At 47.1% G+C, this 288,358-nt stretch overlaps 1 protein-coding gene and 1 pseudogene across 1 annotated transcript; both read left to right on the forward strand.

Moving 5' to 3' along the window:
• The first annotated feature begins 457 nt into the window (after positions 1 to 457).
• Positions 458 to 184,180, forward strand: LOC134944353 (aldehyde oxidase 2-like). Its single transcript, XM_063932933.1, has 27 exons — positions 458 to 812; positions 58,359 to 58,503; positions 66,191 to 66,283; positions 69,367 to 69,509; positions 72,367 to 72,460; positions 73,389 to 73,498; positions 77,897 to 78,081; positions 87,404 to 87,593; positions 91,626 to 91,718; positions 93,940 to 94,109; positions 97,473 to 97,578; positions 98,029 to 98,151; positions 101,743 to 101,839; positions 109,844 to 109,968; positions 115,126 to 115,250; positions 134,432 to 134,519; positions 138,523 to 138,609; positions 139,025 to 139,216; positions 143,826 to 144,053; positions 147,720 to 147,815; positions 157,887 to 158,015; positions 159,559 to 159,633; positions 159,738 to 159,790; positions 177,098 to 177,212; positions 179,774 to 179,839; positions 180,202 to 180,390; positions 181,849 to 184,180. Exons 2-27 carry the CDS (start codon positions 58,362 to 58,364, stop codon positions 182,071 to 182,073), a joined length of 3,339 nt encoding a protein of 1,112 aa, XP_063789003.1. The 5' UTR covers positions 458 to 812; positions 58,359 to 58,361; the 3' UTR covers positions 182,074 to 184,180.
• On the forward strand, positions 119,461 to 119,579 carry LOC134947003 (5S ribosomal RNA; annotated as a pseudogene).
• Positions 184,181 to 288,358: the final 104,178 nt, after the last annotated feature.

Below are 288,358 nucleotides of genomic sequence, written 5' to 3' on the forward strand. Positions count from 1 at the left end.
TGTCACAGGCTGGATGTAAAAAATGACAGGTAGGAGCTGATTGGCTGGCACTTTATCTCCGTCCACTTTATCTACATTCAAGGCTTAGTAAATAGACCCCATTATCAGCTAAACCTGTGGTTCCCATAATCAGTTCTCAGGACACCCTAACAGTCCAGGTTTTCAGGATATCCATGATTAAGCACAGCTGACTGAATTAGTACCTCTGCCAATTTGATTTTACCATCTAGGCCCAAGCATAGATATCCTTAAAACCTGAACTGTTAGGGTACCTTGAGGACTGACAATGGGAAAGCCTGATCTAAACCTATGATAACTCCCCTTCAGGAATCTTCTCTTTCAGCAACACATGACATCACGCTTCCTCAGCCTCACATCCCACAATATTCCCATACAGATTAAGTGGCGGCTTCGCTCGTTGCAAAACTGGTTTGAGGGCTGGGTGACAGGGTCAAGAGAGAGGCCTAGGCCCAGCCCTGGGGACATTGCAGCTCAGCCTGGGATGTGTGCAGGGCTGCAGCACGGAGCGATGACAAGGGAGGGGCATTTACAACATCACACGTTAGTAACAGCATAGGTGTGTGTGTGTGTGTGTGTGTGTGTGTGTGTGTGTGTGTGTGTGTGTGTGTGTGTGTGTGGAGCTGCCGATCTCTCGCACAGAGTCAGCCAGGACTCCTCCTGACACAAGCCTGATACCGACGGAAAGAGAGGGAAGCGGGACAGACATTTCACAGCGTGATGGAAGCTGCAGAACTAGTGGCACTTGGTGCACTGTAAAGGATTCCCTCGTCCAGGTGACTACAGAGCAGGAAGTAAGTACGAGACAGCGCGCAGTAATAGATATTGTACGTGGGAGTGTGACTTGGCGTTCTGTCAGCGGTGTCGGCGCTCAGCCAGTGTGTTATATTGATGTGTGTTGCCTGGCAGGGTGATAGGAGATGTACGGGAGACGTTTTTAGGGCAGCACACCCGCAAATATCTGTGTTTTGTATTTTCTACATTATGACAGGGTGTAACACATAATAACGCGCTTTGGCCCCCATTTATCAAGCCTCGGAGAGTGATAAACTGCACGTTGATAAAGTACCAACCAATCAGCTCCCAACTGTCATGTTACAGGCTATGGGCCAGATGCATCATCGCTTGGAGAGTAATAAAATGAAGAGAGATAGTACCAGCCAACAAGCTCCTGTCATTTTTCAAACACAGCTTGGGACATGACAGTTGGGAGCTGATTGGCTGGCACTTTTAGCACCGTGCTATTTATCACTCGCCAAGGCTTGATAAATCTGGGCCTTTATTAGACCATAAGACCATGTATTCTGGTGCACGATAACAAAATGCTACAGCAAGGTGCTGGGGAGCTTGTGGCTGTATCTCGCTGTATCTTGCTAGGGTCCCCGGCCACTGTTTGGTAATAATAATCATCCACTTACACAACAATCACACAACTGTTTTCATTTTACCCAATGGTATGAAATAAGGCAGATGGTGGGGGGACACCTATTGATTTATCTGTGCCTTGACTACTGGGAAACAGAATCCACCAAGTATACTTGACGTCAGAATGATTTATGGTTTTGGTGCTATATATTTGTATCCTATTACAGTCAATCACATCAGTGTCAGCACGTGTGATATCTGCTATATGCTCGCTTCATTCTCAATAAAAATATATTTTTAAAAAATCAATAAGCAGACACGGACAGCCAGCGCTCTCTATTTGTCACCGAGCATGTCACCGTAGCACGTGCTGGGACTTGTAGTTCCACGACAGCGGGAGAGTTGCAGGTTGCGACCCTTTGCTCATGTTGAATATGTTTCTAAGTATAGTAGAGAGCAGACTTTGTCCAAGGGTGGAAGTCCCTGTAGTGCTGGGTCAGTGGCTGCGTAGTATATATATATATATATATATATATATATATAGGTGCTACACACACCCTGCACCCTTTCTCCAATACCTACCTCTCCGGGGTCCCCCCTTTGCTCATGCGCAGTAGAAAAATCACCGGGAAAATGTCAACTGCGCCATTACCCCGGAGACCTGCGCTGCCAGCTAGATGGTGACTGCCACGCCCCCCAGCTCTCAATACACCCCTCAGTGGCTGGTTCCATTTGTCTGTCTCATCCTGTGTAATGTTGTGTTCTATGCCAGTCACTGGCGTATCTACAGTATAATGGGTACAGTGGCGCACATGTGGCCCTGGGTCCAGAGCGGGCCCACACCGCACACACTGCACCCTTTTCTTCTATACTCACCTTTCCGGCATCCATCGGCGACTGTGTGTGGCCCCCCTCCTCTCCCATAGCCGTCACCGCCGCTGCTAGCGCACTGACCACTAGAGACTCTGGTACAGTGCCGGAGTCTACAGCGCATGCGCAGGACTCCTGAAAAATGGCGCTGCGGCCAGAGTCTACAGCGCTCAGAGCGCTAACAGCGGCGGTGACGGCTACAGCAGAGGAGGGGGCCCACACACGGAGTCTGCACACTGGTCCCGTCCTCTCTAGAGACGCCCCTGCTGCCAGTGTTCCTGTGGTATAGGTTCCTAATGTCGACACCAGAATGTCATCAATGGCAGAATGTTGATAAAATGTTAACATTGTCATCAGGGGGAGATGTACTAAGTATTGGACAGAGATATAGAAGAGAGAGATAAAGTACCATCCAATCAGCTCCTGACTGCCATGTTACAGGCTGTGTTTGAAAAAATAACAGCTAGGAGCTGGTTGGTTGGTACTTTATCTCTCTCCACTTTATCTCTAGTACATAGACCCCTGTAAGTGTCGACAATAGAATATTGATATTTTTCCACAATTGTAGAGTTACAGTAAGGGCCCTACACACTTAGCGATTACACTGAAAGATATGAATGATATCGTTCATTAATGAACAAGATATTGTTAATATCTTCCAGTGTGTAGGCACCAACGATGAATGATGTGCGCCCCCGCGCTCGTTCATCGTCGGTGCCGACTTGTTTATACCTGCAAGCCAATATTGACAATCTAGTCCATATTAGCATGCAGGGCTTTGGGGCCGGGTGATAACTCCCCCTGTAACCCCCCCTCCCCCCCCCTCCCCCGTCCCCACGCCACCGGATCGGCTGTCGGGCACCTCAGCGGCCGATCGGCCAGTGTGTAGGACCCATTAGGCTTAAGGATAGATTAGGGTTAGGCTGCCATTAGGGTCAGAGTTGTGCTCTGGTTGGGGTTAGGTTTAAGGTTGGGCACACTCCCCTCGCTAAATGGGAAGCCGTATGGTCAACATGCCGACTGATGGCATTAACAATGCCAACATTATGTCAATGTTGATATCAGGAACGTCAACATTTAACACTTCGACCTCCTGTCCATATTTTCATTCTAAATTTCAACAGCCCATACATCGATATTTTGTACTACACCGTTTCATGTAGAACACAATAAGGAAAAACACTGTTTGGAAGATATTATAATATAAGTGCTGTATTATTATTATTATTATTATTATTATTATTATTATTATTATTATTATTATTATTAATAAGCTTGTTTTTTGAAGACCGTTTTGCAGTTACCCATGCACTGGCAGAAGTAACCAGCTCTGCTTTGTAATACTGGTTTTCATGGCATGTCTTTTAATGACGGGGCTTCAGACCCTGGTGCTGTAATGTTGCAGAGTGTATTCCTCTGGGATGGTCCGGGCAGCAGTCATTGGGTATGACTGAGGTTTGTACACAAACACGATGACTTACATATAGATCCAATGTTTGGGGGTCTGCGCATGTGCAGAACGGGTCCTGCATGATCACTCGCAGCCCCCTGTTAGTTGCAGCATGATTAACTGACGGCAGGCTGCAGCATTTGGGGTCGACAACTGTCACCGATCTTTGAAACATGGGCGTGTCGTCCATTTTGTAGGCATGCCTAGGCACAGGGTCTGGTCGTTGGATGCAGACATCCTGGACCTGGCAGCCCGTATCCTACAGCCATCCTGAATAAACATCAGCTTATGCAGGCTGACCGCGGTCTGCTAATGTCATGACCAATGGTTGTGATTGGTGATTCGAGGCTGCGTCCTAAGACGCATGCAGAAGGCGTCTATTTCCTACAGATGCCTCCTGCTGTTATCCATAGGTCATGACCTTCTCAACTGATCCCATTGCTGAGATGCCATTTTCCATCTCCATCAGCCAGGACTCAGCTGAGTGACTTTTTGGTGGAAAAATGGTGCAGTTCCAGGCATCAGTGTCAGTGGCACCGTCCTGTGCAGTTCCAGGCATCAATGTCAGTGGCACCGTCCTGTGCAGTTCCAGGCATCAGTGTCAGCGGCACCGCCCTGTGCAGTTCCAGGCATCAGTGTCAGCGACACCGTCCTGTGTAGTTCCAGGCATCAGTGTCAGCGGCACCGTCCTGAGCAGTTCCAGGCATCAGTGTCAGCAGCACCGTCCTGAGCAGTTCCAAGCATCAGTGTCAGTGGCAGCCTCCTGTGCAGTTCCAGGCATCAGTGTCAGCGGCACCGTCCTGAGCAGTTCCAGGCATCAGTGTCAGTGGCACCCTCCTGTGCAGTTTCAGGCATCAGTGTCAGCGTCACTGTCCTGAGCAGTTCCAGGCATCAGTGTCAGTGGCACTGTTCTGTGCAGTCCCGGGCATCAGTGTCAGCGGCACCATCCTGAGCAGTTCCAGGCATCAGTGTCAGTGGCACCGTCCTGTGCAGTTCCAGGCATCAGTGTCAGCGGCAACGTCCTGTGCAGTTCCAGGCATCAGTGTCAGCGGTACTGTCCTGTGTAGTTCCAGGCATCAGTGTCAGCGGCACCGTCCTGTGCAGTTTCAGGCACCAGTGTCAGTGGCACCGTCCTGTGCAGTTCCAGGCATCAGTGTCAGCGGCGCCGTCCTGTGCAGTTCCAGGCATCAGTGTCAGTGGCACCGTCCTGTGCAGTTCCAAGCATCAGTGTCAGCGGCAACGTCCTGTGCAGTTCCAGGCATCAGTGTCAGCGGTACCGTCCTGTGTAGTTCCAGGCACCAGTGTCAGCGGTACCGTCCTGTGCAGTTCCAGGCATCAGTGTCAGCGGCGCCGTCCTGTGCAGTTCCAGGCATCAGTGTCAGTGGCACCGTCCTGTGCAGTTCCAAGCATCAGTGTCAGCGGCAACGTCCTGTGCAGTTCCAGGCATCAGTGTCAGCGGTACCGTCCTGTGTAGTTCCAGGCACCAGTGTCAGCGGTACCGTCCTGTGTAGTTCCAGGCATCAGTGTCAGCGGCACCGTCCTGTGCAGTTCCAGGCATCAGTGTCAGCGGCACCGTCCTGTGCAGTTCCAGGCACTGGCAGAGTCACTTCCACAGCGCTCACAGATCTTTGCAACTAATGAAATATGTGCTTAAAATGAATTTCATTATATAATGATCTTCTATGAAGCTGGATATACAGTAAATAAATGCAGATATATGAATCCAGGTGTGATGCTGAATGCTCGGTGTTTGAGACATTAGACTTAGGACCCTATTTATTATTATTATGCGGCAATGACACAGATTCCTATCGGCTCTTATCACAGTGATTTACTAAGTAAACATCTCCGGAGAAGCTGCTGGATGATACCGGCCGGCACACATAGGGGTACTGGGAGCCTCGGCATGGAAAAGAAAAGAAAAAAAGATATAAAAAAAAAAAATCTGAATAGAAAAAAATGTATAAATAAATAAATAAAGCAATATTCCTGTGACTGGTTCCTCCCGCTACCGCCATCCTGGGATGGGTTTACTGTACTGATAAAACTCGCTGGAGAATGCCAGAACGGAGACTTTAACAGGCAGGAGAAAGCTCGTCTCGGATAAAACACCTGCTTTCCCCTGAAATAGGGCTGAATTCTACTGAGTAAAGAGACCGTTGGACCTAAACAAAGTAAAAGTATACACACAACGTGTCCACATACACATGACCTCAAATCGCACCATATAACTCCGTTTGGCGCGCCATGCAACTTTTTTGTTCATTTACTTCAATTAACGCCATGTTTGCACAGCTGATGTATTAAATATACAAGGTGCATGTGCCCTATACACTACCAGGTATTTGTCTGCTATAACAGTGCAAAACAGATGATAATGGGGAAAAAGGCAAAAGATGGGGACTGATATGAGTTGTGCTATGTATCCTGCAGCACAGTGCAAATCTACACGATTGCAAGAAAAATGCAAATCCTAGTACACTATAAGTCAATAAAACTTCACCAAAGGAAACCTTATCTTAAAGCTACAGTCTAATTCATGCAGAGCTCCTCTTAATTTTAAGACCCCGTCCTGTGCAATTTCAGGTACTGGTAGACTCAGGGGCACAGCACTTTCAGACTGTTCTGTCCATTTACACTAACTTTTGTTGTCCCCTTCCTGTATATACTGTAACTATATTGCTCATGTGCAGTCCTGCATTTACATTATTGTCACTTTGTGCCACCTCCAATCATTTTTCTCACTGTGCGCGACTGCAGCAGAACGGAAACCATTTACAAACGCCATGAGATACAATATAAAAGTAGTTGGTAGTGGCAAACGCAAGATTTCTAGATGGGGGTTTCCACCTGCTTGATGTCAGAGTGCATGTGGCCAGTCCATGAAGAGGGCAGAATTAGCATGCAGCAGCTATAACCGGCATCATACAAAGTGCAATGTACTGTATGTCATAATTCCCAACATACACAGGGACAGGGTTCACAGTGAGCCATTAGATGTGGCAGTCCCTACATGCTGCCAGAGCTGAATGCTTTATATCAGCTGTGGGCACCAATCCTGAGTATTGGACCAAGGCTGGGGTTGCAGCAGAAGACCCTAGAAACTGTCCTGGACATATATGAACACATTATAGTATTATTTACCCTATATATGGTCTATAGCAGAGCACACCTAACAGTGCATGTTTTACAGATCTCCTGGTTGGTGCATACACAGATGTATTAATTACTGGCTGACGCATTTTAAAAGACCCACCAGTGTTGCTAATTATTTTATTTGTAATACTGAGGAGATCTTTAAAACATGCAGCTCTAGTAAAATTGTATTATATACAATTGCTATAGTGGTCATGGTGTGGGCTAGAGAGGAGGGTTTGCAGGCAACTGGAAATCCCCCTGTGTTTGCCTATGGTGGGGGTCCACCAGGGGTCAGCTCGAGGAGAACACCTAAAGCCTAGTATATAATATCCCTCTCACATCGCACAAATAACCCGATATTGACCCGGTATATTGCCGAGTCAACACGGGTCACTGTGCGATGTGAAAGGGGCCATGGAGAATTCACAGGTCGCCTGACCCGGTAATTCAACCCAGGTTATAAGAAGGGTTATTCTGGGTCAGTGGCAGTGTGAACGGGTTCCCGGGTCGATGCGACCCGGGACCCGTTGACTACATAGGGAGAGGCGGCGAGGATATGAGCTCATCTCCCAGTGCCCCCTCCGCCCCCACCCCCGCTGCCGGCTACGCCCCCGCCGCTATGACAGCTGACCCGGCAAATTGCCAGGACGGGAAGCCTGCTGATAGGGTCCAATGTCGGATCCCACCCGGGAAGGACCCATTTCCAATTCCCGGGTGGGATCTGGCATTGGAGATGTGAAGGAGGTATAAGTATGGTGGACTGTGTTCTTTTTCCTTCCTGTTACACCAATATACAAGTACACCAACTTAATGGACCTATCCTAAGGGGATGAGGGAATGTTTTATTAGCAGGCAACAGTTTTACCAAAATATAAGTAAAATGCTGCATTACTAAAAACCTTGAATTGTGTAAATAAAACATTAAGCTATTCTGCAGTTTCCTGATGTTAAACTAATAAGAATATACTGTATGTTGTTTGTACTGTATATGCTAAATACCTCAATAATAATTATAGCAATACACACTACATACCCTGTGATATATCTCCTATGTAAGTGTCCTCAACATATAATATTTCCTCTGTTCTACACCAATCTCCATGAAATGTAATAAAATCCTGAACACCCTTTTACTTCCATCCCTAAAAACTAATACCTATCCCAAGTAACATCCTGTAACTCACAACCCCCACTGCTCAGTACACACATTTAATGCACTAATACAAATATTTTGAGTACAAGTAATACTTATGGGATGACATGGCCATGCGTTCGTTGGTGCACATGTAAACAAAACTCGGTTGTACCTGGTCATAAATCTTTGCTATCAGTGAACAGGAAACCAAAAGAATCCCCAGGTGAATCTCTATACCGGGCACCCAATTAGGTTAAAGTCACATTCCTCAGTACATAGGTAAAATGAAGTTATACTGTGACCTAGGTAATGCAGTGGAGTAATAACAGGGTTATTAATCTGGGGCGTCCAGTGTAGTTTATCACTTTGGCTACCCTAGCTTCATTGTTGATGTCTGTGCTTGACTTCTGTTTATCCTACATGGCTCGTGTCATACACCTTTCCCGCTCCGAGCACAAGTCACTCTAGCATTGAGGTCCAGAGCCACAGATCATGGTCTGCTGTAATTAGGAATTAAGCAACCTACTGTAGCTGCGAAGGCAGATAGCTACCCTCTGTGCTTAGGCTTGCAGTGGCTGCATGTGATGCCATGCAGCTGCTGCGGCCCGCCCCAGAAACGGTCCGGACACGCTTGCATTGTCTGGACCGCTCCCTTAAAATGCCGCTGCAACGCCTCCTCCCGCTCTGTGAATGCCTCTGCCTGTCAATCAGGCAGAGGCATTCGCACCTGTGAGATGCCATCACATCTCACAGTGTGCGCATGGCGGTGCAGCTTCTGCGCGTGCGCACACAGCAGAGTGTTTCAGCATGCGAATGTTGTCGGAGCAGACTACCATGCTGAATTAGGCCCTAAGTCCATTAGCCTACACAATTATTTTGTACCTTTAGAACCATGGTAAGGATACTTTGAATATATTTTATCCCACCGATATGTTGGCTTGGGAGAACTGCTGTCATCAATACCGTATGGTATGGTTGAGTACATTATGTAGTGTTCACGGTGTGTTGCTCTAGACAAATATGTTTTGGTCATGTAATGGGACATACTTTGAGAGGTGTCTGCATTAGAATATCAATAGTAACATGTATTTGCAAGTTTGGGGAAATTATCTTAACAATGCCCCTACCACATGTGTCCATCCAATGGTTTGCTGAACATGACACTGATGGTGTCCATATGTCACATCTCAGAAGCCAAACAAGAATGTATGGGATATTTTGGAATGCTGTAGGAGACAGTTATTTCTGCCACCTTAAACTCATCAATAGTTACTTTCTTGAGGAATGCACAATATAATCCTTACAAGTGTAACACCCCAGGGTTGGCGTGTATATCTAGGTGGTTGAGAGAGGTATCACAGATGTTGGGTGGCTATGTGAAAGACCTTTCCCCTTGAAATGTTCTTCCCCATACCTTTTCTGAAGTACTTTGCTCAGAGAGGTAGGATACATTGATACAAAACAGAAGTGAGCCAGCAATTCCAACAGGATGTCTTTATATTGAGCTGCAATGAACTCTGGATTGAGGAGGATGATTGGTTAATTGGCAAAAATATTAGATAATCACAAGAAATATAGGGCATACAAAGAAGATAAAGAGATGACAAATGACCACAGTTCACATCACATTGGATCATTAAAAAATGCATAAGACAAGCAATGAAATTACAGATATTTGTATAACACAATAATAAACTATAATGTGGTGATGAGAGGAGTAATTAAAAATACAATTTCACAATAACTGTTGCTAAATTCCTAGCTTACCCTAACCAAGGTACAATGATCCTCACAAGCAATAAACGTTGGAGCTCTGGTAAAATTCTGTAGTGTCACAATGTGTCAGTGGGGGGAAATTGGCACACAGATGTATAACCAATCCTGGGGTGTGATAGCGACAAATGTTCTCAGTTCTATCCAAAGAGGGTGTAGCTAGCGAAGGGATGGTATTGTCTCGACAAATTTAACTCACTTAACAATGAGGGTCTTTTGGTTGAACAAACTCACTCTCTCTCTCAGTTACATGGCTTTACTTATACTTGCAGAAATAACTCAGTCTTTCCAGAATAAATGTCTACCTTGCACTTGTAATAAAACTCAGTCTGTGAACTATCTCACAGTATCAATGCGGGGGAAAAGGGTTGTCTTCAATAACCTCTTGGCAGGGTTTTGCTTGAGGAATATGGCACTATGCCATCCACGCCCTTCTACTACTGCACAGCTGATGACAGTGGTTACTTAAGCTGGATATCAAACTTGCCGGGGGTTTGGTCACTCGATTTCCAATGTACTCACTCAGTGGGTCTATTCATGAAGCAGTGAAAAGAGTGAGGAGTGTGCCTGTGGAGAAGGCCAATCAGCTGCTCCGTACAGTTGTATAGTATGAAAATTATAAATGTCACTTTAATGCTGACTGGTCACCATGGGCAACTTCTCCACTGACTTACTTCACACTTTTCACTACTTCATGAATAGACCCCTCAGACCCTTAGAGCGGAGGTTGTTACTTGCTGGACCAGTTTTCTACGGTTCCTCACTGTTACAAGATGGCTGCGGCGTCAGTGCTTTGCACTAGGCCTGGCAGTGTCCGGTCTTCGGCTACCTGTTCTCAGCTCCCACTCTGCTCCTCACTCAGCATGCATCCAGCACCTCCAATCTTCACTCTACTCCTCCTTCTTCCCACAAGACTCTTCTCTACCCAGGCTGCCCTGCCCAATCAGATTTCCACATTCAGATCATGTCATTGGACCAGGGTCTTTGCTTAACTCTTGCTGTACCCGTACCTTCCTCTACTGGTGCTGTGGACCTGTCAGTGATCTTAAAGGGGCACACACATACCATTTTCCGGGGTACTACACATGGTGTAGTGGTTAGCCCTGACAGATATACGTGCATGACACTGACCTACTTCTTGCTATATCCCTTGGCTCCCATTGTGCATTCCTGTGTATGACCTTAGCTAATAAAATCCTCTACTCTTTGCTTAAGCTTCTTGAATAGCCATATCTAGGAGTCCAGGTGCCATTGGAAAAGTAAAGATCTTGACTAACTGCAAGTTCTACTTAGCTGCATTGTGACATCATGATGACATCATGATTTCATGCTCGTCCAGTGCCACTAAATCATGGAGTCTCCATGATTGGGCCAAGACCCTGACTTTGGAGCAAACAGCAAGGCAGGGGTAATTTGCGAAGAGCCTTCGCAGGCAAATGCCATCCTGGTCAAATTGTAGTTATGACCCTGACCTCTTGGCTCTATTGCATCAGCTCCATGTACTAAATCCTTCTATATGACCACTCTCCTGCCTGCCAAGCGAGGGGGCCATAACCTGCGTGCAGGTTGCAGCTAACTCCAAACCACCCTGCAGGGGTCTATGGTAAAAACACACCGCTAAGTTAATCCCGGTGCCCCTGTTATTGATTTTATCAATCTCTGCTTGTGGAACAAAACCTAATTTTTGCATTTAAATTGTCATGGAGAAGAAGCAGTCCATGGGAGGTTTGGGCAGTGAGTGGTCAAGGCGGATGGTACCTTGTGGCTGAACTTGGAGCAGATACAAACCGCTGATCACTTCATGTACTGTTCCTATTAATTTCCTCTAATGTGCGCTGCATGGACCCAGCAAAGGAAGTAGACCAGCATTTTGAAGCCAAGAGAGGAGGGCTAATAGGGGAAGATTGGAGGCTTACAACTGTGACTATGAACAAAATGTCTGCGACCCCAGTTCGGTGCATAAGGCTTGTGGGCGGGAGACAGTAGGAGAGAGGTTGGATGGGACCCAATTGCATAAATAGTAGTAATCAGTGGCAAACACAGGATTTCTAGAGGGGGGTTTCCAAATGCAATCCACAATCTCCCACTTGGCGGAACATGGAATACAGTATTAATATTTAACACAATATATGGTCTATAGTGTATGCTGCATCAAACATATTTAAATAATATAAATAAGATAAGTAATCAGGAAGAGGTTAAACATACTATAATAAATAAATACACAAATATAATAGAACCAGTACTGCACTTTCTATGCAAACATTCTCCCACCTCATAGTAAGGCTCCTGTCTCTTCTTCCTGGTAGCTACTCTCCGGTCCAGTGCACTGATTGAGGGCTCAGATCCACACACAGCAAATTTGGTAGAAGATGTTGCTACCACTGGGCATGTGCAACAGCTCTGCTCTGTTCCTTAAACAGCATGATGTGGCAGCAGCTCTAGTAATCATATTATATACCATTGCGCACAATACGGCGTAAAGGCTTTTTTACGGTAAGGACGATACGTGTTTGGAATTCCCTGCCTGAGGGAGTTGTAATGGCCGACTCAGTCAACACCTTTAAGAATGGGTTAGATAAATTCCTAATGGATAAGGATATCCAGTGTTACGGGGCATAGTCACGCACTATGGTTATTATAAAAAAGAGGGGTAAAACGTAATGGCAGTCATCAACTTCAGTCAAAATTTTATACAAAATAATCGTGCATAGGAGACCACAAATAGGTTGAACTCGATGGACAATTGTCTTTTTTCAACCTTAGATACTATGGGGTATATTTACTAAGGTCCCGATTTTGACCGAGATGCCGTTTTTTCATCAAAATGTCATCTCGGTAATTTACTAAGCAATAATCACGGCAGTGATGAGGGCATTCGTAATTTTTTGGAAGTCCAAGAAAAAAATTACGAATGAATACACCATCGGTCAAAACGCGGCTGTTTAAGTATGAATCTCGGTCATTTACTAAGAAGTGCAAAGCAAAAAAAAATAAAACACTGCCGTGAAAAATTACAACTCGTAAAAAAGTGCTAAAAAAAAACAGACCTGCTTTTTTAATCCGTGATTGTATAGGCATGCAGGGATCCATGAGATCCGTGCATGTATATCAGTGGGAAGGGGTGGAAAAGTGGTTATTTTCTTAAAAAAAATTGCGTGGGGTCCCCCCTCCTAAGCATAACCAGCCTCGGGCTCTTTGAGCCGATCCTGGTTGCAGAAATATGGGGGGAAAAATGACAGGGGTTCCCCCATATTTAAGCAACCAGCATCGGGCTCTGCGCCTGGTCCTGGTTCCAAAAATACGGGGGACAAAAAGAGTAGGGGTCCCCCGTATTTTTAAAACCAGCACCGGGCTCCACTAGCTGGACAGATAATGCCACAGCCGGGGGTCACTTTTATATAGTGCCCTGCGGCCGTGGCATCAAAAATCCAACTAGTCACCCCTGGCCGGGGTACCCTGGGGGAGTGGGGACCCCTTCAATCAAGGGGTCCCCCCCCCAGCCACCCAAAGGCCAGGGGTGAAGCCCGAGGCTGTCCCCCCCATCCAATTGGCTGCGGATGGGGGGCTGATAGCCTTTTGTGAAAATGAAAAGATATTGGTTTTAGTATCAGTACTACAAGTCCCAGCAAGCCTCCCCAGCATGCTGGTACTTGGAGAACCACAAGTACCAGCATGCGGCGGAAAAACGGGCCCGCTGGTACCTGTAGTACTACTACTAAAAAAAATACCCAAAAAAAAGACAATACACACACACCTTGAAAGTAAAGTTTTATTACATGCATCCACACAAACATACATACATACTTACCTTATGTTCACACGAGGGTCGGTCCTCTTCTCCAGTAGAATCCATGGGGTACCTGTTGAATAAATTCTACTCACCAGATCCAGGGTACCAGGCTCCTCGGATAATCCTTTTGTAATCCACGTACTTGATTAAAAAAAAAAACGGAGAGCCGAGCCACGCACTGAAAGGGGACCCATGTTTTCACATGGGTCCCCTTTCCCCGAATGCCAGAAACCCACTCTGACTGATGTCTAAGTGGGTTTCTTCAGCCAATCAGGGAGCGCCACGTTGTAGCACCCTCCTGATCGGCTGTGTGCTCCTGTACTGACTGACAGGCGGCACACGGCAGTGTTACAATGTAGCGCCTATGCGCTCCATTGTAACCAATGGTGGGAACTTTGTGGTCAGCGGTGAGGTCACTTTCGGTCAACCGCTGACTACAAAGTTCCCACCATTGGTTACAATGGAGCGCATAGGCGCTACATTGTAACACTGCCGTGTGACGCCTGTCAGTCAGTACAGGAGCACACAGCCGATCAGGAGGGTGCTACAACGTGGCGCTCCCTGATTGGCTGAAGAAACCCACTTAGACATCAGTCAGAGTGGGTTTCTGGCATTCGGGGAAAGGGGACCCATGTGAAAACATGGGTCCCCTTTCAGTGCGTGGCTCGGCTCTCCGTTTTTTTTTTTTAATCAAGTACGTGGATTACAAAAGGATTATCCGAGGAGCCTGGTACCCTGGATCTGGTGAGTAGAATTTATTCAACAGGTACCCCATGGATTCTACTGGAGAAGAGGACCGACCCTCGTGTGAACATAAGGTAAGTATGTATGTATGTTTGTGTGGATGCATGTAATAAAACTTTACTTTCAAGGTGTGTGTGTATTGTCTTTTTTTGGGTATTTTTTTAGTAGTAGTACTACAGGTACCAGCGGGCCCGTTTTTCCGCCGCATGCTGGTACTTGTGGTTCTCCAAGTACCAGCATGCGGGGGAGGCTTGCTGGGCCTTGTAGTACTGCTACTAAAAACAATATCTTTTCATTTTCACAAAAGGCTATCAGCCCCCCATCCACAGCCAATTGGATGGGGGGGACAGCCTCGGGCTTCACCCCTGGCCCTTGGGTGGCTGGGGGGGGGACCCCTTGATTGAAGGGGTCCCCACTCCCCCAGGGTACCCCGGCCAGGGGTGACTAGTTGGATTTTTGATGCCACGGCCGCAGGGCACTATATAAAAGTGACCCCCGGCTGTGGCATTATCTGTCCAGCTAGTGGAGCCCGGTGCTGGTTTTAGAAATACGGGGGACCCCTACTCTTTTTGTCCCCCGTATTTTTGGAACCAGGACCAGGCGCAGAGCCCGATGCTGGTTGCTTAAATATGGGGGAACCCTGTCATTTTTTTCCCCATATTTCTGCAACCAGGGTCGGCTCAAAGAGCCCGAGGCTGGTTATGCTTAGGAGGGGGGACCCCACGCATTTTTTATCTCCGTTTTACAGTGTTTATTTAAAAAAAAAAAAAATGAACCCCAGCACGGATCACACAGATCCGGCCGAGATTCATTGTGATAAAGTCGGCAGTGTTTTGCTAATCACTGCCGTAAAAAACGGAAAAAAACCACGAATGACATCGACATCGGAACAAATGAAAAATCCGAATACGACAGCTTAGTAAATTAGGCGTAATAAATTCAAAAAGTTGCAGTTTTACACTTTCGATGTCATTCGTGATTGAACTTTGACCTTTTTCCGAAAATTACGAATGTTAGTAAATATACCCCTATGTTACTATGTTACCATTGCTATTGTTATAATTTGAGCCACTTGCCAAGAGGAGTGGGTTTCTGGGCAACCAGAAACCCCCCCCTGCGTTTGCCTATGGTAATAAGGTTATAGTTTAAAGGGTTTAATTGTAAAAACAGCTAAGTCAGGAATCACTGTACAGTATAAAGCTTATGAGTGAAAGAAGATTTTAAATAGTTATAAGCCCAATCTGAATATGTTCCTTTTCATAACTACAATTACAGTCTCTTTGTGTTTGTGATGTTTGTCTGTGTCTATTCTCCTACACATAATAGACTTCCTGTCAGTGATTAACCCAATATACATTATCACAATGTCAACGACTACAGGTTCTGTCAAGTTATGGTAGCTTTTCCTATATATCGTTATGCATGTTAATAGTTTTTCTAAGCCAGCTTGTAGTTCCGGTTCAGTGAATCTTTACAAATATACTTATTACAAATAACTTTTCATGTGTGAAGGTAAAGCCCCTATCTATTCAGGCATCACACCCTCGTGTCGGTCAGAGAAATGTAAATATCTCCGGAACAGCCGCGTTAAACACACCCAGACTGCAATAAAACATGAAGAAACAGAAAGACGAAAATGTCTCAGCTTATTCTCCGTGTACCTGGGTGGAGAGGGTTGTGTAGCGTCCCCTCCCAGCTGTTCCAATCTACGCTGGACCGTCCTGATCTGTGAGCTCTGTCCTGCCATCCCAATTAAGTGCTCCAGTCAATCAGCTCCTAACTGTCATGTGTTCAGTTCCTGTCATGTGTTTGAAAAATGACAGTTTGGAGCTGATTGACTGAAGCACCATTTATCATAAGCCATGAGTTTTATCATTCACATTGGGGCTAATTCAGATCTAGAGCTAGGTTTTTTTTGCAGTCCTGCGTTCACATAGTCGCCGTCCATATGGGGAGTGTATTTTCGCTGTGCAAGTGTGCGATCGCATGTGTAGCAGAGCTGTAAAACAGATTTTGTGCAGTCTCTGCGCAGCCCAGGACTTACTCAGCCGCTGCGATCACTTCAGCCTGTCCGGGACCGGAATTGACGTCAGACACCCGCCCTGCAAGGGAACGCAAGGGAACGCCTGCGTTTTTCCAAACACTCCCAGAAAACGGTCAGTTGCCACCCACAAACGCCTTCTTCCGGTCGATCTCCTTGCGAACGGATCCTTTGCACAAACCCATCGCTGAGCGGCGATCCGCTTTGTACCCATGAAACGCTCCTGCGCATTGTGGTGCATACGCATGCGCAGTTTAGACCTGGTCGCCCGCTTTACGAAAACGCAGCCTAGCGATCCGGTCTGAATTAGCTCCAATGACTATCACTCGTTGATAAATGGGCCCCTTATTTTGAAGGCTGCAATTTTAAGTAATAGGAAGGAAATGATAAGGATTACCGATGTCAGGAAAAATAATACATTTTTAAAAGCTTAGTTCCTGCAATGTTTATCCTTCCTCCTCTCAATATAATGCTTACAGGAGACATTCAGGCAGCAAAACAGGTTTTCAGGTATTTTTGTGTGCAATGTGATCTGGAATTATAACATAAATCTTTCAGACTTGAAGGGACATTTTGGAAACTAGCAAAATAATTATTGGTGGGGAACCTGCATATATTGTAATACAGAGGGCATGATTCAGCGGTGGACGCAGAAGCACCTGCAGCAGCGTCTATTGGCAGTTATTGCGCCTTTATGTAAACTCCTTCCCTTGTGCGACCAAATGTGCAAGGCTGAGACACCCACTTTTAACGTTCATGCTTGCAGTAATAAAAGTCAAGACACCACCATTACGTACAAAATGAATACATGGGTGGTAAGAATGTTAGTGGCTCCCCGGTTACCCCTTTTTGAAGTTGGTTAGCTGCTCAGGTTGGTTGATAATTTGTAGCCTAGAGATGGAGAAATACATCAAGGTGTTGTACTGTTATGTGACAGACTGGCTGCGGCAGGTAGCACTCACCAGAGGCCTTCTGCCAGGTCAACCAGTGACGTGCGGTGGGGTGAGGCAGGTGAGGCAGAGCCTTTCCTGTCATACTTACGTTTAAACCAGAGTTTTGACTGAATAAAGTATATGAAAAATACCAATAATTTGTTTGAAATATCTTCTTTGCATTATTCTAATCATTTTTATAGCCCAAACTCTGGAGTAAAAAGTCTATGTCAGGTTTTATACTGCTGCACTTGTGTATAAAGACCAGATGTACCCTTTGACTCATATATTGCATGGAATTCTGGCTCTGGGGTTAGCCAGTGTCTCCTGAGCCATTTAGCTCACCGCATGTCCCCGAGGTCAACGATGTGGGCAGAGCCAGATTAACAGCAGAGCAAGCAGGGCTTTCATCCGGGTCCTACATTGGCATTGGGGGAGAGGTACCAACCTTATACAGGGGCCTACATTGGCATAGGGGGAGAGGTACCAACCTTATACAGGGGCCTATATTGGCATAGGGGAAGATCTATAATTCTCATCCAGGGGCTCGCACTGGCATAGGGGGGAATGTATCAAACCCTATTGAGGACAAGTCAAGATGTGGACAGGGCAGCAAGAGGTGTAGCTATCGGATGTAAGTACATGTGCAGATAGGGGTTTGGAGAGAGTGTGATGATAAGCTGAGGAGGGAATTATGTGTATATGCATTGAATAAACAGCATACAAATGTGTTTATTAATTAATTACAGCCTGAGAACAACTGTACAACGCTCTTCCATTCAGGCGAAAGCCCTAAGAGATCACCCCTCATTGGTATATCAGTAGGGGACCAGTAAACTCCCACTATATGGAGGACCCCTGAGGCATACCTCCCAACTTTCTTCCGCGCGCGCTCCTGAAAAGGGGGCGTGGCCTACGAAAAGGGGGCGTGGTTTCGCGGGAGGACCCGCGATCGCGAGTCACGCCCCCGTTTTCGTCACTGAGGGGGCATGCCCAGCGCTCTGTGAGCCGCTGGCATGCCTCCTCTCCCTCTGTCTGCACTGAATAGACGCTGTGCGCATGCGCACAGCGTCTATTCACCGCTGCTCTGCTAAGCAGGGCAGCGGGTGACAGAGACTCCCAACTGCCCCCCCCCACCGCGGGACACTGCGGCCCGCGGGTGGGACAGCGGGACAGTCCCCAAAAAACGGGACTGTCCCGCGAAAATCGGGACAGTTGGGAGGTATGACTGAGGTGTGTGGGGTGTAGGGTTATTCTTTAGGAACACCCTTAATATAACCATACCCTCCAACATTTTACACACAAAAAGCGGGACAAATTCAAAAAGGGGGTAAAGCCAAACCCCTTTCCCTATACTTTCACTGGAAGTTTGGAGAGCCAAAAATCGGTACAGACCATAAAAAAAATGGTACTGTACCTGGTAAAAAGGTCCAGCTGGAGGGTATGTATAACTAAGCTATATCCCTGCTTGAGTAATAGATGCCATCTGGGAGGTGGACCACCCAGATACTGGGGGAGATGTACTAAGCTTTGGAAAATGATACAATGGGGAGAGATAAGGTACCAGCCAATCAGCTCCTCACTGTCATGTTACAGGTAGGGTTTGAAAAATTACAGTTAAGAGTTGATTGGCTGGTACTTTATCTCTCTCTGCAAGGCTTAGTACAAAGACCCCTGTGTCAGATAATGTGCCCTTGTAGGACTGCAGTATGTCAGCTCAGCACTGGTAGAGACAATTCATACAGCAGCGGGCCGTCTTTTAGTGCTCCCAATTTTACCGGTAAGTGTGTCAGGGGTGACGGTCTCTCGCCACTGGGTGAACCAGTGAAAGACCATCCAATACTTGACAAATGATAGCTGGGAGCTGATTGGTTGCTATGGGCAACTATTCTACTTGTTTGATACACCTCTTCCATAAGGGGAGATGTATCAAACATGGGAGAGCGATAAAGTGGAGAAAGATAAAGTGCCAGCCAATCAGCTCCCAACTGTCATTTTTCAAACACAGACTGTAACATGGCAGTTAGGAGCTGATTGGCTGTTACTTTATCTTCATCCACTTTATCTCTCTCCAAGACAGTGAGACCATCCCATCACAGCTTCCATTTGCTGTAAAATTACGTGTGACCTAAAATGGTCGCCCCAAACTCAATCAGGCTATAAATGAAATCTCCATTATCAGTCCAGCCAGCTCCGGAAGACTTGTCATTAGAGATGTGCGGCGGGCACTTTTTGTGGTTTATGTTTGGGTTTTGGATCTGGCTCCTCGCTCGTGTTTTGGATCTGGATTGGTTTTGCCAAAACCACCGTTTCGGGTTTTGGTTTTGGATCTGAATGATTTTTGAAAACCCCCCCATAAAAACAGCTAAAATCACAGAATTTGGGGGTAATTTTGATCCTGCGGTATTATTAACCTCAATAACATTAATTTCCACTCATTTCCAGTCTATAATCTGAACACCTCACACCTCGCAAAATTGTTTTTAGTCCAAAAGGTTGCACTAAGATCGCTGGATGACTAAGGCAAGGGACCCAAGTGGGTGGCACAAACACCTGGCCCATCTAGGAGTGGCACCGCAGTGGCAGACAGAATGGCAGATTTAAAAAATAGGCCCCAAACAGCACATGATGCAAAGAAGAAAAAGAGGTGCAATGAGGTAGTTGCATACTTGCCCACGCTCCCTCATTCTCCAGGAGACTCCCTAATATAGGAGCAATCTCCCTGACTCCCTGAATAGTCCAGCAATCTCCCTGATTGCACCTTAACCCCATTATGCAGCTGTTACATTCTTGGGGGGCGGGGGGGGGGGGGGGGGAATAAATCACAGATACATACATTCAAATGGGAACAACAATGCCGTTTCCCTGCATTGGTTATAAGACACAATCATCCCTACGGCTACATGCATTTTAAATAAAGTTTCTCACGGCCACTTACAGTATATGGAACCTCTTGTAAAGCACAATACACAAACAAATTCTGCAAAATATAAGAGTCTTTTCTTCAACAAGTAGACCTTACTAACTTTGGGGCTCATTTACATTTGGATATAAGTAATTTTGGTGACACGCCTCTCAGATGTAGCAGTACACGTCCGCGCTGATAGGTGTTACTTTCACATCTCCCTGAAATGCTTTTTCAAAAGTAGGCAAGTATGGGTAGTTGGATGGCTAAGCTAAGTGACACAAGTGTGCGGCACAAACACCTGGCCCATCTAGGAGTGGCATGCAGTGGCTGAATGACGAGAGTGGCCCGCAATTTTCCGGGCCACCGACAGCATCTTCTGCACGCCCCTGTAATTTTTCAAAAAATTCTGCACCACCAAATTAATTGTATGTGCAAAACATGGGACGTGCTGGAATTTGCCCACATGTAATGCACGCACAATATTGGTGGCGTTGTCCAATATCACAAATCCCCAGGAGAGTCTAAGTGGGGTAAACCATTGTGCGATGATGTCCCTCAGTTTCCGTAAGAGGTTGTCAGCTGTGTGCCTCTTACGGAAAGCGGTGATGCACAGCGTAGCCTGCCTAGGAACAAGCTGGCGTTTGTGAGATGCTGCTACTGGTGCCGCTGTTGTTGGGCTGTCATAGTCATGTAGTCCTTAGTCTGCCCTGCTCCACTTGTCCACATGTCCGTGGTTAAGTAGACACTGGGTACAACCGCATTTTTCAGGACACTGAGGACACTTTTCTTAATGTCCCTGTACAGTCAAGGAATCGCTTTCCTAGTGAAGTGGAATCTAGATGGGTTTTGGTACCGGGGACGCACTACCTCCATCAATTGTCTAAATCCCACCGCACTAATGGCGGATACCGGACACACGTCTAACACCAATATAGTTGTCAAGGCCTCAGTTATCCGCTTTGCAACAGTAGGACTGCTGTCATATTTCATCTTCCTTGCAAAGGACTGTTGGACAGTCAATTGCTTACTGGAAGTAGTACAAGTGGTCTTCCGACTTCCCCTCTGGGATGACGATTGACTCCCAACAGCAACAACAGCAGCGCCAGCAGCAGTAGGAGGAAGTGCTTCTTGATTTTCCCTATTTTATCCTCCAAATTTTTGTTCTCCATTATTTTTCTGGAGTTATATAACAATGGGGGTCATTCCGAGTTGATCGCTCGCTAGCAGTTTTTAGCAGCCGTGCAAACGTTATGCCGCCGCCCACAGGGGAGTGTATTTTAGCTTAGCAGAAGTGCGAACGCATGTGCAGCCGAGCTCTGCAAAAACAGTTTGTGCAGTTTCTGGGTAGCTCTGAACCTACTCAGCGCTTGCGATCACTTCAGCCTATTCATGTTCGGCTTTGACGTCTTACACCCGCCCAGCGAACGCCCAGCAATGCCTGCGTTTTTTCAGACACGCCTGCGTTTTTGCAAACACTCCCTGAAAATAGTCAGTTGACACCCAGAAACGCCCCCTTCCTGTCAATCTTCTTGCGGCCGTCAGTGCGAAGGAAAACTTTGCTAGAACCTGAGCACAACCACAAAGAGCTTTGTACCCATACGTCGCGCGTGCGCATTGCGGGGCATATGCATAAATGCCATTTTATCACCTGATCGATGCGCTGCGAAAATCGGCAGCGAGCGATCAACTCGGAGTGACCACCAATATGCGGCACATGAGAGCGTACCCCTACACCACACAGGGCAAACCCTGTAAAAAGTATTTGAATTAAATATTAATAACCCCTTTATTTGGAGTAAATAATATACAGCACAGGACAGCACCACTGGACTTATACGGCAGCACCACTGGACTGGGCTTATATAGCAGTACCACTAGACTTATACGGCAGTACCCCTGGACTTATACGGCAGTACCCCTGTACTTATACGGCAGTACCACTGGACTTATACGGCAGTACCACTGGACTGGACTTATATGGCAGTACGCCTGGACTTATGCGGCAGTACCCCTGGACTTATACGGCAGTACCCCTGGACTGGACTTATACGGCAGTACCACTGGACTTAAACGGCAGTACCACTGAACTGGACTTACATGGCAGTAACACTGGACTTATACAGCAGTATCACTGGACTTATACGGCAGTACCACTGGACTGGACTTATATGTCAGTATCACTGGACTTATACGGCAGTATCACTGGACTTATATAGCAGTACCATTGGACTTATATGGCACACCCACTGGTCTGGACTTATACGGCAGTACCACAGGACTTATATAGCAGTACCACTGGACTTATATGGCAGTACCACTGGACTTATGCGGCAGTACCACTGGACTTATATGGCAGTATCACTAGACTTATACGGCAGTACCACTGGACTTATACAGCAGTATCACTGGACTTATACGGCAGTACCACTGGACTTATACGGCAGTATCACTGGACTTATACAGCAGTATCACTGGACTTATACAGCAGTATCACTGGACTTATACGGCAGTATCACTGGACTTATACGGCAGTACCACTGGACTTATACGGCAGTATCACTGGACTTATACGGCAGTACCACTGGACTTATACAGCAGTATCACTGGACTTATACGGCAGTACCACTGGACTTATACGGCAGTACCACTGGACTTATACGGCAGTACCACTGGACTTATACGGCAGTATCACTGGACTTATACGGCAGTACCACTGGACTTATACGGCAGTATCACTGGACTTATACGGCAGTACCACTGGACTTATACGGCAGTATCACTGGACTTATACGGCAGTACCACTGAACTTATACAGCAGTACCAATGGACTGGACTTATACGGCAGTACCACTGGACTTATACGGCAGTATCACTGGACTTATACGGCAGTACCACTGGACTTATACAGCAGTACCAATGGACTGGACTTATACGGCAGTACCCCTGGACTTATATGGCAGCAGCACTGGACTTATGGCAGAATAGGACACCACCACTGGACTTACAGTATGGCAGCACAGGACACCACCACTGGACTGATGCGGAACAACACAGCACCACTGCACTGGACTTATACAGCAGCACTGGACATATGGCAGCACAGGACACACCACTGTGACTGGACTGATGCAGCACAAGATACCACCATTGGACTGATGCAGCACAAGATACCACCATTGGACTGATGCAGCACAAGACAGCACTGGAATGACACATAAGAGCAGGTCGCCACACCTCTTTCCCGCACAGACAGACATTGAGGAGATACGTCCTCTCGCTGCACTCTCCAGGACTGGAGTGAAAATGGCGGCAATGCGCGACTCCTTATATGGAATCCAAAATCCATGAAAATCCGACAGTGGGATGATGACATTTTGCCTCGTTCTCGAGTCTGGCAGGAAGTCCCGAGCAGGACTCGGATCCGGGCTCGGGACGTGAAGTTCGGGGGAATTTGGTTCTCAGAGAACCGAACCTGTTCATCTCTACTTGTCAGTAACAGTTTATTGAAGCCAGACAAGCAATCACTAGTGTAGCTTGTAATGTAACCTGCAGCCCTGATTAGCTTCAGCTGAATGTAATTATTATCACTGGTATATACAGTAACACCAACACATTGCACAGTCCTGCACAATAAGGGCTATTGAAACTGATACAAAAGGTGCAGTTCATCTTATGAATGTGTAATCTAGATCACAAGGGACCACAAAGACAGGGAAATGACATCACAGGTATCAGTGACAGCGTCTCAAAATTTTGCAACTTTATTTTTATTTTTTTTGTGGTGTTTTCTTTTTCTTACCACAATTATAAGACATGAATGAGCATTTAACTTAAAAATCAGCAACTGCCAATCTTTGTCAGTCTGTTATGATTCCAGTACTCCTGACCGGAGGAGATCTAATGACAATGGCCAGAGTACTGGAAGGGGAATGCTGGTTACGGGAGCTAGAAAGACTAGTTGCCCCTGGCGCCCTAACTCTATTGTCTCACCCGTGCTATCGAAAATCCCTTGCGAGACTATGGTTTCTTGAGCCCCTGGCAGCCACGTTTGAAAGGCGGATTATGTCTGCCCAACTCCGGTGCCCCCCGGTCTTAGTGAGAGACAAAGGGAAATCCGAGGCAGGATGATGACAAGAGGACCTCTGACTGACAACAGGCCAGGGGCAACAAGCTAACTAACCAAACCAGAAGTATGCGCGGAAAAACCGCCAGATAAAAGGACAACCAAAATCCACTAGTCCGTTACTCCTACCCAGCACCGCTGGATACCAGAGTGGATCTGTGGGAGCGGAATCCTCCGCAAAAGCTCCGAAACACAAATAATAAATAATATTAAAGCGGCCAAGCCGCAACACGCGGCTACGCCGTGACTCACGAACACCACTGGATGTTTAAAGGTGCTCAGTCAGGACTCCAGGAACAGATCACGACTTCCGAGTACAGGACAACTGAGGACAGGAACGACCGGGTACAGCAGGACTGGAAACACTCTCAGCAAACAGATACAGCATGCAGGAAGCTATTACCGGCGTCTGTGAGAAGCCCTGGAAGTGTACTTAACAGGGAGTCCTCCAATCAGCTGTTCAGAGGCTGATTGGATTAAATGCCGTGCAGCTGCCTTGCTGCACGGCCAGGAAACAGGTGCCCTATTAATTTAAATGGACCCAGCAACGGGGAACGCGGTCCGCCAGTGGCGTCCCCGTTGCTAGGGTCCGTGCGGCTCCGTGCGCCCGGCGTCTAGCGTTGCCAGGGAGCCGGCGGCTGTACGCGCACGGCGTCCCTGGTTGCTAGGCGCCGGGCCGCACCGACGAGCGGACCCCGGCGCCTAACAGTACCCCCCCTTTGAGGAGGGGTCAAGGAACCCCTAAAGCCAGGTTTCCGAGGAAATTCCCGAAAAAATGCCCTCTTGAGCCTCGGGGCATGGAGATCCTTATCCAGGACCCAAGACCTTTCCTCTGGACCATAGCCCTTCCAGTGCACCAGAAAATAAAGCCGACCCCGGGACAATTTGGAATCGAGAACCTTCTCCACCAAGAACTCCTGATGTCCCTGTACATCTACTGGTGATTTCCCCTGAGAGATCTTCCGAGGAAATCTACTGGAAGAAACGTATGGTTTCAACAGGGAGCAATGGAACGTATTTCCGATTCGGAGAGCTCTTGGTAAACGTAACCGGAAAGCAACTGGATTGATTTTTTTAATAATATGAAATAGTCCAATAAATTTGGGGCCCAATCTAGCTGAGGTTTGTCGAAGTCTAATGTTACGAGTCGACAACCATACCCTGTCTCCCACCTTAAAAGTGCAAGGACGCCAGAGCCTGTCAGAAAACTTTTTCTCTCGAAATGCCGCTTTTCTGAGAGCAAGGTGCACTTTTTTCCAAATGACTCTGAGATGAGAGGTTAAGGTTAGCGAGGAAACAGAGGAATGTTGAAAAAAAGAATTAGCTCTGGGGTGAAAACCAAAAACTGAAAAGAATGGAGACACATTAGTGGAGGAATGACAAGAATTGTTGTAAGCAAACTCCGCCAAAGGAAGAAACTCGGACCAATCATTCTGGAGTTTGGCTGAGTACAAACGCAAATACTGTTTTAATGATTGATTAACTCGCTCGGTCTGCCCGTTGGATTGGGGATGATAGCCGGATGTTAAAGACAATTTCATCTTTAATGAGGCACAAAAAGACTTCCAGAATTGTGCAATGAATTGTGGACCCCGATCAGAAACAATATCAGTGGGCAACCCATGAAGTCTGAAAACATGGCGGAGAAACAAAACAACCAATCCCTGGGCAGATGGCAGTCGGGGAAGAGCAATGAAATGGGCCATCTTGCTAAAACGGTCCACTACCACCCATATGACTCGGAATCCGGCTGACAGAGGGAGGTCTACCACAAAATCCATGGAAATATGAGACCATGGCCTGAGAGGAACATTTAAGGGCATAAGTTGCCCGATAGGCAAGGAACGGGGAACCTTATGCTGTGCACAGACCTGACAAGAAAAAACAAACTCCTTAATGTCTTTAGAAAGACCAGGCCACCATACTGAGCGGGAGACTAATTCCAAAGTCTTAGAGATCCCCGGATGCCCGGCAACTTTGCTATCATGAAACTCAGTCAAAACAGTAGCTCTCAAAAACTCAGGGACGTAAAGACGACCAGCAGGAGTATTTCCAGGAGCTTGATGTTGAAGCTGCTTTAACTGGGTAAACAAATCTTGTGTGAGGCCTGCCCAAATGACTGAAGACGGAAGTATGGGAGTAACAGGACTGTTATTATGAACTTGAAGAAAACTGCGTGACAGGGCATCCGCCTTGGTATTCTTGGAACCTGGCCTAAAAGTGATAATAAACTTGAAACGAGTAAAAAATAAAGCCCAACGAGCCTGCCGGGCATTCAGCCGCTTAGCTGATTCGATGTACTGAAGATTTTTGTGGTCAGTCAATACTGAAATGGTATGTGTTGCTCCCTCAAGCCAATGCCTCCACTCCTCGAAAGCCCATTTAATAGCCAGTAACTCCCGGTTACCAACATCGTAGTTGGATTCAGCAGATGAGAATTTCCTGGACATAAAGGCACAAGGATGTAGTTCCAGAGAGTCCGGATCCTTCTGAGATAGGATAGCCCCCACTCCAACCTCCGAGGCATCAACCTCAACAATGAAGGGCAATTCTGGGTTGGGATGTCTGAGGACTGGAGCTGAGACAAAAGCTTGTTTCAAGGCCTGAAAGGATAACTCAGCTTCACGTGACCAGTTGGTAGGATCCGCTCCCTTCTTAGTCAGTGCCACAATGGGAGCAACCAGGTCGGAAAAAGAATGAATAAATCTTCTATAATAATTCGCAAACCCTAAAAAGCGCTGAATTGCTTTTAAGTTGGTGGGTTGCGCCCAACTAAGGATGGCTTGGAGCTTCTTAGGTTCCATACAGAATCCCCGAGGGGAAATAATGTACCCTAAAAAGGATACCTCCGTGACATGAAACTCACACTTCTCCAGCTTGGCATATAGGTGATTTTCACGTAATTTTTGAAGAACCTGACGCACCTGGGTAACATGTTGTTCAATTGAGTCAGAATAGATCAGGATGTCGTCTAAGTAAACGACCACGAATCTTCCTAGAAAATCACGGAGCACATCGTTAATGAGATCCTGTAAAACTGCCGGAGCGTTAGACAAGCCAAACGGCATCACCAGATACTCGTAGTGACCCGACTGAGTACTGAAAGCTGTCTTCCACTCATCTCCCGACTTGATTCGGATGAGGTTATACGCTCACCTCAGGTCAATTTTAGAAAAAATCACAGCCGAACGCAGCTGATCAAAGAGGACAGAAATCAGCGGCAGAGGGTAAGTATTTTTAACTGAGATCTTATTCAGGGCTCTAAAGTCAATGCAAGGTCTGAGTGATCCATCTTTTTTCTCCACAAAGAAGAAGCCTGCACTTAAAGGGGATTTAGATGGCCTGATAAATCCTTTCCCTAGGCTCTCTTTAACATACTCATTCATGGCCGCAGTTTCTGGCCCGGATAATGCATATAACCTTCCCTTTGGCAATGTGGCACCAGGAATTAGCTCAATAGCACAATCATAAGGCCGATGGGGAGGCAGAAGGTCCGCATTGCCCTTGGAAAACACATCAACAAAGTCCTGGTATTCCACGGGAATGAGTTCGGGAATGGCAGCAGCTATTCTGACGGGAAACGTAATACATTCCTTATTACAGATGGTACCCCATTGTGAAATCTCCCCCGACTGCCAATCAATGATGGGATTATGAAAGGCCAGCCAAGGGTGACCCAGAACCACTGGAACTGCTGGGCAATGGGTAAGGAAAAACTCGATCTTTTCGGAATGAAGAGCTCCTACCGTAAGTAGTATAGGGGGTGTACGGAGGGAAATAACCCCATTGGACAAGGGACTCCCATCTAAACCATGCATGGTGATACACCTACCCAAGGCTAACTGAGGAATACCTAAGGCTTTGGCCCACGTTAAGTCCATAAAGTTCCCTGCAGCTCCACTGTCAACAAAAGCCGACACCGAAGAACTGAGGCTGCCAAAGGAAACTTTAGCTGGGACTAAAAGGGAGTTATTCGAGGAGATAAGCTGCAGACCAAAGTGAACCCCCTCACAATTCACTTGGTCGAGACGTTTCCCGACTTGTTCGGACAATTACGGGCAAAATGTCCCTTACCCCCACAGTACAAACAAAGACCAGAGTTTTGCCTTCTGGCTCTTTCTTCTGGAGACAGCCGGGAGAGACCCATCTGCATGGGCTCCTCTATGTCCTCAGGAATGGAAAATACACATGGAGTAGACCTGACAGGTGCTCCTTTTTCAGCCCTCCGCTCTCTGAGACGACGATCAATCTTAATAGAAAGCTCCATGAGTTTATCGAGAGTCTCAGGAGCGGGATACTGAAGGAGACTGTCTTTTATAGACTCAGATAAGCCGAGGCGAAACTGACTGCGCAGGGCTGGGTCATTCCAGCCACAGTCGTTCGACCAACGGCGAAATTCTGTACAATAAACCTCTGCAGGATTTCTACCCTGTCTGAGAGCGCGTTACTGACTCTCAGCGGATGCCTCTCTATCAGGGTCATCATACAAAAGCCCTAAAGACCCCAAAAAGGCGTCTACTGACAACAATGCCGGATCCTCTGCTTTTAAACCAAAAGCCCAGGTCTGAGGATCCCCCTGGAGCAAAGAAATAATAATTCCGACCCGCTGAGATTCAGTACCTGAGGACATCGGTCTTAAACGAAAATAAAGTTTACAGGATTCTTTAAAATTAAAAAACTCCTTCCTATCACCAGAAAAACGGTCAGGCAAGTGCATTTTTGGTTCAGGGACTACCCTCGGGGAAGTTCGTAAAAGATCTTCCTGCGACTTCACCCGAAGGGAAAGATCCTGAACCATCTGAGTAAGTTCTTGAATCTGGCTGACTAGGAGCTGGCCAGGATTTGGCCCTAAACCTGTGGGATTCATGAGGCCGATAACTCTTACAAAACTGAATAAGGAAAAAATCAAACCCTGTTTAATTTTAAGTTTTGGTATGGCCGGTAATAATGTTATGATTCCAGTACTCCTGACCGGAGGAGATCTAATGACAATGGCCAGAGTACTGGAAGGGGAATACTGGTTACGGGAGCTAGAAAGACTAGTTGCCCCTGGCGCCCTAACTCTATTGTCTCACCCGTGCTATCGAAAATCCCTTGCGAGACTATGGTTTCTTGAGCCCCTGGCAGCCACGTTTGAAAGGCGGATTATGTCTGCCCAACTCCGGTGCCCCCCGGGTCTTAGTGAGAGACAAAGGGAAATCCGAGGCAGGATGATGACAAGAGGACCTCTGACTGACAACAGGCCAGGGGCAACAAGCTAACTAACCAAACCAGAAGTATGCGCGGAAAAACCGCCAGATAAAAGGACAACCAAAATCCACTAGTCCGTTACTCCTACCCAGCACCGCTGGATACCAGAGTGGATCTGTGGGAGCGGAATCCTCCGCAAAAGCTCCGAAACACAAATAATAAATAATAATAAAGCGGCCAAGCCGCAACACACGGCTACGCCGTGACTCACGAACACCACTGGATGTTTAAAGGTGCTCAGTCAGGACTCCAGGAACAGATGACGACTTCCGAGTACAGGACAACTGAGGACAGGAACGACCGGGTACAGCAGGACTGGAAACACTCTCAGCAAACAGATACAGCATGCAGGAAGCTATTACCGGCGTCTGTGAGAAGCCCTGGAAGTGTACTTAACAGGGAGTCCTCCAATCAGCTGTTCAGAGGCTGATTGGATTAAATGATGCACGGCCAGGAAACAGGTGCCCTATTAATTTAAATGGACCCAGCAACGGGGAACGCGGTCCGCCAGTGGCGTCCCCGTTGCTAGGGTCCGTGCGGCTCCGTGCGCCCGGCGTCTAGCGTTGCCAGGGAGCCGGCGGCTGTACGCGCACGGCGTCCCTGGTTGCTAGGCGCCGGGCCGCACCGACGAGCGGACCCCGGCGCCTAACACAGTCTGCACCTTCGGACGGGCCTTCCCCAGATTGATGCTGTCACAAGGCTGCTGCTGAGAATAATCCGCCTCCTTCTCTGCCCTGTCCCGCCTCTGATATTGCCCTGCTCAGTGCTGTAACTGCTGGTGCTGAGGAGAATAATCCGCCTCCTTCTCTGCCCCGTCCTGTCTCTCATGCTGCCCTGCTCAGTGCTGTAACTGCTGGTGCTGAGGAGAATAATCCGCCTCCTTCTCTGCCCCGTCCTGCCTCTGATGCTGCCCTGCTCAGTGCTGTAACTGCTGGTGCTGAGGAGAATAATCTACCTCCTTCTCTGCCCCGTCCCTCCTCTGATGCTGCCCTGCTCAGTGCTGTAACTGCTGGTGCTGAGGAGAATAATCCGCCTCATTCTCTGCCCCGTCCCGCCTCTGATGCTACCCTGCTCAGTGCTGTAACTGCTGGTGCTGAGGAGAATAATCCGCCTCCTTCTCTGCCCTGTCCCGCCTCTGATGCTGCCCTGCTCAGTGCTGTAACTGCTGGTGCTGAGGAGAATAATCCGCCTCCTTCTCTGCCCCGTCCTGTCTCTGATGCTGCCCTGCTCAGTGCTGTAACTGCTGGTGCTGAGGAGAATAATCCGCCTCCTTCTCTGCCCCGTCCCGCCTCTGATGCTGCCCTGCTCAGTGCTGTAACTGCTGGTGCTGAGGAGAATAATCTACCTCCTTCTCTCCTCCGTCCCTCCTCTGATGCTGCCCTGCTCAGTGCTGTAACTGCTGGTGCTGAGGAGAATAATCCGCCTCATTCTCTGCCCCGTCCTGCCTCTGATGCTGCCCTGCTCAGTGCTGTAACTGCTGGTGCTGAGGAGAATAATCCGCCTCCTTCTCTGCCCCGTCCTGCCTCTGATGCTGCCCTGCTCAGTGCTGTAACTGCTGGTGCTGAGGAGAATAATCTGCTTCCTTCTCTGCCCTGTCCCTCCTCTGATGCTGCCCTGCTCAGTGCTGTAAATGCTGGGATGACAGGCCAAGCTCCGCACACTGTATGTTAAATGTGTTAGGTTTGCAGGGATAGGTTGACTCTATTCCAAAGGGCTCTATGTCTCCTTGCTTAGCTTCTCGCTCTCCTTAGGGCTCCTCCTTTGAGGTAAAAAGGTAAAGATTTTCGCACAACACTTAAGGTCACTGTGGGAGCCGTCGGTACCCTTTACACAGTAGATAACCATTTGCTGACTATCAAGCTTTCCTTTAATGCATTTAAGAGTCAAAATATATATATCTCCTTTCCTCCTATTGCTCTCTTAGAGGTTTGGCAATGTTCAAGTGACAGGATAACCTCTGATAAATGAGACACTATCCTCTCCTGACTGGAAATAGGTTGGTTAAGTACTTATATCTGAAATCTATATATATAAAAAACAAATACCACTGACCCATCACAAAATCTCCTGAACTATAAGGCTGCACTTCCTTGCCAGTGGCAGTTGCAGAACAGTCCATTATTCCAGTAGGGGAGCCATACCCAGCGATGTTTGACAGTGTTTAGGGGTGGCAGTTGATGTGGCTTGAATAATGGAGTGCTCTGCAACTGCCACTGGCAACGAAGTCCAGGAACAGAGCATTGTGTCTTCCCCCCTCTGCAACTTGCTATTGCCGACACCATGCGCCGGATGGGTGGGCTGTCTTAACTCTCCTCTGTGACAAGGGAATTCCAAATTATCGCCTCACCCCTTTTTACCCTTTTGTGGGTGGAATTTTTAAAAATCCCTTCTTAGTGGGTGCCTACGTCACAAACACAAGCTACTGTCCCAATGTCAAGTTCCTAGTCCTTATGGTTGAGGAGATTTTGTGATGAGTCAGTGGTATTTGCCTTTATATATATATATATATATATATATATATATATAGACATCCTTTTCAGCTGTTACATTCCTGCTGGAAAGGCAGCTGCAGGTACACGACTTCATTGTATTTGCATGTACTGTACATTCTCCCTTCAGCTGAATCTTTCCAGGCACTTTATCAATAGGAATGACCCATGTGACTGTGTGGAATTGTTGACACGATTTTACATGACAGAATATAGAACTTAGCCGTTTTCTTTTCGTTTGCTTTTTACTGGTGACCTCAGTGCTGTTCTCTGGCACTGAAATAGGTGAGAAAACACATGCTTTATCCAAATGTAAGGTTGGGCACCATGAAGTATGTATCATGGGTACAAACCTGAGGAAGAGTCATAGAGCTAGAAACACATTGGTGGTGTTTGGTGGCACTTACCTGCATCTACTGATGAAAAGGAAGCATCCATTGAGGCGCTGGTGATTTGCTTGAAGAGAGGAGGGATGGTGTCCGGGACCTCCCAACTATATTTGCATCATTGCTCCTTAATAGGAGCCGTATACTGGGCCTAATTCCGAGATGATCGCAGCAGCAAATGTGTAAGCAGTTGGGCAAAACCATGTGCAGTGCAGGAGGAGCATATGTAACATGTGCAGAGAGAGTTAGATTTGGATGTGGTGTGTTCAAACTGAAATCTAAATTGCAGTGTACAAATAAAGCAGCCAGTATTTACCGTGCACAGAAACAATATAACCCACCCAAATCTAACTCTCTCTGCACATGTTATATCTGCCACACCTGCAGTGCAATATGGTTTTGCCCAACTGTTAACAAATTTGCTGCTGCGATCAACTCTGAATTACCCCCACAGTACAGTTCCATTTTGAATGCTATTTTGTCAGGTTTGAGTCTTCTGGACTGTATCTTTTAAGAAAGGATATCAAATTATTATGAAGATTCCTGCACTTTAATTAAATTGTCTTTGTTTTCAAAATCCATCTGCACTATATATTTACTGTATGTATACACGGTGGAGTCACATTATTATGACCACCAGCTAATAGCCAGAGTAACCGCTGTGTGCAGCACGGACAGCAGCTAGACAGGCTGAACTGCCGTTTTAGACACACATCCGGTAACACCAGGCTCATTTTGATGGTGAACTGCTTCCCTGTAGCGTGTCGATCGTTCCTCACGCACCTTTGTAGCCGCATACCCTCCAACATTTCACACATAAAGATCGGTATAAATCAAAAAAGGGGCGTGGTCATGGGTAAAGGGCGTGGCCATGTCCCTTTTCCTATACTTTCAATGGAAGTTTGGAGAGCCAAAAATCGGTACAGACCATAAAAAAAAGGTACTGTACCTGCCAAAAAGGTACAGGTGGAGGGTATGCAACCGACGTTCACCTCTCACATCAATGTCACATGGTGATCCGCAGTTTCCACGTCAGTTACTCGCAGTGGTGTCATTTGTCCAGTCACGATACACCTTCACCGCAGCAGCACGTGGACAGGTCACACACTGCGCTGTGTCAGAAATACTGCCACCCTTGCCCCGAAAGCCGACAATCATCCCTTTTTGCAACTCGGATAAATTGCCCCTTTTACCCGTGACAGCAACGAGTGATATGTGGGCAGACGGCCTATCGCACACCTTATACAACCACCAAGCCAGCACACACCATGTGACGTACTTAATGGGCTACGCGCTGCTGACGTCACATGGAGGAGGTGGTCATATAATGTGACTCGACAGTGCGGATATATTAGATTCAAATTGGTAGCACCCAAGGTGTTTTCATTCTATCTTATCAAATACATGAATGCAGTTGTGATGATGTATGCTCGGCGTTGGGGACATCAGACCTGGGACTTGATTTATTATTATGCGGAAATAACACAGATTTCCTATCAGCACTTATCCGATGATTTTTCATGAACATTTTCCCAGAGCAAATGATTCCAACTCAGCTGCCCGGTGATACTGGTGTTAGAGATATTCTGTCTGTCTAGCAATATCCTTCAGTTGTCTGATGATTCTTGTACCAGCTGCTGGGAGTCAGTAATCAAGACGCAAACGCAGTATCTATGTCAAAACTGATTCTGAGCTACGCTCCTTTACTTTCTAGGGGTTTTTATGGCAAAGTTTTCACATAATGAACATATAATGAATACGTCACAAAGGGGATTGGTAATATCTACAAATGTCTACAGAACAATACAGAACATTTTAGCAACATTACACATTTCTGCATTTCCACCAAGTTCTCATGAGTCTCATAGTCCAGAGAGTTGTATCTTGTAGTTGTTATCGGTGTTCTCTCAAGGTTGGACAGCTGAAACATTCCACTTCTAATTACTGGGACTTGTTAGCTAGAGACACGTCTGCCTCATATCTGCTATACACTGCTTAAGGTTCAAAATACACATATATTTCCTATATTTGATTTGCAAGTATCTAATTTAACCCTTACATTTCCCTCCTTTTCAGAATATAAAAATATACCATAGTTGCCAGATATAGAAAGGGGGTTTCCTCACCACCCTTTGGTACCTACTTTTGAACTACCCAGACAATGCCTGAGTAGCAAGGGCATTAACCATTCAATACCAATGATGGCTTAGATTCCACCCTTCCTACCCTAGCAGAGTCTTTTCTTCCTATGCATTACGCAAGCGTGGGAGTTACTTTCTGAGGGAACAGGACATATAGCAATTTATAAAAACAAGTATCACTATAACAGCTACAATTGCCAAAAGTGGGTGTTGAATATATGAAACAAACGCTTTCATTGAAGGAGAATATCCAGCATATATATCCCACCAATGGTGTTCCAAGTTCTCCCTCAATTTGTGTGCTATCTTTACCATCTGAGTACCCTCCACTGCAGTCTGCATTAGAGACTGATTGTTGGAGTAATGAACTTCCTTTAAATGTTCTTCCAATTTTTCAAATCATTTATAACAACTATACAGCTACTAATATTTGCCACACTGCCTGAGAATGTGAGTGTGGCATTGGGAGATTCTATTATAATCATATTTGCAGTCCTTCTGGGGATATTAAAATCTCCATAATAACGCCACTGGAAATGGTAAAATTAACTATTACACATGGTTTATGGGTGGGGCAAGTGAGATGACCTTTCTGGCGAGGTTTAGTGTCATTCTTCCACCCCCACCTGCCCTCTGTCCCCCTTTCTGCCAGCAACTGTAAATGCACTGCTGGAGACCATGCCAATATACGTGTTACCACACTTGCAACAATGAAAAGGATATACAGTTTCATGATGGGGGTGTTTCAAGAGTCACACTTGTCTTTTTGCAGTGAGATGAGTGTTATGATTCCAGCACTCTGGTTTGAGGAGATCTTATTGCGAGGACCGGAGCACTGGAACGTAATGCTGGGGAAGGGAGCGGGAATGGAAAATAGCCCCTGGCGCCCTAACTCCGTTGTCTCGCCCGTGCTGTCAGAAATCCCCTGCGAGACTATGGTTGCTTGAGCCCATGGCAGCCGCGTTTGAAGGGCGGATTATGTCTGCCCAACTCCGATGCCCCCTCAGGTCTTAATGGGAGACAAAGGGAAATCCGAGACAGGGTGATAACAAGGGGCCCTCTGACTAAACAACCAGGCCAGGGGCTACAAGAAACTAAAAACTAGAATATGTGCGGAAAAACCGCCAGGGAAAAGGACAACCAAAATATCCATTTGTCCACTCTCCTACCCGGCACCGCCGAGTTCCGGAGAGGACTTGTGGAAGCGGAACCCTCCGCAAATGCTCCGAAACAGAATATAAAGATAAAGCAGCTGAGCCGCAACACACGGCAGAGCCGCGACTCACGAACACCACTCGATATTCTCTGGTGATCGTTGAGGACAACAGGGGACCAAACGACTTCTTGGGATGAGATGACAACTCCAAGATACAGAACTTCTGAGGACAGGAATGACCGGATACAGCAGGACAGGAACAGACGTTCAGCAAACCAAAGCAGCAGGCAGGAAGCTATTACCGGCGTCTGTGTGCAGCACTGAGCAGGTATTTAGCAGGGAGTCCTCCAATCAGATGCTTGGAGCCTGATTAACAAGATGCCGTGCAGCTGGCTTGCTGCACGAGCAGAAGACAAATGTGTGAATGTTTTAACTGATTAGATTGACCCTGCAACGGGGAGCGCGGTCCGCCCGTGGCGTCCCCGTTGCTAGGGTCCAGTTGGCTCAGTGTTACTAGGGAGCCGGCGGCTAAGCGCGCACGGCGTCCCAGCGTTGCTAGGGACCCGGCGGCTCGCACGCCTGGCGTCACTAGTTGCTAGGCGCCGGGCCGCAAGGACGTCGCGGACCACGGCGCCTAACAATGAGTGTACCTAGGAGTCTCTTCCTTGGAGCTTCACTGAAGTGGGTGTGGTTAGTAACACCTGATAAGGTCCTTCAAATCTAGGTTTAAACACTCTTCAGAATCTGATTCTGGAAGGGGAGAGAAAACTAAAACATGTAGATTACTTAACGAATCAGTTAAAGCTTTCATATATCCTGCCAAAACTTCATTTTTATGCTGAAGATGTTGTGGATAATAACATCCTGTCTTAGGTATACTTCCAAGCAGTATTTCATATGGAGATAGGCCTGTATGTCTGTCTGGCATGGTCCTGACACTGAACAAAGCTATTGGTAGACATTCTGGCCACGGTTTCTTGGTTTCAGCCATAACCTTCTGTATCTTAAATTTTAGGGTATAATTTAGGCGTTCCACCCTGCCTAAGGCCTGCGATCTTCTATAGGGCACATGGAAAGCCTGCTGAATCCCCAAGTCCGCCATGATGCTTCCCATTATTTCCCCTGTGAAGCGTGTACCCCTATCTGACTCTATAACTTCAAGTACCCCAAACCTACAAACCACCTCACTTATTAGCTTCTTTGCTGTGATTTTAGCAGTTGCTTTGGCCACTGGCCACACCTCAGACCACTTGCTAATACAATTGGTACATACAAGGGCATATTCATAGGGGCCGGACCTGGTCAACTGTATATAGTCGATTTGTAGTCTCTGGAATGGGAATTGGGGTCTTGGGGTAGTTCCCAAGGCTGTACGTGTCTTCTGGCCTGGATTATGTATTCCACAAATCCAACAGTGTTACTGAAATGTTCTGCTGCTCTTTGTCCAAATCCAGGTGCTATCCAAACCTTGGAGACTAGTGCAGTCATTTGTTCTTTTCCTGTATGAGTTTTTCCATGTCTTGGTAAGCAAAGTCTGTCTTGACTTCTTCATACTCCATCTTCCTGTTGTTCTGTTCCTTTCTTTTTCCAGGCTTCTTTCTTATTCTCTCCCGCTTGGTTCTGAAGCTTCTGCCAGATTGTTGCCTCTTATTTCAGGAGTATCATTTCTTGTGTGTGTCTGGATCTTAATTACTGCCACTTTGTGTGGCCCTTGTAGAGCTCTGAACAGGTGCCTGATTAGTGAAGCATGTTGTATATCTTTGCCACTTGCTGTCTTGAAGTCTCTGCTTTTCCATAAATCTTGCGTCACTTCCCATGCATAGCGGGAATCTGTGTAGATGTTGGCTGTGGTGTCTTCTGCATGTTCCAGAGCTTTAGTGAGAGCTATTATCTCTGCTGCTTGTGCTGACAGGCTTGAAGGTAAGGAGCCAGAGTCAATTACTTCAGTAGATGAAGTAACTGCGTACCCTGTATAGGGGGTTCCATTGTCATAATATCTGTAACCGTCCAAAAAGAGTGTGTACGATGGAGCGGGCAGAGGGACATCAGTGACAATTGGAAGACCTTGAGTTTCCTGTTCTATAAGGGAGAGGCAATCATGAAAAATTTGAGAATAGGTTTCATTCTCTTTATCTTCTTCTATTTCTCCTTCATATAACTCCTCTTCTTCATCTTCTTCATTATTTGTTACTATCCCTCCTTTTGAATCTTGTGATTCAACAAATGCTGGTATCAGTGTAGCGGGGTTGAGGGTAGTACATCTTTTAATGATGAGAGTGGATGCACTGAGAAGTGCTACGTCATATTTGGTAAGTCTTACTTCAGACAGATGTTTGGTTCCTGCCTGTTGCAATATTTCTGTAACTGCATGTGGTACTTGTATAGTAAGCTGATGGTCCAAAACAATGTCTGTGCGTTTGTCTTTTAAAATGGCGGCTGCTGCTACTGCTCTGACACATGATGGAGCTCCTTTAATGATAGGATCCAAATTTGCAGAACACATGATGGAGCTCCTTTAATGATAGGATCCAAATTTGCAGAGTAATTTGCTACTGGTCTTTGCTTTGTTCCATGGCTTGAGCACCAGCTGTACTGGTTGTACCTTGAGCAATCCCACATCCGTCTTCCCTTTGGACCATAACTTCTGCGGCACCTCATGTAACCATATGGGCAAAGGGTGCTATGCTTTTTCTGCTTCTTCTTTCTTCTGAGCATAATACACTTGGATGGCTGCTTCCATCTGTTCCTTTGTCTGGTCTGTGAGGTTATTCCTATATAGAACACCCTGAGGGGTGTATATTTGATTGAAGCTTGCATGAGTCTTAGGATGTCAGCACCCAATAAATTTGCAGGACAAGTTGCTGGTACCAGGAATTGCACCGGTACCGGGGTGCATTCATCTTGAATCTGCAATGTAGTTTTCTTGCTTTTCTGGAGTGTGACTGAGCATCCTGTAAGTCCTGTAGCATCAATTTTTTCTTGGGTAGTATGTCAGTCAATGTACTACCAGGTAGCTGACTGTCCCCAGAAGCAGCCATTATCTGGGGTGACAGCAGGGAGTTTTTCATGCTTGATGGGGTTTATCTTCCTGTACTTTAAATGTTGCCTGTCCACCTTGCTGATCCTTCTGCCATTTCTTATACTTGCGACAATCTCTCTTCATATGGCCAGGTGACTTGTACCAAAAGCATTTCCCTGTCATATCTTCTCCTTGTGTTGGGTCTTACCTTCTCTCACCTGGGCTTTTCACTTGCCATATCTTTCCTGACTCTTGCACCACATGTATGGTTACTTGCTGATTCTTTGCTTGTTTCTTATTTCTTTTCTCTTTCTCTTGATCTTTCCCCTCGGGGACCTGAAGCAATGCTGTAGCATCCATTCTCACAGCTTCTGGGCGGCACTGAAACAATCCCATTCTAAGTTCAGGATCTAAACCATTGAGAAACTTTGTCTTAAATAATCTTGATCCATCAGGCTCAGTAACAGGAAAACCCTCATCATTCTGTCTGGTTGTCAGTTTATCAAAGTAACTTCTGACAGTCATAGCTCTTTGTACAATGTCTGGTGCTGCTGGAGCTCTCTTTCATGACACCACCAATAGATTCTTGCCAAATAATTTTGTCCACTTTCAATTGTGTATCTGTCAGCTACGGCTGGTGCTGCAGATATCGCCAGTCTAGTACCCTCTGCCGCTCTGCCATAGTTGTAAGCTGCGTTGCTACTCCATCCCCCAGCAGTGCCTTTGCTGCTTGTTCCAAGTCCACACCGCATCCCCTTCACACTATCTGTGTTTTTGTCATGTATGCAGAGAACACTGCAGGGTTCTACCTAGAGATGAGCGGGTTCGGTTCTCCGAGATCCGAACCCCTCCGAACTTCACCTATTTTACACGGTTCCGAGGCAGCCTCGGATCTTCCCGCCTTGCTCGGTTAACCCGAAAGCGGCCGAACGTCATCATCCCGCTGTAGGATTCTCGCGAGATTCGTATTCTATATAAAGAGCCGCGCGTCGCCACCATTTTCACTTATGCATTGGAGATTGAACGGAGAGGACGTGGCTGCGTTCTGTCCCTGAAAAGCTCCGTATCTGTGCTCAGTGTGCTGCAAATATCTGTGCTCAGTGTGCTGCAAATATCTGTGCTCAGTGTGCTGAAAATATCTACGTTCTCTGTCTGAAAACGCTCCATATCTGTGCTCAGTGAGCTGCAAATATCTGTGCTCAGTGTGCTGCATTGTGGGGACTGGGGACCACCAGTATATAATTATAGTAGTACAGTACAGTAGGCCATTGCTGTATCTTGCAGCTCTGTGTCAAGTATACTATCTCTGTGCTGCATTATTGTGAGCAGTATATAGTAGGACAGTGCAGCATTTTGGTGACCGGCATTATACATATAGTACAGTACAGTAGGCCATTGCTGTATCTTGCAGCTCTGTGTCAAGTATACTATCTCTGTGCTGCATTATTGTGAGCAGTATATAGTAGGACAGTGCAGCATTTTGGTGACCAGCAGTATACATATAGTACAGTACAGTAGGCCATTGCTGTATCTTGCAGCTCTGTGTCAATTATACTATCTCTGTGCTGCATTATTGTGAGCAGTATATAGTAGGACAGTGCAGCATTTTGGTGACCAGCAGTATACATATAGTACAGTACAGTAGGCCATTGCTGTATCTTGCAGCTCTGTGTCAAGTATACTATCTCTGTGCTGAAATATTGTGAACAGTATATAGTAGGACAGTGCAGCATTTTGGTGACCAGCAGTATACATATAGTACAGTACAGTAGGCCATTGCTATTGATATATTACTGGCATATAATTCCACACATTAAAAAATGGAGAACAAAAATGTGGAGGGTAAAATAGGGAAAGATCAAGATCCACTTCCACCTCGTGCTGAAGCTGCTGCTACTAGTCATGGCCGAGACGATGAAATGCCATCAACGTCGTCTGCCAAGGCCGATGCCCAATGTCATAGTAGAGAGCATGTAAAATCCAAAAATCTAAAGTTCAGTAAAATGACCCAAAAATCTAAATTAAAAGCGTCTGAGGAGAAGCGTAAACTTGCCAATATGCCATTTACGACACGGAGTGGCAAGGAACGGCTGAGGCCCTGGCCTATGTTCATGGCTAGTGGTTCAGCTTCACATGAGGATGGAAGCACTCATCCTCCCGCTAGAAAACTGAAAAGAGTTAACATGGCAAAAGCACAGCAAAGAACTGTGCGTTCTTCTAAATCACAAATCCCCAAGGAGAGTCCAATTGTGACGGTTGCGATGCCTGACCTTCCACCATTTGCACGCCCCCTGCAAGTGCTGGAAGGAGCACCCACAGTCCAGTTCCTGATAGTCAAATTGAAGACGTCACTGTTGAAGTACACCAGGATGAGGATATGGGTGTTGCTGACACTGAGGAGGAAATTGACAAGGAGGATTCTGATGGTGAGGTGGTTTGTTTAAGTCAGGCACCCGGGGAGACACCTGTTGTCCGTGGGATGAATATGGCCATTGACATGCCTGGTCAAATTACAAAAAAAATCCCCTCTTCGGTGTCGAATTATTTTAACAGAAATGCGGACAACAGGTGTCAAGCCGTGTGTTGCCTTTGTCAAGCTGTAATAAGTAGGGGTAAGGACGTTAACCACCTCGGAACATCCTCCCTTATACGTCACCTGGAGCGCATTCATCAGAAGTCATTAACAAGTTCAAAAACTTTGGGTGACAGCGGAAGCAGTCCACTGACAACTAAATCCCTTCCTCTTGTACCCAAGCTCCTGCAAACCACACCACCAACTCCCTCAGTGTCAATTTCCTCCTTACACAGGAAAGCCAATAGTCCTGCAGGCCATGTCACTGGCAAGTCTGACGAGTCCTCTCCTAACTGGGATTCCTCCGATGGATCCTTGATTGTAACGCCTACTGCTGCTGGCGCTGCTGATGTTGCTGCTGGGAGTCGATTGTCATCCCAGAGGGGAAGTCAGAAGACCACTTGTACTACTTCCAGTAAGCAATTGACTGTCCAGTGTCCAACAGTCCTTTGCGAGGAAGATGAAATTTCACAGCAGTCATCCTGCTGCAAAGCGGATAACTCAGGCCTTGGCAGCTGTATTGGTGTTAAACGTGTGTCCGGTATCCACCGTTAATTCACAGGGAATTAGAGAATTGCTTGAGGTAGTGTGTCCCCGGTACCAAATACCATCTAGGTTGGTTCCACTTCTCTAGGCAGGCGATACCGAGAATGTACACAGACGTCAGAAAAAGAGTCACCAGTGTCCTAAAAAATGCAGTTGTACCCAATGTCCACTTAACCACGGACATGTGGACAAGTGGAGCAGGGAAGACTCAGGACTATATGACTGTGACAGCCCACTGGGTAGATGTATTGCCTCCCGCAGCAAGAACAGCAGCGGCGGCACCAGTAGCAGCATCTCGCAAACGCCAACTCGTTTCTAGGCAGGCTACGCTTTGCATCACCGCTTTCCATAAGAGGCACACAGCTGACAACATCTTACGGAAACTGAGGAACATCATCGCAGAATGGCTTACCCCAATTGGACTCTCCTGGGGATTTGTGACATCGGACAACGCCACCAATATTGTGCGTGCATTACATGTGGGCAAATTCCAGCACGTCCCATGTTTGCACATACATTGAATTTGGTGGTGCAGAATTTTTTTTAAAAGCGACAGGGGCATGCAAGAGATGCTGTCGGTGGCCCGAAGAATTGCGGGCCACTTTCGGCATTCAGCCACTGCGTGCCGAAGACTGGAGCACCAGCAAACACTCCTGAACCTGCCCTGCCATCATCTGAAGCAAGAGGTGGTAACGAGGTGGAATTCAACCCTCTATATGCTTTAGAGGATGGAGAAGCAGCAAAAGGCCATTCAAGCCTATACATCTGCCTACAATATAGGCAAAGGAGGGGGAATGCACCTGACTCAAGCGCAGTGGAGAATGATTTCAACGTTGTGCAAGGTTCTGCAACCCTTTGGACTTGCCACACGTGAAGTCAGTTCAGACACTGCCAGCCTAAGTCAGGTCATTCCCCTCATCAGGCTTTTGCAGAAGCAGCTGGAGAGATTGAAGGAGGAGCTAAAACGGAGCGATTCCGCTAGGCATGTGGGACTTGTGGATGGAGCCCTTCATTCGCTTAACCAGGATTCACGGGTGGTCAATCTGTTGAAATCAAAGCACTACATTTTGGCCACCGTGCTCGATCCTAGGTTTAAAGCCTACGTTGTATCTCTCTTTCCGGCAGTCACAAGTCTGCAGAGGTTCAAAGACCTGCTGGTGAGACACTTGTCAAGTCAAGCGGAACGTGACCCGTCAACAGCTCCTCTTTCACATTCTCCCGCAACTGTGGCTGCGAGGAAAAGGCTAAGAATTCCGAGCCCACCCGTTGGCGGTGATGCAGGTCAGTCTGGAGTGATTGCTGACATCTGGTCCGAACTGAAGGACCTGCCAACAATTACTAACATGTCGTCTACTGTCACTGCATATGATTCTGTCACCATTGAAAGAATGGTGGAGGATTATATGAGTGACAACATCCAAGTAGGCACGTCAGACAGTCCATACGTATACTGGCAGGAAAAAGAGGCAATTTGGAGGCCCTTGCACAAACTGGCTTTATTTTATCTAAGTTGCCCCCCCTCCAGTGTGTGCTCCCCCCTCCATGTATATGCAATATCGCACAGGTGCATCAGTACTTCCCCTGCAGCAGCCTAGTAACAATACAGGAATACCGATATACCGAAATAAAATACAGGTCCAATTAATATGTTTAAAAAACACATACAGTATATACTCAGAAACCGGCAGTGGAACAGTACAGTTTTGTTTTTTAAGACAAATATATTTCCATATAAATCCAGATATCATAGAATGAAATCAAGCCGTACAGTACTGATTTAATTATTATAATTCTTATACACACAAGTGCAGGCTTACCCAAATGCGTACAATATGAGGCTTGTGTATTTGTGTTATACAAGTGTACACTGCAATGTCATGTGACTAGTATTACACAGCTGCACCATAGGGATGGCCAATGACCATCGATGATTTCAAATCATTGATGATCTATGACTAATGATAACTACTTTGACCATCAATGGGGAATAACCAGATGGTTTCCTGCCATCGATGATAAAGAGCTATCAATTTTTTTTTCTCTCCAAGGTGTCGGGGACACTGAGCATAGCTCCGCCCCTGACATCCACATAGCCACGCCCCCATGCATTGATTGGACCGCGCCTCACTCAATACCAAAGTAGGGGTGACCATCAATGGGTGAAACCATCGATGGGTCCCTTACAGATGGTTTAACACCATCAATGTTAACCATCAATAGCACCATTGATGGATAACCACCCAACGGCCATTCCTACTGCAGCAGTACCAGTGCATTTGCATAAATGGGCGTATTTTTAACGCTTGCTACCAATCACATGCAGTCGTCATGATCAGAGTGGGACTAACACCAGAGCCGTAACTACGTGTGTGCCAAGTGTGCCTGACACACAGCGCAGTCTCTCTGAGGGCGCAACTGCCCACATTCTAAGTCAGAGGCTTGTAATGAGTCAAATTGACTCATTACAAGCCGCCTGTGTGTGCCGGAGGAGTAGAGGAGCAGCTCCGGAGGCAGCGGAGAAGGAGGGAGGGGACTCAGGAGCCGCAGCAGTGCACTATAATTGGAAGCGGTGCCACATGCAGCTGTCCCTCCCCTTCCACATAGGCTGGCCACCGCCGCTCTGAATGCTGGGATGCGCTTCCTTTATCCCAGCATTCACAGCGGCGGCGTTCCAGCCAATGCGGAAGGAGAGGGACAGCTGCATGTGGCGCCGCTACCAATTACAGTGCGCTGCTACTGCTCCCGAGTTCCCCTCCCTCCTCCTCCTTCTCACCTGCCCGGGATCGATCTATCTATCTATCTATCTATCTATCTATCTATCTATCTATCTATCTATCTATCTATCTATCCTGTCTACCTAATGTGTAAAAGGGGGACTGGCTGCCGTAATGTGTAAAAAGGGGGACTGGCTGCCGTAATGTTTAAAAAGGGGACACTGTCTGCCGTAATGTGTAAAAAGGGGACGCTGGCTGCCGTAATGTGTAATAAGGGGACGCTGTCTGCCATAATGTGTAAAAAGGGGGACTGTCTGCCGTATTGTGTAAAAAGGGGGACTGTCTGCCGTATTGTGTAAAAAGGGACGCTGTCTACCTAATGTGTAAAAAGGGGACGCTGTCTGCCGTAATGTGTAAAAAGGAGACGCTGACTGCTGTAATGTGTAAAAAGGGGACGTTGTCTACCGTAATGTGTAAAAAGGGGACGCTGACTGCTGTAATGTGTAAAAAGGGGACGCTGTCTGCCGTAATGTGTAAAAAGGGGGCGCTGTCTGCAATAATGTGTAAAAAGAGGACGCTGTCTGCCGTAACTTGTAAAAAGGGGACGCAGTCTGCCGTAATGTGTAAAAAGGGGACACTGTCTGCCGTAATGTGTAAAAAGGGGACGCTGACTGCCGTAATGTGTAAAAAGGGACGCTGTCTACCTAATGTGTAAAAAGGGGACGCTGTCTGTCGTAATGTGTAAAAAGGGGATGCTGACTGCTGTAATGTGTAAAAAGGGGATGTTGTCTACCGTAATGTGTAAAAAGGGGACGCTGACTGCTGTAATGTGTAAAAAGGGGACGCTGTCTGCCGTAATGTGTAAAAAGGGGGCGCAGTCTGCCGTAATGTGTAAAAAGGGGACGCTGTCTGCCGTAACTTGTAAAAAGGGGACGCAGTCTGCCGTAATGTGTAAAAAGGGGACACTGTCTGCCGTAATGTGTAAAAAGGGGACGCTGACTGCCGTAATGTGTAAAAAGGGGACTCTGTCTGCCGTAATGTGTAAAAAGGGGACGCTGACTGCCGTAATGTGTAAAAAGGGGATGCTGTCTGCCGTAATGTGTAAAAAGGGGACGCTGTCTGCCGTAATGTGTAAAAAGGGGGCGCTGTCTTCCGTGATGTGTAAAAAGGGGACGCTGTCTGCCGTAACATGTAAAAAGGGGACGCAGTCTGCCGTAATGTGTAAAAAGGGGACGCTGTCTGCCATAATGTGTAAAAAGGGGGACTGTCTGCCGTATTGTGTAAAAAGGGGGACTGTCTGCCGTATTGTGTAAAAAGGGGGACTGAGTGCCGTAATGTGTAAAAAGGGACGCTGTCTACCTAATGTGTAAAAAGGGGACGCTGTCTGCCGTAATGTGTAAAAAGGGGACGCTGACTGCTGTAATGTGTAAAAAGGGAACGCTGTCTACCGTAATGTGTAAAAAGGGGACGCTGACTGCTGTAATGTGTAAAAAGGGGACGCTGTCTGCCGTAATGTGTAAAAAGGGGGACTGTCTACTGTATTGTGTAAAAAGGGGGACTGTGTGTAAAAAGGGAACGTTGACTGCTGTAATGTGTAAAAAGGGGATGCTGTCTGCCGTAATGTGTAAAAAGGGGACGCTGTCTGCCGTAATGTGTAAAAAGGGGGACTGTCTGCCGTATTGTGTAAAAAGGGGACTGACTGTTGTAATGTGTAAAAAGGGGACGCTGTCTACCTAATATGTAAATAGGGGGACGCTGTCTGCCGTAATGTGTAAAAAGGGGACGCTGACTGCCTTAATGTGTAAAAAGGGGACGCTGTCTGCCGTAATGTGTAAAAAGGGGGACTGGCTGCTGCAATGTGTAAAAGGGGCTCTACCTGGTGGGTGTAGTGGCGCTACTGTGCGGCGTAATTTGAATAATGGAGACTACTGTGCACCATAATATGAATTGGTATTATTTTGTGGCCACACCCCATCCCTGTGAAGCCACGCCCCTATATTTTTTCTGTGCGCCTAGGGCGCGCACTGCCTCTATTTTATATAAAGGGGGGGCACCAATGCCATTTCTTGCACACAGCGCTAAAATGTCTACTGACTAACACCAACCCCTTTAGGTGGCTATGTTTGCGAGTTTTTCACTTTAGTTGCAATTTGTGATTTCCCCACACCGTCTTGCCCTCCCTGTATTTCAGCAATGTCTGCATGCACACTGCCTGCATCTGCAAGCCCATTCCAGCTGCAGGCCTGGCCACCTAGTCTTACACTGCCTAACATCACTAGTAGTAGTATGCAGGGTCGGACTGGCCCACAGGGGTACAGGGGAAACCACTGGTAGGCCCCACTGCCTGGGGCCCCACTCCTTCCTCTAGGGATCAGGTTCCAGACTGTGCACTTGTATTATACATGGTAGAAATGTTGCATTACACTGCACAAGACAACTGTGTATTTCAATCCTCTGTGGAGGCCACACCCCTAAGTATGGGCCCTTCCCACTGCATTCCCCGGGTGGGCCCTTCATGCCCCAGTCCGACACTGGTAGTATGCATAAAAAACAAAAAAGTGCTTTGCAAAAATGCATCCAAAAAAGTTGAAAAAACATGTTTATTTCTCACTCTGAAGAAGATCCGTAATGCTCACTGGTTACATATGGCCATGGTCAGAGTTTCGGCGATCATTGTACTTTATCATGTTTATGGGGGTAATTCAGACCTGATCGTAGCAGCAAATTTTGTTAGCAGATGGGCAAAACCATGTGTGCTGCAGGTGGGGCAGATGTAACATGTGCAGAGAGAGTTAGATTTGGGTGGGTTATATTGTTTCTGTGCATGGTAAATACTGTCTGCTTTATTTTTACACTGCAATTTAGATTTCAGTTTGAACACACCCCTCCCAAATCTAACTCTCTCTGCACATGATATATCTGCCTCCCCTGCTGTGCACATGGTTTTGCCCAACTACTAACAAAATTGCTGCTACGATCAGGTCTGAATTACCCTCTATATGTACTGTAGTTCTTGTGTTTGGAGAGGAGAAGGTACAGTGCCCCCTTAACCAGCGCCTAAGGTGGGAATGCCAGCCTCAGTGCACATCTTCCACCGCTTGACTCTGAATAAATTGCCCTGCAGCACAAGATCTTGTTGTTGCATGTAGGAGCAGACGGATGTGTTTTCTTCTACAGAGGCCACGTTCAGCGAGGAATGTATGCAGGGGCGGATTGGGAACAAAAAGCGGCCCTGGAAAAATTTGTACTAGTGGCCCCACATGGGCAGCACCAGAGGTGTAAGGTCTAGCCATGGGCCATGGCAGCAGCTCCCTCCCCCCAAGGCTTTCCAGATAGTGGGGATGTCCAGCATCAAGGGGGTAGATAAAAAGGAAATAAAACTAAATATTATGAGCACATTGTATGAAACACGTTTAGAATTTAGGAAACTATATCATTCTTTAAAAATATGTATTTTCTTGCTTATTACACCAACCGTATCCCAATCACTATTCACTCAATCTTATATGTCAGCCAAGCAGGCAGACAGAGCATACACTAGATCATCTGCAATTACAGGCTAAGTGGCAAAGTCATTTTCATATATGCAAATTATTTTGCATCTCATTCATTATGTCTATAAAAAGGACCACATGTCCTCAAACAAAACAGGCCCCACGGATGCGTCGGCCCACCGGGAATCTTCCCTGTAAACCCTATGGCCAATCCGCCTCTGTCTGTATGTATCATTCAGCCTGTGTCTACTGTCCCATTTCTGTACTTCCATTGGCCTCAACACTACCAGAGCACCTTGACTCTTGATCATTTTTCTTACCTCTATCTTTCCTGCTAGACCTTTAACTCCTGGACTCATGGGCCTCTGTGCACCGCACACACTGCACCCATTATAGAAACACCAATGATTGTGCGCACCCCAAAAAGGTAGCATGGTCTCCAATAGAAAGGGGCGTGGTCACACAATAGTATCCCCATTTAAAATTATGCCACACAGTAGCACAATCTTATTCACATTACACTACATATTAGTGTCACTTATTCATGTTATGACACACATTAGTGCCCCATATACACAAAGCCCACAGCAGTAGCACCCCATAATACAATTAATGCCCACAGCAGTAGCACCCCTTATACAATGACCACTGTACTGTTAGTGCCCATGGTATGGGTCGCTGGGTCGACACACATTAGGACGACATGCATTGGGTCGACCACTAGGTCGACAGGGTGTCTAGGTTGACAGGGTCGTTCGGTCTACATGTGCAAGGTCGACAGGTCACAAGGTCGACATGTTTTTTTGAAAAACTTTTTTTGGTGTCGTCTTCTTCGTAGAGTGACTGGGAACCCCAATTAGTGCACCGCGTCCCCCTGCATGGCTCGCTTCGCTCGCCATGCTTCGGGCAAGGTGCCTCGCTCGGCACAGATTCCCATTCCCATTAGTAGTCCACGTCGATTGTAAAATATGAAAAAGGTCAAAAAATGAAATAATTTGTGAATAACTCATGTCGACCTTTTGGCCTGTCGACCTTGCACATGTCGACCTAAAGAACCTGTCAACCTAGACACCCTGTCAACCTAGTGCATGTCGACCTTTAGTGGTCAACCCAGTGCTTGTCGACCTAATGCATGTCGATCTAACGACTGCAACCCATGCCCACAGTGTTGTTGCCCTTTATATAGAGCCCATAGTAGTGGTGCTGCTTATGCAATGTCCACAGTAGTAGTGCCCCTTATGAAATAGTGCCCCCAATAGTAGTGCCCCTTATTAGTACTGCCCCCAGTAGTAATGCCATTAATGGTAATGCCCCTGTGTAGTATAGCCCCCAGTAGTAATGTCGCCTGTAGTAATGCCCCCAGTCATTTAGCCCCCTGTAGTTTAGCCTCAGTAGTTATGCCCCCAGTAGTTTAGCCCACAGTGGTAATGCCCCTGCAGTTATAACCCCAGTAGCTTACCCCTCCTTTAGTTTAGCCTCCCAGTGGTAATGCCCCCAGTAGTTTAGCCCCAGTAGTTATACCCCCAGTAGTTTAGCCCCCCTGTAGTTATGCTCCTGTAGTTTAGCCCCCCCTATAGTAATGCCCCTGTAGTTAGCCCCCCTGTAGTAATGCCCCTGTAGTTTAGCCCCCCTGTAGTAATGCCCCTGTAGTTTAGCCCCCCTGTAGTAATGCCCCTGTAGTTTAGCTTTCCTTGTAGTTTGTCCCCAGTAGTTAACCCCCATGTAGTTTGCCCTGAGTAGTTATCCCCCAGTAGTTTAGCCCCCCAGTAGCAATGCCCCCAGTAGTTTAGCCCCCTTGTAGTTTGCTCCCAGTAGACGCGCCGCCAATACACTCACACATCTGAAAAAAACCCACAATACTTACCAAGCCTCGCTCCAGCGTCCGACCGCTGTGGTCCTTCCGGCGTCCGCTCCTCGGCACTATGGGAGAGACGTCATGACGTCTCTCCCATAGCGCACACTGACAGAGCTGGGAGCCGAAGCTCACTAGTGAGCTCCTGCCGCCGGCTTCCGCTGTGGAGAGGGAGCAGGCGCCCGGCATCTCCCTGCAGCACTGGGCACACATCAGGTTAGGTAAGCCCCGTTCCGGCTCACTTTAACCCTTGCACACCACCCACCACCGATGCCCCTCCAACAACCTCTCAAGCTGCATATTACAAGAAACTCTATAGGCGCACCCCAATTGGGTGAGTATCCAATCAGTAGCGGATCTTGCCACGGGCAAGCAGAACTTTTGCCCGGGGCGCCGCCATCCGGAGGGCGCATGGTGCCATCCGGAGGGTGCCGCACCAGGGCAAGATCCGCTGCTGTGCCCCCCGCTGCCCGTTGCCCCCCGCTGCCGCTGTGAAGAGAAACTAGACGCGTACGCATCTAGTTTCCCTTCATGGAGAGGTCCTTTACTGTGCGGTGCGCGATGACGTCATCGCGCATCATTTCAGTCTGTACAGGGGGCGTAAATGACCACGCCCCCTGTACGTAGCCATGCCCTACATTGTCGCACGGGGCGCACAGCGCCCAAGAACCGGGCCTGCATCCAATACACAGCAGCCGCAGAGCCTGTTATATCACTTCTGTGAATATGACCCCAAGATTTACCTCCTTTTCCATTTCCTCACTGCCTTTATTGCTGACTGTCTTTCAACCCATGATATGAAGTCTATCATCTCATAAAACCTTGTCTAATATCTTATATATGTATTGTCTTGTCTAGCTCACAGGTTCTCAAACTCGGTCCTCAGGATCCCACACAGTTCATGTTTTCCAGGTCACATGTGGATTTGAAAATGTGACAGTTGGTGAGACACAGTGTACCTGCCGGGTGACCTGGAAAACTTGACCTGTGTGAGGTCCTGAGGACCAAGTTTGAGAACCACTGGCTCATCACATGTACTTCCCAAGTTTTCTGCCTCAGTGTCACCCTTGACCCCCCCTTTATCCTCACATTCCTCTACCACCCATGCAACATCTGCAAAATATGTTTTTCCCTTACACACGATGCCACAGGCTCCAGATCCACACCCTTCTAATTCTCACCTTGGCTACCGTAGTAAACTCCTTCTGCCTGGCCTGCCAGTGAGTACACCCTCTCCCCAGCACTACGAATTATTCTGCCATACTCAATTAAAGTTTCCATCCTTTCTCATTTGCTTCCAGCCCTATCTGACAATCCCTTTACTGTCTTCTCATAAACTTCCGAACAGAATTAAAAGTGTTGAGCCTTGCTTGATTCTCTCTGAATCACCCTGTGGACTCTTACTGTGGCGTCTAACTTCTTCCCCTATCATAGCCTATATCCCATGCACAGCAGGTTCTTCCACGCAGCTACCCCTTCCGGGAAATCTCTGCCCCGTGCTCCTCAGCCTTCAATGGGGTTTAAGCATGAAGTAGTAAAAAAAGTGAAGAAGTGAGCCAGTGGAGAAGTTGCCCATGGCAACCAATCAGCACTGAAGTATCATTTATAATTTGCATACTATACAATTGTACGGAGCAGCTGATTGGTTGCCATGGGCAACTTCTCCACAGGCTCACTTCTCTACTCTTTTCACTGCTTCATGAATAGACCCATGAAAAATCATCTTCAAATAAGAGTGTCCCTGTGGCTTATCTGTTACACCCAGGACTGACCACTGTGGCTCTCTATACCATGTTGTCAGTGATATATTTGGAAAGAAATCTCTGCACAAAAGCTAGCAAAGACTTTAGAACTGGGACCAGATATGTTGGGCAGAGCTGTAACTACCTGTGTGCCAGGCAGAGCTGTTTCTACTAGCCAATTTGGCTCCCAGTGCGAGATTTCAAAATGCGCCCTCCCCCCATTGACATTACAAAAAATGCGCCCCCCCCCTAGATATTAAAAAAAACATGGGCGTGGTCTGATTAAAATGGGCGTGGCCTCATCTGATATCATTACGGCCACCACAGGGGGGGGGGGGGGGAAAGTCCCCATTTTACACATTACGCAGGCAAGAGTCCCCATATTACACATTGCGGCAGGCACGTGTCCCCATTTTACACATTACGCAGGCAAGAGTCCCCATTTTACACATTACGGCAGGCAAGAGTCCCCATTTTACACAGTACGGCAGACAAGTGTCCCCAATTTACACAGTGCGGCAGGCAAGTGTCCCCAATTTACGCAGTGCGGCAGGCAAGAGTCCCCATTTTACACATTGCGGCAGGCACATGTCCCCATTTTACACATTACGCAGGCAAGAGTCCCCATTTTGCACAGTACGGCAGGCAAGAGTCCCCATTTTACACAGTACGGCAGGCAAGTGTCTCCAATTTACACAGTACGGCAGGCAAGTGTCCCCAATTTACACAGTACGGCAGGCAAGTGTCCCCAATTTACACAGTACGGCAGGCAAGTGTCCCCAATTTACACAGTACGGCAGGCAAGTGTCAAGTGGGGGGGAAGGAAGAGAGAGAGACACAACTTACATATGAAGGATCTTCCCGCTCTTCAGGTCGGCCGCCTCTCCTTCCGCGTGCCTCCTCCTTCCAGCTTCATCGCGCCACCTCCTTCCAGCCCTCCTCCGTCTTCCCGAGTAATCCTGCTTGGGGGGCGGAGTTTTGAGGAATGACGCGATTGCGTCGTGATGTCACGACGCAGCCGCGTCGTTCCGTGAAACTCCGCCCACCCGAGCAGGAGTACTCGGGAAGACGGAGGACAGGGAAACAGGGACCAGCAAAGTGCCGCGGCGGGCGCCCCGTGCGGTTGCACGGCTCACCCGCCGCAAGAAACGGCACTGGTGCCAGGTGTGCCTGGCATATAGTGCAGTCGCCCTAAGGGCGCACGGCCAGCAACTATGTCAGTGGCTTGTAATGAGTCAAATTGCCTGTGCTGTGTGCGCCGCCGGAGGAGAAGAGGAGAGGAGCAGCGTCCCTCATCCCAGCATTCACAGCGGCGGCGAGCAGCCAATGCGGAAGCAGAGGGACATAGCGTTGCTTCGGCTCCAGTCCCCCTCCCTCCTCCTTCTCCCCTGCCCGGGATCTGACAGCACTGAGCCAGCGGGAAAAGATGGTATCTATCTATCTATCTATCTATCTATCTATCTATCTATCTATCTATCTATCTATCTATCTATCTCTGTCTATCTATCTCTCTATCTATTCTGTCTGCCGTAATGTGTAAAAAGGGGGACGCTGTCTGCCGTAATGTGTAAAAAGGGGACGCTGTCTGCCGTAATGCATGAAAAATGGAACACTGTCTACTGTAATGTGTAAAAAGGGGGATGCTGTCTGCCGTAATGTGTAAAAATGGGGACACTGTCTGCCGTAATGTATAAAAAGGGGACGCTGTCTGCCGTAATTTTAAAAAAAGGGGACGCTGTCTGCCGTAATGCATAAAAAGTGGAACACTGTCTGCTGTAATGTGAAAAAAAGGGGGATGTTGTCTGCCGTCATGTGTAAAAAGGGGGACGCTGTCTGCCGTAATGTGTAAAAAGTGGGGACGCTGTCTGCCGTAATGTGTAAAAAGAGGACGCTGTCTGCCGTAATGTGTAAAAAGGGGACGCTGTCTGCCGTAATGTGGAAAAAGGGAACGCTATCTGCCATAATGTGTAAAAAGGGGACGCTGTCTGCCGTAATGTGTAAAAAGGGGGGCGCTGTCTGCCGTATTTTGTAAAAAGGGGATGCTGTCTGCCGTCATTTGTAAAAAGGGGATGCTGTCTGCCGTAATGTGTAAAAAGGGGGGCGCTGTCTGCCGTAATTTGTAAAAAGGGGATGCTGTCTGCCGTAATGTGTAAAAAAGGGGAATCTGTCCGCAGTAATGTGTAAAAGGGGCTCTACCTGGTGTAGTGGCGCTACTGTGCGGCGTAATTTGAATAATGTAGACTACTGTGCACTGTAGTATGAATTGGTATGATTTTGTGGCCACACCCCTTCCCCATGAAGCCACGCCCCTATTTTTTGCGCACTTCCCCTATTTTACTTTAGGGCGAGGGGGGGGGCAATGCCGTTTCTTGCACACAGCGCTAAAATGCCTAGTTACGGCACTGATGTTGGGGGTCTGCTGCAGCAGAGTTGGGGGAACCCGCTGCACACAGGTTCCCCCAGCTCTTAAAACATTTGCCCCTCTTCCTAATAACCGGTCATAAAGCAACTCAGCATTCCACTAGCCAAGCACATTCTCCTCACCAGAAGATCACACGTATCATCTCTTCCCAACCCATTTTAGACTGTTTGGGTCTTACCATCTGTACCTCCTGACTATTGTGTTTTTTGGAGGGTTTTTTTGGTCATGATCACCTCAATGTACAGTACAGCGCTGCATATTATACTGTCTCGTTATCAATAAAACTTAATAATATTAGTAATACAAAAATAAAAGCTAAATACATCACAATTGCAGTGGTACTGCTGGTCTCTCCTACGCAATCATTTGTGTGGTGGCTTAAACCTAACTAAAACATATTGAAAACAACTTCATGTCACTGTGGGGGAGGTGTATCAAGTCTTGGTGAGACAGAAGCAACAAAGCAACTTCTAGTTATAATTTATCTGACACAGCATTTGAAATGAGAGTCAGAAGCTAATGGGTTGGTTTAGTTGTCTCTCCAAGGCTTGATACACCTCCCCTTATGTCTCTTATGTCACAGGACCGCTGCCACAGGGCAGATCTACAGTTTCTGGAGTGTTACAGTGTCAGGTTGTGCATGTCATTCCCACATAATGATAGTGTAGTGTCACAAAGCCCTGACCTACTTTTAAACAACTTCAGCTTCTCTTAAAGATTTAGGGCAGATGTATAAAGCCTTGGAGAGAGATAAAGTGGACATAGATAAACCATACTTGCCGACATTCTGGCTGCTCTCTGCGGGAGAGAGCAGCCAGGTCGGCTCAGCAGGGGGGCAGGGGCAGGCTGTGACGTAGGGAGGAGGTGGACCGGAGGTGGGACGGGGGCGGATCAGGGGCGGACGGGGGCGGAGCTACCACGGCACATCCTTTAAGCCACGCCCCCGCTCTGTAATGCCGCGATCCCCGGCATTACACTGCAGGGGGCGTGGCTATGATGACGCGATTCAGCAAGAATCGCGTCATCAACTGCCCGGACCGCCCACTTTACACAGTAAGTGGGCGGACGGGCAGGGTGACACCTGGTTCCGGGAGACTTGCCTGCTCTTCCATGGGGCCGGGAGGGTCACCCGATTTTCGGGAGCCTCCCGGCCATTCCGGGAGAGTAGGCAAGTATGAGATAAACTACCACCAACCAATTTTTCAAACACAGCCTGTAACGTGGCAGTTAAGAGCTCATTGGCTGGCACTTTATCTCTCTCCACTTTATGGAGTCTATTCATGAAGCAGTGAAAAGAGTGGAGAAGTGAGCCTGTGGAGAAGTTGCCCATGGCAACCAATCAGCTGCTCCGTACAACTGTATAGTATGCAAATTATAAATGCTACTTCAATGCTGATTGGTTGCCACGGGTAACTCCTCCTCTGGCACACTTCTCCACTCTTTTCACTGCTTCATGAATAGACCCCATGGGCCAAATGTAATAGAGTGAGAAATTTCAGAAAGTGAGACGTTTGGTAAGGTTTTTCAGTTTTGTTTTTTTTTAAAGTGGCAATCATTTACACTGCAAAACCAGGTTGATCTTGCTGTGTAAATGATTGCCACTTTAAAAAAAACTGCAAAACCTTACCAAATCTCTCACTTTTTGAAACTCTCACTCTAATAAATTTGGCCCATATTCTCTCCAAGATTTGATACAGTACATAGGTGTTTGTGGAAATAATAATCTCTTCTAGCTTAAATAATACTGCGATCATTGTTATATACTCACACATCTCCTATATAATAGCCCTATTCTGTGACCTTGTGATACATTTGCTAACGCTGGGCGGAGTCACAACAGTGGGCGGAGTTATTCAAATGAGTCACAGAGATCTGGCCAAATCTACAGGAGACTAGGAGCAGAAGCAGATAGCATGGGCATTGGGCATGTCACAGGCAGGGGTGCATACCTCCCAGCTTTCTGCAGGAGCTTTCTCCAGGCAGAAGGAGGGAAACACACTCGGCGAAAAGGGGGCGTGGCTTCACGGGAGGGCCCCGTTTTCGTCAGTGAGGGGGCTTGCCCAGCGCTCTGTGAGCTGCTGGCATGCCCCCAGGGCTGATTATGAGTCCGGGGGGCACAGGGCACTTGAGACAGGGGAGCCCTATCTCATTGCTGTGCCTGCTGTGGGTTGTGGGCGTGGCCTAATCGCAGGGAGACTGCTGCCTCCCTGCAACACCACAGACCTGCCAATATGCAGCAGCGTGTGCTGACTGTAGCACAATGCTGCCGCTGTTGCTGGCAGGACGGGGGGAGCTTCTGAGCTGGGACAGAGCTACTCCAGCCGGGGGGCCCCCTAAAACTGTGGGGCCAACGGTACGTATCCCCTGGCCACCCCCCCACCCCCTTAATCCGGCTCTGCTGCTGGAACCCCCCCCGTAATCCGTACCCCCTGATGCCCCCTCTCCCTCTGTCTCCACTATTCACCGCTGCTCTGCTAAGCAGAGCAGCGAGTACAGGAGCTTTCCAACTGCCCCCCCCCACCGCCGGACACTGCGACCCGCGGGTGGGACAGCGGGACAGACCCCAAAAAATGGGACTGTCCCGCGAAAATCGGGACATTTGGGAGGTAAGCAGCACCTCCGGACCTCCTTTCCCATCCGCCGCAACACCCGTACCTGCCCCTACCCTACCCATGGTGCCTGCGGTCCCCTACCCAACCCCCGGCACACCCATCCCACAGCACCTCCTGAACCCTTCACCCATCCACAACATCCCCACACCTGCCCCTCTCCCACCCGTGGCACCCCTGCTCCTCCCCCACCTGCAGTGCCTCCGGACCCCTCCCCCATCTGCATCCCCCATTCCTCTGCCCCTCCCCCACGCGCAGCACCTCCCGAACCTTCCCCATCCGGGCCCCACCCCCACTTCTGCCTCCCCTCCACCCGCAGCATCTACAGACACCATCCGCAGTACCCCCCGCACCCGCTACATTCTGTACATCGTGCCCTGCAGGTGCTGTTCACGCCGTCGCAAGGGGCTGCGCCTCCTTCACCATCGCACGCCCTTTCATTGTGCAATATTTAACCACTAACAAAGGAATGCAGGTAATACTCCATATAATACAAATATTAAACCCCAGAAAGGCATGCAAGGGTTAAGGGGGCGTAGCCCCTTGCGACGGTGTGAAGAGCGCCCGTAGGGCGCGATGAAGCACCTAGTGTAATATAATGCAGTGAGATTGCTGAAATATAATCGTATTCCCAGTGTTTCTAGCTTGGCTTGTGCAGGAGCTTTCAGCCAGTGGAAGTCATTAATAACTGGCTCTAGAGAATGGTAACTGTAGCCCCTCCACAGTGATGTGGGATGTAGTATTCTTAGACACAAATAGAAAACAGTTGTACTTTTTGAGTTTTGTATATGAATTTGAAAATATAACTTTTGATCAGGGTCATTTGGGTAGTTTCTGTTGTCATTATGATTTAAAAAGAGTAAACACAGTTGTTTGACAATAAATGGCTTCACCCAACCACTAACCATGAGTGAAAGAAATGTTTGTGAATTATCATTCATATTCTCTGACAAATGGCCAGAAAATCACAAATTCTGCTAGGGTATGTAAACTTATGAGCACAACTGTATATATTTTTTTTTTAATTCACTGCACATTGTATTTGTCCCAACAGCGGCATCCCATCAGCTGAAATCCCGCTGCGCTCGCCACACTTCAGGCCCGATGGTGAGCTTCGCTCACTACATGTTATATTCCCACTCGGTTGGCGGTGTGGACCCACTGCCAGAGTGGAAATATGGGGCTGCCCTCGGGATTCCAAACGGCTGTTTGGATTCCGGCGGCGGAATCCTGAACGCCGGGATCCCGGCAGCCGGTATATTATCCCATGTATATATGTGTGTGTGTGTGTGTGTGTGTGTGTGTGTGTGTGTGTGTGTGTGTGTGTGTGTGTGTGTGTGTGTGTGTGTGTGTGTGTGTGTGTATTAATCCTGTTGAGCTCCACCACTCCCATAATTTACTGTACAGGAAATTGTTTTGTTTTAATCACCAAATTGATTAGTCAGTGTTACATATACAGCACAGGCAAATCTGTTACATGATTTCCTCTCTATACTGTATCTGTGTTACTCATGGTGATATCAGCCTCCAGGCCTACAAGAGCTAAGAACACGTTGTCTCTGATTCATTGTGTGATTTATCATCAGAAATGTGTCAGTCCCATCCTACCAGTAATTAGGGCATTGCGTGGTTGTACGACTGTAATGTTCTGAGTTACCCTTTTTGTCTCTGCCCAGATAATGGCTGATGATCAGAGGCGGCGGATGTCAGTCGTGCAGGGCGACAAGAGCACCTGGGTCACCCCATCGTGTCTTACTGAGCTCCTCCAGCTGAGATTCTGCTACCCACTGGCTCCTCTGGTGGTGGGGAATACGTTTATCGGTAAGCAATGGAGTGTTGGCGTAATTAGAATAAACAAATACACTGAAAAGTATCAGCAGTGAGATTTGAATACTACATAGTAACAGAAATACAGAGATCTCAGCTGGTATATATGATATGATTAAGCCACCAGGCCGTGTCAAGGCATCTCTGTTACTGGCTGCCCCTAATGCTACGTGATAATAGCACCCACTCTGGGTCATATACAGGTTGAGTATCCCATATCCAAATATCCGAAATACGGAATATTCCGAAATACAGACTTTTTTGAGTGAGAGTGAGATAGTGAAACTTTTGTTTTTTGATGGTTCAATGTACACACACTTTGTTTAATACACAAAGTTATTAAAAATATTGTATTAAATGACCTTCAGGCTGTGTATATAAGGTGTATATGAAACATAAATGAATTGTGTGAATGTAGACACACTTTGTTTAATGCACAAAGTTATAAAAAATATTGGCTAAAATTACCTTCAGGCTGTGTGTATAAGGTGTATATGTAACATAAATGCATTCTGTGCTTAGATTTAGGTTCCATCACCATGATATCTCATAATGGTATGCAATTATTCCAAAATACGGAAAAATCCCATATCCAAAATACCTCTGGTCCCAAGCATTTTGGATAAGGGATACTCAACCTGTAATTGTATATTGTTAATGCTACATGATAATGGCACATACAGTATATGTATATATCTAAATTAAGAGCCAACTCACCTGGAGTCAAATATTCAGACAATGGGGCCTATTATGAAATATTTGTAGGATTATCCCTGAAAACACGTGTTTCGTGGGGGGCACCCACAAATATTGTGTATCCTATGAATGCATCTTCTGGGACCATTTTCATTCACAAAAGCAACCTCCTTAGTTATTTCTATGGGGGCTGCTTCAAAGCTGAATTTACAAAGGCTGCGCTACCCGCTCAGCAAGGGGATGCAGTGCAGGTAAGCGCCATGCTGAAGAGGCGCTCTCCCTGCTCTGCATCCCTGCTGCTGCCGGCTGCCGCTGCGTCTGTCAAACTGGATGACAGGTAGCGGCTCAGGCAGCGCGTAGTGTGGCTCCCTCCCCCTCCTCCTCCCCAGGGAGACTGAGCGTAGTGTGCGGCCTCAGCCCACACAAATTGCCGCTGCCAAGAAGTCTGCACTACGGTCCGGATGTAAAATATTGGGGGGGTGGCCTAATTGCGGAAGGCGTGGCCACACACCCTTATGGAAAATGTTGAAAAAATAACTATGTCGTGCTCAGCAGGGTGAGGGTCCCTGAGCTTTAAGCCCTGAGTCCCCCAGCCAGGTCAATTAAGGGTGGAGCACAATCAGTGTGATCTCCCCCCCCCCCCACCCTCCTACACGTATAGGAACAGGAAGAGGCTCAGCAGTAGCAGCAGCCTCTCTGCAGCACAGCACAATGCGTGTGCGTAATTAACGGATGCTACTGTGTGGTGTAATGTGACTAATGGACGCTACTGCGTGGTGTAATGTGACTAACGGACGCTACTGTGCGGTATAATGTGACTAACGGACACTACTGTGTGGTGTAATGTGACTAATGGACACTACTGTGTGGTGTAATGTGACTAACAGACACCACTGTGCAGTATAATGTGACTAATGGACACTACTGTGCGGTGTAATGTGACTAACGGACGCTGTTGTGCAGTGTAATGTGACTAATGGACACTACTGTGCGGTGTAATAAGACTAATGGACATAACTGTGCAGTGTAATGTGACTAATGGACGCTACTGTGCGGTGTAATGTAAGTAACGGACGCTACTGTGTGGTGTAATGTGACTAACGGACACTACTGTACGGTGTAATGTGACTAACGGACGCTACTGTGAGGTGTAATGTAAGTAACGGATGCTACTGTGTGGTGTAATGTGACTAACGGACACTGCTGTGCGGTGTAATGTGACTAACGGACACTACTGTGTAGTGTAATGTGACTAATGGACACCACTGTGCAGTGTAATGTGACTAATGGACACTACTGTGCAGTGTAATGTGACTAACGTACACCACTGTGCAGTGTAATGTGACTAATGGGCACTACTGTGTGGTGTAATGTGACTAACGGACGCTACTGTGCGGTGTGATGTGACTAACGGACGCTACTGTGCGGTGTAATGTAAGTAACAGACGCTACTGTGTGGTGTAATGTGACTAATGGACACTACTGTGCGGTGTAGTAAGACTAATGGACATAACTGTGCAGTGTAATGTGACTAACGGACGCTACTGTGAGGTGTAATGTAAGTAATGGACGCTACTGTGTGGTGTAATGTGACTAACGGACGCTACTGTACGGTGTAATGTGACTAATGGACGCTACTGTGAGGTGTAATGTAAGTAACGGATGCTACTGTGTGGTGTAATGTGACTAACGGACACTGCTGTGCGGTGTAATGTGACTAACGGACGCTACTGTGCGGTGTAATGTGACTAACATACACCACTGTGCAGAGTAATGTGACTAATGGGCACTACTGTGTGGTGTAATGTGACTAACGGACGCTACTGTGCGGTGTGATGTAAGTAACAGACACTACTGTGTGGTGTAATGTGACTAATGGACACTACTGTGCAGTGTAATGTGACAAATGGACACTACTGTGTGGTGTAGTGTGACTAACGGACACTACTGTGCGGTGTAATGTGAATTACACACTTGTGCGGTGTAATGTGACTAACAGACACTACTGTGTGGTGTAATGTGACTAATGTACACCACTGTGTGGTGTAATGTGAATTACACACTACTGTGCGGTATAATGTGACTAACGTACATCACTGTGCAGTGTAATGTGACTAATGGACACTACTGTGTGGTGTAATGTGACTAACGGACGTTACTGTGCAGTGTAATGTGACTAACGTACCCCACTGTGCAGTGTAATGTGACTAATGGGCACTACTGTGTGGTGTAATGTGACTAACGGACGCTACTATACGGTGTGATGTGACTAACGGACGCTACTGTGAGGTGTAATGTAAGTAACAGACACTACTGTGTGGTGTAATGTGACTAACGGACACTGCTGTGCGGTGTAATGTGACTAACGGACACTACTGTGTGGTGTAATGTGACTAATGGACACTACTGTGCGGTGTAATGTGACTAATGGACACTACTGTGCGGTGTAATGTGACTAACGGACACTACTGTGCGGTGTAATGAGAATTACACACTATTGTGCGGTGTAATGTGACTAACGTACACCACTGTGCGGTGTAATGTGAATAACACACCTCTGTGCGGTATAATGTGACTAACGGACACTACTGTGTGGTGTAATGTGACTAACGTACACCACTGTGCAGTGTAATGTGACTAATGGACACTACTGTATGGTGTAATGTGACTAACGGACACTACTGTGTGGTGTAATGTGACTAACGGACACTACTGTGCAGTGTAATGTGACTAATGGACACTACTGTGTGGTGTAATGTGACTAATGGACACTACTGTGCGGTGTAATGTGACTAACGGACACTACTGTGTGGTGTAATGTGACTAACGGACACTACTGTGCTGTGTAATGTGACTAATGGACACTACTGTGTGGTGTAATGTGACTAATGGACACTACTGTGTGGTGTAATGTGACTAATAGACACTACTGTGCTGTGTAATGTGACTAATGGACACTACTGTGTGGTGTAATGTGACTAATGGACACTACTGTGTGGTGTAATGTGACTAATGGACACTACTGTGCGGTGTTATGTGACTAACGGACACTACTGTGTGGTGTAATGTGACTAACGGACACTACTGTGCTGTGTAATGTGACTAATGGACACTACTGTGTGGTGTAATGTGACTAACGGACACTACTGTGTGGTGTAATGTGACTAACGGACACTACTGTGTGGTGTAATGTGACTAACGGACACTACTGTGCAGTGTAATGTGACTAATGGACACTACTGTGTGGTGTAATGTGACTAATGGACACTACGGTGCGGTGTAATGTGACTAACGGACACTACGGTGCAGTGTAATGTGACTAACGGACACTACTGTGCAGTGTAATGTGACTAACGAACACTACTGTGCGGTGTAATGTGACTAACGAACACTACTGTGCGGTGTAATGTGACTAACGGACACTACTGTGTGGTGTAATGTGAATTGGTACTATTCTGTGGCCACCCCCTATATTTTTAGTGCACGCCTTCGGCGCGCACTGTCCCTGTCTTGAGCATGGTGGGTGCCAAAGGATACTTTTGCCCTGAGCTCCTCAAGGTCTAGAACTGGCCCTGTCACCGATTTTAAAATATCTTTTTATTTTCAAATGTAACATACCCCCAATTGAATAGAGAGGAGGGAGCGCTGAAACATACCCTAGCTACACCTCTGATAAGGGGTAATACTGTGGGCATTGTGTATAAGGGGTAGCACTGTGTAGCGTAACGTGTACAAGGGGCACTACTGTGTGGTATAATATGAATAAGGAACACTATGTTTGGGGTAATGGGAATAAGATTGTAATACTGTGTGACATAATGTAAATTGTGGATACCATTGTGGCCTTGCCCCTTCCTTGTGTGACCACACCCCTTTTTACGGTGCGCGCTGTCTCTTTTTTACAGATGGGAGGGTGCAAATTTATTATTAGCAGGGGGGCGCCAAACACTCTAGAACCGGACCTCCGGAATGTAAAGCATGACATCTTTAGATGGTGTTAGCCATTGCAGCCCATACTCAACGCATACTGTATCTTGCTGCAGCGGGGGAAGGGGGCTGAGCTGGATGGAGAAAGTATATGCGATCGCTTTACTTCTTGCTGATTGTCAGGATGAGTTCCTGTCCTGGTGGCTCAGTAAAGATACATTGCACTGATCAATGGCTCCTTCTTGCTGTGAATGACAGCGATATGGAACTGTTATTCCCGGGATACTAAAGGATAACAAATACCCCGATGGCTGATATTTGGAAAGTGTAATATATCTCAGAATTGTCTGTCAAGGAATATTGTTCTTTCAGCATGACAATGACATCCCCATACTGTATGTAGAGCAGTCACATTATACATGTGTGGCTGTAAATTACTTTTCATCTGAGATACAAAATTCTCTTCCATTATCATTATCTTCCACCTTTTCTACAGCAACCTCCTCCTATATGACTTCCCTCTCACCCATTTCTCCCGCCTTGGCTACTGCAACCTCCTCCTGTCTGACCTCCCTTTCACCCATTTCTCCCGCCTTGGCTTCTGCAACCTCCTCCTATATGACTTCCCTCTCACCCATTTCTCCCACCTTGGCTACTGCAACCTCCTTCTGTCTGACCTCCCTCTCACACATTTCCAACCGCCTTAGCTACTGCAACCTCCTATTATATGACTTCCCTCTCACCCATTTCTCCCACCTTGGCTACTGCAACCTCTTCCTGTCTGACCTCCCTCTCACCCATTTCTCCCGCCTTGGCTACTGCAACCTCCTCCTATATGACTTCCCTCTCACTCATTTCTCCCACCTTGGCTACTGCAACCTCTTTCTGTCTGACCTCCCTCTCACCCATTTCTCCCGCCTTGGCTACTGCAACCTACTGCTGTCTGACCTCCCTCTCACCCATCTCTCCCGCCTTGGCTACTGCAACCTCCTCCTGTCTGACCTCCCTCTCACCCATTTCTCCCGCCTTGGCTACTGTAACCTCCTCCTGTCTGACCTCCCTCTCACCCATCTCTCCCGCCTTGGCTACTGCAACCTCCTCCTGTCTGACCTCCCTCTCACCCATCTCTCCCGCCTTGGCTACTGCAACCTCCTCCTGTCTGACCTCCCTCTCACCCATTTCTCCCGCCTTGGCTACTGCAACCTCCTCCTGTCTGACCTCCCTCTCACCCATCTCTACCGCCTTGGCTACTGCAACCTCCTCCTATATGACCTCCTCTCACCCAACTCTCCCGCCTTGGCTACTGCAACCTCCTCCTGTCTGACCTCCCTCTCACCCATCTCTCCCGCCTTGGCTACTGCAGCCTCCTCCTGTCTGACCTCCATCTCACCCATTTCTCCTGCCTTGGCTACTGCAACCTCCTTCTGTCTGACCTCCCTCTCACCCATCTCTCCTGCCTTGGCTACTGCAACCTCCTCCTATATGACCTCCTCTCACCCATCTCTCCTGCCTTGGCTACTGCAACCTCCTCCTGTCTGACCTCCCTCTCACCCAACTCTACCGCCTTGGCTACTGCAACCTCCTCCTATATGACCTCCTCTCACCCATCTCTCCTGCCTTGGCTACTGCAACCCCCTCCTGTCTGACCACCCTCTCACCCACATTAATTTAACCTCAATGACACGCATGTTCCTCACCCGTCTCTTATATACACTACCCACCGTTCCTTGCAGAATCCAATTAAAATCCTATAGCTACTGACATCTATATCCTCTTCTCACTCCGCACACCAATCCGCTCCACCTCTCCTGTCATTGGCCCATCTGCCTCTAGCCACATTCACATGACCTGGGTGGAGTTCAGGTTAATTACTTATTTATCAATTTGTTAGTGTGTGCTGCTGCTTCCCCCTATTGAGGTAATTGCCAACCTCAGGGCAGTAAACTAAAGAATTTTTTTTTTTTGTGTTGGGGATGCGCTACACCACTAGCAAAAAAATATAAAAAAATGATTAAGAATGTACATATGATTCTATATATTAATGTATATAGAAAGGGTTTAATACTCTTTACACAATTTCATAAATAAAAAAGTTATAATTTATTTTTCTAGAATTTCATATATAGACAGCTTTTTTTTAAAAATTCATTAATATAAAGCCTGTATTACGATACGGCTCTTCACCTTTAAGAAAACATGTTTAAAACAAACATTCATAACCATCACTGTGACAGCCACGGACCCCAACGAAATCGGAACCAACAGCGCTACTTGAATCCCGGCAGAACGCAATCACGGTAACCTAACTGATGTAATAAGAGTCCGGAGGGATCAAGCTGTATGATTTGGAACCAGGGGAAAACAATGTGGATGCAAAGCCAAGTGGTTTAACAATCTATAATGCATGCATATTACTAACATCAAAAGCTGTGCACAGCAGGGACCCAGTGAACTCTGTCTACATAAAATAAACAAAGATTAATTTGTAGCAAAGATCGCTACAACGTATCAGATCTAATAGGACTCTATATATAGATTAACATTGTTTCGAATCCTAGGACTGTTCAAAAGGCTATATCAGCTATACAGCCTATCTATATATGTGTTTTTTTTTAAATGTTTGTTTTAAACATGTTTTCTTAAAGGTGAAGAGCCGTATAGTAATACAGGCTTTATATTAATGAATTTTTTAAAAAAAAAGCTGTCTATATATGAAATTCTAGAAAAATAAATTATAACTTTTTTGTTTATGAAATTGTGTAAAGAGTATTAAACCCTTTCTATATACATTAATATATAGAATCATATGTACATTCTTTATCATTTTTTAATATTTTTTTGCTAGTGGTGTAGCGCATCCCCAACACGAAAAAATGTTTTCTTTATTTGTAGGACCATGCACAATACTGTGGAGCCCTGGTATAACATGGTCCTAATAAGGAAATTGCTGTAAAAGTACTGTAATTCTGTGATATTCTGGATAGTGCCTGTTATCTCAGCTGTATATTTTTGGGAAATAGTGTCATTTTCTTTCATATGTTGTGTTCTCTTCCTCCAGGACCCCAGGTTAACCTGACAGGGTCGTATTACCCAGTTATCATCTCCCCTGCCCGGGTTCCGGAGCTGAGCATTGTGCATTTTGCTGAGAAAGGTAAAGGGTCCGGTGTTTGTAGGAGAAGCCTCTCTTCTATCTACTCAGGGATTCTAGGTTTATGTGCCCTGGCATATTTGTAGTGATTCCAGGTTGGGCAGCGGTTTTCTCCATGCTTGGCTGAATCCTCCATCCGTGAAAATATTAGTTTCTGGGTGGACACAGCTTTCTTTCAAACACACACTGAAAAGATCTGTATTATATGGGTGTGGCCAGACTTCCATAATAATTATAGGTATGAGTACGGAGAAGGGACGCCTGTTTCTGATGGATCTTTTGCATTCAGTGTTGCGTTTGTGCAAGTGCCGGTAATACTGTAGTTATAATGCGAATGCGGATGGTAAAAGCAGAGGGTGGTGCCACCGCCGGATGCATAAAACCTTTATGGGCACCTGCTTTAGCACATGGTAGTTGATCCGGCTGGCACGCCTGTCCTCACTTGTGGACACCATTGGGTTTAAGCTATGACTGCATAACTGGCATGCATCCTATGGATCTTGATGTGGGAAGCGGTCAAGATGCCCTGATGTATATTTTGTTCTTGGCCAGACAGACGTTATACTACAAGTGCTGACACACAGAGAAGGCCCCCCGGCGCAGCTGGAAGCAGGACGACATTTTTGCAAGTACCTACATACCAGCCTTTTCTGACAGTACCCGTAGAGGCATTTTTTGTGACATCTTTACAGTCACTGGGTCCTAGTGTAGTTCACCTATCACCTGCTTTATGACGCCCTGAGGCTACTAACGAAAAAGTCGTTGGTGTATTTTTTTTTTTAGAAAGTATTTAAATATGGTTTCGCAAAAGGTAGAAAGACCCAAAATAATTACAGTTTTATCTGTGTGCGGACTGAATGTGTAATGCAAATAGACTGTAACTTCTTCAAGCGATTTCATGTCATTCTGCAGAAACAAGTCTTTAATGTAAGGTTACTCATTATGCATGGTCTTCTGGGGCGCACCAATTGTATTATATAATAGCTTTGTGGTCAGTAGCCACATACCTAACAGTTAAAGCCATGCCTACTTCTGCTGAAGCTGCCATGAAGATTTAAACCACGTACCTACTGGCCAAAGGGGCAGATCGGCCTGAACTGTTGTTTCCATCCTCAGGGTGGCTTATAATGTGCACATTGTTACATTCCGTGATGGGCAACCAATTACACTTCTAGGGTCGCATGTGTATGGCCCTTTAATCTTCCAAAGATTTGCATATGATACCACCCTATGTCTCCATAATAATTTTAAATGATACATTTGATCATAGAAAAAGACAATGCGGAACAATTACCCCCCCCCCCCCCCCCTCTCCCTACTCAACTATTCACCCCAAAACACCCACCAAACCACTATCAATGCTTAATTAATGAGAGCCGGGGCCGTAGGTGAAGCTAGTTGGGGCGTAAGAGCTAGTGCCAATGGGGCCCAAAGTAGAGAACAAGACTGATGAGCTATAAAGCAGGGAGTAGGTAGAGGGACGGCAGGAGAAGGCTTGGCTGGCCAACACTTCACTGTGTGCGTCTTGAGATGGGGTTCTAAGGTAATCAAGAGAATTACAGTACACCAGATAATTGCAAGTTCTAAGCAAAGTTTTAATTAGTTTTAATTATCAGCTCTGATAAAGCAACATAAAACTGTTTTCACACTCCTATGTGGTGGATTCCAGCCCTCAGGTAATAGACTGGCTGTCACCAACTAGTTGTAGGTGTCAGCTACACACCGAGTTCACGGCTAACCCGTCCACCGAGCTCCAGATTGGTGTGACTGTGACTCTTCAATGCTGCTGGAGAGGGCACCAAACTCCAGCACAAGCTCCAGACTAGTACCACCTAGCCTGCAAATGTCTCCGTAAGGCCTGCCCACAACAGCAAGGGGATCCGTGGCCCCCAGCAATTTGAAATGAATATTTATTGCCCAGTTATTGTATGGTGTTCAATTGGCATTATTGGGTTGCTGGGACAATGCCCACCACGCCTTGGATGTCTCCAAACCTTGCCAGTTCTTCCCTAAATCTGACCTTGGCCAATGGACCTATTTTACAGGTTGTGGAGCTTTCATCTGCTGTTGATCTCTCAGCTATTAGAACATAGACAGCGACACTTACAGAAAAAGTATTGTTTAAATATGTCTACAGCCAATGCATGAAATACTTTCCTACTATTGCAAAGTCAAGTTAGATGTGAGGGTCGTTACAGTCATTGTGACAGTACAGTACATTCCTTTTTCTCTTAATTAAATCTTAAATTACCTAGAATAACTTTTATTTTGTAACCTGCCTATACACAGGCTTGGACTGGCCCACAGGGGTACAGGGGAAACCACCGGTGGGCCCTACTGCCTGGGGGCCCTCCTCCTGCTCTAAGGATCAGGTTGCAGACTGCACTGGACTATGGTGTATTTTCTACAGTGCATTGCTGTTATTAATCTGGTATATTATCATGCATGCAGCAGCTGAATTTACTGTATATATTTATGAAGGGGCCCAGACATTGCACTCTCTAATGCTTAGTCAAACCAATAAGGTGGCAAGCCACACCCCCTCTGCAGCCTGGCCACACCCCTAACATAGTCCCCTACCACTGCTTTCCCCCGGTGGGCCATACATGCCCCAGTCCAACACTGCCTATACAGTAGATCAACTATAAATAGCTTAGAACAACGCATCTGTCCAAGAAATCAATCATCCTAAATATAGTTTTGAAATAAAAAAAACTTTTATACCCCCGAGAGCTGAAGTTTCTTTAGGCTATAATGTGCACTACATGTTTATTTTGAGGTCCTATGTAGGGTAGATGTCTATTCGTGCTTAGGAGGAGAAGCACCTTCAAGAGAAAGATGAAGTGGAGACGTTTCCCATAGCAACTCAGCTTCTAGCTGTCATTTCATAGACTGTGCTAGATACCATACATGATAGCTAGAAGCTGGTTGGGCAACTTTATCTCTCTCTCTCTCAAAGGTGTGATACATCTCCCCTCTGTTATTGAAATGTGGGTCCATCAGTGAAGATGACCATTGAGTACTGGGATATCTGGGTGCCATCGCCTTGACGCACATGACATATTTATGAAGTCTATGTGATTCAGGTATCACTATTGGAGCAGCATGCAGCCTCGCAATGGTACGATCCATTCTCTCCGAGGCCGTGTCTCAGCTACCGGAGGAGAAAAACAAGATCTTCCGCGTCATTCTCCAGCACCTGACAGTGAAGCACATAAGAAGCGAATCAGTAAGTTATGTATGGAGTATTGGGGAGTAGTTTGCTAAAGTTAAAAAGGAGTGTGTGTAATATGAGGTGCACTTATTGCCTGCAAAGTGAGATTCAGAGGACTTATGGGGAGATTTATCAAACCTTAAAGAGAGAAAAATTGGAGAGAGATAAAGTACTGACCAATCCGCTCCGGCAATTTTTCAAACACAGCCTGATTGGCTGGTACTACATCTCTCTAGACTTTATCTCTTTCCAACCGTTAATAATTCTTCCCTTTAGCAGTTACAGTATGGGCAACATTATCCGCACCGTGTCTCCACCCACTAACTGCACCATTCTCAGCAATGTACCTTGTATCTATGTTGGGAAGCACAGTTAGCTTAGTGGTTAGCATTACAGCCTCAACGCCTAATGGCATGAGTTCACTTCCTGACCAAAGCCCTATCTTTGTGGAGTTTGTATGTTCTCCATGTGTTTGCATAGGTTTCTTCCCCGTGCTCCGGTTTTCGGTATCCATTCAGATGGTTGACAATGTTAAGGTCGACACTCATTAGGTCGACCACTATTGGTCAACATTGACATGGACAAGTGGTCGGCGCGTGAAAATGGTCGACACGTGAAAAGGTCGACATGGCCTTTTTTAAATTAGATTTTTAACTTTTTCATACTTTACCATCCACGTGGTCTACAATTGGGAACGGTAACCTGTATCGAGCGCAGCGGAGAGAGGCACCTTGCCTGCAGCGCTCGCCATGCAAGGGGACGCGGTACACTAATTGGGGTTCCTGGTCATGTTATGGAAAAAATGACACCAAAAACAGTTAAAAAATCCATGTCAACCTTTTTATGTGTCGACCATTTTCATGTGTCGACCATGTCAATGTTGGCCAAAAGTGGTCGACCTAATGCCTGTTGACCTTAACATTGACAATTCATACCGGAACCCCGGTTTTCTCCCATCACCAATATACTGGCAGGTTAATTGGTCTGTGGCAAAAAAAGTATCCCTAGTGCGTATGTGTGTCCATGTGTTAGGGGATATAGGGGGTCATTCTGACCCGTTCGCTCTCTGCGTTTTCACACAGTAGAGCGAACGGGTCCCTGCTGCGCATGCGCCAGCACCGTAGAGCGCCGGCGCATGCCAGATGACTGAAGGCCGTAGCAGGAAAGCGATCGCCCCTGCCTGATTGACAGGCAGAGGCGATCGCTGGGTGGGAGGGGGCGGAATGGCGGCGTCTGGCCGCCGTTTTGTGGGTTTGGTCCGGCCAACGCAGGCGTGACCGGACAGGACGGGGGGAGGGCCGCAGCGGCTGCGTGATGTCACACGCAGCCGCTGTGGGCCGGGGAGCGACAGGTAGCTCCTGGTCACTGTCAGCACGCTAAAGCTGCGCTGGCTGGGAGCTACTCGTGAAGTGCAAAGGCATTGCCGCTGTGCGATGCCTTTGCACTTCTGCGAGGGGGGCCGGACTGACATTCGGGGCGGACTAGCTCTGTGATGGGCGTCCCCCCACATGTCTGGGAAGAAGAGCGTAGCTGTGCTAAATTTAGCACAGCTACGATCAACTCGGAATGACCCCCATAGATTGTAAACTCCACTGGGGCAGGGACTGATGTGAATGACTGAGATATTCTCTGCTATGTAATATGTGTGCGCTATATAATTAATTAACTGCTAATAATAAGTGTTGTAATTTACTAATCCAGTACAGTGCTATGGAAATGTCTTTGGAATCTTTATGAAGCATCCTGTGGGGACACGTACTGTATGGCAACACATAGGGACAGCTTTAGCGCTCATATATATCCATTTGCGCCATGTGAAAAGTGTGACTTTTGTCTAATCTGTCGCACGGTGCATGTGCGCAGCTGAATTGAATTAAGAGTACCGTGCAGTCCTTTGCGCTTGGAGAGATCGAACCGGGGAGCTCGTCTGGAATTGTAATTGCACTACAGGAAAGGAGTAAAGATGTTTATTGGATATGCGTCCAATTTTGACTTTACGGACCTGTATGTGTTTCGTAGGCCAGGGTTCCGAGTTGATGATAATGCATACTTGCCTATTTTTGAAAAAGCATTTCAGGGAGATGTGACTGCTACATCAGAGAGGCGTGTCATAAAAATAACTTACATATAAATGTAAATGAGCCCCAAAGTTAGTAAGATCTATTTGTTGAAGAAAAGACACTGATATTTTGTAGGATTTGCAAGACTGTAACACATACTTACCTACTTTCTGGCAGCTCTCTCCGGGAGAGAGCTGCCAGGACGGCTCAGTGGAGGGGCTGGGCTGGGCAATGTCGAGAGGAGGGGGTGGGGAGGAGGCGGAACGGGGCGGGGAGGAGGCGGAACGGGGTGGGGAGGAGGAGGGGAGGAGGCGGAATGAGGGTGGGGTTACAGCGTCACACGTTTAAACCACGCCCCTTGCTCTGTAATGCCGCGATAACCGGCATTTTACAGCAGGGGGCGTGACTATGATGACGCGATTCAACAAGAATCGCGTCATCTACTGTCCGGACCGCCCACTTTACTCTCAAAGTGGGTGGCCGGGCAGGGAGGAATTTGAAAAACCGGGAGACTTGCCTGCTCTTCCGTGGGGCCGGGAGGGTCACCCGATTTTCGGGAGCCTCCCGGCCATTCCGGGAGAGTAGGCAAGTATGCTGTAACAGCTGCATAATGGAGATAAGGTGCAACCAGGGAGATTGTTGGTCTATTCAGGGAGTGAGGGAGATTGCTACTATTTCAGGGAGTCTCCTGCAGAATGAGGATACTGACAGGTGCATTTTTGGATGTTTCTAGATGCTAGGGATAAAGTTTCCTGGATCATGTGTGTGCAATCCCCAGTGATTCTCAGCAGTATATTTTCCTCTTTCCCTAGTCTCTTGGAGGGAACATTTTAAGTGGAAGTTGTACCTGGGATCTAAACCCTATTCTGGCTGTTGGAAACTGTACCTTTAATCTCGCATCAACAGGTAAGAACTGATGAAAACACCTGGCACTATGTGTCACTTACCTCTATGATTGAGTCTATGTACAGTGGGCCTGATTCTGATTTGGAAGTGAAGCAGAAAAAGCAAGTAACTTTGTATCTGGAACAAACCATGGACCTAATTCATACCTGATCGCAGGAACAAATTTGTTAGCTAATGAGCAAAACCATGTGCACTGCAGGGGGGGCAGATGTAACATGTGCAGAGAGTTAGATTTGGGAGGGGTGTGTTCAAACTGAAATCTAAATTGCAGTGTAAAAATAAAGCAGCCAGTATTTACCCTGCACAGAAACAATATAACTCACCCAAATCTAACTCTCTCTGCACATGTTATATCTGCCCCACCTGCAGTGCACATGGTTTTGCCCATTAGCTAACAAATTTGTTCCTGCGATCAGGTCTGAATTAGGCCCCATGTTGCCATGCAAGGGGAGGAAATACATTTATATTGTTTCTGTGCAGGGTAAATACTGGCTGCTTTTGCATGTAGCCCACAAATGTTACACAGCTTTATTCTTACACTGACAATTTAGATTTCAGTTTGGACACATCCCACCCATATCTAACTCACTCTGCACATGTTACATCTGCCCCACCCTCAGTGCAGCATGGTTTTGCCCAGGTACACAGTTAGTCAGTTACAGTACCTTTTTTTGTGTACTTACAAATCTGAATCCGCCCGGTACAGTGTAGAGTGTTCCTCCCACATAAATTATTATCCAACTTCCATAGATATTCCCAAATTAGTCATTTTGCCTTAATTTGTCACAACCCTTTCCATGAGTCCTATCTAAAATGAAAGTTGACTTACTGTCCTTAAACAGGTGCTTGTTGCATTGGGTTGGATACAGGATCCTGATAGTCATATATAAATAAACTGTCCTCTTAACTCCATTTTTTTTATCTGCAGAACGGAGACGTCAGGTCACGTTGAGGCAGCTGCTGTTTGATGAATCTGGAACCTCAGCTTTGAGGCCTGATGAGATTCTAATCTCAGTCAATATTCCGTTCTCTAAGAAGGTACATTTATATACACAGCAAGTATCCAAAAACATAGAGGCCATTTATTAAGTATCTGCCACAAGGATGTATTAAGAATCACATCCAGGTACAGGGGCTCTGTTCTGCGTTCTGTATCCTATAGGCTGCACTGGATAACGCCACCTAAAGTGATGATAGATGCTAGGGCCAGGGTCTGGAATAGGTAAATGTCACAATATACTGTAGCAGCCCGCTTAGAAACCCATGAGAGCTGCTGTTGCAATCGTAAATGGGGGGACCGCCGCAGATCTCTCCTGTATCTCCTACAGAATAACACATCCAGGTAATGCTTATTCTTTGCAGACATTGTCCAGCTTTAGCAGAATTTTCACAAAATGTGTTTAATACATCTGCCCTGTAGTCTTTCTGCCTGTTGTAGGGATGGGTTTCACAGGCGAAACTGTGAGTGGCCATCGATGGTCACCAAATATGCTATGGGAGGCCATTGATGGTTTCACCCATTGGTGGTCATCCCTGTTATTTATGTGAATGACCCGCAGGCCAATCACAGCCTGGGGGCGTGGCTTCATGGGTGTCAGAGGCGGAGCTATGCTCCAAGTCCCAATACTTTAGAAAGAAAAATATTAGTTTATATTCGTTTATGCTGTGCCATCGATGGTAGGAAACTATCTGGTTCTTTCCCATCGATGGCAAAGGCATTGTCCACAAACTATTGATGATTAGGAATCATCGATGGCTGACGGCCATCCCTAGCCTGTTGTCCCAGCAATTCCCCTTGGTGATGAATAAACTGCAGCTGTCACTGACTGTTCCCGGTAGAACGCTGCAGGTCCTGGTTACATTCCTGCTTAGGGAATGCATGCTGACAAGCAAGATTATTTCTGCAGAAATTCACCAAAGTATGTACTAAGCAGAGGTGAGACAGGATTCCTCATAACGCTTGTGTCCTCGGGGGAGAGGCTGATTTATTAGGAGTGACGCTGCTTGGGGGGGTGAGGTGCATTAATAAAACAAGCTCCTATTAGCTTATACTCCGCAATACATAAAGTTCAGCGTTGGGCTAGTGCGACACAGGTGTTATCCACTGCGCCTGTATATGAAGGGTATTCACTACACGATCGGCTGTGAGCCCTATTACCGCCACATCACTGAGGTAACAATGCTGTCCTATTAGTAACATATAGGGGGTCATTCCGACCCGATCGCTCGCTGCAGTTTGTTGCAGCGATCGAGTCGGAACTGGCAGTCATCGGTGCCCAGCGATCGCCTCTGAGACAGAGGTGGTCGCTGGGCGGGAGGGGGCAGAACGGAGGCATTAAGCCGCTGTTTAGTAGGCGCGGTCCGGCCAATGCAGGCGTGGCTGGACCGTTGGGGGGGCGTGGAGCGGCGGCTGCGTGATGCCTCACGCAGCCGCTGCGGCCAGCGGCAGCGACACACAATTCCCGGCCAGCCGCAGGAGCTGAGCTGGCCGGGAGTTACTCCACAGATACAAAGATATCGCCTCTGTGCGATGCTTTTGTATTTGTGCGGAGGGGGGGGGGGGGGGGGGCGGCACTGACATGCGGGGCGGACTAGCCCTGTGCTGGGTGTCCCCCCGCATGTCTGAGTGCCTGATCGTAGCTGTGCTAGATTTAGCACAGCTACGATCAACTCGGAATGACCTCCATAAGCACGGGTGGGGTACAAGTGCTGTATTACCTTAGTCTAAGGTTTACATGGATGATTGTCCCGATACGCAGCTTCCGCCAATTTATAGTCATTGGTAGTCAATGGCTATGTCTAACCAGAAGCCAAGAGAACGCCCCAAATTCGGGAGTCTTCTGGTAAAATTCTGGGTGAGTGAGCAACTGTGGAAGATATAGGCCCTCATTCCGAGTTGATCGCTCGCTAGCTGCTTTTTGCAGCCGTGCACACGTATAGTCGCCGCCCACAGGGAGTGTATTTTCGCTTTGCACGTGTGCGATCGCATGTGCAGCCGAGTGGGATGAAAAAGTTTTAGTTTCTGAGTAGGTCAGAACTTACTCAGCCGCTGTGATCACATCAGCCTGTCCGGTCCCGGAATTGACGTCAGACACCCGCCCTGCCAACGCCTGAACACGCCTGCGTTTTCCCTACCACTCCTAGAAAACGGTCAGTTGACACCCATAAACGCCCTCTTTCTGTCAATCTCCTTGTGAACGGCTGTGCGAATGGAATCGTCGCTAGAAGCATTGCACAGCAACAATGCTGTTTGTACCCGTACGACGCGCGTGCGCATTGCGGTGCATGCGCAGTAGTAACCTGATCGCTGCTCTGCGAAAATCAGCAGCATGCGATCAACTCGGAATGAGGCCCATAGTTCCACATACACCTGGTCCGGGGCCGGTTCTTGCCCTTTTGATGCCCCGGGCGGGACATAGGGGTGTGGCTTCATACAGGGGGCGTGGTCAGTTACGCCCCCTGTACAGTAGACCCCTAGCGTCTGTGTCAGTCCCACAATGCTGTGCAGTGTGTGATGACGTCATCGCACACTGCACAGCAAAGGTCCTCTCCACGAAGGGAAACTAGACGCGTAGCGTCTAGTTCCCTTCACAGCGGGGGGGCAGCGGGCAGCGGGGGGCACAGCAGTAGCGGATCTTGCCATGGTGCGGCGCCCTCCGGATGGCGCCGGCGCCCTCCGGAAGGCGGCACCCCGGGCAAAAGTCCTACTTGCCTGTGGCAACATCCGCTACTGACCTGGTCCTATTCAGCCAGGTGACACAGAACATACTGTACATTGCAAGGTATTATGGGCCTAATTCAGACCTGATCGCAAAAGCAAAATCTTTCTCTAATGGGCAAAACCATGTGCACTGCAGGTGGGGCAGATGTAACATGTGCAGAGAGAGTTTGATTATTATGTTTCTGTGCAGGGTAAATACTGGCTGCTTTATTTTTACACTGCAATTTAGATTTCAGTTTGAACACACCCCATCCAAAGCTAACTTTCTCTGCACATGTTACATCTGCCCCACCTGCACTGCACATGGTTTTGCCCATTAGAGAAAACTTTTGCTGTTGCGATCAGGTCTGAGGGGGGTCATTCAGATCTGATCGCTGCTGTGTGTTTTCGCACAGCAGGCGATCAGATCCGAACTGCGTATGCACTGCACAGCGGCGGCGCGTTACACGGCTGCAACGGGCATCGGCTCCGTGCGACGGGATGGTGCGAAGGATCCATTTGCACGGGCGATCGCAAGGAGATTGACAGGAAGAGGCCGTTTGTGGGTGGCAACTGACCGTTTTCAGGGAGTGTCCAGGAAAACGCAGGTGGAATCAAGCATTTTCAGGGAGGGTGTCTGACGTCAATTCCGGTCCTGGACAGGCTGGCGCGATCGCAGCGGCTGAGTAAGTCCTGGGCTGCGCAGAGCCTGCATAAAATCAGTTTTTGCAGCTCTGCTACACATGCGTTCTCACACTTGCACAGGCCCTATATTGGTTATCTTTGTTGGTGACCCTGATAGTATACTCTCTTCAAATGGACATACACGACCTTGTCAAGAGTGCAAACCATCAGAAGTATGTAGAGAACGTAGAGGGGGAGGACAGAATAGCAGGATCAGCGTGGCCAGTGTCTTGAGACTTCTCCCCTTCCTCGTCATTACAGGGGAAGATGTAACACGTCTTCTCAAAGGTATTTTTCGAGTATTTTAACTCCTGGGGGTAAATTAACTAAAGGTTCTAAAAATGAAAAGTGGTGTTCTCCATAGCAACCAATCAGATTCTGTCTATCATTTCTCTATTGCATCCTAGAAAATGTTAGCCAGAATCTGATTGGTTGCTATGGAGAACATCACCACTTTTCATTTTTAGAAATGTATCCCTTGGTGTTTATTATGGAAGGAGTTTTGCTTATCGTGATGCCTTTGTGATATACTGTACCTTTTACTACTCTTACTGTATAACTTTTTGATTTTGTATATGTAAGCTGTCTCAGTCAATACAAATTGTTACTTATAAAATAAATGACACCATGTCCTGCGGTGTCTGGATGTGAGCCTGTAATATAAGGTGCCAGGTATGTTAGTTGCTAGACTCGGTTTTGGAATGAAGCCACAGACTTCCCTGTGTCTCATGTTCTTGTAATAGTGAATAGTGCTGCATACGGGTTGGGTTCCGTTGGTCACCATACCGACGCCAGGATCCCGGTTTCAAGATGGCCGGCACGGGGGGGGGGGGGGGGGGGGGAGACGACATAACGAAGCCCCTTCCGGGCTCACTGCGTTTGCCACCGGTTCTTTTCCCACTCTATGGGTGTCGTGGGAATAGTCCCTGTTGCCCGGCATGCCGACCGGTCAGCTATTCAGCGTTTGGGATCCCGGCGTCGGTATTGTGCTGATAAACAAACACACGAATATAAAATACAAGGACCTCACACTTTTATTCATGTGCTTGCAGTGGGAATTCGTGTCGGCGTTCCGGCAGGTGCAGAGCTGGGGAAGTACAGGCCCTGCCCACATCGCTGCGCTGAGGGTCATGCTGAGAGAGGGCACAGACTTAATTCTTTCCATGAACATCTATTATGGGGGCTCAGAATCTGCCTGTGTGTTTGCAAACAGCGTCAGCGAGCGACTTGTCGGTAGGTATGTATCAGAGGGTATATTTCTTGTATGGAAACAAGAAGGCCCAGGCGAAAAAATAACTCCTACTGTATTGTGGATATAAAGCTTATTTCATATCAGACTAGGCATATTAACAATGGTATTGGTAACAGTATGGGTTATGATCTCATGTATATATGTTTTTAATTGTATCAGCTATAGAAAACTCCAAACAGGCCTGAATGTTTACATTTATGCAAGAACTCATTAAGTTTCGGAGGATGTGGCTGGTAGACTTATTTCCAGAAGAGCGGGACCTGATGTCCTGTGTGCAATTTGCATGCCAAAGGAATGTGCCAATGTATTGTGTAAGTTGTGTCACCAGCAGGGGGCTGAATGGGAAATAGAAATTCACACGTGTAGGTTGTCTGAAGTCTAAGCTAAAGCAGGAAGCAGAAGATGAGATCCTGTGCTTATGTCCAGGGCAGTTTCTTGGGGCAGGCGATGAGTGCAACCGCACTGGGAGCCCGCCGTGGCACTAACTGTGGCTCCCTGCTTCCCCCTCCTATTTCTCCCAGAGTAACCCGTTCGGGGGGGGCGGAGTTTCACGGAACGATGCGTTTGCGTCGTTACGTCACGACGCAACCCCGTCACTCCGCGAAACTCCCCCCCCCCCCCCCCGAGCGGGGTACAGAGGGGGATCCAAGTTAGGAAGAGGGAAAGGCCGGCCGACTGGTGAGGCGGGCCGAAGAGCGGTAATCGCCTCTGTAAGTATTCTCTCTCTCTCTCTTTCTCTCAATGTGTTAAATGGGGACACCTGCCGTAATGTGTGAAATGCGGACTCTTGCCTGCCGTAGTGTGGGGATTTAATGTATCAAGGGCATTGCGGTGTGTGGCATAATATGGTGCAGGGGGCATTACTGTGTGGGGCTTAATATGGTAAAAAAAAAATTTCCTGTAGTGGTCGTGATCTGTTGGAGCAGGGTCAAAAACTGGATTGTGAGGTAGTCTTTACAGAGGAGGCCATGCCCATTTAAATGAGGCCACACCCATTTAGATGAGGCCACGCCCCCTTGCCGGTTGCGCGCGCAAGTTTGTTTTTTTCTCTAGGTGTGTGTGTGGGGGGGGGGCACATTTTTTTATGTCATTGGGGAGCGCATTTTTATATCTTGCACTGGGAGCCAAATTGGCTAGAAACAGCCCTGCTTATGTCATATTTCACACTACCCATGATGTCATCTCAATTTGCTGGACAGGAATGTTGTTCTGACAAAAGGGTCAGGCAATTATACCTGGTACCACGGAAGTAATTAAGGGGGAGATGTGCTAAGCAGTGGAAAGGGTGGAGAGGTTGCCCATGGCAACCAATCAGCATTAAAGTAACATTTCGAATTTGCATGCCATAAAATTATACAGAGCAGCTGATTGGTTGCCATGGGCAGCTTCTCCACTGGCTCACCTCTCCACTGCTTAGTACATCTCCTCCTAAATCTCAGACATTCTTTTTCTCCCTTCCCTGCACTATGAAAAGGAAGTATCCATCTCTGTGAGATAGGAAACTATGCAGCCTGTGTTATTCGATTAAGCTAGCTAAAACAGCTAGGATACCAAAATTGTATCAGGAGCGACCTTACTCCAAGGAACATTGCTCAATTCCGAGGTGATATATGAACAATGTTTTATCCTTTTTATTTTTTATGGGAAATTGTCTGTAACCTGTGTATGTCACACACTAGAGGCGGCGTTCGCCGCGCTTACCCCTGCGTGTCTGCTGGTCGGTGTTGCGGCCTCTGCCTTCGGTGGGCCACGGGCTCCGGTGTCTGGTTGGCACGGCTACCAGCGGTTCTCCGGGGCATGGGCGCCGCCATGACCCCCGGCATCACGTGGACGGGGGGCAGGTGACGTCATCAGACTGCTCCGCCAATCCAGCGCTGACGGGAGATTCAAAGTCAGACGCCGGACAGAGCTTCAGTGCCTGAGTATCGTCTTTCGCTGACGTAGATGCCAGTGCTCTTGTTCCCGGCAAGGATCCCTGCAGTCGTACCCCAGTTTCTCCGGGATTTCCAGCTGCCAGTTCACTGCTCCAGCTTCAGTGTATTCAGCAGCCGGTAATCTCTCTGCGTTCCAGTCATCCGTGCTCCTAGGAATCAGCGTCTCAAGTCTCCGTTCTCAAGTTCCATAATCCAACAGCGTCTAAAACCCCTGCACTTCAATTCCTCTCATCATCAGCGTCTCAAGTCTCCGTTCACAAGTTCTACAGATCCACAGCGTCAGAAACCCCTGCACTTCAATTCCTCACTTCATCAGCGTCTCAGTCTCCGTTCTCAAGTTCTACAAATCCACAGCGTCAGAAACCCCTGCACTTCAAATCCTCACATCATCAGCGTCTCAGTTTCCGTTCACAAGTTCTACAGATCCACAGCGTCTAAAACCTCTGCACTTCAAATCCTCACTTCATCAGCGTCTCAGTCTCCATTCACAAGTTCTACAGATCCACAGCGTCTAAAACCCCTGCACTTCATATCCTCACATCATCAGCGTCTCAGTCTCCGTTCCCAAGTTCTACAGATCCACAGCGTCTAAAACCTCTGCACTTCAAATCCTCACTTCATCAACGTCTCAGTCTCCGTTCACAAGTTCTACAGATCCACAGCGTCTAAAACCCCTGCTCTTCAGTTTCTCACATCATCAGCGTCTCTGTCACCATTCACAAGTTCTTCAACCATCCGTGCTAATAATCATCATTCATAAGTTCCACAGGTTATCAGTGACTTTTAAACATCACCCACAGTTTTCTTCAATTACCAGCATCCCCATTACTGCTCACTTAACCCTCCATTGGGTCTGGACTTTCCCTTCATTTATTTCGTTGACATTTGACTTTAAGTTGTTTTCTTTCGCAATAAAGCTCTTTCTTATTTCATCAAACTCCACTGTCAGGGTCCTGTATGAGGAGATCCTATATCAGACCCTCCCTTTTCCAACTCAGTAGTGGTTCCTCTTCCCAACCATCGGAAGAATGCCCGAGTTCACAACACCCTCAGTCTAGGCCAGTGACAATGTACACTTTTAAATAATCATATACTCTTTGTATGTCTTTTATGTAACTGCTTTGAAGGTATTCTTGAATTGAAAACTTCATTTCTAGTTCTGATATTCTGTGTTCTAAGACCTACAGCCTTTTGAAGCACATGCTACTGATTTTTAAAGGGTATATACTATAAGCGGAACCAAAGAGCCGCTGTGGGAGGAGTTCCTTCCTAGATTAATCCTCTTGGTGGTGGCAGACTGATATATTTTCTTGTTAGGATCATTTGTAAAACCTTAATGTCACGACCACCCGACTTGGATAGAATTCTGTGTGCGGACGTGTTTGTGACATGGATGCACACATCACATTTATCGTGTCCATTGTAGTGATGAGCGGGTTCGGTTTCTCGGAAACCGAACCCCCCCGAACTTCACGCTTTTTACACGGGTCCGAGGCAGACTCGGATCTTCCCGCCTTGCTCGGCTAACCCGAGCGCGCCCGAACGTCATCATCCCGCTGTCGGATTCTCGCGAGGCTCGTATTCTATCGCGAGACTCGGATTCTATATAAGGAGCCGCGCGTCGCCGCCATTTTCACACGTGCATTGAGATTGATAGGGAGAGGACGTGGCTGGCGTCCTCTTCGTTTAGATAGAGAGTGAGACACTTGATTTACTGGAGCATTAGGAGTACTCAGAGAGTGCAGAGTTTTGCTGATAGTTATACTAGTGACCACCAGTTTTATTTATTATTTAATATAATCCGTTCTCTGCCTGAAAAAAAACGATACACAGTCACATACCATATCTGTGCTCAGCCTCAGTGTGCTGCATGATAATATCATCTATGTATATCTGACTGTGCTGAGTAGTGCTCACTGCTCACACAGCTTAATTGTGGGGGAGACTGGGGAGCAGTTATAGCAGGAGTACATGTTTAACAGTGCACACTTTTGCTGCCAGAGTGCCAGTGTGACTGACCAGCAGTGACCACCAGTATATTGTCTGCCTGAAAAAGTTAAACACTCGTGTGGTGTTTTTTTTTTTTATTCTATAAACGCATTCTGCTGACAGTGTCCAGCAGGTCCGTCATTCATTATATTTCTATCTTCTTCATACTAGTAGTTTAGGAGTCTGCAGTGCTGACAGTGTCCAGCAGGTCCGTCATTATATAATATATACCTGTCCTGCAGTAGTGATATATATATATATTTTTTATATCATTATCATCCAGTCTATACTAGCAGACGCAGTACGGTAGTCCACGGCTGTAGCTACCTCTGTGTCGGCACTGGCAGTCGCTCGTCCATAATTGTATACCTACCTGTGGTGGTTTTTTTTTTTTTATATCTTCTTCATACTAGTAGTTTAGGAGTCTGCAGTGCTGACAGTGTCCAGCAGGTCCATCATTATATAATATATACCTGTCCTGCAGTAGTGATATATATATATTTTTTATATCATTATCATCCAGTCTATACTAGCAGACGCAGTACGGTAGTCCACGGCTGTAGCTACCTCTGTGTCGGCAGTCGCTCGTCCATAATTGTATACCTACCTGTGGTGGGTTTTTTTTTCTATCTTCTTCATACTAGTAGTTTAGGAGTCTGCAGTGCTGACAGTGTCCAGCAGGTCCGTCATTATATAATATATACCTGTCCTGCAGTAGTGATATATATATATTTTTCATATCATTATCATCCAGTCTATACTAGCAGACGCAGTACAGTAGTCCACGGCTGTAGCTACCTCTGTGTCGGCACTGGCAGTCGCTCGTCCATAATTGTATACCTACCTGTGGTGGGTTTTTTTTTTCTATCTTCTTCATACTAGTAGTTTAGGAGTCTGCAGTGCTGACAGTGTCCAGCAGGTCCGTCATTATACAATACATACCTGTCCTGCAGTAGTGATATATATATATTTTTTATATCATTATCATCCAGTCTATACTAGCAGACGCAGTACGGTAGTCCACGGCTGTAGCTACCTCTGTGTCGGCAGTCGCTCGTCATCCATAAGTATACTAGTATCCATCCATCTCCATTGTTTACCTGAGGTGCCTTTTAGTTGTGCCTATTAAAATATGGAGAACAAAAATGTTGAGGTTCCAAAAATAGGGAAAGATCAAGATCCACTTCCACCTCGTGCTGAAGCTGCTGCCACTAGTCATGGCCGAGACGATGAAATGCCATCAACGCCGTCTGCCAAGGCCGATGCCCAATGTCATAGTACAGAGCATGTAAAATCCAAAACACCAAATATCAGTAAAAAAAGGACTCAAAAATCTAAAATAAAATCGTCGGAGGAGAAGCGTAAACTTGCCAATATGCCATTTACCACACGGAGTGGCAAGGAACGGCTAAGGCCCTGGCCTATGTTCATGGCTAGTGGTTCAGCTTCACATGAGGATGGAAGCACTCAGCCTCTCGCTAGAAAAATGAAAAGACTTAAGCTGGCAAAAGCACAGCAAAGAACTGTGCATTCTTCGAAATCACAAATCCACAAGGAGAGTCCAATTGTGTCGGTTGCGATGCCTGACCTTCCCAACACTGGACGTGAAGAGCATGCGCCTTCCACCATTTGCACGCCCCCTGCAAGTGCTGGAAGGAGCACCCGCAGTCTAGTTCCTGATAGTCAGATTGAAGATGTCAGTGTTGAAGTACACCAGGATGAGGAGGATATGGGTGTTGCTGGGGAGGAAATTGACCAGGAGGATTCTGATGGTGAGGTGGTTTGTTTAAGTCAGGCACCCGGGGAGACACCTGTTGTCCGTGGGAGGAATATAACCATTGACATGCCTGGTGAAAATACCAAAAAAATCAGCTCTTCAGTGTGGAAGTATTTCAACAGAAATGCGGACAACATTTGTCAAGCCGTGTGTTGCCTTTGTCAAGCTGTAATAAGTAGGGGTAAGGACGTTAACCACCTCGGAACATCCTCCCTTATACGTCACCTGCAGCGCATTCATCATAAGTCAGTGACAAGTTCAAAAACTTTGGGCGACAGCGGAAGCAGTCCACTGACCGGTAAATCCCTTCCTCTTGTAACCAAGCTCACGCAAACCACCCCACCAACTCCCTCAGTGTCAATTTCCTCCTTCCCCAGGAATGCCAATAGTCCTGCAGGCCATGTCACTGGCAATTATGACGAGTCCTCTCCTGCCTGGGATTCCTCCGATGCATCCTTGCGTGTAACGCCTACTGCTGCTGGCGCTGCTGTTGTTGCTGCTGGGAGTCGATCGTCATCCCAGAGGGGAAGTCGTAAGACCACTTTTACTACTTCCACCAAGCAATTGACTGTCCAACAGTCCTTTGCGAGGAAGATGAAATATCACAGCAGTCATCCTGCTGCAAAGCGGATAACTGAGGCCTTGGCATCCTGGGCGGTGAGAAACGTGGTTCCGGTATCCATCATTACTGCAGAGCCAACTAGAGACTTGTTGGAGGTACTGTGTCCCCGGTACCAAATACCATCTAGGTTCCATTTCTCTAGGCAGGCGATACCGAAAATGTACACAGACCTCAGAAAAAGACTCACCAGTGTCCTAAAAAATGCAGTTGTACCCAATGTCCACTTAACCACGGACATGTGGACAAGTGGAGCAGGGCAGACTCAGGACTATATGACTGTGACAGCCCACTGGGTAGATGTATTGACTCCCGCCGCAAGAACAGCAGCGGCGGCACCAGTAGCAGCATCTCGCAAACGCCAACTCTTTCCTAGGCAGGCTACGCTTTGTATCACCGCTTTCCAGAATACGCACACAGCTGAAAACCTCTTACGGCAACTGAGGAAGATCATCGCAGAATGGCTTACCCCAATTGGACTCTCCTGTGGATTTGTGGCATCGGACAACGCCAGCAATATTGTGTGTGCATTAAATCTGGGCAAATTCCAGCACGTCCCATGTTTTGCACATACCTTGAATTTGGTGGTGCAGAATTATTTAAAAACCGACAGGGGCGTGCAAGAGATGCTGTCGGTGGCCAGAAGAATTGCGGCACACTTTCGGCGTACAGGCACCACGTACAGAAGACTGGAGCACCACCAAAAACGCCTGAACCTGCCCTGCCATCATCTGAAGCAAGAAGTGGTAACGAGGTGGAATTCAACCCTCTATATGCTTCAGAGGTTGGAGGAGCAGCAAAAGGCCATTCAAGCCTATACAACTGAGCACGATATAGGAGGTGGAATGCACCTGTCTCAAGCGCAGTGGAGAATGATTTCAACGTTGTGCAAGGTTCTGCAACCTTTTGAACTTGCCACACGTGAAGTCAGTTCAGACACTGCCAGCCTGAGTCAGGTCATTCCCCTCATCAGGCTTTTGCAGAAGAAGCTGGAGACATTGAAGGAGGAGCTAACACAGAGCGATTCCGCTAGGCATGTGGGACTTGTGGATGGAGCCCTTAATTCGCTTAACAAGGATTCACGGGTGGTCAGTCTGTTGAAATCAGAGCACTACATTTTGTCCACCGTGCTCGATCCTAGATTTAACACCTACCTTGGATCTCTCTTTCCGGCAGACACAAGTCTGCTGGGGTTCAAAGAACTGCTGGTGAGAAAATTGTCAAGTCAAGCGGAACGCGACCTGTCAACATCTCCTCCTTCACATTCTCCCGCAACTGGGGGTGCGAGGAAAAGGCTCAGAATTCCGAGCCCACCCGCTGGCGGTGATGCAGGGCAGTCTGGAGCGACTGCTGATGCTGACATCTGGTCCGGACTGAAGGACCTGACAACGATTACGGACATGTCGTCTACTGTCACTGCATATGATTCTCTCCCCATTGAAAGAATGGTGGAGGATTATATGAGTGACCGCATCCAAGTAGGCACGTCAGACAGTCCGTACTTATACTGGCAGGAAAAAGAGGCAATTTGGAGGCCCTTGCACAAACTGGCTTTATTCTACCTAAGTTGCCCTCCCACAAGTGTGTACTCCGAAAGAGTGTTTAGTGCCGCCGCTCACCTTGTCAGCAATCGGCATACGAGGTTACATCCAGAAAATGTGGAGAAGATGATGTTCATTAAAATGAATTATAATCAATTCCTCCGTGGAGACATTCACCAGCAGCAATTGCCTCCACAAAGTACACAGGGAGCTGAGATGGTGGATTCCAGTGGGGACGAATTGATAATCTGTGAGGAGGGGGATGTACACGGTGATATATCGGAGGATGATGATGAGGTGGACATCTTGCCTCTGTAGAGCCAGTTTGTGCAAGGAGAGATAAATTGCTTCTTTTTTGGTGGGGGTCCAAACCAACCCGTCATTTCAGTCACAGTCGTGTGGCAGACCCTGTCACTGAAATGATGGGTTGGTTAAAGTGTGCATGTCCTGTTTATACAACATAAGGGTGGGTGGGAGGGCCCAAGGACAATTCCATCTTGCACCTCTTTTTTCTTTAATTTTTCTTTGCGTCATGTGCTGTTTGGGGAGTAGTTTTTGGAAGGGCCATCCTGCGTGACACTGCAGTGCCACTCCTAGATGGGCCAGGTGTTTGTGTCGGCCACTTGGGTCGCTTATCTTAGTCACACAGCTACCTCATTGCGCCTCTTTTTTTCTTTGCGTCATGTGCTGTTTGGGGGGTGTTTTTTGGAAGGGCCATCCTGCGTGACACTGCAGTGCCACTCCTAGATGGGCCAGGTGTTTGTGTCGGCCACTTGGGTCGCTGAGCTTAGTCATCCAGCGACCTCGGTGCAAATTTTAGGACTAAAAATAATATTGTGAGGTGTGAGGTGTTCAGAATAGACTGAAAATGAGTGGAAATTATGGTTATTGAGGTTAATAATACTTTGGGATCAAAATGACCCCCAAATTCTATGATTTAAGCTGTTTTTTAGGGTTTTTTGAAAAAAACACCCGAATCCAAAACACACCCGAATCCGACAAAAAAAATTCGGTGAGGTTTTGCCAAAACGCGTTCGAACCCAAAACACGGCCGCGGAACCGAACCCAAAACCAAAACACAAAACACAAAAAATTTCCGGTGCTCATCACTAGTCCATTGCAGGAGCTCTTTTGTCTTGGCTCTTGTCTGCCCTCTTACGCTTTTGTCTCCGTGTGCTGGAGATCTGATACAGACTCAACTACTTGCTACTTCAGACGCTACACAAATGTTTTCAGATGAAGTCCTATGCTTCCGTCCAAGGCCATGGCCACAATGAACTTGAATAGGTCCTTAACGTGCAACAAGTCTAAATATGTTTGCTCTTTAGTCATTTCACATGAACTTTTTGATTTGGTTTTGTCAATTTTGTCTATTTGTTGAAAACTTACAGTACATAGCAATACGTGAGGTAGAAAATATGTATGACGTAAGACTTGTTTCTCACAGGCGCTGGAATGAAGCGATGCTTGATGAAGCTTGTAGATTATTCTTGGAAGAGATACCTCTACAGGAATCGCCCCTGGTTCCGATGTTGGATTACGAGAGAACTCTGACTATCAGCTTCTTGTTCAAGTTCTACCTCCAAGTGTCAAAGGAGCTAAAGAAAGAAATCCACTTTCCACACAATGACGCCTCTGTAAGTCGTAACTTGTTTGTTTGTGATTCAAAGACTAAACCATCCGTCACCCCAACCACAGACTGCAGATTGCAGATATGCTTTGTCTGCTCAGTCTCCAGGCTAGGGTTGTGCAGTGTTCAGCATTGTACCCTGTTGTGCCGGAACAATTGATAATGGAAGACTAAGGCCGGATATACATCTTAGCAACAAGCAATCGGGCCGATGGTCAGGATAATTTTACTTCGTCCTGCACCATGCCAGATTGCCCGTACACACTGCACGATGTAATGAACGACATTTAATTTCATATTTCATCAACATGCCCAACGCCGCATATGATGTTTTTTGATTGACCGTGCAGCACGGCCAACCAAAAGATCTCGTATGTGATCCGCGGTTAGTGCGCAATCTGGCATACACACTAAACGATATGACAATTTCTCGTTCCAGCCGATTAGGTGTGTACCCGACTTTAGGCATGCAATATCCGCTGCTACGCGGCACACCATGTTCTGCTGTGAATAGCATTGCCTTTGCAAATTTCCTGCTTAAACACGCAGAGAAAGAGCAGCTTGTGCATGCTGCCCATATTCAATTAGCCCCTTCGTTTATTTGTGATGAGGATTCCTTTTCCAGACCATGGTGCTGAGAGGAGAGAGGGGAGAGCAGTGGCAGAAGTCCCGGAGACAATGGAGTCGGTTGCCACCGGGCTCCAGCCGTGAAGGGGGCACCTTCTCCATTGCCTCTAGGGCACATCAGTCACTGTGTGCGCCACCCACTTACAGTGAGTGTATGAGCACTGGCACTCAGCACTGCACAGTGGCATCTGCATCTTTCATTAATTGAAGGGGCTGGCGGTGTCTGCCGGCAGTTTGCCTAACCCGTGACATCCCAGCTGCTCCTCCAAACCTTATAAAAAGGCATTGCACCATTGATTTCCCATATACCCGAGTCTGTGGAATAACAACCGTCCCACAACCCTCACTCCCTTAATCCCAGGCACTTTGAAATGTGAGATCTGTTTGTAACAACCTCATATCTGTTAAAGATCTTTTCATTTCAAAACACCTCCACCTTCTTGCTAGTACACAAACATGGCTTGCCTCCCGTGACACCATATATCCTGTATATCCCCTGGGGGACTTTTTCTCAGCCACGCTCCCCATCCAGGAAATAGACAAGGTGATAGAACCTACTTTCTCCACACTGCACCTTCAGAGTCATATACCTAGAACCCCCCTTGTGTATTTTCTTATCTACACTTTGTATTACTGTCATTGAGTGTGCCCCAGGTCCGGTTTCCCAGTTCCTTGACAAATCCATTCTCCATTAATTTCATCCAGTAATCAAAGACGAAGTCTTTGCACTCATCTCATCATCTCACCTACAACCTGTCCCCTTAACCCCAACTTCTCCATTCCCTCAGCCTCTACCCTCCTTTTTATCCCCTCGACATTGCCTCTATACTACCTGTGCACTTTGTGTACAACCTTCTCTGTCACTTTCGCTCTTCTGTTCCCCTCTCTCTGTAATCACACTTCTGCCCCAACATTCTACTGAGACTGCACTCACAAAAGTGATCAATGTTCTACTTACAGGAAAGGCTAAGGTCGTCGCATGTCATAGATTCGGGTTTTCTGGAACCGATGTGATTTCAGTGCAATTTGTTTGAAGTAAAGCCAGATTGGAGAGCTAATTCACTCATTGGACCTCCAATGCCACACCTACACTGACAACACCAAATCTGGCTCTTCTCTTCTGTACTGTCTTGTATAACCCCAAGCAGTCTCCACATGGATGTCCTAATGTTGCCTAAAGCTGACCATGTCCAAAACGGAGATCTACATTTTCCCCACCTCTCTGCAAATATTTCACCATTAATAACGCCACACTTTCTTAAGTCTCCTGAGTAATGCCAGAATACATCCTTTTCTTACCCAGAATGCTCACAATACTCTTATTCATGTTCATTTCCCACCTTGACTTCTGTAACCTCCCCCTTTATGGCATTCCACTCACCCATCTATACATGCTTTGATCCATCTTAATTGGCGCAGCAAGACTGATCATCCTCTCCGACTGTTCCTCACCTGCTGGCTGCCTGTTTCCTCCAGAATCCAGTTCGAATGAGTGTCCCTTGCCCAGTATTGGACTGTGGCATGGAGGGCCCACCGGGATAATGCAGTGGTAGGGGCCCATGTGGCAAGCCATTACAGAGGCATGGTTAACCATTTGAGAGTGCTTAGGTCCTTGATAATTATATACAGTAAATACTGATAGTCCATGCATGATAATGCACCAGATTAATAACAGCAATCCCCTGTAGAAAAATATGCAGTAGCATATGTATAGTGCATAATTCAAGTGCACCTGATTCCTAGAGGAGGGGATGGGCCTTCAGGTAGTAGGGCCCACAGGTGTTTCCTATGTACCCCTGTGGGCCAGCCCGACCCTGCCCATACCTACAAAGCCTCCGCACACCACCACCTTGTCATACATCTCATATCTCATATGGGTGTAGTAGGGTATGCCAGCGGGCGGGCTCCCGGCGACCAGCATACCGGCGCCGGAATACCGACAGCTGGGCGAGCACAAATGATTCCCTTGCGGACTCGCTGCGCTCACCACGCTGCGGGCCCGGTGGCGAGCTATGTGCGCCACGCTATCTATTCTCCCTCCAGGGGGGTCGTGGACCCCCAAGAGCGAGAAAAGGTGTAGTATGCCGGCTGTCGGGATTCCGGCGTTGGTATACTGTGCGCCGGGATCCCGGCAGCTGGCAAACTGAAGACCACCCTCTCATATCATTCTGCTACATGTTAACCATATCAAAGGTGTACGGGCAATCCAGTTAACCTAGCATGTTAACCTGGCACTAACATTCCGGAATAAACATAGATGCTGTCGATTCTGTGATTACTTCCCCTCGCTCGCACCTGCTGCTGCCCACTTATGGTAGTCCCAGTAGCACTCGATCAGACTCTCCCATAGTCCTCAAATGTTTAAATGCTCTCTAAGCACCCTCTCTTTTAGACTGCCCTACTTCCACCTAGACAAACCAGACCGATGCACCCTTAGGACTACCCCATTCGCTCCTCTTGCTTCAGCTTCCAATTAGAATGCATGCTGTCTTTCGGGCAGCACCTCCCTTATTCTGTCTGCATTCATACTGTCTACCTTGCATGTTTTCCAGTATGTATGTACAGTATGTATGCATGTTTGAATGTATGCATGATGTACCTGTTTTCCCCCACTGGGTGACGCTATGGAGCACTGTGGGCCTTGCAAATCTATGATAATAATATTAATGAACCCTGAATTCAATAAAGACTATTCCTTTCTCCCCCCCTGTTTTTTGGAACTACCTACCCGAATCATTTAATTCTAGAACCTTAGATTCTAGTAGATCTTTGAAAACTTCTGTCTTTTACCTGTACAGAAGACCACCCTGTCGGGGTGTAGTACGGTATGCCGGCGCTCGGGCTCCCGGCGACCAGCATACCGGCGCCGGGAGCCCGACTGCCGGCATACCGACAGCGTGGCGAGCGCAAAGGAGCGCAAAGGAGCCCCTTGCGGGCTCGCTGCGCTCGCCATGCTGCGCTCGCCATGCTGCGCTCGCCACGCAGCGGGCACGGTGGCGCGCTATGCGCGCCACACTATTTTATTCTCCCTCCAGGGGGGTCGTGGACCCCCACGAGGGAGAATAGTTGTCGGTATGCTGGGTGTCGGGATTCCGGCGCCGGTATACTGTGCGCCGGGATCCCGACATTCGGCATACAGAAGACCACCCTGTCGCACTGCTTGATGTAATTTGTCTATATTAGGTAGAACTGTATAGAAATTATCCACACCATACTGGTGACTCTCAGTGTGTCTCACCTTGGTAAAACACTTTATAGACACATAGTGGTAATGTTAAAGTAATGACTTGTATTTGGCGTTCCTGAGACCTATTGTCATCACTCATCACCCATCATTCCGCAGGGACCTGCTGTATACTGTACACCTGTAGACTTGTCCTTTATCATTTTGAATGTTTATTCCCTTGTCCAGGACATTCGCAGCGCAAGATCCGCATCAAGCAACAAAACGAACACAACAAAAGACTTGCAGGAGAGGATGTCCAACGGCTTCCATATTGACCAAGTATGTATTATTGCGCATGTCATTAACAGTAATACACGAGTGATGTGAATACGTTTTTGAACAGCTATAAAATATACTATCTGTATCAGGGTTGGCCATCCACCATCGATACTTAGCAACCAGCAATGGCCGATGGCAAGGTAACGCACTTCATACGCTATGCTATGTGAACATCACCTGTCACCTTAACTCGGTGCTTAAACCGGTGAATACATATTTTTTACAGATAAAAAAAAATATGCTGGTCTTCATTACGTGTCTCAGGGCCGTCTTAACAACCTTGTGGGCTCTGGGCAATGCAATTCACTGGGGAATACATTTTACAAATATTACTGCCCACGGCTGCAAGCTCAAGGAGGGGGGGGGGGGGGGGGATTATTATTGCCTGTGGCTGCAAGATTCGGGGAGGGTGTGCTGGGTGTTACTGCATTTATGTATATAAACACTTCCCTGTCTAGAAATATACACACACATACATGTCATAGAAAACTATTGTGAGATTTCTAAAAATATGTGTTTACCAGCAAGCCCCCCGCCCCTCCCCCTCCGCCTTCTCCTCTGGTCCCATGGGGACAGCAGCACAAAGTAAATGCTCCTTCTTTATAGCAGCACAGCAGGTTTTACTCACTGAGCCAGCGCTGGCTTCCCTGCAGCCCGGCCTCCGGACCACAAATAATTGTGGGCCAAGCAGCGGATCCCTTCGGACAACCCAACCCCACTAAACTGAGATAGGAGTGAGCACTGAGCAGGACACATACTGTATGAATCTCATGTTCCCGGTGGCCCAGTCCACGGCTACAAGCTCTTGGCGACGGGCCCCGTAGGATCGTGAGGCTCTTGGGCAACTGCCCATTAAGCCCATACAAAGAGATGGCCCTTGCCTGGAACATTTAATGACATACAGTACAGTGTGCAGATGATTTATTTACCCATGACCCAGGGAATTTACTGGGATAACAAGCAGTAGAAAGACTAAAGGGCCCTACACATTGGCCGATCCGCCGCCGAGCTGCCCGATGGCGGATACGGCCGACGGCGGACCCGGCGACGGAGAGGCAGTGACGGGGGAGTGAAGTTTCTTCACTCCCCCCGTCACCCGGCTGCATTGAATTGCAGGCAAATATGGACGAGATCGTCCATATTGGCCTGCATGTACAGCCGACGGGGGACCAGCGATGAATGAGCGCGGGGCTGCGCATCGTTCATCGCTGGTGCCTCCACACTCTTAAAGATATGAACATTATCTCGTTCATTTATGAACGAGATCGTTCATATCTTTGACTGATGTCGGCCAGTGTGTAGGGCCTATTAGGGGCCCATTTATCAAGAATCGCATATTGCATGCGATCTGGGCAGCATCTTACCGCCCAGGATGGCATTACAATATGTGATCCTATCAGCAGCATGTATCATCCTGCATATGCAGGGACAAGGGCTCTGAAAGGAGCCCGTCCCTGCGATGTGCCGAGCGGGGTGGCCGGGCCTCTGAGCATGCGCAGTCATAGTGACAGCCATGCACAGGAGCCATTTCCGGCGGAGGGTTCCTGTGGAACCCTGCCGGAACTACATCCCGCAATATGTAGCCCATAAGCTACAATAGGCTACCAGAATCAGGATATTGATACGTCGGGCAGGCTGCAGACAACAATGGAGGGAAGGCTGCGGGCAGAAATGGAAGGATCGCAGCTGGTATCTCCGATACCTGCTGTGATCCCTCCTTCATACATTCTGGGGATACCTAGTATTTGCCGTCAGCCGCCGAAAACACCCGCAAATACTTTTTGATAAATGAGCCTCTAAGGATCTTTGGAAGCAGCACCAATGTGACAATACTGTAATGCTGCAGGAGGCATCTGAGGGGAAAAAAGTGCCTCCTGCCGTCATCACAGACCTGAGTGCTGCGTCCTAATACACAGCATCTGATCATCTGAAAGACAGACCGCCATCAGAGCAACCCTAAGATTACTCGGGAGAAACACAGACCCTGGCCCCGCCACTCCCCTATAACGCTGCGCAGCACTGCCCCCCTAACAGTCACAGCCTATATCCACCAGACTGCGTCTCAGGTGGCACTGCATGCAGAGCAGGCCATGCACAGGTGCCCCACCATCGCAGATGTACACAAAGCATAAGGTTTGGGGGATTGTACGGGATTGCAATATTTTATCTGGGCCTGGAATAAACCATTTACTGTGACTGCTCTGTGTCCCCTCCCCGGCAGGATGAAGTCCAGAGTCATCTATATGATGAAGACAATGAGCAGCCGTCAGTGCACAAAGCAGTGCTACACACCATTGTGGAAGAGGAGTGTGAGGATGGTGACACATCAGCTGTGGAAGGAGAATATTTTCTGGCATTAGTGACCAGCCGCCGGCATCATGCTAAGATCACGTGAGCGGCTTTGCTGTGGATGCGGGATTTGTGCCAATGCCTTGTTTGCTTTTATAACTGCAGCGGGTTCTTATTATAAATCTCCACATTGCATATGGAAGGCTTTAAGTTTCACTTACCGTAGCTCCGAACCCGCCGCGTTTTTGTTTGCATCCCCATAGGAAATATGAGTCCAGGGTGAGAACGGGGCCGCAAGTTCAGCTGCCATTTTGATGTTTTACACTGTTGCAACAACAATTCGCCACCCTCACGCTTATGGAATTGATCCCTTGGGGGTCTATTCATGAAGCAGTGAAAAGAGTGGAGAAGTGAGCCAGTGGAGAAGTTGCCCATGACAACCAATCGGTGTTGAGGTAACATTTATAAAGTGCATTCTATAAAATTATACGTAGCAGCTGATTGGTTGCCATGGGCAACTTCTCCACAGGCTCACTTCTCCACACTTTTCACTGCTTCAGGAATAGACCCCTTAGTGTTTTGTAGCCATTATATATGTGTTTGTCATCCATTCTTCCTGATTACGCCTCTATTGTGCCCTTCAGCAAAGATTCAGCTGCACAGTAGCCCTTATATCTTAGGTAAAATCAATGATATGCTGGATTTTCACAGATTCAGAACGCAGCCCCACAGACAGGCTCATAAGGCTGTATCGGGTGTAGTATGGCTGACCGGCGGTCTCCTGACCGCCGGTCAGCTTACCGACGCCGGGATCCCGGCAGCTTACTGACGCCGGGATCCCGGCGGGGAGGTGCGAGTGCAGCAAGCCCCTTGCGGGCTGTTGGTCGGCATGCCGACCATCGGGATACTGAGCCGGCGGGATGGTGGAGGAGGTCATGTGACTGTCGGTCAGCAGACCGGCGGTCACATGAATACCACCCGCTGTATCACGTAAAAAAAAAGTGAAAGTGGTTTGGAATATACCGCTTGCCTTCGCTGCATATTTTCTACAACTCTTTTTGCGTAATTTTAATGAAATGCGATGCCGGGACAGACCTTACACTAAAGTGCTGGAGATGTATCTCACTTTTCCGAACTGAGGAACATGTCCAGCTCCAGGGTTATGACTTCTTCTTCAACTTCCCAAATCATCCTATGTCCTTCTTGTAGACATGTGCCCAAAACTGTACCTCACACATGATATGTGGTATGGGAAGTGACTCTTATAGCTGTACAATGAGGTTTGCATCATGGGGGTAATTCCAAGTTGATTGCAGCAGGAATTTTTTTAGCAGTTGGGCAAAACCATGTGCACTGCAGGGGAGGCAGATTTAACATGTGCAGAGAGAGTTAGATTTGGGTGTGGTGTGTTCAATCTGCAATCTAAATTGCAGTGTAAAAATAAAGCAGCCAGTATTTCCCCTGCACAGAAACAAAATAACCCACCCAAATCTAACTCTCTCTGCAAATGTTATATCTGCTCCCCCTGCAGTGCACATGGTTTTGCCCAACTGCTAAAAAATATCCTGCTGCGATCAACTTGGAATTACCCCCCATGTACATGTATTATGGATCCCAGGAGTTATCAGCCTTTGCAGCAGCTGCCTGACATTCAGTGTTGCTACCTTGGTTTATATGTTTATAGGGGGTCATTCCGAGTTGATCGCACGCTGCCGATTTTCGCAGCGCAGCGATCAGGTTACTACTGCGCATGCGTATGCACCGCAATGCGCACGCGCGTGTATTGGTACAAACAGCATCGTTGCTGGGCAATGCTTCTAGCGACTAATCCATTCGCACAGGTGATCGCAAGGAGATTGACAGGAAGAGGGCGTTTATGGGTGTCAACTGACCGTTTTCTGACAGTGTTTGGGAAAACGCAGGCGTGTCCAGGCGTTTGCAGGGCGGGTATCTGACGTCAATTCCGTGACCGGACAGGCTGAAGTGATCGCAAGGGCTGAGTAAGTTCAGAGCTACTCAGAAACTGCAAAAAACGTTTTCGTCCCACTCGGCTGCACATGCGATCGCACACTTTCAATGCGAAAATACACTCCACCGTGGGCAGCGACTATGTGTTTGCCTGGCTGCAAAAAGTAGCTAGCAAGCGATCAACTCGGAATGAGGGCCATAGTATCCTGCATTATGTACTAGATTGTATCATTTCTATCTGTATTTTATAATTACACAGATTCTTCAGCACTATATATTATAGTCACTCACATCAATCCTTGCCACAGTGGAGCTTACACTTTATGGGCCTAATTCAGACCTGGACGCTCCTCTGTGAGTTTGCAGAGGTTTGTGATCGGATAGTTGCTGCCAAGACAGAGTGAAAAACCGCCCCGTGCAAGTCTGCGTACGCCGTGCGAAAAGCTTTGCAAACCCCTTTCAGCTGCAAATCCGTTCTCGCCTCACTCACCATAGGATGTTTTTTCCAGTTTGCGCAGTCTGTGCGTAGCCCAGGACATACTCCTACAGTGCGATACAGGCTGATCGGGGCCGGAGCTGATGTCACACACCTGCCCTGGAAACGCTTGGGAATGCCTGCGTTTTTCCTGAATTAGGCTCTATGGGGTACATTTACTAAGCAGTGATAAGAGTGGAGAAGTGAGCCAATGGAGAAGTTTCCCCATCAACCAATCAGCAGCTCTGTATAATTTTATAGTATGCAAATTATAGTTACTTCAGTGCTGATTGGTTGTCATGGGCACTTCTCGGCTGGCTCACTTCTCTGCTCTTATCACTGCTTAGTAAATGTCCCCCTATGTTCCCTATCACAGTGGTTCCCAAACGTGGTCGTCTAGTCATCCCAACTGGCCAGGTATTAGGGATATCCCTGCTTGTGCACAGGTGGTATAATCAAACTGCCTGAGGTACGAAGGAAGTCATTTATACCTAAGCATGGATTTCCTTAAAACCTGGACTGTTGGGGTGCCTGGAGGAACGCGTTTGGGAACCTCTGCACAATCACATGGATTTATGGGGGTTATTCAGACTTCTTAGCAGTTTTTGCTGAAATAGCAAAAACTGCTAAGGAACAAATCGCAAGCTGGGGGCTGGCCGGCACAGGGCAAGGACGCCCAGCATGTATGGCGCCACCCTGCATTGCGATCGCAATTCAATCGGGAAGCGTTTTCTGCTCCACTCCCAACGCCGCGGTGCCCCCTCACAAATGCTTGCCACCTGTCAATCATAATGCGATCGCATCCTTCCAGGTTACGATCGCATTCAGATAGATCACACAAGTGCGTCTGCGTCCAACTCACAGTAGCCCCCTATATTGCCTATCCTGCTGTCATAGTGATAATCTTGTGCAATATTTCCACTAGATTGTAAGCTCTCTGGGTTGTCATTTGCATAGAATACTGTCATACTGACCCCGGCTTACAAGAACAGACTATTATTTACTTTTCTTCCTGTTGTCAGGTCCATACACACAGAGGAAGCACTGAAAGTGCCCGGGGTGATCGATGTGGTGACTTCTGAAGACGTCCCCGGATTAAACAACCCGGATTTGCTTGCAGCACATGAGGTACAGCTACTAAACCATCAGGGAACACAATTTAGGGCTTAATGCAGACCTGATTGCGACCTTGCGGGGTGCGGGCCGCGGCTACGATCGCATCTGGATTAGGCCCGAAGAGTTGCTCCCTACCAGTGCAGCTCCTGCGCGCTGACAGGGAGCTACCCGTCGCCCTCCGGGTCGCAGCCTGCACGGAGCCTGCGTTTCCCGGACAACGCCCCCAAAACGGCGGCCCAGCGCCGCCGCCCCGCCCAAGCCTCTGCCTGTCAATCAGGCAGAGGCGCTCACTGGGCAGAGATGCCGATCGCATCTCTGGCATGCGCCGGCCCACTGCGGTGCTGGCGCATACGCAGTTCAGACCTGATCGTCCGCTGTGCGAAAACGCAAGCAGCGATCAGGTTTGAATTGGCCCCTTAGTCTAGTACATCCATTTATAACATGTCTGTCTACTTCTCTTAGGTGACCTACATTGGGCAGGCAATTTGTGCGGTGGTAGCAAATACCCAGAACCACGCTAACCTGGCAGCGTCACGTGTACGAATAGTCTATGAGGACCTACAGCCTGTTTCTCTATCTATTCAGGTAACAAGACTGGACATGAGTATTTATATTACCTACTGTATAGTATGCATGTTATGTTAGCCTGAAAGCAGCACGTTCGTTACTTACTTTGCCCCTGAGAGAGTGCCCTATCCAAGACGAGCTCTATACAATCTGGGCCTGGGATCCCGCTGAGCCACATCTGTCTCTTGCGCTGCAGTGTGACAAAACTGAGGCCTGTAGCTGGCTGGCTGCACCCAAGACCCTGCACTGCTGCACAACACTCATTGGGCTGTCCTGGGTGCCTTCTCCTCTGATCTCCACTGTACCCAGGAGGACTTTGACCACTAACCTCTGGTTGTTATGCCAACTCCTCGATGGGGCATATGGGGTGGTCTGAGAGGGATTGATGGTACATGTGGGGTGGTCCGTGGGGCAGTGAAGGGGCATGTGGGTTGGCCTTTGGTATTGATGGGGTAGGTGGGGTGGTCAAATGGTAAAGAATTTAAATAGTACATATAATATTATGCCACACTTTAGCGCCCCCAATTCATAAGATGCCACACGGCTATAGTGACGCTTCAAACACTTTCTCCTTCAAAATGAAAAGATGCCATCCACCCTGCCCCAAAAATGTCCTAGAGTCGACACTAATATGCATATCTAGTGTCCAATGCACAGGCAAGTCTGGTGCACGGCGATATATGCAGAGCCATCTGGAGACAATAAAAAGTACTTACCTATCCTCAGGCTGTGCACAACTACATTTTTAGGGTCTTGAACTCTTGATGCTGATCTGAATACCAGCAAGCCCCATAGGGGAGGAAAGGGCTACGGCAGCTGGAGTTTCACATTCGTTCTTTTATTTTTTATATATCTCTTATATATATATATCTATATATTTGGATATGTCTCCCATATCCAAATATTCCGAAATACGGAATATTCCGAAATACAGACTTTTTTGAGTGAGAGTGAGATAGTGAAATCTCTGTTTTTTGATGGCTCAATGTACACAAACCAGGGCCGTAACTACGTGTGTGCCAAGTGGGCTTGGCACACAGCGCAGTTGCCCTGAGGGCGCACGGCCAGCGGCATGTAATGAGTCAAATTGACTCATTACATGCCGCCTCTAAGTCTCTGCGCCGTGCGACGCGCTGTGAAGATAGAAGACATCAGCGTCGCCGCCGGGCAGCGGAGAAGGAGGAGGGAGGGGGAGCAGGGAGCCGCAGCAGCGCTATGTTATTGGTAGTAAGCGCCGCTGCAGCATCCCCCTCTCCTTCCGTATTGGCTGCTGGGCAGCCAATACGGAAGGAGAGGGGGATGCTGCAGCGGCGCTTACTACCAATAACATAGTGCTGCTGCGGCTCCCTGCTCCCCCTCCCTCCTCCTTCTTCTCACCTCACTGCCTGCACCGAGGGAGCTGCACGAGGAGCCTGTCAGCAGGGAGAAGGTAAGTATACCCCCCCCCCCTCTCTCTCTCTCTCTCTCCCTCTCTCTCGGACACCGCCTGCCGCAATGTGTAAAAAATGGGACTGGCTGCCGCAATGTGTAAAATGGGACTGGCTGCCGCAATGTGTAAAAAATGGGACTGGCTGCCGCAATGTGTAAAAAATGGGACTGGCTGCCGCAATGTGTAAAAAATGGGACTGGCTGCCGCAATGTGTAAAATGGGACTGGCTGCCGCAATGTGTAAAAAATGGGACTGGCTGCCGCAATGTGTAAAAAATGGGACTGGCTGCCGCAATGTGTAAAAAATGGGACTGGCTGCCGCAATGTGTAAAAAATGGGACTGGCTGCCGCAATGTGTAAAATGGGACTGGCTGCCGCTATGTGTAAAAAATGGGACTGGCTGCCGCAATGTGTAAAATGGGACTGGCTGCCGCAATGTGTAAAATGGGACTGGTTGCCGCAATGTGTAAAAAATGGGACTGGCTGCCGCAATGTGTAAAATGGGACTGGCTGCCGCAATGTGTAAAAAATGGGACTGGCTGCTGCAATGTGTAAAAAGGGGGACTGGCTGCTGCAATGTGTAAAAAGGGGGACTGGCTGCTGCAATGTGTAAAAAGAGGGACTGGCTGCCGCAATGTGTAAAATGTGACTGGCTGCCGCAATGTGTAAAAAATGGGACTGGCTGCTGCAATGTGTAAAAAGGGGGCCTGGCTGCCGCAATGTGTAAAAAGGGGGCCTGGCTGCCGCAATGTGTAAAAAGGGGTCCTGGCTGCCGCAATGTGTAAAAAGGAGGACCGGCTGCCGCAATGTGTTAAAAGGGAGATTGGCTGCTGTAATGTGTAAAAAGGTGGACTGGCTGCCGCAATGTGTAAAAAGGGTCTATCTGCCGCAATGTGTAAAAAGGGGGACTGGCTGCCGCAATGTGTAAAAAGGGGGACTGGCTGCCGCAATGTGTAAGAAGGGGTCCTGGCTGCCGCAATGTGTAAAAAGGGAGACTGGCTGCCGCAATGTGTAAAAAGGGGGACTGGCTGCCGCAATGTGTAAAAAGGGGGACTGGCTGCCGCAATGTGTAAAAAGGGGGACGCTGTCTGCTGTAATGTATAAAAGGGGCTCTACCTGGTGTAGTGGCGCTACTGTGCAGCGTAATTTGAATAATGTAGACTACTGTGCACCGTAGTATGAATTGCTATTATTTTGTGGCCACGCCCCTTCCCCGTGAAGCCACGCCCCTAGAATTTTTTTGCGCGACTGCGGCGCGCACTACCCCAATCTTTCATGGGGGGGCGCCACTGTCGTTTCTCGCACACAGCGCTAAAATGCCTAGTTACGGCACTGACACAAACTTTGTTTAATACACAAAGTTATTAAAAATATTGTATTAAATGACCTTCAGGCTGTGTGTATAAGGTGTATATGAAACATAAATGAATTGTGTGACTGTACACACACTTTGTTTAATGCACAAAGGACCTAATTCAGATCTGTTCACTTGCTAGTTATTTTTTGCAGCGCTGCGATCAGATAGTCGCCGCCTATAAGGGAGTGTATTTTCGCTATGCAAGTGTGAACGCCTGTGCAGCCGAGCGGTACAAAAACATTTTGTGCAGTTTCTGAGTAGCTCTGACCTTACTCAGCCGCTGCGATCAAATCAGCCTGTCCGGTCCCAAAATTGACGTCAGACACCCGCCCTGCAAACGCCTCGACACGCCTGCCTTTTTCCAAATACTCCCAGAAAATGGTCAGTTGACACCCACAAACGCCCTCTTCCTTTCAATCTCCTTGCGATCGGCTGTGCGAATGGATTCTTCACTAGAACCAGTGCACAGCAACGATCCGCTTTGTACCCTTACGACGCACCTGCGCATTGCGGTGCATATGCATGCGCAGTAGTTACCTGATCGCTGCGCAGCGAAAAACGCTAGCGAGCGAACAGATCTGAATTAGGCCCAAAGTTCTTAAAAATATTGGCTAAAACAACCTTCAGGCTGTGTGTATAAGGTGTATATGAAACATAAATGCATTCTGTGCTTAGACTTAGGAGCCATCATCATGATATCTCATTATGGTATGCAATTATTCCAAAATAATATTTCCAAAATACTTCTGGTCCCAAGCATTTTGTATAAGTAATACTCAACCTGTAGTACTGTTTGTAAATGTAAATGTCTCTGTGGCTTTTAGGATGCCATTAAACACAATTCATTCTTCGAGCCAACGAGAACATTGGAGTATGGAAATGTGGACGAAGCTTTTAATAGTGTGGATCACATTCTGGAAGGTAACTATACCTTGACGTCACACAAAGTATAAATTAATCATTATATCTGTGTATATGCCTAATGACATCTAGCAATCGTTTCTGTCTCGGTTTATATATGAATGAATGGTTTTCACAGTCACCTAGATCTACGTGGGCTGAGGTTGCTGGTAGTGAGCTGAAGTTGATGGTAGAGGGATAAGGTTGCATGTAGAGGTGTGAGGGCTGAGGTACATGGTAGAGGGGTGAGGGCTGGGGCTACTGGTAGAGGGCTGAGGTGGATGGTAGAGGGGTGAGGTCTGAGGCTGATGGTAGAGGGCTGAAAGCTGAGATTGATGGTAGAGAGGGATAAGAGCTGTAGAGGTGTGGGCATTTAGGTTGCTGGTGGTGGTGGTGGGGGGGGGGGTGAGGGGTGAGGTTGCTGGCAGAGGGCTGAGGATTGAGGTTCCCGGTAGAGGGACAAGGGCTGAGGTTCCTGGTAGAGAGGAGAGGGCTGAGGTTGCCGGTAGAGTGGGGAGGGCTGAAGTTGCTGGTAGAGGGGAGCGGGCTGAAGTTGCGGGTAGGGGGGTGATGGCTGAGGTTGCTAGTAGAGGGGTGAGGGCTGAGGTTGCTGGTAGAGGAGCAAGGGCTGTGGTTGCTGGTAAAGGGGAGAGGGCTGTGGTTGCTGGGAGAGGGCTGAGATTGCTGGTAGAGGGGAGAGGACTGTGGTTGCTGGGAGAGGGCTGAGGTTTCTGGTAGAGGGGAGAAGACTGAGGTTACTGGTAGAGGGGAGAGGATTGAGGTTGCAGGTAGAGGGCTGAGGTTTCTGGTAGAGGGCTGACATTGCTGGTAGAAGGATGAGGGCTGAAGTTGATGGTAGAGGTCTGGGGTTGCTAGTAGAGGGGAGAAGGCTGGGGTTGCTGGTAGAGGGGAGAGGGCTGGGGTTGCTGGAAGAGGGGAGAGGGATGTGGTTGCTGGTAGAGGCGAGAGGGCTGTGGTTGCTGGTAGAGGTTAGAGGGCTGAAGTTGCTGGGAGAGTGGTGAGGGCTGAGGTTGCTGGTAGAGGAGAGCGGGCTGAGGTTGCGGGTAGGGGGTGAGGGCTGAGATTGCTAGTAGAGGGCTGAGGTTCCTGGTAGTGGGGAGCGGGCTGAGGTTGCAGGTAGGGGGGGTGAGGGCTGAGGTTGGTAGAGGGGTGATGTTGCTGGTAGGGGAGTGAGGGCTGAGGTTGCTGGTAAAGGTGTGAGGGCTGAGGTTGCTGGCAGAGGGCTGAGGATTGAGGTTGCTGGTAGAGGGGATAGGGCTGAGGTTGCTGGTAAAGGGCTGTGGTTGCTGGTAGAGGGAAGAGGGCTAATGTTGCTGGTAGAGTGGTGAGGGCTGAGGTTGCTGGTAGAGGGCTGACGTTGCTGGTAGAGGGGAGAGGTCTGAGGTTACTGGTAGAGGGGAGAGGGCTGAGGTTACTGGTAGAGGGGTGAGGGCTGTGGTTGCTGGTAGAGGGAAGAGTGCTAATGTTGCTGGTAGAGTGGTGAAGGCTGGGGTTGCTGGTAGATGGGAGAGGGCTGGGGTTGCCGGAAGAGGGGAGAGGGCTGTGGTTGCTGGTAGAGGCGAGAGGGCTGTGGTTGCTGGTAGAGGTTAGAGGGCTGAAGTTGCTGGGAGAGTGGTGAGGGCTGAGGTTGCTGGTAGAGGAGAGCGGGCTGAGGTTGCGGGTAGGGGGGTGAGGGCTGAGATTGCTAGTAGAGGGCTGAGGTTCCTGGTAGTGGGGAGCGGGCTGAGGTTGCAGGTAGGGGGGGTGAGGGCTGAGGTTGGTAGAGGAGTGATGTTGCTGGTAGGGGAGTGAGGGCTGAGGTTGCTGGTAAAGGTGTGAGGGCTGAGGTTGCTAGCAGAGGGCTGAGGATTGAGGTTGCTGGTAGAGGGGATAGGGCTGAGGTTGCTGGTAAAGGGGAGGGGGCTGTGGTTGCTGGTAGAGGGAAGAGGGCTAATGTTGCTGGTAGAGTGGTGAGGGCTGAGGTTGCTGGTAGAGGGGAGAGGGCTGACGTTGCTGGTAGAGGGGAGAGGTCTGAGGTTACTGGTAGAGGGGAGAGGGCTGAGGTTACTGGTAGAGGGGTGAGGGCTGAGATTACTGGTAGAGGGGAGAGGGCTGAGGTTGCTGGTAGAGGGGAGGGGGCTGAGGTTGCTGGTAGAGGGGAAATGACTGTGGTTGCTGGGAGAGGGCGAGGTTGCTGGTAGAGGGGAGAAGGCTAAGGTTGATGGTAGAGGGGAGAGGGCTGAGGTTGCTGGTAGAGGTCTGACATTGCTGGTAGAGGGGAGAGGGCTGGGGTTGCTTATAGAGCGGAGAGAGCTGGGGTTGCTTGTAGAGGGGAGAGGGCTGTGGTTGCTGGTAGAGGTTAGAGGGCTGAAGTTGCTGGGAGAGTGGTGAGTGCTGAAGTTGCCGGTAGAGGGGAGAGCACTGAAGTTACCGATAGAGTGGTGAGGGATGAGGTTGCCGGTAGTGGGGTGAGGGCTGAGGTTGCTGGTAGAGGGGAGTGGGCTGTGGCTGCTGGTAGAGTGGTAAGGGCTGAAGTTGCAGGTAGAGGGGAGCGGGCTGAGGTTACGGGTAGCGAGTGAGGGCTGAGGTTGCTAGTAGAGGGCTGTGGTTGCTGGGAGAGGGCTATGGTTGCTGGTAGAGGGGAGAGGGCTAAGGTTGCTGGTAGAGGGGTGAGGTTGCTGACAGAGGGGAGTGCGCTGAAGTTACCGGTAGAGTGGTGAGGGATGAGGTTGCCAGTAGTGGGGTGAGGGCTGAGGTAGCTGGTAGAGGGGAGTGGGCTGTGGCTGCTAGTAGAGTGGTAAGGGCTGAAGTTGCTGGTAGAGGGGAGCGGGCTGAGGTTGCGGGTAGGGGGTGAGGGCTGAGGTTGCTAGTAGAGGGCTGTGGTTGCTGGGAGAGGGCTATGGTTGCTGGTAGAGGGGAGAGGGCTAAGGTTGCTGGTAGAGGGCTGATGTTGCTGGTAGAGGGGAGAGGGCTGAGGTTGCTGGTAGAGGGGAGAGGGCTGAGGTTGCTGGTAGAGGGGAGAAGGCTGAAGTTGCTGGGAGAGTGGTGAGGGCTGAGGTTGCTGGTAGAGGGCTGAGGTTGCTGGTAGAGGGGAGAGGGCTGAAGTTGCCTGTAGAGGGGAGAGGGCTGAAGTTATCGGAAGAGTGGTGAGGGCTGAGGTTGCTGGTAGAGGGCTGAGGTTGCTGGTAGAGGGGAGAGGGCTGCGGTTGCTGGTAGAGGGGAGAGGGCTGAGGTTGCTGGTAGAGGGGAGAGGGCTGAGGTTGCTGGAAGATGGGAGAGGGCTGAGGTTGCTGGTAGAGGGGAGAGGGCTAAGGTTGCTGGTAGAGGGGAGAGGTTGCTGGTAGAGGGGAGAGGTTGATGATAATGGTCTGAGGGCTGAGGTTGGCTGATGTTGATGGCAATGTGCTGAGATTGCTGGTAGAATGGTGAGGTCTAATGGTTTTGGTAGTGGACTGAGGCTGGTGGTAGTTAGCTGAGGTTGCTGGTAGTGGGCTGTGGACTGAAGGTAATGATAGAGCGGTAGGGCCTGTGGTTGCTGGCATTGGCGTGGGGCTGATGGTTCTGATAGAGACTAATGATAGTGGGCTGAGCGCTGAGGTTGCTGGTAGTGGACTGAGGCTGCTGGTAGTTAACTGAGGTTGCTGGTAGTGGGCTGTGGATTGAAGGTAATGATAGAGAGGTGGGTCCTGTGGTTGCTGGTCGTGGGTTGGGGCTGGTGTTTCTGATAGAGGATGATGATAGTGTGCTGAGAGCTGTGGTTGCTGGTAGTGGGCTGGGGCTGATGTTCCTGATAGAGGATGAGGATAGTGGCTGAGCACTATGGTTGCTGGTAGTGGGTTGGGGCTGAGGATGATGATAGTGGGCTGAGCACTGTGGTTACTGGTAGTGGGTTGGGGCTGATGTTTCTGATAGAGGATGATGATAGTGGCTGAGCGCTATGGTTGCTGGTAGTGGGTTGAGGCTGAAGTTTCTGATAGAGGATGATGATAGTGGCTGAGCGCTGTGGTTGCTGGTAGTGGGTTGGGGCTGATGTTTCTGATAGAGGATGATGATAGTGGGCTGAGCGCTGTGGTTGCTGGTAGTGGGTTGGGGCTGATGTTTCTGATAGAGGATGATGATAGTGGGCTGAGTGCTGTGGTTGCTGGTAGTGGGTTGGGGCTGAGGATGATGATAGTGGCTGAGCGCTGTGGTTGCCGGTAGTGGGTTGGGGCTGATGTATCTGATAGAGGATGATGATAGTGGGCTGAGCACTGTGGTTGCTGGTAGTGGGTTGGGGCTGATGTTTCTGATAGAGGATGATGATAGTGGCTGAGTGCTGTGGTTACTGGTAGTGGGTTGGGGCTGAGGATGATGGTAGTGGGCTGAGCGCTGTGGTTGCTGGTAGTGGGTTGGGGCTGATGTTTCTGATAGAGGATGATGATAGTGGGCTGAGCACTGTGGTTGCTGGTAGTGGGTTGGGGCTGATGTTTCTGATAGAGGATGATGATAGTGGGCTGAGCACTGTGGTTGCTGGTAGTGGGTTGGGGCTGATGTTTCTGATAGAGAATGATGATAGTGGGCTGAGCGCTGTGGTTGCTGGTAGTGGGTTGGGGCTGATGTTTCTGATAGAGGATGATGATAGTGGGCTGAGCGCTGTGGTTGCTGGTAGTGGGTTGGGGCTGAGGATGATGATAGTGGGCTGAGCGCTGTGGTTGCTGGTAGTGGGTTGGGGCTGATGTTTCTGATAGAGGATGATGATAGTGGTCTGAGCGCTGTGGTTGCTGGTAGTGGGTTGGGGCTGAGGATGATGATAGTGGGCTGAGCGCTGTGGTTGCTGGTAGTGGGTTGGGGCTGATGTTTCTGATAGAGGATGATGATAGTGGGCTGAGCACTGTGGTTGCTGGTAGTGGGTTGCGGCTGATGTTTCTGATAGAGGATGATGATAGTGGGATGAGCACTGTGGTTGCTGGTAGTGGGTTGGGGCTGATGTTTCTGATAGAGAATGATGATAGTGGGCTGAGCGCTGTGGTTGCTGGTAGTGGGTTGCGGCTGATGTTTCTGATAGAGGATGATGATAGTGGGATGAGCACTGTGGTTGCTGGTAGTGGGTTGGGGCTGATGTTTCTGATAGAGAATGATGATAGTGGGCTGAGCGCTGTGGTTGCTGGTAGTGGGCTGGGGCTGAGGATGATGATAGTGGCTGAGCACTGTGGTTGCTGGTAGTGGGTTGGGGCTGATGTTTCTGATAGAGGATGATGATAGTGGGCTGAGCGCTGTGGTTGCTGGTAGTGGGTTGGGGCTGATGTTTCTGATGGAGGATGATGATAGTGGTCTGAGCGCTGTGGTTGCTGGTAGTGGGTTGGGGCTGAGGATGATGATAGTGGGCTGAGCGCTGTGGTTGCTGGTAGTGGGTTGGGGCTGATGTTTCTGATGGAGGATGATGATAGTGGTCTGAGCGCTGTGGTTGCTGGTAGTGGGTTGGAGCTGAGGATGATGATAGTGGGCTGAGCGCTGTGGTTACTGGTAGTGGGTTGGGGCTGATGTTTCTGATAGAGGATGATGATAGTGGGCTGAGCGCTGTGGTTGCTGGTAGTGGGTTGGGGCTGATGTTTCTGATGGAGGATGATGATAGTGGTCTGAGCGCTGTGGTTGCTGGTAGTGGGTTGGGGCTGAGGATGATGATAGTGGGCTGAGCACTGTGGTTGCTGGTAGTGGGTTGGGGCTGATGTTTCTGATGGAGGATGATGATAGTGGTCTGAGCGCTGTGGTTGCTGGTAGTGGGTTGGAGCTGAGGATGATGATAGTGGCTGAGCGCTGTGGTTGCTGGTAGTGGGTTGGGGCTGAGGATGATGATAGTGGCTGAGCGCTGTGGTTGCTGGTAGTGGGTTGGGGCTGATGTTTCTGATAGAGGATGATGATAGTGGGCTGAGCACTGTGGTTGCTGGTAGTGGGTTGGGGCTGATGTTTCTGATAGAGAATGATGATAGTGGTCTGAGCGCTGTGGTTGCTGGTAGTGGGTTGGGGCTGAGGATGATGATAGTGGGCTGAGCGCTGTGGTTGCTGGTAGTGGGTTGGGGCTGATGTTTCTGATAGAGGATGATGATAGTGGGCTGAGCGCTGTGGTTGCTGGTAGTGGGTTGGGGCTGAGGATGATGATAGTGGGCTGAGCGCTGTGGTTGCTGGTAGTGGGTTGGGGCTGATGTTTCTGATAGAGGATGATGATAGTGGTCTGAGCGCTGTGGTTGCTGGTGGTGGGTTGGGGCTGAGGATGATGATAGTGGGCTGAGCGCTGTGGTTGCTGGTAGTGGGTTGGGGCTGATGTTTCTGATAGAGGATGATGATAGTGGGATGAGCACTGTGGTTGCTGGTAGTGGGTTGGGGCTGATGTTTCTGATAGAGGATGATGATAGTGGGCTGAGCGCTGTGGTTGCTGGTAGTGGGTTGGGGCTGATGTTTCTGATAGAGAATGATGATAGTGGGCTGAGCGCTGTGGTTGCTGGTAGTGGGTTGGGGCTGATGTTTCTGATAGAGAATGATGATAGTGGGCTGAGCGCTGTGGTTGCTGGTAGTAGTTTGGGGCTGATGTTTCTGATAGAGAATGATGATAGTGGGCTGAGCGCTGTGGTTGCTGGTAGTGGGTTGGGGCTGATGTTTCTGATAGAGAATGATGATAGTGGGCTGAGCGCTGTGGTTGCTGGTAGTGGGTTGGGGCTGATGTTTCTGATAGAGGATGATGATAGTGGGCTGAGCACTGTGGTTGCTGGTAGTGGGTTGGGGCTGATGTTTCTGATAGAGGATGATGATAGTGGGCTGAGCACTGTGGTTGCTGGTAGTGGGTTGGGGCTGATGTTTCTGATAGAGAATGATGATAGTGGGCTGAGCGCTGTGGTTGCTGGTAGTGGGCTGGGGCTGATGTTTCTGATAGAGGATGATGATAGTGGGCTGAGCACTGTGGTTGCTGGTAGTGGGTTGGGGCTGATGTTTCTGATGGAGGATGATGATAGTGGTCTGAGCGCTGTGGTTGCTGGTAGTGGGTTGGGGCTGAGGATGATGATAGTGGGCTGAGCGCTGTGGTTGCTGGTAGTGGGTTGGGGCTGAGGATGATGATAGTGGGCTGAGCGCTGTGGTTGCTGGTAGTGGGTTGGGGCTGATGTTTCTGATAGAGGATGATGATAGTGGGCTGAGCGCTGTGGTTGCTGGTAGTGGGTTGGGGCTGATGTTTCTGATAGAGGATGATGATAGTGGGCTGAGCGCTGTGGTTGCTGGTAGTGGGTTGGGGCTGATGTTTCTGATAGAGAATGATGATAGTGGTCTGAGCGCTGTGGTTGCTGGTAGTGGGTTGGGGCTGAGGATGATGATAGTGGGCTGAGCGCTGTGGTTGCTGGTAGTGGGTTGGGGCTGATGTTTCTGATAGAGGATGATGATAGTGGGCTGAGCGCTGTGGTTGCTGGTAGTGGGTTGGGGCTGAGGATGATGATAGTGGGATGAGCACTGTGGTTGCTGGTAGTGGGTTGGGGCTGATGTTTCTGATAGAGGATGATGATAGTGGGCTGAGCACTGTGGTTGCTGGTAGTGGGTTGGGGCTGATGTTTCTGATGGAGGATGATGATAGTGGGCTGAGCGCTGTGGTTGCTGGTAGTGGGTTGGGGCTGATGTTTCTGATGGAGAATGATGATAGTGGGCTGAGCGCTGTGGTTGCTGGTAGTGGGTTGGGGCTGAGGATGATGATAGTGGGATGATGATAGTGGGCTGAGCACTGTGGTTGCTGGTAGTGGGTTGGGGCTGATGTTTCTGATGGAGAATGATGATAGTGGGCTGAGCGCTGTGGTTGCTGGTAGTGGGTTGGGGCTGAGGATGATGATAGTGGGATGATGATAGTGGGCTGAGCACTGTGGTTGCTGGTAGTGGGTTGGGGCTGATGTTTCTGATAGAGGATGATGATAGTGGCTGAGCGCTGGGATTGATGGTAATTTAACAGCAATACTGTATAACACAGGATAAATAGGTGTCTGGAGTGCTGCCTTTGTCTTACTTTTCAAAGAACAGGTGAGGACTATATAGGAGGACATAATGATCTTCACCTGGAAGCACAGACTGTACGTGCATTACCTGGAGCAGAGGAATATGCAATGGAGGTGTTTGTATCCACACAGGATCCAGCATCAGTACAGGTAAATGTATGTGCAATCTAATCTGTCTGTATACTAAGGGGGGAATTCAATTGTTTGAAAAGTCGGTTGGGTATCTGTTTTTTTCCTGCCTACTAGATCAGAAAAAACAGACACCCCTCTGACTTTTCAAACAACTGAATACCCCCCTAAGTGTCTTATAAGACACACATACTGGGATGAGTTCAGAATGATTATACTGTTGTACTGCATAATACATTGGCCCTCATTCCGAGTTGATCGCTCGCTAGCTGTTTTTAGCAGCATTGCAAACGCTAGGCCGCCGCCCTCAGGGAGTGTATCTTAGCTTAGCAGAAGTGCGAACGAAAGGTTAGCAGTTCTGCTACTAAAAAATTTCATGCAGTTTCAGAGTGTCTCGATACTTACTCCTATCTTTCTAAGACTGCAGTCTGTTTAGTTCCTGGTTTGACGCCACAAACACGCCCTGCGTTCGGCCAGCCACTCCCCCGTTTCTCCAGCCACTCCTGCGTTTTTACCTGGCACGCCTGCGTTTTTTAGCACACTCCCTGAAAACGCTGAGTTGCCGCCCAGAAACACCCACTTCCTGTCAATCAAACAACGAACACTCGAGCGACTAAAAAGCGTCGCTCGAGCTTGTGTAAAACTACAAATTTTTGTGTGAAAGTACTTAGCGCATGCGCGCTGCGTACCATGCGCATGCGCAGAAATGTAATTTTTTTTCTCCTGAACGCTCCGCTGCGAAAATCGGCTGCGAGCGATCAACTCGGAATGAGGGCCATTGTACGCAGTACATGCCTATGCTGAGCTCATTCATCTGGTGACTGCCTTTATTTGGAGGAAAACCGTAAACATGTTATGCCAGCATGCTGTGAGTAAGCAGCTGTGAGTGTATGTAAAGCTCTGTACGGGAAAGGGAAGCCTCTTGCAAGTAGCATTGTGCTAGTACAAGTGCAGATACGAATGATGAGAACGCTGCTGTGTTCGGCGTGAAATCAGTAAGCTTGCACATGCATGAGCCCCCCGTATTAGCTGAATGGAAACTCCCATTAGTGTAAGGTAGTAAATCGGGCTTCTTCGGCTGCCCGCAACTACAGCCACATTGAATGCGACTCAGAATCAGCCCTCTATAGCGCCATAAAATGCAAGTGTTAAAAACTCCTGAATCAAATACACATTTTGTGCAGTTTGTAGAGCTGGAAACATCTGAGAAAGTGCAGACGTGCAATGCTTCTTTATAGGCACAAATGAGCCTACTTGTACTGTCAGCGCGTTTCAAATGCTAAATAGGAGTATATAAGATAAGTAAACAACATACATACCCTCCAATTGTACCCATTTGGCAGGTATGGTACCTTTTTTCATAGTCTGTACTGGCCAAAAGGGGCTTTGTACCAGGTTTAGCAAATCCATAGTCCCACAGAGTTATATAGCAGCACCATGGAGACACGCCCCTTTACCTGTGGCCATGCCCATTTTCTGTTTTTTACCGGTTTCATGCTCTTCAATGCTGGATGGTATGCAGTAACATAAGTAAAGAGTCGGAGACGTGGATTTGGCAGAATAAATTTTGTTAGCTACCGTATTTAAGACGTATTAAGAATATTCAAATACGTTTAAATTCACTAAAGAATTCCGGCAAAGACAGAACAGCTATAATCAGCTTCTTCAACAATGCGTTACACAACTAACAATATAATATCGCCAAGGGTGCACACAACCAAAATCTCAACAACTACCAACAATAGGTATCTACTCCACCATCTAAAATGACTGTCCACTGGTAAGGCGATGGGGCAGCCTAGTCAGGGTGGTAAAGCGATCAATGAAGCTGATTGCACTCAAAACCGTAACATTAATCAACTCAACCAAATTTGCAATCTGCCGTTCTTTCCCGCCTAAAAAATAGCTAATGACAAAAACCACTACCATAACACAAAAATTGGGGAGGGAAGGTGGGATGATAGGAACAAAGAGGTTTTGTATCAGTCCACAAAGACACAACATACCACATAAACTACACACCCCTAACCATCATAGGACAAACCAATCACATGCGGGTATATTTACTAAAGTCAGATTTTGAGTTAATTTTGATGAATCTAAAAAATTGACTGAATTCAATTCTATTTGATTTTCTAAATCCCTTAAAAAAATCCCTTTTTTACTAAAACATTGATTTTGCATTTGATTTTCAAATCGAATTCGATTTTGATTCATGTTCCGAAGGGATTTTGTGTTGAAATCTTGAAATCCATTCCAAAATTGAACCTCAAATCCCCAGCAAAATCCCCAGCAAAATAGAACAGAACTTCCTCATTGCTCCCTATTGGTCCAAATGTATCACATGCACACTAAGTATAGGGAAAGTTGTCTCTTTACAGTTTTGTAGATGAAAACCTAACAGATGATAAAAATGTTGTGTGTTTTTTAAAAATGCAGTACAGCTGAAATAGTTGGCAATAAACTTAGCCGTAATGTGCCTTCCTGCCTGCCTTCCACTTTCTGTGCTCACATAGTTGTTGGTAACAAAACCTCTGCATGCTTCCTGTGTGTTTTGTATAATCCGGGGGAAGTGGTTTAATTAAGGCACAATTATGCAATAGGTGGCAGCAGAGCACAATATCGGACACTTTTGGCCAAAATATATAATAATACTGTATGCTTCCCAAATTATCTCTTTTTAATAGACCAAAGATGCATTCTGTCATGGATTGGGTGGCTATATGTGCCTCTTTATACTTATTCTCAGCAGGAGTTTGATGATTTGTCAGTAGAGTCAGAAACCAGAAGCAACAGCCATAGCTTTAATCACCTGTTGTGTTGGGGGTGTAGGGGGGAGAGAAAGAATCAGAACAATATAGTAACAAGTACTATTACACATATAAGTAACTTACCCAACAACCCAATTTACCCAACAACCATCCCTCTGACATTTGACTCACCTCAAATTTTGCAAATTTTGCTGAGGATGTAGGCATCATGGCATGATCCAGGATAGTCCGTTACAACACTCATTCATGAATTTAAGTTTCATTATATCAACCAACAAAAGTGTCAGATATTGTGCTATGCTGCTATCTATTGCACATGCATGGACTGGGTATAATGTCCAGTTGTATAAAAATGTGCCGTATACAACTCATGAAGCTGCTGATGTTTCTCTGATTCATACTCCTGAGTTCTCTCAATCAGGTGATGATTTGCTCCACATGCTGTTGGATACTTTAGAAGTCATCATAATCAATTTCCTACCAATAGAATGGTGTTTAGAAGCACAAATTGAATGTCTAACATGGGCCCTCATTCTGAGTTGATCGCAGCAGCAAGAAAGTTAGCAATTGGGCAAAACCATGAGCACTGCAGGAGGGGTAGATATAACATGTGCAGAGAGAGTTAGATTTGGGTGGGGTGTGTTCAATCTGCAATCTAATTTGCAGTGTAAAAATAAAGCAGCCAGTATTTACCCTGCACAGAAACAAAATAACCCACCCAAATCTAACTCTCTCTGCACATGTTATATCTGCTTCCCCTGCAGTGCACATGGTTTTGCCCAATTGCTATCAAAAATCCTGCTGCGATCAACTCAGAATGAGGGCCATGATTCAGCTCATTTGGGGATTTCAAATTCAATTTAGAGTTCGATTTCAAATCGAATTTTAGTACATGAGGGATCTTATATTCGACTATGGGACTACATCGATGGTTTTCAGAAATTCGATTTTGAGTCGTATTTCAGTTGAATTCGGTTTTAGAATCGATTTGACATTCGATTTTACCTTTAGTAAATCTCTTCAATCAAAATAGAATGGAAATCAAATGGAAATCGAATGCCGAATCCTTAGAAAATCAAAATCGAACTTAAGCAAATATACCTCCTCTTGTTCCACTTCGCTCTCATACAGGTGCTCTGTTTCTCTTGTTATTGAAAACTTTTCGACTTTCAATATGAAAACCAGACATAGAACAATTAACAAGATTTAGAGGCCTATTTATTAACAATATTTTTACTAAATATTTTAACACCCTTTTCACATTATTTTAGTATCACTTAAATGTATTAAAGGGCATTTGGAGCAGTTTTCATAAAAAAACTGCTCCAAACCCTTTAATACACTTTTTTTTTTTTTAGTAACCCACATCGCATTCCCCATACTTATAATGGGAAATGCGATCTGGGGCGAATTTTTTCTCTCTGTCGCCTGGCAGAGAAAGTTGTGCAGGGACCCGGCAGTGTGATCAGCTGTGATCACTGGTAAAAAACAAACAAAAAATCATACTTAATAGTCCAGGAGCCGGTGATCGGTGCTCCTGCTGGGCTGCCAGGTGCCGGGTGACCCCTGGTGCTGTAAAGTGAGCTGCCATTTTGCAGCATCACGTACTGCTCCGGGGGTCACAGCGCAGCACGTGGGGGACCCAGCACTGACATTTCAGCTTGCACTTCCCCGAGGCTGGTGAGCTGAAATGTACAAAAAGTTAACTGTTTGGGCGCCCAAACTGCACCTTTCGCAAGCACGTCGATTAGTAAAGTCACTTAACGCAGGTAAACCCGACACTAATGGGCGTGATCAGCCTGATAGCAGGCATCAATTGAATATCGCCCCTGCGATCTCCCGTCACTTTTGATGGGAGATCAGGCGGCGGGAACAATTGAATTACCCCCATAGTGTACTGTGTTAGTTTGAAAAATGACAGGAGCTGATTGGCTGGTAGTTTATCTCTTTCCAAGGTGTTATACATTTCCCCCATAGGAAGAGACCCTGTGGGAAATGTTCATCGTTTTGTGGTGATATAAAAGCCCCCTATTTGCTCCTCCCCATCCCTGTTTTTTTCTCATTTAAGTAATCTTGTCTTGCAAAATAAAATCCTGTTTCACATGTTGGACCAATCATAATAGTAATCTGTACTCGGCATGGAACGCCCCATTCCGCCCAACATCTCCCACCGACTATCACACCTCTACAGGTGCTGCCACATGCTACCTTGCCTCACACTTCCACAGTCCATTCACTTCCTCAGGAAACTGGTTGCAATTGCGCGAATGTAACCGATTGGTGTCACTTTAGAGCATTTGTACAGTGGTTTGGAGCTTTTTCATGGTCATAAATGACATTTATAGTTTAATGTCACTAATCGCTGTCATTTAGTTACAACTGTTGTGTTGCTGGTTTCTATTGGCAGGAGGCTGTAGCATCTGCCATTAGCGTTCCCTCGGATTACATCCTGTGTTGTGTGGAGAGACGGCAAGGCTTAGCGCACTCGCACACTGCATCGCAGGCCGCCATCACTGCTGTAGCTGCTCACAAGTAAGTAAGGAAACCAGCCTGACAGTATATACGTGTGCTGCATGTATGTAACTGCGGCCTCGATTTATCAAGCCTTGGAGAGTGATATATAGCACTGTGGTAAAGTACCAACCAATCAGCTCCTAACTGACATGTTACAGGCTGTGTTTGAAAAATGACAGTTAGGAGCTGATTGGTTGGTACTTTATCACTGTGCAATTTATCACTCTCCAAAGCTTGATAGATCTGGGCCTGCATGAGGTAAAAACTCCACTATGGACTCAGCACAATACAGTTAGAGCAGTGTTTCAAACGCCTGTCCTCAGGGACCTCTAACAGTGCATGTTTTCCAGATTTTCCAGTTGACTCACAAGTGTATCCATTACTGTAATACATTTTAAAAGATCCACAAGTGGACCTAATTACTCTGTCACTTGTGATACTGAGTAGATCTGGAAAACATGCACTGTTAGGAGTCCCTGAGAACTGGAGTTGGGAAACACTGCATTAGAGGTTACTCATGGCTGATACATCATACAACAGAGAGCAAAAAGCCATTGTGTCCTGTCATTTACCAGTTTTCCGCAGTTGCATAGGAATCTCTCTGGGGAAATAGCGGATTCAGTGCAGGTGGGCTATGCCGGGCGTTATGTATCACCTGCTCACATTTGTGCGCCAAGTGCGAAAGCAACATTTCTGTTCTGCGCAAAATAGGACATGAGCTACAAGGCTCTCCGCAAATCTGTCACGTGACATAAATGCTAGGCTCTGACATCTTATTCCCTTGTTACATAATGCCATGATGAGAGTTATACCAACAATCTCTATAAATCCCATTTATAAATAGAGGCCGAGCAATAGGAGATTACACAGCGCCATGATATGGTCTTGCACCGTTGTACAGGGCATAAGGGGAAGATTTATCAAACCTTCCGGAGAGGACAGGTGGAGACTTTTTCCTTGTCTTACAAGTTAGTAAAGGACAGCAACACATCATCACTGATATATCATAACTCCTAACATTTATGCATGTGAAATGAAGACCAAATTCCCACCAAGCCGGCCCAATGTCGTGGAAGAGCCTCCCTCTCTACCGGCCGAGAGACGAGACTGATCGGCCATAATTGGGAGAGTTTTGCTCATGGATGGAAATTACTCACCAAATACCCCCCCCCCCCCCCCTTCCCCAGCATTATCAATTATTATTACTGTATTATTATCATTTTTAGAAATGGTGAGAGAACCACTGAACGAGAAGGCAATGTATAATCTATAAGTAACTCTCATATTTACAGAGTAATAACATGTATGATAAATGTAATTGTGTTACGTGGATTCCATACACAGGGTTTATACCATTAGATATCTGATATAAATGTATGTAATATTTCCGGCTAACCACAGACTACGAGGCAATACTTAATAAATATCGGTAAGCGCATGGTTAGGCCGCTACCTGCCTACAGAAACTGAACATTATCCTAAAGTGACTTTATGTATCACATTTATTTCCCCTTCATTATTGTAAAATGCACAAAGCTGTCTGGCTGGCGGCGTTGTCGGCTGGCGGCATTCCAGTGTCGGTATACTGAATGCAGAGATGCCGACAGCTGGTATTTTAACTACGAAAAGGGTGTGGTCTTTTGGAGAAACAAAAGACAGAAGCGACTATATGTCTTTTCCAGGGCACACTTGTGAAAATGAAAATATGAATATGTTAAAATTTTACTTTTATCAGGATATACTAAAAAAAGGAGGGGGGGGGGGGGCAGGAAGCAGCATTAATGTGTGTTTAATAGATGCCCAAATGCTGCAATTTTTAGGCGAGAAAAATTAGGTAGATGGGCGAAAATATATGTATTCCCTAAATTATCAAAAAGAAAAAAGGGAATATATTTGTGGGAATAAGAGCTCTGTTAGGCTCAGCTATATTGTGTCTGAGGGTCACGATTTGGTGTATAAGAATAAATCACCTACATGCCAGGCCCTGCAATGCACAGCCCCCAAGATCACACGAGGCTGGACATAACCGGTGTGGTCTAATTGCAGGTAGGTGAGTTCTGACACACACCAGCAATCTGAGATCACTGAAAAGGGGGAGACTTTCCAACTTGAGTTGTGCTGTTGTACATTAATGTGTACCATTGGTCTGTGAAAGTTTGGATTGAATGTCTAGATCTGTGCATCAACCAAGATTGACAAAATTCGATTGGTGTGAGAGAATAAAATACCTACGGTACCTAGTATTTCCTGGTGGTCTCCCATCCGGGTACTGACCAGGCCCTCCAGTGCATAGCTTCCAAGATCAGACGAGATTGGGCATACCCAGTGCGGCATACTTGCCTACCTGACCCTCTCCATGAGGGAGAAAATGCTCTGTTCCTGGACTTTCCTGGTAATGTATGATTGCCATCACCTGTGGTGAAACACCTTTCTTATCAATTAACTAGCTCACCACAGGTGATGGCAATCATACATTACCAGGAAAGTCCAGGAACAGAGCATTTTCTCCCTCATGGAGAGGGTCAGGTAGGCAAGTATGCAGTGCGGTCTGACCGTAGGTAAGTGAATCTCCCACACATGCAATCAATCCATATATACAGACACACATACAATTTGTATATTAGAATGATAGGTTTATGCTAATAAGCGCCTGAATATGGGGGGTCATTCCGAGTTGTTCGCTCGGTAAAAATCTTCGCATCGCAGCGATTTTCCGCTTAATGCGCATGCGCAATGTCCGCACTGCGACTGCGCCAAGTAAATTTGCTATGCAGTTAGGAATTTTACTCACGGCTTTTTCATCGTTCTGGCGATCGTAATGTGATTGACAGGAAATGGGTGTTACTGGGCGGAAACAGGCCGTTTTATGGGCGTGTGGGAAAAAACGCTACCGTTTCCGGAAAAAACGCAGGAGTGGCTGGAGAAACGGGGGAGTGTCTGGGCGAACGCCAGGTGTGTTTGTGACGTCAAACCAGGAACGACAAGCAGTGAAATGATCGCAGATGCCGAGTAAGTCTGGAGCTACTCAGAAACTGCTACGAGGTGTGTAATCGCAATATTGCGAATACATCGTTCGCAATTTTAAGATGCTAAGATTCACTCCCAGTAGGCGGCGGCTTAGCATGAGCAAATCTGCTAAAATCCGCTTGCGAGCGAACAACTCGGAATGACCCCCATGATTCAATATAATGGTGAATGCACTGAATAGAAGAGATTGCTGAATAGCGTGTATTTATGAGGAGCAAGAGCCAAGTCCATGTTTCTTAACACTTCTGCTGTTCGATCATCTGCCTCAACATTGAATGACAGAATGTGAGAGTGGCAGAAAACAGACAATGGCTCAGTAATATAGAATAGAGGGGTACTAGCTATTTCTAGCTCTCATATTCCATTTGGGGATACTGCACACAATTTCTGGGGATACGTTCTCTCTATTCAATTCTTATTCTCTTCACTTTTCGGAGTACTCTCTCATCCCATAACGATCAGTGGCATTCTGCAATGCCTATGGTAACAGAACGCTACCCCACTCAGGGACAGCAGAAGTATTTATTATTATTATTTATTACCAGTTATTTATATTGCGCACACAAATTCCGCAGCGCTTTACAGAGAATATTCGGTCATTCACATCAGTCCATGCCCCAGTGGAGCTTACAATCCATATTCCCTATCACATGTACACGCACACACATTCATGCTAGGGTTAATTTTGTTGGGAGCCAATTAACCTATCAGAATATTTTTGGATTGTGGGAGGAAACCGGAGTACCCGGAGGAAACCCACGCAAGTACGGGGAGAACATACAAACTCCACACAGTTAGGGCCATGGTGGGAATCGAACCCATGACCTCAGTGCTGTGAGGCAGTAATGCTAACCATTACACCATCCGTACTGCCCCAAGTACCACTCTATTCTATATTACTGAGCTATTGTCTGTTTTCTGCCACTCTCTCATTCTGTCATTCGATGTTGAGGCAGATGATCGAACAGCAGAAGTGTTAAGAAACATGGACTTGGCTCTTGCTCCTCATAAATCCAGTGTACATATATGTTGAGAATTGCACATCACGATACACGCTATTCAGCAATATCTTCTATTCAGTGCATTCACCATTATATTGAATCATATTCAGGCGCTTATTATCACAAACCTATCATTCTAATATACAAATTGTATGTGTGGCTGTATATTTGGATTGATTGCACGTGTGGGAGATTCACTTACCTACGGTCAGACCGCACTGGGTATGCCCAATCTCGTCTGATCTTGGAAGCTATGCACTGCAGGGCCTGGTCAGTACCCGGATGGGAGACCACCAGGGAATACTAGGTACCGTAGGTATTTTATTCTCTCACACCAATCGAATTTTGTCAATCTTGGTTGATGCACAGATCTAGACATTCAATCCAAACTTTCACAGACCAATGGTACACATTAATGTACGACAGCACAACTTATAGGAAAGTCTCCCACTTTTCAGTGATCTCAGATTGCTGGTGTGTGTCAGAACTCGCCTACCTGCAATTAGACCACACCGGTTATGTCCAGCCTCATACGCGCACGCAGGGGGGGTTTCTGAGTACCTAGAAACCCCCCCTGGCCGCCGATGCATCAGTGCTGCTGATTGATTTTTATCTTTTTTGTAACCGAGCACGGGAGCTCAGGCAGGTCTGCTGCGGCAGTGGTATCCTAACATGACAGTGTGGGAGGCTGGCCATTGACTGCCAGTAGGGGGAGCTGCAGCGGCAACACGCAGCTTCGCTCAGGCAGTTCTCACATGGGGCGGTTTTGAGGAAGCTGGACGCAAAGGGGAAAAGGTGAACTAGTGTGTCAGTGACTGCTTGTCTACGGCGCTCTCACTGACACTGGAGTAGACATAAATTGGGGAGACTCAGTTGTTGAGGGGGTAGTTTATAATATATTATGCTGTCCAGTTGAGGCACATATTGCCCCTGTTACCAGAGCAGTTGTTTGTGTGAGGTGTGTGTGTGTGTGTGTGTGTGTGTGTGTGTGTGTGTGTGTGTGTGTGTGTGTGTGTGTGTGTGTGTGTGTGTGTAGTAGGTGGTGGGGGTGTTTGTATGTGTCTGTTTGTCTTCTGTGTGTATGCTGTGTGTGTATATAAGTATGTTGTGTGTATGTCTATGTACAGTATATGTACAGATGTACTGTGTGTGTGTGTATATATGTATATATATATATATATATATATATATACATTTATAATTTTATTTTCTCTGACGTCCTAGTGGATGCTGGGGACTCCGTAAGGACCATGGGGAATAGCGGCTCCGCAGGAGACTGGGCACAAATAGAAAGCTTTAGTACTACCTGGTGTGCACTGGCTCCTCCCCCTATGACCCTCCTCCAAGCCTCAGTTAGATTTTTGTGCCCGAACGAGAAGGGTGCACACTAGGGGCTCTCCTGAGCTTCTTAGTGAAAGTTTTAGTTTAGGTTTTTTATTTTCAGTGAGACCTGCTGGCAACAGGCTCACTGCATCGAGGGACTAAGGGGAGAAGAAGCGAACTCACCTGCGTGCAGAGTGGATTGAGCTTCTTAGGCTACTGGACACCATTAGCTCCAGAGGAACCGATCACAGGCCCAGCCTTGGAGCTCGGTCCCAGAGCCGCGCCGCCGGCCCCCTTACAGAGCCAGAAGCAAGAAGAGGTCCGGAAAATCGGCGGCAGAAGACATCCTGTCTTCCACAAGGTAGCGCACAGCACTGCAGCTGTGCGCCATTGCTTCTCAGCACACTTCACACTCCGGTCACTGAGGGTGCAGGGCGCTAGGGGGGGGGCGCCCTGAGCAGCAATAGAAACACCTTGGCTGGCTAAAAATACATCACATATAACCCCTGGGCTATATGGATGAATTTTAACCCCTGCCAGATTTTCACAAAAAGCGGGAGAAAGGCCGCGAGAAGGGGGCGGAGCCTATCTCCTCAGCACACAGGCGCCATTTTCCCTCACAGCTCCGCTGGAAGGACGTCTCCCTGACTCTCCCCTGCAGTCCTGCACTACAGAAACAGGGTAAAAAAGAGAGGGGGGCACTAATTGGCGGGTTATTAACAATACAGCAGCTATAAGGGAGAAACACTTATATAAGGTTGTCCCTATATATATACAGGTTGAGTATCCCATATCCAAATATTCCGAAATACGGAATATTCCGAAATACGGACTTTTTTGAGTGAGAGTGAGATAGTGAAACCTTTGTTTTCTGATGGCTCAATATACACAAACTTTGTTTAATACACAAAGTTATTAAAAATATTGTATTAAATGTCCTTCAGGCTGTGTGTATAAGGTGTATATGAAACATAAATGAATTGTGTGAATGTACACACACTTTGTTTAATGCACAAAGTTATAAAAAATATTGGCTAAAATGACCTTCAGGCTGTGTGTATATGGTGTATATGAAACATAAATGCATTCTGTGCTTATATTTAGGTCCCATCACCATGATATCACATTATGGTAGGCAATTATTCCAAAATACGGAAAAATCCCATATCCAAAATACCTCTGGTCCCAAGCATTTTGGATAAGGGAGACTCAACCTGTATATATATATATAGCGCTCTGGTGTGTGCTGGCATACTCTCCCTCTGTCTCCCCAAAGGGCTAGTGGGGTCCTGTCCTCTATCAGAGCATTCCCTGTGCGTGTGCTGTGTGTCGGTACGTTTGTGTCGACATGTATGAGGAGGAAAATGATGTGGAGGCGGGGCAATTGCCTATAATAGAGATGTCACCCCCTAGGGAGTCGACACCTGAGTGGATGGCTGTATGGAAGGATTTACGTGACAGTGTCAGCTCCTTACAAAAGACAGTTGATGACATGAGACAGCCGGCTAATCAGTTAGTCCCTGTCCAGGCGTCTCAGAAACCATCAGGGGCCCTAAAACGGCCGTTACCTCAGGTGGTAGATACAGACGTCGACACGGATACTGACTCCAGTGTCGATGGTGAGGAGACAAACGTGACTTCCAGTAGGGCCACACGTTACATGATCACGGCAATGAGAGAGGTTTTAAACATTTCTGATACTGCAAGTACCACTAAAAAGGGTATTATGTGGGGTGTGAAAAAACTACCCGTAGTTTTTCCTGAATCAGATGAATTAAATGAGGTGTGTGATGAAGCGTGGGTTTCCCCCGATAAAAAACTGATCATTTCAAAAAAGTTATTGGCATTATACCCTTTCCCGCCAGAGGTTAGGGCGCGTTGGGAAACACCCCCTAGGGTAGATAAGGCGCTCACACGCTTATCAAAACAAGTGGCGTTACCGTCTCCTGATACGGCCGCCCTCAAGGAACCAGGTGACAGAAAACTGGAAAATATCCTAAAAAGTATATACACACATACTGGTGTTATACTGCGACCAGCAATCGCCTCAGCCTGGATGTGCAGCGCTGGGGTGGCTTGGTCGGATTCCCTGACTGAAAATATTGATACCCTGGATAGGGACAGTATATTGTTGACTATAGAGCATTTAAAAGATGCATTTCTATATATGCGAGATGCACAGAGGGATATTTGCACTCTGGCATCAAGAGTGAGTGCGCTGTCCATTTCTGCCAGAAGAGGGTTATGGACGCGACAGTGGTCAGGTGATGCGGATTCTAAACGGCATATGGAAATATTGCCTTATAAAGGGGAGGAGTTATTTGGGGTCGGTCTATCGGACCTGGTGGCCACGGCAACTGCTGGGAAATCCACATTTTTACCCCAGGTCGCCTCTCAGCATAAAAAGACGCCGTCTTATCAGGCTCAGTCCTTTCGTCCCCATAAGGGCAAGAGGGCAAAAGGTTCCTCCTTTCTGCCCCGGGGCAGAGGAAGGGGAAAAAGACTGCAACAGACAGCCAATTCCCAGGAACAAAAGCCCTCTCCCGCTTCTGCCAAGTCCTCAGCATGACGCTGGGGCCTTACAAGCGGACTCAGGCACGGTGGGGGCCCGTCTCAAGAATTTCAGCGCGCAGTGGGCTCACTCGCAAGTGGACCCCTGGATCCTTCAAGTAGTATCTCAGGGGTACAAATTGGAGTTCGAGACGTCTCCCCCTCGCCGGTTCCTGAAGTCTGCTTTACCAACGTCTCCCTCAGACAGGGAGGCAGTATTGGAGGCAGTTCACAAGCTGTATTCCCAGCAGGTGATAATCAAGGTACCCCTCCTGCAACAAGGGAAGGGGTATTATTCCACGCTGTTTGTGGTACCGAAGCCGGACGGCTCGGTGAGACCTATTTTAAATCTGAAGTCTTTGAACACTTACATACAGAGGTTCAAATTCAAGATGGAGTCACTCAGGGCAGTGATCGCGAACCTGGAAGAGGGGGACTATATGGTGTCTCTGGACATCAAGGATGCCTACCTCCATGTCCCCATTTACCCGTCTCATCAAGGGTACCTCAGGTTTGTAGTACAAAACTCACTATCAGTTTCAGACGCTGCCGTTTGGATTATCCACGGCACCCCGGGTCTTTACCAAGGTAATGGCCGAAATGATGATTCTTCTTCGAAGAAAAGGCGTTTTAATTATCCCTTACTTGGACGATCTCCTGATAAGAGCAAGATCCAGAGAACAGTTAGTAGTTGGAGTAGCACTATCTCAAGTAGTGCTACGGCAGCACGGCTGGGTTCTAAATATCCCAAAATCGCAGCTGACTCCGACGACACGTCTTCTGTTCCTAGGGATGATTCTGGACACAGTCCAGAAAAAGGTGTTCCTTCCGGAGGAGAAGGCCAGGGAGTTATCCGAACTAGTCAGAAACCTTCTGAAACCAGGGCAAGTCTCAGTGCATCAATGCACAAGAGTCCTGGGAAAAATGGTAGCTTCTTACGAAGCGATTCCATTCGGCAGATTCCACGCAAGAACGTTTCAGTGGGATCTGCTGGACAAATGGTCCGGATCGCATCTTCAGATGCATCAGCGGATAACCCTGTCCCCAAGGACAAGGGTGTCTCTTCTGTGGTGGTTGCAGAGTGCTCATCTTCTAGAGGGCCGCAGATTCGGCATTCAGGACTGGGTCCTGGTGACCACGGATGCCAGCCTGAGAGGCTGGGGAGCAGTCACACAAGGAAGAAATTTCCAGGGCTTGTGGTCAAGCCTGGAGACATCACTTCACATAAATATCCTGGAGCTAAGGGCCATCTACAATGCTCTAAGCCTAGCACGACCCCTGCTTCAAGGTCAGCCGGTGCTGATACAGTCAGACAACATCACGGCAGTCGCCCACGTAAACAGACAGGGCGGCACAAGAAGCAGGAGGGCAATGGCAGAAGTTGCAAGGATTCTTCGCTGGGCGGAAAATCATGTGATAGCACTGTCAGCAGTGTTCATTCCGGGAGTGGACAACTGGGAAGCAGACTTCCTCAGCAGACACGACCTCCACCCGGGAGAGTGGGGACTTCACCCAGAAGTCTTCCACATGATTGTGAACCGTTGGGAAAAACCAAAGGTGGACATGATGGCGTCCCGCCTCAACAAAAAACTAGACAGGTATTGCGCCAGGTCACAGGACCCTCAGGCAATAGCTGTGGACGCTCTGGTAACACCGTGGGTGTACCAGTCAGTGTATGTGTTCCCTCCTCTGCCTCTCATACCCAAGGTACTGAGAATCATAAGAAGGAGAGGAGTAAGGACTATACTCGTGGCTCCGGATTGGCCAAGAAGGACTTGGTACCCGGAACTTCAAGAGATGCTCACGGAGGACCCGTGGCCTCTACCTCTAAGAAGGGACCTGCTCCAGCAGGGACCCTGTCTGTTCCAAGACTTACCGCGGCTGCGTTTGACGGCATGGCGGTTGAACGCCGGATCCTGAAGGAAAAAGGCATTCCGGATGAAGTCATCCCTACCCTGATCAAAGCCAGGAAGGATGTAACCGTGCAGCATTATCACCGTATTTGGCGTAAATATGTTGCGTGGTGCGAGGCCAAGAAGGCCCCTACAGAGGAATTTCAACTGGGTCGTTTCCTGCACTTCCTGCAAACAGGACTGTCTATGGGCCTAAAATTAGGGTCCATTAAGGTTCAAATTTCGGCCCTGTCGATCTTCTTCCAAAAAGAGCTGGCTTCAGTTCCTGAAGTTCAGACGTTTGTCAAAGGGGTGCTGCATATACAGCCTCCTTTTGTGCCTCCAGTGGCACCTTGGGATCTCAATGTGGTTTTGGGGTTCCTAAAATCACATTGGTTTGAACCACTCACCACTGTGGACTTAAAATATCTCACATGGAAAGTGGTAATGCTGTTGGCCCTGGCTTCAGCCAGGCGCGTGTCAGAATTGGCGGCTTTATCGTATAAAAGCCCTTACCTAATTTTTCATACGGATAGGGCAGAATTGAGGACTCGTTCTCAATTTCTCCCTAAGGTGGTTTCAGCGTTTCACCTGAACCAGCCTATTGTGGTACCTACGGCTACTAGGGACTTGGAGGACTCCAAGTTGCTGGACGTAGTCAGGGCCCTGAAAATATATGTTTCCAGGACGGCTGGAGTCAGAAAATCTGACTCGCTGTTTATTCTGTATGCACCCAACAAGCTGGGTGCTCCTGCTTCTAAGCAGACTATTGCTCGTTGGATTTGTAGTACAATTCAGCTTGCACATTCTGTGGCAGGCCTGCCACAGCCAAAATCTGTAAAAGCCCATTCCACACGGAAAGTGGGCTCATCTTGGGCGGCCGCCCGAGGGGTCTCGGCTTTACAACTTTGCCGAGCAGCTACTTGGTCAGGGGAAAACATGTTTGCAAAATTCTACAAATTTGATACCCTGGCTGAGGAGGACCTGGAGTTCTCTCATTCGGTGCTGCAGAGTCATCCGCACTCTCCCGCCCGTTTGGGAGCTTTGGTATAATCCCCATGGTCCTTACGGAGTCCCCAGCATCCACTAGGACGTCAGAGAAAATAAGAATTTACTTACCGATAATTCTATTTCTCGTAGTCCGTAGTGGATGCTTGGCGCCCATCCCAAGTGCGGATTGTCTGCAATACTTGTACATAGTTATTGTTAACTAAATCGGGTTATTGTTGTAGTGAGCCATCTTTTCTAGAGGCTCCTCTGTTTATCATACTGTTAACTGGGTTCAGATCACAAGTTATACGGTGTGATTGGTGTGGCTGGTATGAGTCTTACCCGGGATTCAAAATCCTTCCTTATTGTGTACGCTCGTCCGGGCACAGTATCCTAACTGAGGCTTGGAGGAGGGTCATAGGGGGAGGAGCCAGTGCACACCAGGTAGTACTAAAGCTTTCTATTTGTGCCCAGTCTCCTGCGGAGCCGCTATTCCCCATGGTCCTTACGGAGTCCCCAGCATCCACTACGGACTACGAGAAATAGAATTATCGGTAAGTAAATTCTTATTTTAAATGCAGACTTTACTTTCTCAACATTTCGTGGTCTACCATGCCCCCCCGTCAGGATAAATATACCAACCAAAATACCTTTGTATATTTAACGTGATTACGGATTACGGTTGACCACAAAATATTGGGATAGTAAAGTCTGCACATAAACACACACAATGACATACATGTTTCGGAAACCCCCCCATGAAAATCCTGCGTTTGCCACTGAGCCTCGTGTGATCTTGGGGGCTGTGCATTGCAGGGCCTGGCATGTAGGTGGTTTATTCTTATACACCAAATCGTGACCCTCAGACACAATATAGCTGAGCCTAACAGAGCTACTTATTCCCACAAATATATTCCCCTTATAGGGAAACAAAAGAATCTTTTTGATAATTTAGGGAATACATATACTTTCGCCCATCTACCTAATTTTTCTCGCCTAAATTTTTTTTGCATTTGTGCATCTATTAAACACACATTAATGCATGCCCCCCCCCTCCTTTGTTAGTATATCCTAATAAAAGTAAAATTTTAACATATTCATATTTTCATTTTCACAAGTGTGCCCTGGAAAAGACATCTAGGGGGTCATTCTGACCCGATCGCATGCTGCAGTTTTTTGCAGCGTAGCGATCGGGTCAGAACTGCGCATACGGCGCTGGTGCATGGCCACCCATTGACAGGCAGAGGCGGTCGATGGGCGGGAGGGGGCGAAACGGCGGTGTTTGGCCGCCGTTTCATGGGCGCGGTCCGACCAATGCAGGCGTAGCCTGACCGTGCGGGGAGTGGCCCGCAGCAGCTGTGTGGCGTCACACGCAGCCACTGCGGGCCGGGGAGCGAAGAGTTGCTCCTGGCCAGCACGCTAAAGCTGCGCTGGCCGGGAGCTACTCTTGAAGTGCAAAGGCATCGCCGCTGTGCGATGCCTCTGCACTTCTGCGGGGGAAGGGGGGCGGCACTGACATGCGGCGCGGACTAGCCCTGTGCTGGGCGTCCCCCCGCATGTCTGAGTTCATGATCGTAGCTGTGCTAAATTTAGCACAGCTACGATCAACTCGGAATGACCCCCATAGTCGCTTCTGTCTTTTGTTTTTCAAAAAGACCACACCCTTTTCATAGTTTACTGAACTATTTTTCTGGGAGCACCACCAACCTGTTGCTGAACTCATCAATCATTAGTCTTGATGTTGGTTAATAATAATGTAATAGATAAATAAATATCACATATACTATATCCTGTGCAGATTTATATATTTTTGGTATTTTAACTACATCACGTTATTGGTGCTGTTGTGGTATCTCTCAGGAAGAAGGGTAATGTCTCGATGAAGACAATATTACCTAGCAAGTGAGATAATTGCTGCACAAAATAAATAGAGGCCGGAATAGAGGCCACGCTGGCTGCAGACACTGCTAATTACCTGTATTGCTGTCGGTATACATATCATTTTGTAGGTGTTCATGGAATGGTTACAGGTTACGCTGCCACACACTGGATGATAATTAGCCTACAGACATTCTCATTAGCAATTGCTGCACTAATGTATCAGTCCATAATGCACTACAAGATAGGGATTTTACAGTATAAATATTTCCACATTTGCGCTAAAATGAAGTTGTCCCTTAAATATTTTCTCTTAAATAATATTAGAAATTCAGTTACCAGTGCAGGGGATAAATTGTATGATTACAATCATTTATTGTCAGAGGGCTGCTTACAATCTAACAAATTCCATAGGATTCCTGAAGAAGCTCACCCAGGACATACATGTTAATATTGGGTATAGTTTACCATGCTCAGATTAAATCTGGTGTCTACTTGTCTGAGGTGAACCTTTCACCCAGTCCTGTTAAGCTTTCAAATACCCAGTGTAGATTTGCTATGTACTTATACCATGGGTCTCCGAAATATGAGACAAAAGACAATAGATCAAAGACCACACATAGAAACTTAGAATTTGACAGCAGATAAGAACCACTTGGCCCATCTAGTCTGCCCCTTTTTAACCTTTAGGTAATCTCAACACTCTTTGAACCTTAATTCTTTGTAAGGATATTCATATGCCTATCTCAAGCATGGATAAATTGCTCAACAGTCTTAAGGCCAGTACTCACGGCCCGATGCGGGAGAGTGTGTGCTGAGCGAACCGCTCAGCACACATCTCTCCCGGCGCTCAGCACAGCGCGATGTGTGCTGAGCGTGCGGGGGTAGATGGGGGGCCGCTCATTTCACCCAGCAGCGTGCGAATGGGTCGGAATGACCTCCATGGTCTCCAAAACTGGACACAGTATTCCAGATGGGGCCGTACCAATGACCTATTCAGTGGCATTATTACTTCTTTTTTCCTGCTACTGATTCCTCTCCCTATGAAACCAAGCATCTGACTTGCCTTTCTCATTGCTTTTCTGCCTTCAAGTCACTTGAAATAGTGACTCCTAAATCCCTTTCCTCCTCAGTAGTTTCCATTATAGTACTCTTGATACTATATTTAGCCTTTGGGTTTTTGAGAGCCAAGTGCATGATTTTGCATTTTTTAGCATTAAACTGTAGTTGCCACGTTCTTGACCATTTCTCAAGCCTAGCTAAGTCATCAATCATTTGTTTTACCCCTCCCTGTGTGTCTACCCTGTTGCATATGTTTGTATAATCTGCAAAAAGGCATACCTTCCCTTCAATACCATCTGCAATGTCACCAACAAAGATATTAAAGAGAACTGGTCCAAGTACAGATCCCTGGGGTACTCCACTGGTAACATTTCCCTCCATAGATTACACTCCATTTACTACAACTGTCTGTTTCCTATCCTGCAACCAGGTTTTTATCCATTTAACTGTTTTATAATCCACCCCTACGCTTTCAAGTTTATTTAGCAGTCTGCGATGTGGGACAGTGTCAAATGCCTTACTAAAGTCTAGATATGCTACATCTACAGCTCCCCCTTGATCTATTATTTTCATCACAGAGTCAAAAAAAGTCAATAAGATTTGTTTGGCATGATCTCCCACCAGTAAATCCATGCTGTTTTGGATCCTGTAAATTGTTTGATTTAAGATATTCCACAACTCTTTTTTTAATAGTTTTCTATTACTTTCCCTACTACTGATGTAAGGCTTACTGGTCTGTAGTTACTTGCTTCTTCCTTGCTTCCACTTTTGTACAGTGGAACTACATTTGCTCTTTTCCAGTCCTCTGGAATAGCACCTGTATTTAGTGACTGGTTAAATAATTCTGTTAATGGTGCCACCAGAATATCTTTTAGCTCTTTTAGTATCCTTGGGTGTATCCCATCTGGCCCCACTGATTTATCCACTTTTAGTTTTGAAAGTTCTGTTAGGACTTTCTCCTCTGTAAATGTACTTTCATCTACTTTATTTTTATAAATGTCCTTGCAACTTAACTGTGGCCCCTCCCCTTTCTACTTCTGTAGTAAATACTGAGCAAAAATAATTATTTAGGTGATCTGCTATTGCCTTGTCTCCCTCCACCAAATGCTCACTCTCTGTCTTATTATTCCTCCATTTGATTTTCTCCTTTCATTTATATACTTGAAAAAAGTTTTGCCCCCTTTATCTACTGACTGGGCCATTTTCTCCTCAGCTTCTGCCTTTGCATGTCTGATCACTTTCTTAGCATCCTTCTGTCTATCAAGATACACCTCTTTGTTGTTGTTATTATTTTGAGTCTGTTTGCATTGTCTAAAAGCCACCTTTTTTGCTTTCACACTAGTTGATACTTCTTTTGTGAACCACACTGGCTTCCTTTTCCTGGTGCTTTTCCTAACCCTTTTGATACAAAGGTCTGTTGCCCTCAGTATTGCACTTTTCAGTTTTTCCCACCTCTCCTGCACTCCTTCAAAGTTCCTCCAGTCCGCCAATGAATCACATAAACATCTCCTCATTTTTGCAAAGTCAGCATTTCTAAAATCCAACACCTTTGTATTTGTGTGACAGGAGTTGGATCCTGTCTATATACTAAACCATACTGCTTAATGATCACTGGATCCCAGGTGCTCACCCACATATATGTCTGATATCCTGTCACCATTTGTGAGAATTACATCTAATATTGAGTCTTTGCGAGTGGGCTCCCTCACCAATTGCTTGAGAGATGCTCCCTGTAAGGAATGTAGAAATTTGCCACTTGTAGCTGAACTTGCAAAAGACCCCTCCCAATTTACATCAGGTAAATTAAAGTCTCCCATGATTATGCCTTCTCCCTTTAAAGCCATTTTAGTGATGTCCATCAATAGGTTTCTGTCCAAAAAAGGTTTCTTATCAAACAGGATGACAAAACAACATGGATGAAAAATAAATAGCGGCATACCCAACAGTCACAAATAATGTAGCTGTGGTCCTCATATAAAGGTTTCTTTCACTTGTCCAATGTATACATTTTCTTTATTGGTGATTTTTTCTCCCAATTTGGGTATATAGGGGGTCATTCTGAGTTGATCGCTAGTGAAAAATGTTCGCAGCGCAGCGATTAAGTGAAAAAGCGGCACTTCTGCGCATGCGGTGCAGTGCGCACGCGCGACGTACTTTCACAACGGCCGATGTATTTTTACACAAGGTCTAGTGACGCTTTTCAGTCGCAATGCCAGCCGCAGAGTGATTGACAGGAAAGGGGCGTTTCTGGGTGGCAACTGACCGTTTTCAGGGAGTGTTCGAAAAAACACAGGTGTGCCAAGAAAAACGCAGGCGTGGCTGGCCGAACGCAGGGCGTGTTTGTGACGTCAAATCCGGAACTGAACAGTCTGAAGTGATCGCAAGCGCTGAGTAGGTCTGGAGCTACTCTGAAACTGCACAAATTTTTTTTGTAGCCGCTCTGCGATCCTTTCGTTCGCACTTCTGCTAAGCTAAAATACACTCCCAGAGGGCGGCAGCTTAGCGTTTGCACGACTGCTAAAAACTGCTAGCGAGCGATCAACTCGGAATGACCCCCATAGAAAGGCAAAATAAAGAAACCTTTATAAATTCAGCAGACCCACTCCATGAAGTGAGTTCTTGTACGCTGGATTTCATTGATGTGTATATGGTCTCTTGAATACCATTAGAATTGAAAAAGAACTTTCATTCGAGACGTTACTACACATTTGTTGTTCCGTTGCTTTTCTTTTTACTATATGAACTGCTTCTGGAGAAAAATCTGGATTAGAAGAGGATTTATTTCTGCTGAACTAGTGGACTTATTGCTTTGAGTCTTTCTATGTGTGGCCTTTGATCTATTGTCTTGTCTCTTATATTTCTCCTACCATTTCACCTGATTTTGGGCAGGTCTATTTGACAATTTGATTGGGCATAAACCATTCTATTGCGCCCAGAATCCCCACAAATCCCTTTTCCCTATACCATGGGTCTGTTTAAAATGAGACAAGCCTTTGTCAATGTCCATATTCTGAGAGTTTGCCAAAATGCACTCATCAGTGACACAGCTACCTTTTGTCTTTTTAAAAAGGCAAGTAGTAGTGATAGCATTGGGCCAGTGGGCCAGTAGTCCAGTAATAGTGCCGGGCCTCCGAAGGCTTCAGGGCATCGGGCAACTCCAGGTTTTACCCCAACATAGGGCCTAATTCAGATCTGATCGCAGCAGCAAATTTGTTAGCACTTGGCCAAAACCATGTGCAGCGCAGGTAGGGCAGATGTAACATGTGCAGAAAGAGTTATATTTGGGTGGGGTGTGCTCAAACTGAAATCTAAATTGCAGCGTAAAAATAAAGCAGCCAGTATTTACCCTGCACAGAAACAATATAACCCACCCGAATCTAACTCTCTCTGAACATGTTACATCTGCCCCCTCCAGTGCACATAGGCCCTCATTCCGAGTTGTTCGCTCGGTATTTTTCATCGCATCGCAGTGAAAATCCGCTTAGTACGCATGCGCAATGTTCGCACTGCGACTGCGCCAAGTAACTTTACTATGAAGAAAGTATTTTTACTCACGGCTTTTTCTTCGCTCCGGCGATCGTAATGTGATTGACAGGAAATGGGTGTTACTGGGCGGATACACGGCGTTTCAGGGGCGTGTGGCTGAAAACGCTACCGTTTCCGGAAAAAACGCAGGAGTGGCCGGGGAAACGGTGGGAGTGCCTGGGCGAACGCTGGGTGTGTTTGTGACGTCAACCAGGAACGACAAGCACTGAAATGATCGCACAGGCAGAGTAAGTCTGGAGCTACTCTGAAACTGCTAACTCGTTTGTAATCGCAATATTGCGCGTACGTCGGTCGCAATTTTAAGAAGCTAAGATTCACTCCCAGTAGGCGGCGGCTTAGCGTGTGTAACTCTGCTACATTCGCCTTGCGAGCGAACAACTCGGAATGAGGGCCATAGTTTTGCCCAACTGCTAACAAATTTGCTGCTGCGATCAACTCTGAATTATCCCCATAGTCAATGAGTTAAAATTTTGAAAATAAATGTAAATGAGGGTTTATCATTTCTACAGATCATTTAGATTAGTCTGGAATGCAAGTGCCAAATCCTATGCAATCTGTCTCTCTGCACTAGTGCTAGATTTGTCACTATTTTAACACAATTCATAACCTTAGGATTCTAAAGCTAATAAGACTCCCAAAGTATTCACACGTTGGACACCAGATAAAGAGATGTGCGGGTTCGGTTTTACTCGGATTTACTCAGGGCTCGAAACGGCATCTTATTGGATCACGGATGTCACACGTTTTGGATAGCCAATAAGCAAAACCCGAAAAACCTGAGTAAAACCGGACCAGCACATCTAAAAGACTTGACTGCAGTTAGTAGCGAGGCTATGAAGTGTAGACTCTTGACCATTTATTCAGTTATTATTGAAAACAAATCTGGTTGTGTTACAGTAGTTAATACAAAAAACACAATTTTCCAAAGCAGGGGAAAACGCATAAAATGTCATACACATCAAATACTCCAGTCTCCCAAACTCAGCCATTACAGTCCAGGTCTCATGGATATCCCTGCTTGATTTTCTTTCATTTTTTTCTTTCTTTCTGTTTCTGGAACTAATTATAATAATAATAATTTAAAATTAGACCTCCCCTCCCCACAAAGAAGGTGCCAGTGCTGCGTACCCCTGACTACCATTACAAAAGAAGCATTGCTTGTGTCACAAGAGCTTGCCCGAGGCACAGAAGGCCTTATGCCTATGGTGGATATGTATCAAATCTTCTAAAGAGGGAGGCGTGGACAAGTGAAGAAGTTGGCGAGAGAAACCAATCAGATTCAATTATTCACATGACCGACAGTGGCATCCCAACACTGAAGATCCAGATTTCGGAGGGGGTATTTCTTACCCCCGTCCCTTCCCCCTGAAATAACTGACCTTGACTGAGGAACTTTGCCCTGCCTGATGATTGTGGAACTCCAAACTGGGGAACATCCAAAGAGATTAGCACAGATCAGAACCGGAGAAAGCAAAATGGTCAAAGTCACTAGCTGAGGTGAAGGGTTCATTAGGCCGGGCGGGGAGGAAGGGGGGGGGTGGCAGTCAGACAAACGTTCAGCCATGGAGGAACCACAGTGGAGGTTTCCCCACCATCAACCCTCGGCACTAATAGATGTGCAGATGTGGTGGTTAATGATGCGTGGTTTCAGTCCCTTGCCAATACAACAGTCTGAGAACAGATGCAGGTGAGGTCATCTTGTCCTGGCGTGACGTACAGCGGAACCCTCCTCTGTGATGTCCAGTAATGTACAGTAGCACCGAACCCCCTCCCATGTCTATCCTACAAGAGTGATGCTGCTACAACCTGCTCTCAGGGGGATGGGATGGAAGGGACATAAATCGTGTAAATCGTACCCAACGTGAGCCTAGCTGAGATTGCCAATAACATGTGACAGAATTTGCCCAGCTTGTCTGTGTTTCTATTGCAGAATCGGTGAAGCTGTGAGCTCAGTGGTAGAGAACAGGGTAAAGTCACCTGTGCTGAGGCATCAGCCGGCGTTCTACGGGAAGTACAAGGTGAGTTCCACGCCCAGAGTAAGATTTATTCAGTATATTACAGTATATAACATATGCTCCTTGTGACTAATACATACAGCAGGTGTGTCCTTCTGCCGTGTGTGATTTCCATAGCAGCTTGTGGAGGCATGTGGTACAAAATGTCAATATTCAGAATGTCAACATGGATAGGAGGTCGACATGTGAAATGTCGACATTCTCAGTGGAGACATTGCCCAAACCGCGGCTTAACCCAGCAAGGCCAACTCACTACTGCTCATCCTCCTACTTACTGCCCCCCAACTGGGCCGACTCACTACTGCTCATCCTCCTACTTACTGCCCCCCAACTGGGCCGACTCACTACTGCTCATCCTCCTACTTACTGCCCCCCAACTGGGCCGACTCACTACTGCTCATCCTCCTTCTTACTGCCCCGCTGCTGAGCCGACTCACTACTGCTCATCCTTCTTCTTACTGCCCCCCAACTGAACCGACTCACTGCTGCTCATCCTCCTTCTTACTGCCCCCCAACTGGGCCGACTCACTACTGCTCATACTCCTTCTTACTGCCTCCCCCCCCCGCTAGGCTGACTCACTACTGCTCATCCTCCTTCTTACTGCCCCCCAGCTGGGCCGACTCACTACTGCTCATCCTCCTTCTTACTGCCCCCCAACTGAGCTGACTCACTACTGCTCATCCTTCTTCTTACTGCTCCCCAACTGAGCCGACTCACTGCTGCTCATCCTCCTTCTTACTGCCCCCCAAGTGAGCCGACTCACTGCTGCTCATTCTCCTTCTTACTGCCCCCCAACTGGGCCGACTCACTACTGCTCATACTCCTTCTTACTTCCCCCCCCCCCGCTAGGCTGACTCACTACTGCTCATACTCCTTATTACTTCCTCCCCCCCGCTAGGATGACTCACTACTGCTCATCCTCCTTCTTACTGCCCCCCAACTGAGCCGACTCACTACTGCTCATCCTCCTTCTTACTGCCCCCACTAGGCTGACTCGCTACTGCTCATCCTCCTTCTTACTGCCCCCCAACTGGGCCGACTCACTACTGCTCATCTTCCTTCTTACTGCCCCCCCACTAAGCTGACTTGCTGCTTCTCATCCTCCTTCTTGCTGCACCCCAACTGGGCCAACTCACTACTGCTCATCATGGTAAAATAGTATCTAAGGTTGAAAAAAGACAATTGTCCATCGAGTTCAACCTATTTGTGGTCTCCTATGCACAATTATTTTGTGTAAAATTTTGACTGAAGTTGATGACTGCCGTTACGTTTTACCCCTCTTTTTTATAATAACCATAGTGCCTTGACTATGCCCCGTAACCCTGGATATCCTTATCCATTAGGAATTTATCTAACCCATTCTTAAAGGTGTTGACTGAGTCGGCCATTACAACTCCCTCAGGCAGGGAATTCCAAACACGTATCGTCCTTACCGTAAAAAAGCCTTTACGCCGTATTGTGCGGAATCTCCTCTCCTCTAACCTGAGCGAGTGTCCACGAGTTCTCTGTGTTGATCTAACCAAAAACAGGTCCTGCACAAGATCTGTATATTGTCCCCTTATATATTTGTAAATGTTGATCATGTCCCCTCTTAATCTCCTCTTTTTCAGTGTAAACATGCCTAGTCTTGCAAGCCTTTCCTCGTATTCCAGCGTCTCCATACCCTTAATTAGTTTGGTCGCCCGCCTTTGAACCTTTTCTAGCTCCAGGATACCCTTTTTGTAGTAAGGTGCCCAGAATTGTACACAGTATTCAAGGTGTGGCCTCACAAGTGATTTATATAATGGGAGTATAATGCTCTCTTCCCTAGCATCAATTCCCCATTTTATGTATGCTAATATCTTATTAGCCTTCTTTGCTGCAGTCCTACTTTGAGTACTACTACTTAGTTTGCTATCTATGAGGACACCTAAGTCCTTTTCCAGTACAGAATCCCCTAATTTTACCCCATTTAGTAGGTAGGTGTTATTTTTGTTCTTGTTACCACAGTGCATTACCTTACACTTGTCTGTATTGAAGCGCATTCTCCATTTCGCTGCCCAAGCTTCTAATTTAACTAAGTCATTCTGAAGCGACTTAGCATCCCCCTCCGCATTTATAACTTTACACAATTTGGTATCATCTGCAAAAATTGACACCATGCTCTCTAGACCTTCTGTTAGGTCGTTAATGAAAATATTGAACAATAGCGGTCCTAATACTGAGCCTTGTGGCACACCACTTAGCACTTCAGTCTAATTTGAAAAAGATCCATTAATCACAACGCGCTGCTCCCTATTATCTAACCAGTTTTTGACCCAAGTGCATATTGTGCTCCCTAGCCCTGTTTCTTGTAGCTTGTAGCTAAGTCTCATGTGTGGTACAGTGTCGAATGCTTTGGCAAAATCTAAAAAGATTACATCCACCTCTTTACCCTGATCTAGGTTTGTGCTTACTGTTTCATAAAAGCCAAGTAAGTTGGTTTGACAGGATCTGTCCTTCATAAACTCATGTTGATTCCTTTTAATGTCCTTATTGACTTCAAGGAACTTCTGAATACTATCTCTTAGAATACCTTCCAATACTTTCCCCACTATAGAGGTAAGACTAACTGGTCTATAATTACCTGATTCAGCTTTACTTCCCTTTTTGAATATAGGCACTACTTCCGCTATACGCCAGTCTTTGGGAACCATACCTGATATTACTGACTCCTTAAAGATCAAAAATAGCAGTTTTGCAAGTTCAGAGTGAAGCTCCATTAGAACCCTTGGGTGAATACCATCGGGACTTGGTGACTTATTAATCTTTAAATGTTTTAATCGGTCACAGACTACTTCCTCGCTTAAATAAGTACCTATCAGTGGGATATTCTCATTATTGAGATTATGTGTTAGTCCCTGAATTGGGTCCTCTCTAGTAAATACTGTTGAAAAAAACTCATTTAGTGTGTCCGCTATGTCATTATCATTTTTGCTTAAGACTCCCAACTTGTCTTTTAAAGGGCCTAATGAGCAGTAGTGACTCATCCTCCTTCTTACTGCCCCCCCCCCCCACTAGGCTGACTCACTACTGCTCATCCTCCTTCTTACTGCCCCACAGCTGAGCCGACTCACTACTGCTCATCCTTCTTCTTACTGATCCCCAACTGAGCTGACTCACTACTGCTCATCCTCCTTCTTAGTTCTTACTGCCCCCCAACTGGGCCGACTCACTACTGCTCATACTCCTTTTTACTGCCCCCCTCCCCGCTAGGCTGACTCACTACAGCTCATCCTCCTTCTGACTGCTGCCCAACTGAGCCGACTCACTACTGCTCATCCTCCTTCTTACTGCCCCCCAACTGGGTCAACTCACTACTGCTCGTCCTCCATCTTACTGCCCCCCAACTGAGCCGACTTACTACTGCTCATCCTCCTTCCTACTGCCCCCCCACTAGGCTGACTTGCTACTTCTCATCCTCCTTGTTGCACCCCAACTGGGCCAACTCACTACTGCTAATCCTCCTTCTTACTGTCCCCCGCTAGGCTGACTCACTACTGCTCACCCATCTTCTTACTGCCCCCGCTAGGCTGACTCACTGCTGCTCATACTCCTTCTTACTGCCCCCCAACTGGGCCGACTCACTACTGCTCATCCTCCATCTTACTGCCCCCCAACTGGGCCAACTCACTACTGCTCATCTTCCTTCTTACTGCCCCCCTCCCCACCCCCACTAGGCTGACTTGCTACTTCTCATCTTAATTCTTACTGCCCCCCCCCCTGTTAGGCTGACTCACTACTGCTCATCCTCCTTCTTACTACCCCCCAACTGAGCCGACTCACTACTGCTCATCCTCCTTCTCACTGCCCCCCAGCTGGACTGACTTACTACTGCTCAGCCTTTTTAAAGAAAAGAAAAAAACAAAATAAAACCCCAACTGTTCCCCCCCGCTGGGCCGACTCACTACTGCTCACCCTTCTTCTTACTGCCCCCCAGCTGCAACAGGCAGTACTCTGTAACCAGTTTTGTGTTATTTATTGTAGGTGGGGTATATGGATGATGGCCGCATTGTGGCGTTGGATGTCACCTATTACTGCAATGCTGGGCATAGACCAGATGAGTCCTTCAAGGTAAATTGACTTAAGATGATTTATTTGATTACAATAATATGTACATGAATGGTCAGTCTGCATGATACATATAGTTAGTGTTCCACAATGTGAATAAGAGCAGAAACTATATACAGTATATGTGTGTGTGTGTGTGTATATATATATATATATTTGTAGTCTTTTACTATTATATTAGTGCTGCATACATAGGGTGTTGGTATCCTGAGCGCCGGGATCCTGACAGCTGGCAAATTATCCGCATCCCATACATAGAGCTAGACAGCCTTTATCGCTACACTGCAGCTCTGATGTCAGGAATTGTACTATTGTAATAATAATGAGAACATTTACCTGTTCTTTCCTTTGAATGTTTTATCTATTTCTTGACACTATGAAATGTAACTTTATTTTATTTTCCTTTTGTCAAATGTAGGTGCTGACCACGTCCCTGCTGAGCGCACTGAATGCTTACAGCGTCCCCAACAGCAGGTGCAGGGTCGTAGCCTGCAGGACAAATCTGCCAGCCAGGGCGTTCTGCGCAGGATACGGCTTCGCACAGGCGGCGATGCTGGCAGAGATTTGGGTGGACGCAGTAGCAGACAGGTGTGGAGTGCCGCCAGAGAAGGTAATGCAATGTACTAAGCAGTATAACACGCCTGTTAGTGTGTTTGAAGTCTTGCTTTGTATATTGTTGGTGGAATGCACACTGCAAATAATAATTTGCATACTGGGTGCACCAGGATTGCACAGAGCCCACCCGTCACTGACTGCCTTCATATAACTGCCGCCATTGGTATTCATAAAACGGGATGCAGTCAATTTACCTACCATCAAAATCCTGACGGTCAAAATACCGACAATTAACCGACGGTCAAAATACCGACAAGGTACAAATACCGACATTAAAATTCTCGACACAGTCAAAATACCGACATTTAAAATGTTGACAGGTTAAAAAAATCGGCATGATTTTTTCATTGAATCCGACTTGTCCATACTTTACCATCCCAGTGGACACAGAGGGGGAATATAAGTGTGCCGAGCGCAGCGAGCCGCTGCGAGGATGCAATACACCTATACAGTGTCCATTTTGACCTATGTCAACATACACACTCCAAAAAAAATTAAAAACCTGTGTCGACTTTTTGACTTATCAACATTTAAATGTCGGGATTTTGACCGTGTCTGTATTTTCACCTTGTCGGTATTTTGACCATCATCAATTGTTGTCGGTATTTTGACCATCGGGATTTTAATTGTAGGTAAATCATACTGATCCCCATAAAACAATAGTTGTCGATTTATCTCTGGTTTCCAGCGGCAATCCTAGATGCTACAAATGTGCCCCTGGGAGAGATCGTGTTTTCATTACTGGATGCATTCTTCTCACACTGCGGGGTTGATTAACTTAGACACAACAGTTGCATCCTCGAATAATTGCACCTATATGCCACACTTACGGTACCGCTGGTTCATGGATTTATGTTTACTGCCCCATAGGGGCATATCCATGCCGTTACAGCAGCAATTGCTACAGAAGGCTTGGCAAGCCCGTAGTGACTTAAACCACAAGGCTAAGGTTTGGCTTGGGTGGTGGTCATCTGGTATGCTTTTCCCAATAGCTAGTGTTAGGGGCTCTGGCTTCAGAGCTCCAGCCTCTGTCCCATGGCTTAAGGGCTCCGGTCTCTATCCCTGAAGAAAATTCCCCATCCTCCTTCCCGATATCTTTGCGGCAGTAGCTGTTAGCTATTTTGGCAGGAAAGTACATGTGCAGTTGGCTTGGTGGGTGCACTCACCTTTCTTGGAGACTGTTTGGGAAGTCGGGGGCAGCATATACACCTTTCGGATGGAATACTATGGTGGAAGTTTGAGCTGGGTACCCTACTTTTCTATTAAGGGCACCCATAGGGTAGACACCATCCGCAATGCCCTTGTTGTTGTTGGGTTTGCATTATTGGGCTTCGCTGATTGGGGGACGTCCTTTCTATGCCACCATCTAGGTCATTTTTTAATCTCCCATTTATTCCCCATGCTTTATTTCTTAAATAATTAAGTTTACTTAGCGGTGACCACCCAGACACAAGACACACCTCAGCCAATAATAGGGTTAGTCACACCTGCTCCTCACGACCACCCAGACACAAGACACACCTCAGCCAATAGTAGGGTTAGTCACACCTGCTCCTCACGACCACCCAGACACAACTCAGCCAATAGTAGGGTTAGTCACACCTGCTCCTCACGACCACCCAGGCACAAGACACACCTCAGCCAATAGTAGGGTTAGTCACACCTGCTCCTCACAACCACCCAGACACAAGGCACACCTCAGCCAATAGTAGGGTTAGTCACACCTGCTCCTCACGATCACCCAGATACAAGACACACCTCAGCCAATAGTAGGGTTAGTCACACCTGCTGCTCATGACCAGCCAGACACAAGACACACCTCAGCCAATAGTAGGGTTAGTCACACCTGCTCCTCACGACCATCCAGACACAAGACACACCTCAGCCAATAGTAGGGTTAGTCACACCTGCTCCTCACAACCACCCAGACACAAGGCACACCTCAGCCAATAGTAGGGTTAGTCACACCTGCTCCTCACGACCACCCAGGCACAAGACACACCTCAGCCAATAGTAGGGTTAGTCACACCTGCTCCTCACGACCACCCAGGCACAAGACACACCTCAGCCAATAGTAGGGTTAGTCACACCTACTCCTCACGACCACCCAGATACAAGACACATCTCAGCCAATAGTAGGATTAGTCACACCTGTTCCTCACGACCACCCAGACACAAGACACACCTCAGCCAATAGTAGGGTTAGTCACACCTGCTCCTCACGACCACCAAGACACACCTCAGCCAATAGTAGGGTTAGTCACACCTGCTCCTCACAACTACCCAGACACAAGGCACACCTCAGCCAATAGTAGGGTTAGTCACACCTGCTCCTCACGACCACCCAGACACAAGACACACCTCAGCCAATAGTAGGGTTAGTTACACCTGCTCCTCACGACCAGCCAGACACAAGACCCACCTCAGCCACTAGTAGGGTTAGTCACACCTGCTCCTCACGACCACCCAGACACAAGACCCACCTCAGCCAATAGTAGGGTTAGTTACACCTGCTCCTCACGACCAGCCAGACACAAGACCCACCTCAGCCACTAGTAGGGTTAGTCACACCTGCTCCTCACGACCACCCAGACACAAGACCCACCTCAGCCACTAGTAGGGTTAGTCACACCTGCTCCTCACGACCACCCAGACACAAGACACACCTCAGCCAATAGTAGGGTTAGTCACACTTGCTCCTCACGACCACCCAGGCACAAGAGACACCTCAGCCAATAGTAGGGTTAGTCACACCTACTCCTCACACCACCCAGATACAAGACACACCTCAGCCAATAGTAGGGTTAGTCACACCTGCTCCTCACGACCGCCCAGACTCAAGACACACCTCAGCCAATAGTAGGGTTAGTCACACCTGCTCCTCACGCCTCACCTGTGACATTTCTGCCTGGAGTGGTTGGTGTCATGAGCCTTGATATTTTTTTTGTTATATCCATGTCGGCACTTATTTTGCTTACTTTGTGTTTCACGCGTAAACCCTGCTTTCGTCTCTGTCCGGCTCTGTAGAGCACTGTGGTATCTTGGTTGTGCCCAGTGTTAGGTAGGTTACAATGGGTAGGCGAAACATTAAATATGTAGGGGCCACATTATTAATATTCTAATGAGATAGTGGGAATTATTACCATTCTAAGAACAGAGGGTGACTGCCGTTAACCCCCCCCCCAAAAAAAAAAATGCATTCAGACTTGAACGCAGCCATGCGACCCTACACCTTGAAGCTGCTGCGTATCTGCGTTGTGGGTTTCGTGGCGGACGAAACAGGATGTGTCGCGAATGTTTGCAGGGTGGTTGCGTGGCATCACACGCAGCCGCTCCAATAAAAAAATGGCACCAGACCACCTGCCAGCGCAGCCAGGGGTCAACCACAAATGAAAGCATCCGCAATTTAATTGAGAACGCATCATGGGGCAGCGCCACACATGCTGGGCGTCCTTGCCCTGTGCTGGGCGGCCCCCAGCATGTGAAGAGATGGATGCACATCTTGCTGCATATGCCACGATCTGAGTCCATCTCTGAATAACCCCCATTGCCTTTAGTCTTGAGCTGGCCGTAGGATTGTCTGTTGTGTTTGAAAGCATTATTTCCACCATCATACTGTAACATGGAGGCAGACAATGTCTGAGAAACCAACCTGTCAATTCAAAAGGTCCATAGACAACATGAAACGCAGAATGGACAAGGATTCATGGGGGTCATTCCGAGATGATCGTAGCACATGCGGGGGGACGCCCAGCACATGGCTAGTCCACTCCGCATGTCAGTGCCGGCCCCCCCCTGCAGAAGTGCAAAGGCATGGCACAGCGGCAATGCCTTTACACTTCAAGAGTAGCTCCCGACCAGCGCAGCTTTAGCGTGCTGGCCCGGAGCTACTCATCGCTCTCGGCCCACCCCCCATTCGGTCCAGCCACGCCCGCGTTGGCCGGACCGCGCCCACGTAGTGGCGGCCAAGCGCTGCCATCCCGCCCAGCAACCGCCTCTGCCTGTCAATCAGGCAGAGGCAATCGTAGCGGCCCGAAGACCTTCGGTCGTCTGGCATGAGCGATAAACTGCAGCGTGCGATCGGGTCAGAATGACCCCCCATGGGACACTGGCTCCTAGCGGATTCATAGGGCCGGATTCAAATATTTCTCCCTCCCGCCCCCTATCACACCCGCCGACGGGCGCTACAAATTCATTTCCGCTCGCTACCCCCAAAGGTAGCAAGCTGAAATGCGTGTAAAGAGACCTGTTTGGGCACTTTTCACGGTCGCGCCCATTACTGTAGTCGGATTTATGCGCTTGGCGAGCCTAAACCAGATTGTAATGAGCAAGATCAGCGTGATAGCGGCGCACATTTGAATATCGCCCCTCTATCTCCCGTCACTTTAGACGGGAGATAGCGGGTGCGATAGGATTTGAATCCGGCCCATAGACTGTATTCATGTGAATATTGGATCATCCCAAAACGCCCATCTCTGCTGCATGCGTTTTCTTTGTACAAACGTTGTCATTTTCTCCTCATGTATGTAAATCATGGACACGCTGCGGTTTAATGGAGGTTACAGCTGTGCATGGTTATACCCTACAATGTGTTTGGTTTTCAGGTCCGACATTTAAATCTACACAGAGAAAACAGTGTGCTGCCGTTCGCACTGGAGTTTGATGCAAGCAACTTAATAGCATGCTGGGATGAGTGTATGGAGAAGTCGTCTTACCAGCAGAGATTGGCTGCCGCAAGGGAAGACGACAAGCAATGTACCTGGAGGAAGAGAGGGTTTTCCATCATCCCTGTCATGTTCCCTGCCGGGTTCATTGCGGATTCCCTGAATCAGGTTAGCAGACCTCTCCTTCCGCTAGTAACCCATGTTCCCTGCAGCTAGCATCGCTGTTTGGATGACCTGGGAACATACCCTGCAGACTGTACAGCTGTCAGGAATGTCCAAAGGAGATTCCAGGCTGGTGGCCCCGCACGTGACGCCATGACATCACACAGCCAGTGTCAGAGGAGCACTGAGAGCAGGAAGATGGCCGCCGTGCATGTCCCAAGGATGCACCCTGCAGCTTTATATCCATGTGGCAAAATAGAAAAGGGTGGCCTGGAGGCCAGGTACCTCGCCTGAACCTTGCTCCATGGGCAACAGCACTGGTCACACACCCCTCATTACGGCCCTGCTGCTTTTATGTACACAGGGCCCCTGAGAGCAGTCACAGGCCCGGCTACCGCGAGACATGGCCAAATCCGGGGAGGCATGGCCACACCCGCTCAAAAAACAGAAATAATAGCATGCGTGGTGTCACGTAGCACAGGGGGCGCCGGCGGCAGGGCAGTACAAGTACTGTGGCCACACTCCCTCTATACAATGACGAGATTATCAATTCTCCTGAAGAAGACAGGTGGGGAAGTTGCCCATAACAACCAATCACGTTCTAACTACCGTTTATAGTTAAATGATAGCTAGATGCTGATTGGTTCTTCTGGGCAGCGTCTCCACTTCAGTAGGTTTGATACATATCATCTCAAGGGGTCTATTCATGAAGCAGTGGAAAGAGTGGTGAAGTGAGCTTGTAGAGAAGTTGCACATGGCAACCAATCAGCTGCTCCGTACAATTGTATAGTATGCAAATTTTAAATGTTACTTCAATGCTGATTGGTCACCATGGGCAACTTCTCCACTGGCTCACTTCTCCACCCTTTACACTGCTTCCTGAATAGACCCCCAAATGAGTTACATGGTCGGCAAATAACCAACCTGACCTCCTCCGCCCGGGGTATATAGGTCTGGTTTATGTTTTGGAGCGAACAAATCACTCCCAGATAAAATGGGTCAGGAGGATGGGCGTCCCTAATATCTCCTCATCATACTGTATAAACATTACCTCATAAAAGCGTTGGGTATCTAAGGCTACACCTGGGCTGCTGTTACCTGTTTATAATGATCACACCCGGCAATTGATACCTGTTTATTAGATTACAGATCTAGATAGAGGCCCGCTGCAGAGCTCACCTGCGTGTCCCGTCCTGCAGAGTCGAGGCATTCCTGCTGGTGGAATGTGGATAGTAATTAAGGATCTGAGTTAACAAAACACCTGTACCGGCTACTGTGCGCGCACAATACATACAGTTTGAAAAACAATAATCAGGTAACGCAACCATAATTTACCTCTGGCGACACCCACAGTCCCCTCCGCCCACACTCAGTACATTGGCAGCGATGAGGAAAAAACAACTCGATCCTTCAAATTCTGCAGCAAAAATCTTTGAAAGTCAGCGATTGTGATGAGTCAGAAGTCGTCACCTTTCCCCTGCAGTGCTAATATACAGCTACCCATTATTGGCCTGATGCGGACGCAGCGGAGATGTCAGGCACAATGGAGTGATGTTTTTTGTCTGTGCATGCGTCTGAGTGGCATGCGTCACGATTTTGTACGTAGAGTTGCGGTACAGATTTTGATGCGTCGCTGGAATCCCGGGCTGGTGCCTCCTGAGCTTTTTGGGAGGTAGGTAGAGGATGTTGCCTGGCCCGTCTGATTGTGAGTTACACCCAATCAGAATGTAGCATTCTCTAGCTGCCTCCCAGCCTGCACCAAGACACCGAATGGCTGTCTGCTTGCTGATTGGTGGATAGCTCCAGCCATCCACCAATCAGAGTGCAGCATTCTCTAGCTGCCTCCCACCCAGCAGCAAGACACTGAATGGCTGTCTGCTTGCTGATTGGTGGATGGCTGGAGCTATCAACCAATCAGAGTGCAGCATTCTCTAGTTGCCTCTCACCCAGCAGCAAGACACTGAATGGCTGTCTGCTTGCTGATTGGTTGACGGCTGGAGCTATCCACCAATCAGAGTGCAGCATTTTCTACCTGCCTACAGACAGTGAATGGCTGTCAGGGTGCCCACCGATCTGATAATCGCTCTGTTGGATCAGAGCATTTATCAGATCCGCATCAGTTATCTTATAATGTGTACCCAGCTTCAGGGGTCTATGTAGTACATATGTATACTAAGCCTTGGGGAGAGATAACTTACCAACCAACCAGCTCATGCCATTTTTCAAACACAGCCTGTAACATGGCAGGTAGGAGCTGATTGGCTTGTACTATAGCTCTCTCTGCTTTATCTATCTCCAAAGCTTAGTAAATAGAAGTCCCTGTTCTGTTACCGTTTAGCGCTTAAACTTGGGGATACAGTACAGAAACCTATTAACCTACCAGTATGATTTTGGATTGTAGTAGGAAACCCATACAAAGACAGGGAGAACATACAAACTCTGCACAGACAGCATGGCCTCAGTGCTGTGAGGCAGCAATGCTAACTGCTGTGCCACCATGTTGTCAATTCTTTTTACAACGGCAGTAATGCCTAAAAACATGTGTGGCTTGTGCCATGCTGCGTGTTAGTAGGGCGTAACACTGTATGCTTCTATACAATAGTTATATGTGTGGCTTGTGCCATGCTGCATGTTAGTAGGGCGTAACACTGTATGTTTCTATACAATAGTTATATGTGTGGCTTGTGTCATGCTATGTGTTAGTAGGGTGTAACACTGTATGCTTCGATACAATAGTTATATGTGTGGCTTGTGCCATGCTGCATGTCAGTAGGGCGTAACACTGTATGCTTCTATACAATAGTTATATGTGTGGCTTGTGCCATGCTGCGTGTTAGTAGGGCGTAACACTGTATGTTTCTATACAATAGTTATATGTGTGGCTTGTGTCATGCTATGTGTTAGTAGGGTGTAACACTGTATGCTTCTATACAATAGTTATATGTGTGGCTTGTGCCATGCTGCCTGTTAGTAGGGCGTAACACTGTATGTTTCTATACAATAGTTATATGTGTGGTTTGTGTCATGCTGTGTGTTAGTAGGGCGTAACACTGTATGTTTCTATACAATAGTTATATGTGTGGCTTGTGCCATGCTGCGTGTTAGTAGGGCGTAACACTGTATGTTTCTATACAATAGTTATATGTGTGGCTTGTGTCATGCTATGTGTTAGTAGGGTGTAACACTGTATGCTTCTATACAATAGTTATATGTGTGGCTTGTGCCATGCTGCATGTCAGTAGGGCGTAACACTGTATGCTTCTATACAATAGTTATATGTGTGGCTTGTGCCATGCTGCGTGTTAGTAGGGCGTAACACTGTATGCTTCTATACAATAGTTATATGTGTGGCTTGTGCCATGCTGCGTGTTAGTAGGGCGTAACACTGTATGTTTCTATACAATAGTTATATGTGTGGCTTGTGCCATGCTGCGTGTTAGTAGGGCGTAACACTGTATGCTTCTATACAATAGTTATATGTGTGGCTTGTGCCATGCTGCCTGTTAGTAGGGCGTAACACTGTATGTTTCTATACAATAGTTATATGTGTGGTTTGTGTCATGCTGTGTGTTAGTAGGGCGTAACACTGTATGCTTCTATACAATAGTTATATGAGCTCAGTTTAATAATTGTTGTACACCAATGCGACTGCTTTTATCTCACTTTATATAGACATCTGTGCTGGTTCATATATGTATAGATGGATGGGTGCTGGTGACACCTACTGGAGAGGACATGGAACAAGCGACTCTAAACAAAATGATGCAGGTGAGATTTTCTGGGATTATGGCACTAAGGGTGGGTGCCCATATACATATCGTATCTGTAGGCTGCCTACACTGCCCTCTACCCATATACTGTACATACCTTATCTGTAGGCTGCCTACACTGCCCTCTGCTAGCTGTCTGTCTAACTCTATGCCCAGATACTGACCTTGAGTGTTACCTGCCTGCCATACCCTCTGTCCAGATACAGATCTTGTCTGTTAGCTGCCTGTCTTGACCTCTGCCCATATACTGGCCTTGTCAGTTAGATTCCTGCCCTCCCTTTGTCCAGTTACTGACCTTGTATATTAGCTCTGCCTTACCCAGATACTCTGACCTTGTTTTTGTATACTGACTTTGTAGCAGCCTGCTTTGACCTGTACCTGGGTGGAAACTGACTGCGTTTGTTAGCTGCCTGCCCTACCCTCAACCTTGATATTGACCATGACTGTGTCCTGACAGCTGCTGGATACTGAGCTACAGTATCTGCGAGCTGCCTGACCATTGTATTCTGCACTGCAGTCCCGTCATGTGTCTCCACTCTCCGCATACTTGTTGGTGCATGAATCCTGCTGACTATGCTGGGGAGTCTTGTTACCAATCTCCCCTCAGTTTACCAACGTCAGTTTGTGGGAATGTAATAGATCTGCAATTCTGTGGAAAAGTCGATTTTTATGGCAAGTTTCAGTTAGGCCGGTAAAAACGGGCAAACTCCCCTGAAAATGGCTTCTGTCTACAAAGATTGCGCGAACTGCATGCATTCTGAGCTATCGGGGAAAAAACACGATAAAGAGCTACATTAAACATATATACAGTGTATTACCTCGTCACTAATTAATGCTCAAATAAGGGCCCCCAAAAAGAATAAAAATATTGACGAGCCATTATTATTCAGTTTTTATTATTGGGGCAATTCATTATGTTTAAAAATAATTATGTTTGAAATTATGTAGCTAATCATATTTTTATGTTGATTAGTGCCATATTAATGAATGTGTATAGGATAGAAGCATCAATTATGTCATATATGGATGTACTTCTATGACCACACCGCCGCCTAGTGGCAAAATTCATAAATAATCCTTTTTTTTAAATTTTTTTTAAATGGCTAACACATCTTCTGAGGTATCTTGTGAGAGATCTACCCTCAAGAACTGCGTCAATGGATTTCTCCTGACTGTAGAAACAGTGAATTGTTTTAAAGGATTATGGCCCTCATTCCGAGTTGTTCGGTCGTTAATTTTCTTCGCATCGCAGCGATTTTCCGCTAATTGTGCATGCGCAATGTTCGCACTGCGACTGCGCCAAGTAAATTTGCTAAGAAGTTTGGTATTTTACTCACGGCATTACGAGGTTTTTTCTTCGTTCTGGAGATCGGAGTGTGATTGACAGGAAGTGGGTGTTTCTGGGCGGAAACTGGCCGTTTTATAGAGATGAGCGCCTGAAATTTTTCGGGTTTTGTGTTTTGGTTTTGGGTTCGGTTCCGCGGCCGTGTTTTGGGTTCGAACGCGTTTTGGCAAAACCTCACCGAATTTTTTTTGTCGGATTCGGGTGTGTTTTGGATTCGGGTGTTTTTTTCAAAAAACACTAAAAAACAGCTTAAATCATAGAATTTGGGGGTCATTTTGATCCCAAAGTATTATTAACCTCAAAAACCATAATTTACACTCATTTTCAGTCTATTCTGAATACCTCACACCTCACAATATTATTTTTAGTCCTAAAATTTGCACCGAGGTCGCTGTGTGAGTAAGATAAGCGACCCTAGTGGCCGACACAAACACCGGGCCCATCTAGGAGTGGCACTGCAGTGTCACGCAGGATGTCCCTTCCAAAAAACCCTCCCCAAACAGCACATGACGCAAAGAAAAAAAGAGGCGCAATGAGGTAGCTGTGTGAGTAAGATTAGCGACCCTAGTGGCCGACACAAACACCGGGCCCATCTAGGAGTGGCACTGCAGTGTCACGCAGGATGGCCCTTCCAAAAAACCCTCCCCAAACAGCACATGACGCAAAGAAAAAAAGAGGCGCAATGAGGTAGCTGTGTGAGTAAGATTAGCGACCCTAGTGGCCGACACAAACACCGGGCCCATCTAGGAGTGGCACTGCAGTGTCACGCAGGATGTCCCTTCCAAAAAACCCTCCCCAAACAGCACATGACGCAAAGAAAAAAAGAGGCGCAATGAGGTAGCTGACTGTGTGAGTAAGATTAGCGACCCTAGTGGCCGACACAAACACCGGGCCCATCTAGGAGTGGCACTGCAGTGTCACGCAGGATGTCCCTTCCAAAAAACCCTCCCCAATCAGCACATGATGCAAAGAAAAAGAAAAGAAAAAAGAGGTGCAAGATGGAATTGTCCTTGGGCCCTCCCACCCACCCTTATGTTGTATAAACAAAACAGGACATGCACACTTTAACCAACCCATCATTTCAGTGACAGGGTCTGCCACACGACTGTGACTGATATGACGGGTTGGTTTGGACCCCCCCCAAAAAAGAAGCAATTAATCTCTCCTTGCACAAACTGGCTCTACAGAGGCAAGATGTCCACCTCATCTTCACCCTCCGATATATCACCGTGTACATCCCCCTCCTCACAGATTATCAATTCGTCCCCACTGGAATCCACCATCTCAGCTCCCTGTGTACTTTGTGGAGGCAATTGCTGCTGGTCAATGTCTCCGCGGAGGAATTGATTATAATTCATTTTAATGAACATCATCTTCTCCACATTTTCTGGATGTAACCTCGTACGCCGATTGCTGACAAGGTGAGCGGCGGCACTAAACACTCTTTCGGAGTACACACTTGTGGGAGGGCAACTTAGGTAGAATAAAGCCAGTTTGTGCAAGGGCCTCCAAATTGCCTCTTTTTCCTGCCAGTATAAGTACGGACTGTGTGACGTGCCTACTTGGATGCGGTCACTCATATAATCCTCCACCATTCTATCAATGTTGAGAGAATCATATGCAGTGACAGTAGACGACATGTCCGTAATCGTTGTCAGGTCCTTCAGTCCGGACCAGATGTCAGCATCAGCAGTCGCTCCAGACTGCCCTGCATCACCGCCAGCGGGTGGGCTCGGAATTCTGAGCCTTTTCCTCGCACCCCCAGTTGCGGGAGAATGTGAAGGAGGAGATGTTGACAGGTCGCGTTCCGCTTGACTTGACAATTTTGTCACCAGCAGGTCTTTGCACCCCAGCAGACTTGTGTCTGCCGGAAAGAGAGATCCAAGGTAGGCTTTAAATCTAGGATCGAGCACGGTGGCCAAAATGTAGTGCTCTGATTTCAACAGATTGACCACCCGTGAATCCTTGTTAAGCGAATTAAGGGCTGCATCCACAAGTCCCACATGCCTAGCGGAATCGCTCCCTTTTAGCTCCTTCTTCAATGCCTCCAGCTTCTTCTGCAAAAGCCTGATGAGGGGAATGACCTGACTCAGGCTGGCAGTGTCTGAACTGACTTCACGTGTGGCAAGTTCAAAGGGCATCAGAACCTTGCACAACGTTGAAATCATTCTCCACTGCACTTGAGACAGGTGCATTCCACCTCCTATATCGTGCTCAATTGTATAGGCTTGAATGGCCTTTTGCTGCTCCTCCAACCTCTGAAGCATATAGAGGGTTGAATTCCACCTCGTTACCACTTCTTGCTTCAGATGATGGCAGGGCAGGTTCAGTAGTTTTTGGTGGTGCTCCAGTCTTCTGTACGTGGTGCCTGTACGCCGAAAGTGTCCCGCAATTTTTCTGGCCACCGACAGCATCTCTTGCACGCCCCTGTCGTTTTTTAAAAAATTCTGCACCACCAAATTCAAGGTATGTGCAAAACATGGGACGTGCTGGAATTTGCCCATATTTAATGCACACACAATATTGCTGGCGTTGTCCGATGCCACAAATCCACAGGAGAGTCCAATTGGGGTAAGCCATTCCGCGATGATCTTCCTCAGTTGCCGTAAGAGGTTTTCAGCTGTGTGCGTATTCTGGAAACCGGTGATACAAAGCGTAGCCTGCCTAGGAAAGAGTTGGCGTTTGCGAGATGCTGCTACTGGTGCCGCCGCTGCTGTTCTTGCGGCGGGAGTCCATACATCTACCCAGTGGGCTGTCACAGTCATATAGTCCTGACCCTGCCCTGCTCCACTTGTCCACATGTCCGTGGTTAAGTGGACATTGGGTACAGCTGCATTTTTTAGGACACTGGTGACTCTTTTTCTGAGGTCTGTGTACATTTTCGGTATCGCCTGCCTAGAGAAATGGAACCTAGATGGTATTTGGTACCGGGGACACAGTACCTCCAACAAGTCTCTAGTTGGCTCTGCAGTAATGATGGATACCGGAACCACGTTTCTCACCACCCAGGATGCCAAGGCCTCAGTTATCCGCTTTGCAGTAGGATGACTGCTGTGATATTTCATCTTCCTCGCAAAGGACTGTTGAACAGTCAATTGCTTACTGGAAGTAGTACAAGTGGGCTTACGACTTCCCCTCTGGGATGACCATCGACTCCCAGCGGCAACAACAGCAGCGCCAGCAGCAGTAGGCGTTACACGCAAGGATGCATCGGAGGAATCCCAGGCAGGAGAGGACTCGTCAGAATTGCCAGTGACATGGCCTGCAGGACTATTGGCATTCCTGGGGAAGGAGGAAATTGACACTGAGGGAGTTGGTGGGGTGGTTTGCGTGAGCTTGGTTACAAGAGGAAGGGATTTACTGGTCAGTGGACTGCTTCCGCTGTCACCCAAAGTTTTTGAACTTGTCACTGACATATTATGAATGCGCTGCAGGTGACGTATAAGGGAGGATGTTCCGAGGTGGTTAACGTCCTTACCCCTACTTATTACAGCTTGACAAAGGGAACACACGGCTTGACACCTGTTGTCCGCATTTCTGGTGAAATACCTCCACACCGAAGAGCTGATTTTTTTGCTATTTTCACCTGGCATGTCAACGGCCATATTCCTCCCACGGACAACAGGTGTCTCCCCGGGTGCCTGACTTAAACAAACCACCTCACCATCAGAATCCTCCTGGTCAATTTCCTCCCCAGCGCCAGCAACACCCATATCCTCCTCATCCTGGTGTACTTCAACACTGACATCTTCAATCTGACTATCAGGAACTGGACTGCGGGTGCTCCTTCCAGCACTTGCAGGGGGCGTGCAAATGGTGGAAGGCGCATGCTCTTCACGTCCAGTGTTGGGAAGGTCAGGCATCGCAACCGACACAATTGGACTCTCCTTGTGGATTTGGGATTTCGAAGAATGCACAGTTCTTTGCTGTGCTGCTTTTGCCAGCTTGAGTCTTTTCATTTTTCTAGCGAGAGGCTGAGTGCTTCCATCCTCATGTGAAGCTGAACCACTAGCCATGAACATAGGCCAGGGCCTCAGCCGTTCCTTGCCACTCCGTGTGGTAAATGGCATATTGGCAAGTTTACGCTTCTCCTCCGACAATTTTATTTTAGGTTTTGGAGTCCTTTTTTTACTGATATTTGGTGTTTTGGATTTGACATGCTCTGTACTATGACATTGGGCATCGGCCTTGGCAGACGACGTTGATGGCATTTCATCGTCTCGGCCATGACTAGTGGCAGCAGCTTCAGCACGAGGTGGAAGTGGATCTTGATCTTTCCCTAATTTTGGAACCTCAACATTTTTGTTCTCCATATTTTAATAGGCACAACTAAAAGGCACCTCAGGTAAACAATGGAGATGGATGGATTGGATACTAGTATACAATTATGGACGGGCTGCCGAGTGCCGACACAGAGGTAGCCACAGCCGTGAACTACCGCACTGTACTGTGTCTGCTGCTAATATATAGACTGGTTGATAAAGAGATAGTATACTCGTAACTAGTATGTATGTATAAAGAAAGAAAAAAAAACCACGGTTAGGTGGTATATACAATTATGGACGGGCTGCCGAGTGCCGACACAGAGGTAGCCACAGCCGTGAACTACCGCACTGTACTGTGTCTGCTGCTAATATATAGACTGGTTGATAAAGAGATAGTATACTCGTAACTAGTATGTATGTATAAAGAAAGAAAAAAAAACCACGGTTAGGTGGTATATACAATTATGGACGGGCTGCCGAGTGCCGACACAGAGGTAGCCACAGCCGTGAACTACCGCACTGTACTGTGTCTGCTGCTAATATAGACTGGTTGATAAAGAGATAGTATACTCGTAACTAGTATGTATGTATAAAGAAAGAAAAAAAAACCACGGTTAGGTGGTATATACAATTATGGACGGGCTGCCGAGTGCCGACACAGAGGTAGCCACAGCCGTGAACTACCGCACTGTACTGTGTCTGCTGCTAATATAGACTGGTTGATAAAGAGATAGTATACTCGTAACTAGTATGACTATAAAGAAAGAAAAAAAAACCACGGTTAGGTGGTATATACAATTATGGACGGGCTGCCGAGTGCCGACACAGAGGTAGCCACAGCCGTGAACTACCGCACTGTACTGTGTCTGCTGCTAATATATAGACTGGTTGATAAAGAGATAGTATACTCGTAACTAGTATGTATGTATAAAGAAAGAAAAAAAAACCACGGTTAGGTGGTATATACAATTATGGACGGGCTGCCGAGTGCCGACACAGAGGTAGCCACAGCCGTGAACTACCGCACTGTACTGTGTCTGCTGCTAATATAGACTGGTTGATAAAGAGATAGTATACTCGTAACTAGTATGTATGTATAAAGAAAGAAAAAAAAAACACGGTTAGGTGGTATATACAATTATGGACGGGCTGCCGAGTGCCGACACAGAGGTAGCCACAGCCGTGAACTACCGCACTGTACTGTGTCTGCTGCTAATATATAGACTGGTTGATAAAGAGATAGTATACTCGTAACTAGTATGTATGTATAAAGAAAGAAAAAAAAACCACGGTTAGGTGGTATATACAATTATGGACGGGCTGCCGAGTGCCGACACAGAGGTAGCCACAGCCGTGAACTACCGCACTGTACTGTGTCTGCTGCTAATATAGACTGGTTGATAAAGAGATAGTATACTCGTAACTAGTATGTATGTATAAAGAAAGAAAAAAAAACCACGGTTAGGTGGTATATACAATTATGGACGGGCTGCCGAGTGCCGACACAGAGGTAGCCACAGCCGTGAACTACCGCACTGTACTGTGTCTGCTGCTAATATAGACTGGTTGATAAAGAGATAGTATACTCGTAACTAGTATGACTATAAAGAAAGAAAAAAAAACCACGGTTAGGTGGTATATACAATTATGGACGGGCTGCCGAGTGCCGACACAGAGGTAGCCACAGCCGTGAACTACCGCACTGTACTGTGTCTGCTGCTAATATATAGACTGGTTGATAAAGAGATAGTATACTCGTAACTAGTATGTATGTATAAAGAAAGAAAAAAAAACCACGGTTAGGTGGTATATACAATTATGGACGGGCTGCCGAGTGCCGACACAGAGGTAGCCACAGCCGTGAACTACCGCACTGTACTGTGTCTGCTGCTAATATAGACTGGTTGATAAAGAGATAGTATACTCGTAACTAGTATGTATGTATAAAGAAAGAAAAAAAAACCACGGTTAGGTGGTATATACAATTATGGACGGGCTGCCGAGTGCCGACACAGAGGTAGCCACAGCCGTGAACTACCGCACTGTACTGTGTCTGCTGCTAATATATAGACTGGTTGATAAAGAGATAGTATACTCGTAACTAGTATGTATGTATAAAGAAAGAAAAAAAAACCACGGTTAGGTGGTATATACAATTATGGACGGGCTGCCGAGTGCCGACACAGAGGTAGCCACAGCCGTGAACTACCGCACTGTACTGTGTCTGCTGCTAATATAGACTGGTTGATAAAGAGATAGTATACTCGTAACTAGTATGTATGTATAAAGAAAGAAAAAAAAACCACGGTTAGGTGGTATATACAATTATGGACGGGCTGCCGAGTGCCGACACAGAGGTAGCCACAGCCGTGAACTACCGCACTGTACTGTGTCTGCTGCTAATATATAGACTGGTTGATAAAGAGATAGTATACTCGTAACTAGTATGTATGTATAAAGAAAGAAAAAAAAACCACGGTTAGGTGGTATATACAATTATGGACGGGCTGCCGAGTGCCGACACAGAGGTAGCCACAGCCGTGAACTACCGCACTGTACTGTGTCTGCTGCTAATATAGACTGGTTGATAAAGAGATAGTATACTCGTAACTAGTATGTATGTATAAAGAAAGAAAAAAAAAACACGGTTAGGTGGTATATACAATTATGGACGGGCTGCCGAGTGCCGACACAGAGGTAGCCACAGCCGTGAACTACCGCACTGTACTGTGTCTGCTGCTAATATAGACTGGTTGATAAAGAGATAGTATACTCGTAACTAGTATGACTATAAAGAAAGAAAAAAAAACCACGGTTAGGTGGTATATACAATTATGGACGGGCTGCCGAGTGCCGACACAGAGGTAGCCACAGCCGTGAACTACCGCACTGTACTGTGTCTGCTGCTAATATAGACTGGTTGATAAAGAGATAGTATACTACTAATATTATATATACTGGTGGTCAGGTCACTGGTCACTAGTCACACTGGCAGTGGCACTCCTGCAGCAAAAGTGTGCACTGTTTAATTTTAATATAATATTATGTACTCCTGGCTCCTGCTATAACCTATAACTGGCACTGCAGTAGTGCTCCCCAGTCTCCCCCAAAATTATAAGCTGTGTGAGCTGAGCAGTCAGACAGATATATAATATATATAGATGATGCAGCACACTGGCCTGAGCCTGAGCAGTGCACACAGATATGGTATGTGACTGACTGAGTCACTGTGTGTATCGCTTTTTTCAGGCAGAGAACGGATATATTAAATAAACTGCACTGTGTGTCTGGTGGTCACTCACTATATAATATATTATGTACTCCTGGCTCCTGCTATAACCTATAACTGGCACTGCAGTGCTCCCCAGTCTCCCCCACAATTATAAGCTGTGTGAGCTGAGCAGTCAGACAGATATATATAATATTATATATAGATAATAGATGATGCAGCACACTGGCCTGAGCCTGAGCAGTGCACACAGATATGGTATGTGACTGAGTCACTGTGTGCTGTGTATCGCTTTTTTCAGGCAGAGAACGGATTATAAAGTAAACTGCACTGTCCTCACTAGTAAACTCTCTCCACTCAGTCTCTACACTTCTACAGTAACAGTACTCCTCCTAGTCAGCTCCAGTAAATCTCTCTCAGTCTCTTATAATCTAAATGGAGAGGACGCCAGCCACGTCCTCTCCCTATCAATCTCAATGCACGTGTGAAAATGGCGGCGACGCGCGGCTCCTTATATAGAATCCGAGTCTCGCGATAGAATCCGAGCCTCGCGAGAATCCGACAGCGTCATGATGACGTTCGGGCGCGCTCGGGTTAACCGAGCAAGGCGGGAAGATCCGAGTCGCTCGGACCCGTGAAAAAAAACATGAAGTTCTGGCGGGTTCGGATTCAGAGAAACCGAACCCGCTCATCTCTACCGTTTTATGGGTGTGTGCGAAAAAACGCTGGCGTTTCTGGGAAAAACGCGGGAGTGGCTGAAGAAATGGGGGAGTGTCTGGCCGAACGCTGGGTGTGTTTGTGACGTTAAACCAGGAACGACAAGCACTGAACTGATCGCACTGGAAGAGTAAGTCTCGAGCTACTCAGAAACTGCACAGAAAAATCTTTTCGCAATATTGCGAATACTTCGTTCGCAATTCTGCTAAGCTAAGATTCACTCCCAGTAGGCGGCGGCTTAGCGTGTGCAATGCTGCTAAAAGCAGCTTGCGAGCGAACAACTCGGAATGAGGGCCCATATGCAAGGACTGCATTACTTTAATGTGCATATTTATTATCACCAATACAAATTAGCTAGTATTAAGACAAAAATAGATAGATAGATAGATAGATAGATAGATAGATAGATAGATAGATAGATAGATAGATAGATAGATAGATAGAAAATGTGTGTTCTAATCATAATTTTCTAACCTGCTGGCAAATATATTAAATCCCGTTACCCTTGTGCAGGTGGCTAGTCGGGAGTTGCGAATCCCGATTGCCTATATCCGCATTGGTGAAAGCAGTTCTGCTGTTGCGTCAGATCCCGACAGCATAGCACAATCTTGTGGGGATACAGTCCATGTGATGGCGGTACAGGTAAGTTATTTTGCTATTTTATTAAGAAAAAAGTGTTTTTGGTCTGGAACGTTTTTTTTGTTGTTTTTGTTGTTTTTGAGGAGAGCGTTCCGTGTTATCCTATTTTTGTTTTGTTTGTTTTTTTCACGCGTGCTTATTGGATCCCAGGGGAGAGTGACAAGCCAGAGATGAGGGTGTGCATACAGGGGTCAGAATCACAGGACAGGTCGCCCAATCCCCAATATGTATATACATAATTTATTTTTTCTAATAAGAATTCAATTTTGTGAACTTTTGTGATGATGTGTATCACATTACCTCAGAGCCGCCGCCACCACTGTGCAGTGACATGATTCTTGTCACAGTGGGGGGCAGGTCCGCAACGACATGACAGAAGGTTGATAGCTTCATTCATGGGCCGGTCCAGCCACACAGAGAAACCTGAGCTCCCGGCGCGCTGCTCAGCCGCTCGCATACAAGGGCCCCAGACGTTTAAAAAAACAAACTTGTTGACATATGTGTGTCATCCATTGTCATGTTGACATTTTGAACCAGTCATTCTTAGACACAGTCGACCTTTTACTTGTCGACCTTCTGACCACGTCGACCGTATGGGGTCGACCTTTTGACTGGCCAGATACTGTCTATCCATTGACTGGAACCCGTCTGTCAGCTGACTGCCCTACTTTCAACCTTAATATTGACCTGGCCTGTTATAGCTTACTGTCCTGACTGGATACTGGCCTATCCGTACGCTGCCTGACTACTGTAACCGGTGCTGCCAGTCCTGCCGCCTGGCTCCATTCTCTGGCTAATACATGCACCTGCTGAGTATGCTGCATATCCTTGTTACCAATCTCGCTGCAGGTCACCTACCTGTACAGTATGTGAGTTACATCAAAAATTCAAAATGAAAAAACAAACATAGGGGGCGGGATCTACTAAACGAAAAATGCAGTAAACTCCAGTTTACCGCATTTTTGGAATGTACTAACTTCCGGTCGGCAGGGCAGCGCCGCGGCGGGGTTCGCCAGCTTTTGCTGGCTATACCCCACAGAAGCCTATAGGCTTCTCTCCGCAGAGCTGTGTGAGGGATCTGATCGGATCCCTCCCAGCATGCCTTGCGCCCGCCCCCGTCACCCTGCGCATGTGCAGACTGACTCCTGGGGGCCGAGTCCCGGAAGTCAGGCAGCCGCTGCGCATCGCAGAGGACAACTCTTATCGGAAGAGCTGTCCTCCGCAATGCTGATCGCACATGTAAGTACATATGCGATCTGCATCGTTGCGCTGGGCGACGACGTACATTAGTACATCCCGGCCAGGGGCAGATGTATTAAGCCTGGAGAAGGGATTACGCACCAGCCAGTCAGCTCCTGTCATTTTTTTAAATCCGCAATGATTGGCTAGTGCGTTATCACCTTGCACTTATCACTGCTTTATCACTTCTCCAGGTTAATACATCTGCCCCATACTTACAAAACACAGCAGCCCCCCCCCCCCCCCCCCCCTCCTTCCTTTCATTTGTTCTACAATATATGTTATAACGATGTGATTGCTTTGGCAGGAAGCGTGTCAGACCCTTCTCCAGCGCCTGCAGCCGATCATCAGTTTGAATCCAGAAGCCACGTGGAGGGAATGTGTAAGTGTATATGTTATGTATGTGAAGGACGATATGACTGTGGGGGAGACTGGGACTATGTCACTGTGACACATTATCTGAGTCCCCTTTTCTGCTTTACATAGATACAAGAAGCTTTTCACCGGAGAATCTGCCTCTCAGCAGCAAATCACTACAGGTAAAGAACCACACACACACACACACACACACACACACACACACACACACACACACACACACACATCTCTTCACTGATTCACTACTTCTCGTAAACGCAACTTAATTCCCCCACATTTATGTGATTGTCAAACACAATTCTTAGTAAATTTGAGTGTATGATCTTGAAAAACTCTCACATATACCAGCATTGCCCAACCTATTTGATCTTGGGGGGTAATTCAGAGTTGATCGCAGCAGCAAATTTGTTAGCAGTTGGGCAAAACCATGTGCACTGCAGGGGGGGCAGATGTAACATGTGCAGAGAGAGAGTTAGATTTAGGTGGGATGTCTTCAAACTGAAATCTAAATTGCAGTGTAAAAATAAAGCAGCCGGTATTTACCCCGCACAGAAACACTATAACCCACCTAAATCTAACTCTCTGAAAATGTTATTTCTCTTACGTCCTTGGGGATACTGGGAATCCATTTAGTACCATGGGGTATAGACGGGTCCACTAGGAGCCTTGGGCACTTTAAGAATTTGATCATGTGCGCTGGCTCCTCCCTCTATGCCCCTCCTACCAGACTCAGTTTAGAAAATGCGCCCGGAGGAGCCGGTCACGTCGCAGGAAGCTCCTGAAGAGTTTTCTGCATTTATTTTATGTTTGATATTTTCAGCCAGGACTGGATGGTACCATCCTGCCTGCTTCGTGGGACTTAGGGAAGGGGAACGGACCAACCTCTTGAAGGGTTAATGGTCCCGTTCCCCCGCTAACAGGACGCTAGCTCATGAGGGAACTATTTGCAAGCCACACCACAGCGAGCGTACATTCCCGCAGCATGCCGCCACCCCTAACAGAGTCAGAAGATAGAAGAGTGTTAAGTACTAAGCCGGCGTCCCGGTTAGCGGGTCGCCGGCCATTATGGCGGCATGAGGGTACAGAAGTGCACGGCTTCTAGATGGGGCGGCTGGGTCTCCAGACTCAGTACACAGTGCAGACACACGGCTTCTGAGCGAGTGAACTGAGTCTCGGTACACTATATGTATACACAGTACCCAGACTGGCATCACAGACTTAAAAGGGGGCTGACTCCATTTTAGGCAAAAAATTATCTCAGCCAGTATAAAAAAGTGTGGGAAGACCGCGTGCCATATGAGCAAATCCAGCAGCTCACCAGCGCCATTTTTCCTCTGCAGTGGACGCAGACGCTGACTGACAGGGACGCGCAGCTCCTCTGGAGAGACTCCAGATTACCTGAGCGGTACCAGAGGGTCATAGCAGGGAGGGAGCGCTTACTAGTGTACTAAGTCCCCAATCTGGGTACTTGGTCTGTGACCCGACTGTCAGTGTACCTCTTCTCCAGGGGGTTCACTATAGTGTACTCAGTGCAGTGTACCCTCTCAGGCTAGCAGGGCAGAGCCAGCTTGGCTGGACTTCATTAGGGGAATGATTTCCAATATTTCTACTAAATTGTCCCGCAATGAGAAAGAGACGCAATACTTAAGACAATCGGTGACTGAGTTTATGAAAAGACTCAAACCAGCGTCTCAGTCCCCTGCCATTTGTCCGCAAAAACGTCCTTTGGCCCATATCCTGCAGTCTGACTCTGATGATGAAGGGTCAGACATGGAGTAGGGGGAGGTGGACTCAGAGGTAGGTGAGGCTACTCTGTCACAGGGAATAGAGGCTCTCATAGACGCTATCATAGAAGTTCCGCATATCCCTGATAAGGTGACAGAGGAGGCTGAGGAATCTTATTTTAATGTAAAAAGAAATCCTCAGCCACTTTTCCTGCGTCAGAGCAACTAAATAACCTGTTTGAAGAACCGTGGGTTAATCCTGATAGGAAATTTCAAATCCCTAAAAGGTTGATATCATCTTTTCCCTTTACTCCTGGGGATAGGAAAACATGGGAAAATCCACCGATAGTGGATGCATCAGTATCCAGGCTGTCACAGAAAATTGTATTACCTGTCCCGGGTGCAGCCTCCCTAAAAGACACGGCTGATCGTAGATTTGAGACTACACTCACATCTTTGTATGCAGCTGCTGGGGTGGCCCAGAGACCCACTATAGCATGTGGGTGGATTAATAATAAGGCCATCGCCAAATGGTCGGGTAACCTACTTGAGGGGTTAGATACCTTGCCTCAGGGGGAGATTATTTTACTACTGCAACATATACAGGACTCTGCGAATTTTATGGTGGAAGCCATAAAGGAAATAGGCTTGCTTAATGCACGCACCACTGCTATGGCAGTGTCAGCACGCAGAGGCTTATGGCTACGCCAGTGGACTGCTGACTCGGACTCCAGGAAAGGTGTGGAAGGCCTACCCTTCACAAGAGAGGCTTTATTTGGAGACGAACTAGACAAATGGATCTCCAAAGCTACTGCGGGTAAGTCCACGTATCTTCCTTCTGCAGCTCCCCCAGCCAGGAAGGCCTACTCAGGACCTAATCTACAGTCCTTTCGGACTGCCAAATTTAAGGGCAAAACCAGAGGTTCTTCTAGAGCCACCAGAGGTGCTAGAGGTAAACCACGCAAACCAGCAACTGCCGGTTCACAGGAACAGAGCTCAAGCTCTGCTTCCTCAAAGCCTTCAGCATGACGGTGGACTGCACTGCCTGGAAGACTGGCAGGTGGGAGCCCGACTAAATTTTTCAGTCACATCTGGACAGGTTCGTGCCAGGATCCCTGGGTCATAGATCATATTTCTCAGGGCTACAGACTGGAGTTTCAGGAGCTCCCACCTCACAGATTCTTCAAATCAGGCTTACCAGTTTCACAAGAGGCAAGTATAACCTTGCCATTCAAAAACTGGTACAGACTCAGGTAATTGTTCCAGTTCCACTTCATCTGCAAAACAAGGGATATAGGGGGTCATTCCGAGTTGATCGCTAGCTGCATTTATTCGCAGCGCAGCGATCAGGCTAAAAAACGGCAGTTCTGCGCATGTGGTGCAATGCGCACGCGCGACGTAAGGGCACAACGAACTATGCAGTTTGGCACAGGGTCTAGCGATGCATTTCAATCGCACTGGTTGCCGCAGAGTGATTGACATGAAGTGGGCGTTTCTGGGTGGCAACTGACCGTTTTCAGGGAGTGTTCGGAAAGATACAGGCGTGGCAGGGAAAACACAGGCGTGGCTGGGCGGGTGTGTGACGTCAAATCTGGAACTGAACAGTCTGAAGTGATCGCAAGGGCTGAGTAGGTTTTGAGCTACTCTGAAACTGCACAAATATTTTTGGCAGGCGCACTGCGTTCGCACTTCTGCTAAGCTAAAATACACTCCCAGTGGGCGGCGGCATAGGGTTTGCACGGCTGCTAGAAACTGCTAGCGAGCGATCAACTCGGAATGACCCCCATTATTCCAACTTGTTTGTAGTACCGAGACTGGACGGTTCAGTAAGACCAATTTTGAACCTCAAGTCGTTGAACCCGTACTTACGTTCAAATTCAAGATGGGTCTCTGAGAGCGGTGATCTCAGGTCTGGAGGAGGGGAAATTCCTAGTGTCTCTGGATATCATGGATACGTACCTTCACATTCCAATCTGGCCGCCTCATCGGGCTTATCTACGGTTTGCACTGCAGGACTGTCACTACCAGTTCCAGGCCCTGCTATTTGGTCTCTCCACGGCACAGAGAGTGTTTTAGAGATGAGCGCCTGAAATTTTTCGGGTTTTGTGTTTTGGTTTTGGGTTCGGTTCCGCGGCCGTGTTTTGGGTTCGAACGCGTTTTGGCAAAACCTCACCGAATTTTTTTTGTCGGATTCGGGTGTGTTTTGGATTCGGGTGTTTTTTTCCAAAAACACTAAAAAACAGCTTAAATCATAGAATTTGGGGGTCATTTTGATCCCAAAGTATTATTAACCTCAAAAACCATAATTTACACTCATTTTCAGTCTATTCTGAATACCTCACACCTCACAATATTATTTTTAGTCCTAAAATTTGCACCGAGGTCGCTGTGTGAGTAAGATAAGCGACCCTAGTGGCCGACACAAACACCGGGCCCATCTAGGAGTGGCACTGCAGTGTCACGCAGGATGTCCCTTCCAAAAAACCCTCCCCAAACAGCACATGACGCAAAGAAAAAAAGAGGCGCAATGAGGTAGCTGTGTGAGTAAGATTAGCGACCCTAGTGGCCGACACAAACACCGGGCCCATCTAGGAGTGGCATTTTTGTTCTCCATATTTTAATAGGCACAACTAAAAGGCACCTCAGGTAAACAATGGAGATGGATGGATTGGATACTAGTATACAATTATGGACGGGCTGCCGAGTGCCGACACAGAGGTAGCCACAGCCGTGAACTACCGCACTGTACTGTGTCTGCTGCTAATATATAGACTGGTTGATAAAGAGATAGTATACTCGTAACTAGTATGTATGTATAAAGAAAGAAAAAAAAACCACGGTTAGGTGGTATATACAATTATGGACGGGCTGCCGAGTGCCGACACAGAGGTAGCCACAGCCGTGAACTACCGCACTGTACTGTGTCTGCTGCTAATATATAGACTGGTTGATAAAGAGATAGTATACTCGTAACTAGTATGTATGTATAAAGAAAGAAAAAAAACCCACGGTTAGGTGGTATATACAATTATGGACGGGCTGCCGAGTGCCGACACAGAGGTAGCCACAGCCGTGAACTACCGCACTGTACTGTGTCTGCTGCTAATATATAGACTGGTTGATAAAGAGATAGTATACTCGTAACTAGTATGTATGTATAAAGAAAGAAAAAAAAACCACGGTTAGGTGGTATATACAATTATGGACGGGCTGCCGAGTGCCGACACAGAGGTAGCCACAGCCGTGAACTACCGCACTGTACTGTGTCTGCTGCTAATATATAGACTGGTTGATAAAGAGATAGTATACTCGTAACTAGTATGTATGTATAAAGAAAGAAAAAAAAACCACGGTTAGGTGGTATATACAATTATGGACGGGCTGCCGAGTGCCGACACAGAGGTAGCCACAGCCGTGAACTACCGCACTGTACTGTGTCTGCTGCTAATATATAGACTGGTTGATAAAGAGATAGTATACTCGTAACTAGTATGTATGTATAAAGAAAGAAAAAAAAACCACGGTTAGGTGGTATATACAATTATGGACGGGCTGCCGAGTGCCGACACAGAGGTAGCCACAGCCGTGAACTACCGCACTGTACTGTGTCTGCTGCTAATATATAGACTGGTTGATAAAGAGATAGTATACTCGTAACTAGTATGTATGTATAAAGAAAGAAAAAAAAACCACGGTTAGGTGGTATATACAATTATGGACGGGCTGCCGAGTGCCGACACAGAGGTAGCCACAGCCGTGAACTACCGCACTGTACTGTGTCTGCTGCTAATATATAGACTGGTTGATAAAGAGATAGTATACTCGTAACTAGTATGTATGTATAAAGAAAGAAAAAAAAACCACGGTTAGGTGGTATATACAATTATGGACGGGCTGCCGAGTGCCGACACAGAGGTAGCCACAGCCGTGAACTACCGCACTGTACTGTGTCTGCTGCTAATATATAGACTGGTTGATAAAGAGATAGTATACTCGTAACTAGTATGTATGTATAAAGAAAGAAAAAAAAACCACGGTTAGGTCACTGGTATATACAATTATGGACGGGCTGCCGAGTGCCGACACAGAGGTAGCCACAGCCGTGAACTACCGCACTGTACTGTGTCTGCTGCTAATATAGACTGGTTGATAAAGAGATAGTATACTACTAATATTATATACTGGTGGTCAGGTCACTGGTCACTAGTCACACTGGCAGTGGCACTCCTGCAGCAAAAGTGTGCACTGTTTAATTTTAATATAATATTATGTACTCCTGGCTCCTGCTATAACCTATAACTGGCACTGCAGTAGTGCTCCCCAGTCTCCCCCACAATTATAAGCTGTGTGAGCTGAGCAGTCAGACAGATATATAATATATATAGATGATGCAGCACACTGGCCTGAGCCTGAGCAGTGCACACAGATATGGTATGTGACTGAGTCACTGTGTGCTGTGTATCGCTTTTTTCAGGCAGAGAACGGATTATAAATAAAAGTGGTGGTCACTGGTCACTATCAGCAAAACTCTGCACTGTACACTACTGAGTACTCCTAATGCTCCCCAAAATTAGTAAATCAAGTGTCTCTCTAATCTATTCTAATTCTAAACGGAGAGGACGCCAGCCACGTCCTCTCCCTATCAATCTCAATGCACGTGTGAAAATGGCGGCGACGCGCGGCTCCTTATATAGAATCCGAGTCTCGCGATAGAATCCGAGCCTCGCGAGAATCCGACAGCGTCATGATGACGTTCGGGCGCGCTCGGGTTAACCGAGCAAGGCGGGAAGATCCGAGTCGCTCGGACCCGTGAAAAAAAACATGAAGTTCTGGCGGGTTCGGATTCAGAGAAACCGAACCCGCTCATCTCTAGAGTGTTTACCAAGGTGATGGCAGAGATAATGTTTCTACTCCGCAAACAGGGAGTGAACCTAATTCCGTACCTGGATGATCTTCTGATAAAGGCTCCGTCCAGGGAGCGGTTGTTGGACAGCATTGGCCTCTCAACCAGACTACTCCTGGATCATGGGTGGATTCTGAACTTACCAAAATCTCACCTGTAACCGATGTAGAGGCTTCCTTTCCTGGGTATAATACTGGACACAGAGTCTCAGAGAGTGTTCCTTCCCTTGGAGAAGGTTATAGTAATCCAGTCGATGGTTCGGGCTGTCCTGAAGCCAACCCGGATCTCAGTGCATCTGTGCATTCACCTTCTGGGGAAAATGGTGGCCTCTTACAAGGCGCTTCAAAATGGAAGGTTTCATGCGAGGCCCTTCCAGCTGGATCTGTTGGACAAATGGTCTGGATCGCATCTTCACATGCACCAGAGGATCGGTCTGTCGCCAAGAGCCAGAATCTCCCTTCTGTGGTGGCTACAGACATCTCACCTCGTCGAGGATCGGAGGTTCGGGATTCAGAATTGGATTCTGCTAACCACAGACGCAAGCCTCAGAGGTTGGGGAGCAGTCACCCAGGGGGTGCAGTTTCAAGGAAGATGGTCAAGTTGGGAAGTCGTCCTTCCAATAAACATCCTGGAACTCAGGGCAATCTACAACTGCTGCTATATATGTATAAATAAAATCATTTTGTGCTTATAAATATAACTAATCTGAACAGGTGTTTTTTGTATGGATAATTGATATCCCTATATAAGAGCCATATGAGCCCAGCATTAGCACCTTTGATAAAGCTGCCAAACGCCAGCAAAACGTGTAAGGGGACCAGCCTTTGAACCTGACACCATTAAGCCACCTTAAGGACATTTCTGCAGTTACTGTCATCTTGGACACTTACAGCTCATGGACGTGGAAAATTAATACAGGGAGAACCACCAAACCTCTGCGTCGGATCGGAGACAGCCTCTGGACCTTCGCTAGGTGGGATACCAGGCTAATCCACAAAATATCTGGTAATTATACCTACAAGATTGGACGCATCTGCATACCTTAAAATAAGGATCCTGTTGATAATGTGACCGGTCACAGAAACATTAATAATATTGGGTGTGCTTACACACATCATCTGTCGGTGGTCAGAGACTGGCTATAGAGGCTCTAGGATTCATGGTTTTATTTGTGATTATTTTTTATATATGTCTTAGTATTATTAAATTAATGTGATTTATTTTAAGAAATTACCTGTTTTCAGATTCATTCTTAGCGCTGTTTTTTCATATGTTGTTACCAATCTACAACGCCCTTCTGCAGGCCTCATCTCTACTTCGGAATCAGGCTATTCAAGTCCATTCGGACAATGTAACGGCGATAACGTACATAAACCAACAGGGTGGAACAAAAAGCAGAGCAGCAATGTCAGAGGTGTCAAGAATTCTCCTCTGGGTGGAAAAACACGCCGTGCCGTTGTCGGGAGTCTTCATTCAGTAGACTACTTGGAAGCAGACTTCCTCAGCAGACACGACCTACACCCAGGGGAGGGGGGCCTCCACCCGGAGGTGCTCCGGTGGTTGACAAGTCGGTGGGGATATCCACAGATCGATATGATGGCCTCTTGACTCAACAAGAAGCTAAAGCGGTACTGTTCCAGGTCGAGTGACCCACAAGCAGTGGCAGTAGACGCCCTGACAACTCTGTGGGTCTACCAGCTGGTGTACGTGTTTCCTCCTTTCCTCTGATCCCAAGAATTCTAAAGAGAATAAAAAGGGAAAATGTTCAAGCAATCCTCATTGCTCCGGACTGACCTAGAAGGGCCTGGTACGCGGATCTTCTCGGGATGCTGATTGAAGATCCGTGACCTCTACCTCTTCGCAAGGATCTTCTGCAACAGGGCCCGTTCGTCTATCAATACTACCTATACATACCGCGGCTATGTTTAACGGCATGGAAGTTGAACGGCTGATTTTAGCCAGGAGAGGGATTCCTGACAAGGTCTTCCCGACTATGATCTAAGCCAGGAAGGGGGTAACGTCTAAACATTACCACCAGACAATATTCTGCAGTGGATTTTCATCTGGGACGTCTCCTGCTTTTTTTGCAGTCGAGAGTGGAGGTGGGCCTGCACCTAGGCACCATTAAAGTCCAGATTTTGGCCTTGTCTGTTTACTTTCAGAAACAATTAGCTTCTCTCCCTAAGGTCCAGATGTTCTTGATAGGTGTTCTACACATCCAGCCTCCCTTTGTGCCTCCCACGGCACCTTGGGATCTCAATGTGGTGCTGCAGTTTGAACCGTTACAGGAGGTTGACGTAAAGGACCTTCAGTTTGGTCAATTAGTTCTGCAGGAACCTCAGCACTTCCCCATGGTACTAAATGGATTCCCAGTGTCCCCTAGGACGTAAGAGAAAATAGGATTTTATTTACCTACTGGTAAATCCTTTTCTCGTAATCCGTAGAGGATACTGGGCACCCGCCCAGCGCTTAGTTCTTCCTGCACTGTTACTTAGTTAAGTATTCTGGTTGGTTCAGCTGTTGCTGTTCCTGTTTCAAGTTTGGTTAGATTGGCTTTCCTCTTGTTCTGTGTGCTGGTTCGTAATCTCACCACTTTCCTTTTCTCTAACGTCCTAAGTGGATGCTGGGGACTCCGTAAGGACCATGGGGAATAGCGGCTCCGCAGGAGACTGGGCACAAAAGTAAAGCTTTAGAACTACCTGGTGTGCACTGGCTCCTCCCCCCATGACCCTCCTCCAAGCCTCAGTTAGATTTTTGTGCCCGAACGAGAAGGGTGCACACTAGGTGGCTCTCCTGAGCTGCTTAGTGAAAAGTTTAGTTTTAGGTTTTTTATTTTCAGTGAGACCTGCTGGCAACAGGCTCACTGCATCGAGGGACTAAGGGGAGAAGAAGCGAACTCACCTGCGTGCAGAGTGGATTGGGCTTCTTAGGCTACTGGACATTAGCTCCAGAGGGACGATCACAGGCCCAGCCATGGATGGGTCCCAGAGCCGCGCCGCCGGCCCCCTTACAGAGCCAGAAGACAGAAGAGGTCCGGAAAATCGGCGGCAGAAGACGTCCTGTCTTCAACAAGGTAGCGCACAGCACTGCAGCTGTGCGCCATTGCTCTCAGCACACTTCACACTCCGGTCACTGAGGGTGCAGGGCGCTGGGGGGGGGGGGCGCCCTGAGACGCAATAAAAACACCTTGGATGGCAAAAAATGCATCACATATAGCTCCTGGGCTATATGGATGCATTTAACCCCTGCCAGAATACATAGAAAAACGGGAGATAAGGCCGCCGATAAGGGGGCGGAGCCTATCTCCTCAGCACACTGGCGCCATTTTCCCTCACAGCTCCGTTGGAGGGAAGCTCCCTGGTTCTCCCCTGCAGTCACTACACTACAGAAAGGGTTAAAAAAGAGAGGGGGGGGGGGCACTAATTACGCACAGTATTAAAGATACAGCAGCTATAAGGGGAAAAACACTTATATAAGGTTATCCCTGTATATATATAGCGCTCTGGTGTGTGCTGGCAAACTCTCCCTCTGTCTCCCCAAAGGGCTAGTGGGGTCCTGTCCTCTATCAGAGCATTCCCTGTGTGTGTGCTGTATGTCGGTACGTTTGTGTCGACATGTATGAGGAGAAAAATGATGTGGAGACGGAGCAGATTGCCTGTAATAGTGATGTCACCCCCTAGGGGGTCGACACCTGAGTGGATGAACTGTTGGAAGGAATTACGTGACAGTGTCAGCTCTGTATAAAAGACAGTGGTTGACATGAGACAGCCGGCTACTCAGCTTGTGCCTGTCCAGACGTCTCATAGGCCGTCAGGGGGCTCTAAAGCACCCGTTACCTCAGATGGCAGATATAGACGCCGACACGGATACTGACTCCAGTGTCGACGGTGAAGAGACAAATGTGACTTCCAGTAGGGCCACACGTTACATGATGGAGGCAATGAAAAATGTTTTACACATTTCTGATAATACGAGTACCACCAAAAAGGGGTATTATGTTCGGTGAGGAAAAACTACCTGTAGTTTTCCTGAATCTGAGAAATTAAATGAGGTGTGTGATGATGCGTGGGTTTCCCCCGATAACAACTGATAATTTCTAAAATGTTATTGGCATTATATCCTTTCCCGCCAGAGGTTAGGGTGCGTTGGGAAACACCCCCTAGGGTGGATAAAGCGCTCACACGCTTGTAAGGGCTCTACCCTCTCCTGAGATGGCCGCCCTTAAGGATCCTGCTGATAGAAAGCAGGAGGGTATCCTAAAATGTATTTACACACATACTAGTGTTATACTGCGACCAGCAATCGCCTCAGCCTGGATGTGCAGTGCTGGGTTGGCGTGGTCGGATTCCCTGACTGAAAATATTGATACTCTAGATAGGGACAGTATATTTTTGCCTATAGAGCATTTAAAAGATGCATTTCTATATATGCGTGATGCACAGCGGAATATTTGCCGACTGGCATCAAGTCTAAGTGCGTTGTCCATTTCTACCAGTAGAGGGTTATGGACACGACAGTGGTCAGGTGATGCGGATTTCAAACGGCATTTGGAAGTATTGCCTTATTAAGGGGAGGAGTTATTTGGGGTCGGTCTTTCAGACCTGGTGGCCACGGCAACAGCTGGGAAATCCACGTTTGTACCCCAGGTCGCCTCTCAACATGAGAAGACGCCGTATTATCAGGCGCAGTCTTTTCGTGGACAAGCGGGCAAAAGGTTCCTCATTTCTGCCCCGTGACAGAGGGAGAGGAAAAAGGCTGCAGAAATCAGCCAGTTCCCAGGAACAGAAACCCTCTCCCGCCTCTGCCAAGCCCTCAGTATGACGCTGGGGCTTTACAAGCAGAATCAGGCATGGTGGGGGGCCCGTCTCAATGAATTTCAGCGCGCAGTGGGCTCACTCGCAAGTAGACCCCTGGATCCTTCAGGTGATATCTCAGGGGTACAAATTGGAATTCGAGACGTCTCCCCCTCGCCGTTTCCTAAAGTCGGCTTTACCGATGTCTCCTTCTGACAGGGAGACAGTTTTGGAAGCCATTCACAAGCTGTATTCCCAGCAGGTGATAATCAAGGTACCCCTCCTGCAACAGGGAACGGGGTATTATTCCACACTGTTGTGGTACCGAAGCCGGACGGCTCGGTGAGACCGATTCTAAATCTAAAATCTTTGAACACTTACATACAGAGGTTCAAATTCAAGATTGAGTCACTCAGAGCAGTGATTGCGAACCTGGAAGAAGGGGACTACATGATGTCTCGGGACATCAAGGATGCTTACCTTCATGTCCAAATTTACCCTTCTCACCAAGGGTACCTCAGGTTTATGGTACAGAACTGTCACTATCAGTTCAGACGCTGCCGTATGGATAATCCACGGCACCCCGGGTCTTTACCAAGGTAATGGCCGAAATGATGATATTCCTTCGAAGGAAGGGAATTTTAGTTATCCCTTACTTGGACGATTCCCTGATAAGGGTAAGATCCAGGGAACAGTTGGAGGTCGGTGTAGCACTATCTCAGGTAGTGTTGCGGCAGCACGATTGGATTCTCAATATTCCAAAATCGCAGCTGGTTCCGACGACTCGTCTTCTGTTCCTAGGGATGATCCTGGACACAGTCCAGAAAAAGGTGTTTCTCCCGGAGGAGAAAGCCAGGGAGTTATCCGAGCTAGTCAGGAACCGCCTAAAACCGAGCCAAGTCTCAGTGCATCAATGCACAAGGGTTCTGGGTAAAATGGTGGCTTCCTACGAAGCAATCCCATTCGGCAGATTCCACGCAAGAACTTTCCAGTGGGACCTGCTGGACAAATGGTCCGGGTCGCATCTTCAGATGCATCAGCGGATAACCCTGTCACCAAGAACAAGGGTGTCCCTCCTGTGTTGGTTGCAGAGTGCTCATCTTCTAGAGGGCCGCAGAGTCGGCATTCAGGACTGGGTCCTGGTGACCACGGATGCCAGCCTGCGAGGCTGGGGAGCAGTCACACAGGGAAGGAATTTCCAGGGCTTATGGTCAAGCCTGGAGACATCACTTCACATAAATATCCTGAAGCTAAGGGCCATTTACAATGCTCTAAGCTTAGCAAGACCTCTGCTTCAAGGTCAGCCGGTGTTGATCCAGTCGGACAACATCACGGCAGTCACCCACGTAAACAGACAGGGTGGCACAAGAAGCAGGAGGGCAATGGCAGAAGCTGCAAGGATTCTTCGCTGGGCGGAAAATCATGTGATAGCACTGTCAGCAATTCCGGGAGTGGACAACTGGGAAGCAGACTTCCTCAGCAGACACGACCTCCACCCGGGAGAGTGGGGACTTCACCCAGAAGTCTTCCACATGATTATAAACCGTTGGGAAAAACTCGACAGGTATTGCGCCAGGTCAAGGGACCCTCAGGCAATAGCTGTAGATGCTCTGGTAACACCGTGGGTGTACCAGTCAGTGTATGTGTTCCCTCATCTGCCTCTCATACCCAAGGTACTGAGATTGATAAGATGGAGAGGAGTAAGCACTATATTCGTGGCTCCGGATTGGCCAAGAAGGACTTGGTAACCGGAACTTCAAGAGATGCTCACGGAGGATCCGTGGCCTCTACCTCTAAGAAGGGACCTGCTCCAGCAAGGACCCTGTCTGTTCCAAGACTTACCGCGGCTGCGTTTGACGGCATGGCGGTTGAACGCCGGATCCTGAAGGAAAAAAGGCATTCCGGATGAAGTCATCCCTATCCTGATCAAAGCCAGGAAGGATGTAACCGCAAAACATTATCACCGCATTTGGCGAAAATATGTTGCGTGGTGCGAGGCCAGTAAGGCCCGACGGAGGAAATTCAACTGGGTCGATTCCTACATTTCCTGCAAACAGGAGTGTCTATGGGCCTGAAATTGGGGTCCATTAAGGTTCAAATTTCGGCCCTGTCAATTTTCTTCCAAAAAGAACTAGCTTCAGTCCCTGAAGTTCAGACGTTGTAAAAGGGGTACTGCATATACAGCCTCCTTTTGTGCCTCCAGTGGCACCTTGGGATCTCAATGTAGTTTTTGGGTTCCAAAAGTCACATTGGTTTGAACCACTTAAATCTGTGGAGTTAAAATATCTCACATGGAAAGTGGTCATGCTGTTGGCCCTGGCCTGGGCCAGGCGCGTGTCAGAATTGGCGGCTTTATCCTGTAAAAGCCCTTATCTGATTTTCCATTCGGACAGGGCGGAATTGAGGACTCGTCCTCCGTTTCTCCCTAAGGTGGTTTCAGCGTTTCACCTGAACCAACCTATTGTGGTGCCTGCGGCTACTAGGGACTTGGAGGACTCCAAGTTGCTAGACGTTGTCAGGGCCCTGAAAATATATGTTTCCAGGACGGCTGGAGTCAGAAAATCTGACTCGCTGTTTATCCTGTATGCACCCAACAAGCTGGGTGCTCCTGCTTCTAAGCAGACTATTGCTCGTTGGATTTGTAGTACAATTCAGCTTGCACATTCTGTGGCAGGCCTGCCACAGCCAAAAATCTGTAAATGCCCACTCCACAAGGAAGATGGGCTCATCTTGGGCGGCTGCCCGAGGGGTCTCGGCTTTACAACTTTGCCGAGCAGCTACTTGGTCAGGAGCAAATACGTTTGTAAAATTCTACAAAATTGATACCCTGGCTGAGGAGGACCTGGAGTTCTCTCATTTGGTGCTGCAGAGTCATCCGCACTCTCCCGCCCGTTTGGGAGCTTTGGTATAATCCCCATGGTCCTTACGGAGTCCCCAGCATCCACTTAGGACGTTAGAGAAAATAAGAATTTACTTACTGATAATTCTATTTCTCGTAGTCCGTAGTGGATGCTGGGCGCCCATCCCAAGTGCGGATTGTCTGCAATACTGGTACATAGTTATTGTTACCAAAAAATCGGGTTATTGCTGTAGTGAGCCATCTTTTCTAGAGGCTCCTCTGTTATCATGCTGTTAACTGGGTTTAGATCACGAGTTGTACGGTGTGATTGGTGTGGCTGGTATGAGTCTTACCCGGGATTCAAAATCCTTCCTTATTGTGTACGCTCGTCCGGGCACAGTATCCTAACTGAGGCTTGGAGGAGGGTCATGGGGGGAGGAGCCAGTGCACACCAGGTAGTTCTAAAGCTTTACTTTTGTGCCCAGTCTCCTGCGGAGCCGCTATTCCCCATGGTCCTTACGGAGTCCCCAGCATCCACTACGGACTACGAGAAATAGAATTATCGGTAAGTAAATTCTTATTTTTTTCTATATCCTTCTCTCAAAGTATGTCCGTCTCCTCGGGCACAGTTTCCTAGACTGAGCCTGGTAGGAGGGGCATAGAGCGAGGAGCCAGCACACACTATCAAGTTTTTAAAGTGCCCAAGGCTCCTAGTGGACCCGTCTATACCCCATGGTACTTAATGGATTCCCAGTGTCCCTTATGGACTACGAGAAAAGGATTTACCGGTAGGTTATTAAAATCCTATTATCTGCCCCACCTGCAGTGCACATGGTTTTGCCCATCTGCTAACAAATTTGCTGCTGTGCTCAACTCTGAATTACCCCCTTGGACCAAACACGATTCTTAGTAAATTGACCCCCTAGGGTGCCACCAAGACATCAGTAACAATCCGGCACGCCTGCCCCATTACCTTCTCCTATTGCTCAGCAGAGAGTAATATGTGCAGCAATTTCCTGATGAGTTCAAAATACCAAATAACAGCACAGCATGGTTCAGAGAAATGCACCCTCATGCCAAATAATATAACAGGTGACATCCAGTGCTGCTCGAACAGCATACTGTAACAATAACAGAATACTTTAGATTTCTTTATTAAATACATGTTCCAATAAATGCCAAGAGGCCTGTACTGCCATACAGTATCTAGGACCAAGGTCGTTTGCAGTTCACATAAAGGGCGGGGGCTATTACCTTCCGTGGCGTTATTCCGACTTTTTCAGCTTTTTTTGCCCTTTTCAGACTATTAAAGTTTTGTTTTCTAAAGGTGCAAATTGCTCCTTTTTTATTTTCTCCTATCTCTGAATGAGGCCCAATGTAGGTAGAGATGCCCTCCAACATTTTACACATAAATATCGGTACAAATTAGAAAAGGGGTGTGGCCACGGGTTTTTCTTTACTTTCAATGGCAGTTTGGCAAGCCAAAAATCGGTACAGACCATGAAAAAAAGGTACTGTACCTATTAAAAAGGTACAGCTGGATGGTATGGAGATGTGTCCTTGCTTACTGATGCGAGACACCTGGCGGGACTGAGATGTTCTAAGAGTAGCAGCGTACCGCATTTTTCTTTAGTTGCATTGCAGAAGCTCTCACAGGGTACCGCAGATGCTGGGCTGCGATCTGGCAAAGGAATAGGTTTTACAGACGTATAGAGTCGCACAACGGAACTTGGCATGAGAGAGCCTCAGCCGCTGCGTCACAGCACTTTGTATACAGATGCAGGGGAACATTTACTAAGCAGTGATAAGAGCGGAGAAGTGAGCCAGTGGAGAAGTTGGCCATGGCAACCAATCAGCACTGAAGTAACAGCTATAATTTGCATACTATAAAATGATACAGAGCTGCTGATTGGTTGGTGGGGCAACTTCTCCACTGGCTCACTTCTCCGCTCTTATCACTGCTTAGTAAATGTCCCCTTCAGACACACTAGGGTATTCAATTATCCGCAAATTCGCGGCAATTTTTCGCCCGAAAATTTTCCGCGGCAATCGGGCGAAAATTGCTGCGGAAATGCTCCATTTTTCGACCTATTTAATTCCAAACGGGTTTCACGTGAAAATTCTTGCAGTGAAAAGTGCAGGTGAAAATGGGGAAATCAGCCTGTACCCCAAAAAATGCTAAACTAACATAGGGAAACAGAAGAGAAGTGTGTTAGAGATCACATTAGAGCGTTTTTGGGGACTTAAATTGTGTGAAATGGCTGTTATATGCATTTTTTTAAAAATGCAAAAAAATGATAGAAAGCAAGTTTTTTTGAGCAAAATAAATGCTCTCATTAAATTTGGGGTACATGAAAATGGGTATAAGTATATATTTGGGTCATTTTAGGGTACTTTAAAAAAAAGTGGAAACAGACCGATTACTCCCATCTGCAAGCCTAAAAACACCTGTCCCACTCATAAAGCACCCCAATATACCTGTCCCATACCTTGAACCCCAATTTCCATCACTTTGTACTTTTTCACCCCAAAAATGACATGTCATTATTGGCCAATTAAAAATAATTAAAAACCTCAACGTGCCTAATTAGTCATTAAGGGGGGTGTCCCAGGAGTTCTGGACCATATCCAAACATTTTTACCTTAAAATAGTGACTTTTCCCAACTATTCACCTGCTTCAGAGTAGGTGAAGTGAAATTAGTGAAAAAATGATCACCGATAAATTTTCCAAGAAAATTGAATAGGCTGTAATTGCGTTTCGCGGGAAAAGTCCGGTTTTTCGCGCGAAAACCGGACTTTTCACGCGAAAAGTCCGTTATCGCTGCTAATTGAATATACCCCACAGTCGCATACATATGTACAAATGTCGCACAACAACTTGATCATTTAGCAATGTAGTTTTGTCGCTCCTGGTTGTTTTATTTATGCGAATAGGATGCACATTTTCAGCGAGAGAGGCTCGGCACAGCTGAGTCACATGGGGCCCTGCGCACCGAGAGGAGCACGACTGTCAGTCAGAGAGGGCACATCTGTATTCTTGGATAGGTAATAGGCAATATAAATAGTACCTGGAAAACACATATGAGGAGCTTTGATCTATATAATCCATATTATGCACTATAATAATATAGAAGCCACCTCAGAGTAGGGTGATACAGTATGTATGGGACTCTTTTCCTGATTGAGATGTCATAATCCTAATTTTTAGGGTCCCAGACCCAGTCTCAACCTCCGACTGGAAGGAGGGGACAGAAAGTCCGGATTTTATATTTGGCGCAGCATGTACTGAAGTGGAGCTAGACTGTCGCACAGGAAGGCACAAGGTACAGTGGGATTTATGCTGCCACAATGAGGTTTCCAGCTGCAGCAGTGCTGGACGCTATCTGGCACAATGTCGACCTATGAAATGTTGACATTCTCAGAATGCCGACAGTTAGCGTCAAGCTGCTGAAGGGGAGGTTAGGGTTAGGCTGCTGAAGGGAAGGTTAGGGTTAAGGTGCAGGAGGGGAGGTTAGGGTTAAGCTGATGAAGGGGAGGTTAGGGTTAGGCACTGGGGAGAAGGTTAGGCTGCAGGAGGGGAGGTTAGGGTTAGGCTGCTGAAGGGAAGGTTAGGGTTAAGATGCCGAAGGGGAGGTTAGGGTTAGGCTGCTGAAGGGGAGGTTAGGGTTAGGCTGCTGAAGGGAAGGTTAGGGTTAGGCACTGGGGAGAAGGTTAGGCTGCGGGAGGGGAGGTTAGGGTTAGGCTGCTGAAGGGAAGGTTAGGGTTAAGGTGCAGGAGGGGAGGTCAGGGTTAAGCTGATGAAGGGGAGGTTAGGGTTAGGCACTGGGGAGAAGGTTAGGTTGCGGGAGGGGAGCTTAGGGTTAGGCTCTGGGGGGGTGGGAAGGGCGGGGAGGGTAAGGGTTAGGCACTGAGGGGATTAGGGTTAGGCACATGGGGAGAAGGTTAGGATGCGGGAGGGGAAGGAAGGGTTAGGTTTACGGGAGGGAGGTTAGGGTTAGGCATTAGGGAGAGGGTTAGGCTGTGGGAGGGGAGGTTAAGGTTAGCCACTGGGGGGGATTAGGGTTAGGCACTGGGGAGTGGTCAGGATGCAGGAGGGGAAGGAAGGGTTAGTTTACGGGCATTAGGGAGAGGGTTAGGCTGTGGGAGGGGAGGTTAAGGTTAGCCACTGGGGGGGATTAGGGTTAGGCACTGGGGAGTGGTCAGGATGCAGGAGGGGAAGGAAGGGTTAGTTTACGGGAGGGGAGTTAGGGTTAGGCATTAAGGAGAGGGTTAGGCTGTGGGAGGGGAGGTTAAGGTTAGCCACTGGGGAGAAGGTTAGGTTGCGGGAGGGGAGGTTAGGGTTAGGCACTGGGGTAGTTAGGCTGAGGAAGGGAGGCTAAGGGTTAGGCACTGGGGGAGATTAGGGTTAGGCACTGGGGAGAAGGTTAGGATGCGGGAGGGGAAGGAAGGGTTCGGCTGCAGGAGGGGAGGTTATGGTTAGGCACTAGGGACAGGGTTAGGTTTACGGGAGGGGAGGTTAGGGTTAGGCACTAGGGACAGGGTTAGGCTGCGGGAGGGGAGGTTAGGGTTAGGCACTAGGGACAGGGCTAGGCTGCGGGAGAGGAGGTTAGGGTTAGGCATTAGGGAGAGGGTTAGGCTGCAGGAGGGGAGGACCCTGCAACCGGGTAAAGAGTACCTGCTCCCCTCCCTTGGTGCCACTTACTGGACCACCAGGAACATTTTGCTGGCATTCTAATAATGTCGACATGCTGCATACCAACATTATGAATACTGGGCCTAATTTAGAGTTGATCGCAGCAGCAAATTTGTTAGCAGTTGGGCAAAACCATGTGCACTGCAGGTGGGGCAGATGTAACATGTGCAGAGAGAGTTAGATTTGGGTGGGGTGTGTTGAAACTGAAATCTAAAATGCAGTGTAAAAATAAAGCAGCCAGTATTTACCCTGCACAGAAACAAAATAACCCACCCAAATCTAACTCTCTCTGCACATTATATCTGCCCCCCCTTGCAGTGCACATGGTTTTGCCCAACTGCTAAAAAATTTGCTGCTGCAATCAACTCTGAATTATCCCCACTGTAAGCTGTGCAGTGCACATGGGGGTCATTCCGAGTTGATCGCTCGCTAGCTAGTTTTAGCAGCCGTGTAAACGCTATGCCGCTGCCCACTGGGGAGTGTATTTTAGCTTAGCAGAAGTGCGAACGCATGTGCAGCTGAGCTCTATAAAAACAGTTTGTGCAGTTTTAGAGTAGCTCTGAACCTACTCAGCGCTGGCGATCACTTCAGCCTATTCGTGTCTGGATTTGACGTCATACACCCGCCCAGCGAACGCCCAGCTACGCCTGCGTTTTTCCAGACACGCCTGCGTTTTTGCAAACACTCCCTGAAAACAGTCATTTGACACCCAGTAACGCCCCCTTCCTGTCAATCTTCTTGCGGCCGCCACTGCGAAGGAAAACTTCGCTAGAACCTGAGCACAACCACAAAGAGCTTTGTACTCGTATGTCGCGCGTGCGCATTGCGGGGCATGCGCAGAAATGCCATTTTTTTCACCTGAACGCTGCGAAAATCGCCAGCAAGCTATCAACTCGGAATGACCCCGTGTTCTACATACGTCGTTGTTGCCCCACGTTATACTGCATTAACCATTCTGTCTACAATAACAAACATTTTTGGCATCAATTAAAACCTCTTAATTTTGTGACTCCCTAAATTGCTGACATTGATCGTATTATAAATAGTAAAATAAATCATTTTCGTGTTGGCTGTAACGGCCATTCCTCTAGTAGTGCTCGGAAATGAAGGCTCTATATAACAAGGCTTTATAATTTATATCCCACCCTGTGTCCTCACTGTAAATAATAAATGCTTCTATTGTCCCCGCAGAACCTAAGAACAGATATTGTCATTGATGTTGGCTCCAGCGTCAATCAGGCTGCGACCATTGAACAGGTCAGTAGAAGCTGCTATGTGCGGCAGGGCACCAAGCGATATGGCTAGTATCGGCCGCACTGCCCCTGGTTTCATTGGGGAGTTTCTTGTATACCTCTGGAATCCTGACGCTGGGCTTGTGACCCTATCTGGGATGCCGATGTCGGCATTCTGAGTAGTGCCTGGATTCCGACCGCCGGGAATTATTTTAAACCCTTTCTTATTGTTATTTTTTTTTCTTTGTTGTGTGAGACTGCGGCTCTCAATTCGGGGGTGCTTGTCTGCACCATCTGACTATAACCATATTATTCACCCTGTAGACATACTTGCTTTTGTAAAATTCATTGTTTTAACAGCACAACTTTGTGTATCCTGCCTGACAGGTCACAGCTGCCTTTAAGCAAGGATTGGAACTTTACACAAATGAAGATATTAAATACTCCCCGCAGCCGCCACTTAGAGGTGCCCAGGCCAACCAGGAGGAGGCCGTGAGCGGCAGAGCGCAACCCGACGAGCTCAATGTAACTCTGCTTCCATCGTCTCCCATACTCCATGTGGGATGTTTCCCCAAGGCAAGTTGGAATAACGATTTGGCAAGACAGTTCAGAACATAGATTACACAGGGGCCTGATTCTGAGTGGTAGGGGCGTGGGACAGACTGAGATGCCCCTTTGCAAATTATAATATAATGTTTCATTAATGGTGGTGTATTGTGATGACAAATGTGATTTTTTTGCCACTAAACCTATGCTGATTCTTACACAATGTTAAAACAGCAATATTTGTCACCATTTCTGTGGGCAATAAATGGAACATCAAAAAATGTCACTTCCCAGTATCTTATTATGAATAACGTAGCTAATAGTGGCTATGAGCCTAAATCAAACCTGATCGCAACAGCAAATTTGTTCTCTAATGTGCAAAACCATGCTGCAGTGCTTTGAGGGCAGATATGCTGTAACATGTGCAGAGAGAGTTAGATTTGGGTGGGTTATTTTGTTTCTGTACAGGGTGAATACTGGCTGCTTTATTTTTATACTGCAATTAAGATTTCAGTTTGAACACACCCCACCCAAATCTAACTCTCTCTGCACATGTTACATCTGCCTCCCCTGCAGGGCCGGTGCTACGGTATTTGGCGCCCCCCCTGCAAACCAGAGGCGTAGCTAGGGTTTTTGGAGCCCAGGGCAAGATAGAAAATGGCGCCCCCCCCAAAAAAAAACAACACACACACCAAAAGAAGCATGTGCGCGCGCCGAAAAAATGGGTGTGGCCACACACCAGAAGGGGTGTGGCCACTGAACACTGAAAATGGCCCACAGTGCCAGTTACATTGCCCCACAGTGCCAGATACAATGCCCCACAGTGCCAGATACATACCCCACAGTGCCAGATACATGCCCCACAGTGCCAGATACATTGCCCCACTGTGCCAGTTACATTGCCCCACTGTGCCAGTTACATTGCCCCACTGTGCCAGATACATTGCCCCACTGTGCCAGATACATTGCCCCACTGTGCCAGATACATTGCCCCATTGTGCCAGATACATTGCCCCACTGTGCCAGATACATTGCCCCACTGTGCCAAATACATTGCCCCACTGTGCCAGATACATTGCCCCACTGTGCCAGATACATGCCCCACTGTGCCAGATACATGCCCCACTGTGCTACTTTGTCTCATTACATGCCGCTGGCTAATTTGACTCATTACATGCCGCTGGCCGTGCGCCCTCAGGGCAACTGCGCTGTGTGCCAAGCCCACTTGGCACACACGTAGTTACGGCCCTGCACACACACACGCCTACCTGGTTTGCATCCCTTTGCTGAGCGGGTAGCGCCGGGCCTGCCCACCTGCAGTGCACATGGTTTTGCCCATTAGAGAACAAATTTGCTGCTGCGATCAGGTCTGAATTAGACCCTATGGCGCTAAAACTAAAGTTGTGGTTTAAGACAATAAAGTGATGGTGGAAATATATAATGTTCTATACATTTAGACAGAACTAATCTCCGTCTTCTGTATTTTAGGCTGTTGAAGAGGTAGCAACCTTTCTTGGTTCCTCTGTGTTCTTTGCCATAAAGGACGCTGTGCTGGGTGCCCGACATCACATAGGTCTGCCCGGTACCATCCTTCTTCCAGTGCCAATCAAGCCCCAAGATATCCAGATAGCTTGTGGAAACCACCTGGTGGAAACGGAAAAGACTTCAGACACAGAGGAACTGACTTTACAAAACCACGTAGCAGAAACTTGATTTCCATACGTAATCATTAAAGTACCATGAAAGCGTGACGGTCAGTTGTGGCGCCTATAAGCAATAGCTTATGCCCTGAGATTGCTGGGTAAGCGCATTGGACGTACTCTGGGGGCAAATATTACATTACAGAAAGGGTGGTGGATTCATAGCGTAACTTCTCACCAAAGGTGGCAATGGCTAATTCTGTAAAGGATTTTTTAAAATTGAAAATAAAAATGGTATTTATTAGAACTTTCATAAACTACAGCATGTTTCATAGTACAATGGTATTCGTGCATTCCTGTGTTGTCAGCTGTCTCCCAGAGCTCAGATGGGTGGTTACGGGCGGTGTGACCTACTGTAGGCGCTTTCCCAGAGTCAGAGGCATCTGAGTCATTTTATAGCTTTTATCGCAGCTTTTGTAATGGCAAAGTTTACAATAAAAGTGTAAAATGTTTAAAAAAACAATCAATTAATGATTACAGTTTGTATTGATTAAAACGTGAAGTGACAGCCCCGGGGGTGACAGCAATGTATGGGCCAGATTCTGAGCCCCACGGAATGACGATAGTCACGTACTGTAGTTGAGCATTTTTTGGTATAGAACGTGCGTAAAACCTAAAAAAACAACAACCTCCAAGTGTTACAAAATGCCTATGCACAAGGCGCTGTTGCGATCAGGAGGCACAGTATCAGAAATGTCTTGGAGAAGTGATGAGAGGTGACTGGGAGGTGGTTAAACAGACACATGGAGGCTCAGCAGTAATGGCGTTACCCAGCAATAACAACATGGAGCAATAAAGACGTGGCCCAGCAATAGCGACGTGGCCCAACAATCGCGACGTGGCCCAGCAATAGTGACGTGGCCCAGCAATAGCGACGTGGCCCAGCAATGACGACGTGGCCCAGCAATGACGACGTGGCCCAGCAATAGCGACGTGGCCCAGCAATAGCGACGTGGCCCAGTAATGACGACGTGGCCCAGCAATGACGACGTGGCCCAGCAATGACGACGTGGCCCAGCAATGACGACATGGCCCAGCAATAACGACATGGAGCACCAATAACGACGTGGCCGTGGCCTAGCAATAATGTTAAAAGGTGCCCCAAGGCTTTATGGTAGAGCCACCCTTACTTCTCTCCATTCCCATTCTCTCCCTTTCCTTCATATCGCATACCCCTTTTACTAAAAACCCAAGTTATTGCCATGATACCCCGGGAGTGCTTGCAGGATTGGTCCCGGGAATGTCGCAGGTCGTCGGGCAGTGTGAACGGGTTAGCTGGGGCCTTATTCAGCTTCACTTGCAAAATCGCAAATTGGCTGATTATTGGCGGACTGCGCATGTGCATTGCGCACGCATCAGAGCCGCAATGTGAATGCAGGCCCAGCAAGGTGGGATCACATAGCGATTGCCAGAAAGTGCCCGTTTGTTGGAGGTTACATGGTGTTGTGGGGAGTGGTTGGAAAAATACAGGTGGATCATGGCCAATTTCGGGGCTTGTATCTGACTGCAATGCATTGCGACTAAAAAAATGTCACCGGTGTGACTGAATTCTCATTATTTTGAGTAGCCCTGGGTCAACTGCATCTGTCGATGGTACTCGAATTCTGCGTATGCATCGCAATTATACCCTCATTTGCGAATGCATCGGTGGCCGTCTTTTTCCTTCCTGGGTGGCTCTTCACATGCGTTCAAGTATTAGGAGATGATTCTAATGCATAATATGACTGTATACGTACAGTGCTTAATAGAAAAACTTCCAGAAATCTATATAATGAAATTGAGTGCTGATAAAAATGATGTCATCAAGTTTGAATATAATTGCAGTTGGTATGACATCTGACCCCTCCCACCAGTGTCAGAGATGCACAGGAGACAGTGGGGAAGTGGTGCTAGATACAGTGGGGAGGGAGAAGGAGAGGTGAGGAGAAAGTGTTGGGAGAAGAGAAAGAGCTGATGGTTGAAACAGGAAGAAAAATAAATAAAAGCCATGCAAGAAGAAACAGTTCAAGGCTGCCAATTACCGGAAATTCATAACTACACAGGAGAATGAATAAGGGAGACAAGCAATAGGATGACAGCAAGTTTAATGCAAAGATAAAATATATGAAAATAAATCTGGTCTGGTATAATTGAAAACTTGTGAACTGTATATTTATTATTACACTACTAGTTACCAGCCCATCAAAATGACAGAACAACATAACAGTAATGTCAGCGCGAGTGGCTGTGCACGGCCAAACGGAGAAACACTTGAATTGTTCCGTTGGGCATCATCTAGTGGCTGCTGGCATGCAAAACACTTCAATTCCCCCCATAGAGGTGAGGAGCAGCATTAGCTTTTTATTATATAGGATAATACTCTAATAGTAAAGTGATTTCATACCATTAAAGAGTATATGCTGGAAAGGGTTATGCTGCGGGAGGAGAGGTTAGGGTTAGGCTGCGGGAGGCGAGGTTAGGTGTCATGTAGGGAGGATTAGGCAGCAGGAGGGGAGGGTTAGGCGGTGGGGGGAGTTAGTGTTAGGCACTGGAGGGAGGGTTAAGGTTAGGCTGCTGTGGGGAGGTTAGGCACTAGATGAAGGGTTAAGATTAGGTTGCGGGAGGGTTGGGGGTTAGGCTGCAGGAGGGAAGGTTAGGGTTAGGCACTAGGGGAGTGCTAGGGTTAGGCTGCGGGAGGAAGTTAGGGTTAGGCACTAGAGGGAGGGTTAAGGTTAGGCTGCAGGTAGGGAGGGTTAGGCTGGGGGGGGGGGGTTAGGGTTAGGCACTAGAGCAAGGGTGGGGAACCTTTTTACTACCAAGGGCCATTTGGATATTTATAAAATTCTTCAGGGGCCATACAAAAATTCTCAATTTAAAAAATTACTCTGCCCCCCAGTAGGTCAGCCCCTTAGAGGTACTAAAAAATGGGTGTGGCCAATTAAAATGGGACGCGATACACATATGCCCCCAATAGTGCAGTGCCAGATCCACAATTGCCCCCACAGTGCCAGATCTACAATTGTCCCCACAGTGCCAGATCCACAATTGTCCCCACAGTGCCAGGTATACAAATGCCCCCACAGTGTCAGGTATATAAATGCCCCCACAGTGCCAGGTATACAAATGCCCCCACAGTGCCAGGTATACAAATGCCCCCACAGTGGCAGGTATGCAAATGCCCCCACAGTGGCAGGTATGCAAATGCCCCCACAGTGCCAGGTATACAAATGCCCCCACAGTGCCAGATCCACAAATGCCCCCACAGTGCCAGGTATACAAATGCCCCCACAGTGCCAAATCCACAAATGCCCCCACAGTGCCAGATATACAAATGCCCCCACAGTGCCAGGTATACAAATGCCCCCACAGTGTCAGGTATACAAATGCCCCCACAGTCCCAGGTATACAAATGCCCCCACAGTGCCAGGTATACAAATGCCCCTACAGTGCCAGATCCACAAATGCCCCCACAGTGCCCCCCCACCCCCACTGTGCTGCTTACCGCTGCTGCTCCATCCGGCGGCGTGTCTCGGCTGGCAGGGGGTCAGGACAGGGAGGAGAGCGCCGCTATGTTGGGCGGCGGCGTGTAGGACTTCAAACCAGCCGCCAGTTCGTGAGCCAATCAGAGTTCGCGGACCGGCAGCGGAGGCTCCTGATTGGCTGCCGGTCCGCGAGCTGTGATTGGCTCATGAACCGGCTCAGCGCATTGCGGAACATATGGCTTGTATATTGTGACAATTTTGTCACAATATCCTTTTTCAACTTTCCCTAATTGGATGGGAATTTCCTGCACTTGTCCACAATTGTGGCTCAAAGGATTTCATGTCTGTTATAGTTTTATTAATGTTGTGAATATATATGTGCATGCATAATATACGTACTATCCAGTAATACATATATATGGCTGCTAGGCCTTTAGCATGTTGTCTCTGTCACAGTATTTGACAACACACAAAAACAACACGAGCTCTAAGATGAATTGACCAAAGTGCGGCAATGGTGATAAGCAAGCACAGTAACAGAATTTTTCCGCTTGATATAATAGACCAAATCCGTTCAGAATTGCAGCATAAGCAAATATTTGTGTGGAATCTGACAATAATGTGCTCCAAGCATGACTTTGAATCTGCATCATACCAAACGAGTTCCTCCACCCATCACACCCTGCGCTAATACTGCAGAACTAATGCAGACCATTCTACATAATAACACATCATAGACAGGTGATATGGGTTCACATTGGGATTAATATTAGAAACACAATACCACATCCTGGGCCTAATTTATGATTGCACGCACATGACTATGCAGCTGCAAATTTCTAGGCTGCAGAATTGCTGGTCATCTTAACTCACACAATTTATTGGACCCACTTCAGTCAGGCTTCCGTTCACAACACTCCAGAGACAGCACTGACTAAAGTGGTTAATGATTTGATCACTACGAAGTCTAAAGGCCATTACTGACTACTTATTCTTCTAGATCTCTCTGCTGCATTTGACACGGTTGACCACTATCTTCTCATACAGACACTACAATCCCTAGGTCTTAAAGACACAACCCTTTCTTGGTTCCTATCCTACTTATCTAATCGCTCCTTCTGTGTTCGCTTCTCTGATTCCACCTCCTCTTCGCTACCTCTCTCAGTTGGAGTACCACAAGGCTCAGTCTTGGGTCCTCTGCTTTTCTCTATCTATACCTCATCTCTTGGTAAACTAATCAGCTCTTTTGGATTTTAGTATCATCTGTACGCAGATGATACTCAGATCTACCTATCCTCACCTGACTTGTCCCTATCTGTACTGGACTGTGTCACTGAATGCTTTTCTGCCATTTCTTCCTGGATGACATCTCGCCACCTCAAACTGGATGTTTCAAAAACAGAGTTAATTATATTTCCACCGGCCAATAGTAGTTACCAACCTGATATCTCTATCACTGTTGAAAACTCGACAATCTTCCCTACCCCACAAGCTCGCTGCCTAGGTGTCATCCTTGACTCTGAACTGTCCTTTGTTCCCTACATTCAATCTGTCTCAAAATCATGTTACAAACATCTAAGAAACATATCCAAAATACGACCATACCTTACACAAGACACTGCTAAAACGCTAATCCACGCTCTCATTATCTCCCGCATTGATTATTGCAATAGTCTCCTAACTGGTCTTCCCAAAACGAGACTCTCACCACTACAATCCATTCTGAATGCAGCTGTAAGGCTAATCTTCCTCGCTAGACGTTCATCATCTGCAGATCAGCTTTGTCAGTCCCTCCATTGGTTACCTGTATTCTACCGTTTTAAATATAAAATACTTTTACTCATACACAAGGCCACTAACCAAACTACACCAACGTACATCACTTCGCTTCTCTCATCCACACTCATTACTCGCTCCCACTCACGATTACAGGACTTTCTTCAGGCTGCACCCACTCTGTGGAATGCCCTCCCACGCACAATAAGACTCTCCTCTAGTCTCCAAACCTTCAAGCGTTCCCTGAAAACTCACCTCTTCAGGCAAGCCTATCAAATTCCAGAACCGCCCACATAACTTTCATAAACCTTCCTATCAAATTGCATCCACTCTGTACAGTCCACACATATCCTCACATGTCTTCTCACCCTTCCTCCTGACCCCGGTTCATCATTGCTGTGTGACCATATCATACAGCCCACCAAGAACCTTTGCAATCTGGTGGACAACTATGCAATAGATAGCACCTTTCCTTGTGTATACTAGAGATGAGCGCCTGAAATTTTTCGGGTTTTGTGTTTTGGTTTTGGGTTCGGTTCCGCGGCCGTGTTTTGGGTTCGAACGCGTTTTGGCAAAACCTCACCGAATTTTTTTTGTCGGATTCGGGGGTGTTTTGGATTCGGGTGTTTTTTTCAAAAAACACTAAAAAACAGCTTAAATCATAGAATTTGGGGGTCATTTTGATCCCAAAGTATTATTAACCTCAAAAACCATAATTTACACTCATTTTCAGTCTATTCTGAATACCTCACACCTCACAATATTATTTTTAGTCCTAAAATTTGCACCGAGGTCGCTGTGTGAGTAAGATAAGCGACCCTAGTGGCCGACACAAACACCGGGCCCATCTAGGAGTGGCACTGCAGTGTCACGCAGGATGTCCCTTTCAAAAAACCCTCCCCAAACAGCACATGACGCAAAGAAAAAAAGAGGCGCAATGAGGTAGCTGTGTGAGTAAGATTAGCGACCCTAGTGGCCGACACAAACACCGGGCCCATCTAGGAGTGGCACTGCAGTGTCACGCAGGATGGCCCTTCCAAAAAACCCTCCCCAAACAGCACATGACGCAAAGAAAAAAAGAGGCGCAATGAGGTAGCTGTGTGAGTAAGATTAGCGACCCTAGTGGCCGACACAAACACCGGGCCCATCTAGGAGTGGCACTGCAGTGTCACGCAGGATGGCCCTTCCAAAAAACCCTCCCCAAACAGCACATGACGCAAAGAAAAAAAGAGGCGCAATGAGGTAGCTGTGTGAGTAAGATTAGCGACCCTAGTGGCCGACACAAACACCGGGCCCATCTAGGAGTGGCACTGCAGTGTCACGCAGGATGTCCCTTCCAAAAAACCCTCCCCAAACAGCACATGACGCAAAGAAAAAAAGAGGCGCAATGAGGTAGCTGACTGTGTGAGTAAGATTAGCGACCCTAGTGGCCGACACAAACACCGGGCCCATTTAGGAGTGGCACTGCAGTGTCACGCAGGATGTCCCTTCCAAAAAACCCTCCCCAATCAGCACATGATGCAAAGAAAAAGAAAAGAAAAAAGAGGTGCAAGATGGAATTGTCCTTGGGCCCTCCCACCCACCCTTATGTTGTATAAACAAAACAGGACATGCACACTTTAACCAACCCATCATTTCAGTGACAGGGTCTGCCACACGACTGTGACTGATATGACGGGTTGGTTTGGACCCCCCCCCAAAAAAGAAGCAATTAATGTCTCCTTGCACAAACTGGCTCTACAGAGGCAAGATGTCCACCTCATCATCACCCTCCGATATATCACCGTGTACATCCCCCTCCTCACAGATTATCAATTCGTCCCCACTGGAATCCACCATCTCAGCTCCCTGTGTACTTTGTGGAGGCAATTGCTGCTGGTCAATGTCTCCGCGGAGGAATTGATTATAATTCATTTTAATGAACATCATCTTCTCCACATTTTCTGGATGTAACCTCGTACGCCGATTGCTGACAAGGTGAGCGGCGGCACTAAACACTCTTTCGGAGTACACACTTGTGGGAGGGCAACTTAGGTAGAATAAAGCCAGTTTGTGCAAGGGCCTCCAAATTGCCTCTTTTTCCTGCCAGTATAAGTACGGACTGTGTGACGTGCCTACTTGGATGCGGTCACTCATATAATCCTCCACCATTCTATCAATGTTGAGAGAATCATATGCAGTGACAGTAGACGACATGTCCGTAATCGTTGTCAGGTCCTTCAGTCCGGACCAGATGTCAGCATCAGCAGTCGCTCCAGACTGCCCTGCATCACCGCCAGCGGGTGGGCTCGGAATTCTGAGCCTTTTCCTCGCACCCCCAGTTGCGGGAGAATGTGAAGGAGGAGATGTTGACAGGTCGCGTTCCGCTTGACTTGACAATTTTGTCACCAGCAGGTCTTTCAACCCCAGCAGACTTGTGTCTGCCGGAAAGAGAGATCCAAGGTAGGCTTTAAATCTAGGATCGAGCACGGTGGCCAAAATGTAGTGCTCTGATTTCAACAGATTGACCACCCGTGAATCCTTGTTAAGCGAATTAAGGGCTCCATCCACAAGTCCCACATGCCTAGCGGAATCGCTCCGTGTTAGCTCCTCCTTCAATGTCTCCAGCTTCTTCTGCAAAAGCCTGATGAGGGGAATGACCTGACTCAGGCTGGCAGTGTCTGAACTGACTTCACGTGTGGCAAGTTCAAAGGGCATCAGAACCTTGCACAACGTTGAAATCATTCTCCACTGCGCCTGAGACAGGTGCATTCCACCTACTATATCGTGCTCAATTGTATAGGCTTGAATGGCCTTTTGCTGCTCCTCCAACCTCTGAAGCATATAGAGGGTTGAATTCCACCTCGTTACCACTTCTTGCTTCAGATGATGGCAGGGCAGGTTCAGTAGTTTTTGGTGGTGCTCCAGTCTTCTGTACGTGGTGCCTGTACGCCGAAAGTGTCCCGCAATTCTTCTGGCCACCGACAGCATCTCTTGCACGCCCCTGTCGTTTTTTAAAAAATTCTGCACCACCAAATTCAAGGTATGTGCAAAACATGGGACGTGCTGGAATTTGCCCATATTTAATGCACACACAATATTGCTGGCATTGTCCGATGCCACAAATCCACAGGAGAGTCCAATTGGGGTAAGCCATTCCGCGATGATCTTCCTCAGTTGCCGTAAGAGGTTTTCAGCTGTGTGCGTATTCTGGAAACCGGTGATACAAAGCGTAGCCTGCCTAGGAAAGAGTTGGCGTTTGCGAGATGCTGCTACTGGTGCCGCCGCTGCTGTTCTTGCGGCGGGAGTCCATACATCTACCCAGTGGGCTGTCACAGTCATATAGTCCTGACCCTGCCCTGCTCCACTTGTCCACATGTCCGTGGTTAAGTGGACATTGGGTACAACTGCATTTTTTAGGACACTGGTGAGTCTTTTTCTGACGTCCGTGTACATTCTCGGTATCGCCTGCCTAGAGAAGTGGAACCTAGATGGTATTTGGTAACGGGGGCACACTGCCTCAATAAATTGTCTAGTTCCCTGTGAACTAACGGCGGATACCGGACGCACGTCTAACACCAACATAGTTGTCAAGGCCTCAGTTATCCGCTTTGCAGCAGGATGACTGCTGTGATATTTCATCTTCCTCGCAAAGGACTGTTGAACAGTCAATTGCTTACTGGAAGTAGTACAAGTGGGCTTACGACTTCCCCTCTGGGATGACCATCGACTCCCAGCAGCAACAACAGCAGCGCCAGCAGCAGTAGGCATTACACGCAAGGATGCATCGGAGGAATCCCAGGCAGGAGAGGAATCGTCAGAATTGCCAGTGACATGGCCTGCAGGACTATTGGCATTCCTGGGGAAGGAGGAAATTGACACTGAGGGAGTTGGTGGGGTGGTTTGCGTGAGCTTGGTTACAAGAGGAAGGGATTTACTGGTCAGTGGACTGCTTCCGCTGTCACCCAAAGTTTTTGAACTTGTCACTGACTTATTATGAATGCGCTGCAGGTGACGTATAAGGGAGGATGTTCCGAGGTGGTTAACGTCCTTACCCCTACTTATTACAGCTTGACAAAGGGAACACACGGCTTGACACCTGTTGTCCGCATTTCTGGTGAAATACTTCCACACCGAAGAGCTGATTTTTTTGGTATTTTCACCTGGCATGTCAACGGCCATATTCCTCCCACGGACAACAGGTGTCTCCCCGGGTGCCTGACTTAAACAAACCACCTCACCATCAGAATCCTCCTGGTCAATTTCCTCCCCAGCGCCAGCAACACCCATATCCTCCTCATCCTGGTGTACTTCAACACTGACATCTTCAATCTGACTATCAGGAACTGGACTGCGGGTGCTCCTTCCAGCACTTGCAGGGGGCGTGCAAATGGTGGAAGGCGCATGCTCTTCACGTCCAGTGTTGGGAAGGTCAGGCATCGCAACCGACACAATTGGACTCTCCTTGTGGATTTGGGATTTCGAAGAACGCACAGTTCTTTGCGGTGCTACTGCTTTTGCCAGCTTGAGTCTTTTCATTTTTCTAGCGAGAGGCTGAGTGCCTCCATCCTCATGTGAAGCTGAACCACTAGCCATGAACATAGGCCAGGGCCTCAGCCGTTCCTTGCCACTCCGTGTCGTAAATGGCATATTGGCAAGTTTACGCTTCTCCTCCGACAATTTTATTTTAGGTTTTGGAGTCCTTTTTTTTCTGATATTTGGTGTTTTGGATTTGACATGCTCTGTACTATGACATTGGGCATCGGCCTTGGCAGACGACGTTGCTGGCATTTCATCGTCTCGGCCATGACTAGTGGCAGCAGCTTCAGCACGAGGTGGAAGTGGATCTTGATCTTTCCCTAATTTTGGAACCTCAACATTTTTGTTCTCCATATTTTAATAGGCACAACTAAAAGGCACCTCAGGTAAACAATGGAGATGGATACTAGTATACAATTATGGACTGCCTGCCGAGTGCAGACACAGAGGTAGCCACAGCCGTGAACTACCGTACTGTACTGTGTCTGCTGCTAATATAGACTGGTTGATAAAGAGATGTCTATGTAACTATGTATGTATAAAGAAGAAAGAAAAAAAAACCACGGTTAGGTGGTATACAATTATGGACGGACTGCCTGCCGAGTGCAGACACAGAGGTAGCCACAGCCGTGAACTACCGTACTGTACTGTGTCTGCTGCTAATATAGACTGGTTGATAAAGAGATGTCTATGTAACTATGTATGTATAAAGAAGAAAGAAAAAAAACCCACGGTTAGGTGGTATACAATTATGGACGGACTGCCTGCCGAGTGCAGACACAGAGGTAGCCACAGCCGTGAACTACCGTACTGTACTGTGTCTGCTGCTAATATAGACTGGTTGATAAAGAGATGTCTATGTAACTATGTATGTATAAAGAAGAAAGAAAAAAAAACACGGTTAGGTGGTATACAATTATGGACGGACTGCCTGCCGAGTGCAGACACAGAGGTAGCCACAGCCGTGAACTACCGTACTGTACTGTGTCTGCTGCTAATATAGACTGGTTGATAAAGAGATGTCTATGTAACTATGTATGTATAAAGAAGAAAGAAAAAAAAACCACGGTTAGGTGGTATACAATTATGGACGGACTGCCTGCCGAGTGCAGACACAGAGGTAGCCACAGCCGTGAACTACCGTACTGTACTGTGTCTGCTGCTAATATAGACTGGTTGATAAAGAGATGTCGTAGTAGTATGTATGTATAAAGAAGAAAAAAAAACCACGGTTAGGTGGTATATACAATTATGGACGGGCTGCCGAGTGCCGACACAGAGGTAGCCACAGCCGTGAACTACCGCACTGTACTGTGTCTGCTGCTAATATATAGACTGGTTGATAAAGAGATAGTATACTCGTAACTAGTATGTATGTATAAAGAAAGAAAAAAAAACCACGGTTAGGTGGTATATACAATTATGGACGGGCTGCCGAGTGCCGACACAGAGGTAGCCACAGCCGTGAACTACCGCACTGTACTGTGTCTGCTGCTAATATAGACTGGTTGATAAAGAGATAGTATACTCGTAACTAGTATGTATGTATAAAGAAAGAAAAAAAAACCACGGTTAGGTGGTATATACAATTATGGACGGGCTGCCGAGTGCCGACACAGAGGTAGCCACAGCCGTGAACTACCGCACTGTACTGTGTCTGCTGCTAATATAGACTGGTTGATAAAGAGATAGTATACTCGTAACTAGTATGACTATAAAGAAAGAAAAAAAAACCACGGTTAGGTGGTATATACAATTATGGACGGGCTGCCGTGTGCCGACACAGAGGTAGCCACAGCCGTGAACTACCGCATTGTACTGTGTCTGCTGCTAATATAGACTGGTTGATAAAGAGATAGTATACTCGTAACTAGTATGTATGTATAAAGAAAGAAAAAAAAACCACGGTTAGGTGGTATATACAATTATGGACGGGCTGCCGAGTGCCGACACAGAGGTAGCCACAGCCGTGAACTACCGCACTGTACTGTGTCTGCTGCTAATATAGACTGGTTGATAAAGAGATAGTATACTCGTAACTAGTATGACTATAAAGAAAGAAAAAAAAACCACGGTTAGGTGGTATATACAATTATGGACGGGCTGCCGAGTGCCGACACAGAGGTAGCCACAGCCGTGAACTACCGCACTGTACTGTGTCTGCTGCTAATATATAGACTGGTTGATATAGAGATAGTATACTCGTAACTAGTATGTATGTATAAAGAAAGAAAGAAAAACCACGGTTAGGTGGTATATACAATTATGGACGGGCTGCCGAGTGCCGACACAGAGGTAGCCACAGCCGTGAACTACCGCACTGTACTGTGTCTGCTGCTAATATAGACTGGTTGATAAAGATATAGTATACTCGTAACTAGTATGTATGTATAAAGAAAGAAAAAAAAAACACGGTTAGGTGGTATATACAATTATGGACGGGCTGCCGAGTGCCGACACAGAGGTAGCCACAGCCGTGAACTACCGCACTGTACTGTGTCTGCTGCTAATATATAGACTGGTTGATAAAGAGATAGTATACTCGTAACTAGTATGTATGTATAAAGAAAGAAAAAAAAACCACGGTTAGGTGGTATATACAATTATGGACGGGCTGCCGAGTGCCGACACAGAGGTAGCCACAGCCGTGAACTACCGCACTGTACTGTGTCTGCTGCTAATATATAGACTGGTTGATAAAGAGATAGTATACTCGTAACTAGTATGTATGTATAAAGAAAGAAAAAAAAACCACGGTTAGGTGGTATATACAATTATGGACGGGCTGCCGAGTGCCGACACAGAGGTAGCCACAGCCGTGAACTACCGCACTGTACTGTGTCTGCTGCTAATATATAGACTGGTTGATAAAGAGATAGTATACTCGTAACTAGTATGTATGTATAAAGAAAGAAAAAAAACCACGGTTAGGTGGTATATACAATTATGGACGGGCTGCCGAGTGCCGACACAGAGGTAGCCACAGCCGTGAACTACCGCACTGTACTGTGTCTGCTGCTAATATATAGACTGGTTGATAAAGAGATAGTATACTCGTAACTAGTATGTATGTATAAAGAAAGAAAAAAAAACCACGGTTAGGTGGTATATACAATTATGGACGGGCTGCCGAGTGCCGACACAGAGGTAGCCACAGCCGTGAACTACCGCACTGTACTGTGTCTGCTGCTAATATATAGACTGGTTGATAAAGAGATAGTATACTCGTAACTAGTATGTATGTATAAAGAAAGAAAAAAAAACCACGGTTAGGTGGTATATACAATTATGGACGGGCTGCCGAGTGCCGACACAGAGGTAGCCACAGCCGTGAACTACCGCACTGTACTGTGTCTGCTGCTAATATAGACTGGTTGATAAAGAGATAGTATACTCGTAACTAGTATGTATGTATAAAGAAAGAAAAAAAAACCACGGTTAGGTGGTATATACAATTATGGACGGGCTGCCGAGTGCCGACACAGAGGTAGCCACAGCCGTGAACTACCGCACTGTACTGTGTCTGCTGCTAATATAGACTGGTTGATAAAGAGATAGTATACTCGTAACTAGTATGACTATAAAGAAAGAAAAAAAAACCACGGTTAGGTGGTATATACAATTATGGACGGGCTGCCGAGTGCCGACACAGAGGTAGCCACAGCCGTGAACTACCGCACTGTACTGTGTCTGCTGCTAATATAGACTGGTTGATAAAGAGATAGTATACTACTAATATTATATATACTGGTGGTCAGGTCACTGGTCACTAGTCACACTGGCAGTGGCACTCCTGCAGCAAAAGTGTGCACTGTTTAATTTTAATATAATATTATGTACTCCTGGCTCCTGCTATAACCTATAACTGGCACTGCAGTGCTCCCCAGTCTCCCCCACAATTATAAGCTGTGTGAGCTGAGCACAGTCAGATATATATATACATTGATGCAGCACACTGGGCTGAGCAGTGCACACAGATATGGTATGTGACTGAGTCACTGTGTGTATCGTTTTTTTCAGGCAGAGAACGGATATATTAAATAAAACAAACAACTGCACTGTCTGGTGGTCACTGTGGTCGTCAGTCACTAAACTCTGCACTCTCTTCTACAGTATCACAGCCTCAGGTCAATCTCTCTCTCTCTCTCTCAACCCTAATCTAAATGGAGAGGACGCCAGCCACGTCCTCTACCTATCAATCTCAATGCACGTGTGAAAATGGCGGCGACGCGCGGCTCCTTATATAGAATCCGAGTCTCGCGATAGAATCCGAGCCTCGCGAGAATCCGACAGCGTCATGATGACGTTCGGGCGCGCTCGGGTTAACCGAGCAAGGCGGGAAGATCCGAGTCGCTCGGACCCGTGAAAAAAACCATGAAGTTCGGGCGGGTTCGGATTCAGAGAAACCGAACCCGCTCATCTCTAGTGTATACATGCCTATTTCCCTATAGATTGTAAGCTTGTGAGCAGGGCCTTCCTACCTCTATGACTGTTTGTTATCACCCAGTTATGTTATATCATTGTTATTTCCAATTGTAAAGCGCAATGGAATTTGCTGCGCTATATAAGAAACTGTTAATAAATAATAATACCAATCGTAAGTGAAGCTTCTGCCCAGAAAAGAAGACAGACGCCAACAGGAGCAATCTACCATACACTGCAGAGGAGCCGGTGACTGACAGCACAAGTGGGCGGGCACATGTAAATGCCCACCCAGTGGTGATGTCAGGCACGACAACATTGGGCCGACGATCAATAAGTATGTGTGCACTCACCGATCATCAGATAGATCAGCGGATCAGACGGCCGGCCGAACCATCGGCCTAGTGTGTACCCAGCTTTAGTGGGCCTTGAGGGCCATGGTTATAAACCCCTAAACTAACTGTTAATGTATACTGTATACACATAGTATAGGACTGAGGCTAGACCATGTAGACGTCATGTATTATAACACGGGTCCTGACATGTTTCACTGCCGTGTCATATAACTCAGTACTATTCATGGGTGGTCATTCACATAAACTCTCTCTTTTAAAGTAATAACTCTAGACCTTGCACGGAGGATGGGGTGCAGTGGGGGGTGTTATTGGCATCAAGCACATGATTGGAGGAGAGGTAATCTGTGGGCAGAGGTGGAGCCAATGGCATCATGGGGTGGGAAGGACGTTGGTTCCCGGGGCACATGCAAAGGGTGTATCATGTAGACGCTTCTGAGCAGCACGGAGGGGGAAGGGTAAGGCACCAGTACCCATGCCGCTCACTGACCATCAGCAGACCAGCGGTGGGAAACCCTTACCATGGATGACCCAGCAGACGCACCACAGACCTTAATAAGGGACAAGGGACACTGAGCAGTTCACTGCTGCTGCTGGGCTATAGGTAAAGTGTAAGGAAGCTGCATTCAGCAGGCCGGAGAGAGGTGGATGGGGGGTGGGGGTGGCTGGTCATGGTGGTCAAGAGAGAGCACAGAGTGTGTGAAACAAAGAAAGGAAAAACCAGCAGGAGGCACACATAGGGGAAAAGAGAGGCAGATGGGGGTACAGATGGAGGCACAGAGAGGCAGAAGAGATCACACAGATGAAGAATGGGGCGTAGAGGCAGCAGAGGCAAAAATGGGGGCACGGATAGAGGTACAGATGGAGGCAAAAAGGCAGAAGGGTGTACAGATGGAGGCACAAGCGGACACAGATAGAGGCACAGAGAGGCAGAAGTACTGTAGATACAGATAGAGGCACAGAGAGACAGAAGGGCGTATAAATGGAGGCAAAGACAGGCAAAAAGGGGCATAGACAGGCAGAAGTGGGTACAGATAGAGGAACCAAGAAGCAGAAGGGAACACAGATAGAGGCACTGAGAAGCAGAAGGGGCCACAGATAGAGGCACTGAGAAGCAGAAGGGGCCACAGAGAGGCAGAATGGGGTATAGTGATCCTGGTTATAGAGCTAGCATTGTTACCCGCCTGCAAATAATCCTTGGCTCGGTATCAGCTCGCTCTCTGCTAATTGCAGCTCGGTCTGGCAGTCCCAGAGGGAGGAAACACCTCTCAATGGGACTGCCTGTAGTCTATGTGACTGACAGGCAGGATTTCCAATAGGGGGCGGGATGTTTTAAAGAAAAAATGCGGTAAAACCCCCGTTTTTCAAATGTAGTAAACCCCAGGCAGCCTGCTTAACGATACAGGGGGTATCGCCATCTTTTTATGGTGATACCCTATAGAAGCCTATAGGCTTTTTACCGCATCCCGCCACCTACTCCGCCCTGTACCACTCACGCCACCCCACCCCCCCTTCCTCGACATACCTGTGTGCAGGCAGCCCATGGTCCCAGAACCCAAATTCCTCCTCCTCCTCCAGCAACACAGCCGAAGGTTCTTCCGGCTGCAGGGAGAAGGAGGAGGAGCCCGGGACTGACTGCTGATGTCACCTTCTGGGACGCCTGGGAGGTGACAGAGACCCCCGCATACCTTCTCACAGCTATCGCTGGGGGCCTCTGTCAACTCGTGGGCGGCTAGGGATGGCGATATATTTTAATACATCCCGCCCAGGAAGTCACTGCCAGTCACAGTGTAGCCAGTACAGTCATGGACTGCATATGGCTTAAAGTGGAGATGGATAAAGAGTGATAAATGTGCAGCCAATCAGCTCCTAACTGTCATTTTTCAAACACACCCTGTGACATGTCAGATAGGGGCTGATTGGCTGGTCATTTATCACTCCTTATCTGTCTCCACTATATCACTTTTTAAAGCTTAATACATTCGGGCCACTGACACTTAGCCGACGTGGCGGATTTTACTGGGGTCCGCCACTGCTCTGTATGACTGCGCTCCGCAAACCCTGCGGTGGTTTGGAGGTACTCTGTGGCTTGTGGGCCGCTGATGGTCTGTGTGGGCTATTAATACGCCACTGTCTGGACCTGGAGATACTTGTCTGCAGTCCAATCGCGCCTGCACCCATTGAAAATGTCCCTCCCAAAATGGCCACCGCCTCAGGGGAGAAAGTTATTAAGGATGCTAAGGGAGGCAACGCAGACCAGCGGCGGCCAGAGGGTGGAGGGGAATCCCCTGACAGTGAGCATAAACTATGACAAAAAGCAGTTACCGTAAGGAGGGGGGGCATGAAACTTTGCGTTTGGGGGGACGCTTAATTTATAGTTATGCCACTGGTACAGCGGCCTCGCACAATTATGTTCCAGAGACTCCACCTGATACTTTACACTGGGACCCTCACGTACAAATCAGTTGCAAAAGCTCCCCGAATCTGTCCAGGATCTCTCTAAGACTAAGGGGTCTATTTACTAAGCCTTAAATGGAGATAAAGTAGCAGCCAATCACTGTCTAACTGCCATGTCACAGGCTGTGTTTGAAAAATGACAGTTAGGAGCTGATTGGCTGGTACTTTATCTCCATCCAAGGCTTAGTAAATAGACCCCTTAGTACAGTACATAGACCCCAAATTCAAATACACTACTGTAGTACCCCTAGATGCATATGTGTGTGAATTGGCTGAGTTGCTGCAGGCTGCTGTGTATTTAATTGGTGGCAGTGTGCAAGCTGCAGGAACCAGCGCGAGTGAGGGACTTACTATGACCCGTGTGCAGGCCCGGATCACTGGGAGCGAGGGGGGTGAGAGCGGTAACGGGAGGGCAGTGGCGGATGAAGGCTGTTACTGCAGAGATGGAGAGAGGAGGCGGAGCGGTGAGAGGGATCCTGGCATTAAAATCCTGTGAGCAGTGTCATTGAGAGGGCAGCGGTAGCCGGGACCCAACCCAGCTTCAGCCATCTGCGCCGGGTCCCCACCTGATCGCTGATTCCCCGGTCTTCCCAGAGCTTCCGACGAGCTGGGGTAGGCAGACGAGTTGACTGCACTGATAAAGCTAAATATTTATCGTATATACAACCCTTTATGAGGTCTAAGAACACTGTACGCTGTTTACTTAAGAAGTACCGTAAGGGTACGCAAGTTGCGTAACGATCGCTCAGCCGTAGGCGAGACGCTCAAGCGTCACGTTCGCTCACGGCCCAGAGATCACAGACAAGCACTCTGTTGGCTATGACTAACGTAATGATTCGCTATGGCGTAGCGGACGCTCGAGACCACGAGGAGATCACCAGCGGCGCAGACGCTCACAACGCTATACCTTTATGTCTAAACCTATTATTAATGAAATACACAGAATACCTTAATGTGAATACAGGGTGTAAGTGCAACCTTGTGTAACCTGACTAACTACAAAGCTGCTTGAGCGTCACCGACGCTCAAGTGAACACTTAAAACTATGAGAAAATACACAGATACTGGTTTAGGGTCCAAAGCCTATTATCTGTATTATAACTATTATACTTGCAAAAAGAATCACAGTACAAATGATACACTACAATATAACAGAGACTTCCTAACCAAATAACTATACAAGAAACACAATACAATACTATGCTGATCTAATACAATACAATACTAGTCAACGGGAGATACGAGAGAAGGAAAAGAGAGAGAGAGAGAGAGAGAGAGATATATATATGAGAGAAATGGCTCACAGAAAGACAATGATTACGGAGAGAAACTTACGCACAAGGGTAAACGATCGCATGCGCCTGGACATCCAGCACCCGATCCTCAGCAATGAGAACCGTTGAAGAGTGAGAGCTGGATGTGGTCGGCCTGCCTATTTATGCCCCACACACAATGCAATCTTACAGTCCCTACAATCCCATTGTCCATTGGACGTCGGAATTCGGCCCTGCATCATAACAAAAGGTCATAGGTTGATTCATACAGGTGGGCTGTGACGATTTCAAACAGCTCAGGTGGGTGGGGAACTAGGTTTCCCGCCGCATACCTGAGTATGAGTAAATAGTAGAAATGGACATAAACTTCTTATGTCCATAACTATTCGCACGAGCGATTAATACGCTCCAAACCAACACCGGAATATTGCTATTTAAATACTCTTCCGATGGGTACCAAACACTACTGCATGACTCCTGTTAGACCCTTCCTACGATACAAAGAGGGATTCCTCAGCTCAGGGACATTCTATATTAACCAAACTTTCAGAATCTATCAAAGGGACCATGATCTACAAACTACATTAATTGTGAAAATATGTAACGAATGAGTCGCACGCTACGACTACATAAACTCTACCGTAAATACGCATACCGTGCGCCCGCGGGTGCACGCTATTGCGGGTATGCGCCTTCACGGGAGAGCGTACGCATGCGCAGCGCGGACCAGTGTGCGGTGCAAATATGGCAGTGTGTATGGGGATATTTTTCTGACTTTGACAGTCCACCCTTTGGCAGTCAATAATAACTGCCACCTCCTGAAAACATTTCAAAAGGAGAAAAATATATGTCAGGGGTTAATTCATTTCCATGGTTGGGTGAGGGAGGAGAGAGGAGTAGGTGTGAAGAGGGTATGACCTAGTGTGATAGCAGAAGCATGTGTGTATGAGTCCATGTTTGGGGGGGTCATGTATCATCGTGCCGTACGTGTTGTAAATCAAGCTTCGAGGTATTGCGAAGTATACATTTGAATTCCTTCTTATCCTGTGGTACAGGTCTGTGGATGGGCTGTCAAACTTTACCGAGCTCTTTTCGGATTTTGAACAAAATGGGGAGCACATTTTAGTTGATGATACGTGAATGGGGGGATATGTGATTGCTGATATCTGTGCCTGCATTCCCTTTACTATGTGTGTTATTACCTGAGGGTTGTAGAGATGAAGATAAAGAACACTTATGGGGAATGCAATGATATTCTATGTCAGGTAAATGTACATCTGTCGTTGAAGTTTTGTTCGGTATCTGTTGAGAGTCGTCTTCTTTGCGCTGTATTGCTCCTTGGGCATGAGCAAATAGCTTTGTCAGTGCCATCAGATTTACAAAAAAAAATGTTGGGCTAGCGTGAGTTTAAAAATACTAGGGAAACTGGGGATCCATGGCAAAGTTCATCAACTGTCCATTTCTCAAGTGGTCAAAACTTCATCTTTGGTGCTTGTCTGTTGTCTGTATAGCGTCTCGTCAACTTCCTCGTCCAAGGGGGTCTTTGTATCTTGGAGAAAAGCAGAAAAACAGGTGAAAGAAACGGACCGTATAATCGCATTTTTCATCACATCCTGGTTTCTATCATTGGGTCATAAATCAAATCCAGGTTAATTACAGTTTCCTCACTCCTCAAGCTCATCACTTTTGTACTTTGTTTGCACCTCATTAAAGCCTGCCCGCATCTAAATATCAATCCAATAGATATAACAACACCTAAGATACATAGGAGGAACTTTCCAACATCCATTATGACTCCTTGAGCCCAGTCTCCTAAACCGGAGAACCAATTTCGCGGGTTCAACCATGACACCCAACCAGTCAGCTCATTACCTACAGCAGCAAGGGTGAGATTGTGTTTTCGACGAAATTCCCACTTCAATTGGAGAATATCGTCCATCTTTTGGTCTATGACCTCTACCGGATCCTCGGTGCTATTGGTGATATACGTGCAACACTTTATGCCGTACTGTGTTGCCAATGTAACACAATATCCGCCTGTTACTGCTGTAAGATAATTAAGAACCATCCTATGCTGAACTAGTTCTGTTTTATAAGCTTGAAGTTTTCTTCCAGTGTATCTGAATGTGTCATCATACATTTCAGTGATATTATCTAACAAATTGGCGAGTGCGGAAATGTATCTATAATTCATCACTCCTCGAGCGGTGCGAGTGAAATCTAACGCTACCAGAACCTGAATCCCGGTGGATTCATGGATAAGATCAGAGGCCGGGTGCTCTAACCTTTCTGACAGTTGTCTTTTAACTCGGTGCTCGTAATGAGTGTGAGTATAAGGAGCTTGGGCACCACGGTGTATGTCCTTCATTTTGTCATGTGTAACAGTCATCACTTCAGGCAATACTTTTCCAATATAACACAATCCTTCAGAGTTTGGGGCAAGCCTCTTGTACGCCTTTCTCCCGCATATGAAATATGCATCATCGGGGAGAACATATGGGACAGAGAAGGACATTACCATATTACACACCTTCCAGGTGAATTCTCCTGACCCTAATTCTTCCATCTGCTTAATGCACGTATCGGTTTGTACGATATGTGCACAGTATCCTGGTGATACTTCTCCAACTCTAGTAATCCTATTTCCTAAGGTATATCGATACCGGAAAGATTTTCCTCTACTGGCTATGTGGCGTACAAGCTCTGTATCTGTAGGCATTCTATCTGCTCTGTGTGAAAAGGTCATGGTAAGGTTGCTCCATGACACTTCCCAATTTCCCGGCTTACGGGGATTGGAGATATTAAAACATAAGAGGGACCTATCCACATGGTATTGGTGGAGCTTCAAGCTAGGAGGGCTGGAGATGTTAAACCTCCGGTCCACCGGTCTCCCACCACTTAGCTCAAGTACCTCCCCTAACGTTAAAGGAAATGGCACTAGCCCTGATTTGCTATGACCCTGAGGTACTTGAGAGCATACCCAACAATCTGTTTGGTTTAATACGTTACCCACTAAGGAGTGATAGTCACTCAATGGATGCCGGTCCATATGGATATTAAAACTGGATTGGCATTTCTTTATGCACCCATCCTCAATCAAATTGTCACAGAGCCTACAGATACAGTTTTCTTCAGCTAACAATCCATCACAATTTCTTCTATCGGATCGTTTTCTGATACTCGCCTTTGCTTGTTGGCTTGGTTGATCTTGGGAAACTGCGCCTCCATCATCATAATCGGAACCCATTCCAGAACCTCTCTCGACCTCTATGGTACTCTCGCCGGAACAGACTGCTCTGGTCAACATCGTGGTTAACATCAAAATCCGGATCACAGTCTCTTGGGGCAAGTCCATCTTTGAGGAGGAAATAGAGAAGAATGAGAAGGGGGAAAAAGAAATTTTTTAAGGGAGAGGGGGATGGGAAGTGGAGAAAACAATAAAAGGGAGAAGGGGGTCAACAACTGCTTTCGGTCTTCAAGGCTCAGGTGCCGCCTCAGTCCTCCTGGAACAGACACTCCAGTGATACAACCTCTACCGTCTGTTCCTTATCACGGGACTTCTCTGGATCAGCAACCTTTTTGCAGTGGGATGAATGGACCCAAGTCTCTCTCTCAGCAACCTTCAATGCTGTGGTGCTAGTCAATAAGACCTGGTATGGTCCTTCCCATCTATCAATAAGACAACCTGAGCGTAGAAAATTTCGTATCATTACATAATCCCCAGGTTCAATGTCATGACAATTACTATCTGGTAAATCAGGAATCACCAACTTCAGATTATCATTTTGATTCCTCAACTGTTTACTCATGTTAATCAAGTACTTTACAGTTACTTCATTGTTACATTTCAAATCATCCTGAGGGTTAATCATGACATGCGGTTGTCGACCAAACAAGATTTCAAAAGGGGACAGATTAAGAGGGGACCTGGGAGTGGTTCTGATACTGTACAATACAATGGGTAAAGCTTCTGGCCATGTCAATCCTGTCTCTGCCATCACTTTACTCAATTTATTTTTAATAGTGCTGTTCACTCTTTCGACCTTCGCACTCGCCTGTGGACGGTACGGAGTGTGTAGCTTGCTATCAATACCCATTAATTTACACATTCCTTGAAAGACATCACCGGTAAAATGGGTACCCCTATCACTTTCAATGATTCTAGGGATACCATATCTACATACAAATTCCTGCACAATTTTCTTAGCTGTAAACATAGCGGTATTTGTAGCTGCTGGAAATGCTTCGACCCAATTCGAGAAAACATCTATACAAACAAGTACATATTTCAAATTTCGACATGGGGGTAATTGAATGAAGTCAATTTGTATTACCTGGAAAGGGCCGCCGGCAGGTGGGATATGGGATGGTTCTGTAGGTATTGCTTTTCCAATATTCTTTCTCAGACAGGTAAGGCATGACATTGCTCTTTTACCCGCATGAGAGGAGAATCCTGGGGCGCACCAGTATGCTCTTACCAATTTGCACATCCCCTCCTTGCCTAGATGAGTCAGCCCGTGAGCTGCTTCAGTCAGACATGGAAGGTATGTCCTGGGGGCCACTGGTTTACCATGTCCATCCGTCCAGAGCCCTGAGGACTCCTGGCCATATCCCTTTGCCTTCCAGACTGCCCTTTCCTGTGTGGAACACAAATTCTGCATCTCACACAACTTCTGTGTGTTGATGGTATTAAATACCATCAGTTGTGTGGTGTCTGTCTGTATGGGGGTAGCAGCTGCTAACTTAGCAGCTTCGTCTGCTCGGCTGTTACCAAGTGATACCGGGTCTTGGCTATATGTATGTGCTTTACATTTGATAACAGCCACTCTGTCGGGTTCCTGTATCGCTGTTAGAAGCCTTTTTATGTGAGTTGCGTGCGCTACCGGTGTACCAGCGGCCGTCATGAAGTTTCTGAGACGCCATAGGGCTCCGAAATCATGGACTACCCCGAATGCGTATCTAGAATCGGTGTAGATATTGGCTGACTTACCCTTAGCCAATTCACATGCTCTGGTTAGGGCGACCAGTTCAGCAACCTGGGCTGAGTGAGGTGGGCCTAGCGGTTCCGCTTCTATGGTGTCTTGGTCATCTACGACTGCGTATCCAGTACACAAGTCTCCCGAGTCTGACTGTCTGTGACAACTACCGTCTGTGTAGAACGTGAGTTCTGCATCTTCCAGTGGGTTGTCACTGATGTCAGGCCTTGCGGTAAAATTTTGGGTCAAATATTCCATACAATCATGTGTATCTTCCTTTGTATTGAATCCTCCTTCCCCAGCACTCTCACCTTCCACCCTTTGTGCCTGACCAGGCACACCTGGGAGATATGTTGCAGGATTTAATGCACTGCATCTCCTTATGGTGATGTTTACGGGGGCCATTAGTGCCAATTCCCATCTTGTAAACCTCGCTGATGAGACGTGTCTGGTTTGGGCAGAATTCAATAAGGCTGATACTGCATGTGGCGTATGGATTGTGAGGTTGTGGCCTAGCACGACGTCTTCGCTTTTTGTCACTAGCAATGCTATCGCAGCAACGCTTCGCAAGCATGTGGGGAGGGATCGCGCTACCGTGTCTAGCTGAGCGCTGTAGTATGCAACTGGCCTGCTGGCATCACCGTGTTTTTGGGTTAGTACACCTGCTGCGCAACCAGCACTTTCTGTTCCGTATAGTTCAAAGGGTTTCCCATAGTCTGGCATACCTAGTGCTGGCGCCTGCGTTAGGCACTGTTTGAGTCTCTCAAATGCTGTTTCGGATTCGTCTGTATGCGAGATCCTATCAGGTTTGTTTGAGGAGACCATTTCCTGCAAAGGTAACGCCAATATGGAAAACCCTGGGATCCAATTACGGCAATACCCACACATTCCTAAAAACGTCGTGATCTGTTGCTGGGTTTGTGGCAGTGTCATGTCTCTAATTGCTTGGATTCTATCAGCGGTCAGGTGTCTCAGTCCTTGTGTTAGACAGTGTCCCAAATATTTTACCTTAGTTTGGCATAATTGCAACTTGTCTTTGGACACCTTGTGTCCGGTGTCTGAAAGATGAAACAGGAGCTGTTTCGTATCCTTCAGAGATGCTTCCAGTGAATCTGAACACAGTAATAAATCGTCCACATACTGTATCAATACTGATCCACTGTCTGGTTGGAAAGACTGTAAACAATCATGCAAAGCCTGAGAAAATATACTTGGACTATCTATGAAACCTTGGGGCAACCGAGTCCATGTGTATTGGACTCCTCTGTATGTGAATGCAAACAAATATTGGCTGTCAGGGTGCAGAGGTACCGAAAAGAAAGCGGAGCAGAGGTCAATAACAGTGAAAAATTTGGCAGTGGGAGGGATTTGCATTAGGATGACAGCTGGATTTGGCACTACGGGGAACTGACTCTCAACTATTTTGTTAATCCCCCTTAGATCCTGCACTAGCCTGTAACCCCTCCCCCCACTCTTCTTAACAGGGAAGATGGGACTATTGGCAGTGCTGGACGTTCTTACTAGAATGCCCTGTTGTAGCAAGCGCTCTATTACTGGGTAAACTCCTAACTCCACCTCTGGCTTCAGAGGATATTGTGGGATTTTTGGAGCTATCCTACCATCTTTTACTTGTACCACTACTGGAGCTACGTTTGCCATTAATCCAGTGTCCTGTCCGTCTTTTGTCCAAAGTGACTCTGGTATCTGAGATGTCATCTCTTCTATTTGGGATGGATTCCTATTTGTCATAATGGTATGTGACGTTAATTTTGATGGGGAGTCTAACATGTCTCGCACTTCCTGAGCGTGTTTCTCAGGTATGTCCAAGAATACACCTTCAGGAGTACAATAAATGACGCACCCCATTTTACACAGTAAGTCTCTTCCCAGGAGATTGGTTGGTGCCGATGCAGCCAGCAAAAAGGAATGCTTGGTATGCAAAGGCCCTATTGTAATCTCGGCTGGTTTGCTAACAGGGTAGTGCTGGACTACTCCTGTTACTCCCATGGCTGGAATTGTCCTACCAGTGGTTCTCATGCCCACTGTCGAATTTATCACTGACTTGGCCGCCCCTGTGTCTACAAGAAAGTTTAAAGTTTTACCAGCTACATTGATTGCGACCTCGGGTTCACTTTCAAGGTTGGCAATTAATTTTACTGGCTGCAGATTACAGGTATGGCCACACCCCTATTGGGTATGGTGACCTCCCTGAATCCCGCTGGCAGCAACTACTTGTGAGGGAGATAGTTGGGAACTACCAGAGGCATGCCAGTCTCTGTTTGGGGGATATCTTTTTGTTTCCCCTGTATGTGGCTCATAACTCCGTTTCTGCGGACCTTGCTCCCAATGTCGTGTGTCGTGTCGTTGTCTAGGGGTTTGGTATGAGTTTCGTGGATTCTTTACTCTACAATCTCGTGCCATGTGTCCCTGTTTGTGACAAGAATAACAAGTAACCATACTTGACTTACCCACAGGATTTGGTGATACAAACAAAGGCTGCCTTGTGGTCAGAGCCTGTATACTTACTGACATTAATTTGTCACCTTGTTGTTCCCTGTGTCTAGTGATGTTTCTGTCGTGATCAATAGCAGCCTCTCTCAAAGTAGCCACAGACAGACCTCGCCAACAAGGTTGCGTGGTCTGTACCCTAGTCTTCAATGACTCTTTTAAACCATCCATCAGTACCGATACTGCTACTTCCCGATGGTTTGTGTCTGTTTTAATGTCCTCTATACCTGTGTATTTTGCCATTTCTAATAATGCTCTGTGAAAATACTCTGCAGCTGTCTCTGACTCCTTCTGTTTAATGGAGAATATCTTATTCCATTTAGCTACTGCTGGGAAATACTCTTTTAGCTGCAAGTTTATTCTTTTCACATTATCTTGGTTGTACACATCTGTAAGAGGTACATCATGATCTAGTCCGCAATCAGCTAAAAATTGAGTTGCGTCGACATTTGAGGGTAAACACGCTCTCAGCAATATCTGCCAGTCTTTGTTGTTGGGCTCTACAGTGTTACCTAAGTCTCTGATGTATTTTTGACTGGCAACTAAGTCTTTTCTAGGGTCAGGAAATTCAGACACTATGGTCCTTAATTCCATTCGGGAAAATGGAGTGTACATGGCGATGTTCCTAATGGGAGTGGCTCCTGATGCGTCTGTTTTCCCATTTGGTACTGCTATTACTCTAACAGGTGTGATTCTAACAACCTCATTCTGTGTAGATTCTACAGGCTGTGGTGAAATAGTTTCAGCATAATGCATGGTGCCGTACTTACCAGTTGATACGACCTCACCTATCCCTCCGCTAGGGACCTTTACTAATCTCGTGGGTGGAGCTGTGCCTACTGTGGTCTCTGCTATGGTGGCTGCTAGAGAGAGCGCTGAAATCGTTGCCGATTCGTCCTCTTGATCACACTCCTGAGGAAAGTTCAAAACAGGGTACAACTTGCACGGGTTAATACTTGCATGGGTTAATGAGTTAACATTATCATTAACATTTACACAGTTACTAAGTGATTTTGTGTTACACCTTAGTGCGTCTTTCTCCGTAATCAACTTCTCTCCTGATATATATGGTGGCGGCGGGGCCGTGGCAATTAATTTTCTGTTAGTGCCAGATCCCGCCGCCTGAGCCAAACCTCTCTGTATCTCACCTTCCTGTTGCCACAACTGTAAATAATCATAATGCTGAATTCGTCTCTTTGTTGATTTTATGAGACATATCCTCCTCCTTAAATTTTGCAACACTTCTGAGCTGAAGCTCCCTATTCTTGGGAATTTCTCCCCGTCATGCACAGTCATTCTCTCCCATTCATCACATAAAGTTTCTGTGTGACTTCCATATTTCTCACACATGATATACCTGGCCGACCCAATTGGCCGGACCACTGAATCAACCCGAACCGAGGTTGATCGCCCCCTACCTGAACAAGTGGCCCCCATAGTTCGAAAGTGTTGCTTTATTTAGCCAACCCTTTACGAAAAACCAAATGCCAATAATAGGCTGACGGTGGCGGTTTACCGAGTACCCCACTCACTCGCCCACGCCGACCTATACGACCTGATCACACCGATATGGTGCTGGCGTACTCGACCTAGGGCCCCTGCGACCTGAACCTCTATTTACTGGAACCTGTGAGGGTTATCCGAAGAACACTTACTCTTTCCAGTAACTATTGGTTGCTGGATAGTTCCTGAGTGAGCAGCGAACTTCCCTTAAAATAAAAAAAATTACACAAATCACGTTAGAGTGTACAGATAGCGTTTGTGACCCCTTTACTCTAATGGTATTAGGTCAGATTACTAACTACTGCACACTCTTACGTGCGGTCCAGTCGTTCAGTACACAAACAACTAAGCTTATGTACGGAAAGACCAATGGAATCGAAACTTACGACTGCGAATTCCTTCAGCCAGAGCTTATATGGCCTATATGGGTGTTGCACCAACCCTTTTCGGTGTTGTGCCTGTGAACTGTATAGCGGACTTCCTTGTCGGCTGTACCTGGACCTCCTGGTCTGTTATGACCTCCTGGTCTTGTTACAGTATGACCTCCTGGTCTTGTTACAGTATGACCTCCTGGTCTGCTATACTCTAATGCTCAAAATTGTATTTAACCAGAGATGCCTCCCTAGCCACCGTGCACGTCACTTACACGCATGTACCTCACGAGTACTCGACTTTTCTTGTGGTTCAACCTTTAAAATTGTAAAAACACTCACTCATCATATGTACACTTTTGTTTCTATTTCTATTTCTGCGCAGAAAATTTTCTTCAGCCCAGCTGTGCTACCAATTAGGAGCAGGATCTGTTAATTTAAATTTTTGGATTTCCAAAAATAGACTTGCGTCATTTACCGCCTGTTGCGCTATTTACCGCTGTGCGTTACTTATCACGTTGCGTTAAAAATCAACTTATCGTGACTTGAGCTACGTGGGCGTAACCGGACGCTACGTTGCGTAATGAACGCTGCGTGCGTCGGCCTTTGGATTGCGTACGCTAGTCTTTGTTAGAGACACGCGTACGCAAAACAAAGATCCACCGTAACACAATATACTTTTATCAATGTAAACGATCCCTGATCATCTACCGCGTACCCCACTGGCTTTGCCTTATCTCCCAGGCAAACCTGTGTGTTTGTCTACACTTTTAACTATTACCTCTATCCTTAAACTATGAAATAACAGCAAGTCTCTTTTAGCACTTTTCTATCAACTATAAAAACTGGCAGACAGGATGGTGATATACGACAAATGAAATACACAGATGGAAAAGAAGTGCAGATATATATATGTATGCGTGCGTATATACGCAAGACAGAAGAAAAATAAACAGTTTAAAAAAAAAAAAAAACACAAGCGTTTTGTTCTTACCTCCGGTTCCCGGATTCCTTCAGCACTCGTTATCTAAGCGAAGCAGACGCTTATCCCGTCAGCACTACGAGACAACCTCCCGCCCTTTGCTGAGGGATAATGTCTGCTGATCTACCTAGTGCAGATATGTGAAGGACAGGACGAGCCGCCAATTGATAAAGCTAAATATTTATCGTATATACAACCCTTTATGAGGTCTAAGAACACTGTACGCTGTTTACTTAAGAAGTACCGTAAGGGTACGCAAGTTGCGTAACGATCGCTCAGCCGTAGGCGAGACGCTCAAGCGTCACGTTCGCTCACGGCCCAGAGATCACAGACAAGCACTCTGTTGGCTATGACTAACGTAATGATTCGCTATGGCGTAGCGGACGCTCGAGACCACGAGGAGATCACCAGCGGCGCAGACGCTCACAACGCTATACCTTTATGTCTAAACCTATTATTAATGAAATACACAGAATACCTTAATGTGAATACAGGGTGTAAGTGCAACCTTGTGTAACCTGACTAACTACAAAGCTGCTTGAGCGTCACCGACGCTCAAGTGAACACTTAAAACTATGAGAAAATACACAGATACTGGTTTAGGGTCCAAAGCCTATTATCTGTATTATAACTATTATACTTGCAAAAAGAATCACAGTACAAATGATACACTACAATATAACAGAGACTTCCTAACCAAATAACTATACAAGAAACACAATACAATACTATGCTGATCTAATACAATACAATACTAGTCAACGGGAGATACGAGAGAAGGAAAAGAGAGAGAGAGAGAGAGAGATATATATATGAGAGAAATGGCTCACAGAAAGACAATGATTACGGAGAGAAACTTACGCACAAGGGTAAACGATCGCATGCGCCTGGACATCCAGCACCCGATCCTCAGCAATGAGAACCGTTGAAGAGTGAGAGCTGGATGTGGTCGGCCTGCCTATTTATGCCCCACACACAATGCAATCTTACAGTCCCTACAATCCCATTGTCCATTGGACGTCGGAATTCGGCCCTGCATCATAACAAAAGGTCATAGGTTGATTCATACAGGTGGGCTGTGACGATTTCAAACAGCTCAGGTGGGTGGGGAACTAGGTTTCCCGCCGCATACCTGAGTATGAGTAAATAGTAGAAATGGACATAAACTTCTTATGTCCATAACTATTCGCACGAGCGATTAATACGCTCCAAACCAACACCGGAATATTGCTATTTAAATACTCTTCCGATGGGTACCAAACACTACTGCATGACTCCTGTTAGACCCTTCCTACGATACAAAGAGGGATTCCTCAGCTCAGGGACATTCTATATTAACCAAACTTTCAGAATCTATCAAAGGGACCATGATCTACAAACTACATTAATTGTGAAAATATGTAACGAATGAGTCGCACGCTACGACTACATAAACTCTACCGTAAATACGCATACCGTGCGCCCGCGGGTGCACGCTATTGCGGGTATGCGCCTTCACGGGAGAGCGTACGCATGCGCAGCGCGGACCAGTGTGCGGTGCAAATATGGCAGTGTGTATGGGGATATTTTTCTGACTTTGACAGTACTCACCCAGAAGGCGGACGGAGGGCCGGAGCATCCACCCAGGAGGCGGAGGAAGGCGGCGCTGTAACCCGGGGAGGTGGTGAGATTAAACTCCCCTCCCACTCACATTGAACAGAACCACACTCAGGATAGCACTGGGAGGCGGAGTCACACAGGAGTACGCAGCTGGAACTCCAAGTTGCGTAACGTTAATCTAAATCCTCCTATCTCCAAAAACGGTTATAAGAGGATTTAGAGAAATAGGAAACCCTTTGCAAGTGACATTGTAAGCAGCTGGCTAGGACAGGGAGGAACCAGTTCGCTGTAAATAAATTCTGCTATCTTCACGATATGAACTCCCTAAGGAATACAAATGCACTAATATGCACGCTATGCCATTGTGACTTGTCCGATAAACGAACTCTTTGAAGTATATGGATTGCTCCTGGCTACCAACCGGATTGCAATTGGGCCAATACTATAGCACCGGCCACCAAGACTTTGATTGTGTATTATCTAAAATGTTTAATTGCTAACACACTTTGCTTTTTGTTATTAATTGCTTGTACTTGCCATTAACCCCATTGCATGTGTTTATTCCTGGGTAATTTATTATACGTAGATGACTTAGGGGTCTATTCATGCAGCAGTGAAAAGCCCTGTTTTGCGTTAAACAGGGCTTTTCTCTGCTTACCGCAATTCACAGAGCCGGTTACCGTGGAGAAGTCTCTGACTTCTCCAGCGGTACCCCCGCTCTGTGTCTGAATCGCATCACCATACCTTTGTATGGTGAGTGCGATTCATGAAGGTGCGGAAAGCTCTGCTTTCCGCTTCTCCATGGAGTTCAGGTTCGCCATCTCAGGACGGCGTAACCTGAACTGTAGTGCGGAGACGTCAGGGAAGCTCAATGCTTCCCTGATCGCTGCTCGGCACCTCATGCTGGCTCCGCCCCCCGACCTCCCAGCAACCACTGCGGCCTGCCGGGAGGTCATCAAGCTGCACATGCGCAAAGGGACCCGCCGCTGGACTCCGCGCATCGCCGGGAGGGATCTCTGGAGAAGACCTCACCGCAGGAGCCCCAGACACCGCAGCGCATCGTCGGAAGGATGAGTATACATGAATTGCTACTTATCACAGCTATACATCGCATCGAAGAGATGCGATGTATAGTGATAAGTAGCAATTATGTTTTCGTTTTCTACATGAATAGACCCCTTAGAAGTTTAGCATAAGGTTAGAGAGTTCACCCAGTGGCGGAACTGCCAGAGACAGTGGAGTCTGTTGCCGCCAGGCGCCAGCCCTAAAAGGGGCACTTTCTCCATTGTCCCCGGCTCTGTGTCTTGTTGTTGAACAGAGGTTTCCTCCTGCTCCGCCCGTGACCTGTACTCTGCTCTTATCGCAGATGTGACCCTGGCGTGTGCAGGAGGTGCACGCACAGGCTGCTGTGTGTTGTCTGAGACGGTGACCCCGGACCACACACTGAAACTCCTCTCCCCACCTCCCTCCCCAGTCAGCCGCAGCCCTGCACAGCCTCCAGAGCTCGTCCTCCTGCACACTGGCACACCTTTAAACATAACATGACTGGCAGTCATTGGCTGCCTGGTCTTGTAGGAGGTAATGTGTGATGACCACTGGTGCCTCCCTGCCATCAGCAACAGGGTGGCAGGAGCACTTGCGTTAGGGCCGAACGCTGGGCTCTTATTACATGGGATGAAAGCAGCAGCGGTTATTCATTACCTTCGCCGACGATCCTGAGTGTGGCAGTGCAGTGATGCTATGACCCGTCCACCCCTTCCTCTCCTCCAGTCTGTGGACAAGCTCTGCCCCTGATGGAAACCGGAAACCTTAGTGAGGACTGCAATTGCTGTTAATTGAACACCGCAGTGACAGTATGAAAACGTCTTCAAGCCTATGGAAGCAACTCTGTGCTTCAGGTACCAAGAAAAAAAAAAAATATATATATATATATATATACACACATACATGCAGTGGAAGGCTTCAGAATCCCTCCCTGCACCTGTCGAAGTCGAAAAATATTGCAGTACACATATCACGTACAAACTACACACAGATGGCCTCCGTGTGCGTACTTGTTCTGCCGTGTGTGCACATATTCGCAATTTGCGTATGGTCGCTCCCGCGTTCCTGCGCATTAGCGCATGGTATGGGTAATTACGGTAGAGTTTGTGATCCCATGGAAAAGCCATAAAAACACATTACATATTTAATCCAAATAGTGCACAATGTACACATAGTCTCCCTGCACCACACCAGCAAGTTACACTAGTTTAAATTGTATCAGAACAAAGGGATTCACCTTTACAGGATAGGAGGGGACAGAACTAGGTTATAAGGTGGTGTTTGGTATCCTGCTGTAGGGTATTTTAAGGGCAATATTCTGGTGTTGGTTTGCAGAAGATCGCACGTTCCTGCGAATAGTTATGTGCAGGAGCAGAATATAAATATTAACTGTATTTACTGTACATTTGGTATGCGGCGGGAACCCAGTGGAGACCACCTGCAAGTGCACCTGGAACAGACATCGCCCACCTATTCAAACCGACCTATGACCTCTCCTGTACTGTAAATGACCATCCCTGTGTCCAATGGACATAGAGATTACAGGTTCCATTGTGTTAGGTTTTGGACTATTGTATAAAAAGCCAGCTGCATGCCCGGTCATACACAGACTCTGAAGGTCATCTACCCTGAGGACCGGGCCGGGAAGCGCAGGCGAAACTAAAACGTATGTACCATTGACTGTAGCCATTTTTCTATTGTATTGTATTGTTGTTATTGTAACCCTCTTTCAGTTATTATATGTTGGTGTGTCGGAACCTGGCATTTTAAATACAATCTGGTGTCGTGTCTCTTTTCTCTGCTAGGGTTATAAGAGTATTTCAGTCACACGTGTAGCTGCCAACTGCTCACGGAGTATCTTTGGGTGTGTACGCACTGCGTGTGCTTTGTACGGCGAGCATGGCATTTGTACACAAAGTACTTACACGGTACGGGGCCTTGTACGCTAATGGTGTAAAAAGTACGTAGGCTAAGGATTGATTACAGCGGCCGCAGTGGCTCCATTTAAAGTGTATTGAATGTCTTTGTAAAGTGTTGCTTTTAGTCCTGTATGTAAATAAACGTTTACAATTGGGGGCTCGATCCAGTTTTCACATGTGCACAGCCTAGCAGGTCATAGCAGACTTAATCTATCAGCAAAGGGTGGAAAGTTATCTTACGTAACCTTTTCCTGGTTAGTGGGTGTTCTAAAAACCCTATTTCTGTGCTGTTAGATTGCTCTGCTCTGTCTGGTCTGCAGAGGTGCTGATAGAACCCGTAAACAGGAAAAAAGCTATTTAAAAATCTGTGAATTTTTTTGGCACCAAAAGCGTACACAAAGGGCACCGATACTTTGCATACCCTCTCATATTGTTGCCGCAAGATTTAGATTGCTAGATTTGTTTAGATCTGTGTGAAATCGGATACATTTGTTGCTATATAGGTAAATTTGAAATAAAAGTATTTAAGGAAATAAGTATAAAGCACAACACGCAGGTCTGGCCCTGTCGTAAAGGGTTACACAGAACAAGCGTTGATTGTGCTTGTGAGTGATTATAGTTAGCATTGCTCACATTTATAGAGGTTGTGGGATTTGTTTTATTGCGGACGCACGGTTTTGTACACGTGGCTCGGACAAAGTACAGGACCGCGCACGCAGCGTAAAATACACGCACGGTCGCGTGTTTACGCAAAGTGCATAAGAGTGCGGACACTAAGTACAAATTACACGATAGTTTCATTCAATTAAAAGGTGGGATAGTAGCCATACTACAATAGCACATAACTATCCGGTTTCAAAAGCAGATTAGTAGAAAACTTTTGTTTAAACTGTATTGCCTCTGGGGGTAAAGCTGCCGATCAGAATGAGTGGAAATTTTCTGTACAGAAAAACAAAGTGTATTTGAGTGAGCAAAAGTAGGAGTGAACGTATTGAACCCCGGGAATTCGGGATCCCGTCGTTTGTACACCAGGTGAGTGGAGGCTTGGTGGCGTGAGGCGGCTGACTCACATTAGTATAGATTGGAATATGTAAGTCGTGAGGAGACTTACACAGGAGCGTGGTAGGGAATTGTGTTGTGACACATAGTTTTTTTTATATGCTCCGGCTGAGGTTTCGCAGCTTGTGATTCGATTCCAGTGGTCGTAGGACGGATAGGTAACAAGTACCTATACGCTGTGCGATTGGACCGCATGTTTGTGGGTGTGATACATAGTGCAACTTGATACCCCTTTTGCGAGATTTTGCGCCGTGTAGAGCATACGCAAGCGTGATTTGTGTATAAGTGCATAGGAAGTTTTCGCTGGTTTCTCTCAGGAAAATCTCCAACGGTTGATATTAACTGGAAAAAGTAAGTCACTCCTAACACTTCCAGTGAAATTGAAACCAATTAGGGACCTCACTGGGTACGTGGTGGTCACTATTGGAGTGAGTCGTGGTACATCAGCGGAGAGGAGCGGGTGAAAGCGCTCTAAGAACTTTCACCGTCTGCTTATATTGAGTATTTTGGTGTTTGTGGGAAAGGCCCACAATTATGGGAGCCAGTTGCTCACCTAAGAGACGTATGGTAGCCAGGGTTCAGGCAAAAGAGTCGCGGCCCAAGGGGTCCGCGAGGTTTATAATGAGTGAGAAAAATGGTCCACACGCTGAAGTTTATTGTGACGAATGCGTACGTATGACTGACAAAGATAGGGTATCATTCCCTAGGGTGGGCAGCTTTGAGCCAGAGGTATTGCAGAACTTAAGGATATGTCTTGTAAAATCTAGAAAACAAAGGATTAGACATACGGATTGTTTAAATCTATGGCAGCAAAAGGGGGATGTGCAAAGAGAACAAGCTCGCACAGCAGGGTCCAAACCTAGCAGGAAAACAATGGCGACCGCACCACCACCACCATATATTGATGGGGAGAATGTGGCTACAAGCAATGGTGCATTGGTACAGGATAGGAAAGTAATTGATAAATGTACTAACGCTAATCCTTGCCAGCTGTATCCCATTTTAACTTTTCCCCAGGACTGTGAGCAGGAAGATGAACCCAGCACAATATCGGCACTCTCTCTAGCAGCTACCATACAGGATACTCAGGTGGGCACAGCCCAACCACCAAGGGTTGTAGCAAGGCCCCCTAGCGGAGGGATAAGTGAGGTCGTGTCCACAGGTAAGTACGGTACCATACACTATGCAGAAACAATAGCTCCTCACATTATAGAGTAAAACCAGAATGATGTAATTGAATTAAATCCTGTTAGGGTGATTGCAGTCCCCAACGGCAAAACTGACAATCAGGGAGTAACTCCCATCAGGAACATTGCCATGCATTTTCCTTGGTCCCGAGCAGAGTTAAGGTCAATTATGTCAGAATTTCCCGATCCCAGAAAAGATCTGGGGGTATATTTACAAAGATTCGTGTTTTGGCCGTTTTGAAGGGTGTTTGAACTCCAATGGTATCGGGTGCATTTTACTGCAACTTTTTGAATCCTGATACGATCATTCACTAAGCTGCCGAGTTTTGCACAATCGTTTTTTCCGATGTCGATGTGATTCGTAATATCAGGCAGTGTTTTACGGGAGTGATGAGTAAAACACTGCCTGACAAAACACAAGGATCCTGGCCGGATCTGTGAGATCCATGCAGGGCTTCATTGTGTACCTTAAAAAGTTGATTAAAGTCTTAAAAATTCTGTAAAAAATTGCGTGGGGTCCCCCCTCCTAAGCACAACCAGGCTCGGGCTCTTTGAGCCGGTCCTGGTTGAAAAAATATGGGGCGGGAAATTACAGGGGTTCCCCCATATTTAATCAACCAGCACCGGGCTCTGCGCCTGGTCCTGGTTCCAAAAATACGGGGGACAAAAAGCGTAGGGGTCCCCCGTATTTTTGAAACCAGCACCGGGCTCCACTAGCCAGGTACATAATGCCACCGCCGGGGGACACTTTTATACTGGTCCCTGCGGCCCTGGCATTACATACCCAACTAGTCACCCCTGGCCGGGGTACCCTGGAGGAGTGGGAACCCCTTAAATCAAGGGGTCCCCCCCTCCAGCCACCCAAGGGCCAGGGGTGAAGCCTGAGGCTGTCCCCCCCATCCAAGGGCGGCGGATGGGGGGCTGATAGCCTTGTGAAAAAATGTGAATATTATTTTTAGTAGCAGTACTACAAGTCCCAGCAAGCCTCCCCCGCAAGCTGGTACTTGGAGAACCACAAGTACCAGCATGCGGTGGAAAACCGGGCCCGCTGGTACCTGTAGTACTGCTACTAAAAAAATACCCCCAAAAAAACAGGACACACACACCGTGACAGTATAAGTTTATTACATACAGGCACACCTCTATACACACATACTTACCTATGTTCCCACGAGGCTCGGTCCTCTTCTCCATGTAAAATCCTCGGGGTACCTGTGAAAAAAATTATACTCACATAATCCAGTGTAGAATCAGACCTTTGTATAATCCACGTACTTGGCAAAATAATAAAACGGAAACCCGACCACGCACTGAAAGGGGTCCCATGTTTACACATGGGACCCCTTTCCCCGACTGCCAGGACCCCCCCTGACTCCTGTCAAAGAGGGTCCCTTCTGCCAATCAGGGAGCGCCACGTCGTGGCACCCTCCTGATTGGCTGTGTGCTCCTGTAGTGTCTGTCAGGCAGCACACGGCAGTGATACAATGTAGCACCTATGCGCTCCATTGTAGCCAATGGTGGGAACTTTGCGGTCAACGGTGAGGTTACTTTCGGTCAACCACTGACCGCAAAGTTCCCACCATTGGCTACAATGGAGCGCATAGGCGCTACATTGTATCACTGCCGTGTGCTGCCTGACAGACACTACAGGAGCACACAGCCAATCAGGAGGGTGCCACGACGTGGCGCTCCCTGATTGGCAGAAGGGACCCTCTTTGACACTTGAGCACTCAGAAACTAACACCCAAATACGAATGAATAGTGAATTCCCGTATTCTATGAAATAACAGCAGCGTTTGACCGATGGTCTATTCATTCGTATTTCTGAACGTTGTCATTCAAACCATTACGAATAGTCCAAACACTGCCGAGATTGGTGCTTAGTGAATTCCCGGATTGGGACTTAGAAAAAAAAAACACAAATCGGACAAACTCGGATTTTTAGTAAATACTGGCCCTGGTTGGATGCCAGAAGTTTGTTAAAGAGTTAGGTAACGCCCATGAGCCCACAAATAAAGATTGGCGAACAGTGCTACGAGTGTGTTTACCCTCAAATATTGACACCACGAAATTCATAACAGATTGTAAGTTAGACGCAGAAGTACCTCTCACTGATGAATACAATCAGGAGAATGTACGGCAAATCTATCTGCAATTAGGAGTATATTTCCCTACTGTTGTCAAATGGAATAAAATCTTCTCCATAAGACAAAAGGAAGGTGAAATGGCATCCAAGATATACTAGACACCCCTCAAAGGATAATGTCGCATTCTACTGTTATAGACACGTGTCCATCAAAGATAGGGGAAATGATCTCGCAAATACCGGGTTCCCTTTGGACCAAAGATGGACACTGGATTGATGGCGAATGTAGCTCCAGTAGCAGTACAAGTAAAAGATGGTAGGATAGCTCCAAAAATCCCTCAGTATCCTCTGAAGCCAGAGGTAGAGTTAGGAGTGTACCCTGTCATAGAGCAGCTGCTACAGCAGGGCATCCTAGTCAGGATGTCCAGCACTGCCAATAGTCCCATCTTCCCTGTGAAAAAGAGTGGGGGGAGGAGTTACAGGCTAGTGCAGGATCTAAGGGGGATAAACAGGATAGTTGAGAGCAAATTCCCCGTAGTGCCCAATCCAGCTGTCATCCTCATGCAAATTCCCTCTACTGCAAAATTCTTCACTGTTATTGACCTCTGTTCTGCTTTCTTTTCTGTCCCTCTTCACCCCAACAGCCAATACCTCTTCGCTTTTACATACAGGCCTTGCATGACTGTTTACAATCCTTTCAACCTGAGAGTGGATCAGTACTAATACAGTATGTCGATGACTTATTGTTGTGTTCTGACTCACTCGAATCGTCCTTGAAAGACACGAAACAGCTTCTGTTTCATCTTTCCCATACAGGACACAAGGTTTCAAAGGATAAGTTGCAGTTGTGCCGGACCAGGGTCAAATATTTGGGACACTGCTTGACTCAAGGACTTAGACACCTCACCGCTGATAGAATACAGGTGATTCGCGACATGACTCTGCCACAAACTCAGCAACAGCTCCACACCTTACTTGGAATGTGTGGGTACTGTCGAAACTGGATTCCAGGGTTCTCTATACTGGCTTTACCTTTGCAAGAAATGGTCTCTTCAAACAAACCGGAATGGATCTCTCACACAGATGAGTCCGAACTGGCGTTTGAGAGACTCAAACAGTGTCTATCACAGGCACCTGCATTAGGTATGCAAGATTATGAGAAGCCCTTTGAATTGTACGGTACTGAAAGTGCTGGGTGTGCGGCAGGTGTCTTAACTAGTGATGTGCACCGGAAATTTTTCGGGTTTTGTGTTTTGGTTTTGGATTCGGTTCCGCGGCCGTGTTTTGGATTTGAACGCGTTTTGCCAAAACCTCCCTGAAAATTTTTTGGCGGATTCGGGTGTGTTGTGGATTCGGGTGTTTTTTTACAAAAAACCCTCAAAAACAGCTTAAATCATAGAATTTGGGGGTCATTTTGATCCCATAGTATTGTTAACCTCAATAAGCATAATTTACACTCATTTTCAGTCTATTCTGAACACCTCACAATATTATTTTTAGTCCTAAAATTTGCACCGAGGTCGCTGGATGGCTAAGCTAAGCGACACAAGTGGCCGACACAAACACCTGGCCCATCTAGGAGTGGCACTGCAGTGTCAGGCAGGGTGGCACTTCAAAAAAAATAGTCCCCAAACAGCACATGATGCAGAGAAAAAAAGAGGCGCAATGAGGTAGCTGTGTGACTAAGCTAAGCGACCCAAGTGGCCGACACAAACACCTGGCCCATCTAGGAGTGGCACTGCAGTGTCAGACAAGATGGCACTTCAAAAAAATAGTCCCCAAACAGCACATGATGCAAAGAAAAAAAGAGGCGCAATGAGGTAGCTGTGTGACTAAGCTAAGCGACCCAAGTGGCCGACACAAACACCTGGCCCATCTAGGAGTGGCACTGCAGTGTCAGACAGGATGGCACTTCAAAAAAATAGTCCCCAAACAGCACATGATGCAAAGAAAAAAAGAGGCGCAATGAGGTAGCTGTGTGACTAAGCTAAGCGACCCAAGTGGCCGACACAAACACCTGGCCCATCTAGGAGTGGCACTGCAGTTTTCTAGCGAGAGGATGAGTGCTTCCATACTCATGTGAAGCTGAACCACTAGCCATGAACATAGGCCAGGGCCTCAGCCGTTCCTTGCCACTCCGTGTCGTAAATGGCATATTGGCAAGTTTACGCTTCTCATCAGACGCTTTCAATTTTGATTTTTGGGTCATTTTACTGAACTTTTGTTTTTTGGATTTTACATGCTCTCTACTATGACATTGGGCATCGGCCTTGGCAGACGACGTTGATGGCATTTCATCGTCTCGGCCATGACTAGTGGCAGCAGCTTCAGCACGAGGTGGAAGTGGATCTTGATCTTTCCCTATTTTAACCTCCACATTTTTGTTCTCCATTTTTTAATGTGTGGAATTATATGCCAGTATCAATAGCAATGGCCTACTACTATATATACTGCGCACAACTGAAATGCACCACAGGTATGGATGGATAGTATACTTGACGACACAGAGGTAGGTAGAGCAGTGGCCTTCCGTACCGTACTGCTATATATACTGGTGGTCACTGTCAGCAAACTGCAAAACTAAAATGCACCACAGGTATAGAATCTAGATGGATAGTATACTTGACGACACAGAGGTAGGTAGAGCAGTGGCCTTCCGTACCGTACTGCTATGTATACTGGTGGTCACTGTCAGCAAACTGCAAAACTAAAATGCACCACAGGTATAGAATCTAGATGGATAGTATACTTGACGACACAGAGGTAGGTAGAGCAGTGGCCTTCCATACCGTACTGCTATATATACTGGTGGTCACTGTCAGCAAACTGCAAAACTAAAATGCACCACAGGTATAGAATCTAGATGGATAGTATACTTGACGACACAGAGGTAGGTAGAGCAGTGGCCTTCCGTACCGTACTGCTATATATACTGGTGGTCACTGTCAGGAAACTGCAAAACTAAAATGCACCACAGGTATAGAATCTAGATGGATAGTATACTTGACGACACAGAGGTGGGTAGAGCAGTGGCCTTCCGTACCGTACTGCTATATATACTGGTGGTCACTGTCAGCAAAACTCTGCACTGTACTCCTCCTATATAATACTGCTGGTCCCCAGTCCCCACAATAAAGCAGTGTGAGCACAGATATATGCAGCACACTGAGCACAGATATGGAGCGTTTTTCAGGCAGACAACGTATAATACTGGTGGTCACTGGTCAGCAAAACTCTGCACTGTACTCCTCCTATATAATACTGCTGGTCCCCAGTCCCCACAATAAAGCAGTGTGATCACAGATATATGCAGCACACTGAGCACAAATATGGAGCATTTTTCAGGCAGACAACGTATAATACTGGTGGTCACTGGTCAGCAAAACTCTGCACTGTACTCCTCCTATATAATACTGCTGGTCCCCAGTCCCCACAATAAAGCAGTGTGAGCACAGATATATGCAGCACCCTGAGCACAGATATGGAGCGTTTTTCAGACAGAGAACGGATAAAACTGGTGGCCACTGATCAGCAAAACTCTGCACTGTACTCCTCCTATATAATACAGCTGCTCCCCAGTCCCCACTATTAAGCAATAAGCACAAATATTTGCATCAACAATATAAACGGAGAGGACGCCAGCCACGTCCTCTCCCTAACATTTCCAATGCACGAGTGAAAATGGCGGCGACGCGCGGCTGCTTATATAGAATCCGAATCTCACGAGAATCCGACAGCGGGATGATGACGTTCGGGCGCGTTCGGGTTAACCGAGCCATACGGGAGAATCCGAGTATGCCTTGGACCCGTGTAAAATGGGTGAAGTTCGGGGGGGTTCGGTTTCCGAGGAAGCGAACTCGCTCATCACTAGTCTTAACACAGAGACATGGTGATGCCAGCAGACCGGTAGCCTACTACAGTGCACAGTTGGACACTGTAGCGCGGTCTCTCCCCACTTGCTTGCGAAGTGTTTCAGCAATAGCTTTGCTGGTAAGTAAAAGCAAGGATGTAGTGTTAGGACGCGACCTGACCATTCATACACCTCATGCAGTATCAGCCTTACTAAACTGCGCCCAAACCAGACATGTCTCATCTGCTCGGTTTACAAAGTGGGAATTATCACTGATGGCCCTGGTAAACATCACCATTAAGAGATGCAGCTCACCAAATCCTGCAACCTACTTGCCAAGTGTGCCTAGACAAGCACAAAGGGTGGAGGATGAGAATGATGGTGAAGGAGGATTTAGTGCAGATACTCATACGCATGATTGTATGTAAGACAATACCAACAGAGCCATCCCATATCCCTCCGACAGACGGACCTTTTCAGGTAATACAAATCGACTTCATACAGTTACCAACCTGTAGGAATTTGAAATATGTGTTAGTATGTATTGATGTAAGCGTTCCCTGCTGCCACAAATACTGCTACGTTCACTGCAAAGAAAATTGTGCAGGAATTTGTGTGTAGATATGGTATCCCTAGAATAATTGAAAGTGACAGGGGTACCCATTTTACAGGTGAAGTCTTTCAGGTCATGTGCAAACTGATGGGAATTAATAGCAAGCTGCATACTCCGTACCGGCCACAGGTGAGTGCAAAGGTAGAGAGAGTGAACAGCACTATTAAGAACAAGCTGAGCAAATTAATGGCTGAAACTGGATTATTGTGGCCAGAAGCTTTACCACTAGTGTTGTACAGCATCAGAATCACTCCCAGGTCTCCACTTAACTTATCACCCTTTGAAATTCTTTTTGGTCGACAACCTCATGTAATGATAGACCCCCAGGATGATTTGAAATGTAATAATGAAGTGACTGTGAAATATTTGGTTGGGATGAGCCAGCAGCTGAGAAATCAACAAAGAAATCTAAAGCTGGTGATTCCTGACCTACCGAACAGTAATTGTCATGACATTGAGCCTGGGGATTATGTGATGATTCAAAATTTCTTACGCTCAGGTTGCATCATAGACAGGTGGGAAGGACCATACCAAGTCTTGTTAACCAGCATGACAGCATTGAAGGTCGCCGAAAGAGAGACTTGGGTCCACTCGTCCCACTGCAAGAAGGTCGCTGACCCGGAGAGAACTCGTGACAAAGAGCAGGGTGTAGAGGACCTCGTATCACTAGAGTGTTTGTTCCGGGAAAGTTGAGAGGCAGGACTGTTGAAAGGCACCTGAGCACAGAGAGCAACAAGATCTAGGATGGTTGTCGCACCATTTTCTTTTTTCAACCCCCCCCCCCCCCTGCATTTTCCTTTCTTTTTCGCCTCCTTATTTTCCTTCTTTCCCCTAACGAAATGGATCTATCACAAGAGATTGCGTTTCGGGTTCTACTAGTAATTTTGTTTTTGATCAGGACAATTTGTTTTGGCGAGGGTCCCAGAGAGGTTGAGCAGGGATCTGGAATGGGTTCTGATGGCGAGTACGAATTTGTAGGATCTCAGGAGCAGCACATCACTCAAGTAAAGGCTGGTATCAGTAAGCGCTCTGGTAGTCATGGAGCTCGGAGGCACTGTGAAGGGTTGTTGTCTGATGAAGATTGTATTTGTAGGAATTGTGAGAATATAGTAGAGGATGGGTGCATCCAGAGATGTCAGTCCAACCTTAATATCGACATGGAACGCCATCCGTTGAGTGATTATCACTCACTAGTGGGTAAGGTCTTAAACCAGACAGAATGCTGGGTGTGCTCACAGGTACCTCAAGGTCAGAGTAAGTCAGGATTAGTACCATACCCTTTAGCAATAGATGAGGTACTTGAATTACGGGGTGGGAGACCGGTGGACAAGAAATTCAATATCTCCAGGCCCCCTAGCTTGAAGCTCCACCAGTATCATGTAGACAGGTCCTTATTGTGTTTTAATATTTCCAATTACCGAAAACCAGGAAATTGGGAAGTGACGTGGAATAACCAGACAGAGACCTTTTCACACACAGCTGATAGGATACCCATAGACTCTGAACTTGTACGCCAGATAGCCAACAGTGGGAGATATTTTTCGGTATAGGTATACCCGTGGAAGCAAGACCATGTGGGTTGGAATAGTATCGTCAGGGTATTGTGCCCATATCATCCAGCCCGATACTTGTACTGAGCAAATGGGAGAACTAGGGATTGATTTCTTTACTTGGAAAATTTGCAATATGGTGATGTTACATTTTGTCCCCTATGTTCTCCCAGATGATGCCTATTTTATATGTGGGAGGAAAGCGTACAAGTGGCTTGCCCCGAGCTCTGAGGGATTGTGTTATATTGGGAGAGTACTACCGGAGGTCATGACCATAACCCACGATAAAATTAAAGACGTTCATCGCAGTGCTCAGACTCCTTATACTCACACTCACTATGAACACATCATCAAGAGACACCACATAGATAGGGCAGAGCACGCAGCCTCTGATTTGATCCACGAATCCACCGGGATTCAGTTCCTTCTCGCATTAGACATCACCCGTACTGCCAGAGGAACTATAAATTATAGGTATATCCATGCGCTAGCGAACTTGATAGATAATATCACTGAGATGTATGATGACACCTTCAGGTATACGGGAAGGGAGTTACAAGCCAAGGAACTGATCCAGCACAGGGTGGTCCTTAATTATGTTACAGCCGTGACAGGTGGGTACTGTGTTACTCTGGCAACTCAATATGGTGTGAAGTGCTGTACATATATTACGAACAGCACTGACGACCGCACAGAGATCATCGATCAGAAGATGGACGAGATCTTGCAGTTGAAGTGGGAGTTCAGGAGGAAGCACAACCTTACCTTAGCGACTGTGGATAGTGAACTGACTGGCTGGGTCTCATGGTTGAACCCACGCAAATGGTACGGAAAGGAAGTTACAAGCCTACAAGAAAGAATTGATCCAGCACAGGCAGGGTTAGGAGAGTGGGCTCAAAATGTCATTATGAGTGTGGGGAAGTTTCTCCTTTGTATCCTGGGAGTCATAATAATTATTGGTTTGATATTTAGGTGTGTTCAAATTCTAACGTGGCGCAAGCGCAGCACCAATTTGATGAGTCTAAGGAGTGAGGGCGGTGTTACAGCAACAGATTTAATTTATGATCCATCCATAGAGACAGTGTTATGATAAGGATTGCAAATGAATTTCATGGCCTGTTTCTTTCACCCGTTTTTCTTTGTCTCCCCCTCTGCCCAGATACATCCAACCGGAAAAGACGTCAGCCCTACCCAAAAGTGTTTATGTGAATGTATTTTTATATATGTGTCTTATCTTCATCTCTACAACCTCCAGTTAATAGCACACATAGTCGACAGGTGATATCCACATATACTAGCACTCACATATGTTCCCCCTCCATGTATCATCAACTAAATGTGCACCTCATGTGCACCCCATTTGTTGGAACAAGAAGCCGAAAAGAGCTCGGTAATGTTTGTTGGCCCATTTACATACCCTTAATATGGGATAAGAAGGATTTAATGTATACTTCGCAATACCTCAAAACTTATTAGAACACATACGGCACGATGATACATGCCCCTCAGACATTGATTCATACATACATGCTTTTTACTATCCCACTAGGTCATACATTTCCCACCTACAATTCTTCCCCGATCATCCAAGCTCCTGTATATAATGTATAGATATTTTTCTGTTTATTGATTAGTTAGTGGCAGTTATTGGTGACTGCCAAAGGGTGGACTGTCGAAGTCGAAAAATATTGCAGTACACACATCACGTACAAACTACACATAGATGGCCTCCGTGTGCGTACTTGTTCTGCCGTGCGTGCACATATTCGTAATTTGCGTATGGTCACTCCCGCGGTCCTGCACATTAGCGCGTGGTATGGGTAATTACGGTAGAGTTTGTGATCGCATGGAAAAGCCATAAAAACACATTACATATTTAATCCAAATAGTGCACAATGTACACATAGTCTCCCTGCACCACACCAGCAAGTTACACTAGTTTAAATGGTATCAGAACAAAGGGATTCACCTTTACAGGATAGGAGGGGACAGAACTAGGTTATAAGGTGGTGTTTGGTATCCAGCTGTAGGGTATATTAAGGACAATATTCTGGTGTTGGTTTGCAGAAGATCGCACGTTCCTGCGAATAGTTATGTGCAGGAGCAGAATATAAATATTAACTGTATTTACTGTACATTTGGTATGCTGCGGGAACCCAGAGGAGACCACCTGCAAGTGCACCTGGAACAGACATCGCCCACCTATTCAAACGGACCTATGACCTCTCCTGTACTGTAAATGACCATCCCTGTGTCCAATGGACATATAGATTACAGGTTCCATTGTGTTAGGTTTTGGACTATTGTATAAAAAGCCAGCTGCATGCCCGGTCATACACAGACTCTGAAGGTCATCTACCCTGATGACTGAGGACTGGGCCGAGAAGCGCAGGCAAAACTAAAACGTATGTACCATTGACTGTAGCCATTTTTCTATTGTATTGTATTGTTGTTATTGTAACTCCCTTTCAGTAATTATATGTTGGTGTGTCGGAACCCGGCATTTTAAATACAATCTGGTGTCGTGTCTCTTTTTCCTGTTAGGGTTATAAGTGTATTTCAGTCACACGTGTAGCTGCTAAGTGCTCACGGAGTATCTTTGGGTGTGGATGCAATGCGTGTACTTTGTATGGACAGCGTGGCATTTGTATGCAAAGTATGTACACAGTACGGGGCTTTGTACGCTAATGGTGTAAAAAGTACGTAGGCTAAGGATTGATTACAGCGGCCGCAGCGGCTCCATTTAAAGTGTATTGAATGTCTTCGTAAAGTGTTGCTTTTAGTCCTGTATGTAAATCAACGTTTACACACCGCATACTGTAAAGTCATGATGGGGCTCCCGTGCCCCGAAACGTTGATTTAATACACAACCATTTTTTCACTGCTACAAGTCACCAGAGTGCTGCCTTATTTCTACTATGTAAATATATATATATATATATATATATAAATAAAAGAATGGGGTACCCAATAGCGCTAAATGTGAGCCTAAAGGAGCACCTCTAGAAGTACCTGCTGTTAGCCAAGGTTCAAAAACAACAACAAATGCACAGATCTGAGGGCGCTAGATTAATGGTATTGTTCACGTACTTAATTGCAGTGGTATACAATAAAAGTCTCAAATACATTCAAGTAACATTTATTCATAAAAATAAATAAAACATCAAGAGAATCGATAAGGTTTCACAAAGCTGTGTCTTCGGATTTATCCGGTTTTACATTCAGTTTCTTTGTTGGTATAGGTTCACTGAGTGACACAAATGCAGAAAGATAGATTGACCCAACGCGTTTCGTCCCTTAATGGGACTTCTTCAGGGGTACAGAAATCTACATGATAAAATAAAACCATTCGTATGAACAATACCAATTTAAAGAGGGTGTATATGATTTTTTACAATCATACTTACCGGATGCTCAGACAATGAGTTGGGAATAACTTGATAAACCGTCTACACCTCTAATTGTATCAGTTGAAGTAGGTATATACAACCTGATGGATAAAATAATATATTGCCTTTTAGGATTTCAAAAACAGAAAATAAATAATCAGGAGGGAACAGGTCGTATGAGGGGATTAAAATACATACATTACCAGGTTATATCTGGTGTATTAGATTGCAACGCAATATGGCTTCATATCGTGCCATGATGGATTATATCTCAACAATGGTCTTAGTATGACCTATATGATAATGGTAATGAAGGGAATTTTGAGTATAGCTATTCAAATTGTGTAGCTGTAATTACAAGTAGGGGGGAGAAAAGCCATACATACCAATGGTAAATTAACAAATATCTATCAATGAACTGATGTGGATGAAATTCAACTTTCAGCATATAGAGCACTAGGCATGATATGCCTAAAATGATTAATTAGCAGAATTTCAACATGGGAACATTAAAATAAACATAGTTCATCAACCTAGATATATCCTCACTCGGGTGGTCATTCCGAGTTGTTCGCTCGCTAGCTGCTTTTAGCAGCATTGCAAACGCTAGGCCGCCGCCCTCTGGGAATGTATCTTAGTTTAGCAGAATAGCGAACGAAAGATTAGCAGAATTGCTACTAAAAAATGTCAAGCAGTTTCTGAGTAGCTCCAGACCTACTCCTAGACTGCGATCACCTCAGTCCGTTTAGTTCCTGATTTGACGTCACAAACACGCCCTGCGTTCGGCCAGCCACTCCCCCATTTCCCCAGCCACTCCTGCGTTTTTACCTGGCACGCCTGCGTTTTTTAGCACACTCCCAGAAAACGGCCAGTTACCACCCAGAAACACCCACTTCCTGTCAATCACACTACGATCACTCGAGCGATGAAAAAACGTCGCTCGAGCTTGTGCAAATCTCCAAAGTTTTGTGTTAAATTACTGAACGCATGCGCGCTGCGTACCGTGCTCATGCACATTTTCCACCTAATCGCTCCGTTGCAAAAACGGCAACGAGCGAACAACTCGGAATGACCACCTCGGTTTCATATGCTAAATCAAAAGGTAAGTACAAACAATATTATATAATGTATAAAGCACACATGGCTTATAATCTGGGATGACAATATTCAAATGAGCGTGCGATATGAATATTTATATGAAAATACTCTTTCAGCCTGAAGGCATCTGTACTCAGATCCAAATGATCAAACAAATAGAATTTTTTTAAATTTTTTATTTATATGTTCTATAATATCTAGATAATTACACAGCGCATAAAGCGCATATTATGAATGTAACAAGAACATAACAAGAAATTGCAGAGTTGTACATATAACAAACAGCTGCTTATAGTCAATTAATATAAGGGCAATTTTAGATGCATTTTTAGTATTAAATATAACATCATAATTACATCCAGTACGACAAAATGTATACCAAGACATCATAAAGTTTAAAACCTCACAATGAGGATTTTAGTAATAACACTGCAGGTCTTAGTATATGAGGGCAGTGAAAAGAGGAAAAATCTGTTACTTACTGTACATAAGAATGATGTGTTCCTCTCAGAGTCCAGTGGATAACTGAGAGGGAACATAGGAGGTGATACTTATACCTTCTAAAAGAATGACCTCACTTCCTGCCTATTAAGTTGACAGGACAGATAAGTGTGTGTGGGGGGGGGGGGGGGGGGGGAATCCCCGATATCTATTCTATACAGGTTGAGTATCCTTTATCCAAAATGCTTGGAATCAGAAGTATTTTGGATATCGGATTTTTCAGTATTTTGGAATAAATGCATACCATGATGAGATATCATGGGGATGGGACCCAAGTCTAAGCATAGAATGCATTTATGTTTCATATACACCTTATACACACAGCCTGAAGGTAATTTTAGTCAATATTTTTAATAATTTTGTGTATTAAACAAAGTTTGTGTACATTGAGACATCAGAAAACAAAGGTTTTGGGGGAGTGGCTTGACAGCCATCAGGACCAGTCGTGCCTCATTGGAGCTCCGGCTTGTTCCAGATCATTGGGCCCCTTCACCCCCTTTACCGCTGCCAATTCCACCCCAATTAGTGCCCCATCCCTTGTCATACCTGTCATCTTGCCGAGGATTGTGCTTGCAGAGCTGGAAGAGACCTCCTGTCTCTCTGCAGGTTGCGGCCTTCACGTCCCCTGAAAGCCGGGGACTCGATTTTGATGCCGATCCCGGAACTTCGACCCCGTTGGTGACATGCCCTGCTGGTGACATGCCCTGCTGGAACGCCCCCCCCCCCCGTCCCCACCGATTTGAGCCCCTCTCCCAGAAGTCCGCTTACTGCCTACCGCTGTACCACCCGGAGGAGCCGCTGACCGCCACACAGCGAGAGATGGGAGCTGGCGCCCGCCATTTTAGAAGTTCGTCTCCTTGCTTCTGATGGGGCTCGGTCAGACCTGCATCTGATGCCTCCCTGGGACGCCTCCATAGGAAATATGGTGTGGGGATCCATTGCCCTCTGCTTCCCTGACGCATCTCTCTGCAGAGTCCATGTGCTGCTGTGACCACCGCCGGTGGGCCCGCTGGCGGGGAGTTAAGCTGCTGGGGCCTGTTCCTTTCCTCTCCTTTGGAGACGCGGCACAGTGCGGGGACTGTCAATCCACAGCTGGGGGTCTCCCTGCATAATCTGTCCTCCCCTGCCTCTTGCATTCCCCTGACTGCCCTGCTGTGTCCAGGAGGGCAAAAACGTACGCATCAGCCTAGTGGCTATAAGCTGCAGAGACACCCATCTGCCGTGTCTGGTGACCTGCCCCTTGTGGGTCTCTCTCCAGCTCCTTGTCGCCCAGAACCCCGGCCTTACCACTTGCGAACCCTACACCGGGAGCACTGGAGTCTGGGCAGCTCTTTTCTACAACTGGGCATGATACGGTCCATCCGCTGAACTCATACCTGCTGGCCTCTGCTTGTGCGTGGTGGGTTTCTCCTGGTGATTGCTCTGTGACGGACCTCCGTGCGCAATGGCTGCCTATTCCTGTTACTATTGATCCTTTATCTATGGGTCTCATGCTCTGAACTGGGACTTCTATACTTCATGTGTCGATGACCCACCTACTTGTGTAGTACCCATAGCATACTAGCCGTCGCAAATCGCCTCCAGGCCTTCACCTGCGATCTCCCTTACTGTACTGAGCTGACAGTCTCTCAACAATTTCCTAAAACCTCTGCCTTGAGTCAAAAATCGTCTCTTATGTCCTCAGCGAGCTCCTTAACGCCTTCAGGCCTATCTGCATCTCCTGCTCTCCATGCATTGGGAGACCCGGGGTTGGACCTGGACCCCCAAGCTCCCCTTACCACCCAAACGATGCTCAAGATTCCTCAATTCAAACACTCAGGACTGATCTAGTGAGCATTGCAGGCCGCTCTGAACATCTCGAAGATAAAATGCAAAATGATGTGTCATCACTACGTGAAAAGATAGCCGACTTGGTGGACAGATCGAGGAGAAACAATCTCAAGATTAGAGGTGTACCAGACTCGGTAGCTCCGGCAGAACTGAGAGACTATGTTACCAAATTGTTCCAGAAGCTTCTCCTAACAGCGTCTGCGCAAGATTTGCTTATTGACCGTGTCCACCGCTTACCCAAACTGCGTGGTGGTTTCTCGTCTAGTTTCCCGAGGGACATTTTGTTGAGAGTCCACTAATTTCACATTAAGCAAGACATCCTCAGGGCCACCAGACAGGTGGAAGATTCTGACACTATGGAAGGTGTGAGGCGGCGGCGGGCGGCGGCACGGCGGTCGGGCCGGGGCACGGAGGAACTGGGATCCGGGGCACGGAGGAACTGGAAGCGACAGATGGGTCTGGTCTGTTGAGGGCCCTTCATCGGGATATGCTGCCCCCTTGTTGGTTCCCAGAGGACGGGGAGGACGATGGTGCCCCCGGTCTGGATACGGCTCCAATGGCTGGGGAGGACACCGCGTTGACATCTTTGCCCAGGGTGGCTGGCCTGGATGAAGATTGGTGGGTCCCAGTGGTCCCACCTCACGACAGTAGCCTCCAGGATGCTGTGGCCCCCAGGCCTGTGGTATCTCCTTTGCCTCGGCGGTCCCAGCGTTCCAGCCGCGGTGTGCCTGGTCCTCGGTATGCCGACCCGGATTTTATCTGGTCTCAGGCTTCCTTTGTAGGGACTACAAAGGACAAACGGGGGGAAATGTGAGGCGGCGGCGGGCGGCAGCACGGCGGTCGGGCCGGGGCACAGAGGAACTGGGATCCGAGAGGATCCAAGTTCCTCCAATCAGCGCCTCAGGATTTGAGCTGGGCGCCGGACGCGAGCCAATCGCGGCTCGCGGCTTGGCGCCCAATGAGGAGTCGCCGCGGCGGGCCAATCAGTGCTCGCCGCGGCGGACCAATCGGAGTCTGCCGCGTCATGGCTCCGCCTCCTCCCAGCGGCTTATATCAGGCGCTGGGCGGCGGCGGAGCTCAGTTTCGCGCCGGAGCCGGAGCAGGGAAGAGCTCCAGAAGACATCTGCAGAAGACCAGGATCAGCGGCGCCGGAGGAGGCCGAAGGACCAGCGAAGAAGGAAGACGGCACGGAGAAGGCAGAAGAGGCGGAGCCAGGAGTCCAGCAGCGGAGGTCCGGCGGAGAATGCTGCAGAGAGAGGGAAGCAAAAGAGCTGACGAAGCTCCCCTCTGCAGCCTCTCCCGTCTAGGCGGGTAAGAGGCCTTGGGCCTGCACCACCCTCTTGTAGGGTGATTCCTCCCTAGACCACCGGGTGTTCGGGCATTAGGCCCGTGGGTAAAGTCAGGCCCTTCCGGCCTGTGGGCATTCAGTCGGGCCCTCCCGGCCCGTGGGTACATTTGATCGGGTCCTCTGGGTCCAAGGCTGCGCGTAGTCAGGGTTCCCCCCGGCCCGTGGCCCGGTTCGGAGGAAAGGGGGCAACATACCCATTAGGGGGTTTGGGCGTTAGGCCCAAGCCACCTCCGCACCACGATAGGCGGGCACTAGGCCCGGGGCATATCAGGCAATAGGCCTGTGGGCATTAGAGGGCATTAGGCCCTAGTGTATTTTGGCAATTAAGTGGAAATAAGGTGACACTGGGTACTAGGCCCAGGTCACCCAACGAGCTGCGAGTTAGGCGGGCGCTAGGCCAACGGCCTGTGTGCAAATAGGGGGCAATAGGCCCAGGTGATAAGCGGCTCCCCCGTGGTGAATAAAGGTGGCACCGGGCACTAGGCCCTGGCCATCCTGAGGTGATTAGGTAGGCAGGTCCGCTTGACCCAAGCTCACAGAAGTAAGTGTACAGGAGGTGGGCAGGCTGTGTGGCGCCCACCCCCTTCCAGTGGTAGGTAGAGACTTAAAGGAACAGCACCGTTTGATGTTGTACTCTGATGTGTGTGTTGTTACCGTGCAGGGCAAATTGTTGTTTTAGAGTTTGTGCATAGTTTGTGTGGCACCACTTACACTTGAGCCAGTTTGAGGGCTTTGTTATGCAGCTAGTGTAGCGGACGCACACTAGATTAGGGTTAGGCCCTGCACGGCTGTTTCTCTCTTTGCCTCCTTACAGGGACCTGTAAGTGGAGAAGATCAGAGTACAAGAAGTAGGACGGGGAGTAACATCTGTCTGTGTGTCCCTATCTGTCTCCCTTCCTTCGGGGCGAACGGTGAGCCTTGCACGCCGGTGCAAGGTAGAATTTCCACCTGGTGCGAGAGTGCCAATAGGTGAAATTCAGGCTCTGAGGCGGACGCCTGGGATGACCCTCACCTAGCCCGAAAACACTATTTTCCTCGGCTCCGGAGGGCGTTTCGGTCGACAGTCAGGAGGACAGCACTCAGCAATCTCCTTCCTCCTAGGTCATCGTGTCCGGGTCCGACGGAGGAATTCCAGCCAGGTCCATTGAAGGTTCCGGTACCTGAAGGTGAGAGATTGCGGCGCCCGGTAAGTGGTGAACCTACACCTGCACGGCAGCAGGCACTACACGCACCGCCGTCACCCTCTTACATTTGGCGTAGTCGGCAGGATGTCGGACACTGAAAACAACGCTCCTGCGGGAACGGAGAGGAAATTCAATTTTGGACCGGCATTGACGCATACCCCTCGGTACGATGGGCAGAATATGCCGTTGGCAGACTGGAAGAAGAGGCTGGATGGAATCATCCAGCTGTATGGGGTGCCCCGTGAAATGCAGTTGCACTTGGCCTTGAATACGCTGGATGGAGAAGCCTGGCGGTCTGTGATCCTTGTTCCAGAAGAGGAGCGGAAGACGTTGGAAGAGGTACTCGCGATCCTCGAGGGTGCCTATGGTAACACGGCTTCTGCTGGAACCCTGCGTCTGCAATTGTTCAACCGATTCCAGAGGGAGGACGAGTCTATACCCCAGTTTGCCAATGCACTGCAGGAAATGTTGAGTGAAATCACGCGGCGTGACCCAGAAGGTTTGGGGTCCCTGGTTAACCCCAGCGTGATGCTGAGGCATCAGTTTGCGCTGGGCCTACGGAGTATTCCCATTCGACAGATCCTGTTGGATAAGATTGCCAATGACAAGAAGATGACCTTCCGTCAGGTCCAAGTGGAGGCGGTCGCTAGGGATCGAAATGCCAATTTTGGACCTTATGCCATGGCCCCACAATGGTTGGCACCGGTGTCTGCTGTGGCCAGCAGAGAACCCAGCCCCATGGAAGCCTGTGTCCAAGACCTTAAGGCGGCATTCGCCAAAGTCACTCTGGAAATGAAAGCAGAGATCTCCCAGTTGCGAGATGAGGTTCATAGGCAGAGAGGTCAGGGTGGGTCCGAATATCGGGCGCCGCACCGGCTGCACAGGGAATCACGAGCCAATGTTGGGGGCGCTCGTCCCAGGGAAGGTAGGGGTCCCCGTTGCTACCGCTGCAATAGGTTTGGACACATTGCCCGGGAACGTAGTGAGCCTAGGCAAGACCCTTCGTTAAACTAGAGTCCCTCGCGGTAGCGGGACTACCCGTGAGAGAGATGAGTGGAGGAGGAACCACTATAGTGGATTCGGCCGATATAGTAGGTGAGTGTCCCGTTGTGGTTGGGTGTCTTGGGGGAAAGGAGCAGAAATGCCTGTTGGATACTGGCTCGCAGGTCACCACCATGTCTGAGGCTTGTTTCCTGGAGCATTATTCTCATTTGAAGGATTCGGTGTTGGAAAGCTGGGTTACCCTTACGGCTGCCAACAACCTTCCTATTCCGGTTGTCGGAGTGGTGTGGATGGAGATCTCGATCTGTGGACAGGCAGTGGGGAAGAAAGGAATACTGGTCGTGGGAAGCTTGGGTTTGAGTCACGGACCAGTGATTGTGGGCATGAACGTCCTCCAAGATCTCAATCAGCTTTTGTTCCAGGAAAGGGGTCCGCAGTACTGGAAAGAAATGGGTGTCCAACGGCCGGTGCAACAAGCATTTCAGCAGGTGGGGAGAATATGTGAGGCTGGAAATCGGCAGGAATCCCTGGTGGCAATTCAGACCGGTCATCGGCAACAGATAGAGTTACCTCCCCGAGAGGAAATAATCCTTCCCCTCGAGGTGCGGACTCACCAACGCCTGGAGGGATTGGAAGTGATGGTGGAACCCAATGGTTACCTCGGAATGGACTCTGGAATCATCCTAGCCCAAACCCTGGCGGTAGTAAGGGACGGCAAGGTGTTGGTTCGGCTGTGTAATCTCCTGGACGAGACCAGGAAAATTCCGGCAGGAGTCACCATTGCCAACGTAACGGCTGTCGCCCGAGACGGAGTTTCAGGGGGGCGACAGGTCTTGCTGCATACGGACGAACAAGGACCATGGTCCATGGCGGTGAGCCTGGATAAGGATGAGGAACCCAGTACGGATTGGTGCGGCCGGGTTATCCGAGAACAGATGGATGTCTGTCTGGACGAATGTAGCCCCGTTATGGTACAGAAGTTGGAGCATATGCTGTGGGAACGGCGGAAGGCGTTCTCCCGGCATGAGGAGGATTTCGGATATACGGAAGATTTGAAACATGAGATACGTACTGGAGAGAGCCCTCCAATCCGTGAAAGGTATCGTCCCATCCCACCTAAACTCTATCAGGAGGTCAAGAAGATGTTGCGGCAGATGTTGGACAACCAGGTCATTCGTGAGAGCAAAAGTCCATGGGCTGCGCCCATCGTGTTGGTACGGAAGAAGGATGGTTCCATCCGGTTCTGCGTGGACTATCGGCGGTTGAATAGCAGTACCGTGAGAGATGCCTACCCGTTGCCCAGGATAGAGGAGTCTTTGGCGGCCCTGGGGAATGCTCGGTATTTCTCCACGCTGGACTTGGCCAGTGGGTACTGGCAAGTGGCAGTTAACCCACCGGATCAAGAAAAGACCGCCTTCACAACTCCGATGGGGCTGTTTGAGTTCTTGCGCATGCCTTTTGGGCTCACCAATGCCCCGGCTACATTCCAGCGGATGATGGAGAGATGTTTGGGAGACATGAATTTCGAAGCTCTGCTGATATATCTGGACGATATCATTGTGTTTGCCCCCACTCTGGAGGAACATTTGACGCGTCTGGATGTGGTGTTGCAGCGCCTGGAGAAGTATGGGCTCAAGCTCAAGCCCCGCAAGTGTCATCTTCTAAAGTCGAGCTTGGAGTACTTGGGGCATGTGGTGTCCAGAGAAGGAGTCTGCCCTACGCCCGGCAAGATTTCAGCAGTCCAGGACTGGAAGACACCCACCACTACCACTGAACTGCGCGCGTTCCTGGGGTTGGTTGGATATTATCGGCGGTTTATCAAGAACGTTGCGAAAATCGCGGAACCGTTGCATGCCCTGCTTCGAGAGGTGCCCACTACAAAAAAATCGCAGGTGATAGCCTGGGGTGAGGCACAGGAGAAGGCATTTCGGCGACTGAAGGAAATGCTCACGGAGGCTCCGGTTCTGGGGTATGCTGATTTTGAGAAACCATTTCGGCTCTGCACCGATGGTAGCCTACAGGGTTTGGGAGCAGTCCTTTCGCAAGAACAAGATGGCCAAGAACGAGTGATCGCATATGGTAGTCGAAGTTTGAGGGAAACAGAGCGGAATCCGGACAACTACAGCTCTTTTAAGTTAGAACTGTTGGCTGTCGTCTGGGCCGTGACTGAGAAGTTCGCCGAGTACTTGACCGCTACCCATGTGGAAATCTACACGGATAACAATCCCCTGGCCTATCTAGAAACTGCAAAGCTGGGCGCCCTGGAGCAGCGTTGGGTAGCCCGGTTGGCAAAATTCAGCTATAAAATACACTATCGGCCAGGGAAGAGTAACGGGAACGCGGATGCGCTGTCGCGGTTTCCTATGCCCCTGCCCCCGACTTCGAGGTACCTCGAGGACGAGAGCACTGAAGTCCCGGACTTGACCAGGATCAAAGGCCCTGTTACCACGGGAGGGCCACCAGTAGTTGAGTGCGCTGCTCTGCTCCGGAGCACGGAACAAGAGTGGGCTTCCTTACAGCAGAACGATCCAGGACTGAGCATCATTCGGCAATGGAAACAAAAGAGACATTGGCCCAGCCGGTGGGAGAGGAGTCGGTTGACTCCCTACTGTCGAAGGGTCCTGCGGAGTTGGGACCGATTACTCGTCTGCGCCGGAACGCTGCGTCGAAAGGGTTACCTTCACCACGAACTCAGGATGGTGGAACAGATTGTGGTGCCGGAAGCGGCTCTAAGGGCTTTAGTGACAGAAGCGCACGAGGGCGGAGCCCATTTGGGGGCAGCAAAAACCTTTCAGTGGATGCAGCGCCAGTTTTTTGCCCCTCAGTTATGGACGTTGGTGGAGAGAGTGTGCCGCGAGTGTCGGAGATGTGGGGTTGTCAAACCAAACGCACAGCATGCACCTGTACATACTGTTCAGACGAGTCGTCCCCTGGAGTTGTTGATGATTGATTACGTTCTGATTAGGGAGTCCGTAAGTGGTCATCAATATGCCCTGGTCATGACGGATCACTTCACCAAGTTCACGGTCGTGGTCCCCACCAGAGATCAGACGGCGGAGTCTGCTACCAAAGCCATGGTCAAGCATTTCATCCGGCAGTTTGGGTGCCCCGAGAGGGTCCATTGAGACCAAGGGGCTTGTTTCCAAGGGAGACTAATGGAACAGCTTTGTCGACTTTATGGGATGCGGAAGTCCCGTACCACTCCGTATCATCCTCAGGGAAATGGTGCCTGTGAGCGTTTCAATCGGACTTTGCTCCAGATGCTGCAGACCCTGGAGGACACCAAGAGAAGGAGGTGGCCCGAGCATGTGGCCGAGCTGGTGTGGGCCTATAACAACCGGGTTCACAGCACCACCGGCTACTCCCCTTTCTTTTTGATGTTTGGCCGCCCAGGGCGTGAAGCGCAAGACCTGCACTTGGCTGAATTTCGGGAGGAAGGGGGTTCATTGCCCTCAGACTGGGTCGCAGAACATCAGCAGCGTTTAAGGGTGGCTCACGAAATAACTCGGAGGAGGATAGCCAACCACACTCATGTACCCCCTAGAACTCGAGGGGTGGAGCCTTTTGACGTTGGACAGCGGGTGCTGGTCCGCATGACACGGCCGGGCGGCAAACTGGCGGAGAAGTGGGAGGTGTGGCCCTATATTGTCCGAAAGCGCCTCACCGAAGAGGGTCCGGTTTACCAGGCGGAAGCGACAGATGGGTCTGGTCGGTTGAGGACCCTTCATCGGTATATGCTGCGCCCTTGTTGGTTCCCAGAGGACGGGGAGGACGATGGTGCCCCCGGTCTGGATACGGCTCCAATGGCTGGGGAGGACACCGCGTTGACATCTTTGCCCAGGGGGGCTGGCCTGGATGAAGATTGGTGGGTCCCAGTGGTCCCACCTCACGACAGTAGCCTCCAGGATGCTGTGGCCCCCAGGCCTGTGGTATCTCCTTTACCTCGGCGGTCCCAGCATTCCAGCCGCGGTGTGCCTGGTCCTCGGTATGCCGACCCGGATTTTATCTGGTCTCAGGCTTCCTTTGTAGGGACTACAAAGGACAAACGGGGGGGAAATGTGAGGCGGCGGCAGGCGGCGGGCCGGGGCACGGAGGAACTGGGATCCGAGAGGATCCAAGTTCCTCCAATCAGCGCCTCAGGATTTGAGCTGGGCGCCGGACGCGAGCCAATCGCGGCTCGCGGCTTGGCGCCCAATGAGGAGTCGCCGCGGCGGGCCAATCAGTGCTCGCCACGGCGGACCAATCGGAGTCTGCCGCGTCATGGCTCCGCCTCCTCCCAGCGGCATATATCAGGCGCTGGGCGGCGGCAGAGCTCAGTTTCGCGCCGGAGCCGGAGCAGGGAAGAGCTCCAGAAGACATCTGCAGAAGACCAGGAGCAGCGGCGCCGGAGGAGGCCGAAGGACCAGCGAAGAAGGAAGACGGCAGACGGCGCGGAGAAGGCAGAAGAGGCGGAGCCAGGAGTCCAGCAGCGGAGGTCCGGCGGAGAGTGCTGCAGAGAGAGGGAAGCAAAAGAGCTGACGAAGCTCCCCTCTGCAGCCTCTCCCGTCGAGGCGGGTAAGAGGCCTTGAGCCTGCACCACCCTCTTGTAGGGTGATTCCTCCCTAGACCACCGGGTGTTCGGGCATTAGGCCCGTGGGTAAAGTCAGGCCCTTCCGGCCTGTGGGCATTCAGTCGGGCCCTCCCGGCCCGTGGGTACATTTGATCGGGTCCTCTGGGTCCAAGGCTGCGCGTAGTTGGGGTTCCCCCCGGCCCGTGGCCCGGTTCGGAGGAAAGGGGGCAACATACCCATTAGGGGGTTTGGGCGTTAGGCCCAAGCCACCTCCGCACCACGATAGGCGGGCACTAGGCCCGGGGACATATCAGGCAAGAGGCCTGTGGGCATTAGAGGGCATTAGGCCCTAGTGTATTTTGGCAATTAAGTGGAAATAAGGTGACACTGGGTACTAGGCCCAGGTCACCCAACGAGCTGCGAGTTAGGCGGGCGCTAGGCCCGTGGGGGAAGTCAGGCCAACGGCCTGTGTGCATATAGGGGGCAATAGGCCCAGGTGATAAGCGGCTCCCCCGTGGTGAATAAAGGTTCCACCGGGCACTAGGCCCTGGCCACCCTGAGGTGATTAGGTAGGCAGGTCCGCTTGACCCGAGCTCACAGAAGTAAGTGTACAGAAGGTGGGCAGGCTGTGTGGCGCCCACCCCCTTCCAGTGGTAGGTAGAGACTTAAAGGAACAGCACCGTTTGATGTTGTACTCTGATGTGTGTGTTGTTACCGTGCAGGGCAAATTGTTGTTTTAGAGTTTGTGCATAGTTTGTGTTGCACCACTTACACTTGAGCCAGTTTGAGGGCTTTGTTATGCAGCTAGTGTAGCGGACGCACACTAGATTAGGATTAGGCCCTGCACGGCTGTTTCTCTCTTTGCCTCCTTACAGGGACCTGTAAGTGGAGAAGATCAGAGTACAAGAAGTAGGACGGTGAGTAACATCTGTCTGTGTGTCCCTATCTGTCTCCCTTCCTTCAGGGCGAACGGTGAGCCTTGCACGCCGGTGCAAGGTAGAATTTCCACCTGGTGCGAGAGTGCCAATAGGTGAAATTCGGGCTCTGAGGCGGACGCCTGGGATGACCCTCACCTAGCCCGAAAACACTATTTTCCTCGGCTCCGGAGGGCGTTTCGGTCGACAGTCAGGAGGACAGCACTCAGCAATCTCCTTCCTCCTAGGTCATCGTGTCCGGGTCCGACGGAGGAATTCCAGCCAGATCCATTGAAGGTTCCGGTACCTGAAGGTGAGAGATTGCGGCGCCCGGTAAGTGGTGAACCTACACCTGCACGGCAGCAGGCACTACACGCACCGCCGTCACCCTCTTACAAAGGCTTGCAACTATACCTTGACTTATAACAATTCACCCTGGATGAGAGGCGGGCATTCCGTCCAGTTACGACCGCTCTCAGGGACAACAACATCCAATATAGATGGGGATTCCCAGTCAAGCTAATTGTCAGATATGACTCTTCCTCCTTCATAATCTCCACATTTGAAACCGGAGTGAAGTTGCTAGACGACTGGGACATTCGTATTCCTCATTCTAAGGCTGCTTCACCAGCTCCTGTGTTGGACACCTGAAACCTGTCGTCAATGTGTTGTTTGCTTTCTTTTGGATGATATTCTGAGTGCATTCAGTAGTTCAGATGCATTGTTTGTACTCAGATTTAGCATTTCTGTGTTATTGGATCCCACAGGGTTTTTTTTAGTTCCCATGGTTGTTTGTTTGCTTTAGACACTATGCCCGGTGCTGATTTCACGGATACCTTTTCCTATTGGCTGTTACACTTCTGTGGGTCAGTTCGTGACCCTGGGCACAACTATTGTATTATATGATGCATTACCCACTAGCACGTGCCTCAGTTGACCGAGCTGGCTAGTGTGCTGTGCTAGTTGCTTTTGCTAGTTATGTTTTCCTCTAAATTAGTAGTCCATGGTTTGAGTAAGACCCTTTAGAGCCCACTCCCCCGATGGCTTTTGTTTTGACATGTTTTTTCTGTGGCAAACATTGTGGCCCTGAATACAGGGCTTTTTCTGTTTTTTTTTTCCTCTGATTTCCTCTCTTCTGCTTCTTCCCTCTCTCTTCCCTCTTCCCCCTCTGTTCTTGTCTCCCCCTGTGAAGTTCAATTCCATTTCTGACTCTACTAAGATTAAACCTGATCACCTTATCCTTCCTAATGGTTAATTTTTACTCTTTGAATGTACATGGCCGGAACTCCCCTTGCAAGAGACGCCAAGCCTTAGAAACCTTTCATTAGGAAAGGGCTGGAGTTGTTAGCCTCCAGGAAATGCACTTCCTAGCCTCTGCCCCTCCTACTCTCCACAATCTTCGATACTCGGTAGGTTACTTTGCAAATGGCTCCTTTAAGAGAAACGGCGTAGCTATTATATTCCACAACACTATCCATTTTGACTTGTACTCTCAACTTTCAGATAGGGAAGGGATGTATTTGATTCTAGTGGGAAAGCTGGAGGGTGTTGAGATTACGCTTGTCTCCCTGTACACCCAAAATACTAATCAAATCCCTTTCTTACGCAAGTTATTTACCACCATCCATAAGGTTCAGAAGGGTAAACTGGTTGTTATGGGTGATTTCAACCTGGTTCCCGATGAGAAGCTTGATAAAACCTTTCCCCCCCATAGTCCCCTACGAGGGTCTCGTTCCCAGTTTCAGTTAGGCCGTTTACTTGTAGAGTTTGATCTGTATGATGTTTGGCGCGTACAGTCCCCTACGGTTAAAGATTACACCTTTTTCTCCCATGTCCACAACTCATACTCCCGCATCGACCTGATTGTAGTAGATAAGTGGTCTTTACAACGTTCGTCTAAGTCGACCATCTCTCCAGTTACTTATTCAGACCATGCAGCAGTGACATTGTCATGGAAAAACAATCCTTCTCAGTTCTTTCCCAGACCCTGGAGATTACCGGAGTATATCTTGAAGTCTCCAGAGGCTTCTTCTGCTATCGCAGATTCTCTATCTTTGTACCTAGCAACTAACTCCCCTTTGGATACGTCTATTACTACGCACTGGTGGCGGTTCTGCGTGGTGTCATTATCCAAACGGGGGCTAGATTGAAGAGATAATACTTGACTCAGCAGGAAGCGTTGGAGATGCAACTGCTTCAAGCTGAATTTCTCAATAGATCCCAACCCTCGCGCCGTTTGAAACGTCAAATAGTTTCAATTAGGAACCAGCTACAGAAATAGTTTTTAAGTCGCATGCAACATGCCTACGCTAAACTTCAACAGAAATACTATTCCTTGAGTAATAAATCCGGTAAATTCTTAGCTCACAAATTAAGATTACGTCAAACTAGAAACAGGATTAAATTCATTCAGACTCCTGATCGGCGTAAGATGTTAAATCCATCCGACATAGCGAATGCCTTTGCTAACTTTTATACCAACCTGTATAATTTAGCCTTAGATCCCCACAATACCCAACCCACCCCTCCTTGATTTCCTCCTTTCTAGATGACTTGCAATTTCCTCGGCTATCCTTCAGTGAGGTGGACTCTCTTAGTGTGCCCTGGTCCACGGAGGAAATAGCATTAGTTATTAAATCCTTGCCATCAGCGAAGATCCCTGGTCCGGTTGGATTTACTAACTCCTTCTACCAACAATACGCCTCAGATCTCATTCCGTCACTTTCTGCCCTATATAACCATGCTACTGAGTACGGTTTTCTCCCAGAGGAACTGTTACAAGCTCGTATTGTTACAATAAAAAAACCTGAAAAAGATCCATCTTTCTGTCAGAATTATAGACCAATCACTCTGCTTAACACGGATCTAAAAAAAAATTCCAAACTTATTGCAAATAGGCTTTCTCCCCTTATCCCTGGTTTGATCCATCCAGACCAGGTAGGCTTTTTAGGAGGACAACAGGCATCAGATAATATGAGGAGAGTTTTTGACCTTGCCGAATATATCTCTCATTGGGGGGAAGAGGCAATCTTCCTTTCCCTAGACGCTGAGAAAGCATTTGACAGACTACATTGGGGCTTTCTCTACAATACTTTGTCCAAATTCGGTTTACGGAGCCCCATCCTGTCCTCTATTTCAGCGCTGTATAGTTCCCCTACTGCTGTTGTGTTTAGTAACAGTTTCTCCTCCTCTCCCTTTAAAATTTCTAACGGGACCAGACAGGGGTGCCCTTTATCTCCCCTTATGTATATTTTAGCAATAGAACCCCTTGCACTGGTGATACGCCAATACTCCACTTTCCCGGGCATAAATGTGGGGGTCATCTCTCTATAAGATTGGTCTGTTTGCTGACGACGTCCTCCTATTCGTAACGAAACCTGTAACTGTATTGCCGATCCTCCATGAGATTATAGACCGCTTCAGCGCAGCATCATTTTATAAGATGAACACGTCCAAAACTGAGGCTTTGCCATTTAATTTGGATTTAGAGAAGCTTTCCGCTCTTCAACTCCGCTATAAATATAACTGGAAGAAAGACTTTCTTATCTCTCTTGGTATTTATATACCTAATTCCCTATCTACAGTAACGGAAAATAACTACACTCCAATGTTGTCCCAGTTAGACTCTTTTATGTAAATCATGGTTTAGTTTGGAGATATCTTGGTTGGGCAGAATTGTTGCCTTTAAAATGTCGATCTTGCCATGGCTAATGTATCTTTTCCGAGCAATCCCCTATATAGTTCCCTTGAGAATTATAGGTCGAATCCACTCATTAATTTTAGTGATGTGCACCGGAAATTTTTTGGGTTTTGTGTTTTGGTTTTGGGTTCGGTTCCGCGGCCGTGTTTTGGGTTCGAACGCGTTTTGGCAAAACCTCACCGAATTTTTTTTTGTCGGATTCGGGTGTTTTTTTCAAAGAACCCTAAAAAACAGCTTAAATCACAGAATTTGGGGGCCATTTTGATCCCATAGTATTATTAACCTCAATAAACATAATTTCCACTCATTTTCAGTCTATTCTGAACACCTCACAATATTATTTTTAGTCCTAAAATTTGCACCGAGGTAGCTGTGTGACTAAGCTAAGCGACCCAAGTGGCCGACACAAACACCTGGCCCATCTAGGAGTGGCACTGCAGTGTCAGACAGGATGGCACTTGAAAAAAATATTTCCCAAACAGCACATGACACAAAGAAAAAAAGAGGCGCACCAAGGTCGCTGTGTGACTAAGCTAAGCGACACAAGTGGCCGACACAAACACCTGGCCCATCTAGGAGTGGCACTGCAGTGTCACGCAGGATGGCCCTTCAAAAAAATACTCCCCAAACAGCACATGACGCAAAGAAAAATGAAAGAAAAAAGAGGTGCAAGATGGAATTGTCCTTGGGCCCTCCCACCCACCCTTATGTTGTATAAACAGGACATGCACACTTTAACGAACCCATCATTTCAGCGACAGGGTCTGCCACACGACTGTGACTAAAATGACTGGTTGGTTTGGGCCCCCACCAAAAAAGAAGCAATCAATCTCTCCTTGCACAAACTGGCTCTACAGAGGCAAGATGTCCACCTCCTCCTCATCGTCCGATTCCTCACCCCTTTCACTCTGTACATCCCCCTCCTCACAGATTATTAATTCGTTCCCACTGGAATCCACCATCTCAGGTCCCCGTGTACTTTCTGGAGGCAATTGCTGCTGGTGAATGTCTCCATGGAGGAATTGATTATAATTCATTTTAGTGAACATCATCTTCTCCACATTTTCTGGAAGTAACCTCGTACGCCGATTGCTGACAAGGTGAGCGGCGGCACTAAACACTCTTTCGGAGTACACACTGGAGGGAGGGCAACTTAGGTAGAATAAAGCCAGTTTGTGCAAGGGCCTCCAAATTGCCTCTTTTTCCTGCCAGTATACGTACGGACTGTCTGACGTGCCTACTTGGATGCGGTCACTCATATAATCCTCCACCATTCTTTCAATGGTGAGAGAATCATATGCAGTGACAGTAGACGACATGTCACTAATCGTTGGCAGGTCCTTCAGTCCGGACCAGATGTCAGCATCAGCAGTCGCTCCAGACTGCCCTGCATCACCGCCAGCGGGTGGGCTCGGAATTCGTAGCCTTTTCCTCGCACCCCCAGTTGCGGGAGAATGTGAAGGAGGAGATGTTGACGGGTTGCGTTCCGCTTGAATTGACAATTTTCTCACCAGCAGGTCTTTGAACCTCTGCAGACTTGTGTCTGCCGGAAAGAGAGATCCAACGTAGGTTTTAAATCTAGGATCGAGCACGGTGGCCAAAATGTAGTGCTCTGATTTCAACAGATTGACCACCCGTGAATCCTGGTTAAGCGAATGAAGGGCTCCATCCACAAGTCCCACATGCCTAGCGGAATCGCTCTGTTTTAGCTCCTCCTTCAATGCCTCCAGCTTCTTCTGCAAAAGCCTGATGAGGGGAATGACCTGACTCAGGCTGGCAGTGTCTGAACTGACTTCACGTGTGGCAAGTTCAAAAGGTTGCAGAACCTTGCACAATGTTGAAATCATTCTCCACTGCGCTTGAGACAGGTGCATTCCACCTCCTTTGCCTATATCGTGGGCAGATGTATAGGCTTGAATGGCCTTTTGCTGCTCCTCCATCCTCTGAAGCATATAGAGGGTTGAATTCCACCTCGTTACCACCTCTTGCTTCAGATGATGGCAGGGCAGGTTCAGGTGTTTTTGGTGGTGCTCCAGTCTTCTGTACGCGGTGCCTGTACGCCGAAAGTGGCCCGCAATTCTTCTGGCCACCGACAGCATCTCTTGCACGCCCCTGTCGTTTTTTAAATAATTCTGCACCACCAAATTCAAGGTATGTGCAAAACATGGGACGTGCTGGAATTTGCCCAGATGTAATGCACGCACAATATTGCTGGCGTTGTCCGATGCCACAAATCCCCAGGAGAGTCCAATTGGGGTAAGCCATTCTGCGATGATCTTCCTCAGTTGCCGTAAGAGGTTTTCAGCTGTGTGCGTATTCTGGAAAGCGGTGATACAAAGCGTAGCCTGCCTAGGAACGAGTTGGCGTTTGCGAGATGCTGCTACTGGTGCTGCCGCTGCTGTTCTTGCAGCGGGAGGCAGAACATCTACCCAGTGGGCTGTCACAGTCATATAGTCCTGAGTCTGCCCTGCTCCACTTGTCCACATGTCCGTGGTTAAGTGGACATTGGGTACAACTGCATTTTTTAGGACACTGGTGAGTTTTTTCTGACGTCCGTGTACATTCTCGGTATCGCCTGCCTAGAGAAGTGGAACCTAGATGGTATTTGGTAACGGGGGCACACTACCTCAAGCAATTCTCTAGTTCCCCGTGAACTAACGGCGGATACTGGACGCACGTCTAACACCAACATAGTTGTCAAGGCCTGAGTTATCCGCTTTGCAACAGGATGACTGCTGTGATATTTCATCTTCCTCGCAAAGGACTGTTGGACAGTCAATTGCGTACTGGAAGTAGTACAAGTGGTCTTCCGACTTCCCCTCTGGGATGACGATCGACTCCCAGCAGCAACAACAGCAGCGCCAGCAGCAGTAGGCGTTACACTCAAGGATGCATCGGAGGAATCCCAGGAAGGAGAGGACTCGTCAGACTTGCCAGTGACATGGCCTGCAGGACTATTGGCTTTCCTGGGTATGGAGGAAATTGACACTGAGGGAGTTGGTGGTGTGGTTTGCGGGAGCTTGGTTACAAGAGGAAGGGATTTACTGGTCAGTGGACTGCTTCCGCTGTCGCCCAAAGTTTTTGAACTTGTCACTGACTTATTATGAATGCGCTGCAGGTGACGTATAAGGGAGGATGTTCCGAGGTGGTTAACGTCCTTACCCCTACTTATTACAGCTTGACAAAGGCAACACACGGCTTGACACCAGTTGTCCGCATTTCTGTTGAAATAATTCCACACTGAAGAGCTGATTTTTTTTGTATTTTGACCAGGCATGTCAATGGCCATATTCCTCCCACGGACAACAGGTGTCTCCCCGGGTGCCTGACTTAAACAAACCACATCACCATCAGAATCCTCCTTGTCAATTTCCTCCCCAGCGCCAGCAACACCCATATCCTCATCCTGGTGTACTTCAACACTGACATCTTCAATTTGACTATCAGGAACTGGACTGCGGGTGCTCCTTCCAGCACTTGCAGGGGGCGTGCAAATGGTGGAAGGCGCAAGCTCTTCCCGTCCAGTGTTGGGAAGGTCAGGCATCGCAACCGACACAATTGGACTCTCCTTGGGGATTTGTGATTTCGAAGAACGCACAGTTCTTTGCTGTGCTTTTGCCAGCTTAAGTCTTTTCTTTTTTCTAGCGAGAGGATGAGTGCTTCCATCCTCATGTGAAGCTGAACCACTAGCCATGAACATAGGCCAGGGCCTCAGCCGTTCCTTGCCACTCTGTGTCGTAAATGGCATATTGGCAAGTTTACGCTTCTCCTCAGACGCTTTTAATTTTGATTTTTGGGTCATTTTACTGAACTTTTGTGTTTTGGATTTTACATGCTCTGTACTATGACATTGGGCATCGGCCTTGGCAGACGACGTTGATGGCATTTCATCGTCTCGGCCATGACTAGTGGCAGCAGCTTCAGCACGAGGTGGAAGTGGATCTTGATCTTTCCCTATTTTTTTAACCTCCACATTTTTGTTCTCCATATTTTGATGCGCACAACTAAAAGCCACCACAGGTATACAATGTAGATGGATGGATAGTATAGTATTATATTACTTATGGACGACGAGTGCACTGACGACACAGAGGTAGGTACAGCCGTGGCCTACCGTACTGCTATATATATATATATATATATAATATACTGTATAATAATAACGGACCTGGTGGACACTGTCAGCAGACTGCTAAACTAGTATGAAGAAAAAAAAAAGCCACCACAGGTATACAATGTAGATGGATGGATAGTATAGTATTATATTACTTATGGACGACGAGTGCACTGACGACACAGAGGTAGGTACAGCCGTGCTCTACCGTACTGCTATATATATATATATATAATATACTGTATAATAATAACGGACCTGGTGGACACTGTCAGCAGACTGCTAAACTAGTATGAAGGAAAAAAAAGCCACCACAGGTATACAATGTAGATGGATGGATAGTATAGTATTATATTACTTATGGACAACGAGTGCACTGACGACACAGACGTAGGTACAGCCGTGGCCTACCGTACTGCTATATATATATATATATAATATACTGTATAATAATAACGGACCTGGTGGACACTGTCAGCAGACTGCTAAACTAGTATGAAGAAAAAAAAAGCCACCACAGGTATACAATGTAGATGGATGGATAGTATAGTATTATATTACTTATGGACAACGAGTGCACTGACGACACAGAGGTAGGTACAGCCGTGGCCTACCGTACTGCTATATATATATAATATACTGTATAATAATAACGGACCTGGTGGACACTGTCAGCAGACTGCTAAACTAGTATGAAGAAAAAAAAAGCCACCACAGGTATACAATGTAGATGGATGGATAGTATAGTATTATATTACTTATGGACAACGAGTGCACTGACGACACAGAGGTAGGTACAGCCGTGGCCTACCGTACTGCTATATATATATAATATACTGTATAATAATAACGGACCTGGTGGACACTGTCAGCAGACTGCTAAACTAGTATGAAGAAAAAAAAAGCCACCACAGGTATACAATGTAGATGGATGGATAGTATAGTATTATATTACTTATGGACAACGAGTGCACTGACGACACAGAGGTAGGTACAGCCGTGGCCTACCGTACTGCTATATATATATATATATATATATATATATATATAATATACTGTATAATAATAACGGACCTGGTGGACACTGTCAGCAGACTGCTAAACTAGTACGAAGAAAAAAAAAGCCACCACAGGTATACAATGTAGATGGATGGATAGTATAATATTATATTACTTATGGACGACGAGTGCACTGACGACACAGAGGTAGGTACAGCCGTGGCCTACCGTACTGCTATATATATATAATATACTGTATAATAATAACGGACCTGGTGGACACTGTCAGCAGACTGCTAAACTAGTATGAAGAAAAAAAAAGCCACCACAGGTATACAGTGTAGATGGATGGATAGTATAGTATTATATTACTTATGGACGACGAGTGCACTGACGACACAGAGGTAGGTACAGCCGTGGCCTACCGTACTGCTATATATATATATAATATACTGTATAATAATAACGGACCTGGTGGACACTGTCAGCACACTGCTAAACTAGTATGAAGAAAAAAAAAGCCACCACAGGTATACAATGTAGATGGATGGATAGTATAGTATTATATTACTTATGGACGACGAGTGCACTGACGACACAGAGGTAGGTACAGCCGTGGCCTACCGTACTGCTATATATAATATACTGTATAATAATAATGGACCTGGTGGACACTGTCAGCAGACTGCTAAACTAGTATGAAGGGAAAAAAAGCCACCACAGGTATACAATGTAGATGGATGGATAGTATAGTATTATATTACTTATGGAGGACGAGTGCACTGACGACACAGAGGTAGGTACAGCCGTGGCCTACCGTACTGCTATATATATATATATATAATATACTGTATAATAATAATAGTGATGTGCACCGGAAATTTTTCGGGTTTTGTGTTTTGGTTTTGTGTTCGGTTCCGCGGCCGTGTTTTGGGTTCGAACGCGTTTTGGCAAAACCTCACCGAATTTTTTTTGTCGGATTCGGGTGTGTTTTGGATTCGGGTGTTTTTTCAAAAAACCCTAAAAAACAGCTTAAATCATAGAATTTGGGGGTCATTTTGATCCCATAGTATTATTAACCTCAATAACCATAATTTCCACTCATTTTCAGTCTATTCTGAACACCTCACACCTCACAATATTATTTTTAGTCCTAAAATTTGCACCGAGGTAGCTGTGTGACTAAGCTAAGCGACCCAAGTGGCCGACACAAACACCTGGCCCATCTAGGAGTGGCACTGCAGTGTCAGACAGGATGGCACTTGAAAAAAATATTTCCCAAACAGCACATGACACAAAGAAAAAAAGAGGCGCACCAAGGTCGCTGTGTGACTAAGCTAAGCGACACAAGTGGCCGACACAAACACCTGGCCCATCTAGGAGTGGCACTGCAGTGTCACGCAGGATGGCCCTTCAAAAAAATACTCCCCAAACAGCACATGACGCAAAGAAAAATGAAAGAAAAAAGAGGTGCAAGATGGAATTGTCCTTGGGCCCTCCCACCCACCCTTATGTTGTATAAACAGGACATGCACACTTTAACGAACCCATCATTTCAGCGACAGGGTCTGCCACACGACTGTGACTGAAATGACTGGTTGGTTTGGGCCCCCACCAAAAAAGAAGCAATCAATCTCTCCTTGCACAAACTGGCTCTACAGAGGCAAGATGTCCACCTCCTCCTCATCGTCCGATTCCTCACCCCTTTCACTGTGTACATCCCCCTCCTCACAGATTATTAATTCGTCCCCACTGGAATCCACCATCTCAGGTCCCCGTGTACTTTCTGGAGGCAATTGCTGCTGGTGAATGTCTCCATGGAGGAATTGATTATAATTCATTTTAATGAACATCATCTTCACATTTTCTGGAAGTAACCTCGTACGCCGATTGCTGACAAGGTGAGCGGCGGCACTAAACACTCTTTCGGAGTACACACTGGAGGGAGGGCAACTTAGGTAGAATAAAGCCAGTTTGTGCAAGGGTATCCAAATTGCCTCTTTTTCCTGCCAGTATACGTACGGACTGTCTGACGTGCCTACTTGGATGTGGTCACTCATATAATCCTCCACCATTCTTTCAATGGTGAGAGAATCATATGCAGTGACAGTAGACGACATGTCAGTAATCGTTGGCAGGTCCTTCAGTCCGGACCAGATGTCAGCATCAGCAGTCGCTCCAGACTGCCCTGCATCACCGCCAGCGGGTGGGGTCGGAATTCGTAGCCTTTTCCTCGCACCCCCAGTTGCGGGAGAATGTGAAGGAGGAGATGTTGACGGGTCGCGTTCCGCTTGACTTGACAATTTTCTCACCAGCAGGTCTTTGAACCTCTGCAGACTTGTGTCTGCCAGAAAGAGAGATCCAACGTAGGTTTTAAATCTAGGATCGAGCACGGTGCCAAAATGTAGTGCTCTGATTTCAACAGATTGACCACCCGTGAATCCTGGTTAAGCGAATGAAGGGCTCCATCCACAAGTCCCACATGCCTAGCGGAATCGCTCTGTTTTAGCTCCTCCTTCAATGCCTCCAGCTTCTTCTGCAAAAGCCTGATGAGGGGAATGACCTGACTCAGGCTGGCAGTGTCTGAACTGACTTCACGTGTGGCAAGTTCAAAAGGTTGCAGAACCTTGCACAATGTTGAAATCATTCTCCACTGCGCTTGAGACAGGTGCATTCCACCTCCTTTGCCTATATCGTGGGCAGATGTATAGGCTTGAATGGCCTTTTGCTGCTCCTCCATCCTCTGAAGCATATAGAGGGTTGAATTCCACCTCGTTACCACCTCTTGCTTCAGATGATGGCAGGGCAGGTTCAGGTGTTTTTGGTGGTGCTCCAGTCTTCTGTACGCGGTGCCTGTACGCCGAAAGTGGCCCGCAATTCTTCTGGCCACCGACAGCATCTCTTGCACGCCCCTGTCGTTTTTTAAATAATTCTGCACCACCAAATTCAAGGTATGTGCAAAACATGGGATGTGCTGGAATTTGCCCAGATGTAATGCACGCACAATATTGCTGGCGTTGTCCGATGCCACAAATCCCCAGGAGAGTCCAATTGGGGTAAGCCATTCTGCGATGATCTTCCTCAGTTGCCGTAAGAGGTTTTCAGCTGTGTGCGATTTCTGGAAAGCGGTGATACAAAGCGTAGCCTGCCTAGGAACGAGTTGGCGTTTGCGAGATGCTGCTACTGGTGCCGCCGCTGCTGTTCTTGCAGCGGGAGGCAATACATCTACCCAATGGGCTGTCACAGTCATATAGTCCTGAGTCTGCCCTGCTCCACTTGTCCACATGTCCGTGGTTAAGTGGACATTGGGTACAACTGCATTTTTTAGGACACTGGTGAGTCTTTTTCTGACGTCCGTGTACATTCTCGGTATCGCCTGCCTAGAGAAGTGGAACCTAGATGGTATTTGGTAACGGGGGCACACTACCTCAAGCAATTCTCTAGTTCCCCGTGAACTAACGGCGGATACTGGACGCACGTCTAACACCAACATAGTTGTCAAGGCCTGAGTTATCCGCTTTGCAACAGGATGACTGCTGTGATATTTCATCTTCCTCGCAAAGGACTGTTGGACAGTCAATTGCTTACTGGAAGTAGTACAAGTGGTCTTCCGACTTCCCCTCTGGGATGACGATCGACTCCCAGCAGCAACAACAGCAGCGCCAGCAGCAGTAGGCGTTACACTCAAGGATGCATCGGAGGAATCCCAGGCAGGAGAGGACTCGTCAGACTTGCCAGTGACATGGCCTGCAGGACTATTGGCTTTCCTGGGTAAGGAGGAAATTGACACTGAGGGAGTTGGTGGTGTGGTTTGCGGGAGCTTGGTTACAAGAGGAAGAGATTTACTGGTCAGTGGACTGCTTCCGCTGTCGCCCAAAGTTTTTGAACTTGTCACTGACTTATTATGAATGCGCTGCAGGTGACGTATAAGGGAGGATGTTCCGAGGTGGTTAACGTCCTTACCCCTACTTATTACAGCTTGACAAAGGCAACACACGGCTTGACACCAGTTGTCCGCATTTCTGTTGAAATAATTCCACACTGAAGAGCTGATTTTTTTTGTATTTTGACCAGGCATGTCAATGGCCATATTCCTCCCACGGACAACAGGTGTCTCCCCGGGTGCCTGACTTAAACAAACCACATCACCATCAGAATCCTCCTTGTCAATTTCCTCCCCAGCGCCAGCAACACCCATATCCTCATCCTGGTGTACTTCAACACTGACATCTTCAATTTGACTATCAGGAACTGGACTGCGGGTGCTCCTTCCAGCACTTGCAGGGGGCTTGCAAATGGTGGAAGGCGCAAGCTCTTCCCGTCCAGTGTTGGGAAGGTCAGGCATCGCAACCGACACAATTGGACTCTCCTTGGGGATTTGTGATTTCGAAGAACGCACAGTTCTTTGCTGTGCTTTTGCCAGCTTAAGTCTTTTCTTTTTTCTAGCGAGAGGATGAGTGCTTCCATCCTCATGTGAAGCTGAACCACCGGCCATGAACATAGGCCAGGGCCTCAGACGTTCCTTGCCACTCCGTGTCGTAAATGGCATATTGGCAAGTTTACGCTTTTCCTCAGACGCTTTTAATTTTGATTTTTGGGTCATTTTACTGAACTTTTGTGTTTTGGATTTTACATGCTCTGTACTATGACATTGGGCATCGGCCTTGGCAGACGACGTTGATGGCATTTCATCGTCTCGGCCATGACTAGTGGCAGCAGCTTCAGCACGAGGTGGAAGTGGATCTTGATCTTTCCCTATTTTTTTAACCTCCACATTTTTGTTCTCCATATTTTAATGCGCACAACTAAAAGCCACCACAGGTATACAATGTAGATGGATGGATAGTATAGTATTATATTACTTATGGACGACGAGTGCACTGACGACACAGAGGTAGGTACAGCCGTGGCCTACCGTACTGCTATATATATATATATATATAATATACTGTATAATAATAACGGACCTGGTGGACACTGTCAGCAGACTGCTAAACTAGTATGAAGAAAAAAAAAAGCCACCACAGGTATACAATGTAGATGGATGGATAGTATAGTATTATATTACTTATGGACGACGAGTGCACTGACGACACAGAGGTAGGTACAGCCGTGGCCTACCGTACTGCTATATATATATATATAATATACTGTATAATAATAACGGACCTGGTGGACACTGTCAGCAGACTGCTAAACTAGTATGAAGAAAAAAAAAGCCACCACAGGTATACAATGTAGATGGATGGATTGTATAGTATTATATTACTTATGGACGACGAGTGCACTGACGACACAGAGGTAGGTACAGCCGTGGCCTACCGTACTGCTATATATATATATATAATATACTGTATAATAATAACGGACCTGGTGGACACTGTCAGCAGACTGCTAAACTAGTATGAAGAAAAAAAAAGCCACCACAGGTATACAATGTAGATGGATGGATAGTATAGTATTATATTACTTATGGACGACGAGTGCACTGACGACACAGAGGTAGGTACAGCCGTGGCCTACCGTACTGCTATATATATATATATATATATAATATACTGTATAATAATAACGGACCTGGTGGACACTGTCAGCAGACTGCTAAACTAGTATGAAGAAAAAAAAAGCCACCACAGGTATACAATGTAGATGGATGGATAGTATAGTATTATATTACTTATGGACAACGAGTGCACTGACGACACAGAGGTAGGTACAGCCGTGGCCTACCGTACTGCTATATATATATTGACAAAGCTGATTCTTATACTCTACAACACAAGCTATTAAATCTATACCGTGAAGCCGTAATGGCCGCTGAACCTCGTGCACGTGCTACGCACTCCGTACGCTATTTGCGTAAGAATACCTTGCACGTGGTACGCAAGTCACGTACACACGCTGCGCTGGGTGTACTGAACACACAGCTAGCGTACACACAGATAATAACCTTTTATACCTTACACAGAGTATGCTTATACTGTAAATCTTAGTGTTAGATACTGTAATGATATAATGCTGTTTAACCTTGGTTTGTAAGCTAGTTGTTTGAGCGATTGAGATGCTCCGATCACCCTCAGTAATGTAATAAACACTCAATACCTGGCTAAGGTTCCAACACCTTTACTAACAATATTTAACTAAGTAAATGGGAAAAGAAAACAGTGAACAGTTCATACACTACAGGCTAACATTAAAATCTAACAGAATAACTAAACAGAAATATACACAATAGCGAACGATCGCAAACACTACTACGAAAAAATAAGAATGAATGACTAACATTTAAACGGGTAACAAAGTGGCCACAGAGAAACATACCATACGGGGAACACTCGCAAGCGCAACCGGAATCCAGTCCTCCAATTATCTGAGATAAATGTTGAAGAGTGAGAGTACTGGCCGGTCTGGGGACAGTGACCCTTATATACACAACATACAGTGTACTACAAAGGGCCCTACAATCTTATTGTTCATTGGACACAGGAATGTCTCTCTGCACTGTAACAAAAGGTCATAGGTGGATTTGAACAGGTGGGCTGTGGCTATTACAAACTGCTCAGGTGGGAGGGAATCGCCGGATTCCCGCCGCATGGATAATGAACTGCAAATATATGAAATGTCCAGAAACTACTAATGGCCATAACTACACGCAGGAGCGATTAATCTTTACCTAACCAACACCGGATTATTGCTATTAAAATACTCTTCGGTTAGGTACCAGACACCACTGTTCAACCTTAATCAGACCCTTTGTACCACGTAAAGAGGGATTCCCACGTCCGTGAACAAGTCACATTAAACAAGCTTACAGTTATCACTAAGGGGAACATTATCTATAAAACATACTATTTGGTTTTATTATTTAATGATTGAGTCACCCGCTAGACGCACACAAACTCTACCGTAAATGCACATACCACGCGCCAATGCGCACGGCCGTAGAAGCATCATTACGCAGCTGCGAGTATCCGCACGCACGGGAGAGAATGTGCACGTGCAGCAGGCACGCGCATGAGGTGAATATATGGCAACGTGCCGCATGATATTTTTCCGACTTTGACAGTCCACCCTTTGGCAGTCATCAATAACTGCCACTTCCTAAAACAGTTCAAAAAAGAAAAATATATGTCATGTATAAATACATTTCTATGATTAGGTAAGAGAGAAGAGAATCAGGTGGGAAAAAGGTATGACCTAGTGAGATAGTAGAAGCATGTGTGTATGAATCCATGTTTGAGGGGTCATGTATCATCGTGCCGTACGTGTCTTAGATCAAGCTTCGAGGTATTGCGAAGTATACTTTTGAATTCCTTCTTATCCCGTATCAAGGGTCTGTGGATGGGCTGTCAAACTTTACCGAGCTCTTTTCGGCTTTTGGTTGTAACAAAATGGGGGAGCACATTTTAGTTGATGATACATGATTGGGGGGTGTATGTGAGTGCTGATATCTGTGCCTATATTCCCTATCGACTATGTGTGTCATTACCTGAAGGTTGTAGAAATGAAGATAAGAAGCAATTATGGTAAATGCAGTCATAAACTATGTGAGTTTAATATACATTTGCTGATTGAGGTCTTGTCTTGTGTCTTGTCTCGATGTATATGTTGACTGTAGTCTCCCGATGCTTTTGCTATAAATGCTGAGCAAAAAGCTTTCTCAATGTCCATAGACTTACAATCTTTAAAGTATTGGGCTATCGTGTAAGTTAAAGTCACTAGGGATATTGGGGGTCTATGGCATTGTCCATCAGTGGTCTGTGTAAAAGGTTGTCAAATTCTTCTTCCAAGCGGATGTCTTTGTACCTTGGAGGAAAACAAAGGAGAAACGGGTGAAAGAAACGGACCGTGGAATCACATTTTTATCACAACATTGTCTCTATCGTTGGGTCATAAATCAAATTAGTTGTTGTTAGTACAGTGTCCTCGCTCCTTAGACTCATCACCCTGGTATTACTTTTACGCTTCGCTAAAACCCGAACGCATCTAAATATCAGGCCAACCAATATGACGACTCCCAGGATACACAAAAGAAATTTCCCTACATCCATAATAATACCTTGGGCCCATTCTCCTAAGCCCGAGAACCAATTTCGTGGGTTCAACCATGACACCCAACTGGTCAGCTCATTACCCACAGTAGCGAGTGTGAGATTGTGTTTCCTTCGAAACTCCCACTTTAATTGTAAAATGTCATCCATCTTTTGGTCTATGACCTCGGCTGGGTCCTCCGTGCTGTTTGTAATGTACGTGCAGCACTTTATTCCATATTGAGTTGCCAGGGTAACACAATACCCGCCTGTCACAGCTGTGAGGCAATTGAGAATCATCCTATGCTGAACCAGTTCTGTTTTGTAGGCTTGTAACTCTTTCCCAGTGTACCTGAATGTGTCGTCATACATTTCGGTGATATTGTCTAATAAATTTGCATGCGCAGATATATATTTATAATTTATCACTCCTCTGGCGGTACGAGTGATATCTAACGCGATTAGGAATTAAATCCCGGTGGATTCATGGATCAGGTCAGAGGCCGGATGCTCTGTTCTCTCTATCAGGTGCCGTTTAACGATGTGCTCGTAATGAGTGTGAGTATAAGGAGCTTGGGCACTGCGGTGAATATCTTTCATTTTGTTATGGGTTACAGTCATTACTTCAGGCAGTACTTTTCCAATATAGCACAATCCCTCTGAGTTTGGGGTGACAATGCCTATTCTATACCTTGTATAAAACACTCTAAAAGGTTAAAGAACACCGTACGCAATTGGCGCACGAGGTACCGTAAGGGTACGCCCTTAGCGTAGCGGACGCTGTATCGGAAGCGAGACACTCTAGCGACACAAACGCTCGCGAGAATACGCTGTTGGTATCGGGCACACTATAGTTGAGCGACTACCGTAATGCAGAGACCACGAGGAGATCACGAGCGGCGCAGACGCTCACGAGATAACAATCAGTAGACCTTGAATGTAACACACAGAAAGGATATTCTTATACTGTAGACCTTGTACTGAAACACTGTAGCGATATAACGCTGCTTAACCTTGTTTACACTAAAGCTGTTTGAGCGATAGAGACGCTCCTATTACCCTCTGCAATATAATGAACACACAATACCGGTCTAAGGGTCTAACGCCTTTTAAGGAAATGAATGAACGTTCAATCGCAAAAGAATAATACAATACAAGTTATACACTACCAAGATAACATAAAATACCTAACCGAATCACTACACATAAAATACAATACAGATACAATTACATTTAAGGGGGGGAGGAGAGAGAGAATGGCTTATAACATTAAATAAGAGACAATATGGTTGCAGAGAACTTACGCACCAGGGGAAACAATCGCATGCGCCTTTCTGGATATCCAGCTCCCGATTATCAGCAATGAGAACCGTTGAAGAGAGTAGAGAGCTGGCCCAGATCGGCTTGTCTTTATATACACTTACACACAGTACAGTACAATGGTCCCTACATTCTTATTGTTCATTGGACACAGGAATTCGTCTCTGCATTATAACAAAAGGTCATAGGTTGGTTCATACAGGTGGGCTGTGACTATTTCAAACTGCTCAGGTGGGAGGGAAACTGGGTTTCCCGCCGCATGGGTAATAAAGCGCAAATATAGTAAATGTCCATAAACTTCTTATGTCCATAACTATACGCACGAGCGAGTAATCCGCTTCAAACCAACACCGGAATATTGCTAATTATATTCTCTTCCGATGGATACTAAACACCACTGTGTAACCCCTGTCTGACCCTTCGTATCAAACAAAGAGGAATCTCTCTGTCCCCGAACATGCTATATTAACTAAACTTTCAGATTCTATCAAAGGGACCATAATCTACAAAATACATTATATGACTAAAATATGTCACGATTGAGTCGCCCGCTAGACGCACACAAACTCTACCGTAAATGCGCATACCGCGCGTCCGCGAGTGCACGCGACCGCGAGTATACGCACGCACGGGAGAGTTCATGCGCCCAGCGGGCACACGCATGAGGTGCATATATGGCAGTGTGTAGCGTGATATTTTTCTGACTTTGACAGTCCACCCTTTGGCAGTCACCAATAACTGCCACTTCCTAAAACAATTCAAAAAGAGAAAAATATATGTCATGTATAATACATTTCTATGATTGGGTAGGGGAGAAGAGGAGAAGGTGGGAAAATGGTATGACCTATTGAGATAGCAGAAGCATGTGTGTATGAATCCATGTTTGGGGGGGTCATGTATCATCGTGCCGTACGTGTTTTAAATCAAGCTTCGAGGTATTGCGAAGTATACATTTGAATTCCTTCTTATCCCGTGGTACGGGTCTGTGGATGGGCTGTCAAACTTTACCGAGCTCTTTTCGGCTTTTGGTTGCAACAAAATGGGGGAGCACATTTTAGTTGATGATACATGAATAGGGGGATATGTGAGTGCTGATATCTGTGCCTATATTCCCTATCGACTATGTGTGTCATTACCTGAAGGTTGTAGAGATGAAGATAAGAAGCAATTATGGTAAATGCAGTCGTAAACTATGTGAGTTTAATGTACATTTGCCGATTGAGGTCTTGTCTTGTGTCTTGTCTTGTCTCGATGTACATGTTGCCTGTAGTCTCCTTGGGCTTTTGCCAAAGTGCGAGCAAAAGCTTTCTCAATGTCCATAGACTTACAAAAAGTGTTGGGCTAGCGTAAAATTTAAAGTACTAGGGATATGGGGGGTCTATGGCATAGTCCATCAGTTGTCTGTGTAAAAGGTTGTCAAATTCTTCTTCCAAGCGGATGTCTTTGTACCTTTGCTCGGTGATTGTGTTGCTATTGGAAATTTACACCTCCGTCTTAGTCATCAGAAACCCTTCTGGATCCTTTCTCGACCTCACTGGTACTCTCACCGAAACAGACTGCTCTGGTCAACATCATGGTCAACGGGAAAATCCATATCACAGTCTCTTGGGCAAGTCCATCTTACAGGAGGAGAAAAAGGAGAAATTTGTAATGGGGGTACAGAAAAAAAAACAGTTTGGGGGGGGAGAGAAACTTGTTACGATAATTAGTTCTCTAGTCTTGTTGTTCTTTTTGTTCTGCTGTCATCTCAAAGGTGCTGTCTCTCAGTCTTCCAACCGAACATTCTGGTGATACAATACTCCTTCCAAATCAGCGATCTCTCTGTAAGGAGCAAAAATCTTGCATTACCATTTGTCTAACTGATGTGTGACATACCATCTTTAAAACATGAAAACATGAGTGAGAAGAGAGAAAACAAAAAAAAACAAAAGAGAGAGAGAACAATTCATATTCATATATATTACATAAACCAACAATAAACAACAACAGGAAAAAAAACATTTTTCAAACATTTTAAAACATTGTCAGATCTGCCGTTCATCATCAGGCTGTCATATCTACATGTCCAATGGTATCCTTGCTCAGTCCCTCCCACCAGCACCTCCATACTCCACCCTTTGTATCTGGCCAGGATACATTGATGCGGGTAGGTCATGCTGGGGTTTGGTAGACTTCTGCAAAGACCAAGTAGCTATGCAATGTTTGAGTCCTGCTGATGACCGTCAGAGATGGGGAAAAAGAAAACATTTCACAGATACATTACAAATTTTACCCGGTCATTCCTGTGTCTTCAGGGAATGACCTCCCAATTTATTAACCGTTACCTCAGGCTTACCATCAGTCCTAATGATCACCTTTTCCTGACTACATATCATGGGTGTGGCCCAAAATTCTTCCTATATGATCCCTGATTATAATTTGGTGTGTCATAACTTTGCTCATTTCTTTGTCTAGGGGGGTCTGACTTTGTGTGGGCTATTACAATTGCTGGCATAATGCCCTTCTCTTTTACAAAGATAACAAATCCTTGGCTTCCTCCATGTGCTAGTGGCCTGGGGTTTCGGTCGACTTGATGCCTCCTCTAGTGCTTGGATGCTCATTACCATCAACCGCTCTCCCTGTGCTTCCCTGGTTCTTTGGATATTACGGTCATGCTCGATAGCGGACTCTCTTAATGCAGCCACCGAGATACCTCTCCAGTGAGGTAGAGAGGTTTGTACCCTGATTCTTAGTGTGTCTTTTAAGCCGTCCATTAATACGGACACAGCTACTTCTCTGTGGTGTACATTAGTTTTAATGTCATCTATACCAGTGTACCTAGCCATATCCTGCAGAGCCCAGTGAAAATACTCTGGTGTGGATTCACCTTCTTTTTGTCTTATTGTAAAAATTTTATTCCACTTTACCACTGCAGGGAAATATACTCCTAACTGTAAGTTGATTCTCTTTACATTATCTTGATTATACTCATCTGTTAGTGGTACTTCCTCATCTAACTTGCAATCAGCGATAAATTTCACTGAGTCGACATCGGGGGGTAAACATGCCCTCAAAACTGTCCTCCAATCTTTGTTTTCTCTGACGTCCTAGTGGATGCTGGGGACTCCGTCAGGACCATGGGGATTAGCGGCTCCGCAGGAGACAGGGCACAAAAATAAAGCTTTAGGATCAGGTGGTGTGCACTGGCTCCTCCCCCTATGACCCTCCTCCAAGCCTCAGTTAGGTTTTTGTGCCCGTCCAAGCAGGGTGCAATCTAGGTGGCTCTCCTAAAGAGCTGCTTAGAAAAAGTTTTTAGGTTTTTTATTTTACAGTGAGTCCTGCTGGCAACAGGCTCACTGCAACGAGGGACTTAGGGGAGAAGAAGTGAACTCACCTGCGTGCAGGATGGATTGGCTTCTTAGGCTACTGGACACCATTAGCTCCAGAGGGATCGAACACAGGCCCAGCCATGGAGTCCGGTCCCGGAGCCGCGCCGCCGACCCCCTTGCAGATGCCGAAAAGTGAAGAGGTCCAGAAACCGGCGGCAGAAGACTTTTCAGTCTTCATGAGGTAGCGCACAGCACTGCAGCTGTGCGCCATTGTTGTCACACACTTCACACCAGCGGTCACGGAGGGTGCAGGGCGCTGCGGGGGGCGCCCTGGGCAGCAATGAAAATACCTTGTTCTGGCTAAAAAATACATCACATATAGCCCCTGGGGCAATATGGATGTATTTAACCCCTGCCAGGTCTCACAAACACCGGAGAAGAGCCCGCCGAAATAGGGGGCGGGGCCTATCTCCTCAGCACACAGCGCCATTTTCCTGCTCAGCTCCGCTGCGAGGAAGGCTCCCAGGACTCTCCCCTGCACTGCACTACAGAAACAGGGTAAAACAGAGAGGGGGGGGCACTTTTTTGGCGTTTTTTGATATATTAAGCTGCTATAAGGGAGACAACACTTCTATAGGGTTGTTCCTATATATTTATAGCGCTTGGGTGTGTGCTGGCAAACTCTCCCTCTGTCTCCCCAAAGGGCTAGTGGGGTCCTGTCTTCGATAAGAGCATTCCCTGTGTGTCTGCTGTGTGTCGGTACGTGTGTGTCGACATGTATGAGGACGATGTTGGTGTGGAGGCGGAGCAATTGCCGGTAATGGTGATGTCACCCCCTAGGGAGTCGACACCGGAATGGATGGCTTTGTTTATGGAATTACGTGATAATGTCAGCACATTACAAAAATCAGTTGACGACATGAGACGGCCGGCAAACCAGTTAGTACCTGTACAGGCGTCTCAGACACCGTCAGGGGCTGTAAAACGCCCTTTACCTCAGTCGGTCGACACAGACCCAGACACGGACACCGAATCTAGTGTCGACGGTGAAGAAACAAACGTATTTTCCAGTAGGGCCACACGTTATATGATCACGGCAATGAAGGAGGATTTGCATATCTCTGATACTGCATGTACCACAAAAAGGGGTATTATGTGGGGTCTGAAAAAACTACCTGTAGTTTTTCCTGAATCAGACGAATTGAATGAAGTGTGTGATGAAGCGTGGGTTAACCCCGATAGAAAACTGCTAATTTCAAAGAAGTTATTGGCATTATATCCTTTCCCGCCAGAGGTTAGGGCGCGCTGGGAAACACCCCCTAGGGTGGATAAGGCGCTCACACGCTTATCAAAACAAGTGGCGTTACCGTTTCCTGAAACGGCCGCCCTCAAGGATCCAGCGGATAGGAGGCTGGAAACTACCCTGAAAAGTATATACACTCATACTGGTGTTATACTGCGACCAGCCATCGCCTCTGCATGGATGTGCAGTGCTGGGATGGTTTGGTCGGATTCCCTGACTGAAAATATTGATACCCTAGATAGGGACAGTATTTTATTGACTTTAGAGCAATTAAAGGATGCTTTTCTTTATATGCGAGATGCTCAGAGGGATATTTGCACTCTGGCATCGAGAGTAAGTGCGATGTCCATATCTGCCAGAAGAAGTTTATGGACGCGACAATGGTCAGGTGATGCGGATTCCAAACGGCATATGGAAGTATTGCCGTATAAGGGGGAGGAATTATTTGGGGTCGGTCTATCGGATTTGGTGGCCACGGCAACAGCCGGGAAATCCACCTTTTTACCTCAGGTCCCCTCCCAACAGAAAAAGACACCGTCTTTTCAGCCGCAGTCCTTTCGTTCCTATAGGAACAAGCGGGCGAAAGGACAGTCATATTTGCCCCGAGGCAAAGGAAAGGGTAAGAGAGTGCACCAAGCAGCTTCTTCCCAGGAGCAGAAGCCCCCCCCGGCTTCTGCAAAGCCCTCAGCATGACGTTGGGGCTTTACAAGCGGACTCAGGGGCGGTGGGGGGTCGACTCAAGAATTTCAGCGCACAGTGGGCTCACTCACAGGTGGACCCCTGGATCCTGAAGATAGTATCTCAGGGTTACAGGTTGGAATTCGAGAAGTCTCCCCCTCGCTGGTTCCTAAAGTCTGCTCTGCCAACGTCTCCCTCAGACAGGGCGACGGTATTGGAAGCCATTCACAAGCTGTATTCTCAGCAGGTGATAGTCAAGGTACCCCTCCTACAACAGGGAAAGGGGTATTATTCCACACTATTTATGGTACCGAAGCCGGACGGCTCGGTAAGACCTATTCTAAATCTGAAATCTTTGAACCTGTACATACAAAAATTCAAGTTCAAGATGGAGTCACTCAGAGCAGTGATAGCGAATCTGGAAGAAGGGGACTTTATGGTGTCCCTGGACATCAAGGATGCTTACCTGCATGTCCCAATTTGCCCTTCACATCAAGGGTACCTCAGGTTCGTGGTGCAAAACTGTCATTATCAGTTTCAGACGCTGCCGTTTGGATTGTCCACGGCACCTCGGGTCTTTACCAAGGTAATGGCCGAAATGATGTTTCTTCTGCGAAGAAAAGGCGTATTAATTATCCCTTACTTGGACGATCTCCTGATAAGGGCAAGGTCCAGAGAACAGCTGGGGGACGTAGTAGCACTAACCCAAGTAGTGCTGCAACAGCACGGGTGGATTCTGAATTTTCCAAAATCTCAATTGACCCCGACGACACGTCTGCTGTTCCTGGGAATGATTCTGGACACGGTTCAGAAAAAGGTGTTTCTTCCGGAGGAGAAAGCCAGGGAGTTATCCGAACTTGTCAGGAACCTCCTAAAACCAGGGAAAGTGTCTGTGCATCAATGCACAAGAGTCCTGGGAAAGATGGTGGCTTCTTACGAAGCGATTCCATTCGGCAGATTCCACGCACGAACTTTTCAGTGGGATCTGCTGGACAAATGGTCCGGATCGCATCTGTAGATGCATCAGCGGATAACCTTATCGCCACGGACAAGGGTGTCTCTTCTGTGGTGGTTGCAGAGTGCTCATCTGTTAGAGGGCCGCAGATTCGGCATACAGGACTGGGTCCTGGTGACCACGGATGCCAGTCTGAGAGGCTGGGGAGCGGTCACACAGGGAAGAAACTTCCAGGGAGTATGGTCAAGCCTGGAGATGTCTCTTCACATAAATATACTGGAGCTAAGAGCGATTTACAATGCTCTAAGCCTGGCAAAACCCCTGCTTCAGGGTCAGCCGGTGTTGATCCAGTCGGACAACATCACGGCAGTCGCCCACGTAAACAGACAGGGCGGCACAAGAAGCAGGAGAGCAATGGCAGAAGCTGCAAGGATTCTTCGCTGGGCGGAAGATCATGTGATAGCACTGTCAGCAGTGTTCATTCCGGGAGTGGACAACTGGGAAGCAGACTTCCTCAGCAGACACGATCTACACCCGGGAGAGTGGGGACTTCATCCAGAAGTCTTCCACATGATTGTGAACCGTTGGGAAAAACCAAAGGTGGATATGATGGCGTCTCGCCTCAACAAAAAACTGGACAGGTATTGCGCCAGGTCAAGAGACCCTCAGGCAATAGCTGTGGACGCTCTGGTAACACCGTGGGTGTTCCAGTCAGTGTATGTGTTTCCTCCTCTGCCTCTCATACCAAAAGTACTGAGAATTATACGGCAAAGGGGAGTAAGAACGATACTCGTGGCTCCGGATTGGCCAAGAAGAACTTGGTACCCGGAACTTCAGGAGATGCTCACGGAAGATCCGTGGCCTCTACCTCTAAGACGGGACCTGCTTCAGCAGGGACCGTGTCTATTCCAAGACTTACCGCGGCTGCGTTTGACGGCATGGCGGTTGAACGCCGAATTCTAAGGGAAAAAGGCATTCCGGAAGAGGTCATTCCTACACTGGTAAAAGCCAGGAAGGAGGTGACTGCACAACATTATCACCGCATTTGGAGAAAATATGTTGCGTGGTGTGAGGCCAGGAAGGCCCCCACGGAGGAATTTCAATTGGGTCGATTCCTACATTTCCTGCAAACAGGATTGTCTATGGGCCTCAAATTGGGGTCCATTAAGGTTCAAATTTCGGCCCTGTCGATTTTCTTCCAGAAAGAATTGGCTTCAGTTCCTGAAGTCCAGACTTTTGTAAAAGGAGTACTACATATACAGCCCCCGGTTGTGCCCCCAGTGGCTCCGTGGGACCTTAATGTAGTTTTGGATTTTCTCAAATCCCATTGGTTTGAGCCACTCAAATCGGTGGATTTGAAATATCTTACATGGAAAGTAACCATGCTACTGGCCCTGGCTTCAGCCAGGAGAGTGTCAGAATTGGCGGCTTTATCGTATAAAAGCCCATATCTGATTTTCCATTCGGACAGGGCAGAACTGCGGACGCGTCCTCAGTTTCTGCCTAAGGTGGTGTCAGCGTTTCACCTGAACCAGCCTATTGTGGTGCCTGCGGCTACTAGCGATTTGGAGGATTCCAAGTTGCTGGACGTTGTCAGGGCATTGAAAATATATATTTCAAGGACGGCTGGAGTCAGAAAATCTGACTCGCTGTTTATACTGTATGCACCCAACAAGCTGGGTGCTCCTGCTTCTAAGCAGACGATTGCTCGTTGGATTTGTAGCACAATTCAACTTGCACATTCTGTGGCAGGCCTGCCACAGCCTAAATCTGTCAAGGCCCATTCCACAAGGAAGGTGGGCTCATCCTCGGCGGCTGCCCGAGGGGTCTCGGCATTACAACTCTGCCGAGCAGCTACGTGGTCGGGGGAGAACACGTTTGTAAAATTCTACAAATTTGATACCCTGGCTAAAGAGGACCTGGAGTTCTCTCATTCGGTGCTGCAGAGTCACCCGCACTCTCCCGCCCGTTTGGGAGCTTTGGTATAATCCCCATGGTCCTGACAGAGTCCCCAGCATCCACTAGGACGTCAGAGAAAATAAGATTTTACTTACCGATAAATCTATTTCTCGTAGTCCGTAGTGGATGCTGGGCGCCCATCCCAAGTGCGGATTGTCTGCAATACTTGTACATAGTTATTGTTACAAAAAAATCGGGTTGTTATTGTTGTGAGCCGTCTGTTCAGAGGCTCCTACGTTTGTCATACTGTTAACTGGGTTCAGATCACAAGTTGTACGGTGTGATTGGTGTGGCTGGTATGAGTCTTACCCGGGATTCAAAATCCTTCCTTATTGTGTATGCTCGTCCGGGCACAGTATCCTAACTGAGGCTTGGAGGAGGGTCATAGGGGGAGGAGCCAGTGCACACCACCTGATCCTAAAGCTTTATTTTTGTGCCCTGTCTCCTGCGGAGCCGCTAATCCCCATGGTCCTGACGGAGTCCCCAGCATCCACTACGGACTGCGAGAAATAGATTTATCGGTAAGTAAAATCTTATTATTTGGCTCTGCAGAATTTCCTAGCTCTCTAATATACTTTTGACATGCAACTAAGTCTTTCCTAGGGTCAGGAAATTCAGACAAAATTGTTCTTAATTCTGTTCGGGAAAAGGGGCAGTGCATGGCGATGTTCCTGACACTGCCTTTACCGATTTGGTCGCGTCCACCTGGATGTCTTGTAGGATGGCTTCTGGAAGAGGTACCGACATCGTGCTGGGCTCACTTTCTTGTTTGTAATCCTGAGGGAAGTTTAACATGGGGTGCAACTTGCATGGGTTAATAGTTGTACATTTAACAGTATTACAATTATCATCGTTACGTTTATTACAATTAGTCTTATCCTCTATAATACAGTTGCTAAGTGCCTGTTTATCATACCCCATCGTGCCATTCTCTGCAACCATAATCCTCTGCATTGCCATGTCTCTCCTCCCAAGATGAGAGTCAGATATGTAAGTTAAATTTCTTTGCATTTCACTTTCCTGTTGCCATAACTGTAAACAATCATAATGTCTAATTCGTTGTTTCCAGGATTTTATGAGACAGATCCTTCGCCTTAAATTATGCAATACCTCTGAGTCAAAACTACCTATCCCAGGAAATGGTGCTTTATCCCCCACAGTCATTCGTGTCCATTCGTCACAAAAGGTCTCAATGTGGGGACCATACCTCCCCCACATTAATAACCGAGCAGACCCTCGGGGTCTGCGAGCCTCTTCAGTCTGAACCCTGGCTGCTGAACGTCCCTGTGTTGTGCACTTGGCTGCCATTGTGGACCTTTTTTTTAACACAGAAAAACTTCCTAAAATGCACCAAACACAGAAGTCTACGGTGGAAGTTCTCCAAGCTCTACCACCAGCTTCTTCTGCTCCGAGTACACGGATCCGCCCCTTTTAGCAGACACACGTAATCGTTGCAGGCCCTACCAGCGAAAATTCCTTATTTTTACACAAATCACACTTGCATGTGCTCCCTACAACACGCATGGGGGCAATTTAATATATGACCTCATATCACGTTGCGTTATTGGTCACACATACAACCGTGCGGTCCAATCGTACCACTTATAGACACTTGTTGCCTATAAATTGTAGGATCATTGGAGTCTCCCTACTGTGCTCCAAAACAGCCAGAGCGTAATACAACGAAAACTTTATCACACTCCGTCGCACGTTTTCACCTAGACCGTGCTCATATTCACCAAGACTTACTTCACCAAGATTTACTTCACCAAGATTTCACCAAGACTTCACCAAGAGGAGTTCAATACACTCATACCGTTTTCAACCCACTATCATTCTATAGTTTTCTGATCAGAAAAATAATTTCCCGTAATCTGATAGCTCTCCCCAGAGGCATTACAGTAAAGTAAGGTATTTAAACTAAGTTTTGGAAACTGAAATCAATTTGTGCTATTATCGCGTGGCTATACTATACCGCCCCCACTAAAACAATGCTATTGTGCGATTTGAGTTTCGGTGGGCGTACCCAGACGCTCCGTTGCGTAATATACGCTCCGTGCGTCGACCCTTGCGTCGCGCACGCTAGTCTCACCCTTTTGTTAGAGACACGTGTGCGCTGGCCAGATATGTTCACAGAAATACAATTAGCACGTTTATCAATGTAGATGATCTTTAACTGTAATCATCTACCGAGCACCACACAGGTCTCTCCTTGTATTTTAGGCAAAGCTGTGTGTGCGTTTTACAAATTACCCCTTAATGTATTATTTTTACTCTTTAACTACCAATAGCAACAAATCTTTCTCAGCACATTATCAATTATGAAATGGCAACCAGGAGAATGAGATATGGACAAATATTACTAAGCAAGAAATACAGGTGTGTGTGCTTATGCGTACGTACGCAAAACAGAAACTAAACAGGTTTTAAAAGACAATAACGTACTGTTCCTACCTTCCGGTTCCGGATTCCTTCAGCACTCCTTACTAAGCGAAGCAGACGCTTATCTGGTCAGCACTACGAGGAATATTACCTCCCGCCTTTTGCTGACCGATAATGTCTGCTGGAATTACCTAGTGCAGATATGTGAAGAGCGGGCGAGTCCCCAATTGATAATGCCTATTCTATACCTTGTATAAAACACTCTAAAAGGTTAAAGAACACCGTACGCAATTGGCGCACGAGGTACCGTAAGGGTACGCCCTTAGCGTAGCGGACGTTGTATCGGAAGCGAGCCGCTCTAGCGACACAAACGCTCGCGAGAATACGCTGTTGGTATCGGGCACACTATAGGTGAGCGACTACCGTAATGCTACGCTATCAGCGTAGCGGACGCTCGAGACCACGAGGAGATCACGAGCGGCGCAGACGCTCACGAGATAACAATCAGTAGACCTTGAATGTAACACACAGAAAGGATATTCTTATACTGTAGACCTTGTACTGAAACACTGTAGCGATATAACGCTGCTTAACCTTGTTTACACTAAAGCTGTTTGAGCGATAGAGACGCTCCTATTACCCTCTGCAATATAATGAACACACAATACCGGTCTAAGGGTCTAACGCCTTTTAAGGAAATTAATGAACGTTCAATCGCAAAAGAATAATACAATACAAGTTATACACTACCAAGATAACATAAAATACCTAACCGAATCACTACACATAAAATACAATACAGATACAATTACATTTAAGGGGGGGAGGAGAGAGAGAATGGCTTATAACATTAAATAAGAGACAATATGGTTGCAGAGAACTTACGCACCAGGGGGAAACAATCGCATGCGCCTTTCTGGATATCCAGCTCCCGATTATCAGCAATGAGAACCGTTGAAGAGAGTAGAGAGCTGGCCCAGATCGGCTTGTCTTTATATACACTTACACACAGTACAGTACAATGGTCCCTACATTCTTATTGTTCATTGGACACAGGAATTCGTCTCTGCATTATAACAAAAGGTCATAGGTTGGTTCATACAGGTGGGCTGTGACTATTTCAAACTGCTCAGGTGGGAGGGAAACTGGGTTTCCCGCCGCATGGGTAATAAAGTGCAAATATAGTAAATGTCCATAAACTTCTTATGTCCATAACTATACGCACGAGCGAGTAATCCGCTTCAAACCAACACCGGAATATTGCTAATTATATTCTCTTCCGATGGATACTAAACACCACTGTGTAACCCCTGTCTGACCCTTCGTATCAAACAAAGAGGAATCTCTCTGTCCCCGAACATGCTATATTAACTAAACTTTCAGATTCTATCAAAGGGACCATAATCTACAAAATACATTATATGACTAAAATATGTTACGATTGAGTCGCCCGCTAGACGCACACAAACTCTACCGTAAATGCGCATACCGCGCGTCCGCGAGTGCACGCGACCGCGAGTATACGCACGCACGGGAGAGTTCATGCGCCCAGCGGGCACACGCATGAGGTGCATATATGGCAGTGTAGCGTGATATTTTTCTGACTTTGACAGGGGCAAGCCACTTATACGCCTTCCTCCCGCATATGAAATATGCATCATCGGGGAGAACATATGGGACGGAGTATGACATTATCATGTTACAAATTTTCCATGTGAAATCTCCTAACCCTAACTCTCCCATCTGTTTAGTACACGTATCAGGTTGTACGATATGTGCACAGTATCCAGATGATACTTCTCCAACTCGCATGGTCCTACTTCCTAGAGTGTACCTATACCGGAAATATTTTCCATGGTCGGCTATCTGGCGTATAAGTCCTGTGTCTATGGGCATTCTGTCGGGTCTGTATGAAAAGGTCATGGTTTGATTACTCCATGACACTTCCCAATTTCCCGGCTTTCGGGGATTGGAAATGTTAAAGCATACTAAAGACCTATCCACATGATATTGGTGGAGCTTCAAACTAGGAGGACTAGAGATATTAAACCTCTTGTCCACCGGCCTCCCACCACTTAGCTCAAGTACCTCTCCTACAGTTAATGGGAATGGTACTAGTCCTGATTTGCTATGGCCTTGAGGTACTTGAGAGCATACCCAACAGTCTGTCTGATTTAACACTTTACCCACTAAGGAGTGATAGTCACTCAATGGATGCCGGTCCATGTGGACATTAAAACTGGACTGACATTTCTTTATGCACCCATCCTCAACTATATTGTCACAATGCCTACAGATGCAGTTCTCTTCAGCTAACAATCCTTCACAATTCCTTCTATTGTCAATGCTACCAGATCGTTTTCTGATACTCGCCTTTACTCGGAGATTGTGTTGTTCTTGGAAATCTACGCCTGCATCCTGGTCATCAGAACCCATTCCCGATCCTTTCTCGACCTCCATGGTACTCTCACCGAAACAGACTGCTCTGGTCAACATCATAGTCAACAGGAAAATCCGGATCACAGTCTCTTGGGGCAAGTCCATCTTAGAGGAGTAAAAGGAGAAAAATAAGAACGGGGAAAGGAAATAGGAGGGAGGTGGGAACTGGAGAAAATAACAAATGGTAAAAAGAAATCTGGCTCGACAAGCTTCCGGTCTTGTTATTCTCAGCGCTCAGGTGTCGTCTCAATCCTTCCTGAACAGACACTCTAGTGATACAACCTCTACCGTATGTTCTTTATCACGGGACCTCTCTGGGTCAGTGACCTTTTTACAATGAGACGAATGGACCCAAGTCTCTCTCTCGGCAACCTTCAATGCTGTTGTGCTGGTTAATAAGACTTGATATGGTCCTTCCCATCTATCAATAAGGCAACCTGTGCGTAGAAAATTCCGTATCATTACATAATCCCCAGGTTCAATGTCATGACAATTACTGTCTGGCAGATCGGGAATCACCAACTTTAGATTATCATTCTGATTCCTCAATTGTTTACTCATCTTAACCAAGTACTTTACGGTTACTTCATTGTTACATTTCAAATCATCCTGGGGGTTAATCATAACATGGGGTTGTCGACCAAACAGAATTTCAAAAGGAGACAGATTTAGAGGGGACCAGGGTGTGGTTCTGATGCTGTATAGTACGATTGGCAAAGCTTCAGGCCATAACAGTCCTGTTTCAGTCATTACCTTGCTCAATTTATTTTTAATAGTGCTGTTTACTCTTTCCACCTTCGCGCTCGCCTGGGGGCGGTACGGAGTATGCAGCTTACTATTAATTCCCATCAACTTACACATTGTTTGAAAGACTTCACCTGTGAAATGGGTACCCCTATCACTTTCAATTATTCTAGGGATACCGTACCTACACACAAATTCCTGCACAATTTTCTTTGCAGTAAATACAGCGGTATTTGTGGCCGCGGGAAATGCTTCAACCCAATTTGAGAACACATCAATACAGACCAATACATACTTTAAATTTCTACAAGGTGGTAATTGTATGAAATCAATCTGTATTACCTGGAAAGGGCCATCTGTCGGAGGGATATGGGATGGCTCTGTCGGTATTGCCTTTCCGATATTCTTCCTCAAGCAGGTGAGACATGTCATTGCTCTTTTACCCGCATGGGAAGAAAACCCTGGGGCGCACCAATAAGCTCTTACTAGCTTACACATCCCTTCTTTGCCTAGATGAGTCAGCCCATGTGCTGCTTCCGCTAGACTTGGAAGGTATGCTCTGGGTGCCACTGGTTTACCCTGTCCATCTGTCCAGAGTCCTGAGGACTCCTGGCCATATCCTTTTGACCTCCAGACTGCCTTTTCCTGTGGGGAACACAAATTTTGCATTTCACACAATTTCTGTGTGTTTACAGTATTAAATACCATCAGTCGTGTATTATCTGTTTGTATGGGGTTACCGGCTGCTGCTTTAGCAGCTTCGTCTGCTCGGCTGTTACCAAGTGATACCGGGTCTTGGCTATATGTGTGAGCTTTACACTTGATAACAGCCACTCTGTCGGGTTCCTGTATCGCTGTTAGAAGTCTTTTGATGTGGGCTGTATGCGCTACGGGTGTGCCAGCTGCCGTCATGAAATTTCTGAGGCGCCATAGGGCTCCGAAATCATGGACTACTCCGAAGGCGTACCTAGAATCTGTGTAAATGTTGGCTGATTTGCCCTTAGCCAATTCACATGCTCTGGTTAGGGCAACCAGTTCAGCAATTTGTGCTGAGTGAGGTGGGCCTAGCGGTTCTGCTTCTATGGTACCTTGGTCATCTACAACTGCGTATCCAGTACACAAGTCTCCCGAGTCCGTCTGTCTGTGACAACTACCGTCAGTGTAGTAGGTAAAATCTACATCTTCCAGTGGGTTGTCACTGATGTCAGGCCTAGCCGTGAAATTTTTGGTCAAATATTCCATACAATCATGCGTGTCATCCCCTGTATTAAATCCTCCTTCACCATCACTCTCATCCTCCACCCTTTGTGCCTGTCCAGGCACACCTGGGAGATACGTTGCAGGATTTAATGCGCTGCATCTCCTTATGGTGATGTTTACGGGGGCCATCAATGCCAATTCCCATCTTGTAAACCGCGCTGATGAGACCTGTCTGGTCTGGGCAGAATTCAGTAAGGCTGACACTGCATGTGGTGTATGAATTGTGAGGTTGTGTCCTAGCACTACATCTTCGCTTTTTGTGACTAGCAATGCTATTGCTGCAACACTTCGCAAGCATGTGGGGAGGGATCGCGCTACCGTATCTAGCTGAGCACTATAGTAGGCTACCGGCCTGCTGGCATCACCATGCTTCTGGGTTAAGACACCTGCTGCGCACCCAGCACTCTCTGTTCCGTACAGCTCAAAGGGTTTCCCATAGTCTGGCATACCCAATGCCGGTGCCTGCGTTAGGCACTGTTTAAGTTTCTCAAATGCCATCTCAGATTCGTCTGTATGCGAAATCCGATCAGGTTTGCTTGATGAAACCATCTCCTGCAAAGGTAAAGCCAGTATGGAAAAACCTGGGATCCAGTTACGGCAATACCCACACATTCCTAAAAACGTTCTAATCTGTTGCTGGGTTTGTGGCAGGGTCATGTCACGAATTGCTTGAATTCTATCAGCGGTAAGGTGTCTCAGTCCTTGTGTTAGACAGTGTCCCAAATACTTCACACGGGTCTGGCATAATTGTAACTTGTCTTTGGAAACCTTGTGTCCTGTGTCTGAAAGATGAAACAGGAGCTGTTTCGTATCTCTCAGGGATGCTTCCAGTGAATCTGAACACAGTAGTAAATCGTCCACGTACTGTATCAATATTGATCCACTCTCTGGTTGGAAAGACTGTAAACAATCATGCAGAGCTTGTGAGAAAATACTTGGACTGTCTATGAAACCTTGTGGTAATCGAGTCCAAGTGTACTGAACTCCTCTGTATGTGAATGCGAATAAGTATTGACTGTCAGGGTGTAGAGGTACCGAGAAGAAAGCGGAGCAGAGGTCAATAACAGTGAAAAATGTGGCAGTGGGAGGGATTTGCATAAGGATGACAGCTGGATTTGGTACTACGGGGAATTGACTCTCAACTATTTTGTTGATCCCTCTTAGATCCTGCACTAATCTGTAACCCCTCCCCCCACTCTTTTTAACAGGGAAGATGGGACTATTGGCAGTGCTGGACGTTCTTACCAGAATGCCCTGTTGTAGCAAGCGCTCTATTACAGGGAAAACTCCTAACTCCACCTCTGGCTTCAGAGGATATTGTGGGATTTTTGGAGCTATCCTACCATCTTTTACTTGCACAACTACTGGGGCTACGTTTGCCATCAATCCAGTGTCTTGTCCATCCTTGGTCCAAAGTGATTCCGGTATCTGGGAAATCACTTCCTCTACCTTGGACGGACACCTATTTACAACAACAGTGTGTGACATTAATCTTGTTGGGGAGTCTAGCATATCCTGCGCTTCCTGAGCGTGGTTTTCGGGTATGTCCAAGAACACACCTTCAGGAGTACAGTATATGACGCATCCCATTTTGCACAGTAAATCTCTCCCTAAGAGATTAGTCGGAGCCGATGCAGCCAGCAGAAAAGAATGCTTGGTCTGCAAAGGCCCTATCGTAACCTCTGTTGGTTTGCTTAAAGGGTATTGTTGCACTACTCCTGTTACTCCCATGGCTGGAATGGTTTTACCAGTGGTTCTCATGCCCACGGTCGAATTTATCACTGACTTGGCCGCCCCCGTATCTACAAGGAAATTTAGAGATTTACCAGCTACATCAATTGTGACCTCGGGTTCACTTCCGAGGCTCGCAATTAATTTCACTGGCTGCAGACTACAGGTGTGGCCCCGCCCCTATGGTGCGTGGTGACCTCCCTGCATCGCACTGGCAGCTATTACCTGTGAAGGAGGTAAATGGGAACTATCAGAGACTTGCCAGTCTCTTCTTGGGGGATACCTTCTTGTTTCCCCTGCGTGTGGCTCATAACTCCGTCTCTGCGGTCCTTGATCCCAATCTCGTATGTCATGTCGTTGTCTAGGGTTTTTATATGCATTGTGTGGATTACTGGTGCAGTTACGTGCAAAATGACCTTCCCTATTACAATTGTAACATTTTACCATATACGGCTTACCACCAGGGGTCTGAGATTTAGACTGAGGCGGCCTTGTTGTAAGGGCTTGGATACTTATAGCCATCAGTTTATCACTCTGTGACTCCCTGCGTCTTGTGATGTTCCTGTCGTGCCCAACAGCAGTCTCTCTTAAGGCGGCCACCGACATACCTCTCCAGTTAGGTTGAGTGGTTTGTACCCTATTCCTTAATACCTCCTTTAAACCGTCCATCAAGACGGACACCGCTACCTCTCTATGGTGTACATTTGCCTCAATTTCCACGATCCCAGTGTATTTAGCCATTTCCTCCAGTGCCCGGTGGAAATAGTCAGCGGCAGTTTCTCCTTCCATTTGTTTGATGGAGAAGATTTTGTTCCATTTTACCACAGCTGGGAAGTATACTCCCAGCTGCAGATTGATCCTGGTTACATTATCTTGATTATACTCATCCGTAAGGGGTACTTCTTCATCTAATTTACAGTCAGCTAAAAATTTCACAGGGTCAATACTAGAGGGCAGGCATGCCCTCAGTAGTGTCCGCCAATCTTTGTTATTTGGTTCAGTGGAGTTACCCAGGTCCTTAATGAACCTCTGACATGCGGCTAAATCTTTTCTGGGATCAGGAAATTCAGACAAAATTGTTCTTAATTCTGCTCGGGACCAGGGACAGTGCATTGCAATATTCCTGATGGGTGTGACCCCATTTGTGTCGGTCTTCCCATTGGGGACCGCTATCACTCTAACAGGATTAATATTAATTACTTCACTCTGGGTTGATTCTACAGTGGGTGGTGCAACAGTTTCAGCATATTGTACAGTGCCGTACTTACCTTTAGATACAACCTCACCTGTCCCTGAACTATGTGCCTTTGATGCCATTCTTACTGGTTGGGTGATGCCCACTGAAGTATCGTTTATGGTGGCCGCTAGAGAGAGAGCTGAAATCGTAGTGGGCTCATCCTACTGGTCGTATTCCTGGGGGAAGTTTAAAATGGGATACAACTTGCATGGGTTAGCGTTAGTATCAACATTTGCATTAACTTTCATTTTACTCTTATCATTACTACATTGGTTAAGTGCACCCTTATCGTACACCCGCATGTCATTCTCTGCAGCCACTTTGCCCCGTAGTATGGGGGTAATTCCAAGTTGATCGCAGCAGGAAATTTTTTTAGCAGTTGGGCAAAACCATGTGCACTGCAGGGGGGGCAGATATAACATGTGCAGAGAGAGATAGATTTTGGTGTGGTGAGTTCAATCTGCAATCTAAATTGCAGTGTAAAAATAAAGCAGCCAGTATTTACCCTGCACAGAAACAAAATAACCCACCCAAATCTAACTCTCTCTGCAAATGTTATATCTGCCTCCCCTGCAGTGCACATGGTTTTGCCCAACTGCTAAAAAATATCCTGCTGCGATCAACTTGGAATTACCCCCTATATACGGTGGTGGTGCCGTTGCTATCAGACTCCTACCAGGATTTGAATTTGCTTTCTGAGCTAATTCCTGTTGTATTTCACTTTCCTGTTGCCATACCTGTAAACAATCATAATGTCTAATCCTCTGCTTTGCAGATTTTATTAGACCTATCCTTTTTCTTAGATTCTGCAATACCTCAGGGTTCAAACTGCCTACCCGGGGAAACTGTTCCCCATCATCCTCTGTCATTCGTTCCCATTCTTTGCAAAATACCTGTGTGTGTGATCCGTATTTTTCACACATTATATACCGTGCTGACCCTTTGGGCCAACAATTACCAACGTGAACCCTTGTTGGACGTCCCTTCTTTGAACAACTGGCCCCCATTGTTTGCAGATATTGCTGTCTCAGCAAATTCTTACAAAACAAACCAAGTTGCCCGCGGTAAGGCGACGATGAAAGTTCCACTAGTGCCTTCACTCACTCTGCGCCCCAATTGGCCAATCCAATCCGTGGGATCTTTTGTAACCTCTATTTACTGGGGCGCGTGGGAGTATGCTACCCTCCCCAGTAAGTATTGGTTGTTGGAGATTTCCTGAGTGAACAGCGAAACTCCCTTAAAATAACAAAAACCTACACAAATCACGTTAGAATGTACAAATAGCGTTTATGATCCCACAGTAAATTTTAATGGGTATCAAGGTAACAAACTAATGCACACAATTACGTGCGGTCCAGTCGCACTGCGCATAAGTAACTTAATATTTATACGCTGTACGACCAACGGAATCAGTTGTTTAGGCTGCGAAACCTTCAGCCGGAGCTCAATCTATACGGGTAATACGCAAAACCCCCCGGGCTGCGCTTAAACCTTCGCAGTCGTTTTGTCTGCGGATACTACTTGCTCCTTTTGCCTTGTATAATGTTAACGCGGGCAAGCCAGTCCCACGCCACCAAGTGTCCACTCACCTGATGTGGTCTCCGACGGGATCCCGATTTGTGGGTTCACAGAAAATAATATCTTTATTTCCACACTCACTCCTACTCACTCATATACACTGATCTTTCTGTACAGAAATTCCTTTCATACAGGCAGTAGTTCAATCCCTGAGTATTGCAATGGAAAAAGGTTCTCTTTTAACTAAGCTTTTTGGCAAACTGAACAAACCTGTGCTATTATTCAGGTGGCTATACTATACCGCCCCCACTAAAACAATGTTATTGTGTGATTTGAGTCTCGGTGGGCGTATCCGTACGCTCCGCTGCGTAAACACGCCACGTGCGTATGCCTTTGTGTTGCGCACGTAATCTCGCACGTTGCCCGAGACACGTATGCACAAAGTCCAGATATGCCCACAGCAACGCAACCAACACGCTTCTATCAATGTAAACGATGTTCAACTGTAATTGCTTACCATACACCACACAGTATTTGCTATGCTGTGTGCGTGTCCTTTACAATTATTTCCTTAAAAAAAATTATCCTTTATAATCTCAACTAAATAGCACCAGATTTCCACAGCACGTTTCTAATGGCAACAAGAGAGTGAGCCGCAACAATGCAGGTGTGTGCGTGCGTGCGTGCGTGCGTACGCAAAAACAGAAATGAACAGTTTTAAAAGATAATAGCGTATTGTTCTTACCTCCGGTTCCGGATTCCACCAGCACTCCTACAACGTAGCGAAACAGACGCTTATCTAGCCAGCACTACTGCCTTCCCACCCTTGCTGGCAGATAACGTTTGTTTTCGTTAGTGCGGATATGTGGAGGACGGACGAGCCCTCAATTGACAAAGCTGATTCTTATACTCTACAACACAAGCTATTAAATCTATACCGTGAAGCCGTAATGGCCGCTGAACCTCGTGCACGTGCTACGCACTCCGTACGCTATTTGCGTAAGAATACCTTGCACGTGGTACGCAAGTCACGTACACACGCTGCGCTGGGTGTACTGAACACACAGCTAGCGTACACACAGATAATAACCTTTTATACCTTACACAGAGTATGCTTATACTGTAAATCTTAGTGTTAGATACTGTAATGATATAATGCTGTTTAACCTTGGTTTGTAAGCTAGTTGTTTGAGCGATTGAGATGCTCCGATCACCCTCAGTAATGTAATAAACACTCAATACCTGGCTAAGGTTCCAACACCTTTACTAACAATATTTAACTAAGTAAATGGGAAAAGAAAACAGTGAACAGTTCATACACTACAGGCTAACATTAAAATCTAACAGAATAACTAAACAGAAATATACACAATAGCGAACGATCGCAAACACTACTACGAAAAAATAAGAATGAATGACTAACATTTAAACGGGTAACAAAGTGGCCACAGAGAAACATACCATACGGGGAACACTCGCAAGCGCAACCGGAATCCAGTCCTCCAATTATCTGAGATAAATGTTGAAGAGTGAGAGTACTGGCCGGTCTGGGGACAGTGACCCTTATATACACAACATACAGTGTACTACAAAGGGCCCTACAATCTTATTGTTCATTGGACACAGGAATGTCTCTCTGCACTGTAACAAAAGGTCATAGGTGGATTTGAACAGGTGGGCTGTGGCTATTACAAACTGCTCAGGTGGGAGGGAATCGCCGGATTCCCGCCGCATGGATAATGAACTGCAATATATGAAATGTCCAGAAACTACTAATGGCCATAACTACACGCAGGAGCGATTAATCTTTACCTAACCAACACCGGATTATTGCTATTAAAATACTCTTCGGTTAGGTACCAGACACCACTGTTCAACCTTAATCAGACCCTTTGTACCACGTAAAGAGGGATTCCCACGTCCGTGAACAAGTCACATTAAACAAGCTTACAGTTATCACTAAGGGGAACATTATCTATAAAACATACTATTTGGTTTTATTATTTAATGATTGAGTCGCCCGCTAGACGCACACAAACTCTACCGTAAATGCACATACCATGCGCCAATGCGCACGGCCGTAGAAGCTTCATTACGCAGCTGCGAGTATCCGCACGCACGGGAGAGAATGTGCACGTGCAGCAGGCACGCGCATGAGGTGAATATATGGCAACGTGCCGCATGATATTTTTCCAACTTTGACAATATATATATAATATACTGTATAATAATAACGGACCTGGTGGACACTGTCAGCAGACTGCTAAACTAGTATGAAGAAAAAAAAAGCCACCACAGGTATACAATGTAGATGGATGGATAGTATAGTATTATATTACTTATGGACGACGAGTGCACTGACGACACAGAGGTAGGTACAGCCGTGGCCTACTGTACTGCTATATATATATATATAATATACTGTATAATAATAACGGACCTGGTGGACACTGTCAGCAGACTGCTAAACTAGTATGAAGAAAAAAAAAAAAGCCACCACAGGTATACAATGTAGATGGAAGGATAGTATAGTATTATATTACTTATGGACGACGAGTGCACTGACGACACAGAGGTAGGTACAGCCGTGGCCTACCGTACTGCTATATATATATATATACTGTATAATAATAACGGACCTGGTGGACACTGTCAGCAGACTGCTAAACTAGTATGAAGGAAAAAAAAAGCCACCACAGGTATACAATGTAGATGGATGGATAGTATAGTATTATATTACTTATGGACGACGAGTGCACTGACGACACAGAGGTAGGTACAGCCGTGGCCTACCGTACTGCTATATATAATATACTGTATAATAATAACGGACCTGGTGGACACTGTCAGCAGACTGCTAAACTAGTATGAAGAAAAAAAAAAGCCACCACAGGTATACAGTGTAGATGGATGGATAGTATAGTATTATATTACTTATGGAGGATGAGTGCACTGACGACACAGAGGTAGGTACAGCCGTGGCCTACCGTACTGCTATATATATATATAATATACTGTATAATAATAACGGACCTGTTGGACACTGTCAGCAGACTGCTAAACTAGTATGAAGAAGAAAAAAGCCACTACAGGTATACAATGTAGATGGATGGATAGTATAGTAATATATTACTTATGGACGACGAGTGCACTGACGACACAGAGGTAGGTACAGCCGTGGCCTACCGTACTGCTATATATATATAATATACTGTATAATAATAACGGACCTGGTGGACACTGTCAGCAGACTGCTAAACTAGTATGAAGAAAAAAAAAGCCACCACAGGTATACAATGTAGATGGATGGATAGTATAGTATTAAATTACTTATGGACGACGAGTGCACTGACGACACAGAGGTAGGTACAGCCGTGGCCTACCGTACTGCTATATATATATATAATATACTGTATAATAATAACGGACCTGGTGGACACTGTCAGCAGACTGCTAAACTAGTATGAAGAAAAAAAAAGCCACCACAGGTATACAATGTAGATGGATGGATAGTATAGTATTATATTACTTATGGACAACGAGTGCACTGACGACACAGAGGTAGGTACAGCCGTGGCCTACCGTACTGCTATATATATATATATATATATAATATACTGTATAATAATAACGGACCTGGTGGACACTGTCAGCAGACTGCTAAACTAGTATGAAGGAAAAAAAAGCCACCACAGGTATACAATGTAGATGGATGGATAGTATAGTATTATATTACTTATGGACGACGAGTGCACTGACGACACAGAGGTAGGTACAGCCGTGGCCTACCGTACTGCTATATATAATATACTGTATAATAATAACGGACCTGGTGGACACTGTCAGCAGACTGCTAAACTAGTATGAAGAAAAAAAAAGCCACCACAGGTATACAATGTAGATGGATGGATAGTATAGTATTATATTACTTATGGAGGACGAGTGCACTGACGACACAGAGGTAGGTACAGCCGTGGCCTACCGTACTGCTATATATATATATATATATATATATATATATATAAAATATACTGTATAATAATAATAGTGATGTGCACCGGAAATTTTTCGGGTTTTGTGTTTTGGTTTTGGGTTCGGTTCCGCGGCCGTGTTTTGGGTTCGAACGCGTTTTGGCAAAACCTCACCAAATTTTTTTTGTCGGATTCGGGTGTGTTTTGGATTCGGGTGTTTTTTTCAAAAAACCCTAAAAAACAGCTTAAATCATAGAATTTGGGGGTCATTTTGATCCCATAGTATTATTAACCTCAATAACCATAATTTCCACTCATTTTCAGTCTATTCTGAACACCTCACACCTCACAATATTATTTTTAGTCCTAAAATTTGCACCGAGGTAGCTGTGTGACTAAGCTAAGCGAGCCAAGTGGCCGACACAAACACCTGGCCCATCTAGGAGTGGCACTGCAGTGTCAGACAGGATGGCACTTGAAAAAAATATTTCCCAAACAGCACATGACGCAAAGAAAAAAAGAGGCGCACCAAGGTCGCTGTGTGACTAAGCTAAGCGACACAAGTGGCCGACACAAACACCTGGCCCATCTAGGAGTGGCACTGCAGTGTCACGCAGGATGGCCCTTCAAAAAAATACTCCCCAAACAGCACATGACGCAAAGAAAAATGAAAGAAAAAAGAGGTGCAAGATGGAATTGTCCTTGGGCCCTCCCACCCACCCTTATGTTGTATAAACAGGACATGCACACTTTAACGAACCCATCATTTCAGCGACAGGGTCTGCCACACGACTGTGACTGAAATGACTGGTTGGTTTGGGCCCCCACCAAAAAAGAAGCAATCAATCTCTCCTTGCACAAACTGGCTCTACAGAGGCAAGATGTCCACCTCCTCCTCATCGTCCGATTCCTCACCCCTTTCACTGTGTACATCCCCCTCCTCACAGATTATTAATTCGTCCCCACTGGAATCCACCATCTCAGGTCCCCGTGTACTTTCTGGAGGCAATTGCTGCTGGTGAACATCATCTTCTCCACATTTTCTGGAAGTAACCTCGTACGCCGATTGCTGACAAGGTGAGCGGCGGCACTAAACACTCTTTTGGAGTACACACTGGAGGGAGGGCAACTTAGGTAGAATAAAGCCAGTTTGTGCAAGGGCCTCCAAATTGCCTCTTTTTCCTGCCAGTATACGTACGGACTGTCTGACGTGCCTACTTGGATGCGGTCACTCATATAATCCTCCACCATTCTTTCAATGGTGAGAGAATCATATGCAGTGACAGTAGACGACATGTCAGTAATCGTTGGCAGGTCCTTCAGTCCGGACCAGATGTCAGCATCAGCAGTCGCTCCAGACTGCCCTGCATCACCGCCAGCGGGTGGGCTCGGAATTCGTAGCCTTTTCCTCGCACCCCCAGTTGCGGGAGAATGTGAAGGAGGAGATGTTGACGGGTCGCGTTCCGCTTGACTTGACAATTTTCTCACCAGCAGGTCTTTGAACCTCTGCAGACTTGTGTCTGCCAGAAAGAGAGATCCAATGTAGGTTTTAAATCTAGGATCGAGCACGGTGGCCAAAATGTAGTGCTCTGATTTCAACAGATTGACCACCCGTGAATCCTGGTTAAGCGAATGAAGGGCTCCATCCACAAGTCCCACATGCCTAGCGGAATCGCTCTGTTTTAGCTCCTCCTTCAATGCCTCCAGCTTCTTCTGCAAAAGCCTGATGAGGGGAATGACCTGACTCAGGCTGGCAGTGTCTGAACTGACTTCACGTGTGGCAAGTTCAAAAGGTTGCAGAACCTTGCACAATGTTGAAATCATTCTCCACTGCGCTTGAGACAGGTGCATTCCACCTCCTTTGCCTATATCGTGGGCAGATGTATAGGCTTGAATGGCCTTTTGCTGCTCCTCCATCCTCTGAAGCATATAGAGGGTTGAATTCCACCTCGTTACCACCTCTTGCTTCAGATGATGGCAGGGCAGGTTCAGGTGTTTTTGGTGGTGCTCCAGTCTTCTGTACGCGGTGCCTGTACGCCGAAAGTGGCCCGCAATTCTTCTGGCCACTGACAGCATCTCTTGCACGCCCCTGTCGTTTTTTAAATAATTCTGCACCACCAAATTCAAGGTATGTGCAAAACATGGGACGTGCTGGAATTTGCCCAGATGTAATGCACGCACAATATTGCTGGCGTTGTCCAATGCCACAAATCCCCAGGAGAGTCCAATTGGGGTAAGCCATTCTGCGATGATCTTCCTCAGTTGCCGTAAGAGGTTTTCAGCTGTGTGCGATTTCTGGAAAGCGGTGATACAAAGCGTAGCCTGCCTAGAAACGAGTTGGCATTTGCGAGATGCTGCTACTGGTGCCGCCACTGCTGTTCTTGCAGCGGGAGGCAATACATCTACCCAGTGGGCTGTCACAGTCATATAGTCCTGAGTCTGCCCTGCTCCACTTGTCCACATGTCCGTGGTTAAGTGGACATTGGGTACAACTGCATTTTTTAGGACACTGGTGAGTCTTTTTCTGACGTCCGTGTACATTCTCGGTATCGCCTGCCTAGAGAAGTGGAACCTAGATGGTATTTGGTAACGGGGGCACACTACCTCAAGCAATTCTCTAGTTCCCCGTGAACTAACGGCGGATACTGGACGCACGTCTAACACCAACATAGTTGTCAAGGCCTGAGTTATCCGCTTTGCAACAGGATGACTGCTGTGATATTTCATCTTCCTCGCAAAGGACTGTTGGACAGTCAATTGCTTACTGGAAGTAGTACAAGTGGTCTTCCGACTTCCCCTCTGGAATGACGATCGACTCCCAGCAGCAACAACAGCAGCGCCAGCAGCAGTAGGCGTTACACTCAAGGATGCATCGGAGGAATCCCAGGCAGGAGAGGACTCGTCAGACTTGCCAGTGACATGGCCTGCAGGACTATTGGCTTTCCTGGGTAAGGAGGAAATTGACACTGAGGAAGGTGGTGGTGTGGTTTGCGGGAGCTTGGTTACAAGAGGAAGGGATTTACTGGTCAGTGGACTGCTTCCGCTGTCGCCCAAAGTTTTTGAACTTGTCACTGACTTATTATGAATGCGCTGCAGGTGACGTATAAGGGAGGATGTTCCGAGGTGGTTGACGTCCTTACCCCTACTTATTACAGCTTGACAAAGGCAACACACGGCTTGACACCAGTTGTCCGCATTTCTGTTGAAATAATTCCACACTGAAGAGCTGATTTTTTTTGTATTTTGACCAGGCATGTCAATGGCCATATTCCTCCCACGGACAACAGGTGTCTCCCCGGGTGCCTGACTTAAACAAACCACATCACCATCAGAATCCTCCTTGTCAATTTCCTCCCCAGCGCCAGCAACACCCATATCCTCATCCTGGTGTACTTCAACACTGACATCTTCAATTTGACTATCAGGAACTAGACTGCGGGTGCTCCTTCCAGCACTTGCAGGGGGCGTGCAAATGGTGGAAGGCGCAAGCTCTTCCCGTCCAGTGTTGGGAAGGTCAGGCATCGCAACCGACACAATTGGACTCTCCTTGGGGATTTGTGATTTCGAAGAACGCACAGTTCTTTGCTGTGCTTTTGCCAGCTTAAGTCTTTTTTTTTTTCTAGCGAGAGGATGAGTGCTTCCATCCTCATGTGAAGCTGAACCACTAGCCATGAACATAGGCCAGGGCCTCAGCCATTCCTTGCCACTCCGTGTCGTAAATGGCATATTGGCAAGTTTACGCTTCTCCTCAGTAGCTTTTAATTTTGATTTTTGGGTCATTTTACTGAACTTTTGTGTTTTGGATTTTACATGCTCTGTACTATGACATTGGGCATCGGCCTTGGCAGACGACGTTGATGGCATTTCATCGTCTCGGCCATGACTAGTGGCAGCAGCTTCAGCACGAGGTGGAAGTGGATCTTGATCTTTCCCTATTTTTTTAACCTCCACATTTTTGTTCTCCATATTTTAATGCGCACAACTAAAAGCCACCACAGGTATACAATGTAGATGGATGGATAGTATAGTATTATATTACTTATGGACGACGAGTGCACTGACGACACAGAGGTAGGTACAGCCGTGGCCTACCGTACTGCTATATATATATATATATATATATATATATATATATATATATAATATGCTGTATAATAATAACGGACCTGGTGGACACTGTCAGCAGACTGCTAAACTAGTATGAAGAAAAAAAAAGCCACCACAGGTATACAATGTAGATGGATGGATAGTATAGTATTATATTACTTATGGACGACGAGTGCACTGACGACACAGAGGTAGGTACAGCCGTGGCCTACCGTACTGCTATATATATATATATATATATACTGTATAATAATAACGGACCTGGTGGACACTGTCAGCAGACTGCTAAACTAGTATGAAGAAAAAAAAAGCCACCACAGGTATACAATGTAGATGGATGGATAGTATAGTATTATATTACTTATGGACGACGAGTGCACTGACGACACAGAGGTAGGTACAGCCGTGGCCTACCGTACTGCTATATATAATATACTGTATAATAATAACGGACCTGGTGGACACTGTCAGCAGACTGCTAAACTAGTATGAAGAAAAAAAAAGCCACCACAGGTATACAATGTAGATGGATGGACAGTATAGTATTATATTACTTATGGAGGACGAGTGCACTGACGACACAGAGGTAGGTACAGCCGTGGCCTACCGTACTGCTATTTATGTATATAATATACTGTATAATAATAACGGACCTGGTGGACACTGTCAGCAGACTGCTAAACTAGTATGAAGAAAAAAAAAGCCACCACAGGTATACAATGTAGATGGATGGATAGTATAGTATTATATTACTTATGGACGACGAGTGCACTGACGACACAGAGGTAGGTACAGCCGTGGCCTACCGTACTGCTATATATATATATAATATACTGTATAATAGTAACGGACCTGGTGGACACTGTCAGCAGACTGCTAAACTAGTATGAAGAAAAAAAAAGCCACCACAGGTATACAATGTAGATGGATGGATAGTATAGTATTATATTACTTATGGACGACGAGTGCACTGACAACACAGAGGTAGGTACAGCCGTGGCCTACCGTACTGCTATATATATATATATATATATATATATATATATAATATACTGTATAATAATAGCGGACCTGGTGGACACTGTCAGCAGACTGCTAAACTAGTATGAAGAAAAAAAAAGCCACCACAGGTATACAATGTAGATGGATGGATAGTATAGTATTATATTACTTATGGACGACGAGTGCACTGACGACACAGAGGTAGGTACAGCCGTGGC

Source organism: Pseudophryne corroboree, chromosome 7 (assembly GCF_028390025.1).
Source record: "Pseudophryne corroboree isolate aPseCor3 chromosome 7, aPseCor3.hap2, whole genome shotgun sequence".
Classification (NCBI taxonomy): Eukaryota; Metazoa; Chordata; class Amphibia; order Anura; family Myobatrachidae; genus Pseudophryne; species Pseudophryne corroboree.

Excerpts from the sequence above, each read along its gene's own strand:
- LOC134944353 (XM_063932933.1), top strand. The coding sequence starts at position 58,362 with ATGGCTGATGATCAGAGGCGGCGGATGTCAGTCGTGCAGGGCGACAAG. Across the intron at positions 66,284-69,366 it reads TGTGCATTTTGCTGAGAAAG|GTATCACTATTGGAGCAGCA; the intron begins GTAAAGGGTCCG and ends TATGTGATTCAG. Across the intron at positions 147,816-157,886 it reads CTCTAAACAAAATGATGCAG|GTGGCTAGTCGGGAGTTGCG; the intron begins GTGAGATTTTCT and ends ACCCTTGTGCAG.